At 45.0% G+C, this 288,358-nt stretch overlaps 2 protein-coding genes, 2 long non-coding RNA genes and 1 other non-coding gene across 14 annotated transcripts; 2 read left to right on the top strand and 3 right to left on the bottom strand.

Moving 5' to 3' along the window:
• Window positions 1-42,127: 42,127 nt before the first annotated feature.
• On the bottom strand, window positions 42,128-63,878 carry LOC103692378 (uncharacterized). Of its 8 annotated transcripts, XR_010057123.1 has the most exons (7): window positions 62,645-63,200; window positions 60,815-60,941; window positions 59,432-59,573; window positions 51,316-51,380; window positions 48,469-48,563; window positions 43,270-43,399; window positions 42,128-42,453 (listed from the first exon to the last, which is right to left on the bottom strand). It is a non-coding gene; the product is annotated as an uncharacterized LOC103692378 (long non-coding RNA). The 8 variants fall into 8 exon arrangements; XR_010057124.1 differs by lacking the exon at window positions 48,469-48,563 and having other exon boundaries at window positions 43,270-43,396; XR_005492722.2 differs by lacking the exons at window positions 42,128-42,453; window positions 43,270-43,399 and adding an exon at window positions 47,157-47,894 and having other exon boundaries at window positions 60,815-63,200.
• Window positions 63,879-95,056: 31,178 nt separating this feature from the next.
• Rrp15 (ribosomal RNA processing 15 homolog) lies at window positions 95,057-118,140 on the top strand. Its single transcript, NM_001009702.1, has 5 exons — window positions 95,057-95,205; window positions 110,016-110,275; window positions 112,092-112,189; window positions 113,402-113,600; window positions 117,683-118,140. The coding sequence occupies exons 1-5, from the start codon at window positions 95,061-95,063 to the stop codon at window positions 117,821-117,823; spliced, it is 843 nt and encodes a 280-aa protein (NP_001009702.1). The 5' UTR covers window positions 95,057-95,060; the 3' UTR covers window positions 117,824-118,140.
• Window positions 118,141-132,641: 14,501 nt separating this feature from the next.
• Tgfb2 (transforming growth factor, beta 2) lies at window positions 132,642-234,329 on the top strand. Of its 2 annotated transcripts, NM_031131.2 has the most exons (8): window positions 133,184-133,837; window positions 150,201-150,284; window positions 202,584-202,747; window positions 224,532-224,664; window positions 224,775-224,885; window positions 226,582-226,759; window positions 228,338-228,491; window positions 231,527-232,916. In NM_031131.2, exons 1-8 carry the CDS (start codon window positions 133,492-133,494, stop codon window positions 231,683-231,685), a joined length of 1,329 nt encoding a protein of 442 aa, NP_112393.2. In that variant the 5' UTR covers window positions 133,184-133,491; the 3' UTR covers window positions 231,686-232,916. The 2 variants fall into 2 exon arrangements, with proteins under 2 accessions (XP_006250510.1, NP_112393.2); XM_006250448.5 differs by lacking the exon at window positions 150,201-150,284 and having other exon boundaries at window positions 132,642-133,837; window positions 231,527-234,329.
• On the bottom strand, window positions 163,864-163,998 carry LOC120096377 (small nucleolar RNA SNORA70). The gene has a single exon (XR_005492810.1). It is a non-coding gene; the product is annotated as a small nucleolar RNA SNORA70 (small nucleolar RNA).
• Window positions 234,330-250,874: 16,545 nt separating the features above from the next.
• LOC120096341 (uncharacterized) lies at window positions 250,875-261,722 on the bottom strand. Of its 2 annotated transcripts, XR_005492719.1 has the most exons (3): window positions 261,321-261,722; window positions 258,887-259,033; window positions 250,875-251,163 (listed from the first exon to the last, which is right to left on the bottom strand). It is a non-coding gene; the product is annotated as an uncharacterized LOC120096341 (long non-coding RNA). The 2 variants fall into 2 exon arrangements; XR_005492720.1 differs by lacking the exon at window positions 258,887-259,033.
• Between the last annotated feature and the right edge of the window lie 26,636 nt (window positions 261,723-288,358).

Below are 288,358 nucleotides of genomic sequence, written 5' to 3'. Positions count from 1 at the left end.
GAGTGTAGGGAGGGATTCCTGTCCCCAGCAGAGAACTCAAACTCGATGATGCTGTCTTCTCCTTAGATAGCTGTCCCATTGTCTCCCTGGAGTCTCTTGGAGAAACGGTGGATAGATCTCATGCTGCTTTGAACCTGAGAATGCTGAACATGACAGTCAGTGTCTGCGGTCCTCCAAAAGTGTAACCAAGCGAGAGAGATGGCATCACTCACCTTGCTTGAGATATAATTTAAATCACAGCTTTTTAAATTTCCTTACACTGCTTCTCTTTCCTCCCTCCCACCCCTTTGTATCAGGACACTGTTCTTTCAAAAGTCCCATTGTGTGTGAACATGTATATTTATAAGGGCACACTTTTATTTGGAAGACAGAAGGGGTTCGCTGTTTTTATTGACCAAGCAATATCACCAGTTATTGAAATATCAGCCCTGTCCACTTTCAGTCCTTCAGAAGTGGCCAGAAGCTGCAGAGAGGGGAAAATGCTTGTTCTGCTTCGGCACCTGGGTCTTTAACAAATTCACCTAGTGGCCACACTGGCAGCCTCGGGTCTACTACTTAGCATAATATATTTGGGAAAATATATGCCGAAGAGGTCAGCTTGCTCCTGTACGATATCTTACTTGCCCTCTAAGTCAGTTTTGCACCAATATTTATTTATGATGGTGCTGGGGGTCTGAATTGAGGTTGTTGAACACGCTGGGCAAGCACTTCTCTGCCAAGCTACACTACAACCTACATCAATATTCAGACAAAATTGTAACTACCTAACACGGAGAAGACAGGCGTGGGTTTGCACCTAGGGCCGATCAGATTTTCTTCTGACATCTCAGGACGTTTCTGTTTCATTTAACTGGCGATGGGTTTGGTTTATTTTAGCGATGTGAGTGTGGTTCAGTATAAACCAGAAAACGCTGACTTTCAAGAGACCAGCCAGTCCTGCACTGTGGGCACATAGATTCTTCTGTAACCACAAACACCATGGTTCCGTTGTTCTGAGGACAATTTCCATCCGATGATGAATCAAGCACTGGGGGAATGTTCTGTATCATGAATACTTCATAACTACGATCCTTGCTTGATGGTTAACATAAAACAAAACGGACAGGGTTAACTATGAACCCAGAACAGCCGAACACTAATTGCAATGAAGTGCTGTGTGCTTTAACACTGTCTCTTTGTGACAGTACACTTTCCAAACAGCTAAAATAATTAAGAACCATCAGAATATTTAAAGCCTTGCTTTTAAAAATTATGAAAATAAAGCTCTTCCATCAACATTTAAAACTGTCATGCTGGACAGTGTTTCAGCTCGCACACGCTGTTTCTGCAGCTCCCACTGGCGTAGGCACTTGATGGCTACTTCATGCAGCAATTTCCAAGAACGTCCTAAACATGGAGGGCTTACTGAGAAGCAACTGTGTACTGTTATATCCTCCCTCCTTTTAATCCTGTTTGTTAACGGTGAAACTTTCTATATAATCACCAATCAGTGTCCATTAAGTGCATCTTTATGTTTCTTATGTAAACCTTTACCCCAAATGAGGGATGATTCGAGCCATCAGATTTTTTTTAACTGTTGAGCTTGCTAGATTCTCTCAATCACAGGGAAAATTAAAAAAAAAATCCTTCTAAACGTCGTCCCTTTTCCAGCAAGAGATTTAGAAACTACAGTGCTTGGCCCTGCTTTTATTTGGATATAATTTGTCAGCTTCTTAAAATGCACATTTTGGGGGTTGGGGATTTAGCTCAGTGGTAGAGTGCTTACCTAGGAAGCGCAAGGCCCTGGGTTCGGTCCCCAGCTCTGAAAAAAAAGAACCAAAAAAAAAAAAATGCACATTTTGGGAGCATAATCTCTTAGCAAAAATTTTCAGCAAAAACAATGTTGTTTGCTGCAGTTATAAAATGAGATGTATTGATATAAAAGAACGTTCTGCTGTCAAAAATGGAACACTTAAAAAGTCATTTAATTCCCCAGTTCTATCATTTTAAACAATCGATTAGACTGTGTATATTAAAAAAGAAACCCACAAGAAAAGTATTAAAGCCCTGCAGTGGGTGTCTGAACATCTGCGGGCATCGTTGAAAGCCACTTAATAATCCCATTGAAAGAAGTTTTACATTTTAAAATCTGAGATCTCCTTATGCAAATCATTTTGCCTTTAGCCATTTCAAACAGGAATGAAGGACCTGGAGCACTGTATAACAGGAGTGTGATGGTTGTCAGCCTTGATCTTACATTAATTAAGTTAAGATCTTGGCTGATCACAGCAAAAGAAAACACAGAAAAGCCCTCACCCCAGCAAAAGTGAGGGATAGCCACTCGTAAGATGACGAAGGTTCTGCTTTGTCTTGCATTTTTATGCAATCCTGAAACTGGATGTTAGTCAAGGATTCTGTTTATTACTAAATGGAATATAATACCATAATCCATCTTCTAGTAAATTAATTCATAACAACATTAACTCCTCTGTTTGGTCTTCCGATACAGTTATCGAGTTCAAGTGACCATCATTTATTTATTTTTCTGTTGATCCACTAGGATTTAAGAAACGGCAATTAGTAACACAGTTATAAGACGTGTGGCTGTAGGTACGTTCTGTAACACACCAGGCTATATGTAACAAGGTCTATTGGGTTATGATTACCCCTTTTGTTTCCCCACCCCACCCCCCCAGCATGAAGTTTATGCTAAGATCAACCTTAAAGCTATACTTTGCTTTTTAGGGAATATGACCTTTTTTATTATATATCAGGAATTAAAACTTAAAACTCACTAAACAGCCAATCCCTACCAAGAATTTGCTTTTCCCTACAGGTAGCATGAAATGGAGCCCAAATGACAGGACCCCATCTGAGCCTCCTCGGCTCCCCCAGTCTGCACAAACCCACTCTATCAATCATGGCGGGGTAATGCTTAGTGGCTGCACCTGTGACAGGGAATGATTGAGTGCTGAACACAGGGCCTGCTTCGCCTGTCGCTTTGTGCATTTGTATTTCTCGGGGCTGGTTTGAGAATTTTCAGAACTCGGACACGGGAGGGGGTGAAGAGGGATTTTTAAAAGAGAAATAATAATGTATTTTCATTACCAAGACATAATACAAAAGAGAAATTAGGCAGGAAGATGCCCTGGCCACTCAGGTGTGTGGGAGCATCCACGCAGCAAGACTGGATATTATTAAGCTGTAATTTAGTTTAGATAAGGAGAAGATGCCGGCTTGGCCGATCTTCAGGAAATGTCTCACTCACCCAGCCGCAATACATTCCTTCTTTTATGATCTCATGAAAGAAAGAAAAAAAGAAGAACAAAAGGTCGAGGGCCAGCTTTTGTCCAAAAAGACTATGAAATCTAAATTTAAGAAAGAAAGGAAAAAGCCACATATACATATTTTTTTAATTCCTGTTGGTCCTCTCCAAACCTTTGATTTAATATGACAGATTGGATGATTAAATGGGTTAGCTTATTGCCATGATCTGTTTTTGAAGAAGTTGCAAGTGTAGCATGGACAGTTTAAACAGTTTCCTGCTAATTCAACCACTTACTGAAAATATGTAGGGTGAAAATACAGCGTGAAGTGTCTTTTCCACAGCAGTCAATATTTTCTTTGATTTGGTCGTTTGGCATAGAACTCTGCTTTCTATTTCAAACGGAATAGAATATTTCCTAGCGGATTTTATTGTGTGCCTGGCTTACATACTTTAAGCTTAGGTTTCTAAGATGACTAAATAATTAAAAAAAAAAAAGATACTAACATTAGCTGTGTGAACATTGGAGATCAAACCAAAGTAAAACAGGAAGCATTCCCAGCGGCTCATCACCGAGATTGGGGGGTGAGATAGGGGGTGGGGCACAGGAGCAAAATGTCTGAATGCGTAATCTCACTTTCTTGGGTTAGAATTTGCATTTTAGTTTGAACTGTCCGCAGCTTCACAGAGGACATTCAGACATGCTCAGAGAAGGAAAAAACGAGAGGAAGAGACTGCGGCTGCCTTTTTATTTTTCCTGGGCTGTATAATTTCTTTTCACCACCCTTCAATGTAAACAAATAAAAACAGGCAAGATAATTTGAGTCCTGCCGCTTGTGCACGGTGGCTTCTTCATGGGCAGTCGGGTTCAGGGTAGGGTGTATGCAGACAGGCTTCTCGCTTATTTCATTGTTTGCCTGCGGAAGACACACGCTCCCCACGCTTTTGTTGACCGGTCTCCAAGAAAGTTGGGTGGTTCTGCGGAGATCAAGGCAGCTGAGGAAGAAGGCAAGGGTGGGGGTGGGGAGCGCTGGCTCTAGGAGCTCACGGATCCATCGTGGCTAAGAGGGTGGAGGCTTGGCAGTGGAATAGCCAGCTGCCGGCCAGCCTGTGTTTAGGCAACAGTTCCTTCAACCCAGAACTGCGGTGGGTGGCCGCGTGTGCGTGACTGTCTGCCAAAAGCAGCTCACCAAGGGGCTACCCGCTGACCGCAAGGGGTTTGGGGTGGGTGTCTGGTGGCAGAAATAGGGGAGCCCAGTAGGGTCCGGTTGCTCCGGCTGGGTCCTGGGTACACTTGGTCGCTGCCTGCCCAGCTCTTCCTCAGGATGACCCAGAGCGCGGCTCACAGGACTACCACTTCCATCCAAGGCGCCAAGTTCCTGCCGGCCCAAACTGGGGTCACCTAACAGTCGAAGAACACTTGCAGGCGGGGCCCAGAGGTGCCAGGACGCCCCCGGGTGAGCGGGAGCAGGTATCCCCAAGACGCTGATCTGAGACTAGTTCCGTTTTTCCTTTGGGGTGACTTGTAATCTGTAGCAAGAGTGTACAACCCACCCACATCCGCGCCCTCCTGCGGGGACAGGGGAGGTGCCAGGGCCTGGGGAACAACAGCTTGGGGTGGCCAGGGCCCGGGTCACTCGGGTGCGTCCTGTCCGGGCACAGCACAGGTCTTTCAGCGTCTCCTCTGCGCCCCACGTCCTCCTCACGGACAAGAGGACCTTTTCTTGCAGAATTAAAACACCAGTCCCTCAGCTCAGGGAAATCTCTCCTTGGCGGTGCTAATCAGCTAGGACGGGAGGCCGGAAAAACAAAAGACTTAACCAGAATGAAGCCACTTCTCCCCGGCGGTGAACTTGGCCATTGGGGCGCGAGGCTGCACCAGCAGCAGGCAAGGGGGAGGTGGGCCTGGAAAGAAGAAAGGCAACATCTGGGGATTGGACCATATGTCCAAGCTTTGTCTCGTCCTTCTAAGTTCCACTGCCCTTGAAGTGATTTTGTAGGCGGCCCACGGGTGACAGGGAGGGTGCTCAGCCGGGGAGGGGAGGTGGGGGCGGGGGGCGAGCAGTTGAGGAGGCCGGGAGCAAAGTGACCCTGCAGCCCGGAAGACATCAGCATCCGAGGAGGTGGCTCTGCCAGAGATGGGGAAGCCAGCTCCGCTTTGCGGGAGAGCATGTGAAGCGGCTGCATCAGGGACCACAGAGAGCAAGGCCTCGGTGAAAGACAGAACGCAGAGGGGAAGGCAGGAAACACGAAGAAGAGAAGGCGTGGAGGACTGTAGCCCAGTATAAGGAAGGGTGCGGCTGCCTCCTTTTAGAAAAAAGAGACTCTCCCATCCCCGTTTCTTTCTTTTTTGCCCGCCAACTGCTGAACTGATTAGACTGTAATTAAGGCCATAAAGCCCTCAGATTATACACCTGTTTATTCACTAAAGTCGGGGTCTCATCAAGCAAATTAGGTGTTTCTAGGCTACACATTGGGCCTGAGCTTGCCTGATTAATGAAGTTTATTGGGAGCTGTTAAAGGCATTAACTGAAGAAAATCTCAGCAATTCGTCATATTTAAGGGATGGAAATTAAATCTTGCTATGCAAATGAGAAAAAAATTTAAACCGTCTTTAGGGGTGACTATCCACATATTATTTTTCTTTAAAATTCTGTTCAAGAGATGGGTATTAAAACGAAGCGTGCTGGACTTGAAAGTTATCAAAACGTTCAGTTGTGTGTGAGGAAGGAAGCACGCAGGTCCCAAAGCTTTGAAACAATTTTTGTTTGTTGACAGAGTGCAAAGAAACCATTTTTAACCCACAGTGCATTCACCAGAAAGCACCCGGTTTTAAAGATTAAAGTTAATGTTTGCAGGTACAGAAGGTGATTTTGAAGTTGTCCTTCGAAGGGTTCAAGGGCTGATGCCCCACCCCCCACCCCCGTGTGTGTGTGTGTGTGTGTGTGTGTGTGAGAGAGAGAGAGAGAGACAGACAGACAGACAGACAGACAGAGAGCGAGAGAGAGAAGATGTCTTGAATAAGAAATAACTGTAATGATGTCAGAGTGGACTGTCACAGTTAACACCTCTAAAAAATTAATATTCTTGTAAACTGACTATAAAAATATTTCTGGGTTGGTAACTTAGCCATGTTGGCTCTTTGGTCAGGTGAGAGATGGTTGAGAAAATAAAAGAATGGGACATTTCAGCCACGAAAGGGACTGGAGGGCAGGGAGAAGCCAAACCAGGATTGGGAGAGTGGGTATTCATCCCAAGTGGTGTGCCCTCCACGTGTTCATCAATTATTCACAAATAGGAATAATGGAAGCCTAGATGTCCGGATCCTGGGACTTCCTGGAAGGGGGAATTTTTTTTTTCCTACAAGGCTAGCATGCATCTATGTATAGATGCTGTCTGTTTCAAGCACCGAATGAAAATACACCCATGGAATGAAAGATATATTTTTCATTACTCATTGGTAAGCTTACTGTCAGGCAAAACTTGCAAGAGGAGCTGTGATGTGTTCTTGCATTGCCTCCTAAAGACATCCCATGCTTAGGCAGTTTGCAGTGTCTGTTTGTTGAAGGAGCTTTGTGAGATTTATAATTTCAGAATGTGTGTAACGTAATGAAGTTTATTATGCCTAACCTCTAAGTGTCAAAAGGTACAGACAGAGCTAATAGAACAGGTAAGGTTTCTAAGAAACCGATCTTCTCGTATCATTGCCTGTGGTCGTCCAGGTTTTAAGTGTCTGACAGGTTTTTATGATGATCCTCACCAATGCTGTCATCCAAAATTGATTTTAGAGTTAATTTTTTTCTTTTAAAGTTGTCAACCGTGGAGATTTACTAATTTGTCCCATCTTAACAAAGTCACATTTGACTACGAGAAAGAAAGAGCAATGGTCTGGTTCTTTAATATATATTTGAAATATTTCTAATTTGTTCATCTCTCCACTTTGGTAGGTATAATACAGTTCTGTGAAAACATAAGAAAATGTAGATTCTAAGTCTACAGAATTCAGTGTCAGCATCTACGAGCACAGATAACCTTAAAATTAACTCTTCATCTGTCTCGATGTTTAACAGATGTCTAAACTATTTACTATATCCTAAAAACTCCAGTGTATTCTAAATTTGCAGTGAAGAACACACTTTGTTTTTATGAACACGGTATTTTATACTGACTCATAAAACAATTCTGTTGTAACAAATGGCTATAAACGTTTATATATTGTAAATAAAGTTGTCATTTAAAAGTCAGTTTTGGCTAACGATCACTGTCCTTTAGGCTATCTGCAATATGTTCTACAGCAATATTCTCAATATTAATGAATTCATTCGGTAGAAAAACACATGTAAATTTTATTCATTTTTGTCCAAACAAATACATTTTTTAAAAAGATCTCTCCTGTAGTTTTGAAGTAGCTTGAGGAAACCAATCATCCTATGCTGAGGTGTGCTTGTTTTGCAGGATTTTGGTGAGCTTTTAGTATTTCAGTTAAGCACATAAATGAAAGATAGGTCCTTTTTCTGAGGACATTTTAAAATATATTGTGCAGTGAGCACATTTCAAAATATTCTTTTGTGCTTCATTTTTAGAATATAAACATTGAAATTGTGTCACTATGATCTTAAAATGCTTGTCTTCACAGCGTCCCAAGATTTCATCTAAAATAAGGTTGTTTTTTTTTCCCAAATATAGTTTGCCTGTCCAGCATATTGTGGCATAGGCGGGTTTCCTGGCACTGACTGATGGCTCTGAGCCACCACCGTTTGTATTTCTGATCTCTAAACTCAGATGGGTAAGGAAGGTCGAAATGGTCCCTGATGAAAGAAAACTTTTAAAACCATTTGGAAAAGTTAATGAATTAGATTTCCCAGCACTTGAAGATATTAGGACGGGGAGATCAAGACTCCCATCGGCCAGATCAAGTTGACAGGAAAGCTCAAAGTTTCTTTTTCCCTCCAGAGAAACACCCTCCCGGAGCTGAGCCCTGGGAAGTCGGGAATGACATATTAGCTTAATGAGTTATGTTTCATAAGCAGGGAGGCTTCAGTGGGTGCAGCTAAATTTTCCTGTATTTATTTCATGCCGCTTTCAAAGGCATTCGAAAAATGCCTCTTGACAAAGTATTCTTTTTTTTGTTTGTTTGTTTTTTGGTTTTTGATTTTTTTTTCCTTCAGAAAGCATCTTTTTCTGCCATGGTCAAAATGATCAAGTTCACAACTAAGAATTGTTTTTTAAAAAAATCTTTGCAACAATTGTAAAAAGGACATAGGCAGAAGAGGTGAGCCACAGCTTTCTTTTTAAATAGCTGTTAAGTGATTTGTAAAGTAAAAGTTCTTCTACACCCTGGAGAAAGAAACAGCAGTTTCCATCTTCCCAAGGGTCCAAAATACTAAGACAGAAAAAAAACAAAAAACAAAAAACCAACCAACCAACCAAAAAAAAAAAAAAAAAAAAAAGAAAAAAGAAACTCTCTTTAGGATCCACTTACATTGTATCTAAACTTCCAAAAATTCAGAGTTTCCTCTGAATGTCGATTATCTTCCTCTCAGTGATGTGGTTTTTCCATTTCAGAATGGCTTTTTTTTTTCAATAGAACTGGTGTTGCATGTACCTTTAAAGGCAAGAATGTCACAGCACACAGCAAGTGTGCTCTATGCCACATCGCTTCTATTTGGGTCCACAATGGAGAGCTTCATGGCGGTAGCTTCAGGTGTCAGAGCTTACAGCTCAACATTACTTTTGTTATTTCACTGCCGTGGAATTATACATGGAAAGTGGGTACGAGAGATAACAGAGCGGAAATGATTTTATTCTTAGCTGTGCAAATATTGCTCAAAATGGGATGCATTTCGTAATTTCTTATTTTCAGGGCAGCCCTTTAAGTCTCTTTGGAAAAGTGAAAGGATTCTTATCCTTTATATGACCTAGATCTTTCATGTGTTTCAAAAATCTGAAATGGGGTGGGGCTTCTCTCTGTGTCTCTGTCTCTGTCTCTCTGTCTCTCTGTCTCTGTCTCTGTCTCTGTCTCTCTCTGTCTCTGTCTCTCTGTCTCTCTCTGTCTCTCTCTCTCTCTGTTTCTCTCTCTCTCTCTCTCTCTCTCTCTCTCTCTCTCTCTCTCTCTCTCTCTGCAAGTCTACTTTGTACCAGATAACATGCCTTTCTGTAACTCTAATAACACCCATGTGTTGTACAGTATGGATTGAACACTGTAACCATCAGAGCCCCTGGTAAATCACAGGAAACCAAACCTTAGATTACAAAATGTTCCTTTAACAAGCATGCGAGTTTTTGGATGGTTCCCGTAGTGAAGGTGGAGTCCCCATTAGCAAGTGAAGGCTCAGTTTTATTTGCTTACTAAGACACACGTACAGATTCTTTAAGAGGTCACCTGGAATATAGATTTTTTAAAAAGAAAGATACTTTGTAACTGTAAAAGAAAAGCCAACTACAAAATGACCATCAGAAAGAGGCTCAGATCACACTGGGAAAGTTGTGTGAGATGTACAGATGACTGTGTATGAAATAACAAAGTCCTTGTTTATATTGTTAGTCTATAAAACTCTTCAACATGAACATAACCAAATAGCTTCGCAAAGGAAATCAGAGCCATCAAAGCTAGTCTTAGCGAGTTCAGAATCTGACAGTTTTCAACCTGGAAGAATAATAAGAAATAAAGTTTTAGGACTGAAGACAGAAAGCAATTGCAGTTCTGTTCTTTTCCTTCACAGCCAGAGACACAGGGTGGGGAGACAGGTCTAAATGAGGGTTCCCCGCAGAGCGTAACCCTGTCTTCTTCATGTTCCTTACTTCTTAACTCTGTGACTGGTCGGTAACTTTACAATTTACCATTATGAATAATACTAAAATACACAATCCATGTGGCAAAGGCTTAATCCTTTTTAAAATTACCTTTTAAGTAATTCAAAGAGAAAATAGTCCTTGCTGGGTTTGTCTTGCTCCAATGACATCCTTCATGATGTCATTGGACTTTCACATAGAACCACATTATTAAGTACGAAAGTATGAAAATCTCAATGCACACAAAGGCAGTGCCACAGGACAGTTCCTGGCCTTTGTAAGAAGCCATGTCTTAGGCTCTGTTTTGATCAGTGCATTTCAGGAGTTGAACACAGAAGCAAAAGGCATAATCTTTAAAGACATGTGAGAAAGAAATGAAGGGTAAATTTGTATTTTAATAACATGTATGCATTTGGATCATAGCCTACACAAAGCAACACAATGACCTGATGTTTACTTTTTCCCAAATAAAATTCAAAGAGTGAATTAAATGATGCTTATTTATCAAATGAGAACGCTAGAAAATGTTGCACGAGTGTTGCAGATGTTAGTGAGGAAAGAACATCCATGTGGCGGGTTTTATATTAAAAACGCAATGCTTACCCACCTGGTTTTCATTTTATAAGAATGAAAAAAAAAAAAACCAAAAAACCAAAAAACAAAACTGTGTTCGATGTTCTTAAAATAAGTGACCTATATTTTCTATATTTTGCTTAAGATACAGTCATATTTTGGGACATAAATGCATGCTAATTTTTTAAAGGAAACAGTTACTGGTGTATATCATAAATATAAAGAAATTTTAAATATAAAATTCAAGTCAAGAATAAACTGGAACCAGAATGCTCCAACAGAAGCTGCACCTGCGTGCGTAAAACAGCTCAAATGAATGGCTTTATTTTCATTTTTAAAGTCAAGTTCTCAAATTGTGGGCCGGAACTGAGGAGAAATATTTCCAGAATAACCAACATTTACAAATAAAAAGATAAAGGCATCTGTGGCAGAGGGAAGAAATTCAAATTTACAATGAAAGTCTGACATCTGGTGGCCAAAGGGAGAAGTGGCCTAAAAGAACGCGATTTCAAGGTGCCTTCCTAAAATAAAAGACCAGGTTAAAGCCCGAAGACATTCTGTTTGTCTGTCTTTAATTCACCATGTTACAGAAAGTTTACTGGTCATACGCATCTCTTCCTAGCAAGTTTACTTTGAGGAAGCTTTTGTGGTAATATTTCCTAAAATTTGTTTATATTCAAGGTATTTTTAAAGAGATTTAAAATGAGAGGAAATATTTTAAGTGATAATGAATATGCAGTCAGAAACAGTTTACTGTTGATAAAATTAGCCCACAGAGAATGAGCTTTATATTAGACTTTTGGGAGTAAAATCGATCTGTCTCAAGCCTTCCCAATAAACAAATTTTAAAAATAAAAATCATACCAAGAGATTTAAAATTGTTTTTGAGAGAGAGAGAGAGAGAGAGAGAGAGAGAGAGAGAGAGAAGAAGAAGAAGAAGAAGAAGAAGAAGAAGAAGAAGAAGAAGAGGAAGAGGAAGAGGAAGAGGAAGAGGAAGAGGAAGAGGAAGAGGAAGAGAAATACTTCAAGCCTCAAATCAAAGACAATTCTGGTTCCTTACACATATTAAAATAGTTTATAGAACAAAACTAATAATAAATAATTACCCTCTCAATCTTGAGTATTGTTTTTATTAAAATGATCTGAAGTAATTTCCCATTTACTGCAAACTGACTTGACTGCAGGCTGCAATGGGGTTGGCCCATATTAGCTGAAATTAGGCTGTTTAAGAGGTACAGTGGTTGGTTCTAGTCACGATCCTTTAAAAATTAGCAACACTGTTGTGTTAGATAACACTTTCCTCAGATCATTCATCTTATGTTATCAAGTTCCTCAGATAGTTCTTTAAAATACCACTATGTAAGAATAATAATAATAACACTTTGGTGTTTTCCTTAGCCCCTAAATTTCAAAATATAAAACTAAGGATGTCTGCAAAGTCTCACATCGTCTTCTACATTTTCCCTGTACAGTGAGGTAGCCAGAGGGGAAGGCTGTTGCATAATTTATGTTCCTTATAAGATTTGACCGAACAGTGTGGAAATTGTTGACAATTTTTGAAATGCATCCTGTCAATTGCTTTGAATTCCCAGCTTGTTCACCGACACAGGCAGAATCCTGGCACTCGTTTGTTTCTGTTTGGGGCCGTTTGAGATCTCCATCCACCGTCCAGCACAGAGCCCGGAAGAAAATAGCACTGATCAGAAAAATGGCTCCTGTCTCCCTCATCTCAAAACTCCCTCTGCAGTGCCAGATGTGCAATACATCAACATCTGGTTGTTCCTTGTTTCCTAAGAGCTTCAGACTGAACCAGGGCATGAGCTGTGCTGTAATGTAGGGCCCATGGCCAGGGCTCTCATTGATACCTCTCATACAGCAGCGTATGGTGGGGCAGGTCCCTGATGCTCTGTGAAGGTAAGTGTGTGCTTTCAGAAGGGCATTCCAAATGCCCAGGGCTCCTGGTAGTCCTCGCACAGAGTGACATCTAATAATTTGTTCATGACAAACTGAAATTCCCACAAGCCAAACGGGCCTTTTTGTGCTATGCTCTTGAGTCATATTATTTCGGGAATGACAATAATAATAATAATAATAATAATAATAATAATAATAATAGATTTATCCTTCTTTAGCAACATTTCCTTTTTCTAAATAAACTTTTATGCGATTGCTCTGTGTTTCAAATACCAGTTGCTTTGGAGAGAACCATTTCTTGGCCAAGATTAATGAGTTAGTAACACAAGCCAGGGTCAGTGCAGCTTAGAGGACTATTAGCATTCTGTGTCTCTTAATGTAGATGTTCGTTTTCCTCAAGTAAATCACCCAGGTTTTTTCTCTTAAGATAAGCACATTTTAATTCTGGCATATAAGGACTCCTTAGATGGCGCTCCCACGCTTGGCCCTTATAACATCCTGGCTCACCCCGAGGGAACCCTCCACTATTTGCAATATCCAAGGAAAAGGGGACAACGTTGTTACCTGCCTCTCTGTGTCTGCTGCACAGCTCCCTGTCAATATCTATTGTTTAGAAGAAATAAGTAGATGATGAAAGTAAAATGCTTCCTGTTTTCTCCCCTCCAATATCAGTCACTTCTTCCCAAAAGAATGCTTATGCTAAGAACATATGCAGCTCAGCAGTAGGGCACATCCATGAGGCTGTGGGTTTGATCTCCAGCATGGGGAAGTGGGCAGAACACACTTTGACTGTTTCAATATATATAGAGAGAGAAAGGGGGAAGGGAGGGGGGACGGAAGGAGGGAGGGAGGAGGGAGGGGGGAGGGAGGGAGGAGGAAAAAGGGTTGCAGTGTATATATAGAAATAGTTATTACAATGCGTGCCCTGATGTGCAGTCTGAAGAACTATGTGATGGTTGGACGGAGAGATAGATAGATAGATAGATAGATAGATAGATAGATAGATAGATAGATAGATAGAGAGACTCACATAATACAAACCTTTACAATTAAGCAGCCCTAGGGGTCCATGCTCTGAACATAGCTACACGGAATGGGTAGTGTATAAGCAGCTAATGTCTGCACTGATAATGTCTGTACAGAGAGAGGCCATCTGCTACTGAACCATGTGCTTGTATTAATGGGCCCTCAGCTTGCAATGATACATTGTACATACAGAAGCATGTCAGAAATTTGTAGCAGATCAAATATGGGGACCTATAACGGGCATCCCATTATCGTGTTAACAATAATCTTGAACATTTGGTTTTCTGATGATGTTCCTGTAAAGTGACACATTTTTACAGTTCTCTCAATCCCATCCTCCCTGCTCACCCCTAACCATGCTATTGCCCCCTCCTGTTATGTCCTATAATATTTACCTCTAGCCTCTCATTTTCTACATCACTATTTGCTAATTGCATAGTTGCCTTCCCCAAAATGGCTGTAACTCCTCCGACCGGCATGTGTGCCTTCCCTCTCTGACCTCTGTACAACGCTCAAAACCAGGGTTTGCAGAGACAATGCTAACTTTTCAACCGCCAGTAGGAAATAGTTCCCGGATGTTTAATGATACGAAGATTAAAAATGTTTGTTTCCCCTTTGCCTGTTCATCCAACCTCATTTGGACCCAACACCAGTCCTTCTCTGGAGAGTTAACTTATTTGTTTTATAATACTTTCTGCTACCTGAAATCGCTTTGTTTATTCTCTACTTGCTTGAGAGTTATTTTTTTTCACTAGAATCCTTGTTCCATGAGGGGAAAAAAACCTTTCTCTCCATTTGTAGTTGTTATCCCTGTTCCCTTACCCACCCTATTTAGAATCAGAATCTGTCAGGGATTGGCTTCATAGTGACAGAAGGGGACAAAGAGTCTCTTTAGCCTTAATGTCCACCAAAGACATGGATCTGCAGAGTAACGTCCTTGGGAGAGACCCACAGAGCCTCTGCTTCTATTTTCGTGGCAGAAGACCCATGGAGGGGCATGAGTTAGGGCTGGTCAGATGCAATTTTGAAATCTCTCTCTCTCTCTCTCTCTCTCTCTCTCTCTCTCTCTCTTTATAATGATAAAACATGACTTGTTGATTCAGCTACAGATCTTAGTTTTACTCTAGGAACTCAAAAACAAGACATTGCCTCCCTAATTCCTCCTCTAACATGTTCATACACACAATTATTTTCCCCCTCTAAATACAACACTGCCAGCATTGCTCATTTGTTCTGCTAAGTGCTCTAGACAGAAACAACCCCTGCTTTCATGTCCACACACTCAGAAGGGAGAGACAGATAATTAAACACATTATGTTCGTAACACATGCTAAGTACAGTGCCTGAATAGGAAGTGCAAGATCAAAAGGAATCATAGTGAGATCTGGGCCGGAGTAGAGGCAAGTCCACGCCATGCCGACTCTAATGGTGGTGTACCATGTGACATCCTTCTCTCTCATCCTCTACTCAAAAAAATGGATGTTGCTGTAAACCGCTTCAGAGGGTTCAGTTTGAGCCCCAGAACTGCATAACCCTAGCGTGTTTGTATGTGCCTATGAGTCTAGCACTTGGAAGTTGAAGATAGGAACCAAAGTTCAAGGTCACCTTCAGCTATGTAGGAAGAAAAGAAGAGAAATAATAAATCCTGGAGTTGTGTTTGTGGAATTGGAGAGATGGCTCACTGACCAGGAACTCACACTATTCTTGCGGAATCTAAGAGTTCAGCTCCCAGCGCTCACTTCCGAGACCTGCGACTCCAGCTCCAGCGGAATCTGATGCCCTCTTCTGGCCTGTGAAGGCACCTGCACTCACATGCACAGACCCACACACTGACGCATGTAATTAAAAACAAAAACAAAAACAGAATCTTTAAACAAAAAGGCAAAAAGAAAGAAAAAAAGAAAAATCAAACGTGGTTTTGTGAGTCCCTGGTGGCTGTAACAATGTAGTAAATCTTGCCTCGACAGAGTCGCAAGGCAATGGGAGTCTATCAAAACCAGGACGTTGTGTTTGGCTTATTTCTGTATTAAATCAGACGTTATTAGATTGATAGAAATGTGAAAGTCTTGATATCCAGCAGTGTGTGTCAGTGAAGTTCATTTCAGCCAAAAGTGACAGAAGCACTGAAATCAAAATGGCTTAAGCAAGGAAAACATCTCAGGGAGCTCAGAAGACCAGGGACTATAAGCAAGGACTCTGCTGCCTTGAGTCTCCTAGATCTACTCTTCTGGGGACAGGCTTCACACATACACCAACGGCAAAATGATTGCAACCGTTCCTGACATTGCCTCCATCCAAACTCAACAATGTCCAGCAAGAACTATTCTCATTTAGAACGAGGAAGCCTTTAGCACTTAGTGTTATTTCGTTCAGCATCCATGATTCAACACCTGGTAAGCGCGGTGAAACCATCCTCAGGCTTAAAATGCAGCCGCCAGCAAAACCACACACCCCTCTTTATATTTCATTGGTCAAGAATGTGTCTCATGACACCCTATTAGCCAATCATCATTAAGAACAGAAGCACTATGCTTGAGATCCAATCTGAAGTATTCTAAGGAAAAAGATCACCCACTTCTAGGTGACACGGGGAACTGATAACCGTTTTTCTAACAAATTCAGTAGGAGAACGGATACTCACTCCGCAGACAATGAACTATGTCTCCAACCAGAACTTATGAAAACTTGTTGTTGCATGGGGCTGGAGAGAGGGCTCAGCGGTTGGATGTGTTCTGCTCTTCCGGAGGCTATGCCTTTGATTCCCAGCACCCATGTCAGGAGGTTCATAACCACAAAGACGTCCAGCTCCAGGGACACTTATGCCTTCTCTTGGCCTCAACTGGCTCTCACATTCACAAATATTCATACATGCAGATAGATACACATAAGTAAATAATAAAACTTTCAAATATATATGTTTCTTGTTCGGTGAAAGCCATGCAATAATTTCTAAGAATCTCATACCCAATACAGGATAAATAACCAGGATTCTTTTAAAGAATACAAAAAGATCAACACTGTGTTTAAAAAGAAACCATCAAAATGTCCATAATATATTGTCTGAAATCTGTACAGTAAGAGAATTTGTGCATTCGTCTAAATATTCATTTTTACTGTGTTTTGTGTGTGTGTATATGTGTGTTTGTGTGTGTGTATGTGTGTGTGTTTGTATGTGTATGTGTGTGTGTTTGTGTGTGTGTGGTGTGTATGTGTATGTGTTTATGTGTGTGTGTATATGTGTGTTTGTGTGTGGTGTGTGTGTTTATGTGTGTGTATATGTGTGTTTGTGTGTGGTGTGTGTATGTGTGTGTTTATGTGTGTGTGTATATGTGTGTTTGTATGTGTGTGGTGTGTGTGTGTGTGTGTGTGTGTGTGTGTGTGTGTGTGTGTGGTACCTGTGGAGGTCAGAGGCTTTGATTCTCCCTGGAAGTCTAGTTAGAGGTGGTTGTGAACCTCCTGACTGGTTGCTGAGACTTAAACTTCAGTCTACTGGAAGAGCAGTGAGTGCTCTTAACCACTGGACCACCCCTCCAGTCGTATCAGTGCATTTGTAAGCTCTGTTCACTTTCTACTAAGTGTTAATGAGTTCATTTGAAAAAAAAGCTATTTCTTTAAATAAAAGGTTAGTCCTTGCCAACAATGTCCAGAATCATCCTCTAATGTCAATAAAATAGAATTTTATTTTATGAAGACTGAGGTTCCCAATCTCAAGTCAAACGATGACATCTTTAGCATTTTTTTTTCAGTATGTCTTGCTCCTTCAAGAGATATGGAGTTTTTGTTTTTTTTTTAAAGAACCACCTTGGCAAAAAGAAAAATTAAGTCATGGATTGAGAATATGTTATTGTATAGTTCAAATTTTTATAAAATATTTATAAATCTGCTAGCTCTATGGTCTTATATTATATCTGGCATAAGTAATTGAATTAAGAATTTTTTTAGAAAGTCTGTCGTTTTCTATAAAGGATATTATATGCATCAATAATTCTAATTTCAAACCCTCAAATAAATGATAAAGCCTCTGTTCACTACGCATTGCTTTTAATTTTTGTAAGTTGAATTTCAGGGGTTATCTATGACCTTGCAAGCTACTGTGAGATACGTGTGTGTGTGTGTGTGTGTGTGTGTGTGTGTGTGTGTGAGTGTTGCATGTGTGAGTGTGTGTGTGTGTGTGTGTGTGTGTCTGTCTGTCTGTCTGTGTGTCTATGCACATGTGGGGTGGGGAGTGTCTATGCCACACCGCACACACGGAGGGCAGAGGGCAATGTTGGGCGTAGGTCTTTGTCTTCTAACTTGTCTGACGTGGGGATCTCTTGTCATTTGTCACTGCATAAGCTAGGCTAGCTGGCCTGCAGGTGTCCAGGGAGTGACCTGTCAGCCTCTCATCCCTCCATGTGAAGCCTGGAACTACGGTATGCTACTGCACTCGGCCTCACATGGTTTCTGGGGATGTAGCTCATATCCTTCCACATCTGACACTTACCCTCGTGAACCACCTCTTTAGCCAGTATCATTTATTTTTTCAACCAAGTATTCGTGCTATTTTATGTGGGCCTGTGTAGAGATCAGAGAACAACCTCAGGGGTCATTCCTGAGACACCACGCATTCTCCTTGACCTGGAGCACGGCAAGTACGCAATGCTACCTGGCACCGAGGCCGCTCTCTGCCTCCCCGGGCTCTCTGCTTGGATTATATGTGCCACCATGCATGGGTTTTTTAAAAATGTGGGTTCTGGGGCTTGAACAGGGTCCCCATGTTTATAAGGTAAGAAAATTGTGGCCTGAGCCATCTCCCCAGCCTGAGACACTTGTGAAAGGTGATCACCCAGAAAACTAAAGGGTGCAAAATCCCACACAAGTGTGACACAGCCCCCAGCCCAGAGCTTGGCAAGGACGGGAGGAGGGGCAGCAGTTGCCCATGTTGGTTGTGGACCACTCCAGCTGCTCTCGGGAGTCTGGGGAGGACTGATCAGTATGACACCCGAACAGCTCACAACTGATAGGATTGTTCATCAGTCACCCTGGTCACAATGGTGCATGTACCAGGGAGGCAAGAGCGCCGATCTGCGCTGTCACTCTGGGGTACGTGACAAACATTGCTTTGTTCTCCCCCTTTCTCCTTTTTCTCCAGGCCATCTCATCCATCAACCAAACCACACAACATCTGAGACCCCGAACTCAAAAACACATACAGTGACAGTTGGCTAAACGATCAGGCTCTGCCAAACCCACAAGGGATTGGCTAACCACTTCATTAGATTTCAAGAACCCGGCTCCTCGGATGTTCATGTAAACAGACTGCTGGGGCTCCACGCGGCCTGTAGCTATAGACTGGAATCACAGAAATTAATTGCAAAGGCGCATTGGAAAAACTACAGACTTTGAAACCTTTAACTAATTGCCATTTGGAACCACTCAGCACTACATTCTTAGAGAGGAATTGGAATATAGAATATAAACACTGTGGTATGTTAACGTGGTCCCGGCACAGCAGAAGCCGGTTCACTTGAATGAAACTGAAGCGGAGGCGTGTGACAAAGCTTCATTGGGACTCTCTGAAACCCCCGCCACTTTGGAGGTCACTCCTCCCTCCGACTTATTTTTGTCTCTTACACGTATGAGGAAGATTAAAGTCCTGCTGTTATGCTGAATTTCTAAGATTGTAAAAAGACCAGGGAATTAAAAAGGTCGCCGTAGTATTTCACTCCGCGAGGAGGAGTTGCAAAGTGACTCAGAGAGAGAGCCCGTCCTCAAAGTCTAGGAAGTTGAATTAGGAGAAGCTAAGTGGGCGAGCGGCACCACTCTCAGTCCGTAGGTACATGCAAGAACTCCGAGAGCGGTCCTGGATCACAAGCGGGATGCCATGCGACTGCAGAAAGGACTAGAGCCAGGTGGCCTGCTGGAGAAGCACCCCGCAGGTTAGTCACATGATTTTGTGTGACCATCTGAAGTGGTATTCTGTAGAATGAACGAACGGCAGGCCTCATTACACTTGATCTTAGCCAAAAGGCCGAGAAGCGATGGCAGGCCTCATTATGACAAAGCGGTGGCCACCTCCGCATAAACATTAGGGCGGCCGCGCAACCCTGGAGGAAACTTCTGCACGATTACCTAATTGAAGATGCCTGAGAGCATAAAGATTGATAACCCAGACAATGCCAACCAATCAGGAACTGCCACTTGCAAGACACGCTTGCTTGGGACCGCCCCCAAGGATTAATAAATGAGCTCGCAGCGGGTTCTCAGGAGCGAATCTGAGCCACTGATTTCACATCACCTCATCCCCAAACCCCACGGGCAAGTAAGGTGGTGGCGGGCGGTTCAGGGCGTAAACCAGTAGGTATTCATTTACTTACTACATGGGTATGTTTATGTGTGTTCTTGTGTGGGCAGATACTTGCGTGTGTACAGAAGCCTCATGTTGTTTGCAGAGCATCACCCCACTTTGTTTTGTGAGGTGGGGTCTCTAATTGGCCCAGAACTCACCGAGTAGGTTAGCCAGTGAGCTCCAAGACCTGCTTTCTTAGGGCTGAGAACACAAGTATATGCCACCATGCCATCTCTGTTTCCATTAAACTTTGTTTCTCCAGTGCCGGGACTTGAACTTATGCCCTCGAGGATAGAGCCACGTGCTGTACCACGAAGCCACATTCTCAGTACTGAAGTGGTTTATAAGTTAGAAATGGAGATCATTCCAGCATCTAGGTGTGTGTTCTCCCACACTCCAAAGTCTCTATTTTATAATACTCTAGCTCCTGCATCTCGTGAAGATAACACGTTGACCTTATGTCCTGATCAGGGCTTTCTTTCCTGGTTGGGAGAATGAAGGGCTGGGATCACCTTGGCTAGACTTCTAAGGCAGAGAGATGGAAATGAACACTCAAGACCCTTTAGAGCCTAGCCCAGCTTTCTCCACAAAAACACGGCTGTGTGCACAGGTGCTATATTTAAATCTGAGAGCCTGAGAGTATCAGCCCTTTCTTTGGTATTCCCTCCTCTGTGGTCGCACAGGCGGTCCTGAGCTAAGTAGAACCCTCTCTCAACCTGCCCCCAAATTCCCTTCCCACGTGGCTGGCAAATTCAGCATCTGTGACTAAGGAGGACCAAACCAATAGATGGCATTCTAAGGATCTCTTTCTATAAGCCTTGGATGTACTTTATTGAAAACCGTCAGTGCTCCACGGGGGCACAGGCTCAGGTTTACTCCTCCCTATCATGAATGGGAAACTTTTTTTTTCAACCCAAGAGACACGGCAGGGGAAGCGAGTGGAGACACACCAGCGATGGTTATAAATGTTTGTAGACATAGCCGCAACCTTATCTAAAGTTCATCCTGTTTGAGGAGGTGTTTTATGCTGTACGATTCCTCCAAGAACATCAATCTAATAAGCGCCAAACGAGGATGAAGACAATGCTGCTGTTAAAAAAAAAATGGAGAAAAATGATTAAAATATGATAATTACACTGACAGCTTATATGCTCAATCTAATCAACCAAGCTTCCAATTTGTCACAACGCACACTCGCTCATACATTACTGCTTAATTATAGCAACACTTCTATTTGGAAAGGCTGTCAATCATGCGAATTCGCACCATTTTTCTTCTTTCCACCCCCCATGATAGAGCATATTTCAAGCGAGGATTTGATCCTTTCTGCTATTAATTTAACCCTTAGAATGCTTTATCCGCAAGAGCCACGATTCTCATCTCCTTTGTACAAATATCTGGAGATGTTTACATCACGTAAGAGTCCACCTTTAGATGGGGATCGACATAGAACATCCCAAAATGAAACTAAACATCGGCAGAATTTGACTATAACTCAGGCTTGCTTCATAGGGCGAGCTTCATTTCTTAATTTAAAAATTAATTTTGTACTCGGGTTTTTTTTTGTTCTAAACTAATGTTTCCTAAATAATAACTGATTAAGTTAGAAATCAGAGCCACTGGCCTTACAGTGTAGCCATGGGCATTGTTGTTAGGCCTGAGCGGACACTGCATGGGATGGTGTCTCAATGTAACTTCTCTTCAGTACTCTGCCTGGTGTTCAGTGAGCATTGGAAGCATAGGGACATTATCTCAATGCAGGAGACAGCAGCCAGGAAACCCTAGGTTTCCTTTGGTTCCTCGATGTTCCGAATGGATCTTTTTGTGGCTTGTTCTAGCACGGGAATATACATTTCAAATAAGCCCACTGTGTCAGTATGTAAGAACACCTGTGATTAATAGCAAAATGTATCCCCACCACCACCACAAAAGCATAGTGAAATGTCAGCTGTAGAACTTAGGTTAAATATATTTTTTCCCACTGTACAAGTCTTTAGACTTAGCTGTACATTTAAAATCTCTGGAATAGCCCGTCAAAAGTTTAGCATCAGTAATTTGCTTCATAAGCAACAGAAATGTGGTACTGGAGAAGAATGAAAATCTTCCCTTCTAACTTGACCCGCCACCTTGGCTATAAAAGCTTTGATGTTTCCCTCCTACATCAACCCATGGGCGAGCTCACCTCCTGAGAGCATCACCGGAACCAGCCTCTTGATTGGTTCGTTTTCAATCACACAGAGGGGTTTAATGGTGTCAGTGACTCTACACCTCACCTCAGAGTCTTGGGTGGCAGAGGCTTCCTCCTGTACAGGATGTGTTTGCAGGGGGAAGTGGGTTCTTTTGCCTTTCTTCACATTTAGTGACTAGAGCCTTACCACAGAGTCAACTGCTACGGTGTCTCCCGTTATAAGTCAACTTGGGGTGGGAAGTTTATTACCAGCTGTTTCTCCCCACGTGTGTCTGCAGAGGGAAGATCTTCCAAAGTTCTTGGGATTTCCTTCCATATTTGAGGAGATTTTTGTTTCTTTAGATGATGGTGAGTTCCTTCCTCATTTTCTTATCCAGAGGTGGGCCAAATCCTGTCTCCTGAAACCTAGAATTTGCTTGTGACATACAGATGAGTGGAAACTGTAACTCTGTAACTGTAACTCTGGCTCAGAGAGACGAGCTGGCTTCTCTTGGTGGTCCCACGATTCTGCTCCTGAGAGAATCCAGCAGGCCTCTCTGACTGGATTCTCATGTTAGACAAGGAACCCGAGATGCTCCAGGGGTGACTTGGTGACTCCTCAGCTGTATCCGACCTCCCAGACCAGACACACCAATGAGTCTATTCCCTGCCTTTCCGCCTTGAGGAACCCATTCACCAGATGAAGACTTGTGCCAATATGATAAAGACCAGAAGAACTGAGTGGTGACCTGGGATTTCTCAGCCTGTGGGAATCACACGATTACAAGACATGTCTGTTGCTCGTAAGTTGTAGTTTATGATCCAGCAAAAGTGACCAAAACAGTTCAGCACAGACCTCCTATCAGTGTCCCTGTCATAGACGCCATATCTCAAAAGATAATAACATAGAGGCAATATCCCACAGCTGGAGTCTTCCGTGATGCAGGAAAAATCACCTCCGTTTTCTGTCTGATAGTCGCAAAAGCTGACGGTACACTGAGATACTGCACACTGACAGTCAACTCAGAAGGGTCTAGAGTGTCCTAGGTGAACCTTCCCTTAAGTTCCCTTTGTTGGATATTTAGCACAGCACAGAAAAGAAACTAATATGCACACTGTGGCTCAGGAATAGCCTCGTTCAACCTGAAACGTTTGCTACCTTGTAGGCAAGTATGGTGGATATCCCCAAACGAAAGGACAGTGTGACGGGACTGTACAGCGATGTCCGAGAGCTTCGTTTCATAAAATGAATTCTGCCAACGCTTGGTTTATCTGTTTCCCTGATGTGTTTATCACCAATGCTGTGGCTGGAGTTAAATATTTATTCACAGGGAAGTAACGTGTACCCAACCTTACCTTCAGATACAGCTGTAATTTTAATTCTTATAGGACAAATGTCTGTGATTTGGTCTCTGGACCAATCTTTGGTAGAAATTGCTGCAGCCTTATATCAAAAAATATTATTCTAACGTTTATCTGGTACCAGAGAGACAGCAGGGTGTGTTTTACAATACCAAGAAAGAGCAACCAAAAGGGAAGAGAGTGGGCATCTCATGCCTCCATCTGACAGGCATGCCTCCATCTGACAGGCATGCCTCCATCTGACAAACATGCCTCCATCTGACAGGCATGTCCCCATCTGACAGGCATGGCACCATCTGACATACCTGCCTCCATCTGACAGGCATGCCTCCATCTGACAGGCATGTCCCCATCTGACAGGCATGTCTCCATCTGACAGGCATGGCACCATCTGACAGGCATGCCTACATCTGACAGGCATGCCCCATCTGACAGGAATGTCTCCATCTGACAAACATGCCTCCATCTGACAAACATGCCTCCATCTGACAGGCATGCCTCCATCTGACAGGCATGCCTCCATCTGACAGGCATGCCTCCATCTGACAAACATGCCTCCATCTGACAGGCATGCCTCCATCTGACAGGCATGCCTCCATCTGACACTCATGCCTCCATCTGACAGGCATGCCTCCATCTGACAGGCATGCCTCCATCTGACACTCATGCCTCCATCTGACAGGCATGCCTCCATCTGACAAACATGCCTCCATCTGACAGGCATGTCCCCATCTGACAGGCATGTCTACATCTGACAGGCATGGCACCATCTGACAAACATGCCTCCATCTGACAGGCATGCCTCCATCTGACAGGCATGGCACCATCTGACAGGCATGCCTCCATCTGACAGGCATGCCTCCATCTGACAAACATGCCTCCATCTGACAGGCATGCCTCCATCTGACAGGCATGCCTCCATCTGACAGGCATGCCTCCATCTGACAGGCATGGCACCATCTGACATACCTGCCTCCATCTGACAAACATGCCTCCATCTGACAGGCATGTCCCCATCTGACAGGCATGCCTCCATCTGACAGGCATGCCTCCATCTGACAGGCATGCCTCCATCTCACAGGCATGCCTCCATCTGACAGGCATGCCTCCATCTGACAAACATGCCTCCATCTGACAGGCATGCCTCCATCTGACAGGCATGCCTCCATCTGACAAACATGCCTCAATCTGACAGGCATGTCCCCATCTGACAGGCATGTCTCCATCTGACAGGCATGGCACCATCTGACAGGCATGCCTCCATCTGACAGGCATGCCTCCATCTGACAGGCATGCCTCCATCAGACAAGCATGCCTCCATCGGACACTCATGCCTCCATCTGACAAAAATGCCTCCATCTGACAGGCATGCCTCCATCTTACAAACATGCCTCCATCTGACAGGCATGTCTCCATCTGACAGGCATGCCTCCATCTGACACTCATGCCTCCATCTGACAGGCATGCCTCCATCTGACAAACATGCCTCCATCTGACAGGCATGTCACCATCTGACAGGCATGTCTCCATCTGACAGGCATGGCACCATCTGACATACTTGCCTCCATCTGACATACCTGCCTCCATCTGACATACCTGCCTCCTCTGACAGACATGCCTCCATCTGACATACCTGCCTCCATCTGACAGGCATGCCGCCATCTGACATATCTGCCTCCATCTGACAGGCATGCCTCCATCTGACAGGCATGCCTCCATCTGACAGGCATGCCTCCATCTGACAAACTTGCCTCCATCTGACAGGCATGCCTCCATCTGACAAACATGCCTCCATCTGACAGGCATGCCTCCATCTGACAGGCATGCCTCCATCTGACAGGCATGCCTCCATCTGACAGGCATGCCTCCATCTGACAAACATGCCTCCAACTGACAGGCATGCCTCCATCTGACATACCTGCCTCCATCTGACAGGCATGCCTCCATTTGACAGGCATGCCTCCATCTGACAGGCATGCCTCCATCTGACAGGCATGCCTCCATCTGACATACCTGCCTACATCTGACAAACATGCCTTCATCTGACAGGCATGTCCCCATCTGACAGGCATGCCTCCATCTGACAGGCATGCCTCCATCTGACAAGCATGCCTCCATCTGACAGGCATGGCACCATCTGACAGGCATGTCCCCATCTGACAGGCATGGCACCATCTGACATACCTGCCTCCATCTGACAGGCATGCCTCCATCTGACAGGCATGCCTCCATCTGACAGGCATGCCTCCATCTGACATACCTGCCTACATCTGACAAACATGCCTTCATCTGACAGGCATGTCCCCATCTGACAGGCATGCCTCCATCTGACAAACATGCCTCCATCTGACAGGCATGCCTCCATCTGACAGGCATGCCTCCATCTGACAGGCATGGCACCATCTGACAGGCATGTCCCCATCTGACAGGCATGCCTCCATCTGACAGGCATGCCTCCATCTGACAGGCATGCCTCCATCTGACAAGCATGCCTCCATCGGACACTCATGCCTCCATCTGACAAAAATGCCTCCATCTGACAGGCATGCCTCCATCTTACAAACATGCCTCCATCTGACAGGCATGTCTCCATCTGACAGGCATGCCTCCATCTGACAGGCATGCCTCCATCTGACAGGCATGCCTCCATCTGACAAACATGCCTCCATCTGACAGGCATGTCACCATCTGACAGGCATGTCTCCATCTGACAGGCATGGCACCATCTGACATACTTGCCTCCATCTGACATACCTGCCTCCATCTGACATACCTGCCTCCTCTGACAGACATGCCTCCATCTGACATACCTGCCTCCATCTGACAGGCATGCCGCCATCTGACATACCTGCCTCCATCTGACAGGCATGCCTCCATCTGACAGGCATGCCTCCATCTGACAGGCATGCCTCCATCTGACAAACTGGCCTCCATCTGACAGGCATGCCTCCATCTGACAAACATGCCTCCATCTGACAGGCATGCCTCCATCTGACAGGCATGCCTCCATCTGACAGGCATGCCTCCATCTGACAGGCATGCCTCCATCTGACAAACATGCCTCCATCTGACAGGCATGCCTCCATCTGACATACCTGCCTCCATCTGACAGGCATGCCTCCATCTGACATACCTGCCTCCATCTGACAGGCATGCCTCCATCTGACATACCTGCCTACATCTGACAAACATGCCTTCATCTGACAGGCATGTCCCCATCTGACAGGCATGCCTCCATCTGACAGGCATGCCTCCATCTGACAGGCATGCCTCCATCTGACAGGCATGCCTCCATCTGACAGGCATGGCACCATCTGACAGGCATGTCCCCATCTGACAGGCATGGCACCATCTGACATACCTGCCTCCATCTGACAGGCATGCCTCCATCTGACAGGCATGCCTCCATCTGACAGGCATGCCTCCATCTGACATACCTGCCTACATCTGACAAACATGCCTTCATCTGACAGGCATGTCCCCATCTGACAGGCATGCCTCCATCTGACAAACATGCCTCCATCTGACAGGCATGCCTCCATCTGACAGGCATGCCTCCATCTGACAGGCATGGCACCATCTGACAGGCATGTCCCCATCTGACAGGCATGCCTCCATCTGACATACCTGCCTCCATCTTACAGGCATACCTCCATCTGACAGGCATGCCTCCATCTGACAAACATGCCTCGATCTGACAGGCATGCCTCGATCTGACAGGCATGCCTCCATCTGACAGGCATGCCTCCATCTGACAAACATGCCTCCATCTGACAGGCATGTCCCCATCTGACAGGCATGTCTCCATCTGACAGGCATGGCACCATCTGACAGGCATGCCTCCATCTGACGAGCAGGCCTCCATCTGACAGGCATGCCTCCATCTGACGACAGGCAGGCCTCCATCTGACAGGCATGTCTCCATCTGAAAGGCATGCCTCCATCTGACAAACATGCCTCCATCTGACAGGCATGCCTCTATCTGACAAACATGCCTCCATCTGACAGGCATGCCTCCATCTGACAGGCATGCCTCCATCTGACAGGCACGGCACCATCTGACAGGCATGCCTCCATCTGACAGTCATGCCTCCATCTGACAGGCATGCCTCCATCTGACAGGCATGGCACCATCTGACAGGCATGGCACCATCTGACATACCTGCCTCCATCTGACAAACATGCCTCCATCTGACAGGCATGTCCCCATCTGACAGGCATGCCACCATCTGACAGGCATGCCTCCATCTGACAGGCATGCCTCCATCTGACAAACATGCCTCCATCTGACAGGCATGCCTCCATCTGACAGGCATGCCTCCATCTGACAAACATGCCTCCATCTGACAGTCATGTCCCCATCTGACAGGCATGTCTCCATCTGACAGGCATGCCTCCATCAGACACTCATGCCTCCATCTGACAGGCATGCCTCCATCTGACAAACATGCCTCCATCTGACAGGCATGTCCCCATCTGACAGGCATGTCTCCATCTGACAGTCATGGCACCATCTGACAGGCATGCCTCCATCTGACAGGCATGCCTCCATCTGACAGGCATGCCTCCATCTGACAGGCATGGCACCATCTGACATACCTGCCTCCATCTGACAGGCATGCCTCCATCTGAGAAACATGCCTCCATCTGACAGGCATGTCTCCATCTGACAGGCATGGCACCATCTGACATACCTGCCTCCATCTGACAAACATGCCTCCATCTGACAGGCATGTCCCCATCTGACAGGCATGCCTCCATCTGACAGGCATGCCTCCATCTGACAAACATGCCTCCATCTGACAGGCATGTCCCCATCTGACAGGCATGTCTCCATCTGACATACCTGCCTCCATCTGACAGGCATGCCTCCATCTGACAGGCATGTCCCCATCTGACAGGCATGCCTCCATCTTACAAACATGCCTCCATCTGACAGGCATGCCTCCATCTGACAGGCATGCCTCCATCTGACAGGCATGCCTCCATCTGACAGGCATGCCTCCATCTGAGAGGCATGCCTCCATCTGACAGGCATGCCTCCATCTGACAGGCATGCCTCCATCTGACAAACATGCCTCCATCTGACAGGCATGTCCCCATCTGACAGGCATGTCTCCATCTGACAGGCATGGCACCATCTGACATACCTGCCTCCATCTGACATACCTGCCTCCATCTGACATACCTGCCTCCTCTGACAGACATGCCTCCATCTGACATACCTGCCTCCATCTGACAGGCATGCCTCCATCTGACAGGCATGCCTCCATCTGACAGGCATGCCTCCATCTGACAGGCATGCCTCCATCTGACAGGCATGTCCCCATCTGACAGGCATGTCTCCATCTGACAGGCATGCCTCCATCTGACAGGCATGCCTCCATCTGACAGGCATGCCTCCATCTGACAGGCATGCCTCCATCTGACAAACATGCCTCCATCTGACAGGCATGCCTCCATCTGACAGGCATGCCTCCATCTGACAAACATGCCTCCATCTGACAGGCATGTCCCCATCTGACAGGCATGTCCCCATATGACAGGCATGTCTCCATCTGACAGGCATGTCTCCATCTGACATACCTGCCTCCATCTGACAGACATGCCTCCATCTGACATACCTGCCTCCATCTGACAGGCATGCCTCCATCTGACAGGCATGCCTCCATCTGACAGGCATGCCTCCATCTGACAGGCATGTCCCCATCTGACAGGCATGTCTCCATCTGACAGGCATGCATCCATCTGACACTCATGCCTCCATCTGACAGGCATGCCTCCATCTGACAAACATGTCTCAATCTGACAGGCATGTCTCCATCTGACAGGCATGTCTCCATCTGAGAGGCATGGCACCATCTGACAGGCATGCCTCCATCTGACAGGCATGCCTCCATCTGACAGGCATGTCTCCATCTGACAAACATGCCTCCATCTGACAAACATGCCTCCATCTGACAGGCATGCCTCCATCTGACAGGCATGCCTCCATCTGACAGGCACGGCACCATCTGACAGGCATGCCTCCATCTGACAGGCATGCCTCCATCTGACAGGCATGGCACCATCTGACATACCTGCCTCCATCTGACAAACATGCCTCCATCTGACAGGCATGTCCCCATCTGACAGGCGTGCCTCCATCTGACAGGCATGCCTCCATCTGACAGGCATGCCTCCATCTGACAGGCATGCCTCCATCTGACAGGCATGCCTCCATCTGACAAGCATGCCTCCATCGGACACTCATGCCTCCATCTGACAAAAATGCCTCCATCTGACAGGCATGCCTCCATCTTACAAACATGCCTCTATCTGACAGGCATGTCTCCATCTGACAGGCATGCCTCCATCTGACACTCATGCCTCCATCTGACAGGCATGCCTCCATCTGACAAACATGCCTCCATCTGACAGGCATGTCACCATCTGACAGGCATGTCTCCATCTGACAGGCATGGCACCATCTGACATACTTGCCTCCATCCGACATACCTGCCTCCATCTGACATACCTGCCTCCACTGACAGACATGCCTCCATCTGACATACCTGCCTCCATCTGACAGGCATGCCGCCATCTGACATACCTGCCTCCATCTGACAGGCATGCCTCCATCTGACAGGCATGCCTCCATCTGACAGGCATGCCTCCATCTGACAAACTTGCCTCCATCTGACAGGCATGCCTCCATCTGACAAACATGCCTCCATCTGACAGGCATGCCTCCATCTGACAGGCATGCCTCCATCTGACAGGCATGCCTCTATCTGACAGGCATGCCTCCATCTGACAAACATGCCTCCATCTGACAGGCATGCCTCCATCTGACAGGCATGTCTCCATCTGACAGGCATGGCACCATCTGACATACCTGCCTCCATCTGACAGGCATGCCTCCATCTGACATACCTGCCTACATCTGACAAACATGCCTTCATCTGACAGGCATGTCCCCATCTGACAGGCATGCCTCCATCTGACAAACATGCCTCCATCTGACAGGCATGCCTCCATCTGACAGGCATGCCTCCATCTGACAGGCATGGCACCATCTGACAGGCATGTCCCCATCTGACAGGCATGCCTCCATCTGACATACCTGCCTCCATCTTACAGGCATACCTCCATCTGACAGGCATGCCTCCATCTGACAAACATGCCTCGATCTGACAGGCATGCCTCGATCTGACAGGCATGCCTCCATCTGACAGGCATGCCGCCATCTGACAAACATGCCTCCATCTGACAGGCATGTCCCCATCTGACAGGCATGTCTCCATCTGACAGGCATGGCACCATCTGACAGGCATGCCTCCATCTGACAAGCAGGCCTCCATCTGACAGGCATGCCTCCATCTGACGACAGGCAGGCCTCCATCTGACAGGCATGTCTCCATCTGAAAGGCATGCCTCCATCTGACAAACATGCCTCCATCTGACAGGCATGCCTCTATCTGACAAACATGCCTCCATCTGACAGGCATGCCTCCATCTGACAGGCATGCCTCCATCTGACAGGCACGGCACCATCTGACAGGCATGCCTCCATCTGACAGTCATGCCTCCATCTGACAGGCATGCCTCCATCTGACAGGCATGGCACCATCTGACAGGCATGGCACCATCTGACATACCTGCCTCCATCTGACAAACATGCCTCCATCTGACAGGCATGTCCCCATCTGACAGGCATGCCACCATTTGACAGGCATGCCTCCATCTGACAGGCATGCCTCCATCTGACAAACATGCCTCCATCTGACAGGCATGCCTCCATCTGACAGGCATGCCTTCATCTGACAAACATGCCTCCATCTGACAGTCATGTCCCCATCTGACAGGCATGTCTCCATCTGACAGGCATGCCTCCATCTGACACTCATGCCTCCATCTGACAGGCATGCCTCCATCTGACAAACATGCCTCCATCTGACAGGCATGTCCCCATCTGACAGGCATGTCTCCATCTGACAGGCATGGCACCATCTGACAGGCATGCCTCCATCTGACAGGCATGCCTCCATCTGACAGGCATGCCTCCATCTGACAGGCATGGCACCATCTGACATACCTGCCTCCATCTGACAGGCATGCCTCCATCTGAGAAACATGCCTCCATCTGACAGGCATGTCTCCATCTGACAGGCATGGCACCATCTGACATACCTGCCTCCATCTGACAAACATGCCTCCATCTGACAGGCATGTCCCCATCTGACAGGCATGCCTCCATCTGACAGGCATGCCTCCATCTGACAGGCATGCCTCCATCTGACAAACATGCCTCCATCTGACAGGCATGTCCCCATCTGACAGGCATGCCTCCATCTGACAGGCATGCCTCTATCTGACAGGCATGCCTCCATCTGACAGGCATGCCTCCATCTGACAGGCATGCCTCCATCTGACAAACATGCCTCCATCTGACAGGCATGCCTCCATCTGACAGGCATGCCTCCATCTGACAAACATGCCTCAATCTGACAGGCATGTCCCCATCTGACAGACATGTCTCCATCTGACAGGCATGGCACCATCTGACAGGCATGCCTCCATCTGACAGGCATGCCTCCATCTGACAGGCATGTCTCCATCTGACAAACATGCCTCCATCTGACAAACATGCCCCCATCTGACAGTCATGCCTCCATCTGACAGGCATGCCTCCTCTGACAGGCACGGCACCATCTGACAGGCATGCCTCCATCTGACAGGCATGCCTCCATCTGACAGGCATGGCACCATCTGACATACCTGCCTCCATCTGACAAACATGCCTCCATCTGACAGGCATGTCCCCATCTGACAGTCATGCCTCCATCTGACAGGCATGCCCCCATCTGACAGGCATGCCTCCATCTGACAGGCATGCCTCCATCTGACAGGCATGCCTCCATCTGACAAGCATGCCTCCATCTGACACTCATGCCTCCATCTGACAGGCATGCCTCCATCTGACAGGCATGCCTCCATCTGACAGGCATGCCTCCATCTGACAGGCATGCCTCCATCTGACAAACATGCCTCCATCTGACAGGCATGCCTCCATCTGACAGGCATGTCTCCATCTGACAGGCATGCCTCCATCTGACAGGCATGCCTCCATCTGACAAACATGCCTCCATCTGACAGGCATGCCTCCATCTGACAGGCATGCCTCCATCTGACAGGCATGCCTCCATCTGACAGGCATGCCTCCATCTGACAAACATGCCTCCATCTGACAGGCATGCCTCCATCTGACAGGCATGTCTCCATCTGACAGGCATGCCTCCATCTGACAGGCATGCCTCCATCTGACAAACATGCCTCCATCTGACAGGCATGCCTCCATCTGACAAACATGCCTCCATCTGACAGGCATGTCTCCATCTGACAGGCATGCCTCCATCTGACAGGCATGCCTCCATCTGACAGGCATGCCTCCATCTGACAGGCATGTCTCCATCTGACAGGCATGCCTCCATCTGACAGGCATGCCTCCATCTGACAAACATGCCTCCATCTGACAGGCATGCCTCTATCTGACAGGCATGCCTCCATCTGACATACCTGCCTCCATCTGACAAACATGCCTCCATCTGACAGGCATGTCCCCATCTCACAGGCATGCCTCCATCTGACAGGCATGCCTCCATCTGACAGGCATGCCTCCATCTGACAAACATGCCTCCATCTGACAGGCATGCCTCCATCTGACAGGCATGCCTCCATCTGACAAACATGCCTCCATCTGACAGTCATGTCCCCATCTGACAGGCATGCCTCCATCTGACAGGCATGCCTCCATCTGACAGGCATGTCTCCATCTGACAGGCATGCCTCCATCTGACACTCATGCCTCCATCTGACAGGCATGCCTCCATCTGACAAACATGCCTCCATCTGACAGGCATGTCCCCATCTGACAGGCCTGTCTCCATCTGACCGGCATGGCACCATCTGACAGGCATGCCTCCATCTGACAGGCATGCCTCCATCTGACCAACATGCCTCCATCTGACAAACATGCCTCCTTCTGACAGGCATGCCTCCATCTGACAGGCATGCCTCCATCTGACAGGCATGGCACCATCTGACATACCTGCCTCCATCTGACAGGCATGCCTCCATCTGACAAACATGCCTCCATCTGACAGGCATGTCTCCATCTGACAGGCATGGCACCATCTGACATACCTGCCTCCATCTGACAAACATGCCTCCATCTGCCAGGCATGTCCCCATCTGACAGGCATGCCTCCATCTGACACACATGCCTCCATCTGACAGGCATATCTCCATCTGACAGGCATGCCTCCATCTGACACACATGCCTCCATCTGACAGGCATGTCTCCATCTGACAGGCATGCCTCCATCTGACAGGCATGCCTCCATCTGACACACATGCCTCCATCTGACAGGCATGTCTCCATCTGATAGGCATGCCTCCATCTGACAGGCATGTCTCCATCTGACAGGCATGCCTCCATCTGACAGGCATGCCTCCATCTGACAAACATGCCTCCATCTGACAGGCATGCCTCCATCTGACAAACATGCCTCCATCTGACAGGCATGTCCCCATCTGACAGGCATGCCTCCATCTGACAGGCATGCCTCCATCTGACAGGCATGCCTCCATCTGACAGGCATGCCTCCATCTGAGAGACATGCCTCCATCTGACAGGCATGTCTCCATCTCACAGGCATGCCTCCATCTGACAGGCATGCCTCCACCTGACAGGCATGTCCCCATATGACAGGCATGTGTCCATCTGACAGGCATGGCACCATCCGACAAACATGCCTCCATTTGACAGGCATGCCTCCATCTGACAGGCATGTCTCCATCTGACAGGCATGCCTCCATCTGACAGGCATGCCTCCATCTGACAAACATGCCTCCATCTGACAGGCATGCCTCCATCTGACAAACATGCCTCCATCTGACAGGCATGCCTCCATCTGACAGGCATGCCTCCATCTGACAGGCATGCCTCCATCTGACAGGCATGCCTCCATCTGACAGGCATGCCTCCATCTGACAGGCATGTCTCCATCTGACAGGCATGCCTCCATCTGACAGGCATGCCTCCATCTGACAAACATGCCTCCATCTGACAGGCATGCCTCCATCTGACAGGCATGCCTCCATCTGACATACCTGCCTCCATCTGACAAACATGCCTCCATCTGACAGGCATGTCCCCATCTCACAGGCATGCCTCCATCTGACAGGCATGCCTCCATCTGACAGGCATGCCTCCATCTGACAAACATGCCTCCATCTGACAGGCATGCCTCCATCTGACAGGCATGCCTCCATCTGACAAACATGCCTCCATCTGACAGTCATGTCCCCATCTGACAGGCATGCCTCCATCTGACAGGCATGCCTCCATCTGACAGGCATGTCTCCATCTGACAGGCATGCCTCCATCTGACACTCATGCCTCCATCTGACAGGCATGCCTCCATCTGACAGGCATGCCTCCATCTGACAGGCATGTCTCCATCTGACAGGCATGTCCCCATCTGACAGGCCTGTCTCCATCTGACCGGCATGGCACCATCTGACAGGCATGCCTCCATCTGACAGGCATGCCTCCATCTGACCAACATGCCTCCATCTGACAAACATGCCTCCTTCTGACAGGCATGCCTCCATCTGACAGGCATGGCACCATCTGACATACCTGCCTCCATCTGACAGGCATGCCTCCATCTGACAAACATGCCTCCATCTGACAGGCATGTCTCCATCTGACAGGCATGGCACCATCTGACATACCTGCCTCCATCTGACAAACATGCCTCCATCTGCCAGGCATGTCCCCATCTGACAGGCATGCCTCCATCTGACACACATGCCTCCATCTGACAGGCATGCCTCCATCTGACAGGCATGCCTCCATCTGACAGGCATGTCTCCATCTGACAGGCATGCCTCCATCTGACAGGCATGTCTCCTACTGACAGGCATGCCTCCATCTGACAGGCATGCCTCCATCTGACACACATGCCTCCATCTGACAGGCATGTCTCCATCTGATAGGCATGCCTCCATCTGACAAACATGCCTCCATCTGACAGGCATGCCTCCATCTGACAAACATGCCTCCATCTGACAGGCATGTCCCCATCTGACAGGCATGCCTCCATCTGACAGGCATGCCTCCATCTGACAGGCATGCCTCCATCTGACAGGCATGCCTCCATCTGAGAGACATGCCTCCATCTGACAGGCATGTCTCCATCTCACAGGCATGCCTCCATCTGACAGGCATGCCTCCACCTGACAGGCATGTCCCCATATGACAGGCATGTGTCCATCTGACAGGCATGGCACCATCCGACAAACATGCCTCCATTTGACAGGCATGCCTCCATCTGACAGGCATGCCTCCATCTGACTTGCATACAATATCAAAGTTCTAAACACCCAAGTCCAATTGTGTCCTTAGTGATCTTCTTTGAAAATAATATGGGCAGAAAGGGGAGGATCTGTTTTCAACAGTATGTACTCTTTTCCCAGAGAACCTACGCCTGATTCCCAGCACCCACATCAAGAGGCTCACACCTACCTGTAACTCCAGCTCCAGAAGAATCTGATAGCTTCTGTATTCATATACACATGTACCTGTGCACTCACACACATGCCTGGAGCAAGGAAAGGAACTCAGCAATCCTGAAACTCATGAGATGGGCTTTAAAGTGAACGGAATGCACAAGTTTAAATACATGGTGGTTTATGCCCATATTCTCGGTATTTGAGAACACAAGCAAGAAAATTTCTAGGTCAAAGACAGCATGGGCTGTGTGCGGAGTTTGAAGCCCACATGGGACATGCTACGAAATCCAATCACAAAAGAAAATTCAGATTTTTATTGTTTAGGAAAGTCAAGCTCTTAAAGACTTCTATTCAATCTTGGGACAGGTTAGTCCCGGGGAAATTTACACAGCCTTGTTCATACTCCTGAAAGCTACAAGAAACACCAATACCCACTGAGGTAGCAAGAGTGACTTGGCATCTCTCGAGTGTGCTGCTTCCATTTAGACCAATGACGGTAAGGTAAGAATCACAATGTATGAATAAAGAAACCATCCTCCGCGTGCAAATGAACAAAGTTGTTAAGAGTCCAGAAATATATTCACCCACGAACTAATAGAAGACATGAAAATCCTGAGGTTCTGTTCTTCCATGTCCAGTGATGAACTAATGTTTAAAAACCTTTCTTATCACTCCTCCCTGTAACATGCCTAGCTCCTTCCTTGTACTAAGATATATCTAAAAGACAAACCATGTCTCTACTGAGGAAGAATAATTAGCAAGCCATTCACGTTCTTTTACTTTTTGTTGTTATTTTTTATTTTTTTTTTTTGAGACAGGGTCTTACTGTGTAGCTCTCACTGGTCTGGGACTCAACATGTAGACCAGGCTGGCCTCAAACTCACAGGGATCCAACTGCCTCTGCCTCCCAAGTGCCGGGACGAAAGGCACCATGCCAGCATGCCCAGTTGTTTTCCTTTGTGACTGGTCATTTGTGGGAACTTGGGTTCCTGATCTAGTTTTAAGCAATAGTATTTTGTCAAGAAAGCATGTACTTAGCAAGTATCCTCAGAGTCGGATGTCTGAGTGGTGGACGGCAATAACAGGTCAGCGAAGGAGCATCACACCAAGAATAATGAACGATCTGAGTTCAGTCCCTGGTGCCCGCGCAGTAAGAGAGAACCAGCTGCAGGATGATTTCCTCTGATTTCCACACTCACGCTGTGTCATGTATTCATACTCACACACTTACACATGGATGGGCACATACACATAAATAAATAAAGATTAAAAGTACTTCTTTAAGTAAGTCAATATTTCTTAAAGTAACACCTTGAAATACCTGTAACACGAGCCAGATGGTGGTGCTACACACTTTAATCTAAGTATTCAGAAGGCAGAGGCAGGCAGATCTCTGAGTTGGAGGCCAGCCTGATCTACAGAGCAAGTTCCAAGATAGCCAGGGCTACATAGAGAAAACCTGTCTTGATGATGATGGTGGTGGTGGTGGTGGTGGTGGTGATGATGGTGGTGGTGATGATGATGGTGATGATGGTGGTGATGATGGTGCTGGTGGTGATGATGATGATAAATGATACACACACTATTTGATGTAGACTTGATATTGCGCAATAACTTTCTAAGTTGACTTTCATGAGCGTTATCTCTTGCGCACAGTCACAATATGCATTTATGCATAAATGGATGTGCATTTATCAAGCGTCCTTCTCCACTACAGAAGTCCAGCTCTGTTGAGTCAACAAGGCTCCCACTGTTTTGAGAGGAGACTTTCAGGTACTCCATTTTCTTTCTTCACGTAAGACAATAAGCAAGAATGAAGCTTGGAGGCAGGGTGTGTGCTTAGTGTTCGAAGACCTCAGCCCTGAAAGGAACAAAGGAAAGTACGACTGTTTTAAGACGGTTTGCTCTGCTGCAGTGGGGCGGGGCTGAGGATGGGACAGACGGCACCACACAAGACGGGGTTTTCCTTGAAGGGCCACCTCAGACAGCAGACTCTTCTCTAGTGGGGTTTGAGGATTTTGCCTTTTCTTTTCCGGTGTTCGACGGCTTTTGCCGAAAGCAAAAATAAAGACATAATAGTCCAGAAAGAAGGAAAACTGAAGATGAAATATATATTTTACACGTAGGTCTCATCTCCTGGGATGAAATATACATAAATAGTCAGACACATCATTTTAATTAGTACCCGGTGAGCACAGAAGTGCTTGACTCAATACTAATGATCTTGATACTGGCGCTGAACCATAACTAATGTCAAAAATTTGCAAAAATTCAAAGAACATCGCCCATAATATCAATGTGTCCTAACACCAAGGTCATTCTCTAATGATGGGGATTTTATCTACCTACATAATTTATGGGTAAATGAAGAGTGTGGAAGCTTGACGTGTCGGAAAGAAAAGAAAAATCCACCCGTTTCAAGTTTCTGCTCCTAGACCGTGTTCTTCTGAACATAATTCCAAATCATAGCACATCTCTAAAAACTCTCGCAAGAATGACCCGAGAGCAGCGACTCTCACTGTGAATTACCAATTACTGTCTTTTACACTTCCTCCCGATCTGGATAAAAGCTATCCCTCTCCAACTTATCAGAAAACACGTTATAACTCTACAGCTGAGTCAAGGGAGTTTTTCCTTAAATTGTCAGGCTGGGGCAATGGCTTTTTTCTTCTAATGGCCAGGAAACCCGCCTTCGCTCTTGTTTGAAGATTTTTATCTGAGGAGCAGTCCACCTGCTCGTGACTCTGGATATCAGGGTCAGTTTCCTATTTCCAACCCGTGTCTTCCAAACTAGTGTCAGGACACGAAGCCCAGTCAGGGGAAGGTGTCAGGAGGCACCGTCTAAAATGGCGCTGCGAGCCTTCAGATGTCTTCTAAGTGGAGGTGGCTGTGGATGCTAGAGATGTGTGAATCCAGCGAGCCTCCAAGCCCTGCCCTCATTCCAGCCACTTCTGTAAAAATCCTCCATAAAGCTATCAGAGTGCTAATGGGCATCGCTTGCAAGGCCAAGCAGGGTAGAAATCCCATCTGTTCAATTACCAAGGACAAAAGATACACGGCCTGATCCATGTGCAGGGTTCTCTACTGCATGATGAGTACATAGGGTTTCAACATTCCCATCCCGCCCTAGGAATCAACCCCAGGACCTCAATGCTCCCTACGTAGCTACCGCCAAGCTGCCCTCCAGTTATCACTTGATAACTTATGTTTTGTAAAGGAACGTTTATCCTTATGATAAGACTGAGAAGACCGAAGAAGAGGTCACACGCTTCTAAAATGCAGAGGTAGGACGCCAACTGTGTTTTCTTGTTGTTGTTTATTTGTTTGTTTGTTTGTTTTTTTGTGCTGCTGGGCTCCCCCTTTATACCACCTGCCTACGAAGGGTGATCCCAGTGTGTGACGTTGTGTGTTCTCACCGGGAGGCCAGAGAATAAAGAAATTATTGAACTCTTGAATTAAAAGGCTAAAACAGGGTCATTACAGCGAGGAACAGAGGAGTTTCCATGTCGAAATGAAATAGCCCTGTGAATGGTGGCTTCTTAATGGGAAGGAGGCACAGAGACGGGTGGAACCGAGGTGGGATTTAGGGGCAGGGAAATAAAGATCCGAGCCCCCAGAGACACTGAAACAATGCAGGAAGGGTTGCAGATTCTGGACTGGGAGCAAACAAGGCCAGAGCAACCCAGGACCGCGCTTGCAGCCCGAGTTTCAATGCAGCTGATTGCAGGCTGCGGGAAGCGAGGGCTAAGTTCTCACCTTCTCCTCTCTTCGCCCAGAACATCATTCTCTAAGCTGTAAGAAATAGGAGTGAGGAGCTGTGCAGTGGTGCGTGCCTGCTCAGCTTATTAAAACGTGGGAAGAAGGCAATATTTCACCCCCCAGGAAAAAAAAAAGAGATAGACAAGTGAGAATGGCTAATCCATCGGAAGAAATTAGCAGGCAGAGTCTGTAGCTGTTTGAAATGATGAACGAGGCTGAAATGGCTACACAGGCTAACATGCACTTGGATAATTACTCCAAGCTCTCGGGCTAAAATCTGTCTTGGAGGAGCTGGGAGGCTTTGATGACTCAATTTCAATGGGCATGCTTATGAAATACATAGTAAAACCTATTAAAATTGAAATTGTTCTTGGTAGGTACTCTGTGACGGGGCTGCTGACCCTGTCAGACGGCTTTTTAATAAGGTACACACTATTTTTATTCTCAAAAGTGGCATGCACACAGACTCGGCGTTAACCCTGTAATGACCTGCTTGTGCTTTCCCCACGTGTGTACACTAAGCAGTCTTACCTTCCTGTGTACAAAGTGATGGCTTTTCCAGTCGAGCGTGGATAGTGTCAGCTTTATGTATGTGTGTGTGTGTGTGTGTGTGTGTGTGTGTGTGTGTGTGTGTGTATTATTTCTCTTTGATATTTTTCTCTGCTCCAGATATAAGGGACTTGTTTACATTTATTTACTGGGGGGAGGTTCATTTGTGCCACAACCCGTGGAAACTGCTTCTCTCCTTCCACCACGTGGGTTCCTGGGATTGAACTCAGGTCATCAGGCTTGGTGGCAAGCACCTTACCAGCTAGGCCATCTTGCCAGCCCAAGGAGGATTTGTTGACAAGATTTATTACCCTTCTGCATTTCTATAATATGCATTCTCCAGTAAAAAATCAATGTCATTGTCACGTTGGCCCTTATTGTATTATGCCATGGCCACAATCAGGCTATGTGCGTCAAATATACCCGACTACAATCCAAAACAAAACCCAGATTTGTAAACTAATTAAATTGACAGAGTTGGTCTAAGGGATCCTCCCAGGCATTATAGAATGGCAACTTGCAGTTTTCTTAGAAGAATGGGCTTCTCCAGAACAGAGCAGTGACAGAGAATGAATGGGCACTTATGAGTGAAAACACAAAGCTTCCAAATGAAAAATGTGCTTCAAGAAAACTGGAAAGGAACACACACGCCATCCCAGCATGGAGAGCATTGAGGAAGGATTGAACTGTGCTCTTTATCCACACCCTGAACAAGCTTTCCCTGGATGACTCTTCCAGGCAAGGACTTGGAATATGCCAGTGAATGGGTAACGGGAAGCTCTCTGGGCTGCTAGCCCTGAGGAGGTGAACGAAGCATCAGTGAAAACAAGGGAGTAGGGGGTCAGGGAGGGTAGTGGAGGAATGTCAAAAGAGAGCAGGGAGCATGGGATGCACCAGAAAGAGAAACAACACCACAAGCAGCAACCATTTGTCTCTCACAAGTTTTGATTTCTGGCTTTAGCTGCCCTTCATGATCTGCTAAAGCCCAAGGTGGAGCCAACCACTCAGCTGCCCTTACAGAAGGAACCTGAATCCCTCCAACTCTGAGCTTCTGCCAGTACACGTGCGTGTTCTTCATCCTTGTTTGACCCAAAATCCTCATCTGGCCACGCCCCCAGTGCCCATGACCTTCACCTTGACCCATTTTTGGCTCTAGGGTCACATCGTGGACTATTTGAGTTTTTTCTTTCCAGCTGTTTCGTAGCCTTAGCGTTCTTTGGTTCTGTGCCATGACTCCACTGCTCTCCAAACTTCTCTGCCCTGTCCTCCAGTCTATCCCAGGGAGTCCCCAGTGCTATGCTCTCGGTCTTCATCCACTAACGCCCTCCTGGACCCCATAGTGAATCATGGGAAACTGAGAGCTCCTGCTCTCTCCGCAGACTCTTCCTCTGGTGAGGTGTAAACCTTCGTTGCCCAATCACCTAAACCCAAGCCTTGGGCTCTTAGAGAAAACCAAGAAACACTCTAAATCTTGAAGGTCTCTGACTTGTGGTTTCATCTAACCTTCACTGCCGCCCAGTCAGGCCTCCCTTTTTCTCTCACTCACCATTGTCCTTCAACTCACCCTTCAACCCCAAACCCCTCTATCTCCATACATCAACCCTTGTACACTCTTATCTAGGGTTCTTCTCTTCAAGCCTATCCATGTCCTTAATAATCCATCTCCAGTCAACTTATCATTTTCTTCCCCCTCCCTCCTGCATCTTCAGTGCCTCCCCCTTTCTCTCTTTTTGGCTTATTGATCTCATCCTGTAATGATAAGCATCACTTCTCCCAGACAAGAAGGAAAAAGAGCCAACCTTAACTCATTACCATGATTAAATCCCTTTTGGTAATCAAAATTTACCCAAGGTGCAGTTTCGTTTTATATTTTCAACACTCAGCCCAGCCCATTGTGTGCCTGGCTTCTGTAATTGTGCAGATGGACAGGTCCATCCCCTCTTGTTGCCAGGTCTGACCCAGCATCTTATCAAATCCTCTGCAGTATCACATTTCTTTCTCTCTTTGCAAACCAACAACCCACTGTATAGGCTGTCCTCTCTCAAACCATTGCTTCTTCAGGTATCAATGCTGGCACTCCGATGCTTGCTTCAAGGCTTCACGGGGTTTTGGTGCTTTTTCTTCAGTGCCCATAATTACTCACAAACCAGTGGAAGGTTAATAAGAGATGAAGGGCTTCTGAAAGACAGATGAGGGGTCCTTAATCACCAAGAACGCACTGGAAAGTTTGTGTGATATATTCAGACTATAAGCAGCATCTGCATGCTCATCCTGGTTCCTCTGATCATGCTCATACCCATTCTGAGTTCTCTAATCATGCTCATACTCATCCTGGTTCTCTTAATTATGTCTATACTCACTCTAGCTCCTCTAATAATATCATACTCATCCTGATTCATTTATCCATGACCATACCAACCTCATCCCTTGAATCATACTTATTTGTATCTTCTACTCACATCCATACTCATCCTGGTTCCCCTCATGGTGCTCATGTTTATCCTGGTTCCTGTACTTATGTCTAGATTCACTTAGGCTCCTCTAATCATATTCACTCATCCCAATTCCTCTAATTGTGTCTATACTTATCCTGATTCCTCTGGTAAAGCAACTTATTCATTATATCCATTTATTTTGTGTTTTAAGTGATTAGATGACCTAGTTTATTTACTGAGGTGATATTTTTAATTCTCCATATATATATATATATGTTTAATTATATATTACAAATAAATATCTCATCACCACATAGGCATTTAAACCCTCAAATCTTCCCCGACTTAAGAACTGCCGCCCTTTGAGCACCTATAATCACGAAGGACGTAGAAGGTGACATATGTGTGACAGATGCTGCAGGGTGCAAATATTTTATATTTGTTAGTGAACATGTATACATGGTAATTGCTCTTTTGTGCTATTACGTTTCTGTCCATTCATTTGGGAGGATTTGGTCTTAGTGAAAAGAAAAACATACAAACCCGTTAATCCCTTTACCTTCAAGAAGGTCGAGTTCCCTGTGGACCCTTGGACACATTCCTTTCATTGGCGTCGTCTACTACATGAGGGCTTTATGCTGCTGCAGTATTTGTGGCTTAGTCAACGACCATAAACTAGACAGCAGCTACTAACAGGAAACAGAGATTTATTGCTAAAGAGTTAAGTCTCTAAGACATTTTATGTGTTTATTTTTATGGTCATGTTATCAGAAATTACACAACCTTTTTATTTTTCTTTCAGAAAAAAATGGATTTTTTTAAAGTCACAGGGACACAGCTGTGTTTCTGTTTTTTATTTGTCTATCATTTGTATTTTGCTCTTTTTCAATTTAATTCACTAGTAAAATGCTGTTCACATTGTGTCTGTGATATACATTTGTTTTACCTTTGCTGAGACATGTGTTTACCTTTGCTGAGAGAAATGTTATATTTTTCAGTTCAAATAACTTTTTCCAGCTTAGTGTAAGAGTCTATGGCTATAATCCTTGCACTTGGGACATAAGAGGTAGGTAAATCGGGAGTTCAAAGTCATGTAGAACTTTCTAGAAAGAGTGGGTCTGTTCTAAATCATACAGCATCTCTTCTCAAATAAAAATAATAATTACTTTTACTAATAATTTTTTTCTCCTCAGGCAGCTTTTGGAACAAGTTGACTACTCCAGCCATTGAACTGAGCTGTTTCAAAACAGTTTCCTAGGTCGGTGTCATTCACTGTTTTGTATGAATCAGTACATGCCAGTCAATGAATCTTTGTTTTGAAGATGAACATAGTCAAGCTTGAGTTTGCAGTTGTCCATTCTCAACAACCAGCCCAGCATAGCAGATGTTCACATATACAAGGTGTGTCCAACCTTTTGATGTTTATAACACAATTCTTGTCATGTACAAAGTACACGCTTAAAAACCATGTAAATGTGTTACAAAAATGAGTGTAAAAGCACATCACAATGCATTAACTAGCTTATGACTTTGGGTTGTGAACATTCATAGATACCCAGGACACATGTATGTTCACAAGTTGTGAACATTATTAGATATCCTGTGACACATATATATCATTTAATGACCTTCTTAGCCCCCCATTTAAGGGGAAAACATGATAGATAACATCCTTAAATTAAGAAAAAACATTAAGTATGTCACATTGAATCATGAAAATGAATAGAACTTATTCTTTATATGACCCTTACAAGTCATTTTATTTAAATGATTTAAGTTTTTATAATAAGCTATTCATTTGACTTTATTTTAAAATGTATATACATCAGAGGAATTTAACATTTTATAGCAATAATTCATAATCTGCTATAAGCATAATTTCATATCATTCCTAAGAATTAAAAAATGCAAGATCTAACTTAGATACTTAGATATGCCTCATCCCACTATAACAATATAAAAAATTCCGAATACTAGTTACTAAATGAATATTTTAAAATCAGCAATAGCTTTATACACAAGTACCCATCAGAAAAATAATGCAAAAATTACCATCCTGTTTGCATTTGCAACGAATACATAAAATTCATATTCAATGCAGTAAACAAGACAAGTACAATTAATATTTTAAAAATTTAAAGATGCAGATCTCAGTGAAGAAAGTTACCAAAGCCTCCCTTAGGCAAATAAGTTTAGTTCTGACAAATAAGATCTGAGAGTTTGCATTGGATCAATTTGTGGGTTATTACAACGTCTTTCATTCATGGATTTTATCTTTTGCCTTTGTCCTAGAACTGTGTGTGCCACGAGGAGTAAACCTTAATCGACACCTCTGGGGCACACATATAGCAATGTGTCTATCCATCTGTAGATGGGTCTATCATTTCTCTTATTATCTACATAGCTATCTCCTACCTACCGATTTATAAAACCCAGCAAAAGAGAAGTAGAAAATAATGATGGTAAGACTGAATTTTTTATATTGAAATTATGTCTTATGAAATTAATATAAAAAAACACGGGCTCAGTGATTGGTTCAGAACCACAAAGCAATGACTATATTAGAAAACCCTCGATTCCACCTGCCTTGTGAAGGAAATTATTTCACTGTAGAGGTTTTTAATCTAATTTTTATGTATATGAGTGAGGGTTGCCCTGGTGCTGTTTGTATTTTTTATGCCAATTCCGCTTCCCCAAGAAGGGCTGCCTCAGAGGAGGAGTGAATCACTACTCAGGTGACTTCATGGAACCTTCTCCCCACTTTAACTTGTAAGATAAAGGCAGCAGCCGGTGATTGGGAAGGGAAGGGAAGGTGGAGCTGAAAAATTTAGGGAGAAGGAGACTGGGGACCACGGAGTAGGAGGAGGTGGAAGGGAAATGGAGCAGAAACATGTGGCCTGGGGAAACAGCAAGTTATAAGGGTTCTCCTAGCTGGGGATAGAGTGTGCAGTGGTAGATCTGGCCAATCTAGGCGCGCAGCTTGTGTTCATATTAATTGAGTTGTGTTTTCATTGCCCAGGCATATTTGGGCTGGAGATTTACCGCAACGTATGAGTCTATTCATGCTTGTATCTATATGCCTGGCATGCAGGCCTCGTTCCCACAGAGACTAGAAGAGGGTGTTGTCTCCCCTGGAGCTGGAGTTGATTGGGAGTGTTCTATATTACCTCATCTACTCTTGGTAACTTGGTAATTCAGCAAGTGACATTCGACTCTTTCAAAGTGAAGAAACAAATTCAGGAAGGCAAAGTAGTTTGTCTAAGTCACATGGCTAGAAAACAACACTTTAAAAGTGGGCACAGGAGAACATGCCTGTGAGCCCGGGACTAGGGAAGCTGAGGCAGGCAGATCTCTGGTGCCACTGACTGAGCCAGCCCAGTCAGCTCAGGGGGCTCTTGGCCAATGAGAAACCCTGTCTCAAAATACATAGTAGACTGCCCCAAAGAGGTGTACCTGAGGCTGACATCCATGTGTGCCTGTGTGCATATGTGCCTACGTGCCTATATGTATATATGCATATGTGTATATGTGCTTATGTGCATATGTGCTTATGTGCACTCAGAACTGCACAGGGTGGGAGCTGGAAGTAACAGGTGAGGATTTCATCTCAGAAGGGGCTGGTTACAATGTCTTTTTCTATAAAGCAGCATCTAAAACCTTGCACGCACCTCATTATGCTCAAGAAAGCTTTAACAAATAAATATTAAATATATAAAGATTTAGAGGAAAGAAAACCATAAAGACTTCCCAGATGACCTTGGCTCCGCAGAGCATTGTAGAATAAAACAAGCATGCCCTGGAAGGAAGGGGTATGCAGATGCCCACGACTTCAGAGTTCTCTCTTCTCTTAATCTTTTCAAGCTAGCTAGGAATAATCCACTCAGGGGTCTCGAGACTCCTCACATGTAATCACTACAAACGTAAACCCATACATCCTTTTCCTCTAAGGTGACTTTTCCTCCATTTCCCACTGTGTATTTTCTGTGTTAATATACATACAGGCTACTATGCCATCCCCTCCCTGTGGCCCATGTCAGAAATCCAGAGGCTTTTTTTTCCTAAGTTTTTTTCTCCTTGCTACATTGAATTTCTAACAGTTTCTGGGGGCTGAAGAGATGGCTCAGTGGGTAAAGCGCCCACTGCACAGGCGTGAGGATTTGATGGTACCCCAATACCTGCACAGGATTCTGGGCATGGAAACACCTATAACCACAGTCATGGGGAAGCATTGGTGGATTAGCCAATCAGCAAAGTCCGTATTCAACTGAGAGGACCCTGTCTCAGACCATCAGGAGGAAGACTCCTGATCCCTGATGTTGACCTACATGCAGGGGCATGCACATCGCCCAATACACACACACACACACACACACACACACACACACACACACACACACACACACCACAGAGAGAGAAGGGGGGGATGAATAAATAGATAAATGGTTCTAAAGTACAATTAGTTCCCGTTTTATTAGTCATTCAGCATCTTCCTCACAGAAGAAATTATTTTGTAGAACAAAAATTACTTTGTACTAATCGGTTTTAATTTTGAAAAGTAACATCCTCAGGGCTGTATGCATGTAACACATAGGTAAGCTTTAATAAAACATAACTCAGTTGGGGGAGACACCAATGTCACACTCATAAAAACCAGCTGATTGGTAGGAGCGAATTTGAAAGCTGACTGAGTTCAATCATTTTAGCTGTTTGGAGTTTGTCCTGACGCTAATGTCACAGAGTTATTTTAAACGTCTTCAAGGAGCACATTTATGGTTTTCTCACAGATTAAGGAAATCGGGGTTTACTGGCCTAATCAGTGACCTTCCCGGAACCTGAGTGGAAAATCCCCTTCACAGCGACTGTGAATGTGAACGTGGCTCCGATGCTCGGCCCCTGACGGAGGAGAGATGAAAGGCACCTTCAAACAAAGCAATGGATGTGCGCCTTTTGGTTGAAATGGTGATGCCTTTCACAATGGCTTGTCCTGCTCCTCTGTGGAGCTGATGTGCGGGAGTGCTTGACACATAAACTTGATCAAAACTTCACCAGTAATGAACACCGTAGGCTGAAGGGGAATGCCCCTCCTCCAGGGGACTCTGGAGCCCATCTGCTTACCAGTTTAGAGCCAGAGGCAGCAGAACTGTGCTCTTCGGGCTCAGCCGCTCTTGGTAGCAGAAAATAGTCCTGGGTATGCAAACGGGTATGTAAGCCTGAGACACAAGAAAGTGCAGCTTTGGGAAGAGGGGCTAGGAAAACGGGACTTCTAGAGTGTTAATAAAGCATGTTGGAAGTATGTCCATCTTCCTTGTGGTTCCCAGAAACCCATAAGGAGAGGTTCTAGTTTGTTTTAGTGTTTCTAAACACTAAAGATGTGTCACATGCCGTATTGCGTATAAGTCAAAATGGCTCAAATTTCACTTTATGGGATCCCAAGGTAGAAATGCAGCCCTGTTAAAGAACGCGGGATGTGGGAGTTTGCCATGTTCTCCTCTGTCAGTCATGTGACAGACAGTCATGGAGGGGAACCTTCAGCAGCTACTGCACCCTGGGTTTTGTTTGTTTCCTTGGATTCCACACTGGTAGAGTTATTTTGCATGTTTTTTCTTCCTTGACATTTGAACACCAGAGCCAATATAATCATGATCTTGTTGAAATTAAATCACTAAATCAGAATAAAAATGCTGACTCAACCTGCTCCCACCGAATTCCATTCCTAGTATCACAGGGTTTTTCTTGACAGAGAACGGATGATTCTCACCCGGAAGACCTGGACCTGTCAGTTCACAGAATCGTGTTGTGGCTTCTCTTGGACCTGTCAGCATGTTTGGGGGTTAACCTGGATGGTTCAGTGTCCTAAAGGAGTGAAGAAAACACTAATTTTTCACATGAAACGTCAGGCTAAAAATTAAGGCTCCTCTGCCTTACAGGGTACAGTGCTTCTCTTCTCTCTTAAACATTAGCCAAGTCCCTTCATGGTCCCCAAACTTGTTTTGAGTGTAGCATTCCTACATTTAATCTATTTCAGTGTGTGATAAAAACTAACACTCCCACCCCCAGAGGTTAATTCTGTGACTAATCACATCCTGCCTCCAAAAACAACAAAATAATCAATTCCTAGATTTTTCATAAAAACAACAGTATTCAAGTACGGTATGAATCATAATAAAACTTTCATTACTAGAATGAAAGATGAAATGACAAGATGAAGTCATTTCATGACAGAATCTCTAATACACTTTTAATTTGAATAAACGGGAGTGGGAAAAAATATATATCTATATACCAAGTCCCATGTGTAAGAATTATAACAAATTAGAAAATCTGTAGGAAGCTACTCGCGGAGTGTTACAAAAGAAGGGTGTATCTGCTAAAAGCAAAATCACATTGGAAATAAGAGCAAATCATAAAGTATATTTCTCTTGTTTTTAATGAATATTATATCTGTATGTATATATATGATATATATATCATACATGAGAATAGTATATGCTTCACTTTCTGTCTCATATATTCCAATTATCCAACCATAAGAGAAAACAGTATTAAGAATCCCTTTATCCCCGATCATCTTAACATAAATGATATGGAATGGTCATTTGAGCATTTCTATTTATGTAGACACAAATAAATAATATCAATAAGGATGGAAAATTAATTTGATACTTCCAAATGTTTCTATGTATGTTTATATGGTTGCACATATGTGTGCTCATATAAATGTACATGTGTATTCATATATATGTACATATGTGTGCTCATGTAGATGTATGTATGTGTGTTCATATAGCTGTATATATGTATGCTCATATAGATGTACATGTGTGTTCATATAGATGTACATATGCATGTTCATATAGATGTATGTATGTATTCATATAGATGTACATATGTGTGTTCTATAGATGTACATATGTGTGCTCATGTAGATGTATGTATGTGTCTTCATATAGATGTACACATGTGCTCATAAGATGTATATACATATTTGTTCATATAGATGTTCATATGTGTACATATGTGTTTTCATAAAGATATAGCCCCTCAAGTTTAATCAATAAATACTGATCAGACAGAGAACTCATCATGAAGATTCCCAATAGCAGCAACAATAGTGAGAGGACTTCTCAGCCACGCCTGACTTACTAGATCTGATCCAGAATTCACATTTCCTTACCATGCTTTGCTTACATGGAATATTAATCTAAAGTATTTCCTTCCCTTTGTCCTGTTAGCACATACCTACATTCTTAGCCACTCAGGAAGCTGAGGCAGGAGGATTGTAAATTCAAGGACCTCCTGGACCTACATAACAGATTCAAAACCAGCCTGGAAAGCTTAAGGAGACCCAGACACAGAACTAAAATATTTTTAAAGAGCCTCTGGCCAATGAGTTGCCTAAGTCAAGGTATTTGTGCCACAAGCTTAATGATATGAGTTTGATCCCATATAAAGATGGCAAGAGAGAACCAAATCCACAAAGCTGTCCTCTAGTCTCTATTTACACACACTGTAGCAATATGTAACCCATAAGCAAATAATTTCACACACTCACGCAAAGAATAAAAAAATTAAATCTGGATATAGGTCAGTGACAGAGTATCTGCCTAGTGTATCTTAGTACTGGAAGAAAAACCCTACCCAATTCACACATCATTTTTGTAAGATGCCTGTAATAAATCTTAAATACTAAGTACAAAATAATGCTTTTGATGTCCCTATTTCTTTGGAGAATTATGACAAAACATAATCTGAAAAAAATCACAAATGAGAAGGGGGAATTCTAAAAGATTAATGACTCCTAAGCGTGGGGGCCCCACAATCTAGTCAGACGAGGGAAGGGTTAAAAAGAAGCTGCCCTACAGCTTAGTTGACTTTGGAAACACAGATCGAAAACAAAGAGGCAGAAAGTGTAATTAACTCCATTACTGCTCAGTCAAATGAAAACTGCCATGACACCCTCGCTTATTTATGACACCAGCAAGTAGTTCAATTCAACTCCTGGCTGCGGTTAGAGAAAGCACGGAGTCCCCCAGCCAGGGACACAAAAACAAGCCCTGGAAATTCATGCCACTCGGTCACGTTACAGGTGTAAGGTTTATGTACACGTCCCATGAAAAAATAAGTAGCTCTTATGTCTCCTAACGATTCTCCTTCTCAGCAAACCCAAGTGTCTGCCCAGGAAGCCAGAAGGTTCTGAAGTGCACTTAAAAGGATAAAATACAAATACATTTATTTCGTCTCAGATATTGAGTGGTATCAGTAATGCTAAAAAAAAAGAATCTTTATACAATAGACCATGATTGTCTATAAAGTATATATGTTCCAGAGTTGTCTTCCCTAGTAATTGGAAAATTGATCCATATATATATATATATACATATATATATATATACATATATATACATATATATATTCATTACTGATACATAAAGGAGGAGAGCTGGCATAACGAAGGCTTACTCACAACTAGTCAACCTACCTTCCTTCCTTCCTTCCTTCCTTCCTTCCTTCCTTCATCTCTTTCTTCTCCTTCCTGGTCAAGCCTTGCCTTACCAATCCCTCACCCAAGTAAGGCTGCCTCTGGGAACCCACAGCACTTACTCACCTTGTCTGTCTATTCCGTCTGCCTGGGATAGTATTTGGATAGTTGACATTAACAAATGTAGGTACCTGAAAAAAGAAAGAAAAAGAAAAAGAAAAACCACAAAACTAATTGTGCACCTGCATGCCATTTCCCGGAAATACCTGAGACTTCCTCCTAGCTCTCTCTGTCTCCAAAGCACAGCACAGGTTTCCTATTTAGATACCAGCAGCTGCCCACTTTCCCGAGCTTATTATTTTTTCATGATGCAAAGCCCCTTTCCCATTGCTGACGGGTGTATCCACAGGAGCAAGCCCTGGAATGGCGGTTCGCTTTGACACTTATCCTCACGAAAGGTCCTAACGCACTGTAAGCAGGAATGTAAATGGGTGTGGCCACTGAGGAAATCAATGTGGGTTTCCACAGGAATCCAAAAACTACCATGTGATGGAGGCTATTTTCGATGGGGTAAGACTCGAGCAGTAAATCTGTGTAGCAAACAGAGGTGGTGCCGATGAAGCTCAAACCCTGTCAGACTGTGTCTGTAAGACTGAGGCCGGTGCAACGCCAACGGCGAATACGTGTCTCACGGGTTCTTCTTTCCATTCCCTTTCATCTCCTCCTCTCCCTGCCCTTCCCTTCTGATCGTTTGCAATCATCCCTTCTCCTTTCCGTTTTAAATCAGCTCTACTGTGTGACCGTAGAACGGAGTTATTTTTCCAAGGGGATCTGAGAGCAGTCCTCGTGACCTTGAGAGGATTGGGCGGCATCGAGGGGAGAGACCATAGAGGATATCACATTTTGCCTTCGTTTTGCTTACTTTGATTAGGCTCGCACGTGTGAACATTCGGTCATCTCTTGGTAGAACTGTTTGGGAGGGTAAGGGGATGTGGACTCGTTGGATAGGATGTGTCACCAAGAGTGGGCTTTGAGGCTTCAGAGACTCACGCCCTTCCCGGTGTTTACTTTGCCTCTTGCTTGTGGTTCGAGATGTGAGCTCTCGGCTGTTCTTGCTGCCCTGCCTTTGCTTGGGCATCGTGGGATCTAATCCTCTAGAACCGTAAAGCTAATGAAGTCCCTTCTTTTCTAAGTTGCCTTGGTCACGGTATTTTTTTCATGAAAAGAAACCAATGTTGGGGAGTCTTTGGAAAATGATGATGATAGCTCTTAAAGCCTTGGCTCCCTCCTGTTCTTCCAAAGGAACTGGCTGAACCGGCCACTTCCCTCCACTGTACGCCAATAAACATTTGTCACCAAAAGAACGAATAAGTCTGTCTGTGAGATCTATTGCTCAGCGGTGTGGCTGTGACACCTGAAACCATAAAAACCACATCTGAAAAAGTGTAAAATTTGATAAAAGAATTCAGAATATATGTATAATTTACAAATTGATTTGTTTTCAATATTAGAGCTTGTATGTAAGGTTCCGGCATGGTGAATTTTTACAGCAAAGCTATAAATACCAAAATGGAGATTATGAATGTGGGCAACATAATTTATAACACTTGCATACCTTTCAATTATTCCTGTGCTCAAAGCCCAACAAATCGAATAATGATCAGGGGCGATGAATTGAACCCTAAGAATTACACGGGGAGCCCAGGAAGGAATTTGCATACAAACTAATAAAAGCCTGCATGAAAGATACATCTTCTCTCTTAAGCCAAAACATGCGTGGAGCAGTCATGCAATTGCAGTTCCTTCAAAGAATTTCCCACTAAGGCGTAGAACTGATGCCCAGTGTGTATTTCAGATGGCCAAACCCAGGGGGAGGATCACAAACGGCCGTTCCATTCTCTGAGCGAGTGGGATCTCTTGTTATTTTTAACAACATGGGGGGGGGCGCAGTCATATAAATTACCAAGGGCCATTGATTTAGATGTATCTTAGAGATCCGCTGACATTTCACAGTCTGAAGCAGAGTTCTCAAGAGTGCTTCATACAAGGGTCAGGCTTTTAACCAATGAAACGGTTTCTGATTAATAATAATAATAATATTATTATTATTATCCAAACAATGCCCACAAAATATTTGTAGGATATGCACCCAACTCTTCAGTCACATCTCTGCCCCAGTGGTCCTGCTGACCAATAGGATGCACATCCATTAAAACTCATGGTAAGATTCAAATCAAGTACTATGATGATCTACCTTGTCTTCTTGACGACTGTAGGGTCACCATGGAAACCAGTCCCTCAGAGATTAGATTAACAGGGTGGGAAGATCCACCTTAAATGTGGGCCTTGACATTCCACCAGCATGGGTCCTAGACTGAATGGAGAGTGTGAGCTGAGCACTAGGAGAGCGGAAGCTAGGCACAGACACACATCCATCTCTGCTCCCTGACTGTGTGTGCAGGTAGCCAGCTGCCTCTGGCTCCCGTCTCTTTGCCTTCCCAACTCCCACCATGTCCTCCCCAGCAGGATAGGATTCCCTTGCACTACAAGTCAGCATAAACCCTTGCTTCCTTGAGGTATTTGTCTCAGGATGTTTACGATGTCAAGAAGAAAAGTGACTGTTAGCTAGCATCGATAAAATCTTAGCGGTCCCCTCACCTCCAGCCTCCATCCCCCCACATACATGACTGCACCCTCATGGCCCAGTGCATAAAGTCATTTTATTCAAAGCAACTTGGAAAGAATCTCAGTTTTCTAGAACACCTTCGTGGGGGGAAAAGGCAGGATCGTGCTGAATGTGCGACTGAGGGTAAACACTAGTTTAAGCTTCCAGCTTTCCAAAGAGCAGAGAACACGCATCAGTAGATTGTTCAGCCAGAAACACGACATCTATACTAAACCCTCTCTCCAAAATGCACAGGGCCAGGGAGACACAGAGAACCGGGAGGAAACAGGGGTCGTGGAGAACCAGCAGGAAACAGGGTCCACGGAGAACTGGGAAGAAACGGGGGTCACGGAGAGGAAACGGGCCACGGAGAAGTAGAAGGAAATGGGGGTCACAGAGAGGAACCGGTCACGGAGAACTGGGAAGAAACAGTTCCTTCTAGACATGACAGGATCTCGGTACTCATAACCTCACAGTTCTGCAAAAGTTCTAAGCAAGATCGAGCCAGTCGACATTCTTCCACAGAGAGGGCATGGGTTCATGAGTCCTGACCCGTAATCGAAGAGCTCTGGACAGTTGATGGCTTCTAGGGGAGGGGATTGCATTTTTCTTTAAGGGAGTGGCTGCTGGTAAGCCAATTCCACTCCTGTGGATGGCCCCGTGCCTGGGGGGTAAAAAGCGAAACATTTAGCATTGTGCCTGGTTCACCGGGCTCACACCAAGTATTATTACCGCCTTGTGCTGCACGGGCAAAGATTGTTATTCCAGAGACAGATCAGTAGCTGGTGCCTGTAAATAAAGGTTTACCACACACAAGAGCTGCTTAAAGGGGCCTTAACAGTCTAATAGTAGTCTAATAATAATAATAATAATAATAATAATAATAATAATAATAATAATAATAATAAGTCTAATAGTAGCGGTTGACACTACTGTACAAGCAGAAATCACACTGGGGTGCAGCTGTGGGGGACTTACTAAGATAATGAGTGTGTGGGTGGTTTTTATTATTATTATTATTTCTAACAGGTTTTATTTTATTTTATTTTAGACCAGCAAAAGAACATAGAGGCTTGGCAAGGATTGCTGAACATGGTTACTACCTCTGTTAAACATGTCCGTGCATAACTTGAGATGTAGCAATTGTTCTGAAAATATCTTCGTCTCCAGTAGAACACAAGCAAAGACAGTGCTGGAAGCATGAGTCCTCGGAGGAGGAGGCAGAAATAACATTTGCCTTCTGGTCCCTTTAAGGTTCCAGAGACAAACAAAAGTATGTTTCATCAAAGTTCAAATTGGGGAACAATAAGTTTATTTCTGGGCAAGGGATTATTTTCAAGAACTTGGGTGAACGCCCCACCCCCACCCCAAAGCAGCTACACTGAAAAGTCTTCACACAGCATGGGGCTGTTCCTGTGAATAGATGCAGCCCTTCTGTTAGCCTTCCCCAGTCTACATACTAACACCTCCTCAGGCCCTGTGCATACTAACTGCCTGGGGCTGTTAGAACCTCTTGTATTGGCTGGTTCTGTATCAACTTGACAGGATTTGGAGTTATCACAGAGAAAGGAGCCTCCCTTGAGGAAATGCCTCCATGAGAACCAGCATTTTCTTAATTAGTGATCAATGAGGGAGTGGTGCCATCCCTGGGCTTGGTAGTCCTGGGTTCTATAAAAGAGCAAGCCAGTGAGTAACATCCCTCCATGGCCTCTGCATCAGCTCCTGTTTCTTGTCCTGCTTGAGTTCCAGTCCTGACTTCCTTTGGCGATGAACAGCAATGTGGAAGTGTAAGCTGAATAAACCTTTTCCTCCCCAACTTGCTTCTTGGTCATGATGTTTTGTGCAGGAATAGGAACCCTGACTAAGACATCCTGCTAAGATCCATTGTCTCTCCCTGCGCCCTCCTGCCCACCTTCTCTGAGAGAATCCAGGCAGCCAATAGGCAAGATCTTGAGGGATTCCTACAAACAGGCATTGCCTATCTGATGAAGGCGGTGGCTGTTCTATTCTGGCAGAGGACTGTATTCTAAAACAGAGTCAACTGTGCACAGCCTCATAATCTAATTGTCTGGGGCTAGTGAGTGGCTCAGGGAGTAAGGACTTAAAGACTCAGTTTGATTCCTAGAGCTCATGGTAGAAGAAGAGAACCAAGTCCCCAAAGGTGGCATACATGTACCTACACTGACAGGCACACACACACACACACACACACACACACACACAAGAGCGCATGCGCGCACACAGCTATAATAACTTTAAAAATGGAAAAAACAAAGCAAGTTAGGTTTTTAGTGGGATATGCCATGTAGAATTCTCTGTGCCAAGCTGCCATGTTGTAATCCATGAACTTAGTAATTAAAGCAAGTATAATCAGTTCATTTATAAGTTAAAATGAAACTCAACGACGCTCTATTACTAAAAGAAAAACAAACAGAAAACTCTAGGGGCTTAAGAAAGAGAAGATTTGATCTGTAAAATGCTCACCTCACAAACATAGGGACCTGAGTTCAGATCTCTCTCACCCACATGAATTTTAAAGAGTCATGTACAGTGGCTGCAACTGTCACCTAAACTTGGGGAGACAGAGGAAAGAAAACTACTGGGGCTCACTGGTCAGTCAGCCAAGACAAAGTGGTTAGCTTCAGGTCAATAAGATATTCTATTTCAGAAAATAAGGTGGAAATCAACTGAGGAAAATATCTGACAACTCCTGTCCTCCACATACATGGACCTACATGTACACACACAAGCACACATACACACATATAAGCACAAACACATGCACAAGCACAAAAGCAAACATGCACACACACACACACACACACACACACAAGCACAAACACACAGAGGAGCACATACACATAAGCACATGATTTTCCTTAGATTATTGAAGTGCACCAAGGGCTTGGCGCAGACCTAACCGTCAATCTTCTAGAACATTCACTGTGTTTCATCTTTTGCTTTGATTGTCCATTTGTGGAGAACCATAAAAGGTAAAGTGAGGAAGCACTGAAAGATCATGTGACGTGACCGCTGGGTACCAGGCATGAGCCCACCAGGATCAAGAGAGATGGTTGTGCTGCAAAGAGCCAGGAGTCAAATAAAAGCTCTCGTGAATTTTACAAGCACTCAGAGAGCTGCCGAAAAGCCCAGGAAAACTTGCTGTTAGTCATGCCACTCACGTTAGAGAGGGCAACGTGAAAAGTCTTGTCCGTGTCTTCAGGTTATGTTTGCCGACAAACGAATGGTGCTTCCCGTGCCATTACGAATCCATGGCCATTTGTCTCTTTAAGGAAAGCTGGAGACACTCAGCAAACTGTCTTATACAATATCACATGAGTTCATCTAGCACTTGATTCTCTTCTTGCTGTTTAGATTTCTGAAATTCTCAGCTAAGTCAAAAAATATTTTAATACAGAGCCCCTTTCCTTTCTTTGATATTGCCTGCAATGACTTAGAAGGTCCCCATTTAATCTCCCAAAATCCATAAGTTCTAAAGGGAAGCACTCAAACAATTATAGATACTCTTTTTTAGGTGTGTGTGTGTGTGTGTGTGTGTGTGTGTGTGTGTGTGTGTATGTGCGTGTGTGCATTTCATCTGAGGATCAGTGGTAACTGGTAACTGGGTGGGGCTGGTAGCGAGGTCCATCCAGAGCTTAAATCCGGGTAGCGAAAACTACATGCTTCACTTGGGCAGTGACAGAGCCACAGCAGAACTTCAATAAAAAAACAAAAAAACAAAAAAACAAAAAACTTCAATAAAAAAAAAAAACAGCAAGAATCTTTACTGCCTTTGTTACGTTTTTCTGGACAAACCCTGTACCATTATATAACTTCCCCTATAGAAGCAGCCCTCTCCTGATGTGGCTTTTCAGCACTGGAGAATCTATCATATTTCCTCCATAATAAATTGTATAGTTTATCGTGTCAATTTCACAACTGTGAAATCACAAAGACAGAAAATTGTACTTATGACCTCCCCACTCAAGAAGCCACTCACCAAAAGAGACACTAACAACCAAATTATCAGCAGGATCATCATGGCAGCAAATTGAGCCCTGACCCAAGAGAAGGCATGTGCTAAGGATTCTGCATGGCTTCGTCATTTAATCCTTAGAGGAGCCATGGGACGTGAATGGCTTCCATTCCCCATTTTCCCTATGAGCAGTGGGGACACATTAAGGATTTATCAGTCTGATTCGTGCCTTCATGCTTCTCATCAGGGAGCAACATTCACATTCTTCTTTTATAATGATTGCCTCATCTCCTTAATCATTTTTATTACTTTTCTCCTGAAACCTCAACTTAATTGTTATGAACTAAATATGTGTCTTCTCAAAATGTCTATGTTGAAATTCTAATCTCTAATGAATTTGTTTCAGGAGATGCAGAGTTTGGGAGACAGTGTCTGAGTGTGAGGGTGAAGACAAGAACAAGAGTTCGTTCTCCCTCTCCCTCTCCCCCTCCCTCTCCCCCTCCCCCTCCCCCTCCCCCTCCCCCTCCCCCTCTCTCCCTTCCTTCCCTCTCCTTTTTTTCCACTCCACTCACCATCTTCTCCCTTTCTCCCTCTCCTCTCTGCCAAGTAAGAATACTAAAAGAAGATAGTGATGTATAATCCTGGAAGACAGATGGCTTTTTTATCAATAATCAGACCATGCTGGAACTTAGCTTGAGATCTTCACATTCCCGAACTATAAGAAAAGCACCTGATGGACGGATGTCAGAGAAGGGCTAGAATAGGAGGATCAAGTAGAGGGGAAGGGAAGAGGGGATTGAGGAAAGGGATATTAAAATAAATGGATCATCTGAGAGGTGTATGGAAACCAGATACAGTAGAAGTCTCCTAAAATATACATATGTATGAAAGTGATCTAAATGACACCACCAAATAATGGGGGAGACAGAGCCCCAACTGGCTATCTTTTGTTACCAAACAAAGTTTCCAGTATGAGGATTAGGTGGGTCGTTGGCCAAAGGGATCCCATGGGAACCACGAAACAACCCACGCCATTGCTAAGACCATAGGCTACTCTCCACAAACTGACAGCAAAGCTTGTCTGCCAAAACCAACACTTACACAAGCACTGGATATGGCCGTCAAGCCGGCGCCTACATGCAGCCTTCACATGGTGTCTTGGTACGGGAAGATATTCTGTAGAGGGCCGCAATACATTCGCCACCACTAGATGGCGCTGTCTTCCACTGCGCCCCACGTGGTAGGTCAGGATAGACTCCGCCATTGCAAGATGGCGCCAACCTTCACTGCGCCAGCCGGCCCCCCTTTCAGGAAGTTAACTGTGCGCATGTGTAAGAGTGCCTTCGTGCCAGGTCTTTGCCCACTCCGGGGCGTGCCTTTTGAGATCATGGGTAACAACCAATCAGGTGTGGGTGTGCCGCACTAGGGTTTTATAAGCGCACCATGTTGGCATGGTGTGGCTTTTCCTCTTCTAAGATTAATAAAGTGGTCACAGTAAGGATTTCTAATGTCCGCGTGCTCCTTGCCGGTGAAAAGTCGCGCGCGGGACAGTATTCCACCTGCTACTGAAGGAGAATGTATACACCAAAACAGCCACTTACCCTTTAATCTACGTTGGTGTCCTGCAAAATGGGCTAGTGTACAATGGTGACACAAAGTCTGTGGAAGTAACCAACCAATATCTGATTTGACTTAAGGCTCACTTCACAAGGCAGAACCCATTCCTGACACTTTTTGGGTGACCTGCAATTAGACAACCACGGACTTAGGGTAAAAACAAACCTTCTGTTATAAAAACAAAACAAAACAAAAATAACAATAAAATTCATCCTAATGACATTTTACTGTACTCATAGATCAGGGCCATAAAGCATTGCTCAGCCATCATCAGGGACGCTTCCCCGTGCAGCAGATGAGAACAAACACAGACACCCACGGCCAGACAGCATGCAGGGAGTGAGAACTTGGAACACTCAGCCCTAAATGAGATGTCTCCATTCAATGCCTCCCTTCAGGGACCCCATGGAAAAGGGAGCGTGTAAGAACCAGGGGAGGGAAAACACCAAGAAGACAAGGCCCTCCAAATCAATATGATTGATGCATATCTGAACTCACAAAGACTAAGGCTGCATACACAGGGTCTGTGTGGATCTGTTGGGGCCCTAGAGCTGAAAGGAGAGGTGTAAACATGTCTCCCATCCCTAACCCAGGAGCAATCTCCAATAGACAACACCTGCAAATGGAAACTGGTTTCCTCCAAGGGAGTCTTCCTGGGGAAACAAACTCCTCATGGTGGTCAGCTGCATGTCCGGCAGTAGAAATATGGTCAACAGAAAATGGACTCCATGACATCAGTGGAGGTCCCATTCTCCTGATGTCACCTAAGAGCTCTTTTTAAAGATTATCTTACTATTTTTTTCATTTTTAAAATATATATCTTTCTTCTCTCTTTTTACCCTGAAGGTCCTTTTCATATATAGTATGACTCCCAGGTTAGTGAGTTTACGGGATTCGTAAGTTTACCAACCAACAAGTGGGTCTTAGCTTCTTGCCCCTTCTGTTGGGCTCTTTTTCTTGTTTGTTTTGTCCAAGTCTTATGTGCTAGTTTTTGCTTTGTTTTATTATATTTTATTGTTATCCCATTGAAGCCTGTTTGGTTTCTAATGAGAGAAGGAAAGAAGGTGGATCTGGGTGGGGGTAAGGTGGGGGAAGTGCTGGGGAGAGGAAAGAAAGGGGAAAGCATAGACATCCATGCAGGACAGACAGACAGACAGGAAAGAAGGAAAGATGGGGGAAGGAAGGAAAGAAGGAAGGAAGGAAACCACCCTACCTCTGGTATTTTCATTTCAACAGTCAAAATTGACTGAGATTTCTCACACATTAATGGTCCTGGAGCAATCACATTACCCAGTCCCCCCATACCACATTGGTTCCCTCCAACCCCCACACCACATTGGTCCCCTCGATGTTGGCTGTACACTTACCCATGCCTTGACCTTTCCAATAGAACAACAGCGAACGGGAAAAACAGAGGCGTAACAGAGGCTTGGGCTTTGCGGTGAGCAAGGCCAGCTTCACACCCATCTCACACTGAGATCCTCAATTCCTTAGCTGAAGCAGGAGAAAATGTATCAGGTTTCTGAAGTTCTGAACTTGGAGAGATGGCTTGTATTTGTAGAATAAGACTCATACTTGAAGCCTTATCTGCTATTGACCAGCTATGTGGGCTTCGTGTCAGTCATGGGAATTCTCTGAATTCATATCCCTTATCAGTGAAGTGGACACAGCCATACTCATCATAAGAACTCAAATCGAAAGTTGTAGATACTCGAAAAGCCTCCATCGCTATTGAATAAATCAGTAAATTTTATAAGCCATAAAATTGCCTTTGCATATTATAACCTGGTTCAACATATCTTTCATAGACTATATATTTCAATTGCATAAATTAGAAAAACACAAGCAAATACACAACAAAACTTTTCACAGCCTTAAATTAATGACCATCAATATGTGGATGCTTAGACATTCAAGTATTTATATGACCAGGACATATTATTAATACTGTCATTCAATCGGGGTTTTTTTCCATTTAAAAATGTGTTGGGAGTATTTTTTCATGTCTATAAACAAATTACAAGACGGTGTTATTCGTGGGGGTGGCATGTTCACATTTTAACCACGTTGTGTTTCAGATGCATATCACCTGGATATAGTCACAATTTACCTAAGAAATTCCAATGCTCCCATTAAATAGTTGCTCTAGTTTTGTTATTTAGAATTCTAAGCCAGATGAGAATCAAACTAATCACCAGGCTTTAATAGAAAGTATTTGATATTAAATATAATAGTTACAGATAATTTATAGATGGCACATTGGAAATTAAAACAATGGACCAATCATTAAATGCACATGTGGCTTATTTCTTACTAGAGGCCACATCCCTTTCTGGAGATGGCTGCTGATTGGATGAGTCCGCAACAGCCCTCACGTTGCTCTGGGAAAACCATCTCCCCAGCTTGTTCCCTGAAAAACTGCTGTAAACTCTGTGAGGAAAACAGTCTTTTCCGTTTTCCTACCTCAGGATTTATAGGAAAGCATTCTCTAAATCTGATTTACAGCATGGAGGGAAGTAAGCTGTTGGCCCATCGAAACAACTTAATCTCAGCCAAGAGTAACTACCACGGGGCTTGTTGAACACGCTGCCTAGTAAGTGTCAGGGTCACGTTTAGGAGATGGGGAATCTCCCGTTGTCTCCCAGTGTTTCTACTTTTTGGCTTGCCGTGGTGCCCTTTTATAATAGAAGAAGTCACCCAAATCTCTGGCAAATCAGCTGTCATATTTATGGGCATTTCCTAGGGAAGAAATAACAGAGCTGGTGAGATGGATCAAGGGGTAAAGGCAGTTACTGAAGACGTGAGTTCAACACACGCAAGCTTCCCTGTGACCTCCGCACACTTATCATAAAAACATGCATTTGTACACACACACCACCACCAGCATCATCATAATCATAATAATAAACTGCCTTAATAAACAAAAAGAAATTATGGTTCTTAGAATCCATCTCAGTGGGGGCTAGAAATTCGCCATCACCAAACCTGTCTGCTTCACAGAACAATCGCTCAAGCACCTCAGCTAGCAGGACTCACGTTAACCGAGCAGCTTGCTGAGTAACTGGTATTTTCAGACAGCAATGAATTGTTTGGTGCTGTGAAACACACAGCGTGGCTAAAATATGAAAGTCTCCGCGTCAGTGTTTCTGAATATCTTTGATCTGTGTTTGGTTGGATCCACAGATCAGAATACATACCAAGGGAACATCAACTGTATATCATCTGTAGACCCAGTTCTGGAAGATTCCAGTGAGGTCCAGGCCTCCAGAACTCCTCTGGGCACATGAATGAACATCTTCACAGAAGAACCATCTTCGCTTGTCTCAACAAGAATGTCGATTTCTTTTATCTAATATAACGAACCTCTGACGCAGATGTCTCAAGTTCATACTTAACTTGAACCGCTCAATTGTTTAACTAGAAAGCTCTCGTTTATATGTTTGAAGGACGGTACATCCCCCAACCATCTGCCGCCATTTCAAATGTACACGCCCCCTGTGAACAAAACCCCATTGGACGCAGCTTTTCAAACGTTAAGCTCCTGGCGGCCTCAGGGTGATCAAGACCCTTTCAACTTCATCCTTGCCTTCTCGATGGCGTCGTGTGAAGACGATCACAAAGGGTGGATATTAAGGGCGATCCAGCATCGGAACTAAGAGAACCTGTTCTGGAGAGACATGAACATCCCTCACTCCGTTTAGTCTCACATATTCCTAACCGTGCCTTCCAAACCTCCAGAGGCCGTTACTTACAACCCATAGGACTCACCTCTAATTTCTTCTCCAGTGCTTCCGTCATTTCCCAGAAGGCTGTTGGGGATGGCTCTGTTCATAACTGGGAAATAATGAATGTAGCAATACTTCTGTGACATTGTGCCCACCCCGGAAACACACATCTGTGTGACAGACAGACTCGAAATGGGGTGCACGTTGCTTTAAACTTCCTAAGAGCTGTATTTTTTTAAAAAGGAAAAGCTTTAATTCAGACCAGATTTTTTTCAGCTGTTAGCTTGCCAGTGTGACCAGGTGCCATCATCAGAGCTAATGTCCCCTTAGCTCATGGAGAAGGAACTGTAATCAAGGGGCAACCTAAACCAAGGGGGAGCCTGGAACGAAAAGCAGTATGTGTTGACACAGAGAGGAGGAACCTCTGTTGGAAACCCGAAATGATAAAATGCTTTGTATGGAGGCAGAGGAAAGGCTAACACTCTAAACACTCTCGCATCCCTGACTGAGAAGCAGACGCTTATTTTCAGTCCTCCAAGCTAATGGGAGCCGAGGCAGGCTCCCTGGCAGTTACACCGAAGCAGACCACATTGACCATTTCTCCAGAATTTAAGCCTCCAAGTCTCATAATGGTCCAATAATTCTACTCCTATGCCCTCAACAGGAACGAAAACATACGTTCGAAATAAGACCTATAAGGGAACAGTCACAGCATTTTTCAGTAATAATCAACGAGTGGACGCAGCCTGGATATCATCGAGAGTAGTTAGCATAAGCAACTGTCACGCAAACTATAAAATCTGTAGATATGTAAGCGATAAGTTAAAAATTGAAGGAAAACTAGTTTTTGGTTTCTTTTAATGTAAAAGTGAAAGAGCACTCAGACATTCAGGTAATATCTATTCCTTATTCTTAAGGAGATAATTCTGTCTCTTCAACCCTACTTTCCGGTATTTTACTGACACTCTCTCCTTCCGGAATCTTGCTGAGGCTAAGTAGCCAACAGTCTCTTGGTGACCGCTTCCACCAAAGTGTTAGCGAGACCCGAAGCTGTAAGTGAAGCTGTACACTTCCCTCACACCTCTCCGCCAGTCCTCGAAAATTGTTCCAGAATTTTTTTTTTTTTTTTTTTTTTGGTTCTTTTTTTCGGAGCTGGGGACCGAACCCGGGGCCTTGCGCTTCCTAGGTAAGCGCTCTACCACTGAGCTAAATCCCCAGCCCCCAGAATTTTTTTTTTAATGATGAGAAACAATTTCTTTTCAAAGAGTAAACAATTAGTATACGTAGTAGATCATACAAATATCATCGTCTCTTTATTAAATCTCGAACATGGTCATTTCTGGAAAATTTGAGTCGATGTGTTTCTAGTTACTTTCCAGTGACATTTAACAGTCAGACTTAAAAATACAGAAGGAAGCATTATCAGTTTTATCCAAAATGATTATGGCCACCATTTGAATGAAATACACATTTTGTAAGCTATAAACCATATCATTACAACACACTGGCCTGAAAAAGGTTTGGTTCACAAACTACAGTGATCTAACCAAGTCATTAAATCTGTCTAAAGGGGGCTCATTTGAGAAGCAATAAAAATTTTAATCATTTTATTATTAAAAGAGTGTTTAATATGTAGCTAATTAAATGCCAAAGGCAGGTTATCTGAGTTTAACCTTCAAAAAGAAAATGATGTATCAAAGCCTGCCTCTGGCATCATGGGATAGAAATGTCATCCTCCTAATCACTGCGTGACAACTAGCTGGTGGCCTTTTCTAGAGCTATAGTTAAATTACCTGATTAAATTAATAGCCATTTAGATGTTTTAGGAACTGCACAGACCTATACTAAATGAAAATTAGGTCCATTACATTTTCTGAGTGGGCTAGATAGGTCCTAAAATAAAACACGTATGCCATTGCCCACATTACTTAGATTAAGCAATTAAAAGCTCTTTCCAAAAAACGACTAATTCCCTATAATGTGCGGACAACAGGATCTCCACTAATGACCCCAGGTAGGACTGCCTGTCTTTACTGCTTCTTCTTCTCGCTCCTTAAATCCTGTTTGTTTTTAAACAGAAGATTAAACCGAGAATACATCACACACAGATGTAGCTACATCATGAAACTACTTGCTACATAATTACCAGACAGTGAGAAGCCATGTTACATAGGCAAACTAGGAAGAAGGAAGATCATCCCAACCAGAATCACCTAACTGCCCTGCAGCATTGTGGGACGCAGCCTTCAAATGTATCCATCCTAGTGGTTCCAAACTAACAAAGAGAACGCAGGTATCTCTCACTTCCCAAGTTAACCAGATCTGAAAGTACGATGTATTTAACAATGTATAGAGGAAGTAAACTGCCATTCTGTCCAAATTATTCCTGTTTAAAATGAAATTAATATGAACTTATTTAAGGTTTAAGGATGGATTCTTGCCCACTGCTATACCCCGAGTACCAGAACAGTATCCAACACATCCCAAGTATTTAACAAAGACTTACTGGCTTAAAGGTGAGTCTAGTCCTCTATCTCAGATTTAATGTGTAGCAACTCATTTAATACTTATCTTGAATACACACATTTTGATAGCATGCTGTAAAATTCAATATTTGCCAAAGAATTTTTAGGCCTGTCTGTCTGGTATGAGTATGTGATGGATTAGCTGGGCCACTGCAATGATCCCTTTTATTTATAATTAAGGTTTTGCCTAAATTCATCTCATATCTACCAAAGAAATAATGCTATAGGGTATTCGTGGACCGTAAGGGGCTCTAGACAAACATAAATTTTAATAATATTTATTCCAACATCCACTTTCTGGCTAAGACACTTAGATTTACTCTAAGATATAGTGATAATTATAGATAGATTCCATCTGCAATGTGTTCACAATCAGGCCAAATGCTCTCAGAGGCATTGATAAAAATGTGTGTACAAGCCAGTGTTCTGGAATCGATGATGCAGACCCACAATTTAGTTGAATGTGTGTAAGCCTTTCTTCACGGAATCAACTTTTATCTGGGGGAGGGAGTTATTGTGTACCTGCATTGTGCTATACCTAAAACAACTATGTGTCTGTGTGTGTGTGTATGTGTACACTTTTGCCCATATGCATTTGAATACAAATGCACACATATTGCAGTGCACATGCAGAAGTCGGAGGACAACCTCATGTGTCTGCCCTCACCTTCTGTTTGAGGCATGTGCTAGTTAGGGTCTTATTGCTGTGAACAGACACCATGGCCAAAATGAGTTTTATAAAGGATAGCATTTAATTAGGACTGGCTTACAGGTTCAGGGGTTCAGTCCATTATCAGCAAGGCAGGATCATGGCAGCATCGCAGCACCCAGGCAGGCATGGTACAGAAGCTGAGTTCTACATCTTCACCTGAAGGAAGCCAGGAACAGACTCCTCACCCTCAGGCAGCTAGGAGGAGGGTCTCCAAGCCCACCCTGACAGTGACACACTTCCTGCAAAAAGGCCACACCTTCTAATAGTGCCACTCCCTGGGCCAAGCATTTGCAAACCATCACAAGGCAGGTCTCCTCATTTGATGCTAGATACCCCAGGTTAGCTAGGGGATTCTCCTGATATCTCCATTCCAGACTCGCCATGACCCATCTGGATCTACATGGGTTGTGGATGTCTGAGCTCAGGTTTTCACACTTGCTTGTCCAGCCACTTGTCTCCTGGGCCAGCTCTCCAGCCCCTCGAGTTACATGCTTAGAATAAATCTAAAGATTAATAGAACAACCACTGCTCTAAGTATAGTGTAAACAATTAATCCGATGGGTGGGACAGGGCAACAGGAAGAGTGTGTAGGAGCTGTAAGTCCATGAGCTTGGCTGCGGCTGCACTGAAAGGGGTAGAAGCCAAACAGGACGCTGAAGCAGGCTGGGAAAGGACTTCTAAATAAGACAGGATTTGAACCTGTTCATAATAGAACAAAGGAGGAGGTTACTGCAAGCTACTAAGTCAAAACATGACCTCTGGGGCTGCTGTTTATTTAGAGCAAATTCTTTCCAGAAAATGTCCAAGTCCAGTTTGAGCCAATTTGGTTTCATATGAGAAGAAAATGACATTATCCTAGAGGTTGTCGAAGATAGTCCAATCGTCATGCACTCCTGCCTTGGAGAGACATCCCACGGAAAAGTCTCTTGCCACAACTCATGAGTAGGGAAGACGGAGAGGGATATCCTGTTTACAAGAAAGCATGGACATAATCACCCAGGAAATGTCAGAGTACTAAAGCTTTGAAATGCATCTTTAAAAGACTATGCGAAATCTAGCTGACCACAAAGTCGTGATGTAAAATACACAACCCAAAGTTTACAAAGTCTTGGGTCACAGTAACTCAGGGAGGAAATAGTTGTGGAAAACTGACTAGATTATGATAGCAGATTTACCATAAATGATGTCAGGAAAAGAATCTTCATAAACCATTTTCAACAATGCCTTCTGTCTATGCCTGCCTTACGTTTTGGTTACATTACCTATCAAGAGGATTGTTATTTGGCATCCAATAACACCAACAGGGGGATGCCTTTCTCTAAGCATTGCCGTCCCACCCTACATACTATTGTGAATGTCTCCAGAGCTGCAGAGAATGGAATTCAAGCCACCACACTCATTAGGTGCATCTCTAAGGAAACCTTGGAGTTAGCTTGCTTAAAGCCCAAAGAAATGTTTCATGTACTCTCCCGACGTGTTTCTGGTTTACACAGGAATTATTGAAGTACTGTATGACAGGTTATAACTACAGCCTTTTCCCACCCAGCTAGCCTCTGTGCATTCCACATGTTGGAAGACTGTTCAGCCCTTACTCTAGCAATGTTTCTCTGGCTGACACTTTGTCCCGGGGACCCATGTGTCCGTTATAGGGTGTTCAGCAACATTCCTGGTTCCACCCTCTGGATCCCTTAATATCACCTTCTTGGCTGTGGTGATACAAAGTGTTACTGGAGCCTGAGGTGACTGCATCAGTAAAGAGTGACCTTAGCATGCACTGAGCCCTGGGTTCCACCCAAGCAGGAAACAGGAAGTGAAAGGCAAAGGGAAGAAAGGGGAAGATGAAGACAAGGAAGAAAATGGCTACAATAACCCATAGCTGTGGCACTTTAATTTAAAAAGAGCTGTGCACACAGATTATCCAGATGGTGTAGTTAAGTAGAAAGAATTAGGTACTTGGTAGCTTGGCAGAATAGAGAATAGAATAGAATGAGCCAAATTTCACTTTACAGGTAATTCTGCTCCTCAGTACTTTTGAAGCTTTTTACAAATGTTATGATTATTACTTGTGTCTAGTTTACTGGAAATGTCTTCCTTCTATAAATGGATTAATTATAACTTATTTATGGATGTATTTATAAGTGTAAATATATTTATAATTACATATTATTTTAAAATCCATTTTTAAATGGATTTCTTTTTTAAAAAATCATAGATCACAATATCTTTGTAATAAGCAACTATGTATAATATGGATGAATAGGGTGAGCATGGTGACCTGCACCTATAATCCCGATACTCATAAGAGGGGGTAGAACCATGTGTTTGAGGTCATCCTAGGTTATACAGGAAGTTCCGTGCCAATCCAGGTCACAGGGCTGAGAGCCTGTCTCCAAACAAAGAAGCCAACACCAACAAAATCAATCATTCAAGAAAAAGGAAATGGGTAAAACCAAGTCAAGGGAAACTCTGCTGTTCCTCAGCTGCCAAGATTTACTTGATACATTGTTAACGTGGAGTCTGAATCTGCCGCAGGTCTTTATTTTGACAGCTGGCTCCAGTGAGAGTTCCTAGCATCTTCAGAACTTCGTATTATAACATTAAACCAAGTCACAGTGGCTGAGGTTTCTGCCAGCTGGGAGGAGATGGTCTCCAGGGGCTTTCTTAGCCTTTCTCTGCTGGTTTTTGCCTTGCCTTGAAGAAGTCCTTCAGTTACCATTGGAGGCTCCCTTCCCTCAGCTATCACTGGGGCGCTCCCTTCCCTCGTTTAAGTTTCTTTACCTGCTGACCTGACATTGATTGTCTAGGAGAACATCTCTGGGGATAACTCTCTTTAAAGTTACTTTGAAGTGGAGTAAGGATCCATGATGAACAACAGAAGGAATGAAAGTATTCAACAATTTCAAAGGATTAGTGGATGAGCTCTGTGACAAACATATATTATAATACTACTCAGTTCCCACTGTGTGCTCAGTTCCTACTGTGTGCTTGTGGGGCAGTGAGCTGTGAAAGGTACCCTGATTCCTAGGTGAAATAGGTTGAATCCCCAGGAGACCCTAAAAGGGATGGCAGGGGCTTCTCCCTGGATATCAAGGCCTCATGTAGCTGCGCACCCCTCGGACCCCTGTAGGGAGGTTTGAGATAGACCAGTCATGCAGTTCAATGCCCCAAGCTCCTCCTCCCCAGGTGAGGATGTGACCATAGGTCACATAAGCTCAAGACAGATCAATCATAGAAGCAGGACCACGCCTCCAAATATGTAGATGAGGTCTTCTCAAGCTCTCAAGCCAAACCAGTAGGAAGTACCTGCTGTCAGACACTGACCCATCCAAAGAAACTGTATTTAAGTGTAGCGCTCAGAATCAAAGGTGTGCAGGAATTATTCCATCATCTGAGAGCTTCTGACCTAAAAGCTGTAACACTGCAGCTTGGGGAAGAGATCTGCTCTCCGGAAATCATTAACAGAAGCTCCCCTCCATCCCTCCCCAGCTAGTCAGTCTCCTGCAGGCTCAGCCCAGCCCAAGCGGGCAGAAATGGAGGTAGAGCAGGAGGCAGAGGAAGCAGTCCTCTCTCCCTGTCTGAGTTCTCTCCCCCTTGCCCGAACCCACGAACCCACGCACCCACGCATCTAGCTGAGCCGGAGATCTCTGTGAAAAGCCCCTCCCCCAGCGCCAGAACCCTACATGTGCTTAGTACCCACTGTGTGCTCAGTCCCCCACACACTTCTTCACTTTCTTCGAGCTCTCACCTTCCCCTGGACTTTTGATTATTGGGAGCAGTTTTATTTTCCACACAAAACTTCTCTGTGAGCACAGATTTACTTAGAAAGCTGCACGGGGGAGATTGCTTTCTTTTTGTCCAATAAGGTTAAGCCTCGAACTGTCCTTTCCACTCACAGACTCTCCAATCTAATCCTTTCCCAACACTCTTATCAGGTAAAGAGTTCTTTGATCCTGTCAGACTTCTGGAAAATCCCAAGAGTGGATGAAGGACAATAGGGTTGAGGGAGACGCGTCAGAGATGAGACGCAGTCATGAGATGAGAAAAAGAATGATGGCTGCTATGAATGACCAGACATGATGCTGCCTGTGTGTATGTACTCTCTACACGTCAGCAAGGATGAGTGGACTGCTGTGTGCCTGTGACCTGCACGGAGTAATTATGAAAGTTCGAGAAGGACGGATGGCATTGACGTGCCAATTCCAAAGACAGCTAGGATACGAGATGTGCTTCTTGTGTTTGCTACCAAGTTCATAGGAAAGAAAGAGCACAGGCACTTTTGGTGAAGACGGCAGGGCAGGAATTGTAATTGCAGTTACTTTTGTGCTGTGTGTGACTTAGCTCAGTGGAGTCTGGAGGAAGGCAAGGCTATGAACTCTCTGCGGACTCTCTACACGGACACCCCACTCTGCCATTCCTGGGGACAGTTCGGTGACTCGGATTTTCATTTATGGGGTTTGTGCTCATGGACCTGAAGCCTTACTCCACTGTGCTCAGTGCTGTTGACAGCCTCGAGTTAAACAGAAGCAGTGACAACAGGCAACACCTTTGCACCACAGGCAGTCTTGTGCCAGAGGGTCCCTGGACACCGATTGTAAACCACACGTGCGGCAGGGACTAGAACACAGACCTGCGGGCTAGCTCACTGCATCTTTAGTACTTCCCAAATGCGGGTGCCCAGAACTGGTTAAAGTGGCAGACGTGTTCTGTGTGTCTGTGTGTCCTGCGGAACCTTAAAGTTGAATCTAGAGAGGCGGCTCAGTGGATAAAGGCACCCGCTGCTCTTCCAGAGGGCCTGAGCTCAGTTCCCAGAACCCACATTGTGTAGCTCACAAACACCTGCAGCCCCGGCGACAGGGGATCCCGCAACCTCCTCCATCTTGTGTGGGCGCCGCACTCACGTGGTGCATTCACACGGAGACACGTGCGTGGAGAATAAAGCTTTAAATGGATGTTCAGATCAAGAAGAGACGTGCATGCAGAGTAATGTCGAAGTTGCTCCTAGGCTTCATTCCACTGGGGGGACATGAAGATGAACGGCCGTGTCTAGTTCTGAATCTTTTTCTTCACTGGCAAAAGGAGACATAGGGACAGGCGTGCTTTTCGGGCGGCTTCACCCTGGCTTCTGCCAAATGGGGTCATGAAGCTCCGCTGCCCACTTCTATCCACCTATGGTACAGAGTGGTTTGCAGCCTTTAGAATTTAGTGCGCCTTTAGCGAAGCCTGACGGGTACATGGAGGATCAGCGGGAGGAGGTTGGCAGGACGTAAGAGTGCTAAGAGAGCAGCCGTATAATTTACAGTCCTCACACTCACAAGAGCACAGCGAGCAGGGAAGGGTCAATACACTGGCACAGGGACATCAGCCAGACCTCCAGATGCTTCCGGAGCCAATATATTATCGCATGACCTGACGGCACCACAGGATGGTAACATCCAGGTCCAGGACCACAGTTAGTCTGCCACGACAGTGCAGGAGAACAGACAGCAACAAGACTGGTGGCCAGCAACAGTGAGGTGGGCAAACATCTAGAACCCCCTGATCTGGTTCTGACTGCAACTTCACATCTGTTACCACAGTGGTCAGCAGGGTTATGCTTATGAGTTGTGGGTTCGAGCAAACCTCTTACCATTTGTCAACTGGATCGTCTTGAATTATGTTTCAGCATTTTTAGACACAAATTTCTGATCAAAACAAAGCCAAGTCTTAGACTCCTTAAAAGAAATGAAACAAATTACTCATGTAAAATAATGCCATATAGGGGTTGATATATACTAAGGACATGTGAAATATTGGCTCTTATTACTATAGTGAATCACCAGAAATTCATCTATGCCAGAATAGTTCTTTCGTTTTATTATCACGTTGAGTGTTTATTTTACCAGTAGTAGGATTCTGCCTGCATGTGCACAATGTGATGTAATGCTCACCGTGAGCAGAAGAGGGCGCCAGTTCCCCTGAAACTGAGTTGCCAATGTTTGTAAGCAGCCATGTGGGTATCACAAACTCAACCCAGGTCCTCTGTGAGAGCAGCAAGTTCTCCTTAACACTGAGCCATCTCTCCTGCTCCTGAGAATAATTTTTTAAAATTTATTTTCTTTTTAATCGTGTGAGTGAGTGTGTGTGTGTGTGTGTGTGTGATATGTGTACATTGAGTGTGGCTACCTATAGAACTCAGACAAGAGTTCGAGTTACAGGCTGTTGTGCACCATTTGATACAGGTGCTGAGAATAGAACCCAGGTCCTCTGTCAGAGTAGCCAGGGCTCTTAGCCACGGAGCTGATAAATAATTTTTAAGATTTGGTGTAGGATGATGTCATACAGGTGAAAGCAGGTACCGGATAGAATTAGGTCTGTTATTGGATGAGAAGGACGGATGGGCAGGAGAAAAGTTTTAGAGAGAGGAGGAGATGAGAGAGAAAGAGAGAGAGAGAGAGAGAGAGAGAGAGAGAGAGAGAGAGCGCTCCAGAAGAACATGGAGGCCGATGTTAAGATTCCTCTCTGCACATTTACAGGTTGTTATGAATATTCTTAAGGGACGGATGTGTACAGGGCTTTGTATGTCTAGGTGGGCAATTATATCTTATCAGTTGGATCAGAGGTCATTGTGTTGTGTGTTCTCTCATGTGAGGAATTAAGTTCAAGAGAGTATGTGGTGGCTGGAGACACTAGGCTACCACAGAATTGGGGTGTGTATGTCTGGCATGGTGGCAACCTGCCTTGGGAACTAGATGGATAGAGAGATTGCTGCCAGGCTCAGAGAGAAGCCATCGGCAGTGTGATATGGGATGGAGCAAAGCTGGTGAGAGACTTTGCTGACTGAGATGAAGGGATCTACCAGATATCTTGGGGCACTGCGGTACCAGATCCAGTGCGGGATAAAAGACAGCATTTAAAATTTTTTTTTTTTACAGCAACAATTTAGCTATACGTTTTTTGGCTGATTTTCTTAGGTTAATAAAAATATCGCTCCAGTTTTCCTTAATGGGCTGATTAATGAAATCATTAATCATATATCGTAAATCGGAATCATACTTTGACAGTATCATCCCAATTATTTACTGCTCAGGGAGACAGTTACATGTATGTCCTAGGCATTAGAGGTAGAAGCACCTTTACTCAGCGGTGTGTCTTCAGTTCTTCTAATCAGGTCTTCTCCTTCCCAGACACAGCCTCCAAACACTTCAGAAATCACAGCAAGGACACAACTACCAGAAAGAAGCCTGATGGGCTGGCTTTGCCATTATACGAAGGACAGCTCTACAGATAGCGGTTCACAAACGTCCCACCCTTAAACAGTTTCATCAACACTTGACAAACTGAACTCCGTCATTCAAATCCGCTTTGTGCCAGGGAGGTTTTTTTTTTTTTTCCTCTTTTCCTTTTTCGATTGTAAACGAAGGAAACAGGGAGAGAGCTAGCATTCCACACACCCGCCCTTTACATCTGAGAAGAAAATCTGAGATCCGCGGGATGCGTTTGATCTGCAGTGAAAAGCAATATTCTGTTCAGGGGCTGGCCTTAGTGATCTGATTGAGGGGGGCAGGTGGGAACAGACAGTCCCTGCCTGGTACTCTTTTGCTTCTTCCTTTTTTTTTTTTTTTTTTTTTTGTCAGCTGGAGATGTGACAGTATTAGTAGCAAATCCTCTATCCAGAACATAAAAACCAGGCACTTAGGCATTTTTTTGAGTGATAATTCAATAGGATTAAATTACACTCCCGTGACAGCTGCTTCTCACTAATGAGGTTCGTTTCAGTAAACTGTTGACTGAACTGTCTAACAGGTTCCTCTAATTTACCAAACACGTAACGGCATGGGAAAAGCATGAGTCGACGCGACGAAGATGATAAGCTGGGAGGTCTGTGGGCATTTTACATCAATCGGTGACAACCTGAAGGGGCTTTTGTCGCCTGCTCTATTTAGCCCAAGGCAGAGACACAGAATAACTGGTACCTGTTAGCGTGATTGACTTAACCAAAGCAGTGAAAAGAATCACTGTGGAGGGGGACGGGTGGGAAACATGTCAGAGACATTTCTGTTCCTTTCAGTTAGCAGGAAGGGTGCTCTCCATGCAAAGAGGGCGAGGGTTAGCCACGAACTTCAAAGAATGTTTCATTTTTCAAATTTCTCGAGCTTTTCCTATTAGATAAAACATAAAAACTGTCTGTATGTATTTCCAGCCAAGTGCTAATCGGGACCATAGGAAAATGAACCCTTGCCCATTGAGGTCACGAATTCCAATCAAAGCGAAGAGAATAAGAGAAAGAAGAAACCGTAAACTAAAGACAAGGAAAGCTAAGTTTTGGAGACATGACATGCCTGGTTGAAGAACATCTCTAGCTCTGATCATACCAGGCGCGAAGAAGAAGCTACAAGACCCTTTGCATTCCTTCCAAATGTCAGGTTTCTACAGTTTCTGGAAAGCAGTTGGGCTACATGGGAAACTACAGTCACTCCACACTAATGACTTAGGGCGTGTTGTGGTTCCCAGACAGCTCCTGGGCACCGAGGTCTGTTTTAATCATTACTGTTTATAAAGAATCACTCACTCACTCACTAAACGTCAATGTAAGAGATGTGTTCTGGTGTATGTCATAGCCACCCTGCAATCTCAGAGACACAGTGCCTTAGCATGTGAGCCGCCCAGGGGTATCCCCAGTACCCTCCCCACACACACAAAGAAAAGGGATGTGTGCTATGAAGCAAAGGGACGGACGTCATCTTACGTCGTCTGCATGCCCAGAATTATTCCAGCGCCATTCCTGCAGTGCTATTACAAGACCAAGGACTCAAACGGAGGGGCCCCAGATGAAATGCCCTATAGTGGGAAGAGGGAACTTGTAGAGCCCACCTCCAGCAGAAAGACAGGAAGGGCATCAAGTGAGGGATGGGGTTGTCATCCTACAGTCAAAAACTCTGACCCATAACTGTTCCTGTCAGAAAGAACTGCAGGGATGGAAACGGAGAGGAGCCTGAGGAAAAGGAGGTCCAGTGACAGCCCAAAGTGGGATCCAGCTCAAGGGGAGGCCCCAAGGCCTGACACCATTACTGAGGCTATGGGGCACTCACAAAAAGGGACCTATCGTGACTGCCCTCTGAAAGACCCAACAAGCAGCTGAAAGAGTCAGATGCAGATATTTGCAGCCAACCAATGAACAGAAGCTGCTGACCCCTCTGGTTGAATTAGGGAAAAGCTGGAAGAAGCTGAGGAGGAGGGCGACCCTGTAGGAGGACCAGCAGTCTCAATGAACCTGAACCCCAAGATCTCTCAGACACTGGATCACCAACCAGGCAGCATCCACCAGCTGATATGAAGCCCCCAACACATATTCAGCAGAGGATTCCGGGTCTGGGTTCAGTCAGAGAAGATGCACCTAACCCTCAAGAGACTGGAGGCCCCTGGGAGTTTAGAGGTCTGGCGGGATGAGGGGTGAATGGGGAGGTGGGGACATCCTCATGGAGACAAGGGTGGGGGTTGGGGGTAGGAGGTGTGAAATGTGGAACAGTCAGAGGGTAGACTGGGAGGGGAATTAAAATCTGGAGTGTAAAAGGTTAAATAGAATTTAAAAAACAAAAACAAGCAAAAAGACCCAGTGCAGGTGAAACTGGAACATTGTATACAATGGGATTTAACTTAGACACAAAGAAGAAGAACATTACCTCATCAAAACAAAAAGGATTGGGAATAGAGATCATCGTCTTAAGTGAAATTTAAGACTGTCAGACAGAAGAAAGCACGCGTTTCCTCTTATGTGAAATGCTGCGTTTTACAGGAATGAGGTGGGCAGGTAGAGAGATGGCTCAATGGTCAAGAGCACTTGTTGCTCTTACAGAGGACCAGGGTGCAGTTCCCAGCCTCCACGTCAGCTCACAACCGTCTGTAACTCCAGTTCCAGGTGATGCAGCGCCCCCTTCTGACCTCTTTGGGGACTGCATGCACCTAGTAAAAATGCTTATGTGTAAGCAGAACACTTACTTACACGCATAAACTACAAGTAAATAAAATGCTTTGACCTAATTAATACATAGGACAGGGACCAGCTGTCTAGGGTGGGAGGCGAGTGAGAGTGACGGTGGGTGGATGTAAACAAAGAACATTATATGTGTAAATGAGAAGTTCCAAATGGAACCTTCTGGATTTTGTACAAGAAATGGATACTAGTAAAAAAAAAAAAAAAAAAGATAGGAGAAGGGGATAAATGCTGCCTTATTTAAATTGTTAGGCACTTAATTTTTTCTTGAAGCAGAATCTTACACTGTAGCTGGGAATGGCTTCAGGCCCAAGATTCTTCTGGGTTAGCCTCCTAGGAGCTGGGTGATGGCTGTGCACCCCCTAAATTAGGCTAAAAATGAGCTCTGAAGTATCCACCACAGGACAGAGAATTGTAGGCTTGGCCCACCCAAAGCACCAGTTAATCCCTAAGCACATCAATTAGGGCTCAAAAGCACAGGGTTCACAAGGAAGCAGCTAAAGCCATCCTCTCTGTTGTTGCTTTGTTTGTTTGAGACAGGGTCTCCTGTCCTTAGGCTGGGCTGTGACTCCTTATCCCCCTGCCTCTGTAGTCTAAATGTGAGGTTGGCAATGTGTGCCACCACCATGACCTGCTGCTTTTCTCAATCAGATCTGACTGCTGTCCTGTGAGCTTGTTGCGTATGTGTGACTTTCTGGAGAGCAGAACGGTAGGTTAGGAGTTAGAGTAAGATTGAATGAGAAATGGAAACTGGACAATTTGAGCTGGAACCCTTGCAAGGATATACAGGGAAAAGCTGAGAGACAATCACCCACCCAGTCCTGCTATCCACACATACATATGGAAAACTTCAGACCCTGGAGCAAGAGAAGAAGCCATTGTAGTTAACAGAAACACTGGGAAGATTGCATACTAGAGTGAAAATACAAACCAGATAATTTTGAAGACAAAAGGCTTTTCCTACCCTATTGACAAAGCTCCTTCTTTTGCTGGCCCCTGACTCTATCCTGGACTCTGAACATTGTTTTTTGTTGTTATTGTGGTTGTTTTGTTTTGTTTTTCTTTTTTTTTTTTTTTTCAGAGCTGGGGACCGAACCCAGGGCCTTGCGCTTGCTAGGCAAGCGCTCTACCACTGAGCTAAATCCCCAACCCCAGTTGTTTTGTTTTTTAATGATATTTATTGTTATAACTTGAGTATACAATGCTACCCATAGGCATATTATTTGAAGAGTAGGCCCCTGTATTATGTGAATATGTGGTCCCTAACCCTAACCCTCAGTCCCCAGATGGGAGTGTGTTTTGGGGAACGGGTAATTCTAGATGTTCAGTACCTGGAACCAAGCTGGAGGAAGTGGGTCACTATGGGTGGTCCTTGGGGATGGATTTTCCTTTGTTGATTCTGGTCTCCATCTCTCCTTCTTGGTTTGTTATGAAGGGAGCTGAGACACTGCACTGTCCGTGATGGGTTGACCTCTCTGGAACCCTGAGCCAAAATGAACAACCATTTCCTTTTTGTTAGGCATTTGTTCCTGGTCACAAAAAAACTATTTGGTACAGTTAAAAAAATGACAACAGTCATGGACATTTCCTCCTTGTTCTCTCATTTCAAAAGGTGTTGCCATCATTCCCGTTTTTTCTGAGGGTTAATCAGACCCAGCGTTTTAACAGCAGATTTCAGCATCAGTCATGCAAGGTACGAAATACTCGATCATTCCAACTCTGTATTCAAATGCCCTTTATGGGGTGCTGGATTGTCGGTCAGTGTCACCTGCTGGAATATTTGGAGGCAAAGACTCTGAGGAGACCTGGGCTAATCCAGCAAGAACCAAATGTCCCAGAAGGCAAGTCCTAGACTAGTCCTTAGGGGAAATGTCAGACTAAGGAATCCGACTCCCTACAGTGAAGCTGGGCCTCGTGGAAACAAACAGCTCTGTCCTATGTTTCCTTTACTTTGCCCCAACAATGTTAAAAATGAGAGAAGAGATCTTAAAGTATAACAAGACAGAGACTGATAAAGGAAACAATGAGGAATTAACACCCTTAGAACATCATTTTAACATCCTAGAAGCAGAGAGATGGCTCACTTACGAGTCCTGCTTGCTCTTCAATGGGACCTGAACTTGGTTCCCAGCACCTCTGTGGTGTGGACCGTAACCAGAGTATCTCCAGTTTTGGAGGATAGGGTGCCCCTTTCTGGCCTCCTCAGGGACTGGGCACACATTCGGTGTTCCACACACACCTATATGCAAAATACTTTTATACTTAATAAACTCATAAATGTCTTATGATCTCACCTGGAAATCCTCATCTGAATAGTAAAATGCTTTTCCTCTATAATGTGCATCTCATAATACTAACATTTCATAGTTAGTATTATGATATGCACTTATAAAGTCATCCTAAATTACTATAATCCTTTGACATTCTTCATTTAATAGTTCAGTATCAGTAACTCAATAATCAAAAACAAATAACCAAGTTTTATCTGAGGGTAATTTAACTGTTTAATCAGTTATTTGAGGGAAGTTTTAATACTGCTAGTCAGTCTCTGGGCTTGGTGTTCCGGCAAATGCCCATAGTCTTAGCAACAGAGAGACAAAGGAAGATGGGTCAGAAGTTCAAAGCCATCTTTGGTTTCATTAGGAGTTTGAAACCATCCAGGACTACATGAGAGCATGTCTCAAAGAAGACAGAAAGACAAAACACCCAAACAACAGTTAAGTAAATAAGTAAATAAAATAATACTTGTAGTTGATGGTGACTACAATTATTATTATTATTATTATTATTAATTTAGTATGTAAAATAACATTTTACCTATGTCATTTTAACGTATGTGTATCATACAAGGAGACAGGCAATACATACCTACTTAAAGGAGACAAAGATAGCCCAAAATAAACTGTAATTAGGCTCCCGGTCTGCAGTATGCCAGCCCCTCCACAAGCACTGATGTCAAATCAGCCCATCAGCCTTGCAATGTGACCGTCACCATTTGCAGAAAGAAGGAAGCTTTCTTCCACAGAAGCCTTGCAATGTGACCTTAGTTCACATCAGCACACTGGGTACCACATTCCCGTTGTGGTCCCGGAAGTAGCTGGTTAGCCAGTAGCCGAGACAGTGAGCTCCAGGATCAGGAACCCACATACAGAGACCATGAAATAGTGGAGGCGAATAGGCTTTCAGCATAAGTAGCCATTAAAAGGCTAAAAACAAAAGGAGACAGAGTGTTACAGTGTAACTGAAAGAGAGGAGTGAAAACGGACCCCAGGCGTTAGAAAACACAGAAACGGCTCTAAAAGGAAGCGCTTAGCCTGCAATGTGTACTGGATTATTCTACAAACCCAGTGCCCATAGGGTTCCTCTGGCTTCAAAACGACACACCATTTCACCAAATACGCCCATAAGACCTGAACACCACAGACCCAGCATTTGGCTGAGTTTACAGAACTGAATTTACCGAGACAGGCAGCCCAGAGAGGACCGATGGTCCCCGTCAGCAGAGCGGTCCCGGGTGCCCTGTAAATTGCTGTTCCGGGTGCTTGACCCCTCCAAACCATAACGATAATTGCTGCAGTGTCGCCAGCTGGGCTTCTGAACAACTCAGGGGTCAGAGCCCTCCCCTCACTAAGGCTGCCTGGTAGTGAGGACTCCACACATTCTACGGTGACAAATGGCTAGGTGACCCAATCACCAGTGCACAGTAGTGGGCATTTTGTAATATTACCGAAGCAGAAAAAAAAAAAAGCTTCTTTCTTTCAGGGAAAAACAAAAATACAAAGCTTCAGTGTATTTGGGGGAAGAGAAGGAATCTGTCCCTTTTAAATCACGTGCACAGTAAGTCAGGTATCAAATCTAAAACAATGAACTACAATGGGCCTCCTTGAAGTCGCTTAGCATTGATAAATTAGTAATGTATTATTAAATTATTCATATCTTTTTTTCCTCCAGCCTATAATGATATACTGTACACAGCGCTGATAATTTACTTAGGCTGAGTCCATTCATTTAATTATACTGCTAAACTTGGTAGGCCAATTGGTCATCCTGAGAGTTTCCAGGCAAGCTAATCGCAAATATATAGAACTTGTCCCTTATTGTCCCCAGCGGCTGAGTGCTGAAACGGTATTCAGTGCTTGGAAGGTTAATGCCCTGCTTATGTAAATTGTCCAATTTAACATTCAGTGGCAATATCATAAATTCCGGCTCTAGGATTTCATTAAACGTATGTTCAAACTAGTTGACCTTATAGGTTAACAAGCAGAAGTTAAACAGGACAATTATTTCACTCACTCCTTATCAAGAGACGGAGGCACCCCGGCTATTTAATCACCCCGCATACTTCACAATTAGAATCCTTCTAAGGCCACCTGATAAAGCAGCAGGTCATGAATTTTCATAAGGATGTCAGATAATAACTATTTATCTGCGCTTGTTTTTCTTTCTTATAAACTTACACTTTGATCTTAACATTCAATTAGGCAGGATTCCGCAGAGAAGGGCTCGGTGACCGGAGGAGACAGAGGTCCTCCGGGTCTGCGGGAAGATTTTAGGAGTGGCACCTAGATAGGCACGAGGCAAAAGTGATGTCAGAGGCTCGTTGTTAAGTGGGCCGCTAAGCCCCACTCACTGATTTCAGACCCTGAGCTAAACATTATCTTCCCGAGTGACGCTCTTCCACCACCACCGTCACCACATGCCTGTTAGCATGTACACACATGGGACAGAACACGTTGTCCTTTGTGCTCATATAGCAATGGGGTTGAAATGGTGCCAGCAAAATCTAGACAGCTATGGGAAGGAGAACACCTGTTCTCCTGCCTATGCCCCCTTCTCTCTTCCTTCCCCTCAGACCCGGTGACATGGTGAGCACAGCTCTGGCTGGGACTAACTACAGCTCAGGCAGGGCACTAAGAAAAGTCCCTAGGCGGTCACTTCTACCGGTGTTTTGCTACAAGAGGACCGAGCATTGGCTTCAGAGAGACATTAAGTTAGTAGCCACACACTGGCAATCTTAACACTTGATCCCTGATCCTAAGGCTCTGGAAGGGGCTGCAGGGATGGCCAAGTGGGTTGAGCACTGGCTGTGCAGACATGAAGATCTGAGTTCAAATCCTCAGTGACCATATGAAGAAACAGTTGTATGCACAAGTGTCTCTAACTCTAGGGCTGTGAGAATGGAGTAAGGAAGCTTGCCGGCTGCTGGCCTGACTCTGGGTTCAGTGAGAGACTCTGTCTCAAGGGAAGACGGTGGATGGTGATAGACAGGACAACTGCAAACTTTCCCTAGCCTCCATGCATGGACACACAGAGCTGCTCACATGTAGGTTGATGTCATTATGCAGGGGAAGGCAGACAAGATAAAATGAGGCCTGTCATTGGACGAGAAGGAAGGGAGGCGGGCACAGAGGTTTTAGGAGGGAGGGAGAGGCAGAGACAAGAGGAGGGAGGAGAGAGGAGCTGAGAGAACATGGCAGCAGATATTAAGGTTCTTCTCTACGCATAGATACAGGTTGCTACGACTATTTTTAAGGGGTGGGTGTGTACAGGATTTTGTGTTGTGATGGGCAAATTATATCTTATCAATTGGATCAGAGGTTATTGTGTGGTGTGTTCTTTCATGTGGTGACTTAATAGAGTTCAAGAGAGTAGATGGTGGCACTGGGCCCTCCATGGAATTGGGATGTGTATACCTGTCGTGGTAACAACCTGCCCTGGGAACTAGATGCGTAGAGAGATTGCTGCTGGGCTCAGAGAGTAGCCATGGGCAATGTGCAATGGAATGGGACTGTGAGTGAGGACAGAGTGATGAGCTGGGATGGCTCATGGACCACCTGGGTCAGAGGGGGCTCAGGAGAGAGGGCGTGGACCCGTGCGCTCGGAACCCGTTGTGACAAACACTCACCCTTTTTTATTTTTTACCACAACACACACAACTGTGCACAGACCACACACACAAAATAGATAAAGAAGCAATAAATAAATAAGTAAATAAATAAGCAACCAAGCAATAATCAATCAATCAATCAATCACCAATGAACAAATAATCGATAAATAACTGTGAAATAATCAGCCAATAAAGAAATAAGCACTATGGTGGCTATTCCTGGTTGTCATCTTGACAAAATCTAGAATGAACCACAGTCTAGAACTGGAGGGCACACCTATGATCCAGACCTTGAGGCTGGAAGACACAGGTTTCTGACCTGGCTCTTGGCCTGGAGATCTTGAGGCACAGTGGCCATAAAATACTTGGACCCAGGCAAGGTAGCACATGCCTTTAATCCCAGGAGACTAAGGCAAGGAGATCTCTGAGTTCAAGGTTAGCATGGGACAAAGCAAGTCCCGGGATCCAGGCGTGGTGGTGCACATCTTTAATCTGGGCCACGCCTTCTGCTGGAGACCTACATAAGGACAGTGGAAGGAGGAAGACTCACTCTCTCTTCTTCGCCTGCTTGCACCTTCCTAGGCAGCACATCTGTTGGAATCTGCTTCTACAGAGGAGCAGCTGAACCGACTAGCCTCGTGGGCTGAGGAACTACTCGATTCTTGGACTTCCATCCACAGCTGCCCAGTGTTGGGGTAGTAGGACTGTAGACTGTAAGACATTACAATAAATTCCCTAATATATAGAGACAGACCATAAGTTTTGTGATGCCAGAGAACCCAGGCTAATACAAGCAATAAACAAGCAATCTCTAAACAGGAGCCAGTTAGAGAAACGGCGCAAAGAACACTGAAACCATGTGGCGGTGTCCTACATCCTCTTGTGCCTCTGTCTCTTCATCTAAACTTTGTCTTTCAAGTATTGGCTTCAGGCCCTCCAGAAAGGGACATAAATACAGCAAAATGGCTAACAGAGTAAACACACTCATGATCAGGTTTCGTAACTAACATTATTGATCGTCCCTCCTCCACAGGCACTCACACCGGGCAGTATCTATTTCTAAAGTAAGATTTACAGCTCTATTTGCGAGGAAAAGGCAGGCACACTGGAAGAATGGAGAGTAGAGGGAGGCGGGAGGCTACAGTCCCCTAATGAGAGAAGGAAGGGACTTCTGTAGGGAAGCACCCCAAGAGCCTACACAGCAAGGGGCACAAACTCCACCTTTTCAAATTTCAGACAAGGCTGTTTTTCACTGTGCAGTCTGAAGGACCAGTAAGGGCACCATTTAGAACTGGCTGTTTTTTCTACTTAATAGTAAGCACATGCAAACTTCCTAGTGTGCACGCGTGTGTGTGCGTGCATGTGTGTGTGTGTGCATGTGTGTGTGTGTGTGTGTGTGTGTGTGTGTTACAGATTGACTGACCAGCAGTCTGCAGGAAAGAACTGCAGATGAAGAGGCTGGGGGTGACATGGTGATGCTGGGGTGCCTGGGAGAGTGATTGGAGTTCTTGTTGGCTTTTTGTGAGCTTGACTTGTGCTAGCATCTCAGGAAACTCCCAGGCTATTAGAGCGTCTTGGAGCTGATGGCTTTGGGTTCTTGTCTTAGAAATTAAAAAAATGAAACTGATGGGCCACAGAGGGTAAGTTTTGGATAGATGTTTGTTATAGATTCCTAGATGTGAGTGTAGGGGATGGCTAGAGAAAGGACAGGGCACAGCAGTTGTGGTCCCAGGAGCAAAGGTGACATTGAGTGTCTACTATTGGGGCACTTTAAAGGACTCTGGGTAGACACTGGGGGAGGCATGGGGATGGATGAGCTGGTCTGTTCAGCTGGCCAGATGACAATGTGTCCAGATGCCTCCTTTCTGCTCTCGTCACACTCTCCATTAGGAAGAGGCACTACTTTAAAGGAGATAAAAAGAAATCTCCCTTCTGTCATTTCTGGCCTCTAGAAGGACATTTTGGAATCTGCTGCCCCGGAGTCCATGCCTGACCTGATCAGCTTCTATGTCTTGTCCTCACCATGAAGGCCCAAATGTTTGCAAGGGACCTGGACCACCAGGAATGTGGCTTCCCGCTCCACCCTATCCCTACCTCACCCCCACCCCCGCAGACTTAAGCAAAGGCTCAGAAGAAGAGCATTCCCAATACCTAGAAATCCATCGCAAGTGAAAGTATTTTTGTATACAATTCTCCTTTAAAAAATATTTTGCTGGATATGGTGGTTCACATTTTTCATTCCAATACTCAAAAGGCAGAGGTAACCAATTCTCTGTGAGTTCCAGGCCAGCCTTGCCTATATGAAGACTCCAGGCTGGCCAGGGCTATAGAGTCAGACCCTGTTTCAAAAACTTTATTTATTCCTTGTTTGTTTGTTTATCAAAATAAAAATATTTTAAGCTAGGCGCGGAAGTGCACACTGCAATCCCAGCTCTGGGGAAGGAGACACAAGAGGATCATTGTAACTTCCAGGGTAAGCCAAAATGACACACCTAGATGCTGCGTCAGAAAGACAAGATCACCAAACGTAGTAAAAATGTCATCGTAATGTGATAACAGAGTTATTAGCCAGAGGCTTTTTACCTGCCTTCCCCTATTTATAAACAGTATGAGAGGAATGTTTTTAAAATCTATTTTAGTTGTATGTTTCTCATATCAGTATAGAAAAGTTTTCTTCGAAATCTAGACATTCGAAAAAAATCATTCTATGAGAGCACTCACATACAGCTCACTAGTGTACTTTATAAGTTACAGTATGATTCAAAAGGATACAGAATGTGTAGATTTGATCTTGCAGGTGAGCAGTACCAGAAGCTGGGACTACAAAGACTCATTAACTGACTAGGACTCCAAAGGTGCGGAGAGGTCAGAGTATCTCAAGTCCAGAGCCATATTATGGACCAACTTTACCCTCATGTAATAGCCATTTACTGTCCAGTGCCACAGCTGTTTCCTATCACTGTAATAAAATACATTGATTGACAAAGGCAACTTTGAGGGAGAGGGTTTATTTGGTTCACAGTTCTAGGTGAGACTGTCATTGCAGGGGTATCAAGGCAGGAACGTCAGCCGCAGAGAAAATGAATGAATCTAGACGTGTCTACCGCTAAGCCCACTCTCTCTACTTTCAGAAAGGCCAGGACCAGAGCACAGGGAATGGTGCTGCCCTCAGTGGACTGGGTCTCCCAACATCAATTAACAGATCAAGACAACCTCTCAATGAGGTGTTCTTCCCAGGCGATCCTGCACTGTGTCAAGCTGTCAATCTGAACTAACCTGCCACACCCACCACTGAGTGTGACTTAACATCCTTATGCCTAGGAGATAAATCTTTGGGGATCTATGATCTGACCACTATGTCTTATCAACCCCAAAGCTAAGAATGTTATCAGATAGCATCTGGGGTATGCACAGAGATTTGCTGGAAACTAGAAACCTGGGACCTGAGGTTTATATGGATGTATTTAAAGATTGTGCTTACTTATGACTTTTGTTGTTCACAAATTGTTGCCACCTTTTTTTTTTTTTTTTGGTTCTTTTTTTCGGAGCTGGGGACCAAACCCAGGGCCTTGCGCTTCCTAGGTAAGCGCTCTACCACTGAGCTAAATCCCCAGCCCCAGTTGCCACCTTTGAACATGGACATTGAGGTGACCTGAATTTCTGTTCCTGGACCATGCTTACTCATATTTGGCTCTAGAGTAAACTCTCCCCTTTGAGGAGAGAATTGTGTTTCTTGTGTTAACAAGACCTGTTGTTTGTGTCCTACTGTGGGAGGGTCCCCTCCCTTAACAGTATAGTGATAATAATACAAAAGGCCTACGGTCCCCTACCCTTCCCCTTTTGTCATCAGGCTTTAATATTAGAGACTGTGATCTTTGTGTTCTAAATGAAGCCTTTTCTGTTTTGGTTGCTTAGGGGTTTGGTTTTGTTTTGTTTTGTTTTGTTTTGCTTTTGAGACAGTTTCTCTCTGTAGCCCTGGCTGTCCTGGAACTCACTTTGCAGACAGGGCTGGCCTCAAACTCCAACATCTGCCTGCCTCTGCCTTCCGAGTGCTGGGATTAAAAGCGTGCACTGCCACTGCCTGGCTGGTCTCTGTAGTCTAAAGAGCAGTTATAAACTCGGAATTGTGTAGCTATGAATAGAAACATCATTCTTCCTCCTTTCATAATCTCCAAGTCCTCAAAAGCATTCCCAAGAGAGGAGGGGGTGTTCAGCACACGGAGTTACAATAAGGATTTAAGCATGATAGTTTCTGCTTGTTCACAAGTACTTATCTCTGCCTTCTCTTCTGTCTGAGCAAAAGCAGGATGGAGATTAAGGAAAGCAAGACACGAAGAAAGGGACGATGGCCGTGGATTTTTCGTAAGTGGCATAGCCTTCACTCAGAGGCACGCTGACATCTAGCTACTAGATGACAGAGGCACCATAGTAATTAGCGAACCCTAGGAAAGACCTCTGAGGCTTTAGACTAGTGCGCCTCTCTGATGGCTGCTTAGCAGTTCATCCCAGGTCCTGAGCAACTGGAAGGACCGCCTGCCCCAGTCAATCCCAGCCTGCTATAGACCAGCTCGTTGGGTAGACCCAAGCTGGAGTATGAACATGGGATGGATGACAAACTGGGTGAAGAACTAAGGTAGAAGACACAGTCATGAGAATTTAATCCCTGGATGAAAAGATTGTTGAAGGTTGAGTATGTCCCCCCGGCCCCCAAATGAGCTGAAGTCTTACCTTGTAGCCCTTTGAATGCAACGTTATTTGGAAAAAGGATTTTTGGAGATGCATTCGAACTGAGATGAATTTATGCTGTGTTAGGAGAGATCCAAAACCAGTCGTGAAGGGGCTGGAGAGTTACTCCACTTGCTCCTCCACCAGGCTTCCCTTCCTGCTCTCTTTTCAATGCTTGCCTTACCACACTGCATAGACTCACGGCCTGCTACACAACAGACCCGAGAGACTGGAAGAATCGAAGCGATGTAAGGGTGTGGTTTTACCACCACAAAGGAATCGCAAAATGCTAGGATGAATATGGATTTTAAAGGCTAGGGGTTCTGGCTTATCGTTAATAAGCATTGTCTGTCACCACAGAAGGCTACATCCTCAGTCCAGCAACCGTAACTGTCCTCTCCACGGACACATGGGCTGTGGCAGTGAAATTGCTCAGATCTTCTCTCAACTACTTTCCTCACAGTCAAGTGTGTCACCGTGGGCTCACAGGAACTCGGGGGAACAGTGACGGTATGAGGGGGGTGTTTGTGGATAGCCCAAGAGCACGAACTATTTGCAAAGGATTTTAAGTCCCTCATGGACACATCCCCATTCATCACCTCCGCCTTGCGAAATTACCGCCAGCTTTCAGTCACCTGTCACATCTGCACGTATGTGACTGTGCAAAGTAAGCAAAGAGCAAAGGAGTTCTCAGTCTCCGTAGAATTTGTGTGGAACACGAGACAGTTCTTCCCTGTGGGGTCTGTCCGGTACCTTGTAGCACGTCCGAGGCATGCGTCTTAGATACAGCAGCTCTTCCTTCTGGTCGTGGGACAGGACTTCTGGGCAAAGCCTGCGGGGTCTTGGAAGTCGTGTAAGGATTTGAAGATTGGTGTAAAAGGGAGACACGTACTTCGCACACGTTTTTAAAGCACACTATATCCCTGTGTGCACGCAGGAGACAACTCAGGTTATCAGTCTGCTGGAGACTATGAAGTCTGCTGGAAGGGTTATATAAGTTTGAACCGACGCAGGGGTGAAAGAGTGGAGAGAGGTTGCTAATTTCAGATACGATCGCTGTTTTATTTGTGCCTTGTCGGCTGGTTCTTCCCTGGGCCTTGAACTTGGCTCCTGATTGTCATCAACTACTGAGCTCTTCAGGTACTCGTACCCCAGATTCTGAAACTTCCTTTGCTTACTGTTGATAACGGGCAATTTCTGTCTCTGGATCGTGTTTTATTGAGATTGACCTTGGGCTTCTGTGATCTGAAGGGCACCATATGCAATTCCTCTCATGGTAGACTTTTTCTTTGTGTACCGTTTGTTGGAAAGAAGCCCAAGCAGCCGCCCACCCCTCCCCTTGTCTCTCGTGGAAAAGAAATACCCAGGGATAAATGACGTGTTTATGGGAGGACTCTCTGTGGAGTCTGCCCCACTTGGAGCATGTGCTGAAGTCAACAGAATCATCTTACGGTTGCTGCATGGAAAAACCAACAATTGTCCGAACATATTTATGACATTATTTAACAGCTTTCAGCCCAATCTCATTATGCCCACCCTCACGAGGCACAAGGCCTTTTCCATTAGTAGAAGCAGGAACAAAAGGTCAGAGATTCCCTGCAAGCTGCAACCACTAATTAGAGAGACCCTCTAGTAGAGAATGTAATTGGGCCATTACTGAATCCTTCTACAAAAAGAAAAATGGATCAGTGGACTCTTGTTGTTTTTCCTGTGAGAGATGCACGGGCAGTTCGTCAATAGATGTTCCAAGGGTAACAGGGGTTTTACCGATGGTTTTTCTAAACATGAGTGTTCTTCCCAGGACATTCCCATGATATTCCTCCTATTAAAAAGAACCTTCTTGACCAAGTAGGTGTTTAGGATGGTCTCTGAGTCGGAAGTCAACCTGAGTAGCTACTAAGACCCTTGGGACGGTTGCCATTGTCCGAATGTAGTTCTGTTCCTTCTAAAGTTCAGGCTGAAACTGAATCTCTGTTGTGAGACCTTGGAGAATAGAAGTGTAAGATTTGATGTAGAGGCTATGTCTCTCTGAGGAGACTGAGATCCGAGTGGAGCCTCTGTGATTGATCCTGGTGCCTTTATAAGAAGAGCCTTCCTATAGGAGTGTATTGTTTGGTAGTCGGGTTTATACTTACTTAGCATGTCTGAAATTTTGGTATCAATTGTCCAATAAAATAGAATAAATAAAATTCAGAATGAAAAGGAGAGACCAAAATATATGTACCCTGCTTGCCTTGGGAGAAATCCCTGTACCACTCTGGGACCCTACCAGCAAGTTGGCCCTCAAAGGATAAAGGCCCTTATCTTAATAAGGACAGAGCTCTAAACCAAACAAATACACTTCTTTCCTTATATGCCAGCCTACAGCACTATCGACAGAAAATTAGCTAACAGTGAACCCCACGCCGTGGCAAGCTCAGGGAATAGTGGCGTTGAGGTGAAAAGTTTTCAAGGACACAAAGGGTTCTTTAAAGTAACAATACTCTAGCAATGTAAAGGTATCCCCCCTACCCTAACCCCCCCCACACACACACTCACTCACAGATACGCACACAGAGAAATAAAAGCACGAGAGGTGCAGAGTTGCAAAAGTGAGGTATTTTACAGTTTTTCAAAGCTGAGTGCCAGTTCAGAGTGGCAGGCAAGCTGTTGTGTGCAATGAACAGTTTACACCCTGATGTTAGACCCTCCTCTCTCTTCTCTCATTGGCTGACTAGTCAGGAGTGGATGATGTCGGGTCCCCACATCTCTCTACTCATTGGCTGGCTGGTTGGGCGGGATTACACTGTTACACACCGCCATCTTCTCTGTCCCACTGCCACTAGTGTATTTTTTAACAAGACCCTTTGGTGGGTTTGCATCTACGTTTCACTTCCAGGGTACTTTAAAGCCTAAGTGGTGGTTTGAATAGGAGTGACCTCCACAGGCTCCTATTTGAATGCCTGGTTCCTCGCTGACGGACTATTTAAGGATTAGGTGTGTTCCTGTTGGAGGAGATGTGTCACTAAAGTGAGCTTTGAGTCTTCAAAAGCCTACCCGTGCGTGTCTGTCTCTCTGTCTCATCCGGGCGTGTCTGTCTGTCTGTCTGCCTGCCTGTCTGTCTCCATCTTATGGATCAGATGTGAGCCCTCAGCTACTGCTCCAGCACCATGCCTGTCTGCCTGCCATCATGCTCCCCGCCATGATGATTGTGGACCCCTCTGAAACTGTAAGCCCCTAACTGTAGCCTTCCTTTATAAGTTACCTTGGTCATTACGGTGTCTCTTCACCGTAATGAAAAATAACCAAGGCAACCTATCACCCACGTGACCTTGATGGTCTACAGAACACTAGGCTAGCTTGCCTGTTAATAATTTTCTAGTCTAAACTTTTGAGTGGTTCCGTAGTTAGATTAGCAGATTTGAAGGGGGGCATAACTAAGAACAAATGCCCCCAGAGTTCCAGTGTTTTCTCTTTACCTGTCTCAGCCTGAGTTGATTTGAGGTGTTTTGGGGGAATAAACCATTTTTCTGTCATTTCTCATGCTCAGAAAGATCTGTGAGGATAATATATAGTACCCAAATCAGATATTCCCAGCTCAGTATAACCCTGGAGGTATGAACTTCATATCTACCTCTGGCCTTAAGTTTCTGGGAACCACTTGCTTCATGGACTCACTGTTTTCTCTTTTCATGGTTATGATGGCACCCTCATCCCAGCCCTGCCCTAACCCCTGCCCCATCAATGCTGCAGATAGAACTTAGGCTGTGTATATGCTAAGCAAGCACTTTACTGCTAAGCTAGACCACAACGTGAGCACTTTCTCCTTCAATGTGAAATGGTAACTGGCTGCTTTTGTAGTCGTATGGTTTGAGTGTTAGATCCCCCAGAGGCTCATGAGTGAATAACCCTTGATGTTATTTTGGGAGGTTGTGGAAACTCTAGAGGCACCTAGCTAGAAGTGTGGGTCCTGGGATGAGTCCTTGGAGGGGCTGTATCTTGTTCCTGTCTCTCCATGTGTTTCCTATTCACCAAGAGATGAATGGCTACATCCTTCACACATTCCTACAGCCACAGGATGCTGTGCCACCAACGGGCTCAGAAACCCGGTGCTGGGTGACTATTAATGAATTCTTCTGGTACTGAGAGCCAGGAGACATGGCAGGATGGAGTCCAGCTGCAAGGCTGGTAATGAGAGCAGGGAAGGGTGGGATTGAGGTCCAAATGAGCCAGCAGTTGAGTAAGCTGGGCCAGCACCAGGGACTGTACTAGGCTGATGCTTGAGGGACAGTTGGGAGTTCTCTTCCTATTGTGTGTTTTTTGTACTTACTTGTCATTGCCTCATTTGTGCAGTTGCGAGCATCACAAATACAAACAATCTTCTCTCACTAGGAATCCCCAGTGTCTTAAAACAGTGCCCGTGCCTATTCCGGGCTCAAACAAGTACATCCTGATTGAATGCATAAACGAATGGCAGACTTAGGGAAGTTTCTCTGGGCTCTCATCACTGGACAAATCAGCCCCTGTTTTAGAAGATGTGTCCTCTTCCTTTCTCAAGACTTAAAGAAATGGCTGAACTCTGGGGGTTTCTTTTGGCTGCACCTCTGGTCTGCTGGGGACACACAGGTTGTGTTCACCTGTCACTCAGGAAGGAAGTCACGATTCCTCACACAGGGCTGGAGAATGTCCTTCCCTCTAGCTGAAGTGGAAGTTAGTCTAGCAGGATTCACAAACCCATTTTGCTCTTGTTAGCTTGACTTCAGAAAAGCTGGGGAAATCTTGTCATCGCTGATGAATATTGCCTAGGAGACTATTAACTCCCCTAGCAGGGCAGGTATTTATGGGCAACGTATGCAAGGTTCGATGTGTCTCCTTGATGCATGGTAGTGCCCAGATCACTAATGCAGGCTTTGAGACCAGGAGTCCAAGAACAATTTGTTCACATGAAATAAAGCCTGCTCCCCTCTCCAGTTTTCACTTGCTCTTTTAACATCAGCCAGAGTCCGTCCGTCCCTTTCCTGTCTGTGATTGGAATGTTTTAAACAGGCTGACAGCACCGAGGGCTCAGGCTGGTTAGGAATCAAAAGGAAGCCTTGACTAGGTCTTAATTATATCACGAGCAGGAGTGGCATGCTGGGAGAGAGTGATGAAGGGGCTGAGAGATGCTTCGGAGGTCAAAGGTGACTACAGCCCTTGCAAAGGAGCTGACCTCAGTTCCCAGCATCCTGCTGGGCATCTCAGAGCTGCCCACAGCTCCAGCGACAGGATCCTGTGGTTAACTGATTACACAGTAATTTTTGTTCTTCATTAAAAGAATGTAAAGTGGAATCCAGGTTCTGAATCTGGAAATTTGATTATCAGAAACCCGATACAGCTCCGTGAGAAGTATCTGTATTCCTTTGGTTTTCATAATAAACCAGTGAGCTTGTTGCCATTTTACAGATGAGGAAAACCGAGGCAGAGAAAAAGTAATTGTTCAAACACTATTTTTTCCCCTCTCACAAGCACTACTTTAAATTGTAAGCAAGTCCATAACAGTTCTTACCTATAAACTATTATATTGATGGAAAATCTGGGTCTGATGGCACAGGCCTGAAACCCCACATACTGTGGAGGGTAAGGCAGGAGCATTATAAAATTCGAGGTGTGCCTGGACTACAGAGTTCAATCAAGGCCAGCCTGGGGAACTTTGTAAGATGTTGCCACAAAACTAAAATAAAAAAGAAATGGGTCCCTGGATAGGATGGAGATTAGTGAAGCCCGGCCCTTAGATGAGGAGCTGAGGAATTGATGTGGGAGGGGGATACACTTTTTTTCTTCAAGGGTGTGACTGGTAGTAGGTTGTCTAAAAGCAAGAGACAGCACCAACTGGACTCAGTAGGTTCCAAAAAAAAAAAAAAAAAAAAAAAAAGAAAGAAAAAAAAAGAAACGGGACCTGAAATGGGAGGGGTACATGATGTAGGGTGTGGGGTGTTTGAGATTTGGGAGTAGATTTTATCAAGATTCACCGAGGACACCCATGAATTTGACAAAGAGTAAGTAGAAAAAAACTAAGAGAGAGAGGCTGGGAGCTGGAGGGATGGTCTAGTGACTACAAATATTTACTACTTTTGCAGAGGACCCTGCAAAAGGGTTCCCAGCCCCCATGGCAGAGGACTCAGAAGTGGATTTCAGCTCAGGGGATCCTACCCTCTTCTGGCCCCCGCAGGCATTATGACAGGTGGTGCACATAAACACATCCAGGTTTACAAAAATAGAAAATAAATATTTAAAAAAATAGTTTGTTTGTTTTGAAACTTCTTTTGATGTTTTCCCTGTTTTTTTTTTGGAGGGGGGAGTTTGAGGGAGGGAGAAAGAATATTAAGTGTTGGGTTAGTAGGGAGATGGCTAGGATCTCAGAGGACTTGGGGGAAGGGAGACTATATATATATATATATATATATATATATATATATATGTCTGAAAAAAATGAAAGTAAATATTAAAAATAAACTGTGTTGTTGTTCGAGTATCCACCAGAGAAGAAGAGCACATAGCTTAAGTCAATAAAAAGTCTTTATTAGCTGGCCAGCAACTACACTGGGCGTTTAGGACCCCAGTGTACCACTGAGCCGTGCTGAGGGTGAGCCTTTAAGCATAAACCTCATGCTCTGGGTTGATCTACTTCAGTTAACAAAAACAGTCAGTCAGAAATGGAACTGCAGAAGCTAAAGCGGAAGGTTAGGATATTCTGAGACTTTCTCAGAACTATATGGGCGTTGATGGATTAGGTCTTCGTTTTAGTTTTGACAGGTGCTACTGTCTACAATTTTTACAGCTTGAATGGCGCTTCCGTCATGAAGTCAGTTATGCTAAGGTCTGGGGCCCTGTTACAGTGCTAAATATGAGACAGCAGGACGTAGCATCAGCGCCAGCCGGCACAGCATTCTAATTAGAGCATTGCATTGCTATAGAGGAGAGAAGACCCAGGAGGGGGTAGTACCTGGGAAACTCCTTTATGTGGCACTGGAATTGTTCTTTTCAGAGACTTATGCTGGCATCTGATCTTGTCCTAAACTGTACTTACAATGCTGTATTTTCCATGCTGTTTTAAAATATGTATCCTTGTTTTTAGGATGCATATATGTATCTTCTGTATAGACACCAACTCCAATAAATCAACATAAGGATTCATATTTTCTGCTGCTTTTCTCTTTTTAAAGACAGATTTTGGTATTAAAAACCCATTAGATAAAGAAGAAAAACCCACTGGTTCGCTATAGACACGTGCCGGGACGTATTTCAGGAGCTCAGGTCCTTTAATAACACTAGCGGGCTTAGGGGTGTGGGCTGGAATATGGTGCAGATCCAAGAGCAACTCACAAAACAAAGGGAGTTCCTTACATTTATAGACTTTCGAAGGAAGGCTGGAGTCTGAGTTTAGCAGATTAGTGAAGGAACTGATAGGATTTAAAGGTTTAAATTAGGAGGATACTCATTGTTGCCCCCCAAAGCCATCTTGGGTCTACTGCAAGGCTATTTTGTAGTTTAAGGCTGGTGCTAAGTAGGATTTAGGGCGTGGCTCATTCCCCCCGCCCCCACTCCGCCCCTTACCTGGGCAGCCTCCCTGATCTGTCAAAACCCAGAAACTTCAATTCAGAAAACACCGAGCTTTAGAAAACCTATTAGAACATGCCTGGTCCTCAGGGGAAAAACAAGAACAAAACAAAACAACAAACAGATGTGAAAGTCAACTTTGCTTTCTGATTCCGTGGCTGTTCCGTTGTTATCCATTCGTTCACCGGAGGGTATCAAGTCAGTGGGTGGGGATGCGGTTTCTAACTCGGAACCAACCTCTAGGGGAAGGAAATAAGAGCTGACTGCAGTCGCCGCCCGGAATGCACCGCTGGGGTAGGGGTGAAGCCGAGAACCGACTCCGCTGGAGAATCCGGGTGGGTCGAGTCTCTCTCCATCTACACCGGAGGCTCCCACAGCGGAATTTCAGGCCGGACAACGGTGTTCCGGAACTCTGTAACTCCGGAACTAGAGGAGGAAGTTCCGTTTGTTGCGACCCGACTGAATTATCATTTTGCACTTCCGGCGAACCAAAATGGCTGCGGCCGTTCAGGACTCACGTGTGAACCCCGGAGGAAAGCTGAAGCGTTCCCCGAAGAAAAAGAAAAAAATGAAGAAGGTAGCCAAGGCTGCAGTGTCGAAGCTAGAAGATGAGCTCAAAGACTCTTCCGGCGGAGAAGGTAATGTGGCCGGGCGGAGCTTCGCCGGCTGAGAAGGTCGGGCTGAGCTTCCCACTGCAAGACTGAGTTTCCTTGCGTAGAGTCTGAGGTTGAGAGAGGAGCTCTGTTGTTCAGAGGCGCCTTGCTGTCGTGTTTATAATTTTATGTTTCTACTCAGTCAGCTGTTACTAAGGTGGGCGAAACTACCGATGCCAATTAGAAACTTAACAGTAAAGGCAGCACACAAATGAAGAGCAGAGCAAAAAAGATGGACTGGTGATATCCCCAGGTCCGGTACCTACTTAGAGGTGAAGTAAAACACGGTTAATTTTCTTAGATCGAAGCATAGGCTACATGTTTTGGCAGAGACGAATCAGAGCTGGTATTGAAAACCTCGCAGACTGTTTACATCTTTAAGATGGGGGGATTTGGCTGTTTTACTGACAGTCAACTTGTAAGCATTTAGCAGGAAATAGAAAAGGCTGTACGAGCTTCTATTTGGACCTCCTAGCAAAGAGTGAAAGGAAGGGCTGCAATAGAAATAATGGATGGAATAGGTTCAGAAAGTGAGCAGCAAAAAACCACAAGAGAGAAGAAAGACTGTTTCTGTGCAGTGGGGGATTGTGAGCCTTTGGGAGTTAGAGACAAGGTATTTAAAAAGTGCAAATGGTAAAAAGGATAGGTACTGAAGTAACATTTGGCAACAGAATGAAAGGAAGTCGTATCTCAGGAGGCCTCACCGTTGTGTGTCTGCCCTTGCTGCTGCTTTTAAACATACTTCTTGGCACTAGCTTCTTAGTTTAGAAGGAAGCCTCATGTGTAGCTGTACTTTCCGGGTGTCTCCCATTCTGTCAGTTAACCATGAACTAGTGGCTTCAGTTACTATGTGAAGTCACTATGTCATGAGTAGCATTCAGAAGTTTTAACTTGCATGATAGGTCTCATCACTTGCTGCTCTGCTGTTGGATAATTTCTGTTTTCTATTCATCTTGGTTGCTTGACACATGGAACATTCTCTCATTCTGGAGTTCTCTGCCTTTTGCCTATAGTATTTTTTTCCCCCAAACAATTTTTTTTATTGGGTATTTTTTAATTTACATTTTAAATGTTATCCCCTTTCCTAGTTTCCCCTCCAGAAACCTGCTACCCTCTTTCCCTCCCCCTGCTTCTATGAGGGTGCTCCTTCACCCATGCAACCTCTCCTTCCCACCTCCTTTCCCTGACATTCCCCTACACTGGGGCATCTAGCCTCGACAGGACCAAGGGCCTCTCCTCCCACTGATGTCCAACAAGGCCATCCACTGCTATATTTGTGGATAGAGTTATAGGTCCATTTCTGTGTAATCTTGGAATGGTGGTTTAGTCCCTGGGAGCTTTGGGGGGCGGGGGAGTCTGGTTGGTTGATATTGTTTTCTTATTGGGTTGCAAACCCCTTCAGCTTCTTCAGTCCTTTCTCTAATTCCTCCATTGGGGACCCCATTCTCAGTTCAATGGTTGGCTTTGAGCAAACGTCTCTATTCGTCAGGCTCTGGCTGAGCCTCTCAGGAGACAGCTATATCAGGCTCCTATCAGTATATACTTCTTGGCACCCACAATATTGTCTGGGTTTGGTGTCTATATATGGGATGGATCCCCCAGGTGGGGCAGTCTCTGGATGGCCTTTCCTTCAGTCTCTGCTCCATACCTTGTCTCCATATTTCCTCTTGTGAGTATTTTTGTTCCCCCTTTTAAGAAGGACTGAAGCATCTACACTTTGTTCTTCCTTCTTCTTGAGCTTCATGTGGTTTGTGAATTGTATCTTGGGTATTCCCAGTTTTTGGGCTAATATCCACTTATCAGTGAGTGCATACCATGTGTGTTCTTTGTGATTGTGTTACCTCATGCAGGATGATATTTTCTAGTTCCATCCATTTGCCTATGAACTTCATGAAGTCATTTCTTTTGATAGCTTAGTAGTACTCCATTGTGTAGATGTGCCACATTTTCTGTATCCATTCCTTTGTTTCCAGCTTCTGGCTGTTATAAATAAAGCTGCTATGAACATAGTGGAGCTTGTGTTCTTGTTATATGTTGGAACATTTTGGGGTATATGTCTAGGAGTGGTATAGCTGGGTCCTTAGGTAGTACAATGCCCAATTTTCTGAGGAACCTCCAGACTGATTTCCAGAGTGGTTGTACCAGCTTGCAATCTCACCAACAATGGAGGAGTGTTCCTCTTTCTCCACATCCTTGCCAGCATCTGCTGTCACCTGAGTTTTTGATCTTAGCCATTCTGACTGGTGTGAGGTGGAATCTCAGGGTTGTTTTGATTTGCATTTCCCTGATGACTAAGGATGTTGAACATTTCTTTAGGTGCTTCTCCACTATTCAATATTCCTTAGGTGAGAATTCTTTGTTTAGCTCTGTACCCCATTTTTAAAATAGGGTTATTGGCAGTGTCTTTGCAATTTTATGAGGTCCCATTAGTCCATTTTTTTAAAAAAGATTTATTTATTTATTCTATATAAATACACTGTAGCTGTCTTCAGACACACCAGAAAAGGGGATCAGATCTCATTACAGATGGTTGTGAGCCACCATGTGGTTGCTGGAATTTGAACTCAGGACCTCTGGAAGAGCAGTCAGTGCTCTTAACCACTGAACCATCTCTCAGGGCTCCATTTGTTGATTCTTGATCTTAGAGCAGAACCCATTGGTGTTCTGTTCAGGAAAATTTCCCCTGTACCCATGTTTTTGAGACTCTTCTCCATTTTCTCTTCTATTAGTTTCAGTATATCTGGTTTTATGTGGTGGTCCTTGATCCACTTAGACTTGAGCGTTGTACAAAGTGATAAGAATGGATTGATCTGCATTCTTCTGCATGCTGACTGCCAGTTGAACTAGCACCGTTTGTTGAAAATGCTGTCTTTTTTCCACTAGATGGTTTTAGCTCCTTTGTCAAAGATCAAGTAACCATAGGTATGTGGTTCATTTCTGGGTCTTCAGTTCTATTCCATTGATCTATCTGCCTGTCTCAGTGCCAATACTGTACAAATTTTATCACTATTGCTCTGTAATACAGCTTGAGGTTAGGGATGGTGATTTCCCCCAAAAGTTCTTTTATTGTTGAGAATAGTTCTCAATATCCTGGGTTTTTTATTATTCCAAATGATTTTGCAAATTGCTCTTTCTAACTCTGTGAAGAATTGACTTGGGATTTTGATGAGAATTGCATTGAATCTGTAGATTGCTTTCGGCAAGATTTTTTTTTTACTATGTTAATCCCACCAATCCATAAGCGTGGGAAATCTTTCCATCTTCTGAGACCTCCTTCGATTTCTTTCTTCAGAGAATTGATGGTCTTGTCATACAAATCTTTCACTTGCTTGGTTAGAGTCACACCAAGGTATTTTATATTATTTGTGACTATTGTGAAAGGTGTGGTTTCCCTAATTTCTTTCTCAGTCTGTTTATCCTTTGAGTAGAGGAAAGCTACTGATTTGTTTGAGTTAATTTTACATCCAGCTGCTTTGCTGAAGTTGTTTATCAGCTGTAGGAGTTGTCTGGTGGAACTTTTGGGGTCACTTAATTATACTATCATATCATCTGCAAATAGTGGTATTTTGACTTCTTTCCCAATTTGTATCCCTTTGACTTCTTTTTATTGTCTAATTGCTCTGGCAAGATCTTCAAGTATATTATATGGAATAGGTAGGGAGAGAGTGGGCAGCCTTGTCTAGTTTCTGATTTTAGTGAGATTGCTTCAAGTTTCTCTCCATTTAGTTTGATGTTGGCTACTGGTTTGCTGTATATTGCTTTTACTATGTTTAGGTATGGGCTTTGAATTCCTGTTCTTTCCAGGACTTTTATCATGAAGGAGTGTTGAATTTTGTCAAATGCGTTTTCACCAACTAATGAGATGATCATGTGGTTTTTCTTCTTTGAGTTTGTTTATATAGTGGATTACGTTGATGGGTTTCCGTATATTGAACTATCCCTACATCCCTGGGATGAAGCCTATTTGATCATGATGGGTGATTGTTTTGATACGTTCTGGGATTCGGTTTGTGAGAATCTTATTGAGTATTTTTGCATTGGTATTCATAGGGGAAATTGGTCTGAAGTTCTCTTTCTTTGTTGGGTCTTTGTGTGGCTTAGGTATAAATGTAACTGTGGCTTCATAGAATGAATTGGGAAGTGTTCCTTCTGTTTCAATTTTGTGGAATAGTTTGGAGAGTAGTGGTATGAGGTCTTCTATAAAAGTCTGGTAGAATTGACCACTAACCCCATCTAGTCCTGGGCTTTTTTTGGTTGGGAGACTTTTAATGACTGCTTCTATTTCTTTAGGAGTTATGGTGACTGAAGATGGTTTATCTGATCCTGATTGGACTTTGGTACCTGATATCTGTTTAGAAAATTGTCCATTTCATTCAGATTTTCCTTAGTTTCTGTTTTTATGTCTCCGTTTTCATTTCTAATTTTGTTAATTTGGATGCTGTCTCTGTGCCCTCTGGTTAGTCTGGCTAAGGGTTTATCTATCTTGTTGATTTTCTCAAAGAACCAGCTCCTGGTTTTGTTAATTCTTTATATAGTTCTTTTTGTTTCTACTTGGTTGATTTCAGCCCTGAGTTTGATAATTTCCTGCTCTCTACTCCTCTTGGGTGTATTTGCTTCTTTTTGTTCTAGAGCTTTCAGGTGTGCTGTCAAGCTGCTAATGTATGCTCTCTCCAGTTTCTTTTTGGAGGCACTCAGAGCTGAGTTTTCCTCTTAGCACTGCTTTCATTGTGTCCCATAAGTTTGGGTATGTTGTACCTTCATTTTCATTAAATTCTAAAAAGTCTTTAATTTCTTTAGTTCTTCCTTGATCAAGTTGTCATTGAGTAGAGCATCGTTCAGCTTCCATGTGTGTGTGGGCTTCTGTCTTTTTTATTGTTATTGAAGACCAGCCTTAGTCCATGGTGATCTGAGAGGATGCATGGGATTATTTCTGTCTTCTTGTATCTGTTTGTGACCAGTTGGTCACATATGGTCAGTTTTGGAGAAGGTACTGTGAGGTGCAGAGAAGAAGGTGTATTCTTCTATTTTAGGATGAAATGTTCTATAGATATCTGTTAAATCCATTTGGTTCATAATTTCTGTTTAGTTTCACTGTGTCTCTGTTTAGTTCCTATTTCCATGATCTGTCCATTGATGAGAGTGGGGTGTTGAAGTCTCCCACTATTATTGTATGAGGTGCAATGTGTGCTTTGAGCTTTAGGAAAGTTTCTTTTATGAGTGTGGGTGCATAAATATTGGAGCATAGATGTACAGAATTGAGAATTCATCTTGGTAGATTTTTCCTTTGACAAATACGAAGGACACTGCTTTATCTTTTTTGATAACTTTTGGTTGAAAGTCGATTTTATTTGATATTAGAATGGCTGCTCCAGCTTGTTTCTTGGTACCATTTGCTTGGAAAATTTGTTTCCCAGCTTCTTACTGTGAGGAATATCTGTCTTTGTCACTGAGGTGCGTTTCCTGTGTGCAGCAAAATGCTAGGTCTTCTTTACATATCCAGTCTGTTAGTCTATGTCTTTTTATCGGAGAATTGAGTCCATTGATGTTGAGAGATATTAGGGACCAATGATTGTTGTTTCCTGTTATTTTTGTTGTTAAAGGTGGGATTATGTTTGTGTGACTGTCTTTTGGGTTAGTTGAAAGAAGATTACTTTCTTGCTTTTTTCTAGAGTGTAGCTTCCATCCTTGTGTTGGAGTTTTCCATCTATTATCCTTTGTAGTGCTGATTTTGTGGAAATGTATTGTGTAAATTTGGTTTTGTCATGGACTATCTTGGTTTCTTTATTTATGTTAATTGAGAGTTTTGCTGGGTACAGTAGCCTGTTCTCTTAGGGTCTGTATGACATCTGCCCAGGATCTTCTGGCTTTCATAGTCTCTGTTGAGAAGTCTGGTGTAATTCTGATAGGTCTGTCTCTCTATGTTACTTGACCTTTTTCCCTTACTGCTTTTAATGTTCTTTCATTGTTTTGTGTGTTTGTTGTTTTGACTATTATGTGTCGGGAGGAATTTCTTTTCTGGTTCAATCTATATGTTCTGCAGGCTTCTTGTATGTTTATGGGCATCTCTTTCTTTAGGTTAGGGAAGTTTTCTTCTATGATTTTGTTGAAGATATTTACTAGTCCTTTAAGGTGGGAATCTTTGCTCTCTTCTATATCTATTATCTTTAGGTTTGATGTTCTCATTGTGTCCTGGATTTCCTGGATGTTTTGGGTTTTTTTTGAAATTTTGCATTTTCTTTGATGGTTGTGTCGATGTTTTCTATGGTATCTTTCTGCCCCTGAGATTCTCTCTTCTATCTCTTGTATTCTGTTGGTGATGCATGCGTCTATGATACCTGGTCTCTTCCTAGATTTTCTATCTCCAGGGTTGTCTCTCTTTGTGATTTCTTTATTATTTCTATTTCCAGTTAGATCTGGGTGGTTTTGTTCAATTCTTTCACCTGTTTGGTTGTGTTTTCCTGTAATTCTTTAAGGGAGTTATGTGCTTCCTCTTTAAGGGCTTCTACCTGTTCACCTGTGTTGTCCTGTATTTCTTTAAGGGAGTTATTTATGTCCTTCTTAAAGTCCTCTAACACCATCAAGAGATGTGATTTTAAATCAGAATATTACTTTTCCAGACTGTTCAGGTATCCAGGGCTTGCTGTGGTGGGAGAGCTGGGCTCTGATGATGCCAAGTGGCCTTGGTTTCTGTTGCTTAGGTTCTTGCACCTGCCTCTCGTCATCTCGTTATCTCTGGTGTTCGCACTTGACCCTCCTGGGAGATCAGCTCTCTCCTGGTGAGATCTGGGTAACAAGAGCTGTGGCATAGGGTCAGTTCTAGGTGCAGACGGACACTGGAAGGATCCTGTCCCAGACTGCTCCTTGGCTCCTGTGTCCCAAGGTCTCTGGGCAGGTCCGTCTGAGCAGAAGTGGTGGGCTCACCTGAGCTCCCAGGTGTGTCAGCACTCCTGGGAGATGAGCTCTCTCTCGGTGGGATCTGGGCACAGAGGGCTTCTTGAAGTGCTTGCATGTCACCTACTTGTTCATAGACTTCAGTCTCTGGTCTAGTGTTTGTCAAAGAGATTTTTCCAGTGCATACTTTCCTGTCGCTCTCACTTTGTGGCTTGATGCCTTGCTTTCTTTAGGCTTGTTTTTTCTTATTTTTAGGTCGTGTGTATGTGTGCTGCGTGTGTGAGAGGGAAGTAATGTGAATGAAGGAGCAAGTATGTGGGGGGTCTCTGGTCCCCGGAGCTGAACTTACAGGTGGTGGTTAGCAGCCCCGTGTGGCTGCCAAGAAAGAAACTTCCTGTGGAAGAGCAGAGCCTGAACTTGACCAGCGGACATTTCTCTAGCCCCAGCCTGTGAAGTGCTTTTGCTGTTGGAAAGTTCCATAAGTGTGCAGACACTTAAACCTCAGTTCCTAGAACAACACTTGTCCCTCGGGTCCATAAGTAAGTGAATTCATAAACTTCAAGACCAAGAAGCAGCTGACTAAGCATTTGGATGGTAATTGAAGGCCTCAGCCCTCACCGGAGGTGTTAGGAAAAGCAAGGTCTTGGGCAGGGGTTAGAGCTTCTGGTCCTGATGTTATCTCTGGTCCGGATGATGATTTTTTTTTTTTTTTAACTGCATTTGTATATTTGGTGTGTGCCCACATCAGAGGTCTGAGGACTTGGAGGAGTTTGGCTGTAGGTGCCATTACCCGCTCAGCCATTTTATCTCGTTATGGTACAGTTTTGATTTGAATAATTGTAAGCATTACTGTCTAAGAGAAGAAAACACTATCACATTTAAGGAAGCTATCAATACAGCTTTCAGATTTGGGTGGAAATTGGATTTCTTTACTCAGAACTAGATAATTGCAAGGGGAAATGTTCTTTTCACCATAAATACTGATTAGGTTTCTAAAGTTTTCTTTGGTTATAGATCGTATGTCAAGGTGGCTTCTGAATAACGTGGAAACCTGATTATCCAAGGGGTGCTTGCGCTCTGTTATGTTATGGTGACCTTCTAGGCACTGACCTAGAGTTACAGTTGTGAACAAGAAGTGGTCAGGATGGCGTGTGTCTGCTGAGAGCACGTGCACGAGTGTTCCTAGTGTTCAGAAGGAACGATGCCGTGCGTGTGAACTTGCGAGTAGAGGATGCACAGTTAGGAAGGTCAGCTGTATCCTCTGAACCGGTAACAGCCTGTCTGCAGCTTCTGTGATGATCACAGCCTACATTCTAGGATCAGGTCTTATTAGTCACTAATGACTCCGGCTCAGTTCTTCCAGCTCCATTTACTAAGCCAACTCTTTTGTTGCTTTTTTTAAAACTGTTTTTTCTTAATCTAGAACCACCTTTAGTAGAGTTGTTGCATCTCTAATATTAGTCTCTTTAAAAGTTTTAAATTGCATTGTTTATTTTTTGGGGGGCAGACATGCTACAACAATGCATGCACCCTGAAGGTGAGAGGACAACCTGTAGGGTCTCTACGTATGCACTGAGGAGGATCGAGCTCAGGTCCTCACTAGGTTTAGGGCAAGTGCATCGGCATGCTGAGCCATCTGCCTGGCTCTTTTTAGTATTTTTATTCACATGCATGTGTCCCTGCATGTGGGTCTGTGCCAGAGGTATTATATTCCCTGGGGTTAGACCTACAGACACAAGTGCTGGAAACTGAACTCAGGTCCTCTGAAGAGCACCAAATGTGCTTACCTCTCCCCACCCCCAAACAAAACAAGACAAAGCAAAACAAAGCCAACTTTACTGTGTGTTTTCTGTGTTGTGGTGCTTGGTGTCAAACCACATAGATGCCATTAGACCTCTACCACTGTGTCCAGTGCTCTCCATGACTTCCCAGCATTTACACGCCATCTCTGTGGCAGTGACAAGTAGTGCAGGGCCTTTGGTGAATTTGGTAGTAAAGGGTTAATGCACATTCTTTAGTGTTACTCAGAATTCAGTATTTAACCCAAAAAATGATTGTTTTCCTCTTGTGAATTCAGTCTTTCTGGCAGGGTGACCCACGGATTATAGAACTATTGCTAAGTTTTCAGATGCTAAGAACTGAACAGCTCTGCTTCAGGGCCATGGAGTGCACTGAGTACACGTTACCAGCTTATGGTTAGGTCGCACTGGCCCGTCTCTCAGGCAGCTGCACCAGAGACGTGGTTGATTGTCCACTGGGCATCACAGTGACGAAGGGTGGGCCTCACTGAGACGTCAAGCAATGCCCTTAAAGTAGAATGACAGTTGCCTCACAGAAAGCATGCATTTGGCTTACAGGTCTTGAGCTGTACTTTTCATGTTCTCTGGTTTTGATTTCTTTTGACCTCTTTACAAGAATAAAAATCTTTGTTTTATGAAATATTGCGTGTTGCACAAACTCCCTGATCTCTGAGAATGAGGAATTACTGACTTTGATAGCAGCAGTGTCAGAATTTAGCACAGAGCTTCATGCCTATGCAATGCCCAGTAGACTTTTATTCATTGGGTACATTGGGAAGATCTCTGTTCTCCCACTGATGGGTGCCTAAGCTGATACCAGAGCTTGCTGTGGCAAACACGGCTGTGTAGGTGTCTCTGGAGTACTGAATCATGGTTCAGTTTTTAATTTTTGTTATTAAAATACCTGTTTTTATTTAAGATGTAGTATTTCTAGCAGTAGGAAACTAAGGATTTGTATAGCTTTATCATGTATCATCTTTTTATGCTTCATGGGTTTCAAAATGTCATGGACAAATTTTTTAACTTTTTGAAGAACCCTCAAACTAATTTTTTATAGGTGCTTCCAGTGTGTATTTTTACTGAAAGTGGGTTTTGTTTTTTTTTTAAAGATGAGATCATGAGCCGGACTTGCTGTGTGTCTGACAATGGCCTCCAGTTGAAGGTCTTCCTCTGTCCCTCCAGTGTCAGTATATGTAGTTTGCTTTGCTCTGTTGATATTCTGCCTGGAGGGAAATGGAATATTACAATAGTTTTGATTTGTATTTTCTTCATGGCTAAAGGTAGTAAGCACTTTTAGTGTATTTTGGCTATCTGCACTTTGTCATCTGAGTGTCTGCATGGTCTGTTCTCCCAGTCAGTGGTGGGACTGTTTGCTCCATCAGTGTGTGGTGTGGAGAGTTTGATCAATAGTTTAGCTATTACCCCTTTACCAGCTGTGTAGCTGAAGGCTTTCTCCTGCTGCACACTCTCCCATGTTTTCTCCTTTGCCCAACAGAAGCTTTCTGAGCTTTAATTTCTCAGTTGTCGGTTCTTCCTTTACATCCTGGGCTGGTGGAGTCTCATTTGGAAAGTCCTTGCCTGTGAAACCTCTCCTATTGTAATTGTTTTATTAGAAAACTAGACCCTCAAGTTAAAAATATCTGCAGTGTTAAGCAGTGTGAGCTTGAATGGTGGTAAAGAGACGTGGGCTGAGCTTTGATAAGCAGACATACTTTTCAGTACTTACTGTTTAAATTATGGTTATGACAAAATAAAACATGTTAATGAACCAGAGAGACATGCGTGCTATAAAAATGGTACAGCCTGTGTCTTGTGGGGGAATATGAGGAAGGATCAAATCCTGGGCCTTGGAGTTGCTAGGAGTGCTTTACTCCACAGTACAGATGTACCTCTGTATGTGTGGGACATGCCTGTGCTATGTCATCCTATGGAGATCAGAGGGCAGCCTTGAGTATAGGTCTTTGCTCTCTAGCTTGTCTGAGGTGTATGTGGTGGTGTTGGCTGGTCTCTTGTTATATGCCACTGCAAGTACCATGCTAGCTGGCCTGCAAGTTTTCAGAGTTTACAGTCGGCCTCTCCTCCCTCCGTGAGAACCCTGGAACTGTAGATGTGCACTCCTGGGCTCCACCTCACACTGACTCTGGGGATTCATCTCCTGGTCTCAGATTAGAGCAGCAAGCACATTACCTACTGAGCCACCTCTTTATTCATGTATTTATTTTATTCTCTGTGCATATGTGTGTGCATCTGATTGTATGTGTGTGCACTATAGATGTGTATTGCTCAGGAAGGCCAGAGGGTGGTGTTACATTCCCTGGACCTGGAGTCACAGGCAGTTGTGAGCCTCTTGATGTAGGTCTTAGGGGCCATACCTGGGTTCTGGGTCCTTAATCACTGAGCCATTCCCAGCTTTGTTGAGACATGGTTTCTCTAGGTTATGCAGGCTAGCCTTGAACTCACTGGTTAGCCCAGGCAGGCCCTTGACCTGGTAGTCCTCCTGCCTCAGACTTATACCACTTGATCAGCTATAGTCTGCCTCTTAAGCAAAGTATGAATGCCACTTGGTGTAAGCGGGAACGAGGATATCCTGAAGGAGTTGTCCTTGAACTGGGCAGAGTAAGTAGATAATTTGTAGGTTCAGGTAAAAATGTATCCTGGGTCCTTCAATTTGTAGTTTAGTAACGAAAGCAATAAGCCCCTCCCTCCCCCATCATCCCTACTAAGTTGCACTTTGGTCAAAACATGAAAACAGTGGCCGCTGAAGTAGGTACTGTGAGGAAGGAAGGTGGGACTAATTGGGCTTACTACTCAGATAGTTGGACCAAAGGAGGAGGTGCAGGCATGATGTTAACAAGGCTCGTAAGCTTGTGCTCTTGGGGCAAAGTTTCTGTAGTCCACACCCCTCAGAGAAAGCGTCCTGCAACTGTGGCATAGGAAGGTGGGTGGTGGCGTCATTTCTAGATAGCAGTGTATGAAGACGGCTGTCCACTCTCACACGGGACTTTCTGACGTCCCGTTTAGAAGTCCAGAGATGGCCTTTCCTTTTTGATGAACTACAACGCTGCATGTAAGATGCAGTAACCGGGCAGGTAAGTGTGCTTTCCACCTTCCTGCAGCCTTCCTCATCATTTAACTGCTTAAAATAGCAAGGCAGCATGGTCAGCAGTTTATGTGGAATGCTCCTGAGAGCTTCCCTCTTCACTGCTACAGCTCCTCATTCTTCTTCCTTAGGAGTCACAGCTTTTATTGAGCATCTCTTTTACCTGCTAAACTCAGGTTCTCCAGGGAGAGAAAGCCTCATGTGTTTTCTTTTTCATGGGTGCTCACAAATGCTGAGGAGTGCATGTTTTAAGAGTGTGCGTGAGTCCTGGTGAAAACAGTTTACTGTCCTGTCAGCCACTAATCATTCCTGGGCTGAGGAACAGATAGGTAGGCAAGTGTGCGAGACTGTGGAAGGCCTGGGAGAGGCAACAGGGGAGAGGTGTCCATGTCTTCCTCAGGCCAGTTAGAGTTAAGGTGGTAAAAATTGAAGAATTGGGTCCCTCAGTCATGCTGGACATAGTAGAAGCATGTGATAGCGGCTGATGGCTTGTGGGTAACTGACAAGGAGCACTGCTGTTGTTGGAGTTTGTTGCTATTTGCGGTAAACATCCTCTGAGGTTCTTCCCTGGTCTTGGAAATAAAATGCAGAAATCACGTATAAAGTGATATAGGATGCTATGTGAGCCATTCTCTCTGGTTCTCATGGTGGTGAGCGATCTCCAGTAACTTACAGGAAAATTCTCTTTCTTTGTGCTGGCAGATCTTATTACAGTGGCATCTAAAAAGTTTATTTTTATTTATGCAGAATGTCATTTCTGTTGGCAGCAAATGCTCAACTCAGTCCCCTGAGCCTCTTAAAATGAAATGGAATGAAATAAAATAAAATGTAGGGATTTTATTTATCTATTTATTTTTTTGGCTTCCTGTGTTCCCTGTCTTTTTCTTTGTGTTTCTGCTTCATATGTGAGTTTCCTCACCCCCATAGATACCTTTCATCAACCACAGAAAAGAATCACTTTTCCAAATTCTTCTGGAATTCTTTTCATTGGTATGGTGAGTTGAGGTTATATGCAAGATTGATTGTGTAATGTGTATTGCATTACTCCTGGTAAGAAACCAGAACAGTAAAATAGACAGGTCTCGGTGGTAAGCTGCAGTGGTGAGCTGCAGTGGCATCCTGGACAGCCTCTCGGCCACAGTGCTCTGCAGCCTTTGTACAGGTGCATCAGGACCAACACTAGATGTCAGTGTTGTAGTTTTGATGTTTTCCTAGGAACTGGTAAAGCCTATTCTGCTTCTGATGCTCCAGGTAGTGTTGGTCCATAAACTTTTAATGGTTGTATGTCTTTCATCTGGTTAACATTTAATAAAAGTAGGTTTTGTTTTAGAATTTTTGGTTATTAGCATCCATAGTGCTGCTGACTCTGAGGGCTAAAAGATACATTAGCATGTTTTCAATTAACTTTGTTGTTTAAGTGTTAGTACGCAGGAACCTCAGAGATGCTCTGGGAAGAAGTTGTGTGGCCCTTGACTGGATACAGTTATCACTGCATTGATAATATTACTCTGTGTGGACTTCGCTGGTTGGTTATCCTCCTCCCTAATCTGGAACTCTTAAGGACGTGCTCCAACATTAAATTCACTTACCCACAGCTGATCAATATGGCACTCAAGATGTCCGTATTGTAGTGTCTGGGGTTTCAGTTATGAACTTAGGGTGCCCAGCTTGTATTATTCAAAAGTAATGACTGAAGGGTGTGCTAGAATGAGTCTGCGTAAGATGTCTAAGCAGCAGTTTGTCTGATGGATGGATGGCTTAAAGCCTGAGAGAGTTCCACAGCCAGCCACAGTGAGGAGGAGCCAGCGTTATAGTGAGGTGGGAGCAGTGGGAAATTCACACCCGATTCTCCTCCTCTTCCTTCTCCTCCTCCTCCTCCTCCACTTTTTCCTAAGTTTGAGGCAATAAGTTTTTTGTGTGTTTGTTTGTTTTTTCATTAACTTTTGGGATACACCTACACAGACATCAACCTGAGAAAGGACCTTTGTTTCTTAACGGTAACTACCCAGGCACTTTTCTTCTGAAAACCTCTCAGCTGCCCTTGTTAGCTCTTCTTACCAGAAAACATTCCAAGCCACTCGGCTGTTGGGTGACTTCCCCTTTGAAGTGTTTTCCAGTGAATTCCCTGTGGAATTCACTGGAGCGCCACAAAGTGCCCTGTGTCCTGTAGCTGGTGCTGGCTGCTGGCTTTGCTGCTTCTGCAGGATGGGATTCTGCTGCACACCCAGGAGCTGGTCAGTCAGCTTGGAGGAGCCGGATGCAGCCATTGTGACTGACTCAGCACTGCAGTTCAGCACCTTGACTGTGTCATTTAGTTTTGGTTTTGTTTTTCTTTAAAAATAAATAAATAAATAAATAACTGACCGAAACAATTTTAGTGCTGCATTCACCTTTTAACAAGTTAGGCTGGTTTTTAGTATTTTCTGGACACAGGTTTAGAATTCTAATATTGGGCAAATCTCTTAGAGAATTGGTACACTGACACCAAAATGTTTTTCTTAATGCGTTAATTCTTGAGTACATAAAACGTAATCTTGGTTCGTCTGTTCACTAAGTTTAGAACTCTGGGTATGGAGAGCACTCAGCATTGGCCTCACAGAGGCGAGGTGGAGCAGCTGTTGGATTTGTCTCTGTTGCACTGACTGGATTCATAACCAGTCGTTAGCAGCACAAAGTAATCCCAGGTGTCTAACATGGCTAGAAGTCCCTGGACATGGCATCCCATATCACTTTATACGTGATTTCTGCATTTTATTTCCAAGACCAAGGAAGAACCCCAGAGCATGTTTACTGCAAAAAGCGACAAACTCCAGCAGCTGCAGTGCTCCCTGTCAGTTACCCACAGCCACCAGCGACCATGTCAGTGCTGTGGGCTGCTGTCCCGTGCTGTTAGTGACACAGAGATCCTGGTGCTCATCAGTGCTGCAGACTGGGGCCTGGGGGGCTCTGGCAGTGCTCTGCCCTGGGCGCTAGAGGCTAATTTATTTTGCTCCTGTGGTCTGTAGGAAGCTGTGAGTCAGAGATGGACGACTCAGACGATGGAGCTGCAGAAGCAGACAGCGAGGACAACGTTGAATCCTGTGAGGAGGAAAATGAAGTCGCTGCAGAATCGAGTGCTGGGACTAATTCGGGCTGGGCAGATGCCATGGCAAAAATCCTTAACAAAAAGACTCCTAAAAGCAAACCCACCATCCTGACCAAAAACAAAGAGCTGGAGAAGGAGAAGGAGAAGCTAAAGCAGGAGAGGCTGGAGAAAAGGAAGCAGGTGTGTCATGCTTGTGCTCCGCTGTCTCTGCTTTAAGGGCTGGGGAGGGGTGGGTAGGCAGGGTCAAGTCACATACCCAGCCTACCAGGTAAACCTGAGGTAGAGGAGGAGTGGCTGTTTTCTGTTGATAACTGGATTCTTGTTCTGGTTAGTTGCACCTGATAGAAGTTTGCCACTTTAACCTCGATTAAAGACCTAAATGTGCATATAAGTTGGCCGTTTTACAATATAAAAGAAGCTGTAGGAAGGTTTTCTGGGCCCCTGTACTACTCTTACGTATCTCTATGTGAAAAATATTTCCCTTTAAAAATAAGTATTTTCTAATGAAAGAAAGGTAACCTTCCATATTTGTACTGACAATGTAGAAGCAGTAACTTCCAAGGAGTAGTTTCCAGGTACAGATGAATTAGGTTATATTGCCCTTTATGTCTGGCAATGCCCACGTTACTTCTTTGGCTGCTCTGCGTGAAAGCTGGGATGAGGACCTTGCCCTCTTAACACACAGCTTTGCTCACACTCAGGATTCTTTTTGTTCTTTAAGAGAGATTTTTGTCTCTAAACTAGAGAGAAAGCTTTTCAGTGGAAATGTGAAAATTTGTTTATTAACTGGCAAAGGCTAGAACAACTTGTTAAAATGATAGAATCTGTGTCCAGATTCTACCTAGATACTAGACTATGATAGTCTCCAAATTCTAGGGAGGGAGGGAGAGCAGGAACAGCGCTTGAAAGCCAGGGACAAGTCTGTGGGTCAGCTCTGAGTGCTGGAGCCAAGCTGTGCAGCCTGTGGGTCAGCTCTGAGTGCTGGAGCCGAGCTGTGCAGCCTGTGGGTCAGCTCTGAGTGCTGGAGCCGAGCTGTGCAGAGCACTCAGAACCATCTGCTGACTTTAAAATGCACTGATTTGAGGAAGAAGATTTTTTCTAAAGGAAACAGTGAGGTTATGTCCAGTAAGGAGCGTTAGCCATGCTCCTAACATACAACTGAGGAGGGGGAGAGAAAAGTTGGCATTTTCCACAATCCTCAGTGTAGATGCTTAGTGGTCTTTAGGCAAGTATTTCATCCGGCCAGGCCACTGTATATTAGCTTGGGAAACAGACCTAGTAGCTGTTCTGTGAAATCAGGCACCTGGGAACAGGGTGATACCCAGAGAGCATCCAGAGAGCATTTTACACTCGCCCATGCTTATCTGCGAGCCTTTCTTTCTCCAGCTCCCTTTCAGTGTTTGCACAGCAGTAGGAAATCAGTTCACTTGATTACTTGAATTTGTGACTAAAAAGGCTGTGTGTGACAAGAACATTGGTTAGATGTGCCAGGAGGAGAGAAATAGGTTTAAATGATTTTATACAAAGAGAAATAGATAGTGCTTGAGTATCTGCATATGATATTGTTCTATCCAGAGCTGGTACAGACCTGATCCTGAGGGCTGATGAGTCCGTTGGCAGGGAACGAGTGGCACGACTGGCCCTTGCTGAGGTGGGCGGTGTGTTGTACATCCCCCTGGTGCTGCTGTGCTGCTCAGTGGGTGGCCAGCTCACTTGCTGTGCACTGCCTGCTGCATATACTGGTAGCTCTCCAGAGCTGATGCCAGAGGACGACCTCAGAGACTGCCTCTCACAAGGCACACAGAGTGCTCACCACAGGCTCTCGGGGCTCAGCCCCTGAAACTGGGTTTTAGAAACAGCCTCTGACACCCAGAAGTAGGATGCTTTGTTACCTCTGTCCTTTCATAGAATATAATATCAGAGTTTGCTGTACTATCAAAACCGCCTAGTACCGCATTCATATAACCACTTCATAATTACTGTATTCACCACACAGATTGATAAGAAGCGGGAGTGGGAAATGCTGTGCAGAGTGAAGCCAGATGTCATCAAAGACAAAGAGGCAGAGAGGAACCTTCAGAGGATTGCGACAAGGTAAGACAGTGCTTCAGACGCCTGTAAGAACAAGTATACAGAAGCTTTGCTACTGACTCCTGTGCTCAGATGAGATTCCTAAGCTCTGCCTTCTCAGAACCAAGTGACTCACCTGCAGCCTACTGATGGACACTGAGTTTGACCAAAGACTTTGGAAGTGTCTGGAAGCAGAGCCGGAGTGTGTCAAGTGTGATTTGGCCTGAATCTGCTTGGGGCATCACTTTTATGTCAAACCCCTGACTGCACTTCTTTTCTGGTGCTTTCTAAATGCACGGTGCTGGGTTTGTTCTCTGGCACTGTGTTTACAGGATGTTGCTCCACATATTACTCCAGCTTTGCCTTAGCCTTTTCCCTCTGATCCCCATCCCCCAACACGGCACCAGACAGTTGTCACGGTCCATGTGGAGAGCTGGACAGGATATGGTGTCTGCTTCTCATCTGTGTACATGTCTCTCAGAATGATGTAATCTATGTGCAGTGACAACCATGGAGCTTGGGGGACTGGGGAAGGTGCTACTTAGAACATAGCAGTACCTGTTGGTAGTGGCACACACCCTTGATCCCAGCTCTTGGGAGGCAGAGGCAGGGGGGAGTTCGAGGCCAGCCTAGTCTACAGAATGGGTTCCAGGGCAGCCTGGGCTATATGGGGAAACTTTGTCTGGAAAAAGAAAACAAAACAACAAAATCTTGGATTTAGTGGAGTGGTTTGTAACTTGTGGGTTAACAGATTACCCTAGTCATTCTCCGACCTGTGGGAGCTGCAAGTGAGAATCTGCACACACCATTGAATGTCCCTGTCTTGCCTCATCTGTTAAAAGAGGGTAACTGTTTTCAGCCTGTGAGGATCCCTGGAAATTGAGACACCTTGGTCATTGCGGTTTGAATAAAAGGAAACAACACAATGGTTTTCAGTACTGTCTAACCATTATTTAAAATAGCAACATGAAAATTCGCCTTGTCAATTCAACATGCTTTAAGGTAAAAGTAAAGTGAGCTTATTGCCTGATTTGACTAAAAAAGACAGTGCCTGCTAAGTCCCTCCATTGTTGAGTAAGGGGACCCTATGAGACTGAGTTCAGCTCAGTGCTTGCTTTCGGAATAGGTTAGCGTGCTGGCCTCCCGAGAGCACCTGCCTCTCTTCTGTACAGAGGTGGAGAGACCGTGTTCTGCTGTACTTGTGTGTCTCATGTTGCCCTGATGCTCTGTACTCAGGGGCGTGGTGCAGCTCTTCAATGCTGTTCAGAAACACCAGAGGAATGTTGACGAAAAGGTTAAGGAAGTAGGAGGCTCCATCCGGAAGCGAGCTAAGCTGATGTCAACTGTTTCCAAGAAGGATTTCATCAGTGTTCTGCGAGGAATGGATGGTGCAAGTGAGAACAGTTCTGCTGGGAAGAGCCCCAAAGCCAGACAGGTAGGGCATCCCTGGCATGGTGGGCAGTCGCTATGTCAGACCCGCCTGCTGTTAAAACTCTGAGATGGAGCACGGCAGCCCGTGTAAGCCGTTCTGTGGGTTTCATGGGTTCCTGTCCTACCTCAGCCTAACTTACAGCTTCCTGATGGTGCGAGTTAGCAGGTGCTGATATCGTCACCCCGGTGAGAGAACTCAGGGACCAAAGGGAGTCACAGAGGTGTGGGAAGTGGGCTTTGGGCTGTTCCCACCTGGAATCCTATCATTCCACATTGTGGAAGTGGAACTCCGGGTGAAGATGACCATCTATGTTGAAATTTGGCCTGTAGACAAACATGGCTGTGGTGGGGTGTAACGTGTAATGTTTATCTGGAGGAGCGATGGTGGGCAGTCTCTACTGAAGCAGCTTTGGTGATGCTTGGTTTTGGGGTAAGTAAGATTCCAAGCACCAGCTGAGAAAGGTGAGGTGCACATCTTTAATCCCAGCATTCGGAAGGCTAGCCTAGTGTACCTCAGGAGTTCTAGGCCAGCCAGGGCTGTGTATCGAGCTCCTGTCTCAGGGAAAGGAGATTTTCTCAGTATATCTGTGATCTTTGCAGTGTTCTTAACCACTGAGACATCTCTCCAGCCTGACTTCTGCTTTTAATACAAACTTTCTGCAAGATTTTCATTTATTAGAGATTGGCACTATGTCAGTTTTGCTATAATTAAGCCACAGTGATTTTGCAGGGGGAAGGAGGGAGTTACAGCACAGGACAGAAATTTCTAGAATCACTGCAACAAATTTCAGTCTACATTTATGCAGAGAAAGCCATTTCTTTTGAGGCAGAGCTGTTTATTTTTTTATGGTTTTGTGATGTGAAGTCTTTAAACATTGAACAGAGATGGTGGTGGTGGGGGTACTGCTTACTGTGTCTGTTAAATGGCAGCCTGTAGCATAGCCAGGCATCTAGTGCAGTGTGAAGAAACAGGCGTATTTGGTGTCTTCCACCCAGGCCAGGACTCTTTAGGTACTTTTAAAACTGTACTTGTCTAGTGCTTAGCCCCCTGCCCCGAGAAGAGAGCCTAGAAGCAAGACCACACAGGTCTCCAGGTGGCCTCAGCAGTTTTAGGACATTTCCAGTTGATCTGGAGGCATAGAAGCCGGGGCCTGAGTAGAGAAAGGTACTGTCCTTAGCTAGCCCCTTGCAGGGCTGGGGAGATCGCAAACGGAATGTGTGGAATGCCAACTTTGTAAATAATTCACTTACTGTTTGTTTACTGGAAATACTTAAATAGTAGAGTTTAGACAAAGCAAGACTCTAAGCCTCTAAGCTTGAAACCAAGGAACAGGATCCTCCACGGTGGATGGGAAGAGTTTAAAGTTACTTCCTTACTGTACTCACGTAAGACACCATGTAGTTACGGTGTAGGACGCTGACTGACATGAACAGCAGTTGTATTCAGAGTAAGTTGTGTTTGGGTCGGGAATATGGGCCAAGTGTGGTGTAAGAACTACAGGCGTGGAGTTCTCCAGAAGCTTCTGTCTCTAACTTGAACTTAGTGATGCCCTGTGAGGTTGGGCCTGCTCTTGCTTCGTGAAATGCATTGTACACCGGAGTCTTGTACCTGTGTCTGTAGCACACAGTTTAAAATCTGAAAAGTATTTTCTGATTCTAGCTAAAAACTCATTTTGAGCACCAGACAGTTGAGAGAGAGAGAGAGAGAGAGAGAGAGAGAGAGAGAGAGAGAGAAAGAGCGAGAGAGAGAGCGAGCGAGCACGTGTGCAAGCGCCCTAGAGGTGGATGATGAATGCTTTTCCCTGTAGCAGGCAGACAGCCTGTCACTGAACTGGAGCTTCAGTCGGGTCCTCTTGTCTTGCCCTTGTAGCACTAAGACATAGGTGAATGCTGCCATACCCAATTCTTTTCTGTAGGCACTGGGTGTTAGCATTCTGTCCAAGCTCCACCCCCACAGTTACCTGGCAACAGGCAGGTATGCCTGATGCTATAACAGGGGCTGCTTGCCTTCTCCTCACTCTCTCGCTTTTGCTCTCTTTTGCTCTTCCCCTCTATCCTTTTGTCCCTTCTCTTGCCATTCCCTTCCCCCTTCTCTCCACATGCTCATGACTGGCTCCCCCCTCTCCCCTGCTTCCTCTCTCCCCGTCAACTTCCCCCCTCTCTTTCTCTGTCCTGCTACCCTCTTAACTCCCTTCCCCATGCCCTGAATAAACTCCATTCTATCCTCTACCTTCATCTTGTGGCTGGTCCCTCAGGGGGAAGGGATGTCTCAGCATGGGTCTGCAGAGGCACCCCCTTCTCCTACACCTCCATAGAACATATCACCCCTCTCTTTATTCTATAAACACAGCACTGGAACTCAGGTCCTCTTGCTTGCACGGCGAGCATTGAACCATTTGACCAGCCCTACTCAGTTTTCCTTTTCAGTTAGTGTCAGCATAAAGGGTTCTAGACAAGTTGCTCTAGGCCATCATCTAATCAACCTCACATCAGTTCTGAACACTGCATGACGTGGTCTGCACAGAAGGTGGGGATGCAGTGCTGTAGTTTAGACCTCAAATGTCTCCATGCCTGGTTTTGTTTTGTGTTAACCTTGTGATTGGTTTGTCTTCACTGTGGGTGTGTTAGGCAGTCTGCTCGGTGGTGAGATTGTGTATGGAGCAGTACAGTAGATGGCCCGCACAAGAACAGTGTACTTTGCTCAGTTTAGGACGTCCCTAGAAGTTATCTTACACAGAGCTTAGGGATGTGGCTTAGCCTGCAGAGCGTGTGTCAACCACGTGTGGTGGTGGTCCGTGCCTGTAATCCCACAGTCAGTGGTGGAAGCTGGAAGATCAGAAGTTCAGGGTCATTCTTGTCTCACAGTTAAGTTTGAAGGCAGCATGGAATACCAGAGACGTGTTAACCCCACCCTCCCCCACCCCATGATCTTAGACATTCAGATATTTTCTGTGTGTTTTAGCGTTGGTTCTGCTGTGTTGCTGATGGACGAGAACAGGTAGCAGAGCAGCTGTGTGAGAGATGCTGTCACCGTAGCCCATTACTGTGTATCGTGCAAGGATGTCGGCCTTGCTTCAGCGCTGACTTGTCCATGAACACATCAGCAAACAGCTGAGGTCTTGAGCCTCAGTTTCCTTTCGTCAGTGAGAGTGACGATTCCTGTCTGGCAGGGCCGTAGGAGAGTGGGAATGTGGTGGTGCTGTAGAGCATCCGGCTGTACTTGCTGACTCAGTAACGCAGTGAGTAAAGTTAAACGAGGCAGAGTCATGTGTTAAAAATAAATAAATAGAACCAGAAGGGTTCCTTGACAGAGGTGCTCTTGAGATAAACTTGCCAACATTTTGATGCCTTTTAAAAAATGCTTGTGGCATAGATATAGCCCCCAGATGGGGTAGATGTGCACAGGCCTGCAGTTGTGAGAACGGGACTTGGTGTCCACCTCCACGTTCCTTGCACGGGGTTCTGCTGGACAGTGGTTAGTAACAGAGAAATGTGTTGCAGTACTCAAGAGTGCCACAAGGTGGTGCTGTTGTACCGCAGAGGAAGGAGTGTGTCCGTCCTTAGCTGTGACTGGGTGGGTGAATGCCTCCTGAGTTTGTTCTTGCTTCAGTTGTTTATAACCTTTGCGTTTCACTAGTTCCTGTTTCCACAGTTGTGTCAGGCAGCGAGACCTCGTTCGTGTTCTACAGAATCTGGATGAGGCGCCATCTCAGGCAGCTATAGCGCCAGTCACTCCCTCTCTTGTGTTAGTGCAGTTGGGGTTAAACCTTAGGCTCCAAGAAAGACCCTGCCAAGGACTTCATCACCGAAGGTTAATTAATGCCCAAATATTTTTTAAAACGATACCAAATCTCTTGTTTTCCCCAACTCTAGATTATTTTGCTTTCATGCTTCATTGGTGGAGATTTTACTCTGTATTTGTATGTACTGTACATGAGCACATATACAAAATCAATTTTATATTATTTTGGTCTTATCATTTAAAGTACATACTGAAAAGTTTTTTTTCTTTTTGAAGTGCATAATTTAAAATTTTTCTTTATGGTTAAATTGACTTGTGAACGTTTTGGTTCTGTATTTTCTTAGACCGAAGTGAAATCAGAGGAGGGTCCGGGGTGGAAGATTCTGCGAGATGACTTCATGATGGGCGCCAGCATGAAGGACTGGGACAAGGAGAGCGAGGGTGAGGAGCCTGCTGACGGCCAGGCAGGGTCGGCCAGCCACTGAGCAGACGATGGGAGCATCCGGCTCTCCTGCAAGCAGCCCCGAAGGCGAAGGCGGCGGGAGCCTCGGGGCCATCTGCTAAGTGCCAGGACCTCCTGAGAGCCTGAGCTCAGGGCTCCCACGTGCAGACTGTACTAAAGTTGTATTTTTAATTCTTATGTACATTTAAGCCGTTTTTCCAAAATATTTGTACAATGGAATATGTTTTTTACTTGAACAGTAAGATGTGCATTTTCTAGGACCCTTTCTGTGGACACATGCGGATCGCACACCAGCGTTAAAGTGCAGACCCATTTAGAATTAAAATGAATTTGATGTGAGATGTCTACTCAGATCCATGCACCTGTCTGTCGTGGAGGCTGGATAACTGGTGTCATGGGGTTGTGTGGTTAAGCCTTTAAGAAAAACTTCAAATTGCAATAATTTTTATTTGAATTTTAGAAACACTGATAAAGCTGTCCGATATCCACCCGTGATTCCTGTGAAACTTGAGTTGCCAAGTTCGTGAGGGAACTAGGTACTCATGTGACGTGTTCGCCTTTGAGAAAGATCTGTCTCCCCGTCTCTCCATGAAGTGAGCCGTGCCACCACCCATGTGCACTTGACTCTGTCCACACTGAGCCACCCTGCCCAGTGGCTGGAGCAGAGATGTTAAGTTTTCAGGCCAACCAAGGGCTACAAATGTTCTATGACCTCAGGGGCCCTGGCTGGCGTTTGCTATCAGAATGAAGGGCTCACCCTTAGGACTGTACGCTCATTATAGAGAAGCTCTAACTGGTGATTGTCTTCATTGCACTCAGGAACTTAAGTGTCGCATAAATTATGTGGGTTTCCCAGTAGTGATACAGGCATGTGAAGTAATCCAGACATTACTTGGGGGGGGGGGGGATCATACTGCCTACAAATGCTGCCTCTTCAGAACAAGTACAGTTCCTCATTGTCTTCTGCTGACTGTTTGGGTCAGACTCCCCGTTTGCAGTTTTCTGGAGCTCACGTGTGGATGACACAAGTGTGTGCACATGCCTGTGATATACAGGTGGTCCTGGAGCAGAGAGCTGGCTTTTATAGCCCTTCAGTTAACCTCAGGAAGTTGAGCCCAGCTTTCAAAACGCACAAAAGGAAGAGAATGTTCACAGACTTCTTCTTTCAGAGGAATTTTATTCCATAATAAAATCGAGGTGCCCCTGGACCAGAGTGTCACTTGTGAGAGAGGTCGTGATGTAATTTTGTCATGAGGGCGTGTCTTGTAGGTTTTAGCGTCTCTGTGTCTTGGTTGTGAAATACTGAAGCAGAGCTCGTCATATGTGCGAGGAGGACTCTGAAGTGAGCTTGTCTAATTCTTGAGTCAGACTTCTGAGATACCAGGGTAGTCTTGGAAATCCCCTCACCTGGCTTCAGCTTCCCGCACAGGCGTGCACCACATCAGCCGCTAGGGGCAAGATGTGTAAGGCTGTTTTGCCTAGTCTGTGTGTATAGACTGTGGCCACTCAGTACCTGCGGAGGCCAGAAGTGGGCGGCAGAGCATTACAGATGCCAGTGAGCTGCCATGTGGGTGCTAGAAATCGAACCTGAGTCCTGAAAGAACAGCCGGTGCCCTGACCTGCCAGGCATCTCTCCAGCCCCGTTACTGTTGCTTCGAAAGACCTATTTATTTCCCTCTATATGTATGTGTCTCCATGGAATATGTGGGCGTGAATGTATTGTTCTTGAAGGCCAAAGGAGTCGGGTCTCAGGGCCAGAGTTACAGTTATGAGGCAGCATGTACAGGGGTGGGGTGGGGGGAAAGGAGAGAGGGAGAGAGAAGACCAGAGGTGAATATGGATATCTTCCTCATTCATTCATTCATTCATTCATTCATTCATTCATTCATTCATAGTGTGTGTGTCTGTGAGTGTCTGTCTGTCTGATCTATCTGGACAGGGCTTTACACCAAGCCTAGAGACTGTGGATTTGGTTAGCCTACCTGGCTTGGATGGCAGTTGGACATCAGTATGCCTTACTTTTTCCACGGTTGTGAGCATTGAACCAAGTGTTCTTGCTTGCATGCTAAACACGTTACCAACTACCTTTCATGGAAAAGAGGTTTTATTTATCTAGAAAGAATTACGGAGACTGATGTGTGAGATGGTATGTCTCACTCTCTTTTCTGGAAGACTGAAGTACAGTTTCTTGTTGGTTACTGTTTGGTAGTGTGAAGCCATATCATTTCAGAGCAAGAGACAACCGTGACTTACAGGTCATGTCTTCGTAGCACGGACTGCAGTCCTGGCTCACCTTCAGGACCTAGTATTGATTCTTCCTTGCCAAGAGCTGTTTAACAGATTTCAAATATACTTTTGAACCCCCTTGGGTAGACTAGCTCTAAGTTACCTCTGGTATGTCAAGGGGGCCAAGGCTTAGTCATGGAGAGTTACTGAAAAGCAGAGAGACAGTGGGGCTGGAACGTCGGCTCAGTGGCTAAGAGTGCACTGGCTGCTCTAACAGAGAACTTGGTTCAATTCCCAGCACCCATCTGGCAGCTCACATCTGTCTAAGTCCAGTCCCAGGGGATCTGACATCCTCTCAGACACACATGCAGGAAAATTACTAGTGCACGTAAAATAAAAATGAGTCACTAAAAATTTTACTCCTTTAAAACATAGATTTGTTCAAGAATAAAAAACAAAATGAGTGAAGACAGGGGTGCTGCGTTTTCAGGGTGCTCCAAGGGCTTTTTGATTTATGTGAACAGAAGCACACCTGGTGGCCACTGCTACCTGTAGGGTCTTCAGCCCACAGGGATGTAAAGCAGTGTATAGAAGCCTAACACAGGCAAAGTAAAATGGCCTAGCTGCAGAGCTCGAGGCTGTGGTGTGAGTGGACCCAGCAAACGTAGAAGAGAGCCGAGAGGTGGAGGGGCTGAGACGATGCCTCAAGTGGAATCCTGAAGGCACGCGGACATTTCTATGAAAAAAATAGAAGGGTGGGCAAACAGTCGGCGCTCCGGGGTTGCGGACAGCCTTGTCCCTTTGTGTTTGTTTTTGCATCCTGTAAAGGATGGGGGACTGACTGAGCTAAGAAGGGTCTCTTCATGACGACTGTGCTTGGCATGTTGGTATGAGTTTCACTGTTGATGGAGGATCAGACCAGGGGTGCGGGGAGGGAGGGGGGAGGGGGGAGGGGAGAGAGAGATTTTGATTTGTAATTCCTATTATTTTAAAATACATTGTAAGAGATGGAGCATTGCGGCATTGCCTAGTCTGGCCTTTAAGTCCTGGGTTCCAGAGTCCTCTTGCCTTCTTCAGGAGCTGGGACTCTGGGTGCGCCACTTCCGCCACACCCCGCCAGGCCACATTGCTGTTTCTTAGGAAACGTGCAGTCAAGTAACTGGTAATGGATCCAAAAAAAATAACACTTTATACTTATTTTCTGTCTCCACAGAAAATAATGGGTATTTTGTCTGCACATATATTTGTTCGCCATGTGTATGTGTGTACCTGGTGTTCTCAAAGGCTAAAGGTGTTGGATCCCTGTCAGCCGTGAGCCACCACGTGGTCACTGGCAAACCAGGTCCTCAGAAAGGGCAACCAGCGTCCTTAGTTGCTGGGCCGTTGCTCCAGCCCCCAGGTTTTAACTTCGCCAGGAGCTTTAGCTAATGACATGTATTGTCTTATCTGTGTAGTAGAATTTGAAAGTTATCTCACACACTTTGCCAGCATTGATTGGACACCCTTTTTAGGTGTCGTGTCACCGTTACTTTTGTTGACATCATAACGAGGGGTCGTTTAAAACCGTCACGGTGAAGTTGAACCTCCCCTTCCTTATTGGTGTTAAATGTCCACAGTAATGCTAACATGCTTGCATGGAGGATCCGAGTTTGATTTGCCAGAGCTCACGTGAAAGGCTGGGTGTTGCAGCAAACCTTTGTGTCCGTCTTTGGGAGGTGTAGACAGGAAGAAGGCTGGGCAGATGACATAGCTTAGCCAGTGGCCCTTAAGACCTAGTCAGAGACCCCGTCTGAAAACACTGATCCTGACGAAGAACGCTGGAAAGGGACACGTTCATATGTGCACCACTGCCAACAGCTTTCGAGAGTGAAGCTGCCAAAGTGGGGTTTGTTGCAATGGTTGACCCTCATCTCCGTTCCCTTGGGTGTGGTGGATGCAGAGGCTTTGTGCCCCACACAGGTAACGAGCACAAGGACTCTGAGAGGAGCTGGCAGGAAGAACTAATTCTGAAAACGGGACAGGGCTACGCCACGCCTGCAAATAGCTCTCTCCTTCCCCAAGCTTAGGTCTTTGGAGTTCTGTTAGACGTACCCAGTGTCCAGGGAACCCAGATTATGGAAGGGGAGGGGCCGTCAGTGAACAGTTTGGGGTCTGAATGGACACTGGGATCTGAACACAAAAGCGGGTACTGATGGGGCAGTCAGAATTCCGTACAAGGGTTCTAGGTGATCTTAACCAGTTCTTACCCTGTAAACCAGTAGTGTGTTCTAGCTTACAAGGGCCTCAGAATTTTCCTGTAGTCTACTGGGCATCATCGGGGGAGTCAGCATTGATGGCTCCTTATGTAGGTGCGGAGTGAACCTCTTGGGTGTTGTTAAACGAGGTCCCTTCTCTCACCTAATCTCCACAGCAGGAGCATGCGTTGAAAACACTTAGGTTTCCACTGAGGTCAGCAGACACGCGAACCAAGTGAGCATGGCACCTTCTGCTTCTCCTAAGCCAGTGCCCTCCTATCTGCACACTGCACTCTGGTGACACTGATGCAGAGAGATGGCTGTTGGCCATTTTAGCGTGGATAGAAATAAGAGAAGAAATGCATTTTTAATTTTACTTTTCATTAAAAAATTTTCAAAGCTACCTGGAGCTACTCGGCAGGCCTTGACTCTGAAATAGTAGTTACACAGCACATGTATTTAGTGTGATTAAAACAGTGGTGGATTTTGGAATTCTGTTCGGTGCTAGTGTGAGTGAAAATCTCCCCACATGCAACTGGGTGTCTGAATACTTGGTCTCCAGCTGGTGGTGCTGCTTGGCAAGGCTTAGGAGATGCAGCCTTGCTGGGGGAGTGTGGTGCTTGGGCTTCGTTCTGCTTAGCGCTCACAACTCAAGAAGGGGCTCCCAGCAGCCCGTCGTCATCCTGTGCCCCTCCTCCCCACCTCACCCGTGCCATGCCTGCTGCTTGACACCATGCCTCTGCTCTGCCATCATGGAATCCTTTTCCTCTGGAATAGTAAACCCAGATAAACTTATCCTGAGAGTTTCTTGGTTTATCACAGCAACAGAACACTCAGTAACTTGTCTCCCATACTTTCCTCAGTGCAGTGTATACACAAGCACTATTTTAACAGTGAGTAATCCAGTTTGGGGGACATATTTTGAAATCTGTGTGTGCGTGTGCCTGTGCGTGTGTGTGTGCGTGAGAGAGAGAGAGAGAGAGAGAGAGAGAGAGAGAGAGAGAGAGAGAGAGGAGACATAATTACAGGATACATAATAGCTATCATTCTTGTTAAGTCACTGTTAATAACAAATAGTTTCTGGGCTATAGCATGAGTTAGGTTTTTAGGATGGATACATTGTACTTAAGCCTTGCCACCATGTACTCCGGGGATAGGTTTATGGTGCACCCAGAGGACCTTACGAGCACTGACATTGGGCACCACTTAAGTAATGAGCTCTTCTGTTGCAGTTTCCATCGGAGTCTGGCTCACTCCTTAGGAGCTTCCTTAGGAAGTGCTTTTAGCTATCTCAGGGTTCCATCCTGTCCCAGTACACATTGGACCCTCTGCCAGAGCAAACGGTCCAGACGAGAGAGACGGGAAAACAACACCGTGGGTGTTATTAGCCCAGCCAGTGTCAGTGATGAGGTGTTAACCACATTTTGTATAAATAATAGTTTCTCTAGCCCTGGGATCATGCTGCATTTTTAATCAATCAGTTCATAAACATCAAAGTGGGAATACCAAATTTGTATGGGGTCAGGACTAACTAACTGGGGCTCATAGCAGAGAGACAGCTGAGAGCCGCGTCCCCTGTGTGCGTGGGTGGCCTTGCAGCTGTTGACCAGGCTACTAGACAGTTGCCTCTCTGCCTTTGTGGACCCAGACTAGTCTTAGGCAAAAATGCACACCCAGCCGCAGAAAGGACATAAACAGTGAGCTGACATCAGCTCTGAAAACGGCGGGTCGGCAGCTAGACACAGCAGTTAGCCCCAAATACTGGGTCGTAGAAACATAACATCTGCACAATAATATTTGTCTTTGTACAATAGCACTGGGTTCTCTGAGCGTGTAACTGACATAAAGGCTCAGATCCAAGAGGGTCACTGTGTTGTCATCCCCCACAGCGGCAGCAGCCTTGCCACACAGGACATCGTGACCCTAAAGCGCTTGACAGTTAGCAACAGCAGCTACTCGGCAGTCTACTGGTCTTTGGAAGTCCCTTTCAGTTCAAGAAACCACTTACAGAAGGGTTGTTTTGGGTGATTGTTTTTATTAGATCAAAAATCACAAATTCGTTGGTGGTGTTTTGTTGGTGGTGGTGGTGGTTTTTTTTTTTTTTTTTTTTTTGATGTTGTTAATGTTACCTGAAAATTGCATATTTTTCCCTTTTGGGATGTTCATTGAAGATAAATAACAACATGCCCATGATGCCAGTGTGGTCATGGGTGGTGTAGGTGAGAATTTAAGTGTACTGGAGATTAATAGAGTAAGCTATCTTTTGTAAGACCGACCTTTCAGAATTGGAGAAGACAAGCCCCATGTTGAAAATAATATTTGGAGAAATATGCCCACTGCCTTTTGCTTCTTAGAAAACGAAAGGAAGAGACTTTTGTCCCAGAAGGTTGACCAGTTATCCCAGGGGAACATGACCCACAGAAGCCTAACTTTTTCCTGTCCGTCATCTCATCCCTGTGCTTGCTCCTTAAGGAGTAAAAGCTGACTTTTACGTGGGTACCTGTTCTCTTGGTTTATTGTAGTCCTCTTCCAGGTGAGGACACCTTCTGCAATTTCAGTTACCCGTGGAAACCATGTTTTTAAAACACAAAGTGCAAAAAGGCAGGAATAGTTCACGTGCTTTAAGCTGCATGCTGTTCTGAGCAGTGTGAGAGAGTGCTTGACTGTCCTGCCTAGGAATGGCTCCTCTTCGTGAAGACTGGATCTACATGGCACTCCCAACCCAGGGGTGGCCATGTCGGTCATTATATTGCAGTGCTTCTATTCAAATTACCCTAAGAGTGACCTCAACGTACAGTAGTGGATGCAAGCAGTTTGTGCCAAATAGAGGCTGTACGGAGGCTTCCTTTAAATGAAACGGTGAAATTACTGAGATTGCAAAAAGATGTGTAAGTGTGGTGTGGACCACTTTTAGAATTCATTTATTTTATCACAGTATATTTTAGTAATCTAGTTATATACGAAAGGGAATTATACATAGTAACCGTAGGTATGTATGTATAGGCGTAAAGATAGTATAAATAGGCCTTGCTGCTTTCCAGTTCAAAGACAGCCCTTCAGGCATCTTCAACTGTCCCCCTGTCCATAAGGAATGGCCACCCTGTTAACTGACGACTTCGAGCAAATTGGATTCTAGAAGTTGCATAGTATGCTGCTAGAGAAGCCATTACAAGGTCTTGCCTGAGCATGTCTGATAACTAAAAGGTTGTATTTTGATTATCTGTGCACCCACAGACTTGGTGTGGCCCCCTTTAGTATTGAGCTGCAGTGGGTTGCCTTGACTTAACATGGTGACTGGCGGTTTCGTTATGCTTTTGTAAAGAGTTTTAGCTTGGACATCTAGGACATAACAGGTGACAAACAATTAAGGATGCCCCATTGTTGAGTAAGGACTTGGTGTTTGTTCTGAAGCAGACTATCATTTAGCTCTGGCCTCTATGTGAGAGGATGGCCTTGAACTTTAGAACTCCTGCCTGTCTCCTGCTTTTATACGATTTCATATCAGGCGATGTGTTGGCTGTGAGGAAAATTCTAGCTTGAGAGCATGCTGTTTCTGGAAATTGTGGAATACCACTAATGTCCCCCAGGTGGCAGAGTTTCTGCTGTCATTGAGTCCTCTTAAGGAATTTCTCTCCCCACAAGTTGAGTAGTTGCTTTCTGCAGGAGGGTAGCTGGCATTGATTAAATTGTTACAGCTGCTCAGATAGCCAGACTGACCCTAGAACAGTATGTTCACAAATAATCCCACTCAACGTAAATCCTAAGACAGAGAGAGAACTTCTCCAAGGAGCAAATAAAACCAGTCATCTGTAGGATGGCTTCCGAGTCGCTGAGGCTTGGGTCACCAGGACATGCTGCTGCTGGTTTCTTTCTCGAGTTGATGGATAGCTTGCATTTGTTAGGAACTCTAGTGATGCCTGTGTTTTTAAGAACATACACAGACCCAGTTCAATACCTACAAGTCATGGGAATATCGATCAGACATTTTGAGACACAACCCCCTCAGTTACTTGATGTTCACTTTCCAGGAGGTCCTGGTCCGTGGAGGCAACAGCTTGTGTTAGACAGGAAAGAGCAACATGACAAAGTCAGTATTCTCTGAGCCATGGGTAGTTAAAATATTTTAAAATTGTATTTATTATTGAGCATGTGGGGGGCAGACAGCAACTTAACGGAGTGCCGTGTGCGTCCTGGAGAACTGAACTCCAGCCCCTAGATTTGGTGGCACTCATGTATTATCTGTTAAGCCAGCCTACCAGCTCTACCACAGCACGGTGGGGGCAACGCTTGTTTCTCATGTCTAAGGTTATCTGTTGTTTGTTTTCTAAAATGCACCAAATGCATGGAATACCTGTAAACTCCCATTTTTTTTCTTAAATTATCAGTCGTGGGGGGGATGTGTGTCCATAGTGAGTGTCCACATTTGCATGAGTTCCAGCTATCAAACTCGGGTCACCAGCTTCTAGAGCAAGCAGTTTCATCCACGGAACCCGTTTTTGCTGGCCTCCTCATCTTTCTTATGGTTATTTCTTCCATGTGGGAGATGGACTCGCCCTGGGACCCATAGCTTCTTGCAGATGTCACTGTTGTGATGGTGTAGTTTTATATGTACTGAAATGCAGAGTAAGTGTTTTCAATTGAAATTGAGATGGACAAGGCTGGGGGTGGGGTGGGGGGATGGGGTGGGTGCGCACAGAGCCACATGGCCCCTGTTCCCATGAGGGAACACCAGAGCCATTCCTGCAGATGGAGACTTGAGAGCAGCTCTATCCTAACAGGACAGCCTCGAGGTACCCTGCCTCCTCGCTTGTGGTGCGTTTGCGAGTGACATTCTCGTCCCTTCTCACGGTGACTGGGTTTGCGGGATGAACGATGTGGCTGATTTCATTAATAAGAACTTTGATTAAATCTGTAAGTCCTCTAACATTCTTTCCTGAGAGTCGAAGCAGTCACCAGAGAGTTGCGGTCAGGATTCAAGCTTTACGGATCAAAGCCATCTATCTGGCTGTACTTTCAGAAATAGTTATTAACATATACTTTTGCTTCTTAAAATACTTATTTACCAGTTTTTCCTCAGCCATACAGACCGCAAGGAGGTTTTCTTCTTTTTTATGCAATTACCGTTGCCCCATGTTTTCTGCTTTATTTTCATGTTTTTAAGTTGCCGAGTTGCTTGGAATATAGGTTGGTGGTTTTGCTAGTAGAATTGTATGTGTTTGGAATTTCATGCCGTCTGAAGTCCCCCCAACCCCAGGCGAATGCTGAGTCCTCTACAGCTTATGCATCTTAAAGATGCTCCTATATGGGCTCTGTGGAGATGACACAGTCAGTAAAGCCCTTGTCTCTCAAGCAAGCAAGAGGACCTAAGTTTGATCCCCCAAACCCACATAGAAAACCAGAAAGAGCCTTTCATGATAGATTAGTTTATAATCTCGGGGTTGAGGATGTGGAGACTGGAGGATCCCTGACCAGTCTAGCTTAGCTAACGTAGTAGTTCAGGGCCAGTCACAGAACCTGTCTCACAAAAGAGTAGATGGAACATAAGGGCTGACACCAGATGATGTCCTCTGACCTCCACACACCAGCACCCCACATGCAAGTGAATATGTGCATGCATGCACACACACACACACACACACACACACACACACACACACACTCACGCACAAACACATCTGTTTGTTCTGTCAGACTCACCGAGAACCATAGCCTTATTCTCTCTGTCATGTGACTTTCCTTTCATTTTAATTTCTCTTTGACCCAAATACTTTGCTCTTCTTCCCCAGTGCCCTGGCCCTGGTGGTTCACCCTGTCCAGTGTCTCTGTGGATCACACGGTTAGTACGTAAGGGAACTGTGGTCTTGGAACTGTCTCCAGGTGGTCTGGCCTGGGAGCGTGGTCTTTGCAGTGATTCGTTCTTTAAGGCTGCCTGGGTGCTGGCCTTCCTTGTTCTTAACCATTCTCCCTCCGACCAGCACAGGTCTCTTAAAGGCCTTCTCTTCATGTCCCCTACCCCATCACTTCATCCTGAGCTCAGTGTGCAGATGTCAAGTAAAATAGGAATAGATAATTGTTATTCAGGGTGGGAGCTGCGTGTGTGTCTATGTATATGAGGGGGTGCTGCATGCACACCTATGTGTGTGTGCTTGTGCATGGGTCAGAGGTTAGTGTCAGATGACTCCTTCCATCACTTCTCCTACCCACCATCTTTTTTTTTTTAAAGCTAGAGTCTCTCAGCCATAAGTGCACTGACCCAGCTTGCTTGCAAGTCCCAGGGAGCCGAGCCCCAGGGAGCTGAGCCCCAGGGAGCCTCCTGTCTCTGTCCCCCCACCCCCCAGGACTGGGGTTACACAAGTTTGCTGCTGTGTCCAGCTTTAATATAGGCGCTGGGGATCAAACTAAGGTCCTTGCACTTGCAAGGCAAGGACTTTACTGACGGAGCCTTGTCTGTGGTTCTTTTTACTATTGTATTATTCTACTGAGAACTCGTTAGTCCATGGTTAAAGTTGTTTTTTGAAATACACACAGGTCATTAGGAAAAAAGAGAACTGATGTGGACCCGGAGTTGTTTTCGATTATGGACTCAAAGATGAAATCACAGAGCCAGAACGGTAGAGTGGCTTTGAGGGTAAAGGCACGGTGACCTTAGTTCCAGTCCCAGGAGCCATATGGTAGAAGGAGTGTTGTCCTTTGACCTCCGCAGGTGTGCCTCGGCACGCGTGCTCACATAAATAACAACTGTACAGACATAAGTTACCAGGAGGAGTGGGAAAGAATTATCTTTGCACTCAGCCCCAAGGATTGAAAAAATTTGCGGCTCCGTATCCACCCCCCACTTCCTGTTTTTTGTTTTGTTTTTAATGCTAGAAAGCACTGAGAAAGCTTTCCAGATTGTCACAGATAAGTTATTCTTTGGCGAGAGGAAGGAGATCCCAGGCCAGACCATTACCGTGACACAAGGATAAACTCCAGGTGAGCAGTGAACAGCCTTGTTTTGTGGGCGCTCCCCACGCTGAAGTGAATAACAGACCCGTTAATGAGTAGTCAGAGTTGCTGGTCAAAACAGCTGCTTCTTCAGCCTCAGCCTCTCTGGCCTAGAAAGCAAACGGTTCACTTTAAGGTGCTTAGAGGCCTTAATGTTTAATGCTTAACCGAACTTTGATAGCAGGACTTTGTATTGTCTTTCATCAAAAGTGTGTTTCTTAGCTATTTTTTCTAAAGATTTATTTATTTGTTTATTCATTTATAAGTACAGTGTTGCTGTCTTCAGACACACCAGAAGAGGGCATCAGATCCCATATAGATGGTTGTGAGCCACCATGTGGTTGCTGGGATTTGAGCTCAGGACCTCTGGAAGAGCAGTCAGTGCTCTTAACCACTGAGCCATCTCTCCAGCCCATTTCTTAATTATTTATTGTACAGTTACGGAGGGGCAGATGCAGATGACGTCTTCCCTGTGTACTTCCTGGATGAGGAATGGAGAACAGACATAGGCATGCTTAGCAATGGCCCCTGACTGCAATGGAGAGAGGCTAGGGGAGGGCAGCTAATAGTTAAGGAGCAGACGCCAGGCTCTGACTTTGTTATAAACACTTTCTGTGCCTTGTATGAAGACCCCTCCCTATAGTCCTCCGCATATGTCCCCGTTCTCACAGGTGATGACATGAACTTCCTTAGGTTTATAAAGCCACAATGCAGGACTTTGAACTCACAGAGTGGTCCCCCTGACCACTGGGGTAGTCAGGATGGTGTGTGTAATGTGCTTTCTCACCTTATTGCTGGTGGATCTCTGAGCACATGGTCCTTAAATGTGGTGCTTTTGTCTCCTGAATATGGGGATGCAAAGGCCTTAGGATTGCTGCACTGCTCTCCTATGAGATGAGAGGAGGCTCCTCTCCTGCTGAATTCAGTCGCTGTGCTTGGCGACAGAAAAGATGTGTCTCTCACCTCCTGGGATTTGGGGAGACTAAAGGAGCCTTTTAGGAAGAGGTCTGGCCTCAGGTCCAAAGGGTAGAGAGCTAAAAGTGCTCAGCCACTGTCTGCTCAGCCACTGTCACACAGAGGAGTGGGGTACTGATCCTGAGGGGTACTTGGCTGCATGGATGGAGTACATGTTCTCCCAGATGAAGTTCAAGGGGCTTGCTGCTGCTCTGCCCACCCATGTCCTCAACCGAATCAGCTCATCCAAAGATGTACCTATGGCTGCTCCCCAGACTAGGCTTGGCCCCATTGAAAAGCTCACTGGCTGCAGAGGACACCCTACCTATGTGCACAACAGATTTTCCTGACAGCATCCCCACAAACCACTGTATTCCAATGTGACATTGGTCCTCCGCAGCTCTAGCTCCTGGCTCCCACTCTGTGTCCTCTCTGTACAGCTGGATCAAAATGGGACTCACAGGACGACTCCAGCTGATGGGACCATCAGCCGCACAGTAGCTCTCGATCAGTTCTGTTTCAGATTACAGAATCCTAGGCGGTGGTCTAACCCAGAGACCTGTTTCCATCTGGAGCTGACCTTGAAGGAAGGAAGAAGTCTGCTAGTAAGGGAGGTTTTTATATGCTTTTCAGAATCATTTAGTTGCACGTTAGAACAATTCATTAATTCCAGGGTTTTACAGGGTCAGTGGAGAAGAGGGATTTTGTGCTCAAGGTGGGTGGGGAGGTGATTAAAGAGAGAGTCTTCTGCAGGATTCTTAGAACATAGAACATAAAACTCTGTAAGAGGGCAGTAGGCTATTCTGCATCTCCAACACTTAACTGAACCTCAGATCCTGTTTGTCAGATGTTCTGAGCCTCATATACTTCTTAGAAGTGTATGGTGGGAGAGAACCCAGGAGGTAGGCCTTCTCTGCAAAATCCAGGCCCACCACTTCCTGTTTTTTACAATAACAGACCTCCCTTCCTACAGCCTGTCTCCTTGTCTGTAAAATACAAATGACAATGTTCACTGCTGTGTATGACGCTTGCCAGCGATATCATTACAGCTCCTTCTATTAATAATATAGCCCCTCTACATGTACGGTATGAACCCCTGAAGGTTTGACCCTTTTGAACTAGGAAATGATACAGAGATCTTGACCTTGGGAGGCAGGAGAGGGATACTCAACAGTTTCCAGCTTTAATTACCTGTCTAGTCAGCGTGTGGCTGGCCACAGAGCCATCACTAAGAGTGAATTGTTGACTTTGACTAACTAAACGTGAAAGGGAAAAAGACCAGTTGCAAGAACGATTCCAGTATCCATCCAGTTTGGGCAGGTTGGTGTAGAAAATGTCAAGCCGTGAATATTTTGTGACAGGAGACAGCAAACACTTAAAACCCAGGTGTCTTAGATGTAGCTGTGACAGGTGGAAGATGGTGGATCATCCCTGGCCAGGAAGGCTGAGGAGAAAGCCACATAAACAGGGCTCACATAAAGAAGGCAACAGCTCTTTTATTCAGAACATGCTTTGGGTGAAAGGGGTGACTCCTTGTTATCTGCTAGTTCACAGCTAAACAGAGGGCTGGATTGTAAACAGACTAATAAAAAACAACCTGTTGTGGAATCCCTGAGAACTCAAAATTTAGGTCAGGAATCTCAGATTGGAAAGGCATGTCTTTATGGCTAGGCTGGAATGGCCTTGAGTGTTCTGGGGTTGAGGGGGGGGGAGGCAGAGACAGACACACAGACAGAGACAGAGACACAGAGAGACTGCACATGCGTGCGCACGTGCTCAATACAGGAGGGACTCAGTCTGGGAAGCTGCGAATGAATGATCCCCACTGTGTAGAAATGGGATGCTTTTAGCTGCTTGCCCCTCCACAGACAGTCCCTTGGTGATCACAGCGACTACTGCAAATTCCTCATGCCAGTAGCCCTCCCCTTCGGGCCATCCCTTTTCCACACCCCCTCAATTGTCGAGAGCTCGTGGTCTTAGTAACGGAGAACTTCTGACTGTAACCCTAGCGCGTCACTTTGTTGAAGGCAAACACGTGGTTTGGGGAGCACTTATAAATCTCTGCTCTGGGCAGGACCGTGATGTTATCTGCTGGCAGCCAAAGGTTTGCTTGGAGCGGAGCTGCTGAAGCAGCGGGCGGGAGAGCAAGTGGGAGAGGAAGAGAGAAAAGCCTCAGAGAGCTGAGCTCCAGGGCAGGCGCCAGGGATGGAGAGAAGTATTAGGGTTTAAGGAGACGTTCTGGTGCAGCCCAGCTGCAGAGAGAAGGTATCAGCAGAGGTGTATTTTAGGGTCGCAAGTACCTACTTACCCTAAGCGAGAAAGTGCAAGCTTGGAGGAAAAGCTAGAGAAGGGTGTGAGTCCGGGGACTGCTTGCAGCTAACGCGCCCAGGAGGCGGTGTTGTTCCACTGGGGGTTAAGGAGGTGGCTGATCTCTGTCGCCCTTGGCTGCCTGAAGCAAGAAAAGGAGGATCTGCTGGACCGAGCTGGAGGCTGGCCCTCTTTGCAGGCGGCAGCGGCGGCTGCAACGTGGAGCGACCCAGCCGGGTGTAGGCCACAGCACGGCCCGCAGGAGCGGGGGTCGTGGCTGCCTGCTCAGGCCTTGGCGGATCTCCCGGGCGGACAGTGCCCCACCGAGTCTCCGAGAGTGAGCCGCTCCGGGGCGCATCTGCCTCCCCGCGGCTCGCCAGGCTCGCCCTCGGCGCGCGCACACGCACGCGCGCACACGCGCACACATCCACACGCACACTCATCCACACACGTGTGGAAGGCAGGGCCCAGCCGCTCGGTCTTTGAACATCTCAGTTAGAGCCCGGCGCAGTCCCGGCCGCCGCTCAGCGCTCCCCGCGGCCCTGCGTGCCTCCTGCCAGCCCCCGGACCTTCTCGTCTCTTCCCTTTTGGCCGGAGGATCGGAGTTCAGATCAGCCACTCCGCACCCGAGCCTGACACACTGAACTCCATTTCTTCCTCTTAAGTTTATTTCTACTTCAGAGCCACTCACCCTCTCCCTTCCAGGAGAAAAAACAAACCTTTCTTACTCCTTAAAGTGAGAGATCCCCCTCCTGCCTCCCTAGCATCGCATATTAATATCTCCACGTTGGGAACGCGTTGCATTTTCTTTTTTAAAGGAATCCTAGCCAGGGACGTTTTTCTATTGGGCATTGACTTTCAACTGCTTTGCAAAAGTTTCGTATTAAAAACAACTCTACCTGACCCGCTCTGAGAATTACTAGTTTCTTTTTATATTTTTTTCTTACTTTAAACAACAACAACAACGTTTCCTCCTTTTAAAAACATGCACTACTGTGTGCTGAGAACCTTTTTGCTCCTGCATCTGGTCCCGGTGGCGCTCAGTCTGTCTACCTGCAGCACCCTCGACATGGACCAGTTTATGCGCAAGAGGATCGAGGCCATCCGCGGGCAGATCCTGAGCAAGCTGAAGCTCACCAGCCCCCCGGAAGACTATCCGGAGCCGGATGAGGTCCCCCCGGAGGTGATTTCCATCTACAACAGTACCAGGGACTTACTGCAGGAGAAGGCAAGCCGGAGGGCAGCCGCCTGCGAGCGCGAGCGAAGCGACGAGGAGTACTACGCCAAGGAGGTTTATAAAATCGACATGCCGTCCCACTTCCCCTCCGAAAGTAAGTACAGTTTCCGTGGTTTTCGCCTTTTCCGTACCCGAGTCTAAGGTTGGCCCGGAGTTCCTCAGATCCACAGCAGCCTTTAGGCGTTCGCCCTTTCCTCTCCAAGTCCCCAGGTCCCGATCGCTTCGTTTCCGTTCTGTCCTTCGTCCCTTCCACTGCCTTTCCAGTCGTGGGATGGATATCCACAAGCTCGCAAACTTCCAACTGATATTTTATTTATTTCTCCATGACTCCCTTCCCACAAAACGCCCCAGACCTTTTATAAGACGTTTGGATTTCTCCTCTTCCCTGGTCTACCAACTAGCGAATCAGCTCCCTTCTGTCAAAAGGAAAGCGCTTCCCGGGATGACTTTAGGCTAGGAGACCACGGTGGACTTTGTTTTCTTTGCCCGGTTGGCCTGCAGTGGGGGTGGGGGTGTCCCCCAACTGGTACACAAAGAGTTAAAAATAGTGCTTCCAAACTAGCCTTCCCAAAGGTGCCCCCCTTCCCCGCTGACCTATCTGGGGACTCCCCAAGCCTTTGCTATTGTCTCTCACTCCTCTAAGAATGTCACCATCACCAATACCGAACTGGATTGCAGGCGCGCGGGGTGGGGGTGGGGGTCACTCAAAACTCCTTAAATCCTCCCGGGTCATTTATTGCTCTCTCTAGGTGTTTTTACACCCAGTCCTCTTGCAAAACCGCGTTGCCAAGTCCCCTTTTGACCTCACTCGGACAGTTAGAAAGGATAAATACTGTTCTAACTGGGCTCAATTAGGTTTCACTTCCCGTTCGATTTTTCTAGGTAGCCCTCACTAGGCTGGGAGCAGGTCGTTTTTCTTAGGGGGATTCTTCGTGATCCCTTTCAACCTTGAACTCCATACTCCAGAGCTTTCACAAGCAGCAGGGTCTTCTGTGCATTCTAAAATCGAGGATAGGAAAGACAACTACTTAAAAAAAATATTTCCCCCTGTTTTGATGAGAGTAATAGCTTCGAAAACAGCTGGCATACAGTAGCTGTGGTTTATTGTGGAACATTTTGGGGGGAAGGGAAGAAGTACAGATTTGTTTCCGAGTTCTTTGGGGGGGAAGGGAGGGAGGGAGGGAGGGAGGGAGGGAGGGAGAGAGAGAGAGAGAGAGAGAGAGAGAGAGAGAGAGAGAGAGAGAGAGAGAGAGAGACTGATTTTGCAGCAGCAACAGCATTGCTACCTGAGAGGGTTAAACACCAGGAAGAAACACTAAAAGAAAAAAAAAAACTTCAGCATCCCTGCGTTCCAAGTCCCTGTCGTAAACTTCTCATTGGCTGATCTGATCTCTCCTCCCCTTCCATGCCCTATATCCGCGCTGGCTGCCTTTGTGAAGTCTCAGTGTCTTGCCTAAATAGATAATGCAGCCATGTTAGTAATTTTATCCCAGAAGTTAGAAGTGCAGGGTGGTGCTTTTCTCTTCTAATATTTATTTTTAGTTAGACAAGCCATAGCTATTCGACTTGCCGCGTCTTGTACTCGGTGTCCTCAGAGTGTCGGTCTACCCATGTGTCTAACCACACTCTGGTCACTTTTCCTATCCTGTAGTGTCTCTTGTTGTTTAGTGGCATAACAGATTCAGGGAACCCTGCCCAGGCAGGATGGTTTTCTTATTATAATTGTGGCCCTATCCACCACAGTGGTGATACAGACACTCTGCCCTGTTTATTCCCCCTGGGAAATAAGGATTTCTATCTGGGGCGGAGCCACAGTGATGTTAGGGAAGGGAGTTCATTGTAATTAGTCCAGAGCCACTGAGGCTGAGTGAAGGGTGGAATCAGTTAGCTTTCTCCCACATGTGTGTGTTGATTCTGCAGACATTTGGGCTGACAGACAGGTATGCTATGCGGGACTGAATAGCTCCCTCCTTCTTTGGTGTTTACATGCAACAGCTCAGATTAGCTGTCAGGAAGTTTGCAAAGAAGAGGAAGATCCAATCTCACATTGCATAGGTGTGCAGGGAGCAGGCCCGCCCAGGCAACCACTTCAGTCTGTTGCATGAAGATGAGCAAAGACAGGACAACCCAGCACCAAGGTCATGAGCAAATTAGAAAAGCTCCTAGGTTATAGGGAGGGTTTGAAGAGCATCAATAACAATAACATTAACATGTGGGCTCTTCTGTATCCCACTCCTGAACCTCCAAATAAAGGCAAAACCTGTGCCTGTGCTCACACACATAGTACTATACCCACGCACACACATAGTACTATACCCACGCACACACATAGTACTATACCCACGCACACACAGAGTACTATACCCACGCACACACATAGTACTATACCCACGCACACATATACTATATGCACACATGTGCTATTGTTTTTATGTGAAAATAGATATTTAAGAAGATTGTGCTCGGTGTAGAAGCTTAGGAGTGGAAAAATGTGTTAATAGCAGCAGAGGCAACTCAACTGTGCAGGTGCTGTGGATAATTTTATAGAAAGTATGCTAACTGATAATTTTATATAAAGTATGTCAACTGATTTTCCAGGACTCCCTAGTCCTGGACTATAGTGAGAGCTTCCAAAGAAAAAAGAAAAAAGGAAATAAAAAGAGAGAAAGAAAATAAAACCATTCCATTGTATTTTTAAAGCACGGAGAGTTGGAAGGGCAGGGCTGGCTGGCTTATATACCAGCAGTTTCTGCCTCACTATGGTGTGCGCAGGGAGGGCATGTGCCTGCTACATCTTGCAGTGAGTCTGAAGAGAGGGTCATGAGCCCATAGAGAAGTCATGGGAAAGATCACCGCCTTTTTTTTTTCTTCCACCAACTTATTAGCGTTTAGGGAGTGACTTCAACTCAAGTATTACAAATATGCCCTAATTATGGTTGGTGACTATATATCACTACAGATGGCTGATAGCCCGTGGTGGGACATTTTATAAAGTTCAGACTCAATATTTTTAGCAATGTGGAGATTTAAAACCGAAAATACAAGAGATATTGTATATGCCCTCAGGCATACTTTGTCTTAAATATTATCCTTGGCCAAGTGTGCTGTATAAATACATAGATATTAATAGAACTGGCCAGGTGCCAAGCTCCCAGTACGAATTTTAGCCAAGAATGTATTTATGGGGGTATAAATAATACTGTGTCAACATTTAAAGAAGGGATCTGATTAGTTTTGAATTTCTGCATATTGATCTTTTCGCATACTGTTAGTTTAAGACTCAGAGTGGAGTTGTGCTGAGGTTTACTGATAGCCTGCCCAGCAGGAATTAGTAGATGCCAAGGGCTTTGACTATTCCTTTGAAGTTCAAGGTGCAGCTATTCAAAAGACATCATATAAGACTTTAGAAATTCTGGGGGGGGGGGGAAAGTGACTCTTTTCTATCTAAGAGGAATCTTAGATATCTTTAATATCTAAATTGATATCAAAACAAGTACACACAAATCATAAGGGGAGGGGAAGTCATCATCTTTTTTTGTTTATTTTTATTTATTTATTTATTTATTTATTTATTGTTTGTTTGTTTGTTTGTTTGTTTGTTTTAAGTCTGAGGTTCTCCTGTATATCACTTCCTACCACTGATCTAGATTCCAAACCTTTTTGTTAAGATGGGGCCTCAGACTGTAACTGAAGCTGGTCTCAAACTTGTCATACAGTCGAGGCGGTCCTCCAACTCATGGCCCCTCGGTCCTCATCCTCCCTAGTGCTGGGACTACCTATGCTCACTGCCATGCTAGAGCCTCCCTCTGCTTCTCACGATGAAGCAGCCACATGACATGGGTCTATCTCCGGCAATGTCAGTTCCTGCTCTCTCCTCTCCTTGCTCCCAATGGCTTCCGCTGTGACAGCTGCTATGGTCTGAATATAATGTTTCACTGTCTTGAGGTGAGAGGCTGCTGCAGGCCTTCATTAGGTAGAAGCCAGGGATATTTCTACCATAATGAAGAAGGCAGCCTGCCCCTGCCTCCATATACCAGAGAGTTATTCAGCCTCAAATTTCAGTGTTGTCCATGGTGGGAAGCCACAGTTCCCTGGTATGCAGCCTGGGATGTTGAATTCTAGTAATATTTTAAAAAGTAATAGCAACAACAAAATACCTTTACGATCAAAGGATATGAAAATAGAACCATCAGATAGAGAATAATCAGAATAGACTACGGACTGGGCTATTTTGTATGACCTATACTTTATTATTGTGATAATGGAGCTCCTAGGTTAGAGACCTCCCATTTTCCCATTCACTTGCCTTCAGTAATGAACAGGGTTGGCCCCTCATTCACTAGGAATGCCAGGTCAGCACATAGGAAACAGAAAGAACAGAGGAATTATCTTGGATTTTCCTTTCAAATAAGCAGTTTGTGTTAATGAAGGGTGGAATCTCCAGGCTGGGCAGGCAAAGACAGTAAAAGATGACCACGCCAGCTTATTCTATCTCTGGGAATTTGGTGGACTGAAGTACACAGCCTGGAAAAATCACAAAGAGGTTGCCCTTCTAAACCTTTCACACGAAGGCTAAAAACATTTAATACTAAGCAATTCTCCTTCTCTGGCCCCCCTGTAATCTCCAATTGAAATTGCCGGACGTAGAACAAATGCCAGTGTCATGATGGTTTTAAGGAATGTGGCTTAGTATTCTATTCATGAATCTGTCTATATATACAGATTGCTGGCCCAATGGGCCAAACGCCAAGGAAGGGGAATATTAGGAGAACACAGTAGCAGCCTTACTTTAGAGACAGATTTTTGCCTTCTCTCCTAAAAGATTTCCTGTGCATGCTTGTAGATGAATGTGGGTCAGAGAGAGGAAGGGGGGTTGGAGAGTAAAGACTAGCTGGGACCTCTTGACTTCCATAATGCATAAGTTACTAATGCACAACGAGCAGACGCTCACTCCCTCCTTTTATTGACTCATGGCCAGTACTACTTCTAATGTCTCCTGTGGTTACACCTGAGTACCTCTGCATTCTCCTCCTCCCAGATCTCCTTCATTTTTACTTTGCAAAGTAGGTAAGTGAAGCCTCAAATTAAAACACAGTGTATAGCTGGACCAGGTAGGTAGTTTTGCTGCTGCCGCTCCTGAGTAGACCTCCGGGTTTTAAAGGCTGGGGGTCCTCCAAGATTAAAGGGCTTGTGGTTCGCTTAAACACACCTCCGCGTCTCCACAGCGTCTCCCGTGGTCAAAGCCAGGAAGTGCAGGTCTTGAAAATTGTCTTCTCCGTGGTGGAGAGAGGCTGGCTCAAACCTCCTCAGGCACCTTCTGTGTAAAGATATGAAAGGATGACAAGTTGTTTTGCCTAGAGGAAATGGATATGTGAAAAAGGGCTAATGATTCACTGTTGAATTCGCATCGAATCTGGGTTAGAATCGAGGAGGCCAGTGACTACGGGGCCTTTGCCCAGAGATTACAACACACTTGAAGCTGCAGTGCTAGAAGTTTCGGGAAGGCAGGGTGGAGGAGCCTGGGGAGAAGTGTGCAAGGGTGGGCTCCTGGCCTAGGTCCTTCCCCATTGCCCCTGGCATCTTCTTCATAAATACCCAAGAGAGGTGGGCAGCAAGCAGGTGCCTGCCCAAAGCAGCCGTTTCCTCCGCAGTCTCCTCCTTGCATTTCCCGTCTGTCCTTCAGTCTCGGTGAGGAATCCACTTTGTAGATTCCCAGCAGCCTGACGAAATGTGGCTTTGGCTGAGATAAACAGATGTTTTTGTTGTCATTTTTAAAAAAGCATCTGGTGCGCTTGTGTTCTGCCCTTTAATATATTTTAAGCAGAGATAGTCTTTAACCTGGAATTCATTGTTCTCTGGGTACTTCATTTTAAATTTAATAACGTGTTAGGGATCCTGGGTCAGGCTTGTTTAGACCAAAAGATTAACCTCCATCTTTTGTTTAAAAGAAATTTGTGTCTTGCTCTAACCTCAAGCTGCCTTGGGTGGGTGGTTGTTTCTTTTCTAACCTCTGAGAGTTAGAAGTGGGTGTTAGGCTGCACTCTGACCACCAGCTTCCTGTGTTGGCCGGATGGCTTTGACTCCACATACAAACCCTCTTTAGCCCCTGGCTTTTAATCCAAGTTCCCCCTCACCCTTCCAGATGATGGGTGTCCCTCTGTAGGGTGGTCAAACCATCTTGCCTATCTGTATCTAGTGCCCTGCTGTGTTTGCGGGATAAAGCAGACCTTCAGATTTCTACCGGGCCACCTACTTCTGCAGATTGCAGGGGTCTGATGTGTGAAGAAGCCCTACGCAGCTTCTGACACTTAGTAGGCCTCTGCATGGCAGTCATTATTTATTGTGTCCCCAAATGTCATTGACTTTAAGACGCACCATTGTTTTCACACCACCAGAAGGGAGGATGACCTGAGCAGATTCTAGTGCATGACTGATTTCGAGTGGATTCAGCAGGTACTTACATGAGGTCAGATTGCCTCAGGGACCACGTCTGGGTTCTTGGGATGTCTTGGCAATCCCAAGGCCTTACTATGGGAATTCCACCCAGTGGGTCCAGATCCCTGGTTCAATCTGATTATTCACCAGGTGGCCTTTAGGGCATAGGGACTGGCTAGGCGGTGACCCCTTCCGCGAGGAGACCTGGAACCCTTTGGTGTCTTCTTAGATTTGGCTCTCTTAAGTAGTTAGCACTGTAAAACCTTTAAGGTCAGCTCTGCCCTCACCCTCTTCAGCCCGCCCTCTTACCAAATCTCTGCCTGATAGCACTGCTTTCCGGCAACCTTTTCTTTGGCTTTCATCCATGAACAGGTCATGGATTTTCATGGCTCTGGGCCCTGTGGATGTTGTTTCTTCAACTGGATGAACTGTCTTTTAATATTTTGAGGACGGCTGCAGATGTAAGATGGCCCCTCCCTAAGAGAGCGTCCCTGTTTTGTCTGAATACATGCCATTGGCTCTTGTGAATCCCGAGATCCTGATCTGTGGTTTGCTCTCATTTCTGCCTCTCCACATTCCCCTGTGTTGTTGGTTCTGTAGATGTCCCGGGTCCTCTTTGTTCCTACAGAACCTAGCACACTGTCTTTGTTCAGGAAATGTTCCACAAGTGACATTGCCTCCTGAGAAAGACTGAAGCTCCACCAGGACCCGCACCAGGAGACCTGGAGAATAGAGGCTGTTCCACTTAAAGGAAGAGCAAGGACTTCTAGTGTCTCCAGACTGAGGCAGCTCATTCCCTGTTTCTGCCTTTATAGAGAATTATATCAATATGGACAAGAAGAAAACACACCTTCACGAACACTTCTGTGTGCCAGGCCTGGCTTCGAATATTTATGAGTGTCTCATCATTTCATCTTCATAAGCCAACTCTGAAGTTGGCCCTAGCATTTTCATTTTGACATCTGAGGTTACATCAGTGATACCTTATATCCCTGAAGATAACAGCAGGCCTTAACACAGAGTCCAGGCAATGGACACCATTGCTTTTCTTTTTGCTTGGTAGATATGGGGGTCTTCATAGGCATCCAAGACCTTGGGGTAGGTGGTCCAGGCTATCCTCGAGCTCCTTATTTAACTGCTTCAGCCTTCTGAGTGCTGGAGCTACAGTCCTACGTGCCATTGTGGGTGGCTCAGCATGGTTTTTCTTGACCTGACATCCCTGGTCAATCCTTATGAGAATGACTGTGTTCTCTAGGAGAGCACTGCATTCGCAAGTTTGGAATAGTTTCCTAGGAAAGCAGATGCATCTTTGAAGACCGCACGAAACTGGAGGGATTTCCCCCCCTTCAACATGCTCAGCTTTCATCCGCACACTGATATAAACATGATTTATCAAGCACTTGGCCTTGTGCTGGACTGCAAGCCCACCCTAAAGTCGTATGATGATTTTAGAAAAGTAATCGATCTGGGTGGCAAAACAGACCTGAGCTTTAGAGCAATACTGAGTACCGCACTAAGTAAGCAGGAGAAGCAGGAGAAGCACGTGGAGGGAGATCAGACCAAAGGAAAGCGGGGTGGAGGTTATGAACATGGAGGCCTCCCTTGACTATAACAGGGCTCCTTTCAGTACAAGTGTTCAGAACTGTGTTGTTACCCAGCCTTGTAGCCTGGGTTCATGCTTATCACCTGCCCGGGCCTCAGTTTCTCAGTTTGTAAGAATGAAGAAAGTAACAGCTGTTCCTAGTGTTGTGAACCACAGCGTAGCGAGGGTTAGGATGCCTACCACAGTTGCTTCTGGCCCTCAGGGTCTTGGTCTCACTGCTTCATAGTGGTTCCCTGTCTCAACACCACCCACCCACCCTCAACCCTCCCACCTCAACCCCTGCTTCAGTGAGTCTCTGTTGAGAAAAAGGAAGGAAGACATTTGGAGCGAGCACTGCCAAGCAGGGTCAGACAACCATGGCTGAACAGGATAGACTTTCTTTAACTGGAGACCAGCTCTGGCCCAGCCCTGAATTATGTACAAAGGCTGCAGCAAGTGAAGGACCTTAGACAGTGAGGGTCTCAGGGAGGAAGCCAGCTGAGAGGGTACAAGGGACTTCTGGGGAGTCACCAGTGACAAAGGGACCAGCCACGCTGAGCCCTCAGGTCATGTTTAAAACTATCCTGTGCGACGTTTCCTCTGTGAATTGGTGCCCTGGCTTTGTTAGAGCAGCTTGGGAACACCATTCCACCGGTGCCAGAAAACTCTTCTGTTCAAGAGGAAATTGACTGGATTTAGGTCTTTTGGGAAGAGGGGAGGCTTCGTGGAGCTGAGCAAACCCTGCTCTCATCCCTTCATTCTCTCAAGCTTTGCTTGGACTCGTTAGACCTGAGAAGTCAGAAATGCTTGGCTCAGATTTTTCTCTAGCCACAATGACTTGAGAAACCAAAGGCAGATGGGAAGTGCTCTGTGGATGTTGTGAAGCCCAAACCCTCTGAAAGTAGTTTGAATGCATTTCCAACCCTCTGCAGGCAGCTGTTTTCCTTCACACAGGCGGCTCCATGTATCTTCCCTTCCCAAGGAGAGCCTCTGCTGCCTCAGGCCTTCCTGGCTCTGTCCACACTGGTAATTAGGAGCCAGGTTGTTCCTGAAGAGGAGACTCCACATATCTGAACTCACAGTCATGGAGTAGCTATGTGAGAACTGCTCTCTGGTGGTGTTTGTTTCAGGAAATTCTTCAGGACCTTTTCCGTCTCATGAAAGAAAAAGAAAAATGGAAAAAGAAAAAAAAATGCGTGGCTTAGTTCTTGGCTCTGTTCGCATGGCTGTCCCTGTCTTGACCACAGCACACTGACAAACACCATGTCTGTCCCAACAAGCCAGTTCACGGGTCACCATTCATTCATAACTCGTGCTGCCGATAGAACCCTCACTCACTCCTTCATATGAACAAGAGCACACCATTTGGCTCTGAGAGACAGGCAGAAATGACCGCAGGCCTGGGATGGGGTGGGGGTGGGGGTGATGGGGAGCTCTCAAATCACTCCACCTGAAAACAGCAACAGCAAAACAGTTGGGTAGCTTTTCCTTGGTGGATTTGAACAGCACGGGGATATTTATTGTTGCCAGAATGTAAGCGGGAGTATTCTGGGAAATGGGATTTTATTCTCAAGCTCTGGACTGGTTTCCTCGTTGGTAATTTCAGTGCTTCTCAGACCACGCATATCACCGATTACTCCGTCTATACCAGATATGATAGAGCTTTGTCATTGTCCCATTTGGGGACATTCTTTTTTTTTTTTTTTTTTTTTAGTGGACCATCCACAGATCATCCGCCAGTCTAATCTCATTGTCACTTCTGCCTGGGCAGCTTCATGATCACTCCAGAACTGGTCCCACTTGGCGTATGTCTTAGTTAGGGTCTTTTTTTTTTTTTTTTTTTTTTTATCCAGCACCAGATAGCATCATTTTACTTTCAAGCCTAGAAATTGCACACTTGTATATAAACCAACCGAAGATGAGGATTGAGAGTTCATCTTGGTGGATTTTTCCTTTGATGAATATGAAGTGTCCTTCCTTATCTTTTTTGATGGCTTTTAATTGAAAATTGATTTTATTTGATATTAGAATGGCTACTCCAGCTTGCTTCTTCTGACCATTTGCTTGGAAAATTGTTTTCCAGCCTTTCACTCTGAGGTAGTGTCTGTCTTTGTCTCTGAGGTGTGTTTCCTGTAGGCAGCAGAATGCAGGGTCCTCATTGCGTATCCAGTTTGTTAATCTATGTCTTTTTATTGGGGAGTTGAGGCCATTGATGTTGAGAGATATTAAGGAATAGTGATTATTGCTTCCTGTTATATTCATATTTGGATGTGAGGTTATGTTTGTGTGCTTTTCTTCTCTTTGTTTTGTTGCCAAGATGATTAGTTTCTTGCTTCTTCTAGGGTATAGCTTGCCTCCTTATGTTGGGCTTTACCCTTTATTATCCTTTGTAGTGCTGGATTTGTAGAAAGATATTGTGTAAATTTGGTTTTGTCATGGAATATCTTGGTTTCTCCATCTATGTTAATTGAGAGTTTTGCAGGATACAGTAACCTGGGCTGGCATTTGTGTTCTCTTAGGGTCTGTATGACATCTGTCCAGGATCTTCTGGCTTTCATAGTTTCTGGCGAGAAGTCTGGTGTGATTCTGATAGGTCTGCCTTTATATGTTACTTGACCTTTTTCCCTTACTGCTTTTAATATTCTTTCTTTATTTTGTGCGTTTGGTGTTTTGACAATTATGTGACGGGAGGTGTTTCTTTTCTGGTCCAATCTATTTGGAGTTCTGTAGGCTTCTTGTATGCCTATGGGTATCTCTTTTTTTAGGTTAGGGAAGTTTTCTTCTATGATTTTGTTGAAGATATTTACTGGTCCTTTGAGCTGGGAGTCTTCACTCTCTTCTATACCTATTATCCTTAGGTTTGATCTTCTCATTGAGTCCTGGATTTCCTGTATGTTTTGGACCAGTAGCTTTTTCCGCTTTACATTATCTTTGACAGTTGAGTCAATGATTTCTATGGAATCTTCTGCTCCTGAGATTCTCTCTTCCATCTCTTGTATTCTGTTGGTGAAGCTTGTATCTACAGCTCCTTGTCTTTTCTTTTGATTTTCTCTGTCCAGGGTTGTTTCCATGTGTTCTTTCTTGATTGCTTCTATTTCCATTTTTAATTCCTTCAACTGTTTGAGTGTGTTTTCCTGGAATTCTTTCAGGGATTTTTGCGATTCCTTCCTTTAGGCTTCTACTTGTTCTCTAAGGGAGTTCTTTATGTCTTTCTTGAAGTCCTCCAGCATCATGATCAAATATGATTTTGAAACTAGATCTTGCTTTTCTGGTGTGTTTGGATAGTCCGTGTTTGCTTTGGTGGGAGAATTGGGCTCCGATGATGCCATGTAGTCTTGGTTTCTGTTGCTTGGGTTCCTGCGCTTGCCTCTCGCCATCAGATTATCTCTAGTGTTACTTTGTTCTGCTATTTCTGACAGTGGCTAGACTGTTCTATAAGCCTGTGTGTCAGGGGTGCTGTAGACCTGTTTTCCTGTTTTCTTTCAGCCAGTTATGGGGACAGAGTGTTCTGCTTTCGGGCGTGTAGTTTTTCCTCTCTACAGGTCTTCAGCTGTTCCTGTGGGCCTGTGTCTTGAGTTCACCAGGCAGGTTTCTTGCAGGGGAAAAGTTGGTCCTACCTGTGGTTCCAAGGCTCAAGTTTGCTCGTGGTGTACTGCCTAAGTCCTCTCCGCGGCGGCAGCAACTGGGAAGATCTGCGCCGCTCTTTCCGGGAGCCTCCGTGCACCAGGGTTCCAAATGGTGTTTGGTGTTTTCCTCTGGCGTCTGGATGTGCACAGAGTACAGTCTCTTCTGGTTTCCCAGGCGTGTCTGCCTCTCTGAAGGTTTAGCTCTCCCTCCCACGGGATTTGGGTGCAGAGAACTGTTTATCCGGTCTGTTTCCTTCAGGTTCCGGCGGTTTCTCAGGCGCAGGGGTCCTGCCGCTCCTGGGCCCTCCCCTAAGGGAACCCAGAGGCCTTATACAGTTGCCTCTTGGGCCAGGGATGTGGGCAGGGCTGGGCAGTGTTGGTGGTCTCCTCCTCTGCTCTGCAGCCTCAGGAGTGCCCACCTGATCAGGCGGTGAGGTCTCTCTCCCACGGGGTTTGGGAGCAGAGAGCTGCTGCGGGCCGGGATCCGCGGGTGTGGGACTTCCGGTAAACACAGGAAGTGCCCGGTCCTAGAGGAATTTTGCCTCTGTGTGTCCTGAGTTCACCAGGCAGGTTTCTTGCAGGGGAAAAGTTGGTCCTACCTGCGGTTCCAAGGCTCAAGTTTGCTCGTGGGGTACTGCCTAAGTCCTCTCCGCTGTGGCAGCACTTAGTTAGGGTCTTATTCCTGAGGACAGACACCGTGACCAACATGAGTTTTATAAAGGACAACATTTAATTGGGGCTGGCTTACAGGTTCAGAGGTTCAGTCCATTATCATCAAGGAGAGAGCATGGCAGCACCCAGGCATGGTGCAGGAGGAGCTGAGTTATACATCTACACCTGAAGGAAGCCGGGGATAGACTGAACATCCCCAGGCAGCTAGGAGGAGGGTCTCCAAGCCCACCCCCACAGTGACACACTTCCTCCAACAAGGCCACACCTTCTAATAGTGCCATTCCCTGGGTCAAGCATATGCAAACCATCACAGTGTATAAGGAATTTCTGTAGACAAGAGGCTAGCCCCTAAGAAGCACATACAGTGTACTCTGACCCTGGGCCGGCCGGAAGAAGAAAAGAACAATGCCAGATAGAGACCATTTCTTTGCAGAGGAAGAGGGTTTGTGGAAGGAAATGCACCCTGGGATGGCTCTTGGGATTCTGTTGGTGTAGCCGAGTTCACCCCTTGGCATTTGAAGCTTTTGAAGTTGAGGACAGGGACAGAGGAAGCCAGGCTACCAAACCCTTTCCTGGTCTGGAGGTGGTAGGGCATCACAAAAGCTGACTTCTACCCTTCACTCCTGGTGCTGCCCCAGCAAGTCCTGCCTTTCAAAGTGTCTGTGAAGCCCCCGAGTTCCTCATATCTCTCAGCATCTTGTCTTTATCTGAGACATCTGGAAGCATTAAGAACAACCCAGAAACCTTGCTGGTTTGAACAGCGTCCACTCCTGTTCCTCTCAGTCATGTTGCTAGGTTGCTAAGTGTGTTAGTTAAAGTGACTAGGTGGGCTGAGAGGGACTGTATCCTGACAGCACCTTTCCTTCCTGCAAAGCCTGTGCTTTCTGTTTCTGTGGACTGGCGTGGCATGCCGTACTCTCTGTCTCGGAGGGGGACATATTCCCGAAGAGTCCCCCTGTTGGGAAGTGTCGTGCATGGTCAGTAATGAAATGATGCGTGCTGAGCCAGATCTCATTTTTCCAGTGTTCACACTGTGGGAAGAGGGCCTTGAGTCAAGTTCCAGGATTGTCTTGCCCAGTAATGGTGGTAGAACGTTCTAAGGACAGTTGAAACTCGTCGCAGTTTAGCACCATGAGGTAGTGGTAGAAACCCACTTGTGCAATTATAGTTACTGAGAGGTACAGTGGATGCTTGAATGAGGAGCTTGGGAGGGTTTCTCAGGAGCTGATTTGACATGAAATTTATATGTTTATTTTATGTGTACGGCCATGCCTGCGTGTACATGTGTGCACCGCGTGCATGTAGTGTACTCGGAGGCCAGAAGAGAGTATCTAATCCCCTGCAACTGAAGATACAGACAGTTTTGAGCCATCATGCGGGGACTGGAAACTGAATCCAGGTCCTCTGCAGGAAGTAACCGGCTGTCTTAGCTACCAAGCCTTCTGAGAGTTTTACATGACGTTTAATTACACTCAATGAACTCCACACAGTATTCCCAGATGGTTTCTAAATGAGGTGCTCCAGGAGCTCTTGACCTCCTTGGCCAGATGCAGGTGTCTGGAACCCTTTTTACAGTCAGGGTGGGGGCCAGAGACAAAGAACAAAGACTTGGTAACTTGCATTCATAACAAACACCAGAGGGGACTCTTGGGCATAGTAAAATTTGAAAACTACTAGTCCGACTCTTTGCCTCTTAGCCTCTAGAAAGGCCTTTTGCTTTCCCTCAGGGTCATCCAACCAGCTACATCAAAGGAAAAGTGTCCAGGTTTGTTTCATTGCCGCCTGTCTTACCGGTCCTGGGCTAAAACAACTCCAGAGCTCTGGTGATTTACATCATAGTCTTTAACTATCTTAGGAAGGATCCATGCTAAGCATTCCATCTCTACCTCCTCGTCTGTGGAACTCATATTCCTCTTTCTCAACTTATGAGTACCCAGGTACTTTTGAACAGTATCGTCTCTAAGACTGAACTGAGCATCTCTGGCTTTTCGTCGAGTTCCTTATGTCGAGAAGCATCATGGGTAACCAGCTCTTCACTCGTCTAAAAAAAAAAAAGTGTGTATTCTTATCACCACTTATACAATCACATATGAGTTAAATAATGGTTATTTTAATAGTGAGGATTTCTTTCTGTGGCCCAAGAAGTCACTATTGACTTCTTTATAGAGTGATCTTACTGTCTGCAGTATTGCCTTCCATCAGAGATCCCTTTTCTGGGTCCCTGATTAGAGGGCGGGCAACAGAATAGGACAAAAGGAGAGGAGAAAGGGGGGGTAATATTAATATTGCAGCTTCATAGTGGGAAGGGAGCAAACCAAAGGTGCATACTTAAAAGGATTTGAAAATAGTGCATTCCCTACCCCCGTCGTCTCACAAGTGTCCCTGTGCTGTACATGACTTTGGGCAATGTCAGCCTTCTAACTTCAGTGGGCAGAATGGCGTCTCTTCTGTATCAGGGCATGTACTGGCCTGAAGAAGGTGCTGTTTCCCAGGGAAAGGACTTAGGTCCCCCCAAGTAATACATAGGGCCATCACACAGAGGAGAAAGCATCTCTGAGAAAGCGACTTGCTTCGCATCTCTGCCGGTCTCTGATTCTATGCCTTAAGATTTTTATTTAGGATAACTTTCAGCACAGCTTTGTAAAGGGCAGATATGAAAGAGAAAAGCCCCTTTTGCTAATCTTGGAACAAACAGTTTATACGCAGGGTGAGGGATACTCTCCCTATCAGACTGTGGAGAAGCTCTGAAAGTAAACAGTACAGTTGTTTACTGGGGGGTTGGGGGCGGTGGTGGCCACAGATGTGAGCTGGAAGCAGCATATGGTGGCAAGGTGACAGTGCCATACGCTGCGAAAGGGTCATCCGTAGCCTTCATCATCCCTGCCACACCAGCTGAGCGGAGCCCCATTTCCAAACTGAAGAGTGTTCTTTTGTCTTGAAAGCCAAATTCGTACATGTGTGAACATCTGTCACTGGGATCTTGTCAGTGGGCCGCATGCCGAAGATGGTCAGTGTCAGAGTGCAGGAAGAGCTATCATTGTCTAAAGTACAGTGGGAGGAAGCACATGTGGGCCTGTGTCTTGTCAAGAGAAGGTTCAAGTCAGTCGGGTTTGAAAGGTGCCAGTTAACTCCTAGAAGACACACCCATACAACATACACACAGAAGGCGAGTGGGAGCGCTGGAAAGGAACTGCATCTGCGCAGGAACTGATGTAGGCTTCAACCACTTTGCACACCAGATAACTGATAGGCTTGCACCACAAGATTGCCTTTTATCTGCCAGTCTTTAAAAATGCGGCATCTTGGGGGCCGGGGAGGACATGTCTGTCTTCTCGAATCAGAAGCATGGCTAAACTCATGGGAAACCAACAGATTCTTAATCTGCACCTTCTCACACAGAAAATTCCCTTGGCAGGACAGAAGCTGTTGTTTTGAACACCCAGCCATGTTTTCTCTTCCCTTTGATTGATACTCATCCATACAGCTGTGAGGGCTTTGTTTTTATTTTTTCCGGTGTATTTTGTCTCTAAGAATAAGGTAACAACATTTAAGTCTGATTGCTGCTCTAAGAGCCTCAGGTATCAGGACAGCTGAACTCCAAGGAAGACGTGGCTAATCTCTTTGAATGTGTGCCAGCATTTGAAACCATAGGCCCACAGCTCCAAACCAACAGGCCCTTAGAGTTCTCATCCATAGGTGAATGAGTTTGCATACGTGGGGGGAAAATAAGGACAGGTTTTTTTTTAAGAACTGTGAAATCTAAGCTCAAACTTTGTTCGTAACAATAGGCAGGTAAAGGCCTTTCTCATTCCTCTTTAGTCTAATTCAAGGTATTACATTTCCCCAGTTAACTACACAAAATGCAAACTGCTGATTTACGATTGAGCACCTTAAGGGGACAATTGCGTGGAGCAATGTGGGCTGCTGGGTAGGGCATGACGTAAGATCAGGGACTGGAAATCAAGGGTGGCAGCTGAGAGTTGCCCTGCCCTGGGTTATCAGCTGCCTGCAGTTTGGAGGGATGGCGTGGGGGGATGGTAAGACTAGCCAGCAAGTCCCTTTTCTACTTGGAATCTTAGCATAGTTCTGGGCTGGGCGTGTCTTCAGTAAAATAGCTAATGACTGCTTTTTAAAACTCCTAGCTGTCTGCCCAGTTGTTACAACATCCTCTGGCTCAGTGGGCAGCTTTTGCTCCAGACAGTCCCAGGTGCTCTGTGGGTACCTTGGTGAGTATACTTGTCCGCTTTATTCCTCCTTTGACATGGTGATACCGAGTCTTTTATGTGTGTCTCCAGTGGGGAATTGGTCAGAGGGGAGACAGGATTTTGAGAAACAGCTTTGTAGGTGTGCAGTCACCAACGTGCCTAGGAATTTCTAGTCTGTTTCATGGGAAGAATTGATGCCTAGCTTGGAAGTGAGATGCTGTCCCATGTGCAAGAATAGATACAAGGTGTGAGCTATGCGGGCCAGAGATCACAGAGGGATTTAAAATATTGATCCTTTGATCCCCACAGAGGCCATTTTCTGGAGGACCCTAGAGTGAGGCCTGAATGTTAATGGGGAGGGGGCTTTTACAGAGTTTGTATTTGCTCTCCTATTTCTGACACACTGTAGCTATTCCATTAATGCTTCTTGCACTAACCAAAGGAAAAGAAGCCTCCCCCCGAAACCCCCACAACCCCCTGCCCTTCAGGGTGACAGAGGGAGGCTCCAGGGAGAGTTGTGTTAATGCCATCCTCTCTGACCTTCCTTGTTGACTTGTCTGAGTTCCATGAGAAAAATCGATTGCTCTAAGTTAGGCCCTCCGCTAGCTGAGCCTGGAGACCAGGTACAAGCCCTTCAGCACCACGTTAGAACTCGGGTCACCAGAACCACAGATCTCTGCTCCCTTCTGTGTAGACCATCGACTGGTTCCATTAGCATTGATCGGATGTGTACTGTGTTCTGGACAATGAGTCCACAGAAAGTCAGATTCGAGTAAGCTGACACTCATGGAATTCAGTAGCTGAGTTGTTTCTGAGCCATACACAGGAAGAAGAGAAATAGACCAAGTTAGTTAGGACTCGAGTGTATGTGGAGGCTCTACACGTGCACAGAGGGGGCGATTCTTCTGCCCTGACCGAAGCCTAGTCCTTTGGAGAGCCTATTTTGCAACTTTCCGTGCCTGGCCTTGCTTCTTACGAACTACTGTTACATACAGTGGCCGCAGCTGAGGTTTTCTAGTACAGAAACCCCCAATAGCCCTAGTCTGTTAAGAGTTTGTGTTGGTTTTATTTTGATAAAGAAGGGCTCACAGTGGCTGGAGGGAACAGTGGGAATTAAATCAGTAAAATGTCCAATTGGTGCTGAGATAGCTCTTGTGTGAAACAGATTGCATCTGGTTTCTGAGTTCTGAATTTTCATTTTATTCCACTCTCTAAACCAAAGAGTTAAATGTGCTATTTCTCGCCGCCGTTCACTAACTGGTATTTGGGGGGAGGGGGATGGAAGCAAATGAGTAAAGACAAACCTTGGTCGATTCCTCTTTACAGCCCAGGTCACACACCCATTTGGACCTAGGTTAAAAGGTCTCCCTTTCTCCTCCTCTTCCTCCCTCTCCTCTTCCTCCTCTTCCTCCCTCTCCTCTTCCTCCTCTTCCTCCCTCTCCTCTTCCTCCTCTTCCTCCCTCTCCTCTTCCCCCTCTGCCTCCTATTCCTTCTCCCCCTTCTCTTCCTCCTCTTCCTTCTCCTCCTCCTTTCCATTCCTCCTTCCTCTTCCTCCCCCTCCCTCCTCTTCTTCCTCCTTCTGCTCCTCTTCTTTTACTTCTTCTTCTGGAAATTGTAGTTTGGAGAAGTGAGTCCCTTGTCCTTCTCCCAGAACCGACAGGTAGTGAGGCTGACATTAGAATTCAGAGTGACCTGGCTTTTCTCCGCCCTACCTTTGGTTCCAAACTTACTTTGCACTTCTGCTTTCCTTCGGGAACCTAAGCTCATTCATTTTGTCTTTTGCCCACCACCTCCTTAGAAATCCCCTGCCCCCGCCCTCCTGCCCATCAAACAGCTGAGTCCTAGCTAGCAAACAGTTTGAGCCCTTTCCCGGTTCCTGGAGAAGATGTTCTCTTTACATCCTCCCACGTGGTTGGACTTATTTCCAGTTAGTGATTGCTCAGAGCTTTTTCCCCTTCCTTCAGTGAGTGAGACTTGTGAAAGCTTCAGTGCTCCTCCAGGCTGTTGGCGTCATTCCGAATATCTCTGAAGGTGAAGGAAAATACAGGGCACTTTCACAGGTTCCTGGACACAGGAGGCTTCTCCACCCCACATGGCAGACCTCTTTCAGGTCTTCCAGGCAAGACCCCTAACAGGGGACCAGGAGATGGCTTCGTCAGTAAAATATTTGCCTGGTACATAGAAGGATGGTGACACACACGTGTAATCCAGGGAGTTGACGACAGGTGTATCCCTGGGCCTCGCTAGGCAGCCCACCTAACCCAATTGAGTTCCAGGTTAATAAGAGACCCTGCCTCAAAAGGTCATGAGGACAGCACATGACTCACTCTCTCTCTCCCTCTCTCCCTCTCTCCCTCTCTCTCTCTCTCTCTCTCTCTCTCCCTCTCTCCCTCTCTCCCTCTCTCCCTCTCTCCCTCTCTCCCTCCCTCCCTCTCCCACTCCCTTTCTCTTCTTAGAAATAGTAACTGAGTAAAAATGCAGTGAGCATCTGCTGGTGGTCTAGGTGAATTTCTCTCCGTGCCTTTGATTCGAACAATCATTAAGTGAGGTCGGCCTGTGTTAAGCAGGTCAAGAGCCATCCCTGTCACAAGAGCCAAGTGCTGGGGACATCTAGGTGTGTGACACTGGTGAAGGGGCTGATCTCTCAGCTTCAAATATAATGCCCCAGAAAACGAAGCATCCAATCTTCCCACGCTTATCACAGACTGTGATCTTGCAGAACACTTCTCTATTGTCCACAATTATATTATTATATGTAGTATAATAATATTGTCCCTATATATGTGTGTGTATATATATATATATTATATGTGAGGTAACCTGTGTAAGCGTTTTCTAATATAATACAAAAGCTGTGCCTGGTTCAGGATGTCTGCAGATGCAGCTCAGCACACACTTAAAGCTTCTTGAGTTTTGTTTCGTTTTGTTTTTTTGCAAGTTTTAAAAATTCAATTACATGGTTCCCAAGGGCGAGCTTTGTAGGGGACAACGTGCTTTTGCTATGTCAGAAGGTTGGATGTGCCTAACCCTAGAGGTGTGGAGGTGCGTGTCTATCATTCCAGGACACTAGGGAAGCAGAGGCTTTCTATGGACACCTAGATCAACAGTCACAAAGACAAACACGTCATGTAAGGATTTCAGTGGCCCCATTAGGATTTAATGACGAGAGCTAGTGAGATGGCTGAGGTAAGAGCCCTGGCTGCTCTTGCAGAGGCCCTGGTTTTGGTTCACAGGAACCCCATTGTGTCTCACAGCCATCAGTAACACAAGTTCCGGGCGATCTGATAGCCTCTTCTGGCTTTAGTGATACCAAACACAGGCATAGCGCACAGACGTACATGTAGGCAAAACACTCGTGCACATAAAATAAAATAAAATAAAATAAAATAAAAAGATGCCCTCCAGTCCTTGTGTTTGTTTACCCCATGGCAGCTTTCTTGGGCTTGTCCTAGACTAGTGGAGTCAGGAGCACTAGGTGGGGACAGCTGGGAGGTTGCAAATTCTAAACAGTCTGCAGGTGCTCCTGACATCACTGAGGTTGGCAGCTGTGGGAGCCGGTGGACCCTCTGATCATGCTGGCCTGCTAACTCACAGAGGCCCATGTGGAAGGCTTCAGATGCAGCGGGACCTCTGTTTGATCAGCTGGCACTGCAAGGGAGGGCCCCTGAGTCCACAACCCAGTCAGAGGTTTCCCTATATGTCCCCCATTTTCCAGCGTACCTACAGACACTGAGTTAGAGCTGTTACTTAAGTATCCTGAAAAGCCCCTGTTCCAGATTCACCACAGGGAAAGGCTTTGGGTGTACAGGGAAACAATACAGGCACATGGCGGGCAGCAGATGCCATCTTGGAATCAGACAGGGGATGATCCCTTCATTCAAGTGCTTTCAACCAGGCAACTGTGGGGTCTGAAGGAGGTTAATTTTTTTGTTTTATATGTGTAAAGTTTTCTCGTTTCTTTTTCTTTCTTTTTTTTTTTTTTTTTTTTTTTTTTGCCTGTGTGCACGTATGTATACCATACGCATGCAGTGCCCAAGGAGAGCAGAAGAGGGTCTTGAGTCTTGCAACTAGAGTTCTGAGCTGCTCTGTCAGTCCTGGGAGCCAAACCTGGCTTCTCTGCCAGAGCAGCAAGCACCCTTGACCACTGAGCCATCCCTTCAGCCCCCAGATGTGTTTAATGCGTATAAGACAGGTACAGATGTAAGCCAATGTGTAATCCCCAGGGTGAATTTGGCCAAAACATTGAGGTCCTCATTATGGCCTGAATCCCATTCTGACACATCCCATGGAGGTTAGGATCTAGCCAACAACAGAATGTAAACCCTGCCGTCTGAACCGAGCTAAGCTTCTTCCAGTAACTGCCGTTTTCGCTTTCCAAATGATATTTTTCTAAAAGGTGTTAGAGCCGGTGGGAATTAATCATTTGGCTTGTGCAACACCATGCCTCCCAGAATTCTGATGCGCTCCTTGAACCGCCCAGGATTCTGAGTCTTACCCTACAGTAGGAATGTTTCAGCCTAGCTCTTACTCCTTTTGCAATTACCATGCTATTTAGAGAACTGCCTGGCTCTTCTCTCATGACGAACCTCACTGCTGCGGCAAGAGAAGAGCTGAGAGGGTTAATTTTACTCCACGACATTAACTACTCTCTCTACATTAACTACGGTCATTGAGAGGATCTCAAAACAAACATCTAATGCTTGCAGCACTCTTGGAAAGACACAAAGTAAAGAGGGGACTTCGGTGTGAGACCCTGGCTTATTTCACAGCCTTTAATGAGGGTCTGTTTCACTGGGCACCAGTGTAGCCATGATATTGCCACTAAGTGGATACCACGGAAGCAAGCGGCTGCCTTTAGAGATCTTAACTCTGCCGATAGAAGTCAATTGTTAGCAAAGATTAAAGGAGAAGGCACGATCTGATAAATGTTCAAGTGCTCTGTGAGCAGGAAGAGAGCAAGTGGATGAGGGAATGAGTAACAGTTTCACACAGGCAGGGCGTGGGAGTACTGTTTAAGACGGTAATGTTTAAGCAGCGACTGGAAGGAGACCAGAGCGTCTGTAAGAGAAGATCATAGCTGCGAAGGAAGCAGCCAGACTGACCTGGCATAGCCTGGGGTTATCAGATGTATCCCAGGAGAAGAGAGTAGACGGCAAATGAAGGAATGTTCATGCAGGGTCCTGTTGGCCGTTACGTTAGAGATTGGTGGCTTTTCCTGTGCCTGGTGAGTTGGGAATGGAGCACAGCATAGACCAGTTAGAAGCAGGAAGTCCAGCAAGTGAGGCACGGGAGGGAGACCTTCCAAGGACACTTTCGTGTAAATCTCTACCATAGTGACATTTGTGTGCATAGGCTCATGGGCCGTGAACATCTGTGCATGTGCGTGGGGAAGCCGTTTTTATTTTGGTGGAGAGGTGGACAGGTGCCACAGTCTACCTTTCCCTCGGCAAAGCAGAAAGCCAGTCTCTCAAACCTTTGGGTCTGCCCATCTTAGCCCAGTAGAAGAAATTGAAATTTCAATGTCTTTGTTTAAATATTAAAGTCAGTTCTTAAAGCAGGGAGTGTGTAGATAACCCAAAAAGACTTCCGTTGGGCCAGATTTTGACATCTGATTCTTGAGCTCTGAGCACAAAGACTTCACACTCAGAGGTTGATTTCATTCCTTTATCTGAACAAGAAATACCAATGGCGTCACAGATGACCAACATAGGTGTATAGCATAGACTCTGTTCTAGTTTCCTTTCTGTTGTAACAACACCATGGCCAAAAGCAACTTGGGGGAAGAAAGGGTTTATTTGGCTTTCGGGTAACAGTCCCTCATCAAGGGCAGACAGGGCAAGAACCCAAGACAGGAACTTGAAGCAGAAATGATGCAGGAACGCTGCTTCATGGGCTTGTGTTTAGCTACTCTTGTTATACAGTCCAGGATGACCTACAGATAGCGCTGCCCACAGTGGGCTGGGCCCACCTATAGCGATCCACAGTCAAGGCAATATCTTACAGACTTTCCTGTCTAGTCTAGGCAGTTCTTCAACCAAGCTTCATCTCTCAAATGATTCTAGATTGTATCAAGTGGACAGGGCTAGCTAGTACAGACCCCACTTTCAGAGAAATCTACAACTTAGTAGGGAATGCAGGCAGTCCAAACCAAACGGCCAAAACAAAAGCCAACACTATGTGATTGATTTCAAGTGAAGCATCTCAGAGGCCCAAAGTGTTGCTAACAATGGTTTAGGGAGGTAAAGGGTTGCTTCTAGAGCGGGGTGATATTTGCAACCTGGGAGGTGACCTTTGGGATTGTAGTTTGGCCATCTGGCAGCAACAGGAAGTGTTTTATGGTTTCCAGAAGCAGATTTGTCCTTTTCCCTGTGAACTTGTGTGACAAGTCCGGAAGCATCTAGCAGGAAGACTTCCCATGGTCTTTGAAAAAAATTGAGGCATGTCTGCAAAAGAGCCCCTTTGAAAGACTGAGGCCGGAGGACAGGGTTATATGAAGGGCTTGTTTTTCACAGTTGGTTCATTGAGAAGATGCATTTAGCCTATTGATTGTAGACGCTCGTATAATGCTATACTGTGGTAGTTTGGACCCTGTGAAATATAGTATCACCCTATAAGCTCAAGGTCAAACTCAGAAGCCCTGCTGTCAATTCCAGTGGGCAACAGCAAAGATTTATCTAGTATTCATATTGTTATAGTACACCTTCTGAGTCGACTATATGATGCTCTGGGGGGGATCTTCATTCAGGGAGCCTATCTTAGGCATGGTGACAGCCCCTACCCATATTCCACGAGTCACATGACCAAACCTGATTTTAGTGGTGTCAGAAAAGAACACAGGGAGATAAGAAGCATGAGGATTGGTCTACAGAAGAGGATAGCCAACATTTTAAACAAACAACACTGTCTATTACAGGGAATGTTGGGGAGTTGGGAAAGAGGTGGTTTCACCAGTGTTGAAAATTTTCCATATTGTAGATATGCATACAGCCCACACTGTGTCTGTACAGCTTTGGAAAGTGAGTGGCTTTGACGTTACAAGGATAGACACACATGCCCCTGCCTTCCTTTTCATAATGACTTGTTCCTTCAACTGAGACAAGTATTTTTTGTTATCAGAGGCATGGTTGGAAGTTCCAGGTTTCTGAAGCATGTCTTGATATGGTGTATGTAATTTAGGTCTGTCAGGACAATGCTGAAAGAGACTTACTTCCAAAGCGGTGACCTCCCTCGCCTTAGGGTCCTAGACTGCTGTCCTAGTCCTGACATGCCCAGAGGTGTCTGTAGTAGAGGTTGTCCACAGCAAGGATTCTGGCTAATTATCTCTGAGGCTCTGAGTCTTTAGCAGTTTGTGAGAGGGAACCAGGTCTCCTGCTCCTTGTCTATCTTATGTGAACTTCCTGCTGCCTCGAGCCTCATGTATCACGTTATTGCCTAGAACTTTGGTCTCCTAATAGTGACACGTCAGGTACAGACTTTAGAGCCAGGTCTCACCTGCTCTACCTAAGCGAGCAAACTGCGAAGAAGCTCTGGTTTGAAAGGGCTGCTGCTGCGTGACCCCCACGGCCGTGACAGCTCTCTTCTGTGAGGACCCCTGAGTGAACAAGGTAGTGCTCTCGTCTTACGAGCTCATAAACAATCATCGGCACAGACTATTCTTAGTAGCAACAGATGCTGAGCTTTTCCATCCTGCTCTCGGGGTCAGTGGTGGGAAGGAGAAGAAAAAAATGAAAGCATTGTTTTGCACATGGCTGGACATCTGTATTTCTGAATTGCCCTGTTGTGTGCATGATGCAACGGCTGGAGCCGTTTCGCTGAATGTGAACTTTGTCCACCAACCGGAGTCTAAATTGGTTTTGGATCCTTCTGAAATCTAAATGGTCAGAGCATATTTTTCTAATATTCAGTTGGATTGTGTCTTTGCTCCAGAGTGGAGCTGACTCCATATGTGCTCACAGCAGCAGGGAGGGCTTTTTCTGTTGCTTGTTTTCCCAAGACTGACTGCTACTGACTCCATCCATTGTCCTTACCCGGGAAGCCGGGGAGGTGGACCCCCCCCCCCCGCCCCCGGCGGATCCGAGACCAAGGTGACTCCGAAGGTCATCAACTCTAGTAGCATTGCTAGGAAGCAGAGGAGTTTGTTGTTCAGATGCTAAGCGAAGTGAATTACCAGCATGGCTGGCCTGCAGGTATGCTGACTCTGCCTGAGTTGCTCCTGGCATGGTAGCACTAGTTCAGAGTTTGAGCCCCCACTGTGCCTCCAAATCAGTTGGGAAGCCCACATCACCTGTGCTACAGACAGACCAGCTGGAAAAGCTCTGACCCAGTCATCTGCGGAGGGACCTAGAACCTTTAGCATTCAAAAGGCTGCCCAGGTGTGGTCTGGGAACCTGACTGTGGGGAATGCCTATTGCTTATAATAAATCCTTGTGGTTCTGCCTAGCTATTTACGTTATATTTTGAGGGATCAAGGATGGCAGTGTTGATTGATGGAGAGGGTGGGTTCTGACTTTACTCATATAAGGGCAGGAGAGATAATGCAGGCTACAAGGGGCTTGCATGAGGGTTCCAGTTTGATCTCACATAAAAAAGCCAGGTCTGTGCTTGTAATCCTAGTTCTGAAGACAGGGCTGGGGGTAGGAGCATCTTAGTGCTTGTGCTGGCTGAGGTTAGGGAAAGAGAAGCAGATCCCTACACTGCTGTAGCCAACTCAGCCTACTAGGTAAGTTCCTGGCTGGTGAGAGAACTCATTTGTGTCAAATCAAAACATGAGCGGCAAGCAAGGAATGACACCCAGGCTGCCTTCTGCTTTCTACTTGCACAGACATACATGTGCACCCAGATACATGAGAATACACACCCGTGTACACACCTATACACACAACAAACAAAACTAGGGATGATGTTACACATGTGCTAATGGCTAAATAGCTGGGCCCTGGACTACAGATGTCTGTTTTGGGTTAGGGTTAGGGCTATACGTGATCATGATTTCAGTTTCACAGGTGGGAAGTAGACTAGGCTTACAGACACCGTGTGTCATTTTCCCAGGGCCACACAGATGATGGACAACAGAGTCTGAGCATGGACCTGGGCTGTCTGACTCAGGAAGCAGCTCTCCCTTAAGGGATAAACTTCAAGTTTAAGTGAGATTTTATTTGTAGGAATGAGATGACACAGAGAGAGACTCCAAGGGCTGGGAATCATGTGTGTCTTGTGCACAAGGAACTTGTTCTTTTTCCAGCAAAGAGAAGAAAGATGTGGTCTTTTTTCTCTTGGTTTTATCTTCTTAAATACAGTATATCCCTCCTAGAAGCCCGTGACACCCATGGGTTCAAACATAGACATTAGGGTGAAGCAGAGACTCATGTGCTTTCTTTGAAGAGCAAAACCTATTTTTATTTCTGTACATGAGACGCATGACAAGTGTCTTGTCCTTCTCCTCCCTATGCTGGCCAGTAATGATGGTGTGCAACGTACAGCCCCTGTGTTTGTGCAGACAACTGTGATGGTTTTCTGTCTTGGTTTGTTTTCTCCATGCTTCGTTGTCAGCCTGGCAGATTTCAGCACTCCCTGCTTGCTCAAAGAGTGCATTGATTCTCTAACACCTGCTAAAAGATTAGGATCCCACCAGCACAGATCAACCAGTAGGACCGAAATTTTCCATAGCAGTTTCTGCCAAGCCTGTCAATCCCCACACATGGAAAGGAATGTGGCAGATTCGAGAGCCCAATAAATATTTGTTCAATGAGACAGGGACTGAATTTTGCAAATATGCTCCGTAATAGAAAAAAAAAAGCACTGTGCATCTTGCTGAGGACTTCTGAGAAAGAGAGAGGGCGGAGTTTAGTCACATGATGCTTCCATTTCTCCATGAGTGGCGGACTGGCCAGCTTCTAAATTACCTACCTGGAGGAATGCTGTGTCCGTTAGGTGTAGCATATTAAATAGACTTTAAAGTAAAAAAAAATCTGACCACCCAGCCTTTGTTTCTCTCTGTCCCTGTTGACAAAGGCATACTGACTTTTCCCGCTCAGTGTTGTATTTTTTCTTCCTTAGATTAATTTCGATATTCGCAGTCTCATACATGTACATAATGCAGCCTAATTATTCTGTACCCTGTACTCTTCCTCCCATCTCTAGCCACGATTATCCTTCATCCCTACCATCCCTCTCCCAGGTTCAGGATTTTTTCATCCGTGATTTTATAACCCACTTAGTTTAACCAAGGCCTGGCAGTGTCAGCAGTGGGTCCACAGCTGAAGGCAGTCACTCTCTGACTCTCTCAGCAAACACCTCAGCAGTGGTGGGTAGGGCCCCTTCCTTCCCTCCTCCCCTTTCCATGCCTAGCTGTTAATGACAGGCCCATTTTTGTGGAGACCCACGTCTTGGGGTCTGGGGTGAGTGTGTGATTGTCATGGCGGTGTCTTGCCCAAATGTAGACTTTTTCAGCTCGTCTCCCTATCTCTCCGTCCTTACATTCTCTTTGCCCCATCTCCTGAGGTGTCCCTGAGCCGCAGAGGAGACGGTCCATATATCTTATGTGGGGCTGAGCTCTCGGCTATCACTTTATCCTCATCCCCTGTACAGCCAAGGCTCTCTGTACTCACTCCCCTTCAATGGACAGAAAGGCTTCTCTGTTCAAGGTTGAGAGGAATATTTGTCTATAGGCATACATAAATGTTTCAGAAGGCCGTTAGACATCTTGTCAAAGTTTAGACATTTTGTTATTACTTTTAGCAAAGAGGTGGGATACAGACTTACCATATAAGACATCAGTACTCTTTCTACAAAGTAACGATACACACGGGATCCGGGAAACACCCCTATTTGTGATGGCTCCGAAACAATTACATTGGGGGAAACCTAACCAAGGAGGCCAAGGGTCTCTCCAGTGAGAACTTTAAAACTCTGAAAGAGAAATGAAGGAGTATGTTAAGTGACGACAGAAAGACCTCCCACACTTGGGCGTTGTTGAATTCTGTGGAATGAGCATCCCACCAAAAGCCGTTTATAGATTGGTGTGTAATCTCGGTCTAAAAACCCCAGGCTATTTTTCAAGGAAATTAAAAAAAAATGTACATAGTCTTGTTCTCTTTATAAGTTATGGGAGGTGCAGCATCGCTGGGGCATAAAGGAGCAGAGAGAAGAGACTTCCCAGCCCCGTAGGAAAAGTGGGAAACCGTTCTTGGGAGACTTCTCATCCCCAGTGCAGAAGTACCTGGGGGAGACCCTGCTCCCTCAAAGAGTTCGAGTGGCTGTCACGAGGGCCACAAAGGGCCTGTGTGCTTGTATCTGTAGCCAGACTTCACGAGTATTTTTAGGGCCCCCTTTGTCTCAATCTGATTTCTGCTTGAGACTTTTACCACATGTAGCCTGTGTTGAAATGACTTCTAAACTACTCTCCCAGCAGTGGAGAAGGGGTTAGATCAGAACTGCAGTCTTTAAATAGAGTTTTTTCCTTCCTTCTCTTTTTTTAAAAAAAAAATTTATTGCTAAATATCCAACAGACTGAATGGAGGAAATTCAAGTCTAACCCTGGAGGGACCCCTGTTTAGTCATCGGTCTAGACAGACGAGTGTCTGTAGTGGAACAGAAGGTGGTCCTTCCAGTTCAGCTCTGAAGATGCTAATGTCTTGTTTGGTTTTGTTTGTCGACCTCCACGCTGCAGTCCATAAGCTAAGAAAGGGACTCAACCTCTGGTCAACAACTGTCTTGCATGTGACAATTGAGTTATGAACTAGTAGCAAGAAAATGCAGGCTCTGTATGGAGAGACCAGGTTAAAATTCAGCAAGCCTATTCCCCTTTCAGAAGCTCACTTTCTTTTCTTTAAAAAGAAGATTGAAAAAAAAAACTTCACTTTTTAATGAGTTTTAAAGAAGAGAATGATCCGACTGGCAGCAAAGCTTTCCCCTCGTGGGGGCTGGGAATTACCCTTCCTCCATTCGTTCCTGGACACTTGCTGCTGAAGTCCTCCACTTTCTTGCTTTTCTGTTGTGAGAATTCGATTGAAAAAGTAGGTGTGACAGCTCATGGTTTTAGGACCAAATTGACATACATGGAGGGGTGTGAGCAATGCCACCTCAAAGTACAAAAAAGCCGAGAGAGGGCCAAGTTTCCAGGAGACTGGAAGAATGTTACAGATACTGTTTAGAAATACAATGTATCTAAAGACAGTCAAACTGAGAAAGCCCCAAAGACATGGCAGCTGCCAGCCATGGTGGATGAAGAGCATCTGAGCTCTGAGGGGGTTTTCAGACTTCCAGTTAGGCAGGAAGAGTGAGCTCTTGAACTCTACCATGTAACAGTGTGGAAGCTACTCAACACTAGGACCGTGTTCAGTTAAAGGTGTGCCAGGAGAGAGGATATGAGGTGAGGCGTATGAGGTGAGGTGTTCTTCCCATCCCCCAACTTCCTCAGAAAAACTGGTCAAAGCCCCGAATAAGGTGGAGTTAAGGTATTCCTTGGAAGGGCAGGAACTAAGCCAGCCTGAAAGGACCGTGTCTTAGCAAGGCTTTCTCAAAGTAGATAACCCGTGTTTTAAAATTATGCCTGCGTGTGTGTATGTATGCGTTTGTGTGTGTGTGTGTGTGTGTGTGTGTGTGTGTGTGTGTGTTGCATAATTTGTGTGCATATGCTCTTTACATGTTGTATAGAAGCCAGAGGAAGACATTGGGTGTTTTGTTCTCTCACCTATTTCCTTCTTCCCTTGAGATAGGATCTTTCACTAAGGCCGAAGCCACTGGCTACCCGCCTGACTCCACTTCCCTGTAGGAGTTACAGGAGTTAGAGGTCTGTGCAGCCACACCACACCCAGCTTTTTTACACAGGCGCTAGGGACTGAACTAAGGTCCTGATGCTTGTCAGTGGTTCTCGCTTCCCAGAGCCACCTCCTGCCCCCACACCTGCTCCTGCACTGGAATGGATAATAAATTAATTATCTCACCCCTTCAACCTCTCATTTAAGTTCTTTGTCCCTGAAAGTTACCACCTGGGACATTTTATCCATTTATTCAGTTCATTTTCACCATACGCGCACTGCATTGTGGGAGGACCACTTGCTTGGAAGAGGGAAACGGGCCTCAAGCAGAAAGGTGTAAAGGCCCAGGCGTCTCCAAGACTATTGACAAGAGAGCGGGCAAGGACCCTTTCTGATGGTTTATTTTAGATCCTGCTACGGCAACTGCTATCGCTCTTAATAGGATGCGGGGTTTATTACTGAATGGTGGGATGTATGAGTGCATGGAGAAGCCCTAAGGGGTGCAAGACCCACCTCTCATCCAAGAGAACCATGGTTTGACTGCTAATGTGTTTGACCCCACAGCCATGGCAGATGAGCTTCTTCTTAGCTACTGTGTGTCTTCAAATCCCTCTGCATCACACTGGGTGAAGCCGCACTTCTCTGAGATGGGGATCTTCTGGCCAGGGAACTTGAACTTGGCTTTACACGGGGTCTTAGGCTGCCTGTTTCTTATTATTGCAGATGGACAGGTTGACCTGGCCAGTGTGAATCCTGGCCACAGTGTCCTGGGGCTTCCCTAAGGCACCCTACATACCTTACATACCTGCCACTGAGATCAGAGACACGAACATCCGCCAGACAACTGTCTCCAAGGTCCCTCAGAGCACTCCACACAGGCAACAGGCTGCACACACTCTCCAGGAGGCGGCTGTTTATGGCCCTTGCACACTGGGCTCCTATGAGGAAAGGAACCTGACTGGTTTAATTGGCTGCAGAACTTTTATTCTTTCTGACATCACAATTTTATTAGCCCCGGCCTTCAAGCCGTTCACATTCTAATTGTGAAGTTAGTAAGAACTATGGCACACAAGGAAGATATGTTTTTAAAAAGATACTAAGTGGATTTATAGGCTCAGCAAAGGAGAGGTGGGCTGGCAGATCAAACCAGCCTGTGAGAGAGAGCATCCCTCAGTCCAGAGAGCCCAGATCAGCTTCAGCCACAAAGGAAGGAAGGGAAAGCAGCCGCTTCAGCGGCAGAGGAGAGGAAAAAAGCAGCAGACACCTCTGACGTCAGCAAACCTTTCCCCACTCCACACTGCGGTTCTTGACATCCATAGCTGCTGATTCCCACCAGAACCCAGCAAGACTGTGGACACGGCACCTTTGAGTCATGTCTCTTTCAATACAACAGCAATCGATAAAAATCCCCAGTAAAATGTGGTTAACCACAAGGACATCCCTCCCCACCCCCAGCCCCATGTCAGCATGTGATTCATTCATCCCTGCGCTCCTCCGTCTAATATTATGTCACACTGGGAGGCAGGACCCTGCTTCAGTAAAGAACAGAAGTCCTACTCTTTTCTGACCACTCCCCCTCCCCCTTTCTCTGCTTAGGAGCCCCAGGAAACTGAGACCTATCCAACACCTGTGTGGGTGGCTGTGTCCACAGAAAGCTCTGCTTAGATCTCAGGATAACAGGATGGGAAAGATGCAGTCGGATGTCAGTCCCCTGAAGGTGCCACTGAATTAAAAACTGGCTCCTTCCCACAACTCCATTAAAATAAGTTCTGAGCTTAGACCTCCCCAGGTCACCACCTCTGTGTAGCTCATTAGAAATGCATTCAGTTTTGCTATCTTTTTCTTACCTGTTAGGGAATAAATTCTGACTACCTAGGGAGGGATAGGTGAGGCAAAATGGAAGGCACAGAAAGACCTTCACCTGTTTCTATTTGAGTGGTGGTGGTGGTGCTGGTGGTGGTGGTGGTGCTGGTGGTGCTGGTGCTGGTGGTGGTGGTGGTGGTGCTGGTGATGGTGGTGGTGGTGGTGGTGGTGGTGGTGCTGGTGGTGCTGGTGCTGGTGGTGGTGCTGGTGGTGCTGGTGCTGGTGGTGGTGGTGGTGGTGCTGGTGATGGTGGTGGTGGTGGTGGTGGTGGTGGTGCTGGTGGTGCTGGTGCTGGTGGTGGTGCTGGTGGTGCTGGTGCTGGTGGTGGTGCTGGTGCTGGTGGTGGTGGTGGTGGTGCTGGTGCTGGTGGTGCTGGTGCTGGTGGTGGTGCTGGTGGTGCTGGTGCTGGTGGTGGTGCTGGTGATGGTGGTGGTGGTGGTGGTGGTGGTGGTGCTGGTGGTGCTGGTGCTGGTGGTGGTGCTGGTGGTGCTGGTGCTGGTGGTGGTGGTGGTGGTGGTGGTGTGTGTATGTGTGTGTGAAGAGTCCAGCTATTCTGCCATCTGCACTGGAGAAGACCAGGATGATCAAACACTTACAGGCTGGGCTACAATAGTGTTTATACCTTCCTTTACGTACCCTTAATTCATTTGATAAACAATGAGGAAATGTCCCGTTGCATCTCAGGTTTTCCCTTAAGGCTCCAGCTACCCTGTGCTATGTCCCCTTTATCCACCCTTGGTGTTTGCTCCACAGTAACAGAGATACTTTGGAGGGATTCTGGAGGCCGGCGTTTTCTGGAGGCTTTGATTCATTCGATTCTGGAGGTCACGAGATTTGTATTTTCTTCATTTTTCCTCTGAAGAAACCAAGGCAGTGAGAGGCTAAACTGCTTTTTAAGATGATTACATGGCAGAACCGTGACACCCACCCACCCACCGAGGATACCACCATCACTCACCCCCCATGCAGGGGAAGCTCAAGTCTAATTACATCACCCAAGGAGCTGGTGTCATTAATGTATCTGATCATAAACCCTTGGAAGAACATGGCCTAGGTCTGAATATTTGAAGAAAGAGATTCCCGACTTTTGACCTAAATTTTTGAGTCAAAGTGCATCGAACATGCTAGGGTCTCAAACCGAAAGGAGTCGGCCATGTCGAAATTCTTGTTAGAAGAGTATATATACACTAAGTCCTCTGATTAGCGAGCAGTCCAATGTTTATAAGCTGGACGATTTTCAGTATCTTTATTTGAATTGCACGAAGTGGCCAAGTGTAGTTTGGCCCTAGGCTGCAGAGTGTGTGAGTGTTTGTGCCAAGACTCTACTGAGCTCTGCCTGAGACGCCGAACATTCCAGGCCTGTTACCTTGTAAGTGTAATATTTAACAGATTTCCCCCTAAGACGAAGAGCAGAGACTGAATGGCATAGGCTGGTTGGACTGGCAGAATGTGGGCCCCATAATCAGAGGCGCATTTGGGTGGGGGGTTTACCTGGGAAAGTAAACGAAGGTTTGCTACAAAAAATCCCTTCGTCGACTACTCAGGATCTAGAAGGAGATAACAGAGGTGAACCACTTGGGATGCTTACCATGTGCTGGGCACAGTGTCGAATATTTTGCTTTGATGCTCCTATTTTATCCTCACCATCCATAAGGTAGACTCTGCTAAATCTTCCTCTATGTGTGGAGAAAGTGCACCTGAGTCACATGCCCAACCCACTGTTAACCCTGTGCTGTTCTAAGGTCCCTGATTAATACGTCAGGACAGCCAGTACAGGGCTAGCAATGCCAATAACTAATGCATCCGGCAGAGCCAAACGGGCCCAGGCACCCACCACGTCTTCATTCTTTTTCCTTCTCTAATCTTCCCATGTGCCCTAGGAGTCAGATGTGATGGTCTTACATTCCTGGAAACTGAGTAAAAGGCTAAGTCACTTGCTGAAGGCCACACTGGGGTGTGGTAGAGCCAGGGTTAGAATCCACATGTGCTGAATCCCAAACCTTAACTCTCTTTACATCTTTACCAGTGACAAGAGTACAGCTGGAAGTCTGGGCCAGCTGGGCTCTTTATGACCTCCCTGAGGAGAGCAGATCCAAGGGCAAGCAAGATGGCTCAGTGGGTAAACGCACAAGCTGCTGACCTTGCCCGCCTGAGTTCCGCCTCCAGATCCACATGGGTGAAGGAAAGAGACAACAGCTCCTGCATGTTGTTCTCCAGCCTACATGCATGCTCTGTGGCACACATGGACATGTGCGTGTACGCATTCTTACTCACAGATGAGCACACTTACACACAATGTACCCACATAGTTTTCTTATTTAAAGGGATCGTGGGATTTGAGGCAGCGTTCTAGAAGTTTGTATTGAGCACTGGGTTTGTAAAAGCTTCCAAATGAAATCTTTTTGGTAGGTGTGTCTCTCTGTCATCTGTGTGTGTGTGTGTGTGTGTGTGTGTGTGTGTCTGTGTGTCTGTGTGTCTGTGTGTGTATGCACATGCGAGTGTACATGTGTGTATGTGCGCATGTGCATGTGTGCTTGTGTGTGTGTGTGTGAGTTTGCACATGTGAGTGTGTGCCCATGTGATTATGCATGTGTGTGCATGTGTGTATGTGTGTGTTTGCGTGTGCACGAAAGCATGGGTGCATGTACCTGGGAACACACACATACAGAAGGGCACTTGAGACTAGGTCGGGGAAGACTTAGTTTCAGGTGGAAGAAATCCCTAGGTGCTGGAGGAGTGCACGCGCCTTGTCCCAAGGAACTCTCATCCCTTTACCTGATGACCTAAGGTTAAGGAGACACCCAGCAGCTTGGCTTGCCATTATTAATCTTAATTCACCCACAAAATAACCCCAAATTCACTTTGAAGTGCTTTTGTAAAAATGCAGCCTTCCTTCCTGCCAGGCAAGGTCCTCATGAGCCCCTCCACCCCCTGCAGTGCCAGGGCTGCCATCCAAGGAGGCTGGAAATACAAACAGAGGGACCTCATCCCCACAGGCCCCTTGCAGGAGTCCTTTAGTCGGCTACCAGTCCTTTCACCTCAGAAGGTTCTGCTTTGGTTGAATCTCGCCCCAAAAGCAATATTTTTTAGCTAGAGGTGGAAAATTCTAGAAGCGAAGGTGTGAAGTGAAGCTTTTTGGTGAGTGGTGTCCATGGGAGAGCAGTCATCCCTAGCATGAACGAGATGTGCTCCAAGACACACATTTAGGCCCAGCAGGACTGTATTCACAAAGGTCCTTGATGTCACCACTGACTTGATGGCTGTTTCTAAGCAACTGCTGGAACTTCTTTAGTAAAGCAGGGAGTCAGGTTTTTCTTTGTGAACAATGAGGTTTTATTCTGCTGGCCTCTCAGTGCCCCTGTGTCCTTTGAACACTGGGACATGGGGACCAAACCCAAAGGATGATTTTCCATAATCAGAAATGTTCAGGTAAAAGAGAGGTAAAACAACTAGCTGGGAATGAAGCACTGCCCTTTGGGTAGAGAAGTCTGGTTTTGGACGATGAGCTCTTAAAGCCATCAGTCCTTCTTCCTAGCCCAAGGCTCAGGTCATCCTCAGGCACCACAGTGTTCTCTCCTCTTCTGAGAGCATCCCGTTGCAAACACTGTGGTGTAAGGCACAGGCTGTGCTGTTTCTCTTTTACCTACTCATCTCAACTTTAGAAAACAGGCATCTGTGACACGCTGAGGAGTTCATTATCCAGTCCAACCCTACCGCATGAATGGGCCCAATTCTGTTGGAGTCTGAAATATCTGCTTGTCAGCATGCACTAGAACAGCTGTTTTTCAGTGACTCTGCTAATGGCCTAAAAGGCAAGACCGCAAAGCAAAGTATGCATCTCTCAAAATGCCTCTCCTATTGCAATAGCAGTCTACACTAAAACTGTCCAAGAGCGACTGCTGACTTGTCTTCCAAAAGTTCCGTGTGTGTGTGTGTGTGTGTGTGTTGTGTGAGAATGTGTGTGTGAATGTGTGTGTGTGAGTGTGTGTGCATGAGTGTGTGTGAGTGTGTGTGCAAATGTATGTGCGAGTGTGTGTGAGAATGTATGTGTGTAAGAATGTGTGTGAGTGTGTGTGTATGTTTATGTGTGTGTGAGAATGTGTGTGAGTGTATGTGTGAGTGTGTGTGCGAGTGTGTGTGGGTGTGTGTAAGAATGTGTGTGAGTGTGTGTGTATGTTTATGTGTGAGAATGTGTGTGTAAGAATGTGTGTGTGTGAGTGTATGTGTGAGTGTGTGTGAGAGTGTGTGTGAGTGCATGTGTGTGAGTGTGTGTATGTGAGTGTGTGTGTGCGAGTGTGTGTGTGAGTGTGTATGCGAGTGTGTGTGTGTGTGTGTGTGTATGTGTGTGTGTGTACTTCAGCGCAGTGTCATGGAGGCTGGAAGAGGGAGTCAGATCCCTTGAGCTACAGTTGCAGGTGGTTATGAGCTGCCAGATGTGGGTACTGAGAACTCAGACCTTGTAGAACAGCAAGCATCCTTCACAATTTCAGGTAAAAAGTCCTACCAGAATCTTAAAATGAGGGCCTGACAGTCTACTATGAACCAATTCTTTTCTGGCTCCACTACTTACTAGCCATGTGGCCTCTGATATATTTAGCTCAGGCATCGTGGTACTGTACTGTAAGCAAGGACTTTGGAGTCAGGAAAGCCCATGAAGGAAAGGAAGGAGGGTTAAGGTAAAGGAATCCCTCCAAAGGCTGTTGTTTCAGAGGCTGAGAGGATGTGGTAGCAGGACAGAGAAAAGGGTGAGCTCCAGGCCAAGTGTTAAAATGGGGTTGTATGGTTCGCAGTGTGTCTTTCTCAGTGCCAGCTCACTGAACTGTCTCGCTCTTCCAAGCCTTAGTCCTGAGCCTTTGTTCTCTCACCTGCAAAATGGCATTGAAGAAAGGATTGCCCTGGGAGAGTCCTTCAGACTCAGCTACAGTGATTGGCTCTTGAACTACTGAGACTGGCCTCCCAGGTTCCAACCTAACGCTTATTTAATTCACCTAACTTTACCGTTCGTTCTGACCATAAAAGGGTGGATGGTGAACTCACATCTCTTAAGAACTATGGTACTCTTGAACTTGAGGATGACCTAGAGTTCACAAACTAGGATTTGAAAATGGACTGTGAGAGGTTTCCAGAAAATGCTCTGCACTCCAACTGTCTTCCACAGAAACAACGACAGAGTGATCTTATCTCTCTCCCAAGAGGGACTGGGGTTTACACAACTGAAGCCTACATGATCCCTTCCCAGTTCGAGGCACATGTGGTGAGTGGAAAGGAAAAAGAGTTCAGACCTGGGTGTCACTTCTTCTGTCCCCTCACTGGTACTTTGTGGTGGCTGTCTTTGGACCCCAGTTGCCTTATCTGCAGACTGGAAGATGAAACTCAAAAGTTATTTAGGGACCAGAGGATTAGACAAGGACATGTAATCAGATGCTCATCTGAGGATGGCTTATTCAATATGAATTAGCAAGACCACATCCTTTCATGAAAATGGCCTTATGTGGTTGTGGCTAGAGCCCTATGAAGTGACCCACAGTTGACAAGCACAAGGTTGAGTCCTCTTCAGTGTTGCATGACCTCAGAGGCCAGTGGGAATTCCTCCTAAAAGGCAGCAGGCCTTGGTCAGAACCCTTGATCCCTTGGCCATGAGACTTGGAAGATTTTCCATGAAGGGTTTAACATCCACATGTCAGAACAGTGTCTTCGCTGTGCTTCAGCGGATAGTTATGAATGGGGAATGACAGTAGTCTTGGCTGGAGAGGGCCTGCTGAGGGAGCAGTGATGTGGATCCCATGTCTTCTCCTTCCAAAGCTCAATTGGCTTCTCAGAAGCTCTGCCTTACACTGTGACGCTATCTGGCTCCGTTTAGTCTTTGACTGATGGAGCAATTAGCTGAGACCACTGTGTCACAGGAGAGCGTGACCTGCTGTCCAGTTCTCTCCTTGAATCTCACTACAGGAGACACTTTCTGGTCTCAGGGTGGCTTTTGTCCTTTCTGTGTGTTCTGTTAGAAGGCTCTCCCCTGTGCTAAGCTTGAATTGTTCTTAGATTTTCTTTTTCTTTTACCACTCTCATCCCTTGAGGGACTACAGAGCAAGTCTTGATGAGGTGGAGACAGGGAAGAGTAGGAACTGTGGGCTTGGAGACAAGCAGACTTGAGTCACTGTTTCCAGTCACTTATCTGTTTTGGCTTTATGAGGTTGAACAGTGGCTTGCCTGGTGGTAAACTTTAGATCTTCAATCAACAGAAGGGTGGAGATGAGAAACTGTTTGATCCACAGTCTTTACTACTCACACACTGGCATTTATATGCGATACCCAGATGACATGAGGGTTACAAGCGAGGTGATTCTTCCCAAGAAAGCACTTTGTCCAAGTGTTCAACTGTGAGAAGTGCTGATGGTAATTGCATTTGTTCTAAGTTTCCTTATATACCTGGCTTCGGGTGGGGGATCTAATCGGTCATTAGTCTTTTATAAAAACAAAACAAAGACTATTACATTTGCTTTCTCTCTCTCTCTCTCTCTCTCTCTCTCTCTCTCTCTCTCTCTTTCTCTCTCTCTCTCTGTATGTGTGAACACACATGTGCGTGTGCGTGTGTGTGCTCACATGCTACAGTGTACACATGGAAGGACAACCTGAAAGAGTTGATTCTTTTATGTCTTGTGGGCCCTGAGACTCAGGTCATCAGGTTAGCACAGGTTGAGCCATGTCACCCACATGCATCAATGACTTGTGCAACTGTAAGAACAGGCAGTATCCTAAGAGTTGTCCTACTGTGTCATGCTCAGCTCTGCCACAGTTTCCTGATACCAAGAGTTACAAGTTGTGAAGGAGGGGTGTCTGTCCCCAAGAGTTTTGATGGGGCCTTGGGGCAGAGAAACCAATGGCTCCTGTCCACAAGATTTCCCATACTGCCACTCCCTTGAGACTTGTGACTTCTCCTATAGTCCTTATAGTAACGAATCATTGATTTCAGCCAAGGGTATACATAACTCTCCTCTTTTGCTCCCAGAGTAGTGTTGATAATATGATCTTACATTTATTGAGCATTTGTGGTGCTCACATTTATTGACTCTTGTCATTCTTAGTGTTGTTCTCAGCAGCAAATGTAGTTAGGTTTTGGTTTAAAGATACATTATCATCTTCTTCCCCTGACTCAAGGCTGTTTGCTGAAGCCCAGGGAAGAGCCTCCAGTTTTAGTTCTGATATGTGGTCATGTTAATAAGATTCATGTCCAAGAGGACATGGGGCTTCTACACAGAACTGCTCTTCCTTAGTGGAAATTCCCACATGTTCCTTCAAAAAAGGCACATGTCCTCATGTGTCTATGAACTGAGGGACTATTTTGCAAAGCTTTAGTTAGATCCAAATAGCTAATGGCTGTGCTCTTGAAAGTAGGTAGACTTGCTAAATTTGGAATGATAAAATAAGAAGGAGATTTTGCCTCCCTTTTATTAAACCCTTTCACACCACTGTAAATTACTAAAAAGGACTCTTTACCACATGACAAATGCTGTCAAAACACAAGGTAGTAGTTGAGTGTGCTTGCAAAGAGCTAGAAATACTCCCTCTAAGAGACAAGCATGGGCTGGCCACTCAAGGGTGGACAGCATTTCTCTTATGTAAAGGATTTCTAGGTGAAGAATGACCGGCTTGTTGGCATGCCAGCAGTACTTGGCATGTCTGGAGATTGGAAGTGATATGGTCTGCTTGGATTAGGGGAGAGAGCCCAGTGCAGGGCTGCCAAGGGAGTGGAGAGGAGGTGACAGAATGCTCATGAATCTGGAAAGGTAGTTTGGGGCCACAGGGTACAGAGATAAACGTGGTAGAATTGTCTGTCTGAGTATTTTAGGTATGTTGAGACTTTACTGTTTGTTGGAGGTTAACAGAGGGGGGCAATTAAAAATGAAGTGGGCTTGCTTTGTTTTACCATATTCTTGTTGGAATGACTTCTGAAGATGTGTGCACTGCTTAGCCTGGTTCAATGAAAGTTTAAGTGCAGCAATAACACCTCACCTCTATTTATCATTTCGCATTTAGAAAAACTCAACACTCTCAGCCTGCATGGTCATGTTCAACTATGGCTAGAGCCCTCAAGATGATCTCAAGGTCATAGGTATAATGAGGCTATGGGTTTTTCCTCAAGTAACACGATTCCGGGGGCACATAGGAATTCCTCGAGATGCAGCAGCCCTGTGTAGAGACCTTTCAACCCATTGGCCGTGAGACTTGGAAGATTTCCAGTGAAGGGCTTAACACTGTCACATGAGCTACAGCAGAATGACCTTGAGTCAGGGGTACAGAGTGACAATGCCCTTAGCCAGTGGGAGTCACTGAAGGAGCCTCCTTCCAAATAAGCCTGGCTACTGCAGAGGAGTGCCAACCTTGAACATCAGACAGCCAGGTGTCTGCCAGCCACACTTGGTAGAGTCTTGCCCAAAATCTTATTAGATGTGAGGGAACTGTTTTATGTGTGTTGGCATCATGGTGCCCACAGCAGATCTGTAGTGGAGCCCAACCATCGTCCGCTTAAAACTCATTTCTGAGAGTCCCTCCCACACGGCACAATTCAGATTCCTACACAGCCCAGGGGTCACTGTACAAGATCTGTTCATGCATGACTTTTTTTTTTTTTTACCTTCCTTTTACCTTCACAAGATACTCTGATTGAAGCCTGGAGACATATAGTCACCTCTGTGTTGACCCTCTTTATTATATATTAGATTCATAAAATGCTTTTAGGATTCCATCTGGACAAGACAGATATTTAGAATGCTAAGCATGCCACTGAAGTTCATGGGTCTGTCTCCCCTCTCCCTCTCTGTGACCAATCACTATTATTACCCTTAGACTGCATGGACATAATACAGCATAGATACTGCGACAATATTTCAATGTCCTTTGAAGGAATGGCTGCCAGAAGCAGAGGCCCCACACACCCCCAGAGAGGTGGATTTGAAAACAGACTCTGTAGAATTACAGCAGGACTGTAGAAAAGGCGCATTTAGTTGTAAGAGTTCCCAACTGCCTTCCTAAAATAAAATATCATATACAATTGTTTGTTTCTTCAAAGAAAGAGTCAGGGATAAAGTGCAGGTATTTTTTCTTTTTTTTAATTTATTTAATACGTAATAATAATTCTTTGGTTTCCGGGCAAACATCCCCCTCCCCCCTCCCCTTCCTTATGGGTGTTCCCCTCCCAACCATCCCCCCATTGCCGCCCTCCCCCCAACAGTCTAGTTCACTGGGGGTTCAGTCTTAGCAGGACCCAGGGTTTCCCCTTCCACTGGTGCTCTTACTAGGATATTCATTGCTACCTATGAGGTCAGAGTCCAGGGTCAGTCCATGTATAGTCTTTAGGTAGTGGCTTAGTCCCTGGAAGCTCTGGTTGCTTAGCATTGTTGTACATATGGGGTCTCGAGCCCCTTCAAGCTCTACCAGTTCTTTCTCTGATTCCTTCAACGGGGGTCCTATTCTCAGTTTAGTGGTTTGCTGTTGGCATTCGCCTCTGTATTTGCTGTATTCTGGCTGTGTCTCTCAGGAGAGATCTACATCCGGCTCCTGTCGGTCTGCACTTCTTTGCTTCATCCATCTTGTCTAATTGGGTGGCTGTATATGTATGGGCCACATGTGGGGCAGGCTCTGAATGGGAGTTCCTTCAGTCTCTGTTTTAATCTTTGCCTCTCTCTTCCCTGCCAAGGGTATTCTTGTTCCCCTTTTAGAGAAGGAGTGAAGCATTCACATTTTGATCATCCGTCTTAAGTTTCATTTGTTCTAGGCATCTAGGGTAATTCAAGCATTTGGGCTAATAGCCACTTATCGGTGAGTGCATACCCTGTATGTCTTTCTGTGTTTGGGTTAGCTCACTCAGGATGATATTTTCCAGTTCCAACCATTTGCCTACAAATTTCATAAAGCCGTTGTTTTTGATAGCTGAGTAATATTCCATTGTGTAGATGTACCATATTTTCTGTATCCATTCCTCTGTTGAAGGGCATCTGGGTTCTTTCCAGCTTCTGGCTATTATAAATAAGGCTGCGATGAACATAGTGGAGCACGTGTCTTTTTTATATGTTGGGGTATCTTTTGGGTATATGCCCAAGAGAGGTATAGCTGGATCCTCAGGCAGTTCAATGTCCAATTTTCTGAGGAACCTCCAGACTGATTTCCAGAATGGTTTTACCAGTCTGCAATCCCACCAACAATGGAGGAGTGTTCCTCTTTCTCCGCATCCTCGCCAGCATCTGCTGTCACCTGAGTTTTTGATCTTAGCCATTCTCACTGGTGTGAGGTGAAATCTCAGGGTTGTTTTGATTTGCATTTCCCTTATGACTAAAGATGTTGAACATTTCTTTAGGTGTTTCTCAGCCATTCGGCATTCCTCAGGTGTGAATTCTTTGTTTAGCTCTGAACCCCATTTTTTAATAGGGTTATTTGTCTCCCTGCGGTCTAACTTCTTGATTTCTTTGTATATTTTGGATATGAGGCCTCTATCTGTTGTAGGATTGGTAAAGATCTTTTCCCAATCTGTTGGTTGCCGATTTGTCCTAACCATGGTGTCCTTTGCCTTACAGAAGCTTTGCAGTTTTATGAGATCCCATTTGTCGATTCTTGATCTTAGAGCATAAGCCATTGGTGTTTTGTTCAGGAAATTTTTTCCAGTGCCCATGTGTTCCAGATGCTTCCCTGGTTTTTCTTCTATTAGTTTGAGTGTATCAGGTTTGATGTGGAGGTCCTTGATCCACTTGGACTTAAGCTTTGTACAGGGTGATAAGCATGGATCGATCTGCATTCTTCTACATGTTGACCTCTAGTTGAACCAGCACCATTTGCTGAAAATGCTATCTTTTTTCCATTGGATGGTTTTGGCTCCTTTGTCAAAAATCAAGTGACCATAGGTGTGTGGGTTCATTTCTGGGTCTTCAATTCTATTCCATTGGTCTATCTGTCTGTCTCTGTACCAATACCATGCAGTTTTTATCACTATTGCTCTGTAATACTGCTTGAGTTCAGGGATAGTGATTCCCCCTGAAGTCCTTTTATTGTTGAGGATAGTTTTAGCTATCCTGGGTTTTTTGTTATTCCAGATGAATTTGCAAATTGTTCTGTCTAACTCTTTGAAGAATTGGATTGGTATTTTGATGGGGATTGCATTGAATCTGTAGATCGCTTTTGGTAAAATGGCCATTTTTACTATATTAATCCTGCCAATCCATGAGCATGGGAGATCTTTCCATCTTCTGAGGTCTTCTTCAGTTTCTTTCTTCAGTGTCTTGAAGTTCTTATTGTACAGATCTTTTACTTGCTTGGTTAAAGTCACACCGAGGTACTTTATATTATTTGGGTCTATTATGAAGGGTGTTGTTTCCCTAATTTCTTTCTCGGCTTGTTTCTCTTTTGTGTAGAGGAAGGCAACTGATTTATTTGAGTTAATGTTATACCCAGCCACTTTGCTGAAGTTGTTTATCAGCTTTAGTAGTTCTCTGGTGGAACTTTTGGGATCACTTAAATATACTATCATATCATCTGCAAATAGTGATATTTTGACTTCTTCTTTTCCGATCTGTATCCCCTTGACATACTTTTGTTGTCTGATTGCTCTGGCTAGAACTTCAAGAACTATATTGAATAAGTAGGGAGAGAGTGGGCAGCCTTGTCTAGTCCCTGATTTTAGTGGGATTGCTTCAAGTTTCTCTCCATTTAGTTTAATGTTAGCAACTGGTTTGCTGTATATGGCTTTTACTATGTTTAGGTATGGGCCTTGAATTCCTATTCTTTCCAGGACTTTTATCATGAAGGGGTGTTGAATTTTGTTAAATGCTTTCTCAGCATCTAATGAAATGATCATGTGGTTTTGTTCTTTCAGTTTGTTTATATAATGGATCACGTTGATGGTTTTCCGTATATTAAACCATCCCTGCATGCCTGGGATGAAGCCTACTTGATCATGGTGGATGATTGTTTTGATGTGCTCTTGGATTCGGTTTGCCAGAATTTTATTGAGTATTTTTGCGTCGATATTCATAAGGGAAATTGGTCTGAAGTTCTCTTTCTTTATTGGGTCTTTGTGTGGTTTAGGTATAAGAGTAATTGTGGCTTCATAGAAGGAATTCGGGAGTGATCCATCTGTTTCAATTTTGTGGAATAGTTTGGATAATATTGGTATGAGGTCTTCTATGAAGGTTTGATAGAATTCTGCACTAAACCCATCTGGACCTGGGCTCTTTTTGGTTGGGAGACCTTTAATGACTGCTTCTATTTCCTTAGGAGTTATGGGGTTGTTTAACTGGTTTATCTGTTCCTGATTTAACTTCGGTACTTGATATTTATCTAGGAAATTGTCCATTTCCTGTAGATTTTCAAGTTTTGTTGAATATAGGCTTTTATAGTAAGATCTGATGATTTTTTGAATTTCCTCTGAATCTGTAGTTATGTCTCCCTTTTCATTTCTGATTTTGTTAATTTGGACACACTCTCTGGGTCCTCTCATCAGTCTGGCTAAGGGTTTATCTATCTTGTTGATTTTCTCAAAGAACCAACTTTTGGTTCTGTTGATTCTTTCTATGGTCCTTTTTGTTTCTACTTGGTTGATTTCAGCTCTGAGTTTGATTATTTCCTGCCTTCTACTCCTCCTGGGTGTATTTGCTTCTTTTTGTTCTAGAGCTTTTAGGTGTGCTGTCAAGCTGCTGACATATGCTCTTTCCTGTTTCTTTCTGCAGGCACTCAGCGCTATGAGTTTTCCTCTTAGCACAGCTTTCATTGTGTCCCATAAGTTTGGGTATTTTGTACCTTCATTTTCATTAAATTCTAAAAAGTTTTTAATTTCTTTCTTTATTTCTTCCTTGAACAGGTTATCATTGAGTAGAGCATTGTTCAATTTCCACGTATATGTGGGCATTCTTCCCTTATTGTTATTGAAGACCAGTTTTAGGCCGTGGTGGTCTGATAGCACGCATGGGATTATTTCTATCTTTCTGTACCTGTTGAGGCCCGTTTTTTGACCAACTATATGGTCAATTTTGGAGAAAGTACCATGAGGAGCTGAGAAGAAGGTATATCCTTTTGCTTTAGGATAGAATGTTTTATAAATATCTGTTAAGTCCATTTGGCTCATGACTTCTCTTAGTCTGTCTACGTTTCTGTGTAATTTCTGTTTCCATGATCTGTCCATTGATGAGAGTGGGGTGTTGAAATCTCCCACTATTATTGTGTGAGGTGCAATGTGTGTTTTGAGCTTCAGTAAGGTTTCTTTTACGTATGTAGGTGCCCTTGTATTTGGGGCATAGATATTTAGGATTGAGAGTTCATCTTGGTTGATTTTTCCTTTGATGAATATGAAGTGTCCTTCCTTATCTTTTTTGATGACTTTTAGTTGAAAATTGATTTTATTTGATGTTAGAATGGCTACTCCAGCTTGCTTCTTCTGACCATTTGCTTGGAAAGTTGTTTTCCAGCCTTTCACCCTGAGGTAGTGTCTGTCTTTGTCTCTGAGTTGTGTTTCCTGTAGGGAGCAGAATGCAGGGTCCTCGTTGCGTATCCAGTTTGTTAATCTATGTCTTTTTATTGGGGAGTTGAGGCCATTGATGTTGAGAGATATTAAGGAATAGTGATTATTGCTTCCTGTTATATTCATATTTGGATGTGAGGTTATGTTTGTGTGCTTTTCTTCTCTTTGTTTTGTTGCCAAGACGATTAGTTTCTTGCTTCTTCTAGGGTATAGCTTGCCTCCTTATGTTGGGCTTTACCCTTTATTATCCTTTGTAGTGCTGGATTTGTAGAAAGATATTGTGTAAATTTGGTTTTGTCATGGAATATCTTGGTTTCTCCATCTATGTTAATTGAGAGTTTTGCAGGATACAGTAACCTGGGCTGGCACTTGTGTTCTCTTAGGGTCTGTATGACATCTGTCCAGGATCTTCTGGCCTTCATAGTTTCTGGCGAAAAGTCTGGTGTGATTCTGATAGGTCTGCCTTTATATGTTACTTGACCTTTTTCCCTTACTGCTTTTAATATTCTTTCTTTATTTTGTGCGTTAGGTGTTTTGACTATTATGTGACGGGAGGTGTTTCTTTTCTGGTCCAATCTATTTGGAGTTCTGTAGGCTTCTTGTATGCCTATGGGTATCTCTTTTTTTAGGTTAGGGAAGTTTTCTTCTATGATTTTGTTGAAGATATTTACTGGTCCTTTGAGCTGGGAGTCTTCACTCTCTTCTATACCTATTATCCTTAGGTTTGATCTTCTCATTGAGTCCTGGATTTCCTGTATGTTTTGGACCAGTAGCTTTTTCTGCTTTACATTATCTTTGACAGTTGAGTCAATGATTTCTAGGGAATTTCTAGGGATTCTCTCTTCCATCTCTTGTATTCTGTTGGTGAGGCTTCTATCTACAGCTCCTTGTCTCTTCTTTTGATTTTCTATATCCAGGGTTGTTTCCATGTGTTCTTTCTAGATTGCTTCTATTTCCATTTTTAATTCCGTCAACTGTTTGATTGTGTTTTCCTGGAATTCTTTCAGGCATTTTTGCGATTCTTCTCTGTAGGCTTCTACTTGTTCTCTAAGGGAGTTCTTCACGTCTTTCTTGAAGTCCTCCAGCATCATGATCAAATATGATTTTGAAACTAGATCTTGCTTTTCTGGTGTGTTTGGATATTCCATGTTTATTTTGGTGGGAGAATTGGGCTCCGATGATGCCATGTAGTCTTGGTTTCTGTTGCTTGGGTTCCTGCGCTTGCCTCCTGCCATCAGATTATCTCTACTGTTACTTTGTTCTGCTATTTCTGACAGTAGCTAGACTGTCCTATAAGCCTGTGTGTCAGGAGTGCTGTAGACCTGTTTTCCTGTTTTCTTTCAGCCAGTTATGGGGACAGAGTGTTCTGCTTTCGGGCTTGTAGTTTTTCCTCTCTACAGGTCTTTAGCTGTTCCTGTGGGCCTGTGTCTTGAGTTCACCAGGCAGGTCACTTGCAGGGGAAAAGTTGGTCCTACCTGAGGTTCCGAGGCTCAAGTGTGCTCGTGGGGTACTGCCTAAGTCCTCTCCGCGGCGGCAGCAACCGAGGAGATCTGCGCCGCTCTTTCCGGGAGCCTCCGTGCACCAGGGTTCCAGATGGCGTTTGCTGTTTTCCTCTGGCGTCTGGATGTGCGCAGAGTGCAGTCTCTTCTGGTTTCCCAGGCGTGTCTGCCTCTCTGTAGGTTTAGCTCTCTCTCCCACGGGATTTGGGTGCAGAGAACTGTTTATCCGGTCTGTTTCCTTCAGGTTCCGGCGGTGTCTCAGGCGCAGGGGTCCTGCCGCTCCTGGGCCCTCCCCTAAGGGAACCCAGAGGCCTTATACAGTTTCCTCTTGGGCCAGGGATGTGGGCCGGGGTGGTCAGTGTTGGTGGTCTCCTCCACTCTGCAGCCTCAGGAGTGCCCACTTGACCAGGCGGTGAGGTCTCTCTCCCACGGGGTTTGGGAGCAGAGAGCTGCTGCGGGCTGGGATCCGCAGGTGTGAAGTGCAGGTATTTTATGTGTGGTGTCCATGCATACATGTGCGAGTACACGTGTGTATGTGTATGTGTGCAGGTACACATACGTGTGTGTGTCTGTAAGTCAGAACTACACGTTTGGTGTCTTCTTAATTGCTCTCTATGCTACTGATTGAGGCATAGTCTCTTTCAGAACCTGGAGTGTGTTGGTTGGGCTATCCCGTTTGCCCCAGGCTTCCCTTGCCTCTGTGTTGAAGTTCCCCAGTGGCTTTTGTGTGAGTTCTGAGCAGCCAAACTCCAGTCCTCATGTTTGCATGGTGAATACAGTATCTACTGAACATCTCTTGAGTCTGTGTTGGCCTGCGTCACTTGCCTGTCTGTCACATGTCAACTGAGGTCTCGATGGTCAGGAAGTTACAGTTGTCCTGTATTCAGAGGGGCAGTCAGGGAGTACAGTAAATGTCAGAACAATTACAAATTGTTTTGAGCAGCAAAAAGTGGTTTCTGTCCCTGAGTCTGATGATCGTTTTGGCACCTGCACTATTTTGCCCATTGCTGTAGCTGCCTGTGGGCCATCATGAACTAAAGAGCAAACCCATCCTAAAACATCTTCATACCCCAGGAGGGGAGCAGGGGCACCCTCTCAGAGGAGGAGAGGGGGGATAGAGAGAGCCCCTGTAAGGGGGTACTGGGAGATGGCATCTTTGATGTAAATAAATTATTTAATTAAAAAAAGACATCTTGGGGCTGGGGATTTAGCTCAGTGGTAGAGCGCTTACGTAGGAAGCGCAAGGCCCTGGGTTCGGTCCCCAGCTCCGAAAAAAAGAACAACAACAACAAAAAAAAGACATCTTAATCACTGATGAATCCCAGGGACCCCAGCATCTATCCATCTATCCTCTCTCTCTCTCTCTCTCTCTCTCTCTCTCTCTCTCTCTCTCTCTCTCTGTTTCTCTCTCCTCCCTTCTCTTCCTTCTTCCTCCTTCTTTCCATTTCATTCCTACCTCCAGGCCATTCCCAAAGAACTGTACAGGGAAGGTCATTGTTTACTGGCAGCTAGCTCCTGGCAGCTGATCACTGAACATAAGTCATCCTCCATCATGGTCCCTTCAGGTACTGTCACCCTCACGCTGCTGTGCACTTCGAAGACGACGCTTCTGCACTTGGCACTGAAGAGAGCTGTTCACAGAAGTCTTTTCGAGGCTGGTTGAAAGGCAGCTTACCTGTTTCAATGTTAAGCTACATCTTCAAGCTGGAATATGATGGTTTCACAATTGGCTTCCTTAGCCTGCTATGTTTAGAGTGCTTGCCACAGGGGATAGTATGGCGCCACTGGCTGCTTTGTATTTCACAAGGGAAGCTGGGCTTAAACTCTGGGATTGCCTTAGTCATTGTTCTGCTACTGAGAAGAGACATTATGACTAATGCAACTTGTATGAAAAAAAAAGCATTTAGTCAGGGGCTGGCCTACAGTTCCAGAGGCTGAGTTCATTATCATGGTGGTGGGGAGCATGGTGGCAGGTGTGGTAATGGAGCAACAGCTGAGAGTGATATCCTACTCTGTAAGCTAGTGGTGAGGGATTGGGATGGGGATGGGGCAGAGACAGACAGAGAGACTGAGCCTGGCATAGGCTTTTGAAACCTCAAAGCCCCGCCCCCCAGTGACATACTTCCTCCAACAAGGCCACACCTCCCAATCCTTCTAATCCTATCTAAGAGTTCCACTCCCTGGTGACCAAGCATTCAAGTATATGAGCCTATGAGGGCTGTCCTTATTTAGAGCACCACGGGGATCAAAAGGGAATCTTTCTGATGTGTTGGTCTAAAAAGACCATTGTAATATGAGAGGAAGTGGGTGTCTTCTATGAAATAACCCCTATCCCTTGACACAATGGAGATCCCACTGACTTTGGGGTACAGGTGAAGAAGCAGAACTCCCCTTGTTATATACTCCCCACCCCTGTATCCTTGTTTACTGTTAACTTTACTCAAGTTCTGCTCGTATGTATGGACACTCCGCTGCGGTGCTTGGGTACTCTGCTTTACCTAAACGCTGGTAAAATAATGGTCTATCTTCTGCAAAATGTCTTAAAAGATAGTTTCGTAAACAGTGTTAGAATAAGGTTCTGGCTTGTGTCAACTTGACCCGAGAATCATCAGAGAGGAAGGAGCCTCTGTTGAGGAATTGTATCCATGAGATCCAGCTGTAGGGCATCTTCTCAGTGATCGATGGAGCCACCCCTAGGCTGGTGGTCTTGAGTTTTATAAGAAAACCAGCTGAGTAAGCCATGTTAAGTAGACCAGTAACAGCATCCCTCAGTGGCCTCAGCATCAGCTCCTGCCCCCAGGGGCCTGGCCTGTTTAAGTCTCTTCCTGACTTCCTTCCATGATGAACAACAATATGGACGTGTAAGCCAAATAAACCCTTTTCTCCCCAACTTGCTTATTGGTCAGTGTTTCATGGCAGCGTTGGAAACCCTAGCTAAGACAGATACATTGGGAAGCAGTTGGGGACAAGATGAAATGGGCATTTATGCTATTCCATTTACCCAGCAGCCTGTGTGGGACCAGGACTGCGAGGGGTGTCTGAAGCCCACTGAGTTTTGATCCATGTCACAAAGTTTTCTCCAAGCTTCCTAAAACAAGCAGTGATACTCTCAAGCCTACCCAAAAAGGAAAACTCATTATCTCTTAAGAATTCTCTTTCTGTTCTTAAAAATCACAGTGCCATCTTAGTTTGCCGGCTTCTCAAATAAACTGGAATTAGTTGGATTAACTCTTTGGATGTCTGGGTATTGCTTTTATTCGGTCTCCTTTCCCACCATCCCTCAGAGTGAATTAAAATGTGGACATTCTATGGCCTCTCTACACAAAGATGGTGGGATTGCATCTCAGACGTCAATAGGGTTGCCCTCGCTTAGTTCAATTGTAAAAGTAGTGTGTTAAACCTTTGAAAGGGCTTGGCTGTAAGCTGTCTGCAGTGAAGACTCTAGGGTTAAAGACTCATTTTTTCTTTCTCCTCCTGTTATACAAATGGTGGCCCAACCTTGACACACAGAGAGCTGCTCAGCCCTGGAATGAACACGATTCTTAAAATAAGTATCACACCCTGGCCGTGCTCCAGAGTTCTTGCGTGGTTCTGTTCATCTGGATTCCTATAATTCCCATATGCTCCCGTATCTTAATTGCCCATGGCCGTGTTGCCAGTACAAACAGGATAAGGGACAAGGGCACACCCTGTGCAAGCACCCACCACCCCCGAGAAAGCTCCATCCTGGAAACCTCTAGTGTTTTCTGTAAGGTTCCCCGTGGTGATCTACCAAAATGCCAAGTGAGATGGCAGGGAACTTAGAGATCCTTCGGAGCAGGTCAAACACCACACCATCTTTACGGTCCAGACGGAGAGCTACCATCTAGCATAAAGAAAACTCTAAACTAGCATCCAGCCCTTGAAGGATGTGCGTTTGGAAGCCAGTCTCAGAGAGCTGGCTAGTACAGGTCAGGAATGCTGGGATAAAGCAGGTTCCAGAACTTTCTTACTGTCTGTTTTCAGTAGGGGCACGGCTGGCCTGATGACCTACTTTGAAGCGTGCCACTGGGTAAATCAGAAGCCCCATCATGATGACGGGTGACAGCCTAGTTTGAGACTTGGCTGCTCCGTGTGGAGTTGAGCAGTTCCGTGCACAGAGTCTGGAGAAGGAGTGCGTTTAGCGTGCACTGGGCTCTGTATCCACTTTGACACACGCTCAACACTGTTTCTTATCTGTGAGTTAGGCTATCAGTTTAGGTTACCTGTCTCCTGAAACATCATTTAACAAACTGATACACAGGTCCCCTGTGCCAGCTTCAAATTCCTCTCACTGAGTTCCTCTCCAAAATCAGCCTCAGCGAATTAAACACACAGGGGAGAGTGATAAAGGTTGAATGCTTTACACGTAGACGCCTCAGGGCATCAGTGCCGGCTGACGGTGCCTTGGCCAGGTGTGGTGCCCCACCTTTAATTCCAGACCTTGTGATGCTGGCAAAGCTCTCTCTGTGCTTTCCCAGCCAGCCCGATCTACATAGCAAGTTCCAGACTAGCCAGGGCTACTTAGTGAGATCCTGCCTCCGAAAAAGAGAGTTGGGGGAGGGGCTATAAATTTGTATAATATGGGGGGAAATGCATAGAATTGTATTGTAGGTTCAAAAGTGAAAATAAAATAAAATATCCACAATATGTGGGTGTAAAAAGAAAAGTACAAGTTCTGAGCAGGTAACAGCTCCATATTGTGCCTCTATGATTACGTTTAGGCTTAAGGGACAAGTTTTAATATTGTCGCAAAGAGAAAGAGGAAAAGCGAATTTGAAAAACAGCAAATGGAAATAGAAATTGTTTGCATAGAAATGACATGAGGAGAAGAGATGAGGATTGGCCTCACATTTTTTTTTTTTTTTTATCCTGACTGAGGGGATTTGGAAGTCCTTCTCTTAGGGAGCAGACCTAGGCCTCTCCTGAAGCCCCATACTCGGCCCTTAGTAGAGAACGTTTGTATAGCAGGAGCTTTCAGAGGCTGCTATGCTGAGTCTGAGTTCTGACAGTCGGAGGGGTCAGATGCCACTGACCCTGCCCCTGCCTGAGGGTCGCAGGCAGCCCCTCCACACGTGCTCACAGCACCCGGAAGGGCTGCAGAGAGTGATCGTCTCAGCTTTTGCTTCCCCTCCTTCAAACTGGTTCATCAGGATCATCTATTCCTTTCAAGCTCCTTCTCTGTCAAGCCATGGCTTTAAGATGCTCCTACCAACAGCCCATGCCACCGGGCTCAGTTAGCAAACAGCCAGCAATTCTAGCAGGGTGTGCCCCACCACTTACTAACATCAGCTTTAAGGCAGAGCAGTGTATCAGCACAGTGCCTCAAAGTAATTAAGTGACTGCCTTTCAAGAAGGAAAAAAAAATTCCTAAGCAAGAATCTCACACAAAACACGAAAAACCCATAGTGCTGTACTGGTTGGGTTTTCGTCGACTTGATACAAACTAGGATCATCAGGAAAGAGGGAATGCCATCTGATTGGGCTGTAGACAAGTCTGAGGGCATGTTTTTCTTCATTAATGATTTATATGGAAGGCAATATCTCATGGGGCAATGCCACCTCTGAGCAGGTGATCCTGGGAGGTATAAGAAAGGTAGCTGAACATGGCCCAAGGATCAAGCCAGCAAGCAGCACCCTTCCCTGTGTCTGCTTCAGTTCCTGCCTTGAGTTCCCACGCCAACTTCCATTCACAATGGGCTGTGACCTGGGAGGGACCTGTAAACTGAAGTCAACCTCTTTAAGTTACTCTTGGTTGTGGTGTTTTATCACAGCGATAGAGAGTGAACTGGCACCCTCGCCGTTGGATGACTTTGTTTGTTTGTTTGTTTGTTTGTTTGCTTGTTTTTAAGACTCAGGCAATGTTTTCAGGCTGGTGCAGAGCTTTTCTGCCTGTGGTGTGCACAGAGATCACTACAGAGCTGCAGGAGGGGGTCACCGCACTGGCAGAGAGAATGCCAGGGCTTGCCCATGCTGTTAGCAGCACAGGGAAGTGAGATGTCCCATGTATCGAGAGGATGCCAGGGGTTGCGTTTTTCAACCTGTGCTTTGCCAACGTTTGGTGGAGCCATAGAAAGATCTTAACCCCTCAGGTTCTTCATCTGTAAAGAGAAAGAGAAAAGTACGCTTCTTATTAAGGGGTTCAGGATGACCTTTAAATTGCTCCAGTGGAATTTACTAAAGCAATCAACACACATTGGTGTCTTTCTATCGGGCTTGTTTGGAGCAATTGCTGTTCTCTGCAGTAGTTCTAGGAATAAAGGATGTTGTGGGGTCATAACCTCTTTAGCTGCATTGGTGATTCAAAAAGGTGACTGGATGTCAGAGATCAAAAGGCACAGCTGGTATGTATGTATGTATGTATGTATGTATGTATGTATGTATGTATAAATGTATGTATTTGAATGTTTTCCCTATATGCATGTGTGTGCACTGTATGTGTGCAAAGCCAGAGGGACCAGAAGAGGGTATCGGATCCCCAATAACTGGAGTTGCATTAAGTCCTGAGCCTCCACGTGGGTGCTGGGGATTGAACTCAGGTCTTATGCAAAAACAGCTGGCTCCTGTCATTCTTGAGTGCTCCCAAAAGCATAGTTCAAAGGGAAGAAAGAGAAAGAGAATGGAGTAGAAGAGACAGGAGAAAGGGAGAGGGACGGAGAGTGAAAGGGAGGGAGGAAGGGAGATGTGGACAAAGGGAGAAAGGAGAGAAGAAGAAAAAGTGAGATGCACATGTTATAAACAAAGATATTGTACTCTATAAAGTTAATTCCAAACATGTGATCCCAGTGCCGAATTGAGCAGTGGTAGTTTGTGCCTGCCGTCTTAGCACCGGGAGACTGAGGCAGAAGGATCGTGTGTACAGAGCCAGCCTGTGCTACACAGCTTACAAACAAGCAAACAGAGAGTAGCTCATCCCCGGAGCTACGGTGGCCTGTCCCTGGAAGGCCGTGAGGTCACTGACTAGCTCTTCGAATGTGGGTCCAGCCACACACTCTTTCCCTGGTTACCTTCTCATTATTGCCTTCATGCTAGCCAGTAGCCTTTTGCAGACACAGCTGGCCTGCTTTTCGGTATCCAGAGCTTTTACTGTGAAGGCCCAAAACTCCCCAGCCAGCCTAGGGGTGGCTGAGAAACCTGGAACACTAAGTGCGATGGGTGTCTCCAAAGAGGAGGGGTTTTATGGGGGTGATGGAAACTTCGGGATAGAAAGTAGAAACTCCGTGTCTGTCACAGTTCAAGAAAACCAAACATCACGGGCCAGCACCACTGTTATTTCACTCTTTTTTTTTTTAATTTTTCCGCCATGTAAGAAGGGGCCCAAACAGTCCTGCTGACAGTACTCGGGGTCTCAAATAGCAGCATGGTGAAGGCCAAGTCACACAAGCTGACGCTGGCACAATTAGGCTCCCCACTGCCAGCAGCATGTCAAGTCTGACACCGTCCCCCTCTCGGAGACCCCACTGTAAATTGCAGATGCTGGGGTGCCCTGTTACATTTAATAGGTGGGATGACCGGAGAGAAAATCAGAAACCACGGCCGATGTGCTGTTTATTTCTCAGTCGTTTTGTGTTAAATTGCTGTGACTTGAATGTCAGCAGTGTCGGGATGTGGTAGTGAAACTGAATCTACATCCAGTGTGCCAAGACAAATTTCAGAAAACCCCAAAACACAATTGTCTTGGTTTCTTGCTGGCTGCGTCCATGCACACACAAATAGGAGTTGATTTATTGCCCTGTGACTGTGGGGTGCGCTGGTCGTCTTGTTGCATTCGGGGGGGGGGGCTGTCTAATAAACCCCCAAACTACTTCCCTGCACACTGAGGATGTCAGGAGTGAGGGACCTGCCATTACATTCACGAAGCATGTCACATGACCGTACCAATCCCTGCTAAGCTTCAGGGTGGTGGAGTTTGCCGTGGAAAAGGAAACAAGGTGTCCCTTCTCCTCATTGGAAGGCTGCTGCAGAGCCGCATGTAGACGCTAATAGGGTTAGGGGAATAGAGAGTTCAGCAATACTAGAGTTACATCCTCTTACTGGGGATGGCTGTAGTGTGCAGCCCCAGCTCCTCCAACCAGAGGGGGCGTTTATTAGGGAATGAAGATGTAGATCCTGGCATCGAACTTTCTCAAGTTGACCATTAATGAAGGGAATCAAGATTCCTTCTGTGTGCCTTTTTTTTTTTTTTTTTTTTTTTTTTTTTTTGCAATAGCCCATCAAATGCCAGCATTGACATTTCTGCCTGGGTGGCGTTCATGCAGCCCACGTTGGGGTTCTCTTTTCACAGGAGGCAGAGAGTGTGGAATCAAGGTACTTTTGACCGAAAGTACCACCTCTCCTTGTTATTTCAGTCTCCCCCCACCCCCTGGCATTGCAATTCTCTATCTCGGAAGTGGCACGGTTTCCCTGCAGCACACTCACCAGGAGCAGTTCTTTCTTTCTGTGGGAGGGGAGGGTGGGATGGGCACATTTCATTCACCCCTAGCTACTTCATGAACTGAGGAGGAGCTGGAAGTGGAAGGCCGACCAAACCCATGTGATCTGACCAGCAGACTTTATGTCAAAGCTCTTGAAGATGGCTGTGCAAAGAATTATGTGCCATCCAACCAGTAGGTCTAGGATACTGATAAAACCCTCAGGTTGAGCGGCCATTCTTTAACAGTGGGGCTCAGAGGACAAAAGCAATGGAAGCCATTAAAATGAGGATAGTGTCAAGAGCTCCCAGATTTGCTCCATCACATGTCTGAAAGAGTGTGAATTCTTCTGCCTGTGCTCGAGTTTGTTATCTTGGAAGAGAGGTGGATACTTGTACTTGATATGTGCAGTGTCTGATCAGAAGTCTAGATGTTCCTTTGTGCTTTTGGGTTTATTTGTGACTTTTTCTCCCCTGTCCTTTATTTCAGTGGTTCTCAAAATCTAAGGTACTAGAGAATTGCCCAAGAAATGTAGCAAATGTCGACTACTCTCCTCATTCTCAGAGCGCTCATGGTAGTGGGAAGTCAGAGAGCACAGTGCCGTGCTCCTAGGGCTGTGCTCCCCACTCAGGGATCTCCGTGCAGATAGAGCAGATCTTTGCCTACACTGCAGAAAAAGAGTCTGAAGATCAGTCAACATTTATCGCAGTAAGCAAGTTTATTAAGACAAGGTAATGGGTGGTACATGCCTCAGGTTTAGGGGAGAATATTTCCAGAGAGGGAGGCTTCAGGAAAGGGTTGCATACAACCAAGACATTGCATGCTGGCTCCCCAGGAGCCTCACTTTTAGCTGTTTCCACATTGACTGAATATAGAATTCCATGTTTCAAGTCATGTCATAATTTTCAACGAAATTTAAAGATTACATCGTTGAGAAATTAACTAAAAATATATGAGCTGGTTTAGGTATTTATCTTATCTCAAAGAATTTCCTTTGGCAGATGCAACTGTAAACTAGCTTTATGGGGTGTATGGTTAGGTTTAATGGGAGGGGAATGTTTGACAGTTAAGCTAGAGGCTACAAACATTCTAGCCAAGGAAGAGGTTGTTTTTAGCATCTTTTTTTTTTTAAAGAGATGTCTTTGCAGGCAAGTTTAGTTTTCTCAGTTGTGTAGAAGTTTGTCAATTCCAAACCAAGAGGAAACACAAATTAGATCCCAAGTGAGGAGTGTTTTTCCCTTCCCATTTATTCCTAGTTTTCCCATCTCAGGAGTCTGAGCTCCACTCTTCTCAGAAGGACCCTGCATTGGCTTGGAAGCTTCTTATGACTTTTATGAGGGAGTCTAGCTGGATTTACAGTACAGGGAGGTAGGCTATGATACCCTCAGGGAACAGAATACACAAAACCTCCCCAGACTACCAACCACTTGCAAACCCATACCATCTGCGTTTCACTTTGACCTACTGACCTTTCTTGCTCATCTTGGAAATTCCCCAAGGACAAAAAACATTGATGACTTCTGCTTAGATGACTACTACTGTTGGACACCAAGAGTTTCGCCTGCTCCCCAATGGTCTGGTGTAGCAGCATTGGCTTGACCAGTCAGGAATCAGTCATTGTGACAGTAGGTTGAATCATGGAGGAAGGGAAGGTATCACAGAGCTGATGCATAACATGTCCCTCTCAAATGGCGGGTATTTATCTCAGGTTACCAAGTTTGCAAGGCTGTGGGCCCAGAACCACACTTTGAGAACCAGCATTTTAGCAAATAGAGCGAATGCCTATAGGTCCTTGACCCAAGAATTCAACAGGTTACCTGTCTTTTTCTTGTCAATTTTGTGCTGTAAGCAGCTGAGTGAGAGTAAACCCAAGAGTGCTAACCCTGACTTGGCTTAGGACAGAGCTCTGGACATCCTAGCGTATTTCTTACAGATCCCATTCCTTTGCTCTTTGTCAGAACACGTATGTGAAAGCTTTCTTCAACTTTGTTTTGTTTGTTTGTTTGTTTGTTTGTTTTTCCCAGACCACAGGCCTGGCTGTCCTGGAACTCACTCTGTAGATCAGGATGACTTCAAACTAAGACACCCACTTCACTCCGCCTTCTGAATACTAGGATTAAAAGCGTGTGCCACCACCACTGGGATTTCTTTCTTTGTTGTTGTTGTTGTTGTTGTTGTTGTTGTTGTTGTTGTTGTTGTTAGTTTTGTTTTGTCTTCCTACATATCCCTAGTTAGCTTAGAACAGTTGACGTCTTGTCTAGGCTGACTCCCCACCCATTACAGTCTTTCCACCTCAGTCTCCAAAGTGCTGAGATTATGAGTGGACACTGCTATACCTGACAATTCTTTTTTGAGACCTCATTTGAGTATTATGGGGACAGAGGTGGCGGCATTGCTCCACATAGAGACCTTTGATGGGAAAGTAGAATTGTCTTGTAACCCTTTAGAGTGAACAGGACTTTCAGCAAAACAAGTAGAAGATGGTGGAAACTGTGAAGACTCTGGTTACTACCCCTCCCTGCCCTCTGCCATACAGGGGACAGGAATTAGAGCACACAGAGCCCTTTATATGGTACCCCGGGACATGCAGCTGTTTTTGTTCCTTCTTTTTGCCTCTAATGAATTCTGTCAGGCAGCAAGAGAGCTTCCCTCCCGGGCACATTCACAAAGACCCAATGGCCACTTGGCAGCTGTGCAAGGGACCTGAGTAGAGATTTGTGCAGGATCCAGGGCTCCAACTTCCCTTCTGCTTTCTCATGTGGTCCTGACAGCACCATTCAATATTGCCTTGCCTGGATGAAGAGGCAGGCTCCAAAAAGCTGGGTCATGTTACTGCTGCCTTCAGCCAAGGTCTTCTTGGTTTGGTATTGGAACTTAGATCCCCACTGAGATCTTTCCTGTCCTGAGATCTTGTTCTGTGTGAATGTAGCAGGGCCTTTCTTCAAAGGAAAAGCATGGGGTCTCTTTCACAAACAGTCAGATAAAGAGGGGCTGTAGAAAGTTCTAGAACAGCTGGGAATATAGCTCAGTTGCAAAGCACATGACACACATGAGGCCCTGGATTACATTCTAGTACCACCAGGAACGAAGCACCAGCAAAGAAGGAATGAAGAACAGGCAGGAAGGAAGGAAAAAGAGGGAGGGAGGAAGGAAGGAAGGAAAAAGGAAAGAAGCGAAGAAGGAAAGGAGGAAGGCCAGTCATCGTGTGTACAGCCTTCTGCTTTGCTTCATAGTTTCTCTCTGTCTTCGCCTCTCTCTGTCTCTTTTTCTGCCTCTCCCCCCTCTGTCTCTGTTCTCCCTTGGTCTCTGTCTTTCTGTCTGTCTTTATCTCTTTCTGTCTGTCTCTCTCTCTGCCTCTTGCCTCTGCTGGATATGTTCCCTTGTAACGGGCTACGTGTTATTTCACTGAGCGATCCTCACAGGCACCCAAGGTCTTGCCCATTAACTCAGAATGTTCAGCCTACCTGTTGCTAGGGTCCCTCTGACCCTAGCTGCCTGTGGTATTACCAAGAGGGCATATTCTTCTCCATAAGTCTGTTGCTCTATCCCAAGGTATTACAAGTTCCATAATGGCCTATATTTGGTAAATAAAGTGGACATATCCCCCACTGAATGTCTTTTTGAATGCACCGTGACACTACCATCAAGGGAAGGAGCAGTTGCCACCACAAAATCACTTGAGTTGTGTAGAGGACAACAGTGGTCATTGTGTGGTCCAGAACCTTGTGTGAGATTCGGACTAGCAGTGAGCAAAGGGCAGAAGCAGTGAATCCTGGAAGGATAGACCAGCACAAATGCTGAGGTTGCAAATCTCACACTCATTGTCTTACTGGACTTCACATTAAAAAATATGAATTAGAGAGAGAGAGACCTCACCGCCTGGTCAGGTGGGCACTCCTGAGGCTGCAGAGCTGAAGAGACCACCAACACTGCCCACCCCTGCCCACATCCCTGACCCAAGAGGAAACTGTATAAGGCCTCTGGGCTCCCGTGGGGGAGGGCCCAGGAGCGGCAGGACCCCTGCCTGAGACACCGCCGGAACCTGAAGGAAACAGACCAGATAAACAGTTCTCTGCACCCAAATCCCGTGGGAGGGAGAGCTAAACCTTCAGAGAGGCAGACAAGCCTGGGAAACCAGAAGAGACTGCTCTCTGCACATACATCTCGGACGCCAGAGGAAAACACCAAAGGCCATCTGGAACCCTGATGCACTGAGCATCCCGGAGGGGGCGGCGCAGATCTTCCTGGTTGCTGCCGCCACAGGGAGCCCGAGGGCAGCACCCCGCGAGCGAACTTGAGCCTCAGGACCACAGGTAAGATCAACTTTTCTGCTGCAAGTGACCTGCCTGGTGAACTCAAGAAACAGGCCCACAGGAACAGCTGAAGACCTGTAGAGAGGAAAAACTACACGCCCGAAAGCAGAACACTCTGTCCCCATAACTGACTGAAAGAGAGGAAAACAGGTCTACAGCACTCCTGACACACAGGCTTATAGGACAGTCTAGCTACTGTCAGAAATAGCAGAACAAAGTAACACTAGAGATAATCTGATGGCGAGAGGCAAGCGCAGGAACCCAAGCAACAGAAACCAAGACTACATGGAATCATCGGAGCCCAATTCTCCCACCAAAAGAAACATGGAATATCCAAACACACCAGAAAAGCAAGATCTAGTTTCAAAATCATATTTGATCATGATGCTGGAGGACTTCAAGAAAGACGTGAAGAACTCCCTTAGAGAAACACAGGAAAACATTAATAAACAAGTAGAAGCCTACAGAGAGGAATCGCAAAAATCCCTGAAAGAATTCCAGGAAAACATTAATAAACAAGTAGAAGCCTACAGAAAGGAATCGCAAAAATCCCTGAAAGAATTCCAGGAAAACATAAATAAACAAGTAGAAGCCCATAGAGAGGAGACACAAAAATCCCTGAAAGAATTCCAGGAAAACACAATCAAACAGTTGAAGGAATTAAAAATGGAAATAGAAGCAATCAAGAAAGAACACATGGAAACAAACCTGGATATAGAAAACCAAAAAAAGAGACAAGGAGCTGTAGATACAAGCTTCACCAACAGAATACAAGAGATGGAAGAGAGAATCTCAGGAGCAGAAGATTCCATAGAAATCATTGACTCAACTGTCAAAGATAATGTAAAGCGGAAAAAGCTACTGGTCTAAAACATACAGGAAATCCAGGACTCAATGAGAAGATCAAACCTAAGGATAATAGGTATAGAAGAGAGTGAAGACTCCCAGCTCAAAGGACCAGTAAATATCTTCAACAAAATCATAGAAGAAAACTTCCCTAACCTAAAAAAAGAGATACCCATAGGCATACAAGAAGCCTACAGAACTCCAAATAGATTGGACCAGAAAAGAAACACCTCCCGTCACATAATTGTCAAAACACCAAACGCACAAAATAAAGAAAGAATATTAAAAGCAGTAAGGGAAAAAGGTCAAGTAACATATAAAGGCAGACCTATCAGAATCACACCAGACTTTTCGCCAGAAACTATGAAGGCCAGAAGATCCTGGACTGATGTCATACAGACCCTAAGAGAACACAAATGCCAGCCCAGGTTACTGTATCCTGCAAAACTCTCAATTAACATAGATGGAGAAACCAAGATATTCCATGACAAAACCAAATTTACACAATATCTTTCTACAAATCCAGCACTACAAAGGATAATAAATGGTAAAGCCCAACATAAGGAGGCAAGCTATACCCTAGAAGAAGCAAGAAACTAATCGTCTTGGCAACAAAACAAAGAGAATGAAAGCACACAAAAATAATCTCACATCCAAATATGAATATAACAGGAAGCAATAATCACTATTCCTTAATATCTCTCAACATCAATGGCCTCAACTCCCCAATAAAAAGAAATAGATTAACAAACTGGATACGCAACGAGGACCCTGCATTCTGCTGCCTACAGGAAACACACCTCAGAGACAAAGACAGACACTACCTCAGAGTGAAAGGCTGGAAAACAACTTTCCAAGCAAATGGTCAGGAGAAGCAAGCTGGAGTAGCCATTCTAATATCAAATAAAATCAATTTCCAACTAAATGTCATCAAAAAAGATAAGGAAGGACACTTCATATTCATCAAAGGAAAAATCCACCAAGATGAACTCTCAATCCTAAATATCTATGCCCCAAATACAAGGGCACCTACATACGTAAAAGAAACCTTACTAAAGCTCAAAACACACATTGCACCTCACACAATAATAGTGGGAGATTTCAACACCCCACTCTCATCAATGGACAGATCATGGAAACAGAAATTACACAGAAACGTAGACAGACTAAGAGAAGTCATGAGCCAAATGGACTTAACGGATATTTGTAGAACATTCTATCCTAAAGCAAAAGGATATACCTTCTTCTCAGCTCCTCATGGTACTTTCTCCAAAATTGACCATATAATTGGTCAAAAAAACGGGCCTCAACAGGTACAGAAAGATAGAAATAATCCCATGCGTGCTATCGGACCACCACGGCCTAAAACTGGTCTTCAATAACAATAAGGGAAGAATGCCCACATATACGTGGAAATTGAACAATGCTCTACTCAATGATAACCTGGTCAAGGAAGAAATAAAGAAAGAAATTAAAGACTTTTTAGAATTTAATGAAAATGAAGGTACAACATACCCAAACTTATGGGACACAATGAAAGCTGTGCTAAGAGGAAAACTCATAGCGCTGAGTGCCTGCAGAAAGAAACAGGAAAGAGCATATGTCAGCAGCTTGACAGCACACCTAAAAGCTCTAGAACAAAAAGAAGCAAATACACCCAGGAGGAGTAGAAGGCAGGAAATAATCAAACTCAGAGCTGAAATCAACCAAGTAGAAACAAAAAGGACCATAGAAAGAATCAACAGAACCAAAAGTTGGTTCTTTGAGAAAATCAACAAGATAGATAAACCCTTAGCCAGACTGATGAGAGGACACAGAGAGTGTGTCCAAATTAACAAAATCAGAAATGAAAAGGGAGATATAACTACAGATTCAGAGGAAATTCATAAAATCATCAGATCTTACTATAAAAACCTATATTCAACAAAACTTGAAAATCTTCAGGAAATGGACAATTTCCTAGACAGATACCAGGTACCGAAGTTAAATCAGGAACAGATAAACCAGTTAAACAACCCCATAACTCCTAAGGAAATAGAAGCAGTCATTAAAGGTCTCCCAACCAAAAAGAGCCCAGGTCCAGATGGGTTTAGTGCAGAATTCTATCAAACCTTCATAGAAGACTTCATACCAATATTATCCAAACTATTCCACAAAATTGAAACAGATGCATCACTACCGAATTCCTTCTATGAAGCCACAATTACTCTTATACCTAAACCACACAAAGACACAACAAAGAAAGAGAACTTCAGACCAATTTCCCTTATGAATATCGACGCAAAAATACTCAATAAAATTCTGGCAAACCGAATCCAAGAGCACATCAAAACAATCATCCACCATGATCAAGTAGGCTTCATCCCAGGCATGCAGGGATGGTTTAATATACGGAAAACCATCAACGTGATCCATTACATAAACAAACTGAAAGAACAAAACCACATGATCATTTCATTAGATGCTGAGAAAGCATTTGACAAAATTCAACACCCCTTCATGATAAAAGTCCTGGAAAGAATAGGAATTCAAGGCCCATACCTAAACATAGTAAAAGCCATATACAGCAAACCAGTTGCTAACATTAAACTAAATGGAGAGAAACTTGAAGCAATCCCACTAAAATCAGGGACTAGACAAGGCTGCCCACTCTCTCCCTACTTATTCAATATAGTTCTTGAAGTTCTAGCCAGAGCAATCAGACAACAAAAGGATGTCAAGGGGATACAGATCGGAAAAGAAGAAGTCAAAATATCACTATTTGCAGATGATATGATAGTATATTTAAGTGATCCCAAAAGTTCCACCAGAGAACTACTAAAGCTGATAAACAACTTCAGCAAAGTGGCTGGGTATAAAATTAACTCAAATAAATCAGTTGCCTTCCTCTATACAAAAGAGAAACAAGCCGAGAAAGAAATTAGGGAAACGACACCCTTCATAATAGACCCAAATAATATAAAGTACCTCGGTGTGACTTTAACCAAGCAAGTAAAAGATCTGTACAATAAGAACTTCAAGACACTGAGGAAAGAAATTGAAGAAGACCTCAGAAGATGGAAAGATCTCCCATGCTCATGGATTGGCAGGATTAATACAGTAAAAATGGCCATTTTACCAAAAGCAATCTACAGATTCAATGCAATCCCCATCAAAATACCAATCCAATTCTTCAAAGAGTTAGACAGAACAGTTTGCAAATTCATCTGGAATAACAAAAAACCCAGGATAGCTAAAGCTATCCTCAACAATAAAAGGACTTCAGGGGGAATCACTATCCCTGAACTCAAGCAGTATTACAGAGCAATAGTGATAAAAACTGCATGGTATTGGTACAGAGACAGACAGATAGACCAATGGAACAGAATTGAAGACCCAGAAATGAACCCACACACCTATGGTCACTTGATTTTTGACAAAGCCATCCAATGGAAAAAAGATAGCATTTTCAGCAAATGGTGCTGGTTCAACTGGAGGTCAACATGTAGAAGAATGCAGATCGATCCATGCTTATCACCCTGTACAAAGCTTAAGTCCAAGTGGATCAAGGACCTCCACATCAAACCAGACACACTCAAACTAATAGAAGAAAAACTAGGGAAGCATCTGGAACACATGGGCACTGGAAAAAATTTCCTGAACAAAACACCAATGGCTTACGCTCTAAGATCAAGAATCGACAAATGGGATCTCATAAAACTGCAAAGCTTCTGTAAGGCAAAGGACACTGTGGTTAGGACAAAACGGCAACCAACAGATTGGGAAAAGATCTTTACCAATCCTACAACAGATAGAGGCCTTATATCCAAAATATACAAAGAACTCAAGAAGTTAGACCGCAGGGAAACAAATAACCCTATTAAAAAATGGGGTTCAGAGCTAAACAAAGAATTCACAGCTGAGGAATGCCGAATGGCTGAGAAACACCTAAAGAAATATTCAACATCTTTAGTCATAAGGGAAATGTAAATCAAAACAACCCTGAGATTTCACCTCACACCAGTGAGAATGGCTAAGATCAAAAACTCAGGTGACAGCAGATGCTGGCGAGGATGTGGAGAAACAGGAACACTCCTCCATTGTTGGTGGGATTGCAGACTGGTAAAAACCATTCTGGAAATCAGTCTGGAGGTTCCTCAGAAAATTGGACATTGAACTGCCTCAGGATCCAGCTATACCTCTCTTGGGCATATACCCAAAAGATGCCTCAACATATAAAAGAGACACGTGCTCCACTATGTTCATCGCAGCCTTATTTATAATAGCCAGAAACTGGAAAGAACCCAGATGCCCTTCAACAGAGGAATGGATTCAGAAAATGTGGTACATCTACACAATGGAATATTACTCAGCTATCAAAAACAACGAGTTTATGAAATTCGTAGGCAAATGGTTGGAACTGGAAAATATCATCCTGAGTGAGCTAACCCAATCACAGAAAGACATACATGGTATGCACTCATTGATAAGTGGCTATTAGCCCAAATGCTTGAATTACCCTAGATCCCTAGAACAAAGGAAACTCAAGACGGATGATCAAAATGTGAATGCTTCACTCCTTCTTTAAATGAGGAAAAAGAATACCCTTGGCAGGGAAGGGAGAGGCAAAGATTAAAACAGTGACTGAAGGAACACCCATTCAGAGCCTGCCCCACATGTGGCCCATACATATACAGCCACCCAATTAGACAAGATGGATGAAGCAAAGAAGTGCAGACTGACAGGAGCCGGATGTAGATCGCTCCTGAGAGACACAGCCAGAATACAGCAAATACAGAGGCGAATGCCAGCAGCAAACCACTGAACTGAGAATAGGACCCCCGTTGAAGGAATCAGAGAAAGAACTGGAAGAGCTTGAAGGGGCTCGAGACCCCATATGTACAACAATGCCAAGCAACCAGAGCTTCCAGGGACTAAGCCACTACCTAAAGACTATACATGAACTGACCCTGGACTCTGACCTCATAGGTAGCAATGAATATCCTAGTAAGAGCACCAGTGGAAGAGGAAGCCCTGGGTCCTGCTAAGACTGAACCCCCAGTGAACTAGACTGTGGGGGGGAGGGCGGCAATGGGGGAGGTTTGGGAGGGGTACACCCATATGGAAGGGGAGGGGGGAGGGGGATGTTTGCCCGGAAACCGGGAAAGGGAATAACACTCGAAATGTATATAAGAAATACTCAAGTTGGGTTGGGGATTTAGCTCAGTGGTAGAGCGCTTGCCTAGGAAGCGCAAGGCCATGGGTTCAGTCCCCAGCTCCAAAAAAAAAAAAAAAAAAAATGAACCAAAAAAAAAAAAAAAAAGAAATACTCAAGTTAATAAAAAAATATGAATTAAAACATTATTAAGGATTTCAAAATGATACCATAGAGCATTCAACTCAGGGAAAGGGCCTGAGTATGGGGACCCTGGCATCTGCTCTGGTGACAAAGCCAAGAAGTCAGCTCTGCACTATGAAGAAGTGAAGAACTGTAAGTAAAAGACACCTGAGCTCAAGGTTATTATTTTTATAGAGAGAATATAGTATATATAATAAATTACTTATTTGGAACAGACTCAAGTCAGGGTGTTATGCTTATGAAGTCATACGTGATTAAATGCTACATCTAGCTTTCTCTATACTGATACTTTGCAAATTATTGAGGAGTTAAATCCCTGTGTCCCCAGCTCTCCAATCTCCAAATCCGATTTTAAGGAAAACGTGTAGCCAGAGCAAGGGGAAGGGCCGATGACCGCTCAGTCCGTGACACACGGATCTCTGGCACAGATGCTTTTCTCCGAGTACAAGGCACATGGGAATGCTTTGGGGAAGTAACTGAGTCAGCGGCTGGTGGGAAAGCCAAAGGAGGCTGAAGGAAAATCAGTTTGCTTGAGTTGAAAAAGTGGGTCAGAGCAGAGAGGGAGGAGAGGGCCCGGCTGTGCATGTGGGTAACCTGGCGCCAGTCAAGTGGGAGCACCTGGCCACCTGGCTAGAAGGAGAACGGAAACTGGGATTGGAATTACAGAGGATTATAACAAGAACCCATCCCAGTGGGGGAAGCGAGTTCTTGGAGGAAGCAGAGGAAACAGCTCCTTCCTTCAAGCTCATTCCTAAGTGGGTGGATCTGGGCCTTACAAGCCATTAACCCCCTACCCTGCTACTCTGGCAGCCTGAGCTGAGGGAGAGCTTGCCATGTCTGATTCTGGCTGGTGGCTAACTGACCCATTTCGTTTAGAGCAGTTTTCAGCAATATTTTCCCCAAATGAGATGACATTTGGCAAGTTGCTCTAGCCCCTCATCCAGGCCAGGGGTCTTGTGATCAGTAAGCAGGTGACAATAGGGGACAGCTCTTGGGTCAGCAGCTTTTATTGGCTTGTCACATCCTCCTCCAGGCCTGGTTGCCTCACCTGGCTCTGAAACCTGAGGGGAGACATTGGTCGGGCCTGCTGAGTCATTCTGCCACCTCGTGCATTAACTGCTTTTATTTAAAACAACGGGAACCTAAATGCAGATTGATATTATCAGTTGGTTGAAGTATAAGCTGTCTAAACGGCTCTGCGAGCCAGCAGAGAGAACTGTGTGCTTGGGTTAGAGAGAGCAGAAGAGGGACCACACTCAGCCATTAAGCTGCTCTCGTAAATATTTGCCAATGCCCCTTCAGAGCTCAAAAGCCTGGGACAGGATCATTTGGGGATTTGCTTAGAAGAAGTAGAAACAAAATTGACCTCGTGATCCGAGGCAGCCATAAAAAAGGAAACGCGTGTGTACGGGCAGAAGACCAGAAAGGGGGAAAAAATGTGTTCAACGTTTAATAAACACGAAAGAGAATAAAAATAAATCGGGAAAGCATTTATTTACAAACTTGATAAAGGGGAAGATTATGGTGGAGGGGTGTGAAAGATGGCTGTTTGTGGAAGTCGAAATGGGTCCGGAGGGGCTCCGTGGAAGGGAAAGGAGGAAAAGGAGGAGATGTTTACTCTGGCTAATGACAGGAAACATACAAAACTGGCCGTGCTCTTCCAGGACATGCTTTCAGAGGATGTTTGAAGCTTCTGCTGTCTAACGTAGAGGATAAGCAAAGATAAATGTGGCCACGACTCCTGTGGATGGTTCTGGCCAAGAGGGTGTGGAAAGCCAGAGAGCCTGAGCTCTGCCCAGCATGCTGTGCCAGGGCAACCGACCTGTTTTCAGTCATGCTGCTTAGCACAGGACCAGGAACCGTGACTCCTGGGATGGGTATATTCCAAGCAGAGGACAGTGGTGCTGTCTTAGCAGCTGCCCCGTGGAATTGCGATGCTCAGGGGCTCCAAGGACTCTTAGGTTGGTATGAAGGCTTCACCTCATCTGTCCCACAGAGAGCCTGCACAGCATTTCACTGAATCCTTTCTTTTCTCCAAAATCTTCGTACTCTAGAGGCTGTTTGTTTGTTTGTTTGTTTGTTTCTGAGAGTTCTGGTTTGTGTGCCAACAAAGCCTGAATTCATAGGGCAATTGACTTGGAAGTCTAAGAGCCCGTGTTTTCAGAGTCTCAAATATAGTGAGAGATAAGAGAGGGTACCCATGCTGCAAAACATACAGAGCTCCTAAAGAGGAGGAAATCTCCTTTGTTTCTCACACTCCAGTAAAATTGTCAAGGCACAGATTCCCCATGAAATCATTTGGGGTATTTATATCTGTTTTAAGGTCAGCAAGTTGGCTTCTAATAAGTTAGTGTTGCCAATAACCAGATACCAGATTCTTTCAAGACACTCATTGATGACCAACTATGCAAACAAGGGATCTTTGGTGGAACCCCTATATTCAGAACCCTGCCCTGTGGGTAGGGGGAAGAAATTCCTTGCAAGTAGTCTATTTTCCAGATTTTTTTTTACTTTTTTTTTTCGGAGCTGGGGACAGAACTCAGGGCCTTGCACTTGCTAGGCAAGCACTCTACCACTGAGCTAAATCCCCAACCCCTCAGATTAAAAAAAAAAACATTTATAGGGGAAAACAAAATAAAAAATAGAATGCAGAAAGAATCAAAATATCTAAACAGAAGCATAACTGTGGGTGGTCATGTTATAATGAGGTTATGTGAATGAATGACCATGTTGTAATGAGGTCATGTGAATGAATGATCCTGTTGTAATGAGGTCATGTGAATGTAAGTGCAAGAAGTAGAGTGTCTTGAGATCAGCTAGAACATTCTAGAATAGGGAAGGTATATTTATAGGAAAAATTGGATGACTGTAGAAACATACTTAAAAGCCAGTGGTCTGTTGGCCCAACATTCATGCTCAATGAATGTTGGAAGTGAAATCAAAGAGGCAGGACAGCCTGCTTGGGTCTTAGGGTAATGTCACACCCACATTCAAATGTAAGGACAGTTGCTAAAAAATAACAGAAGATTCAAGCCAATGCATGGTCTTGAACTTGTGCAGCGTCACAAATGCTGTCTTCCACTGGGCTCCATAGTAAAGGAATTGGTGCTTTACTCTTCCTCTTTCATAGCTATGATCACCTTTTACTTACAGATGAAGTTACCCTACCCCAAGAATTTGAAGGCTGGACCAGGTGTGGGTAGTCTGTGGGTCTGTTCTTGTTTTATTCAGATTTTATCATGATTTGGTCATGTGTATGAAAACCCAGACTTTAAAAGTAAAAAAACCGACCCAGTCCATGAGCCTGAATAGAAGTAGAGTAGCTGGGTGCCAGACTTTCAAGGAAAGAACCACATTCAGAGAAAGAAGCCTTACCATTTAGGAGCTATTTTCTTGGCATATCTGATTAAAGTGTATGCAAGCCCGGCAGCTCTCTCGAGCCATCAGCTGTCATGAACTTGTTCCAATTCGTAACCATCTGGGGTTTTCCACTGATCTGTCAGCCTTCAAAAGACTGGGTTAACTGCTTGCATTCAGACGTGGTGGTTGGCAATGGTTTGTTAATCGTTCTTAATCTGCTTCTCCTGGAACCAAACACACATGTTGATTTTAGTTTGTTCCTGGTTAAATTGTTAATGGTATTAAATTGGCCCTTGGAAACCAAACTCTGTAGACATTTCCCTTATGGCTCTTTGGGACTATCTCACACTGTGGTCTTTCTTGAGAGCATGATGGATTGAATCTTTCTCAATGCTTGCCCTAACTTTTTACAGATGCCATCCCGCCCACTTTCTACAGACCCTACTTCAGAATCGTCCGCTTCGATGTCTCAACAATGGAGAAGAATGCTTCAAATCTGGTGAAGGCAGAGTTCAGGGTCTTTCGCTTGCAGAACCCCAAGGCCAGAGTGGCTGAACAACGGATTGAACTGTATCAGGTAAACTGTGCTCAGGTTGTGTGAGACGTTCTACTCTTAGAATTTTCTTCAATATACCTTCATGAGGTGATGCTTTGCTGTTACTCTTGCCCAAACAGCTGAACCCTCTTCACTCAGCAAAGCAGAGAATAGAACAAAGTACTAACACTGCACATCCCAAGTACTCACCTTAGGAGACTCTAGTGCACAGGTCAGGCCTGTGGCCTGGAAAGCCAGATCATACAGAGCACCCTAAGCATAGAAGCTGAATGGGGTCTCCTTCTTTCTCCTTTACTCCCCTCTCCTTTTCCTCATCTTTTTTTCTCTCTACCTCTGCCTTTCCTCATCTTTTATTCCCTCTAACCTGTCTTGTCTCTGCTTCCTGTTTCTTTCCCTCTCCCATAGCCAGTCCGCCAATGTACTGGCCTCTAGCCCACACATGTAGATTCTGTTCTACATTGTGCCAGCTTTGATGACATCTCCAGACATCCCATCTTGTCAGTAGAGCTGCTGGGTGGCTGTTTAAGACACAGATGAAGAATGGGGTCCCTGAGATTTCAGACACAGAGTCTGAATCAAATAACTCAGGGGAAGCCTGTGGAGCTGAGGTTTGAGTCACCTAGGGTCTATGCAAAATGTAGACACTCATTTTCTACCCATTCCATTTTAAAGAGGTCCTCTGTTGGCGTATTTCTATGCTACTTTAATGTGTTCTAATACCTCTACTTCCCTTCCAACTCTTACTCCAGCCTAATCCCACTCAAACCCCCAATCTTAGGTAAGAGAGAAAGAAGGTTAGAAAGGAAGGAGGGCGTAGACCTCTTTAGGCTTCTTCCAGCTGATGAAGGACATAGAGTTTCTTGGGGCAAGGGCACTTTGTCGTCAGAATATCCAGCAAACCAGCAATAGCAAATACAACAGCAAATACAGCAACAGGGACCAAAAGGGACTAGTAGGGGCCAGCAACATGATGAGGGGGCAGGGATAGAGGAGCAGGGATGGGGATGGGAGCATCAGTGGGAAACAGCAGCTGCCACACCCTCTTGTGGCTCTCTTGTTTATACTCTCTCCAGAATCCCAGAATTAAACTTTCTGCAGCTGGCAAAAAATTGCATCCCTGCTTGTGCATGAGGCAAATCACAATCACCTGCTGGTGAAGCAGCCTAGTTTCCCACACTTGGGATTAAAACAAAAGCATATTCACACACCATAATGTGGGTTTTCTAAGAAACCAACATTCTCACCACACCACAGTCTTCAGGTAATTTGTATATACCATGAAGTCATTCCTTAAAACCTTGCATCTGGTGAGGAAGGCAGATGTACAAACACAGAGCTTAAATGTCACCATGCCATGTGAACAGCATGTGTATGTGTAGAAGGCAGAGACTGGGATTTCTCAGCAAGGCATTGGTGCTCAAATGTGGTTTCCAAAAACATCTTAAAGTATATTAAAACAAGGTGAGGGGTCATTCTGAGCAGAAACAGCAGTGTGGTATCAGGCATTCCAATATGTTATATGTATTTATTTTTGCAGCATTGGAAATCAGGCTCAGTGCCTTGTGTATGTTGGGCAAGCACTCTACCACTGAGCTAAACCATCAGCTCCCAACATCAGAGTCTTGGGGGACTTATTGTATGTACCCAGGATAAGGTGTTCCATATCTGAATGTAAAAAAAGACTAGAAGAAGGTAGCCTCCAGGCAGAGTATAACAGGGAGAGACTCAAGGAGATTAAAAAACAGACCCCTGGTTCAGGCAGTGTGGTTCACAGGTAGGTTTATTTGAAGAAGGAAAAACAGAAATTGATATTTACATGTAGAAACCTCTTTGTTCCTGTTTTAATTATTTGAAAAACTGGATAATTAAGATTAGGATTTTCCCCATTTGTTATGAAAATGAGAAATTACAATACTTGTACCTAGTATGTGTGAGTTCCTGAGACTGTACAAATAACTCTTAAATAGGGATCAGGAAGTACTTGTGGAGTGTGCGAAAGTGTGTTGTTATTTGCTAGAATGGACCCTTTGTTATTGAGTCTTCACAAGTGTTTTGAGAGCACACTGTGGACAGCTCATGCCCCATAGACACTGCTGAGCCAGCCAAGCCTCAGAGCAGAGTGTGCCTGCTTCCTATTGTGTTGTAGCCACTTCAGAGAAGGTAGGTCACATGACTCCTCTCCACTGTGAAACTTGTCCTCTCTGGTATTATTTCTGCCTTCTTCCTTCTATGTCTTATAGAGGAAGATGCTAAGTTGAATCTCAAAGTGACTGAGTAATTGGTCAGAGTCACAAGGGTAGGAAGTGGCAGGCACGAGACAGGAATCTGTTTCTGACTTACAAGGCTTCTGGTGTAGTATTAATTATTAATTAATCCCAGTGTGGGTTGCTACTTACCTCTATGGTGTATGTTCCTGAATGAAAAAGACACACATAGCCTTTATATTTTAATATGTCTTAAACAACACAGCAGCCTAGGTTCCATACAGCTAGAATCTACCTCCTGCTGATAATAAATACTTACTAAGGTCTATGCTCCATCTTGCCTGCTCCTGGTCATTTGTACAGCCCCCTGGGCCATGCTGTCTTGGCCCAGGGCACTCCCTTAGAGTAAATTTAGAAATCCATCCCTACATCTTTAATTTTTGTATTTTAACTCTATTATCCCTTTTTTCTTTTCAACCTCTTTCTTTTTACCCAAGAAAGAAAGGATAGAGAAGAGGAAAGACAAAAATCCCCAAGTCTAAGCTCTCTACTTAGTTTCCTCCCTGTCCAAAATTATGACCATTTTCAAATTATCCCTTAAAATGACAATGACCTTTCTATCCCGTCATAGTGAATCCTGAAGAATCTTAAAGATTGAATCCTGGGTGGACTTTTGTTTGTTTGTTTGTCTGTTTGTTCATTTTGACTTTGTCAAGTTGATACAAGTTAGATTTATCTGAGAAGAGGTGACCACAATTAAGAAAACGCCTCAATAAGATTGGCCTACAGGAATCCTGTGGCATTTTCTTCATTAGTGATGGGTATAGGAGGTCCCAGCTCACTCTACCCTGACCAGGTAGTCCTGGATACTATAAGAAAGCTGGCTGAGCAAGTCATGGAAAGCAAGCAAATGAGCAGTGTTCCTCAATGGCCTCTGCCTCAGTTCCTATCGCCAGGGTCCTCTCTTGAGCTCCTGCCTAGGTTTCCCTCAAGTGGACTGTGACCTGGAAGTGTAAGAGGAAATAATTCCTTTCCTCCTCCAAGTTTCTTTTGATCGTTGTCCTTGTCATAGTAAAAGAAATCAAGTTAATACTTGAAAGGGTCAGAAGAGAGGAGAAGAAAAACAAAGGAAATTTGTCCAGAGAGTAGAGTGAGAATTGGAAAGTCAACAAATACTGGCATCTATGGAGAGACGCAAGGTAGAAGTCAAAGGCATCAGATAAATTTCAATGTGACTCACAGAAACAAATATGCTTGCACTCCTTACATCTCCTTTCCTCTTCAATTTGTCTCCCCCTCCCAATTAAATTATTCTAACATTCTGCTGTGCTGAGGATAGAACCCTGGACCATTCCCTTTGATGCTCTTTTGAAATATAGTTTTGGCCGCTCTGGTCTCGTTGCCTATACAGTGCAAGCCACTTGGCTGACTTTTGCTTGCTGAAGACTTCCTTCTCTCCCAGAGGCCATCTCACCTCTAGGAAGGGGCATGTCCAGGAGGCTGGTTATGTAGAAAACTTTCCAAGTTCTTGTTGGGTATGTCCCTTCTCAGAGATTACACGGCATTGGCTGCCCATGACACTGAACAGCAGGTATGGCTAGATGAGAGTCTCTTGAATAGAAAGAAAGAGCTCAAAAAGGGAGCCCAAGCTTTCATTTGGGAGGATCATGAGTAAGGCCTGCGGTCTGTATACTGTCACTGCACATGGGAACGCCAAAGACATCCTTAGCAAAAAAGTAAGGAACAATAGCAGTTCCTAACACATTGGAACTCAATACTCTTGACTCCCAAAACTGCCAAGGTCCAGAAAGCAAATCAAAGAGACCCAGAACCTCGATAGGAAGACAAATCCCCCTACAGCTAGATCATCGAAAGGTGTCTTGTCCTTGTCCAGTGTTATTCATTTGGATGATGAATTGTTAGTTAAGAATATAAGTAAGAAGCATGGAATTAGACAAGAAGGAACATGGGAGATACCCCAGCAGCAATGAGGACCCTTTGGACTTGAAATTTTTACCAGTGTAATGAGTAATGCTGGCCAGAAAACCCAGCCATGGAAGGAAGGTCTGCAGAGGACCATTTATGTACTACCACCTTCTATAAGGTTCATGCACATTTTATCCCTTCTAGTCCCGAGTGTCCTCCGATGTCTGCTTCTGACCCCTTTATTGGAAGTTCTGTTTTTCCTTGTCCCTTGTCAGCTTTCCACTTTAGTTTTCACCGGGGTGGAAAGGGTGGTACTGTTTTTGCAGCATTTGGTCATATAATTTTTAGCCTAACACAGAGAGCATTGCTTATGATAATCGTCTTGAATTGCAATAATGAGGTTAAGTTACAAGAACAGAATTGAATACCTGTAATAGATTTATGAGTTTTATATCCAAATTCATTGAAAATATTATGTTGGAACACCCCCCTCCCCCATGGTTCTGTTCTTAAATGGGGAGATCTTAAAATATTTGAAAATTTAAGTTGTTCAGAAGAGCAAGGTCCTGAAGTTTCTGGATGCTCTTTGATTACACATCTTCTCATCTTAGCATGAGAATGCCCCTCTCCAGTGTAATTCATCAGTGCCGTAATAGGAGGAAAGCAAGCTGTATTCTTACCTCTCTCTCTTTCTCTAACCTCCTTCCTTCCCCATTAAACCTGGTTTCCAAAGATCACAACTGAAGGAAAGGAGACATAGTGCCATGATACTGCAGCTCACAAAACAGCAGTGTGACCATGAATCCTTTCTGTCCATTTAATATTTTAGTTTGAGCTGCATAAGTATTAAACATTTGGACTTGAAGATGAAGTGGAGAATTGATGTTTGTGGAGCAAAATAATTAAGCTATTTTAGTAGGGAGAACAAATCATCACCCACAGAAGCAGATGGTCTACATGTTCATCTGGGCAGGAATCTGAAATGTGCATCTGAGGCTTTATGGTAAAAGTGAGGATGATGGTGGATGCTGGAGAGATCTGGGTCCCTAAGATATGAAAGGAGGGATGCCTAGCTACCGTGGGCAAAACAGTGCTAATGGAGTTAATGAAAACTGCCACTTTCCCCACCCACACCTCATGTGTGTGCATGTGTGGGTGTGCATGTATATGTGTGTGCATGTGTGGGTGTGCATGTATATGTGTGTGCATGTGTGTGTGTGTGTGTGAGAGAGAGAGACACACACACACACACACACACAGAGAGAGAGAGAGAGAGAGAGAGAGAGAGAGAGAGAGAGCAAATTCAGTTTTCATTTCTCATATTGCCCAAGAGAATATAAAATAAAAAGAGGCCAGCCAGAAAACCGGACTGTCTGTTAAATTAGACTTGCAAAGTGTGCTACTGAAAAAAAAAAGAAATTATACTGTGTTCCTGTTGTATGGAATTTTACAACATACAATCCCCTGAAGACTGATCTCACCTCTGGCGCCACATCGTAGACGTACACAGCATAGTAACCATTTCAACCACCGTCCAAAACAAATAAACAAACAAAACAGCCATGGTGTATTAAAAGACACTCTTTACACAAGACCATTAATATCTTGGGGTTTTTAGAGTGATCGAATGACCTGCCTGCCTCGTAAGGAAGTAGAATTGTTATCATTTCCATTAAGTCATGATGCTACCCTGAGTTGGCTAGCCTTGTGAGGAGATGGGACCCAGAAAGCCACACAGACAGCAGTCCTTCTTGTCCACATTATAAACAAAGAAAAAACCCCAAGCATTTACTAGTAACTAATTATTCCTTTTTTCATAATATAATCGAGGAACAACAGAACATTGTTGATAGTTATTGCTAACTCATACTGTGTCTACTGTGTACTAGGTGATGCTATAAGTGTTCTCTCTCTCTCTCTCTCTCTCTCTCTCTCTCTCTGTGTGTGTGTGTGTGTGTGTGTGTGTGTATGTGTGTGTGTGTGTGTGCACATGCATGTGTGAAAAGAGTCATTCACTCTTTATAAAAACCCTATAAGGTATTACTGCCATCCCCCATATGTTATAAACAAGGATGCCAGAGCCTGGAGAACGTCAGTGACTTTGTTGACCACTGGACTAGAGTCAGGCCATACCTGGATTCCAACCCTGGCTCCCAGGAGGTGGGTGTAGTCTCAACTTCTTCACCATATCTGCAGAAAGTACAAGGCTGTGGGGCTGGGACCATGTGTGTTGAAGCCATAGCTTTGGCCCTTTGGGATCCCAAGGAAGTCTTGCTGCTAGAACTATTTGCAGGTTGGTGTGATCCAAATACAAGCACCTTGCTTGTCAGAGATGTGTCAGGTACAAAGTTCATGCATGGAAGCTTCCTGGGCAGGCTCTGTCTCCCAACAATCACCACTGTAATTTCCCAAGTATTCTTTTGAACATTTGTAGAACAATATCTCTAATTTACAGTCTGGCTCCCAAATGTTACAAAGCAAGCTTGAGCTCTGAAGTCCCCATTGCACAGGGTCTGATTCCTGTGTGCTCCCCCATATTGTACAGGGTCTGACTGATACCTGCGTGCTCCCCCATGAGTTGTCTCAGGGCTTACTTAAAGGACATTTCCCACACCCTCTGTGCATGAGCCATTAGGAGTAGAGAAGAAAAGGAGCTTGGTAACTAGTCAGCCCTGGGTTTGCTTCTACAACTGGCTTGTGGTTAGGGAATGACATATGGTGGCTGTCTGGTCTCTGTGGTCTGATCTGTTTCCTGCTAGGAGTAGAGCAGGGCAGAGTGTAGGGGCCATCACTAAATTTCATTTCGTGGCTTGCGTGTTTACTTGATTAAATCTCTAAGGACAGGGAGTGGGCAGAGGGCTGGAATATGTCTTGTTTGCCTTTTGAAGAATTACTATAAAGCAGTTAAATTAATGGGGACAACCTTTTACTTCTATCCCTGTCCCTACTACTACTTCCTTGTCCATCATCAAAGTAATTTGCTATTTCTAGTTGGTTTTTAACTTTTTAATTTGTGTGTATGTGGTATCAACATGTGTCTAGTACCCACAGAGGCCAGACAAGCATCAGACTTCCAAGAACTGGAATTGCAAATGGTTATGAACCTCTCAGTGTAGACATTGGGAATGGATTCTCTGGAAGAGACCCAAACCATGGAGATATCTCTCCAGCCCCCTCTGAAATGAGTTTCAAGAAAGTTCTTTTTATCCTGCTGCAAATGTTTAGTTACTGACCTCTTCTATCACCTCCTTGAGGCCAAAGTCTCTTCCAAGGGAGAAAACATGCTTATTTTGTGACTCTGGTGTTTTGATAAAGTTCAAAATAGCTTTTGTTCTAGAGGTAGGCAAGGCTGTGGGGTTGGGACCATGTGTGTTGAAGCTATAACTCTTGCAGACACCCCCTCAAGGACAGATCTGGATATTTGAAAGGTGGTGTCTCAGTTAGGGTTTTATTGCTGTGAAGACATACCATGGCAACTCTTATAAAGAAAAGCATTTAATTGGGGCTGGCTTACGGTTTCAGAGATTCAGTCCATTATCATCATGGAGGGAAGCAGGGCAGCAGACGGGCAGACATGGTGCAGGAGGAGAAGCTGAGAGTTCTATATCTTGACTGGAAGTCATCTAAGAGAAGGCTGTCCTTCACAGGTTCTTCCACAGGAGGAGGCTCTCCTCTATCCTGGGTGGAGCTTGAGCACTAGGAGTCCTCAAAACCCACCCCCACAGTGACACATTTCCTCCAAGACTGCACCTATTCTAACAAGGATACACCTTCTAATGGTCTCACTCTCTGTGGGCCAAGCATTCAAACACACGAGGCTCTGGGGCCAAACCTATTCAAACCACCTCAGGTGAAATTGATATATATATATAAACTGCTGTGTTAGTGGAGAGTTTAGATGATGAGGCAGATGGTGCTGGTTTTCATTTAGATATGAAGTCAGATCCCATCAGCCTTCTGTGGGCATGCTAGTGTGAAAAGTGCTGCTTTCTGCCTTAGACTACTGTGAGGTTTCCAAATGCTGGTCCCTGATCTATCTCATCCACTCTCTACACATTCCCTGCTAAAGCTTGTCTTTACTCCTCTGTCTACCCACAGTGCACTTCTATAGCTACCCACATGCCTGGCTTCCGTCTGTAACTGGCTGGTAACTTTGTGCCCTACCCTGTCTGTCACCTCAGGGTCCACTTTCCAACAGAGCCACCTCTGCTTTCAGCTCTCCTTCTCCCCTTGATGTGCTTTGTCATCAGACGCCCTTGATCTTTGCTCACTCATTCTTCACGCTGTCCCCCTCGCCCTCTACCCTTGCCTGTACAACAGCTATGTAGTAAATGATTTTGAGTGAAGTCAAGAAAACAATTTCACAAGAACATTGTTAAAAATAAATGGGTGACATCATGAGTCTTCTTTAAGAGCTGTCACTCACTTCTTTAGCTCTGGAAAATGTCCTACATTGATTCTTTAAAGATCTCTCTCCAAATATTGGTGGGGAAAGGAATGCACTTAACTACCCGTTTTCTGTTGCCTATTCGGGAGCTGGAGACCTAGCTAATAACCATGTAGGTTTTTAGAAAAATAAGATTCTATCACAAGTTGATGAAACGGGTACTCTTGGGTTTGGGCATGACTTGTCTCTTAGTGACACATGTGTTTAAGGCATGACCTCTAGTGGAGGGGTGTAATCAAGTGGTGGAGCATTGAAGAAGTGAGGCATGGTGGGAAATTGGTGCCTTTAAGGAAGCACCTTGACAGTGGCTGATTTCCATGTTGTGGCGGGAACTAGGTCTAGTGAGATTGAGTTGCTGTTTCTCCCAAAGTGACCTGTTATTTGTTGGGTCCAAAGGGTACCTCAATTTCCCTTAAAATGCAGGCCCACGGGGTTGGGGATTTGGCTCAGTGGTAGAGCGCTTGCCTAGCAAGCACAAGGCCCTGGGTTCGGTCCCCAGCTCCGAAAAAAAAAAAAAGAAAAGAAAAGAAAAGAAAAAAATGCAAGCCCACTGGCTTGGTATAATACAAGCTGGACTATATAGAGAAGGATTTCTGGTTAGATAAAAGACAGCATTCCTCAGGAATATGAGAAAGGGTTTTCCATCTAATAAAGGGCATCATTTCCCTTGCCTCTGTAGAAGGGACATATGGCTCTCCACTGACATATACCTGTGACATCTATTAGCACATCCAAGCCCATGCTGGCCTCCAGGCCCCTCAGTCCCTATACATATTTATTTACATACTTACCAAAGCACCCACTAGCCTCCTAGCTCTTCTCACCTCCCCATTCCCACGCTGCTTTGATAGTCTCCAAGCTATTCCAGACTCCACCACTTCTTTATAAGGTCAAGATATTCCCACCACCATCCCCACCCTACTATTCCAGCTTTCTCTGTTCCTCTCTTTCTTGATATTCTCTCTCGACATTCTCTGCCATTATTCCCGCTTCTCAAGTCCTGGCCCTAGTCTGTTCCTCATTTTGTAGTTCTGAACTCTTCCAGATGCCTTTGGATTCTCTCTCTCTCTCTCTCTCTCTCTCTCTCTCTCTCTCTCTCTCTTCCACAATAGAAACCTTCCCCCCAGTCATAGAACAGCCATTTCAATGGTTTCTTTACTACGCCCCTTATACCACGAAGCAAGGCTACCCTATGTTGGCCTTTCTCTGTTTACTCATGCCACTTTGGTGCACACTCTCACCATGCTATGATATACCTCACATGCCCTCACTTTCAGCCCCCTAAACTGTGAACAAGATAAATCTCATTTCTCTACAAAGTACCTCAGGTATTTTGTCATTGTGGCAGGCAGGAAGCAAACTAAGAAGATGACCCCTAAGCTCTTTATCTTCTTAAAAAAACAAACAAAAAATGACCTATTATTGACTTTTTAAAGCTTATTACTGTATAACCCCTCCCATCAATAAAAACACTCATCTGCATGTAAAGATGCACATAAAGTATAAGTCACATGAACTGTAGGTACCAGGAAGTGGAAGGTACCAGGAAGTGGGAAGAAGGTATTAGAAACACATTCTTCAAGCCCGTGAGTGTTAATGTCAGCTCAGAGAATTGGAAGAGGAAATCAGAGAAGAAAAATCAGAAGAAAGCCCGAGGCAGTCAGTCCATGGGCCTATTTAAGACTCATCCCCATCTGTGGCAAGAGACAACTGCATAATTCACACAGTGGATAATCCTAGGCTGTGCGGTATAGCCACCAAGGAGTGAGGGAGTTCAGTCAATGAGAGGATACCTTGTCCTTGAACCAGTAAATGCTGTACTGCGTGGTCTCTCTCCTGCACCTACGTGACTCAGTCTGGTAGAACCCCTTCTTAAGTTGTGAGAGAGGTCTGTGAGGGCCTTACATGTTCCTCTGAGCTGCAGCATCTAGATTTCAAGTGACAAAGGTCTCTTTCATCCTTTAGACCTGAGAAGTGAATTTACTTGTTTGTGCCATATGCAGTCACAGTTGGCACAAAGGCCCATCTGTAGAGAAGGAAGGAAAGAAAGGGGAACAATAGAGAATTGTAAGGTGTTTCCATCACAGAGTGATGTGGAGTGGTGTGTGTGTGTGTGTGTGTGTGTGTGTGTGTGTGTGTATCTGTATTATGTATCTGTGTGTCTATGTTTATGTTAGGTATCTATGTGTGTCAGTGTCTCTCTTTGTGGTGTGTAAACACATTTCTAGTATCATTAACATAAAGGTCATTTAAGATTCTGTGTGTTCTTCTTGATCATGGGTGCACATGGTTATAATGTCTATCAAGTATTGAGCTACATACTGTGAAGAGAAAACACCCATGTGTGTTGCAGGCTCTCAAGAAGTCCTTGCCAGGTCTACATTACTTAGGACTTCTTGGAAGGGTACAATTACAAAGGAGCCATGACAATTACAGGACATGGCCTTAGCAGAAGCAGTAAGTACTAGGCTGGCTAAGCCACCTTCAAAGGTAATAGTGCCAGCTTTGATTGTGAGGCACCGCTAAAGTGGCCAAGTATGACAAGAAACAGAGTTACAGTTCTGCCTCTAGAAGAAAAAAATCATTTCACCTAGCTCTGGTTCTCTAGAAAGTTCTACTCTCCATTACTTGGCAATTCTCTTTTCTGCTCCCTGCCCCCCTGCTCCCTGCCCCCCTGCTTCTGTTGGTATTCTCCTAGTAACATGTAAATAAAGCCGAAAGGGTCACGTCCAGTATCCTACCACAGACCCTAATAATTCCATTTCCGGTGTACGTGTAACCTCTGGTATTCGTGTAACCTCCGTGGTTGCTGTGTGGGTATGAATAAAGCCCCAGGGAGTTTTCATGTCTCACAATCAAAGGCTGATAGTGCAGGGACTTGCTTATCACTTAGGAGTGCTTCTAGGTTTATTAGTGATAAGAATTTATCAGGACAGGGCTATAGAAGGTGCCAGGAGAAGACTGTGTGGAGCAATAAGGAAACATTCGAAAGAACATTCCTTGCCCCGAAGGATATTACTGCTACATTACACATCTCAAAGTTCCCACACAGCATGGCATGCCACAGCTGGGTTTCTCTCCCCTCCCTGCAGATATATTGAAGTACTAATTCCTAAGATAGGATCTCCTTTGAGTAAGGTCACTGCAGAGAGTAGGTAGGGTCGGACCATGCTGGAGGAGGAGAGCTCCATCCATAACAGCCCACTTGCTAACCAGCGTCCTTAACAAGAGGTCCCCATGGAATCGGAGGTGCACCAGAAGAGTGGCATCTCATGACATTTTACTAACAGGTAACTTGGTTTTGAAAGCTCACAGGTTTAGAGAGGGAGAGCTTGGGTGTGCCTGACTCCTAAGGTCTTCGCACCTTTCCCAGCACTTTGCATAGATCAGAGGAGTCTCCAGTGAACCCCAAAGACCACAGAGTGGGTGGAATAGGCGGACCTTTCACCCAGGCGAGCGAGACTTCTTAACTAACAGGCCTTGCAGCTCTTTCAGTCATTGAAATTCCACTTTCTCTGCTGTAGATAGTGCATCATAAAGCACGACTTCGGTGACAGCCAGCCAGGGTGGAAGTAACTGCATCAGCTACAGGTCCTGGTTTGCTTGCTGTGATGTTAGCCTCGACATTAACATGATGAAGACATTGAGAAGCAGTAATTGATGTGATAGCAAGATGAAGATACGTAGATAGATAGATAGATAGATAGATAGATAGATAGATAGATAGATAGATAGATGTGTGTGCGTGTGTGTGTGTGTGTGTGTGTGTGTGTGTGTGTGTGTGTTGTGTGTATGTATGTGTCTTGAAAGGGAGACATCGGTATTGTTAATAAAAGTATAAATCACGTAAGTATAGACCACAACAGTGAGGTCCAAAGTGCTGGCCCGAATTCTGAATCACATGAGAATATTGCACAAATAGAGGCTTCTAGGTTCTTATCCCACGAAACTAACTGGGCCAGTGATGTGTAGTCATGAGTCCTGAGGTCTCCTATGTGGGTTGAATATGGACACCAATCCTTTCCTCCTCTTCTTGTATTCGTTCACCTTATTTCACAAAGGTTTTGGGGAAGAAAATCTGACTTAACAGCAAGCTGTGTGTGTGTGTGTGTGTGTGTGTGTGTGTGTGTGTGTGTGACAACTAAGATCTATTGATAGATTGGATAGATGGATAGATAGATAGATAGATAGATAGATAGATAGATAGATAGATATTTGTTGGACATCATGATGTATGGCTGTAATCCCAGTTAAGTGGATTGTTGAGGCAGGAGGATCATAATTTCTATGCTTGATTAACTTACATAGCACATTCAAGGCCAACCTGGGTAATACAGACTCATCTTAAAGTAAAAAATCAAAGAAAATGGCTAAGGCTGTAGACTTTTTGCCTACCTTTCATTAAGAGTCTAGCAACACACACACACACACACACATACACACACACACACACACACACACACACGAAAGAGAGAGAGAGACAGAGGGAAGAGACAGAGCGAGAGATAAAGACAGAGACAAAGAGAGACAGAGACAGAAACAGTTGAGTCTATGGATGGTGGATGTGGCTACTGCCTGAGTAATTCATTTACATTAACCCAAACAAGGAATGTAAATGTCCCCCAGTCCATATTCACCACACTCTGTATCCTTCCCATAGTCTAGACCACATATGGACTTTGTTGAACCATCAATCTATAGAGAGACATGGAGAAGACAGCTTTACCCTTGGTAGCACAGATCTAAATCTACCCAGACCATGCTACCCAGGGGTGGGGGGTGCAGAGGCAGGAGAGCTGTAAGTTCAGAGTCAGCCTGGTTCAGAATGAATTCATTGGCAGCACGAGCAGCTTAGTGAGACCCTGTGTTAAAATTGAACATAAGAGGGCTGATGATGTAGCGCAGTGATGTAGCACTTGCATACAAGGCACAGGCCCTGGATCAGTGCCCAGTGCTGGGGGTGGTGGTATGGGCATTACCAGAACAATAAAGCACCTTGTATTGGACCTGAAGGAAGCCAGCTCTTATGACTCAGGCTGTCATTCAGAAGAGAGAGAATTTCACATTTTGCTAGAATGAGCAAAAGACAATTATTAGAGAAGCCTCTTCCCTTAAGAGCCTTTTTACCCTGGCCTTTCCTTCTAGGCTTTGCCAGTGCATGTGGGCAGCACTTCAGGCACTTCTTTAGCTATGGAATATTCAGAAGATGCTGTCTACCCCACAGGGTTTTGTTGGATTGAAAACAAACACTGAAATGTTTGAAGAGCCCAGGTGGCCTCTCAGACACGAGGCAGGAGGCAGCGCAGCTACGGCAAACTGAGTCTGCTTGGGGGAAATGTTCAGATAAAGTAGAATATAAAGACTCTGAAATGTCTAGAGGTGACAGGTGGAGGCCTTTCATGTAAAGTCAAGAGGAGAGGAGGGTCCTTTGCACAAGAAGAGAGATGAGAGTAAGCTGGGTCAGGCTGGAGCAGCCGGTCTTTACAGTGCCTTTCCAGTCTCCAGCTTTATAATTCAGAAATTCATGACCTGGGGTCAAGCACATGCAAGAGGTGCATGGTCACAGCCAAGAGATCATACACTGAAATCATCATTCACTAATATGCTGGGACCCTACTCCTATTTAAGTGCACCTAGACATTAGTGACAGTTGGAATACTGGAACTGTTAAGACCATGTCATAGCAAGATGAGCTAACACCGGTTAGCTCAGCTCAGTGTGTTCTCGATAGCCCTGTTATAAAATCGCCTGGTTGACTTGGCTCCCTGGTTCTCCTGCAGGGTCATTAATGCCAGCATGTGGATAGGATAGTGATGTCCAATTCCCAGTGCTTTCTTGCAATGCTGTGGTATCTCGTGGAGGGATGTCACCCTTGGCCCTGAGCCAAATCCCAAGTTGATTTACAGTATTATTCTTTTATGGCGAAGATTTTTCTCTGGCTGTAATTTCCAACTAGGCTTTTACTTCTTTTTTTAACCCCCAAACTACTTGGTAACACGGTGACTTTCACCTCTAGCCACTCCCCAGCTGGCTGCTTTCCAGGGGTGGAGGGATGAATGAATCCTTTTGTGTAGTGGTTTTTGTAACTCAGCGAAGGACTTACAGCCTTGCTAAGGGTGAGAGGTGAGCAGCTTGCACACGGTGCATACGACTCGTCCATATCAGGAATATATTGAAGGCAACGTTGTGGGTGGCAGCTAAGCTAAGTCATTAGAACCCCTACCTGCCACCCCCAAGCACCCTGTGTCCTGGCTTCTAATTCAACAAGGAACTATTGTTGGTCAGCTCTCTAGAGAGAGAGAGACTGTGGGATGGCCCAGTGGGTAAAGGTGCTTGCGGCCAAACATGAAGACCCAAGCTTGATCCCTAAGACTCCTAATGGTGGAACTCAAGAGTCCGACTCTGGCAAGTTGTCTTCTGACCATGCTCACTGTGACACACACACAAACCACACACGCACACACACACACACATACACACACACAAACCACACACATACATACACACATACACACACAAACCACACATGTACACACACACACACATGCATGCACATATATGCAATGTTATAAAAATGAGACGAACTTGTTGTTGTAAAAATATAAGAATAAAAATGTATCGGTGTCTTTTATTCCACTAGGTCCGCACAGCGGTGCCTAAGATGTCTGCTAGATATCTTGGTGGAAACACATCCCCACTCCTCGGTGACCCAGTGTCTCTTGCTGCCACACACTTTCCTATACTCAAACCCTCACATAAAAGAACACACAACACAATAATCTTTGACCCAATTGGTAAGATGTAATTGCCCACTTAAACATACAAAGCCTGGTACCATCCATCCCTTAGGAACATTGATAACAACCTGTAAATACACAGAGCAGAATCTTAACATCACCTGCCATGGCTTCTCCCCCTCTCTCTCTCCTGTCTCTTCTTCTCTGTCCTATTCTCCTCATCTTCCTTCAAACTTCTCTCCTGCCCATCCTTCCTTCTCCAATGACAGGCCTCCTTCTATCCTGTACCTGCCCCTCACCTGTACTTTACAAATTCAATGGGGAAAAGGTTCTGGTGAAGTCACCTGGTTCCTGAGTACATGACTAGGCAGCTGTCCTTGGGGCAGTGGAATTAGCATCAAAATACAGATAAGTTCAGGGCAAAGCCCAACACAAACTTTATATTGCCTTAACTGGAAAGTAATGTATATGAGTGCATGTATATATGTTTTCTAAGAATTTCTAAGAATTGGAGGATTTTTCTTTCTTTCTTTCTTTCTTTTTTTTTTTTTTTTTCTGGAGCTGGGGACCGAACCCAGGGCCTTGCGCTTGCTAGGCAAGTGCTCTACCACTGAGATAAATCCCCAACCCCTTGGAGGATTTTTCTTACATAGCTATACTATATATGTATATAATATAATATATAACATAAACTATATAATATAATATATAACATATATAACTATATAACATATAGTATATAACATATAATATATAATATATAATACATATGTGTGTATGTTATATTTTCCCAATGATCCTGTCAGACTTTGTCATCTTTAATCCTGAATTTTTACTTTGTTCGAAATAGACAAGATTCAAGAAAGTCACCGAAAACCAAAGAGCAGGATCTTTCTAGGTTTTTAGTATTGTTTTGTTTCAGGATTTATTTTATAGCTTTATTTTTTTTAGCTTTATTTTCTCTCTTACCTAAAATTAGGGGAAAAAAATACTGTGCTAAAATTTATACAAAGAGTAAGACCTGCCTTTCAGCTGTGTCTCTTTGCTGCCAGGGCCATTATTTCTCAGTGCTCCATGGTTGCCACCACTGCCCCTCTGCAGTATTTTAAGCCGCTCCCTCTTTAAAAGTCCTGAAGTAGCTGTGAGTGTGTGGACCTGAGTGTGCAGTGATGCCTCAGATGGGATCAGAGGACAACTGGGAAGGGTCACTGCTCCTGCCGTGTAGGTGCTGAGGGTCATGGCAGATGGTGCCTCTTCCCACTGAGCTGTCTCACCAGCTCAGGAGTGTTGTTGTTCGTGCTAATCATCCAAACAGAAACTTTGCTCCCGTTTATCTGTGGTGACTTACCACCCTGTCCCCCAACCCACACAACAGCGATTGGACTTTCTTCCTGTATAAACTCTCCTGGTCTGTCTTCTCATGGTAGTGAGGTTCTTTGGGTTTTGTGTTGGCCTCCTTTGCTGAGTTTGACGTCCTCAAGTTTCATGCATTTTGTAGCAGCTTTCAGAATTCTCTTTCTCTCCCTGGCTGATCGAGAGTCTATGGTATGCTTGTGTTACATTTTGCTTGTCCATACAGTTATTAATGAGCATTTGGCCCTTCTCCACCCTTTGGTTCTATGTAGGATGTTGCTGTGGACATCAGTGTGGTGGTTTGAATGAGAATGGCCCCCAGAGGCTCATACATGCGTCTCCCAGTTGGTGGAATGTTTAGGAACAATTAGGAGGTGTGGACTGGCTAGAGGAAGTGTGTCACTGGGGATGGGGTTTGAGGTTTCAAAAGCCCATGCCAGGCCCAGTCGCTCCCCTACACCCCTTCCTACAGTTACTGTTCCAGCATCATGCCCACCTGCTGGGTGACACGCTACCCATAAGGATCATGGACTGACCCTCTGAAACTATAATCAAGCTCCCAATTAAGTGCTTTCTTTTATAAGCTGCCATGGTCAATAGAATGGTGACTAAGATAATTGGGATAATTGGGATATATATATCCCAATTTTATATATCCCAATTATATATATATATACACACACACACACACACATATATATATGTGTGTGTGTGTGTGTGTGTGTGTGTGTGTGTGTGTGTGTCTAGGCTCTCATTTTTTGGGGGGGGGTGGTTACAGGTAGGAATTGTCTTTCTGGATCACATGGTAAATTCTCCTTCTTTTTGGAGGAATTGCCACACTGTTTTCAAAAGTACTTTTTTTTTTTTCTTACAGCAAGTCATGATCATTAAGACCTCAAATGTTTTGTTTTGTTTTTCACAGAAGCAATAGCCAGCTCCCTTTCCCTTTGGCCTTGGATAGCAACAGCTTCTAGCCATTTAATTCGCCTGGAGAATCTTAATACCATGCCCAGGTGTCACCAGCCAGTTAGCAAGCTTGCTCAGTGGTCATTTGCTAAGCACACAGTTCAACTGGCAATACCAGAAGTGGTTAGGACGTAATGTACGCAAAGAGGATAGAGTAATGTACTGCAGAGGATAGAGTCTGGAATGGATGGGCAACATTGGTTAACTGGGCCAAGGAAGACAGCTGCTCATAGACCAGATTACCTTTATCATGCTAATGTGTAGAAAGAAACACAGAAACAAGTGGCTTTCTATCCAGGAGGAACCAGCATGCTCACATCCATTGGCCTGGTTTAGAGACAAGAGAAAGGCTCGGGCAGCAAAGGCTAAAATATAATGGGAATCTGACAGGTCTAGTCTGCTTTTTTGTGGTGTGTGTGTGTGTGTGTGTGTGTGTGTGTGTGTGTGTGTGTGTGTATGTATGTGTGTATGTGCATGTGATGTGTGTATGTGATGTGTGTGATGTGTGTATATGATGTGTGTGTATGTGTGTGATGTGTGTATATGATGTGTGTATGTGTGTGATGTGTGTGTATGTGATGTGTGTGTATGTGTGTGTATGTGTGTATATATGTGTATGTGTGTGGTGAATGTGATGTGTATGTGTGTGATGGGTGTGTGTGTGCACGCACAAGAGTGCATGCACATGTCCATGTGTACACCTTCACATGGAGGCCAGTGATCAGCCTTTAACATGTTCATTGATCATGTCCCCTTTCTAAGTGGTCTCTCAGTGAACCTGCTATCTATTCAGCTAGGCTGACTGGCTAGTGAACTCCTGAAATCCTCCTGTCTCTACCCTCGGACCATAGTTACAGATGCATGCCACCAGACCCAATGTCTCACAAGAGTCCTAGAGATCTGAACTCAGATCCTCAAGTTTGCAGGACGGGACCTTTACTGCTGGGACTCCCTCATTAAAGCCTTTTGTGGCGTCTTGAGCATAAGAAGAGACTAGCAGACTAGTGAGGAAAAGCATCAGGTTAATTTCCCATGCGTCTTCTCTTAGACTTCATTGACATAGTGACAAGGGAGGAAGAAGTGGCACCAAGAGGGTTTGGAGGTAGCTTCGAAGCGGAGAGTCCATGGTGAGGTGTGATAAGAAGCTTTTCTAGACAGTTCTGGAGGGAAATCATGAATCCAACAGATGAATACATTTAAAAAAGTGTCATGGGTCCTCGTTAACCACTCGAACGATTAAAGGTTTGGGAGTCTGCCCCTCTAAACATGCTCTAAAGGCTCAGCTTATTTAGCTCAGAGAGAGGAAACATGCATAGTGAGGGGGGCTCCATGTCACCCCTCAGGAGCAGGAGCAGAAGGAATAGACTCTGAGTGGTGAGGAGCAACTGTTTCCTGTTTCTGCTAAGGACAGGAGAAGAGCGGAGTTAGCAGAGTTAAGGTTGCCAAGTGGCTTTGAGAAGGTGAGAACTGACTCCTCTAAGCTGTGCTGAGCACCAGGCCTACTGTGACACAAGTGCTTCCATTCACGCACATAGAAATGTAGTGAGGGTAAACGGTTGGCCAGTATGTATTTGAGTCATCCATTTGATTAATGTCATGAGGTTCTTGTCTTAGGTGAGACTGGCTATTATGTATATATGTGTGTGTGTATAGATAGAATCATGTACATGTATCATAAATATATATATATATAAATCACATTTATTAAATGTTTAATTTTACACAGGAGATTTTAATCATATAAGTTGTTCTATCATAGTGTTAAATAATTATATAAAATGCAATTTATATATGATTAATTCAACGATGAAAACGAGACTTTGTTCTGGGCAGTATCCCTAAGTACTAATTGTATGAAAATGAGTAAGCAAAACAGTTAGTCAATAGCACAGAAAATATGCAAATTACCACACGACAATACACTGCTACAGCAAACCCACTAAGAGAAAAATTCAAACCGGAAGGATGAGTTCTGAGCATGCTCTGAGCTGTTGGCCAACAAGGGGAGTGGGTGAAATTTTCTTCCCTCTGTGTTTTTATCCTTCTTATTCCACTTTGCACACATTGTGTTCTTTATTCTCAGTTGGATACATTGTATCTTAATCGCCCAGGACAGGCTCTTATCCCTAGAGACTCAACAGATGCTGTGCTGTGTCTTTAGTATTTATGCCGGCCTCCACTATGTAGTATGCATTCTGTCTGCATCAAGATTTATTATAATCTTGTTCAAAGATTTCTGCTTGATTATTGAATTCTTTCTACTCTATGAGAAAGGGTCGTGACCCCACAGTCCCACTCTGACTGTCATGACAAAGTGGGAAAATGGCTCTAGGCTGGGGAGGGCTTTGAATCCTTTCTGATTTTCCATTTGCTTAATCTACTTTACAAGAATCTTTGGAGGATTAAATTAAACTAAATAGTGTGTGTTAAGCCCAGAGCTCGTTGTACTCAGCCCTCAAGTCGCAGGCATTGGTTTTCTTTAACTGGTCAAAAGAACTTCTTGCCTGTTGCAGGATTGTGATTACCCTACATTCTTCCCCTTAGTGGGGTCTGTCCACTGCGGGGGTCTGTGGAGTAAGTTTATCTAAAGTTCATGAGGGCACCAGAGCATGGTCATGTATTGTGCGGTTTCTTTCTTCCCTTCCCTTTCTTTCCTTTCCTCTCCCTTTCTCCTTCCCTTCCTTTCTTTTTCTTTTCTTCTCTTCTCCATCCTTTCTCCTCCCCTTCCTCTTTGTCCTTCCTTCCCCATCTTCTTTATTGCTTTATTTCCTTTTATAGCATCCTTCCTGCTTCCTTCCTTCCCTTTCTCCCTTCCTCTTTCCTTCTTTCTTTGTCCCTCCTTCCCCCTCTTAGTCCTCCCTCCTTCTCCACCCCTCCCCCTTTCTTCTTTCTTTATGTTGAGACTCTAACTCAGGGTCTTGTGGATGCTAGGCAAACCCTCTCCCTGTAAAGTACTGACCACCTCTGCTATTTTCTTCTCCATACTTTGTCCATCCTGGGGTTGAATCTACACCAACCCCAAATATTCCTGGAAGCATTTGTTGCCATATCATCTGAAACAAACTGTGGATGTTGGGGGGAAATGCAGAAGCACCTAGTGGGAAGGTAACATGATTTGGTCTTACAGTTTACTAGGGAACGGATATATCTACCGGGTGTCTAGAGAGTCATTACTAGTTCTTGACACATTGGAGTACTACACTTTGAAATGATGTCAAGTTGGTGTCATGGCCCTGTGACCCAGAGAAGCTTATGAATTTACTGGAGAGATCAAGTGTGAAACACCCTCAAAATTAGATTGAGTACCAGGGAGACCTGTATAAAACCACTCTGGCCTAAGCCCCTAAGTACTAGTACTGCTGAAAGCCAATCCACTGGGGTGGACTTTGGATTCGCTAGAGCTCTTAGAGACTCAGGGTCATAGTTTAGTTCACAAAATGTGATTGTTTTAAAATAGGTAGAAAACATCTCTGATATACCCTTCCCATTGAAACCTGAGAGCATCCTTTCATAGTGCCCCCCTTATCTTCCTGAAGTCCTGGTATTCAGGCCAACATGTTTTTTTAGACTCTCATTGGCACACTGTGCCAGACTGCTCCTGCCTGAATCCTTCTGAGATGACACGATGGGGATTTCATCATAAATCACAAGTCACACTGAGAGTCAAAATCCCAGCCAGAGGTTTACTTCCAAAAACAGGACTTGTTTTAATACCAGCAGACTTGGGAAACAGGGATAAGACCTTTCTCTCTCTATTAGAAGATTTATAATCCAGACACTTAGGAAGGAGGGAGTGGGTCTTCTGAACTGTACCCTCATCTCCCTGATCCCCAAACTAAAGAAGTAAGGAGACAGAGCAACAAAGTCACAGAATTCATGGTGGGTTCTCAAAGAGCTTCTGTTAGCTAAGTAAAACAATGGCTGTCACTTTTCTTTCAATGTCAGAGTATGGTGGCTGTCATCTTTATCAGGACGCACAATGGATCGAGTAGTTGTACTTTTCAAAGCAAAGGCCTGGTGTTATGTTCTCATGCACCTGACCATAGTTGTTGGATGGCGGTGCACGAGTCCAGACTGGAAGCCCAGTGTCAATAATGACTTGGAATAACGAGTGGATTAGGTTTGGCCATCAGCAGCCATCTGAGCGTTTCTCCTGCTCTTTCTCTCTCCAGATCCTTAAATCCAAAGACCTAACATCTCCAACCCAGCGCTACATTGATAGCAAGGTTGTGAAAACCAGAGCCGAGGGGGAATGGCTCTCCTTCGACGTGACAGACGCCGTGCACGAGTGGCTTCACCACAAAGGTTACAAAGAACCTTCTTTCTCTCTCCCTAGTTGTAGCCACAACAGCTTGTGAGTTGTCTGCAGACATGGACACTTGTACAAATGACTCCCTTAACTTAATGTTTTCCAGACAGGAACCTGGGATTTAAAATAAGTTTACACTGCCCCTGCTGTACCTTCATACCGTCTAATAATTACATCATCCCAAATAAGAGCCAAGAGCTGGAGGCGAGATTCGCAGGTAACCGAAGCTCGGTTCTTACAGTGAGAATCTCTTCCGGGGTGGGAGGGGAAGTGTGGTAAACTCAGTTTGCATGTGAAAGTGGCATTGTTTGGTGAGGTGCGGGACCTCTTATTTATTTGGGCAGTAGTTTACTTAGCAGTGGATAGAAGAAAGTAGGAAGTGGGCCTGGAAGGATGGCTCAATGGTTAAGCTCTGAGCTCAGTTTCCAGAACCCACACCAGAGAGCTCGGAGCTGCTTATAGTTCCTGCTCCAGGGGAATCAGATGACTCCTTTTTGGCCTCTTAGGGCACCTGTACTCCAATGCGCACACCGATGCATATAACTAAAAAATTAAAATAACAATATTTTCTTTTAAGTGGAAAGGATTGGGAGAAAAGAGTAGACTCCAGGTTTCCCCTGCTTCATTCCTAGTGATGAAGCTGGCTAGTTAACTCTGTGGACTATCCGTCAGTTAAGCCCTTTTCTCTTCTCTTAAGCGAATCGACTTCCTATCTGCCGAGATTAGTAGACAGCAAGGATGCAAGGGAATCCACTTCTAGTCCCTCAAGCAGCATTTCAAGCCTCAGCAAATAAATGCTTTTCACCCAAGAAAAGAGCTGCCTCACATCTCAGCTTCTGGAACTCTCCCTCCAGGTGTTGAGACACAGCGTCCGCCTTTTGCTAGCTCACACCTATTATTGCAAGCGGCTTCCCTACTAGATTTCTGTAGCAGCTAGTAAACGCAGAACGGGACCTCTATTTCCCCTGCCTGTCTTTAAGTTGATCTCATCAAAATCCAGAGTAAATAAGGATGCCAAGGGCCCAAGTCACTTGGCTTGTTAGGCGGTGAATTATTGGCTGAGGAGGTAAAGGAGAAGCTCGTGCCCACACTGTGCCGTGGCATCTGCCTTCATTCCCTTGTAACCCCACCTGAGACCTCCATCCACTTTTAGAAATCCTCAGTGGCCCTTGGTCATGGGAAAACACCCCCAGAGGTGTAGAGATTTATTCCGGTCTCTAGCCCAGCCATGATTCTCCTGAGTGGAGATTAAACGCTTAGACTGGCGGTCTCTCGCGCATGCTTTGGGGAGCTCAGGCTTCTAAATCTCAGATGGAATGAGAAAAGTGTTGAGGATGCCATAAAATAAATGAAAAAGCTCTTTTTGCACGGCTTCCCAAAATAGCATTAGGTAAGGGTGACTCCTGTTTCACCTAAACCTAGTCCACGGCCATTCAGCTAAGCCTCGGTTTACGCTCATTAGGGAAGTCTTCTGAGTGGAGCATTCTCAGGAAGAGAGGGCACCAGCAGGCGACAAGGCATGCTCTATGGCCGAGTGTTCTGTTGCTGAGAGCTTGCACACAGCCCACACTGAGGATGGACTAAAATAAACTGCCTAGGTTGCCCTTGGACCATAGGTCAAAGACTTCTTGTGTAGTGACTTTTCCCAGTAAAAGCCCTGTCTTCAACACAGGGCCACCTTTGGACAAGAGGCCCATTCAGATATGTTCCTTGTCACTTGTGGGAGGCCCGCTGTGCCGTATCTGTTTCTGTGGGGAATGATGGTAGCCAGGCAATGCAGCTGTGGTTGGTAATCATCGGTGCTATTTGTGGCCATATACAGGGGTGGTGGTGTCTATATTATATAAATATTACTGCTTATATTTGACAAAGGTAAAGCTAAATGTTTATTACCCAAATGCATTTTTTTCAAGGTATCGATGGCACCTCCACATATGCCAGTGGTGATCAGAAAACTATAAAGTCCACTAGGAAAAAAAGCAGTGGGAAGACCCCGCATCTCCTGCTAATGTTGTTGCCCTCCTACAGACTGGAGTCCCAGCAGTCCAGCCGGCGACGGAAGCGGGCTTTGGATGCCGCCTATTGCTTTAGGTAAAGACAGGAAAAGAGAAGCAAGTGTTTGAGTCTGCTGGCTCTTGCCTTGCCTCTGCTTTCTCTCCCATACATTGACTTGAACCGAAGTCATTGCTCAAAGCCAGGCATATAGGACAGTCGAGCTTTGAATCTTGTAACAACATTCTCCCCAAGGACTTTCTGAAAATACTTTTTTTTTATTAAAATGTAATTATAGTACACGATTTACCCCCTTCATCCCCTCCTTTTTGTCCTATGTTCCCTCCCAAATTCATGGCCTCTTTTTTAAATTATTATTTTCTGTATGTGTGTACATATACATACATATACACATACACACATATGCATATATATGTATGTATGTATAACATAGATAAATATATGTGCAACATATATGTAAATAAATCTATAAACGCAACCCTCTGACTGTTTACTGCTGCTTATTTATATATGTTTTAAGGCTGACCACTTTGTGTTGCCACTTAGGGGTTGCATTCCTGGGGAAGGCTAATTCTCCATCTGTAGGTCTTCATCGGGGATTGGGACCCTGTGACATTTACTCCATCCTGGTTGGCATGTCAACTGGTGTTGATTGTCTTTGCTCAGGCCTTGTTTAAGCAGCCACACTGTTGAGGTTTCCTGAGGACTTTCAACAGTTCTCTTCTGTGCTGTGGCCCTTAGCTTTCTAGTGTGAACTAGGTACAAAGGGAGAAATTTAGGTGTGTTGGGGTCCTTTCTCCATGGCTTGGGTTCTGGTAAGTTCTCATAGTTCTCTGCCCACAAAGCAACATAAGTTCCCTTGAGATTTTGGCTAGGTCAATAAGACATGCCATGCCTTGAAGTTCACCCTGGGGATCTCTTTCTGAGTTACAGAAATAGCACAAGAAGGTAGATGGCCATACCTTGAGCTGCAGGTTCTGTCATGAAGGAGAGAGCTATGCAAGAAATTGTTTGCCAATTTACCTGAATCTGTGAAGCGGGGGATGTATGGTGTTCTGTTCCTTGTAGGGGGAGGACTCTCTTTTTGGGAATTTGTGGATCAGAGTCAGGGTCCTCTTTGAGAGGGGTTCACCACATCATAGGTCACAAATGGAGAGGGACATTTCAGTTGCCAGAGACAGCGACTATGGCTGCAAGACTCCATATTTCTTGAACTCTGATTCATTCCTTGATCTAGTAACAGATGGTAAAACATAGGATATATTCTCAAAGGAAAATGCCTCCGGGGGTCTCTGAAAATATGTTTCATTTTATCCATTGCATTGACAATCCAGTCATAGAGTCTAGATGTGCTGCAGATGTTCTGTAGGAAAGACTCTGCCCCTTTCAACTGCCTTCCTGCTTATGTGCATTGGGAGGCATATATTGATTTCCCACGTCACGGACAAGATGGTCAGAGTACAGAATACACAAGGGAAAGCAGTCCAGGGACCCACAGTATCTCACTGTTGACGTGATGTGAGATTATAAGTCATCATGACCAGTCTCATGGTGCTCGAGGTTAATGGAATAAGTGAATGGGTCATTTTTCTGGTATTGGGTGAGTTGTATGAAAAAAATCAACCCCCAAATCCCCTCTGCTCTTTCTTTCAACAGGAATGTGCAGGATAATTGCTGCCTTCGCCCTCTTTACATTGATTTTAAGAGGGATCTTGGATGGAAATGGATCCATGAACCCAAAGGATACAATGCTAACTTCTGTGCTGGGGCATGCCCTTATCTGTGGAGTTCAGACACACAACACACCAAAGTAAGTATCTAGATTGTTGGTTTCTCCTGTTCTTGCCTCTGTCAATGATGGCAGCGGCGGCGGCGGCGGCGGCGGCGGCGGCGGCGGCGGCGGCGGCGGCGGCGGCGGTGGTGGTGATGATGATGATGACGATGACGATGACGATGATGATAATGATGCCAAACTCAACAGTTGTTGCAAAATACAACAAACTATATATTTAAGATGAATATCTTCTTTTGTCGTTGCTTGCCACTTCTTTTTCCTTTGATACAGGATCTCATTGTGTACCCCTGGCTGTCCTGGAACTCACTATGTAGACCAGCTGGCCTTGACTCTATGGCAGTCCTCCTGCTCGTGTTTGTCAAGTGTTGGGATTACAGGCGTGTGCTACCACATCTCTCTCTCAGTCTTTCCGACTAGGACCCAGAGTGAATGTATAGCTAAGTCTTTTATCAAGTTACTTTAATGAGGACAGAGGGCTAACTCAGCAAGAAAGTCAACATCAGATGCCATGTTTCCCCGACCCAGATGAGCACAAATTTTTTTTCCACATACTAATATATTCTCTATGAGGTTCGTTTTTGTGGCTCACGACAGGAATTTAAAGATGGGAAGGTCTTCTGAAAGGGTCTTGTTCAATCAGAATTTCTCTACAAACAATGAAATCAGGATGTAGATACTGTGGCTGCCTAACCAGAGATAAAAACAAATCTGTGGTGATGCAGACTTTGGACTGCAGCCCTGCTTGCTTTCTAACCCAGTTCCCGTCACTCCATCTCTCCGAGCTTAATTCCTAAAATGTGGCTGTAAGTAGAGGTTTCTGTTCTGCTCTTTATGCCTCTGTAAATCTCCTTATTAAAGAGGCATTAGAAACATTGCCTTCCCTGCAGGGTAGGAAAATGGATCTGCTGCCAGAGAGATCACATGGGGCTGCATTCAAGAGTTGAGGGTTATCAATTATTTTAGACAATCTGTGTTATAAAAATGGGTCCTTTCTGCTTATGAAAAATTATGTATTAGTAAACACGAGGTTTATTTATTCATAAGTGCCTGCCTGGACTGGAATTGAAACGGACAAACATGGCTTCCCCTCCTCCACTCATCTTCCCAGTGCCCCTGTAGGCTTGGCACTCAGGGGTGACCACGTGCTTGGCCATGTGAGGGAAGCTGGCTCATGCCTGTCCCTTTGTCTAAGCTCTCTCTGGCCAGCCTGATTCATCTAGACTGTAGCAGCAGCAGTAGCTGTAATGCAGGCAGGGCCTGGTTGCCAAGTCGGAACGTAATTCTCCTCCCTGATACACAGAGGGAGTGTGTGAAGGCTGAGACCTGGCTTGTTTTTCAAGGAGAAGGAAGAATAACTGTCATGGTCACAAATATGTGGTTTGGACAGTTCCCCAAGAAGCCAGGGGTAGCCTAATAAAGTAGGCAGTGTGGCTGTGCTCAACACGTCTCTTGTCCTTGGTTGAAAACATCCCAGGGAATCTCGAGGAAAAGGTCACTTGTTTGACTAACACATTAATGGCATCCTTGGAAATGTCTCTGTCATCCCTGGGTGACCTAACACTTCCATCAGTAAGAGCCAGGCACCCCTGTGGCGGAGAATGGGATAAAGCTGCAGAGCTATATGCTATGCTTTCTCTTCTGTTTGTAGGGCTGCTATTTAGTTCTTGAAATTAGTCTTCCCCATGTAGCGTGAGGAATGTTAATGGAGGGGTCAGATACTACGATTGCTCTAAGCAATGCATAAGAAAGCAAGCAACTGTGACCAGAAGTTAATGGTTTGGGGTGAGGAGGAAGCTAATACACATCTGAAATTCTAGAACTCAAGAGGCCGAGACAGGAAGATTGTGAGTTTAAGGCCAACCTGGGCTGTACAGTGAGTTCAAGGTCAGCCTGATCTATTATATAGTGTAGGCAACAAAGGAAGGCTCCTCCTCTAAGTGAAACGAAAGGAAGAATGGGTGTGGCTTTCAGGTTGCTTTTTCCGCCATTCTTATCACCTCTGTGACTATGACGTCATGGTAACTAAATGGATTGTTTTAAGTGAGAAGGTAAGTGGCATCTCATTGGCCCATGAAGTCACGTGGCTGAAGGTACGTGCCTGATTGGCCCGTGAAGACACGTGGCTGAAGACACGTGACTGACAGATCTCCTGCTTCAGACAGATATGCTTTCTATACTTCAGGGCAGATTACAGTTCTTATGAAGATTTCAGTGGACTTTTTTATTCCTAGTTATCATTTTATCTTCTAGCATAGAGTCATAGACTGTCCAAACAAGATTTCCGGACTTTTAAGACATAGACAAAGTGAACAGAGTCCCTGAGTCCAAAGAGCTCTTAACTAAAGTGGCAATGTAAAATGGGTACCCAACCTTCGTTCCGAATTTACATAGGAAAAAAAAATAGCAGGAGGCCTGAGGCCTTTGTATAGCAAAGGCCAGTAGACTTATTGAAAAAAATTAGGAAGATCTGCTACCTGAACAATTTGGTCAGGTCTGTCTTTTTATGGAGTTGTTTGTTTAATGTGTACACAAAGAACAAAACTCAACTTGTGGGGAAATTTTAAATTTGCCATTGCCAAGGACACAAGCCAATCTGACCATAATTTGGAGGTAACAAAAAGTAGTAATGGACAAATTATAATTGTGTCCTCAGCGGCCCTGAGCTAGGGAAATGGCTTAGTCATTAAAATCGGACGGGCATGAGAGCCTACGTTCAGTTTCCACCAACTACATAAAAGCCAGATATGACATTGTACTCCTATAATGACAAGTGTAGAAATAATGTCAAAGCTGTAAGGGTGGAGACAGGAGCATCCCTGGAGTTGGCTGACACAGCCAATCTAGTCAAATCAAGAAGCTACAGGTTCAGTGAGAGACTGACCGGAACTAAAATGACTAAACAAATAATGAGGTGGAGAGAGACTGAGGAAGACACACACCGTCAACCTCTGGCTCCTGCTTGCAGGTACACAAACATGCACATGCACACAAAAATTAAAAACAAAACTAACCACTTTCTTGCGTGTGCTTCTCTGTGCTGTGTCACGCAGGTCCTCAGCCTGTACAACACCATAAACCCCGAAGCTTCTGCTTCCCCTTGCTGTGTGTCCCAGGATCTGGAACCACTGACCATCCTCTACTACATTGGCAATACGCCCAAGATCGAACAACTTTCCAACATGATCGTCAAGTCTTGTAAATGCAGCTAAAGTCCTCGGGAAAGCCAGGATGAAAATCACGGTGACAATGACGTATGACGACAATGACGATGATAATGTTCGTGACGTGAGGGAGTTTTGATTCATCAGTGTTGAAAAAAAAATTGGAGGAAAAAAAAATCGGTACTAGTTCAAACACTTTGCAAGCTTGTGTTCTGTTTGTTAAAACTGGCATCTGGGATTACAGCAACAACAGCCACAAAAATGGAAGGCGTTAGTCTGCATCTCACCTACTTCCTGAGAGACACAAAAAGAAAACATCTTTTTTTTTTTAAAGGAAAAAATAAACACTGGAAGAATTTGTTAGTGTTAATTATGTGAAAGAAAAAACAAAACAAAACAGGAAAATCCGTTCAGTGGAGTTGTATGTATTGTTTCCACCCCATTCTTCACCCCACGCCTCTCTTGTTTCCTCTGTATTGCTCTGCAATGGGCGCCCTCCCCATCCCTTCCTCTGAGTTAACAGTGGGTTATTTATTGTGTTACTATATAATGAACCTTTCATTGCCCTTGGAAAATAAAACAGGTGTATAAGTGGAGACCAAATACTTTGCCACAAACTCATGGATGGCTTAAGGAATTTGGACTCAAATAAGCCAGGGGGAAGGAGGTCATACTGGATGACCCCCTGTGAGCCGTTATAGAACTGAGCAAGTCTGAGAAAAAAAATCAAAGCCCCAGAAAACATGTGCTGTGCACTGCCTGCCGAAGCTTCATGAGCAGCCATCTGTCCAGAAGGCCTGTTAACAAGAAAACTTGGAATCAGTGGGAATCTGGAAGATTGGTTTTTTTTCCTTCTAATTGTAAATGGTTCTTTGCCAGTTTAAGCAAGCCGGTGAAATGGTGACCTGCTTGGATGTGTATTGTCAGACTTTTGACCGTGAAGTGGCTGTTGATCTACAATACAGGTTTTTTTTTCCCTTTGTCTTGGTATACGTAATTACATGGATATTATTAAAATAGACGGGTCTAGAAGCCAGCATGATGAAAACACACTGCAAATCTGTTTTACAAACTATTAAATCGAAACAGTAACTACTTTACATGTAATGTGTAGATCTTACCACATTTTTAAATATTCTGTAATAATGATTATGATTTAGATTGAACTTAAATTTGAACTCTCTCTCTTTTTTTAATGATCATTCAGACTGTATGTTTGCCTCCTTTAGCTGGCCAGTACCTTTGAATAAAACCCCTAGATTTTGACTTGCACTACAAATTCAAGTTTTTAATACTGTCTTCTCTGCCTGTATTTTATGTATTGTCCATTTTCCCCATACCCCCAGTTCCTTCTAGTTTCCAAAAGACAAAAAAAAAAGAAAAAAAAAGAAAAAAAGAAAGAAAACAAAAATAAAAAACAAAGCCCAAAAAGATAGGTTTGAGTTCCAGTGTACCCCATCTTTTTTTGCGTCAGTATGAGTCAGGTTGGCTGGTAAGCGGTGCTTCTCCTGGGAAAATGGAGCCTGGTCAACACAGAGGACTGAGCACAAATGTAGTTTTGGAAAGGGTTTCAGAATCTGAACTCAGAGTCTCCGTGACTGGGCTAGGAAAAGTTTCTCTAGGTCATATATTTATAGACCCTTTTTGCTGTTCAAAAGCAAACAGTTCAAAGGAAGCATCTTTTTCTTTAATTGGGCTTTTGGTATTCATAGGGAGTATGAAAAGGTTGAGTTTTTCAAAGGGGGAGAAAAGTCCAGCCAGCATTCATCATTTTGTTTGTAATTTCATTCATTATTTTCGTGATATTACTGAGGTTCAGGTGTTGAAAGACATTCTTTGCAGGGTGACAAAAAAAAAAAAAAGGCACAAACCAAAATCACCCTTGTCAAACCATTCTTCCAAGCAAGCATGCTCTACCCGAGGTCAGCCTCCATTTGAAGTTGTTGGATCTCTCTGTTGTGGGGCCTGACAGTAGGTTTTACAGGGTGGGTGTCCTTGTCACATAGCTTCAAAATATAAACCGGTCCATGACACGATGGACTATTTGTGGTCTTCCCCCAAAGGGCAGCACAGTGAGGTGTGAATGCAAAGAGAATTTCTTTGATCGTGGACACACTTCTCTGAAGAGCTTTCCTCGGAATTCACTAAGACGGAGAATGGAATTTTCCAGCCAGAAGACAGACAGAGCAAGCACTGGTGAACGGCCTCCGTGTTGGGTGCAGCACAACCCCAGATCTGCACCTCAGCTCCTATTTCCCCCTTCCATGTTTCTGTTGTTTCTGTATAACTCCTCACCAGCCCTTATTTCTGCAGATACTTTCCTCTCGGATAAAATGACATTTATGTTCTGTATGATTTGTCTCTCCTTCTGAATGCACTGACTGCTAGTTTAAGGGTTCTTGAATCTATTTTACGTTTAAGTCTGTGGGTTCTACAGGTCTTTCTTTCCAGTTAGTAAGTATTGCCACGGGAGGGGTGGTGGTAGGGAGGGGGAGGGAGGTGTTAGCATATGGGTGGGGCAGCGGATTGTATGTGTTAAGCAACAGTACAATTTTATGGTTGGCATGGATTTTAAAGAATGGGTTATAAGAGCAGATGTTACATGTTTTGATGACCAATTGCGCTGTATTTTTAACACGATGCATGTCTGGTTTTGTGGTGCTCTAGTGGTAAATAAATTATTTCAGTTACACGTTGCTGTGTTCTTCCTGTCAAAGAGTGGTTCTTGAGACTGGAAGTCCTGTGTGATGTAGTAAGGTGACAGTGACTCTGGGACCAGCCTGCTTCAAACCGTCCACTAGGCGTTTATCACACAGCTGTTCACTTTCCCAATACCACACTACGACTCCTGAGCCAGGACGTAGCAACCAAGAATGTAGCAAAGACTGTGCTGGCTTTTTATTTTCTCATTTATTGCTATTTGGTAATTGTTTGGAGTTCAGTTTCCACCCAGCTTGACTGTCTACCAGAAAAAAAGAAAGAAAGAAAGAAGCAGAGATATTTGGGCCATGATTTGGCTCTCTGGTTCTATGTTCTGCCAATCCCAGGGCCAAGAGTACCGGTCTAGACAGGATCCCCTGTCGCCCTATAATTCGGATAGTTAGTGAGCCAGCCAGATATAACAAAAGCCACATGCACTTTGGGGTCGCTGCTTGAGAGTAGCTACTCCTGTCTGCTTTACCCATAGCACTGCACAGACGTGCACACATAGTCTTGAATCTCCTTGGTTCATACTTAGAGGATCCCGATTCTCAAGGGAGTTGCCAGCCTCTTAAGAAGGAGAATTTACGAGAGAGTAGATGTGACCTGGGCTAGTCATTTCGCTTTGTCTAATGCAAGAACTTCGCTTGTGCCCACTGTGTTGTCCCCGTGTCACAGAAAGAAGCCCTCAGTGGGAGGAGACGAGAGAATGGGCGCCTTTCACGTCACCGCCTTACTTGCCGCTGCCATCACATCCTGTCAGGTCTTAAGGGAAGGACATGTTCCACTCTAACCTGAGTCCAGGGCTCTGTGTAGAGTGAGCCAGCCAAAGGCTGTCACCGATCCCAGATCATATCGCGGTTATTGTTGGGGAAAATCAAAGCGTGTGTACAGGTCTAGCAATGGGAAAAGCTCCCAGCAGCCCCCAAACATGAGGAAGCTTCCCATACAACCCTTTAGTGCTCTTCCTCCTCCTCCTCCTCCTCCTCCTCCTCCTCCTCCTTACCGCTACCATCACCATCATCATCATCTCTCTAGCTCTCTCTTCTTCTTTCTGGTGGTGGTACTGGGGACTGTACACTAATCAAATGCAGTAAGGCTGAGTCACACTCCCAGCTGTTTCTTTACCTTCCCAGAATGTCTGATCTGCACGCCTGCCAACTGTTGAATAGCCATGAGGGGAGCTCGGTTGTAACTCAATGTTGAGCAGCCATTGTGATAGCCTTATGCCTCTTCTGTGTCGGGTCATGGCGGGCAGTCTTTGTGGTAATGAACTCATGTCCAGACTGTAGCTTATGGCCATCTTGGTACTAAATCTGAAACTCTCCAGACCTATATTTCTCATCAGCCACCAGCTGCTCCCGAGAAGATCTTAGTTCTATAGGCTACCTTTTGATGACATATTGAAAACTGACTAGTTGAATGACCTCCATCACGTGGCAAGACTGACTGTGGTCCCTTCTCTCAAGAGACTTGCTCTTCTTGCCTTTGATGTAGACATAGTTTTTAAGGGTTTACTTTACTTTTAATTATTTGTATGTGTGTGTCACCTACACTTGAGAATGATGTGTCTGCACAGGCCAGAAGAGGGTGTTGGACCTCCTGAGACTGATAATCTAAGGGAATTTGGGTCCTCTATAAGAGCAGTTTGCTTTCTTACCACTCGGCAGTCTCTCTAGTCCTGAAATACATTTTATATAACGCCATGCTATGGGACAGTGAATGGGGACACAATGGATTGATTACTTCCCTCTAAACTCTCCAGGTTGCAATGGAGGGTCTAGGACACTACCGTCCAATGTATGAGTTGCATATGGTACCTGGGAAATTATTAAACTATAGCCAAACTGACCTGAGACAGGCTACAGGTTTAAAATGCCCAGACAAATTCTAAATTTAAAATTTTAAGCTTTCTCAATATAATAGTTTTTATAGTTATTACATGTCTAAATATGCTTGGATATTCGTGAGTTTAAATAAAGCATGTGGTTAAAATGCTTTAACCACACCTGTTTTTCTTTAAAATTATTTTACATGGTTACTAAACTTTTTTTTTATTTTGAGTTGAGTTCTGTTCCATAAATGAGTTCTGGTGTGGAATCATCTTTTCTGGGAGGTGGGATCTCCCTATGTATCCCGGGCTGCCTCGGCCTTGCAGTGTTGGGATTTCAGGTGTGTAGCACCTCCCTAGCACGGCTGTGGAATTTGAAAGCAGCAGTTTGGAAACAAAAGCTAAGCTATTCCCACAAACTGCAGTATCAGCCTCTGTTGTTGTAATTCATGTGGTATTGAACTATGTGAGGACCTACTGGGTGAAAGTGCAGTCTTGGTCAGTCACCCTTTGTGAAATGTGACACATCTATATGGAAGAACCTACCAGCAAGTCCTCAGTGACAAAGGTCTGAAGGGAAATATGGCCATTTTATAAGTTTCACTGTCCAAGTCCCTGTGGTTGCCTACTAACACCCGAGTGGGACAGTTCAACCTCTCCTGGACACATTAAGCTATTGAACCAAATGCTTTCAACCCATAAAGGCTACATTAATATTCCAGTGGCAATCTCTTCTACTTTGCTTAAGGGAAAAACAAAAACCCAAATAGTTACTGTGTTTACTTGTGTCACTGGTCATGGAAGGACATTGATTTTCCAGGAAAGAAGTTATGCGGCCTGGCTCTAACCATTGGATCTTGTAGGGGCAGAGTTGGATTTTCTATTCCTGAGGTAGTTCTCCCCAAGTTACATATTTCCTTCATAAAAATTAAAGCTAGGGACAGAGAAGGTGTACAAAGACAGGAGAAGGCAGGAGACATGGGCTGCAAAATCATCCTGGCAAATACGCATCTTTAGTAACTGATTCCGTCATTCCTATCAAAGAAGGTGACTGCACTTCCAGCAAAACCCGGCTTCATCCTTCCATCGCTCATCCCAAAAGCTGCATGCTCTGTTCTCTATTGCCTCCTGAGGCTCCTCAGCCACCGTACCCACAAGAGGCTATGAAACTGGAGTGGTGATTATTACAAGCATTGGACCATAGTATTCATGAATCATCTGCCATTTATTTATCTATCCTGTTATCTGTGTAAACTTATCACCAATCATTTATGTAAATATCTATTTTCTATCTCTATCAAATAGCTTCCTTCTAGCTCTGGGTATCATCTGTCATTTATGAATCATCTCTACGATACCCAGTACCACCTCTATCATCTAGCTATCAGGCATATATTCTATCTATCTATCTATTATCTATCTATCTATCTATCTATCTATCTATCTATCTATCTATCTATCTATTACCTATCTGTCTATTATCTATCTATCTATTATCTATTTTCTATCTATCTATCTATCTATCTATCTATCTATCTATCTATCTATCTATCTATCTTTGTGGGAGAATGCAAACAAAAGATTTTCCAGTGACCTTATCTTTAAAAGATTGCTTTAGGCCTCTCCCTACATGAGTCTTTATTTCCCTGAAATTCTTTGTAGTTGATTTTTTTTTTTGTTTTATTTCAGCAAGTAATGGCTGTTTGTAGGAGAGTTGACTGTGTTCCTGTAATTGGGTAGGAACCTCATAAAAGGAACAGAATGTACCAAGGGACAGTTTGTGTTGTATGATCAGAACTAGGGAAATGATCCACCCAAAGAGAATAGGCATAATTAAACAGAGAAAAAAAGCCCAGTGTAAAGAGAAAGGCCCAATATAATGTCTCAGGATGTCTCCCCCAGAGAAGGACTCCTCTCTGCAGCAGATGCCAGTGCAACTGTAAGAACACAGATGTGTCACTCAGTTCACAGTACCAAGCTCCTGTTAGCTCTGGTGACAGAAAGCCTTTCCATAGGCCCAGGGGTCCACTCCGAATCACATAGCAGATTGCCCAGTCTCAGGATGTTGGGAGCAAACAAGCTACGAAGTTATGCAATCCAATACTGCTCTGAAGGCAATGTGAAGTCATGCAGCTTGGCTGCATCTCAAGTATGGGTGGAACACAAGTTTCTTCACTTGAAACAAAATTAAACAGAAAACTGAGCGGAGGTTTCAACCAAACGGCAGTGCTGGATCAAGTTTCCCATTGTCATGTGTGCGTGTCTTCCCCTTGCTCGTGGCCTGGCGTTTGCCTGAACCTTAGCTTGCATTCAGATTCTGACAAAGGGGACACAGAAAGAAGCTGGTGGAGAAGCCTTGAGGAGCTTTAAGGAGGCCCAGCAACCTCTGGGATTTATTTTCTTGTTATAGATCTGACAGTCTATTATGAAGATATTATGTAATAAAGACATCTTCATTACTATAAGAAGTGTGGAAAAATACACACACACATGTATCCACATGCATAGTTATAATATATACATATGTGTATGTTCATATATTATAAATACATATGTGGATGTGTTGATGTCCTTAAGGGTACAGAATAAGAAATAATTACCACCCCAGGATTCTAAAATTGATAGCAATGTATTCAACTTCCTTTCTAGAACCTGGACTACTGAGACAAAGGCAGGTCTCCCAGCAGGTCAGAAGCGGAAAAGTGGAATAGACAAAGGGAGGGGGACAACAAAGGGAGAAGAGATTCCGAGATCCTATTATGTGACCAGCATCTTTAATGAAGACTATGATGTCTACTCGGAGTGTGGTGATACATGCCTGTAACCCAAGCATTCAGTAAGGTGGTGCAGATTATATTACCATAGGTTCAAGACCAGCCTGGTGCACATACTGAGTTTCAAGCCAGTCGCAACTGCTGAGTGAGACGCTGTCTCAAACAGCAAGCAAGCAAAACCAGGATCAAAGCAGGAAGACAAGTGTAGAAAGGCAAACAGAACAAATGGGCCAATGAGGTTTACTGTCAAACAGGAGAGCCAGGGCGGAGCCCAGCTGTACACTGTTTCCAGGAGGACTCTGGAAGAGAAATGCTTGCAGGAAATGGTTCTAGTCCTGCCTCTGCCCTGATGTCCTGGGTCAAGGGATTGCCACATCCTTCTTCCTCAGAGAACAGAGCATACCTGCTGTGTGCTTCTGGTTTCGGACACTTGCTTATCTAATATAGGTTCCTGGTCCTGTTTTTGGGGGGGTGTGCAAGAGAGATGGTTCAGTGGTTAAGAGGACTGGCTACTCTTCCACAGGACCCAGGGTAGATTCCCGGTAGCATCGTGGTGGCTCACAACTACCTGTAACTCCAGTTCCAGTTCTGACAGCTTCTTCTGGTCCCCACGGGTACTGCAAACATGTGATGCTCAAAAATACAAGCAGACAGAATACTTATACACATAGAAATAAACAGATAGATATGTAGATAATAGATTGATAGGTCAACAAATAGATTTATTTATCCATTATAAATTATAGGTATAAATAAATTAATTATATAAACGATATTAAAGATACATTAGTTAAATCGATGAGAAGCATAGCTCAGGCTGCAATGCTGCTTTGCAACTGATGCCTCCGTGACACCATCAGTAAAGAGAAACAGTGAACAAGATGGTGAGCTGTTCTCTCTGCTCGCCCTTCCTGCACTGACAGAGATCTCTAACCCCATGAGCTGGGATCATCTCCTCCTTTAAATTATTTTTCTCAGGTGTCTGGCCACAGCAGTGCAGAAGCTAACTGGCTTGTTCCTCCTCGTTATCTGAGAGCATCCAGGTCCTACTGACCCCAGTTCCCTACGCACTTGTGATGCTTCACTTCTTTTTCAGAAAGAAAATGCATCTTTCTGTCCCATCAGTTACACTCCCCTGGTCTCCATGTCAGAAACACTGTTCAGGGGAGATGGACGTGTAGGGGCTTCACCTGTACCTCATATGTACCCGCATTAACGTGGGTGGTACCAGCTTGTCCTGAGGTCCATAGTGTAAAAAAGGGGGGTCATAAAGAAGGGGTTAAGTGTTTGTAACATCTAGGAGGAGGACAAATTACTGCAGCTTCAGGGAAGCTCCTGGACTCACGATTTTCAAAGTTGGCCGCCAAAGCTCCCCCTGCCTACTCACCTTACATAAGGTTGACACTCCTCTCATTACGGAGGAACCCTCTTGAGACAATGATGGAAGCCCTCTGTACTAGGGTTAGGTCATGAAAGATAATCATATAGTTGTCACCAGCTTCTCTTGTGCTGCTCATTTGAGGAAACGGGCCATTGCACCGTAGGAAGCTCAAGCCATGTGAAGAAACCATATTTTATGACTCAAGGCAGCAGGCCTAGCTAAGGTCCAAGCTGACGGTCAGGTCAACACTGAATCAGTAAATGAAGAAGGCTTCCCATGCTCCCATCGCACCCACTGACTTCCTCAAACTGCTCAAAGGGCGTCTGGCAGAATCACCTACTAAGACCTGCGGAAGGCATAAAGACCAAGAGTTATCGTTGTAGAAGGGTTTGCTCTGTTTTTGTGTTTTGTTTTTTTTTTCTGTATGTGTAGGTAAAGGACAACTCGTGACAGGCGGGTCACTTCTTCCACAACATGGGTCCCTGGGATCGAACTCTAGTTGTCAAGTTTGGTGGCAAGCACCCTTTCCTCTGAGCCATCCCTCCAGCCCCGTGAGCAAAGAGTCCATTTCCCAACAAGTCAATATTCTATAGCTCTCTGGGTTAGAAGGACAGGGTATACAATCACCTCTGTCCATGGAACTCAGAGCTGCTGAGGAGCAGAACGGTTATTTCCAAAGGAGCTCCTGGAATAATATTTCTGCATTTAAAAAAAATGGGCTTTTCCAACCTCCTAATGACCAGATAGTTCTGCTGGCAATGAGTAAATACCAGGGCTAATTATACTGCATCGTTACCCAGTCTCCTGAAAACATTACAGCTGTGGAAGGGGCATGATCCTCACTGCCTGGCTCAGGTTTATGTTTCTACCCGTGGTCACTGATCTCAGTCCAGGGTTCATAGTAGTTGGTAGTCCTCAGGATGGCTTTGGGCTTCTCCAGTCTACCCCAGTCCTTCTGAGATAATGTGGAACAATGGGAAGCAGAACTTACAATAAAGGTAAATATGTGGGGTGTCTGTGTGTGTGTGTGTGTGTGTGTGTACATATACATATACATCATTCGCATATGCATTCCAAGCAAATCTTACTCAGTCCAGTGTCACAAAACATACTTACATAAATGGGATCATTTCACTGAGAAAGGATTTCCCAAGACTACAAGTATTTGAAAGACTCTCAAGACTTTGAAGCAGAAGATGGATACTCATAATTCCTCATACTTTAGGAGTCTCATGATCATTTGTCCAAGAACATCAGACATCTTGGATTCATTTTTAAAGTAGGGGATGCTTGTATGCCTGCCTAGCTCTCCAAATGCAAGGTTGCAGGTCTCTAAAGGATGCCCTTTTGCCTCCATCTCATTCCCTAATGGGAGCCTGGCCGGATCTCTTGGGGAAAATGTCAACTATCAATCACGAGATGTTTAGAAGCTCATACTCTGCTCTTTTCCCAAAAAGATGCACCCTAGGACAAAACAATTTCTTCACATGATGGCGCCAGAAAAAGACTGGAATGGAGGTTTGACGAGCAGGGCCGTCTGGGAGTCATCATCACAACGAGACATTTCCTGTGGCCCTTTGTTTGGTGTGGGAATTCTCATGCTAGCTTCTCATGAAGAGAGACCTTCCTTCCCCTGGGGGCAGTTATTAACTGCCCCTCCGCAGCTGAGGGAAAGTTCTGGTTTTGTGATTAGTCAGCTCAATCTCAAAACCTGGCTAATTTTACTTCCCAAATGAAACAGATTCATTGACAAGCTTAGGATCCCCAAATATGGTGTTAAATGAGGATTATTTCTGTAAAAAGAAGAAAGGTATCTGAATCTGTGACATATGAAATGATCTCTGAGCTCCTTTGCTGTAGTGTTTGGTCCAAATGTGTGTCCTTCTACCCATGTCTAGCTGTCTGTTGAAGATGGCAGTAAAGGAAGGAAGGGGTTGGTCCATCTGAAGAGCTCGGTTTTCATTGCTTAGCTTGCCCACCAGAACCAGAGGACCACCATCAATCTCCAAAGAAAACAGACCTTAGGTGAACATATGAGAATTCAAGGTTAAGTTCACAATATGTGGTACAGAGTAGGTGCTCAACGCATGCCAGTGTCTTTTCTTTTCCTTAGATGCCAACCTCATGTCATCATTCTTAGAAGTGGGTCATCCCCTAAAGATAAATTTCATATATTCTGCACCCTGTTACAAGGAGGCCTTCTTGACAGCTATTACCTGGTCCTCAAAGTTGTTCTTCAATAACATACGAGTCTCACATAAAGGGACCCCAGGCCCTCAGACCCCTCATCTATCCTTGCAACTCTCAAACCCCTTCTCTTAGATAGATGCTTGGTGGGAGACTACTCCAGCGGGCAATTGTCATTGCGTGATGGAGTCAGGGAGGGCACCTGTTCTTCTAGGGATAGGGTAAGGCAGCAGCATCCTGAAAGCCACTGAAGTGTGGGTATCTTGGGAATATGGTCATTAGGTTCTTTTCAGGTCCCCAGCCTTTCACCACCAGATAGAGCACAATTGCTTCCAAAGAATTCATGGGTAAAACATTTTCCACATTTATCCCTCTGAAAGGCTATGTTATATGTGACAACATTCCAATTTTGAGGCATGATTTGTGCCAATCCACACAGGCAATTAGAGCTGACACATTCCATGGGCTATGGGTCAAGTGCTGAAAGAAACCCACAAAGGAAAACGTTACCAAAGGAATCCACTGGAGGCATGACTAGGGGTACAGAGTGACTGGTCCTGCCGGGCTCCTCTGCTGTCTTAGCTGTTCCTTTCGCCTCACCCCCATCCGATGAGTAGCACTTGTTGGATGCATCTTAATGTGCTTGATAGTAGTGGGGCGATATGGCTGTGGTCCATCGAAGGTGCATGAGCATGAGGACCCTGAAGAAGGAATCCGTGAAAAACGTACATCATGGCCAGGAAAGATACCACACATCCGCCATCCTAGTACACGAGAGATTGGGGTAAGACAGTCTTACATTTATTAATTTTTAAAGATATTCACATTTAAAAGCAAATAATATTTTGCTTGGACAGCACGAAGAAGCCATGAGGAATGTTTGTGAGTAGAGCATCCGTGTTCCAGATACAACGTAAAAGGCAAGCTCTGCACATTCTCTCTGGTCTCATTTACAAAAGACTGTACAGTAATTCCTCATATAGTCAACTGATAAATAATTTTTCCCTGATGCAATAGAAGGGTTTCCTTAATGAGATTAGGGGAATGTGGCCCATAGATTATCTTGGCCTCCTCAGGGCTGAATTTTACAGTTGCCCTGAGTAGGTCTTGAGTCTCCACAAGCAAATAGAATTTTTTTCTCCTTTCTCCTCTGCTGTCCCTGAGGCCCTGTTCTGCTACTCTCTTTCACTGAAAAGCTGTTGTTTGGAGTGTAGGCAAAGCATAGACCAAGGTTCCAAATTACATGATTGTTTATAAAGAGTCTGGCTTCAACTTATTCATAATTCCTTTTATACATTCACAATACTTCCTTTCTCTACTCCCCTCAACAATGACTACTCTCTTCATCTCCAATTCTTTCCCTGGCTTATCTTTTAGGGAATAATGTAATTATAAAAGTGAATGATTCTGGGCTGAAGAGATGGCTCACTCAGTGCTCACTGTGCACACATAAGGACCTGAGTTCAAATCCCCAACACCCCTGCAAAACATAAAACACGCCCCCCCAAAACCTAAATAAACCATCCTGTACCTGCCATTCTAGGTAGGAAGATCTCTAAGGGTTGCCATGTATCAGATCTACCTGAATCAATACTCTTTTCAGGCTCAGGGAAAGAACTTGACTCAAAAGCAAAAAAGAAAAAAAATTCAAAAATCCCAATTATAACAATAGAACACAAATATAAATAATAATAATGATAATAATAATAAATATTGATAATATAATGTAGAGAGTGATTGAGAAAGACAGCCAACATTGACATCTGGCCTCCACATGTATGTATACATACATGAGTGTTCACTTGTACACTCACTTTTTGGGCATGCACATAAACACCCATAAAAAGTTAGCCATTCTTTGCAATGAGACATAAGATAATGGCTATATGTAGAAGGGCAATATTGAGTTTGATTTATCTAGCTGTAAAACAAGGAAAACAACCACATCCTGAACTATGTTCAGATGTGTACAAAAGAGCTATCACAATCCCTGGAAGGCCATGGGGGAGGGGAAGCATCAATAAACAACAGCCTGTGCCTAATGACAAGCTCTGACCTTGGTCCCTTTTTCCAAGGGATGTAGCCGGAAAGATTCTGGCCTCAAAAGCAGAGGATGCTATCTCTATCTTGGCTTTGGCTGAGATGCTTAAACAGATGTGTGAGTTCCACAGATTCAGCTCTCAAATTCTACCCGATGCTTGCCACATGTCTGTTTCAAACATTCCAGCTTCTGTATTTAAAAATACAATGAATAAAATGAATTTTAGATATGGTATATCAAAAGAACAATCACTTAAAAATATATATATATCTATATAGATAAATCTTGGTTACTGAGAAATCTTAAACTTGTTTAAGAGTCTTGTCTTTCTTTTTTCTTTTTTCTATTAATCATTTTATTCGTTTACATTTCAAATGATATCCCCCTTCCCAGTTACCCCTCCACAAACTCTCCTCTCCCATCCCCCCACTCTCCCCTACCTTTGCCTCTATGAGGGTTTTCCTCCACCCACTCACTGACTCCTGCCTCACTGCTCTAGCATCCCCGTACGCTGGGGCACCAAGCCTCCCTCCCCTCCTATTGATGTCATTTAAGGCCATCCTCTGCTACATATGTATGTGGGGCCATGACTTCCTCCATGTACTCTTTGGATGGTGGTTTAGTCCCTGGGAGCTCTGAGTGATCCAGTTAGCTGGTATTATTCTTCTTATGGGGTTGCAATTCTCTTTAGCTCCTTCAGTCCTTCCCCTAGCTCTTCCACTGGGGTCTCCAGGCCTAGTCTAATGGTTGGCTGTGAATATCTGCATCTGTGTTGGTCAGGTGCTGGGAGAATCTCCCAGGGAACAGACATATCAGGCTCCTGTCAGCAAGTACTTCTTGGTGTTGGTAACAGTGTGGGGGTTTGGTATCTGTAGATGGAATGGATCCCTAGGTGGGGTAGTCTCTGGTTGGCCTTTCCTTCAGTCTCTGTTCCATTTTTAAACCCTGTCTTTCCTTTGGACAAGAACATTTCTAGGTAAAAAAAATTTGAGATGTGTGGGTGGCCCCATCCTCAATTGGGGGCCGTGCCTATCTACTGGAGGTGGTCTCTACTGGTTGTATCTCCTCTTTGTTGGGTCTTTCTGCTAAAGTTATCACCACTGGGTCCTGGGAGCCTCTCACTTCCCTGGAGTCTGGGACTTTTTAGTGGCTACCCCTGTTCCCCATCCCCCACTGCTATATGTTTCTATTCAATTCCCTGACCCTCTGTACTTCTCTCCTGCCCCTTCAAGACCTGCTGTATACTCTACATATTGCAACTCAACTCACGTGTCCACACTGCTTGTGCCCTGCCACCACATGTGGCTGGTGGCTAATGGATCAACTAGCACTCCATTGCTACTACTACCAAAGGGAAACGGTTGCATAGAAATATTAGTGAGGAATATAAATTTTCTGAGCTGCCTATGCTTGTTATAGGTTTTGACAAACTAGAACCATCTGGGTAGAGGGAACCATAATTGATTGCTTCCATTCGTTGGTCAAGTCTATAGGGCATTATCTTTATGAATGATTGATGTGAGAAGGCCAATCCACTGTGGGCAGTGCCACCCCTATTTGGTGATCCTGGCTGTATAAGAAAGCAGGTTAAACAAGCTGTGGGGAACAAACCAGTGAGCAGTGTTTCTCGATGGCTTCTGTTTCAGTTCCTGCCTCTTTGGTTCCTGCCTTGAGTTCGCTGGCCTGCCTTCTCAGAAGTGAAAGATGAATGAAACGGTTCCTCTCCAAGTTGTTTTGGGTCATGGCTTTTATCACAACAACAGGTAAGCAAACTAAGACACAGGAGCAGGAAGCATCTGTGACGTCAAGTCAGTCTGAGTCCCAGTGAGTTCCAGGCCAGTTGTGTCTACATAGATATTCCGTCTTAAACCAAACCAAACAAAACCATGAGCCAATTGGTTTAAGTCACACAGGTCTTAGGAGAAGTTAAGAGCACACAAAGAAGCAGGCAATGGTCCTTGAGCCTGTGTCTTCCTGTGCTATACAAGCCAGCACAAAGATGGCAGGTCATATCTCCATGTCTGTGGAAAAGTAGCAACCACACTTCTGCATTACTGTTTCTTCATGTGTCTGTGCAGTAGACATGTGTTACTATTCATACTAGTTCACTGTATTCAAACTATAACAACTTAAGGCCCATAACCAATGCGTAGGGCTTGGCAGGGTTAAATATAGACCAAAGGCCCTTTCTCTGTCAGGTCATTAGGGTGCTAGCATATGTCTGCAGTTTAGAACCTTGTTGGTAACTATGGGCTAGAGGACTTTCTTAAGGGAGGACTCCCAGGGGGAAAGTGTGTGGCACTTACTTAGGTGGGTGGCCAGCATGGCAGCTTGGCTGCAGGCATGGGGTGATACCAGATGAAACATGACAGGCAGACACCTCCACGTCTGTGAAAAAGTAGCAGCCCTGTTTCTGTATTACTGTTTCTGCATATGCCCATGTAATAGATACGTGTAATTAGGATATTAGTTAGTAGTATACTAGTACACATCCAGCATTTTTGGGAATAAGACACAGTTCCTCCTTTCCTTGAATGAGGCTTGGGCCCAATTCACTTTCAAGGTCTTGCTCCGGAAACAGTTCGGACGCTGCTTTTAGTTTCATCTTTGTCTTTCTAAAAGTGGATCCCATTCATGCCATCCAGGCTTGCCGCTCTTCTCTTCCTCTCCTAGAAGTCTACCGCGCAAGGCGGAAGAGCAACTTGCCATGCCAGGGCAGCAGAGACAACCTGTGTGTAAAGGATAAAAGTTCTTTTTTGTCACAGGAGGAGGATTCTAAAACAGACATCCTGAGAGACAAGGGGAGAGCTCTGCCTAGTCACAGCAGGGTGCACACATAGCTCTCTGATGACTCACTACCAAATGCTTCCTAAAAGAGACTCCTTAAGTTACCGTAACATTTCAGAACGGTATTTATAGCGCCAATAGAAAAGAGGCGGAGCTAGTGACTTGGAGCCTCTCCTCCGCACTCTGCTGTCCTGCCAGCTAGACATCTCTGTCAGTTTCCGAGCTTTCTTTGTTCCCTGCCCAGAGGCAGAAACTCCAAGGGTCTCCTGATGTCCAAGGGGGGCGCGGCAGGGCTCCCCCTCGCCGTTCTCTCCCACCTCCCAGCCCTCCCACTGGACTCTCCAGTCAGAGGCACTCTGCCTCTCACTGAAATTTTTCTCTCTGTTTATTAGCAGTTCACATGCACTGTCTTGAAATAAGTGGGCATGCCAGAGGCTGTTTGCTCTGGTGTTCTTCCGCTGGGAATGATATGTTTTGGTGGTTTCCCATGTGTTACCTAGGATATGGCCAAAGGAGGCCGGGGTCTACTTGAGAGCCCTGGAAGGCTTCTTTTTTTTTTTTTCTTTTCTTTTTTTTCAGAGCTGGGGACTGAACCCAGGGCCTTGTGCTTGCTAGGCAAGCACTCTACCACTGAGCTAAATCCCCAACCCCTTCCTGGAAGGCTTCTGAAGGAGGGCTTCCTTGTCAGTAGGATGGCCTAATTGAGTTCTTGATTAACCACTCACTGGCCCCTTTCCAGCAGAGCTCAGTGTCCTCCCAGAACACCACAGACTTATATATCTGTCTACTACCACACTACAGAATTTTAGAGCAATGAGATCTATCAATCTGCATCCCACCCAGCACCATCCAACTTGTACAAATGGCCCTCAAGGCACGAAGGATGAACACACGTCCAAGCGAATGTCTATTCTGCTTTTTGTTCACTTGGTCTTGGTAGGGAAGGGGATATAAAGTGTGCTTTATATAATTCAACTTCTTGTATCCTGTGGGTGGTTTTGTGAAAAAAAAAAACAAGCGTCAGTTTTACTGCTAAGCACCTATGGCATCAGATCATTTCCCCCATGTTAGCCTCTTTACCTTCCGAAGCTGAGCGACACAGCGGCCATTGCTTTCAGAGGTTACAGATGAGATGGCCGACTCCAGGGACATTACACAGTGTTCTCTACCATCTCTCTGATTGTAATTGATGAAGCGAACATTTGCATCTCTGGGGGTGTGTGTCTTATTGTTTATGCTATCCTTCGGTGTCCCCCAAATTTCACTGTTACTGTGGCAAGAATGTTTTCCCAGTGTGAATTAAACTTGGAAGACATGTGTGTTGTTGTTGTTGTTGTTGTTGTTGTTGTTGCTGTCGTCGTCGTCGTCGTCATCGTCAGATCTCTCGGTGTAGCACTGACTAGTTTCAACTCCAACATCCTGCACCCATCCGCTCAGTGAGTGAACTGCAGAATTTCAGGTGGATAGCACTGCACCCAGCTTAGAGAACCTAGCTTAGAGAACACACTTTTAAGGGAGTCGTGGAATACGTGGGACACGAAAGCAGAGACCTCACTGGGGGGCTGGAGGGGAGCAGTCTGGGAGGGGATGGGTGAGGGCGAGTCCAGTGCATTTATGCATAAAAATGCCACGATGAAATGCGTTACTTTGTCTACTAACTTAAATAAATACACAGGAGGGGAGGATCTTAAGGAGATGGCGCTCCTCTTTGAAAGAGGACACTCGAAGGCTTCGCTCTCAAAATAAGTGAATGACTCTAGAAAGAGCTTTGAAATGTATTATCATTATGGAAAATTTCAAACATATACCAAAGTAATCGGACTGGCCCAGAAGCCTTTCCCTGTCCCTCCCAGCTACGACTGCCCTATATCTCTCGCTGCATTCCTCCTCTTCCCACTGGATTATATTGAACGAAATACCAGATTCTTTTAATTAATTGACTAAGACATTTTTTTAATGACTAGGATGCAGTTTCTGGGCTCTAATTACGCTCAGATGATCTGGATAAAAGGAGAAACTGGTTTCTTCCAAGGGCCAGAACTATACACCCACTGTTCTTTGTAGAGGGGGCTGAGAGTTCATTCTATCTTTAGAGTCCATTAGCTCTTTAGGGGCAGCAGATGTCCTCCTAGCTTAGTATAATGTGGGAGACCTGTTAGTGCTCCTGTGTCTGAGTGTCTGAGACTCAGATGAACTCAAAGGCGTGGGAATACACGGGCTCCTCTGCTGAGAGCTCTGGGTCAGCACAAGTGAGAGAGACTTTCTTTTCTGATAGAGATTTCATATGCAGTCCTATGCAAGGAGATCTCACACTTTTCAATGGACTGTCTGACAAACTTTCAGAGACTGGACAATGATAATGGCACTAGGGAAGAGAGTGTCTGCCCTTGAGAGCCCAAACCTTGTTGGGAGGAGTAGACACATTTGAATGCTTGTAGGAGAACTTGCACGTAGTTAAGGTTTGTGGAAAAGCCTCACAAACGCTGGGCTTTCATCAGAAGAAAACTCGTGTACTTTAACCCTTCATTGTGAGCCGGGATGTTAACATAAGTAGATAATAGCCAGGTCTGTTAGTGCTGGTAATCCTGGCTCTTGGGAGGTGAGGCAAGAGGATCTGGGCTGGAAAAGTCACTAGTAAGCAAGATGTGGACCATTCAGGCCCGAGGACCTGGATTCTTCCCCAGTTCCAGGCACAGCGGTGTGAGAAACACTTCTGGTTTGCTGTATAGCTATCAAAGGCAGCGAGCCAGGTAAGGACTCATGTTTTTTGAACATCCCCTTAGCGCGCGCGTGCAAACACACACACACACACACACACACACACACACACACACACACACACACAGAGCAATTTATATTGGACTGTGGAGTCAACCTCTCACCAATGCAGTGAAACACAGTTGCCACCTAAATCGGAGATAAAAGATGGGAGCCATCTTGCCCCCAGGGTGTTGTTAGCCTGGTTTGGATTCTGGCTAGTGAACTCTAGATTTAGTGAGAGGCCCTGTCTTAAAACAAAACAAAACAAAACAAGAACCCCCCCCCCAAAAAAAAACCAAGCCTCCATAAGAACATATTTGTATGTTTCTCTATGCTTCGTCCCCAACACACACACACAAGTGTTTGAGGCTGTCTATCCTGGGCTATATAGACTGTGTCCCCTCCACTCCCCAAAATCTAACGTGTGTATGTGTGTGTGTGTGTGTGTGTGTGTGTGTGTATCCCCAAGAGTGTGAGCACATGCTAAAAAGGATGAGCAGTATATAGAGGGGACACGAAGGCTCGTTACTAGGGTGAGAACCGTTCTGATATCTGTGGCTTTATATACTTTGGAATCTCAGGTCTAAAAATAACTTTCACTTGGAACTGGTTGTTGTTTATCCGTATCCTGGATTTTCCCATTCTTAAAAATACTCTGACATGCACATAAAGACTGTGTTCTGAAGGTCAGTGCTCCTTAATCCTGAAGGGCGTGGCAAGTCCTTTATATATCGGTCTAAGAATAGGTCTTGGTGCAAGTCAGGTATAGGACTGGATGAAAGTGCTGCACTAGTTTATTTTTAAGCCAAGCCCTTCAGAAGAAGAGTAAAATCCATGCTTAATATTGATCAGTAACACAAAAGAATCCATGCATCGAGATCCTCAGTGTTCACCAATAACTTCACAGTTTCTGTGCAACAGAGTAGTTTTGTCTCACAGCGGAGGAGGGAGAAATTTCTCCAGAATCTTTTCCTTTGTGGCATTTCAAATTGGAGAGTAATGTAACATCCCAAAATCACAAAAAAATGAACTCTTTTTGAGAAGCTGCCGCTTGGTCCTCTGGTGCTGGAGGCCAGGCAAGAGGAAGGAAGGAAAAAGGAAGGAAGGAAGGAAGGAAGGAAGGAAGGAAGGAAGGAAGGAAGGAGAGAGAGAAATATATTAATTCAACAGGACTGGCCAGGGTTCAGAGATAGCCCACTGTCCCACTCTTAGCCCCTGGAATTCCCTCATAAAGGATGACCTTGACAGACACTTCTTTGTACCTGCCTGCCTGGAGACTTGAAAACAAGCAAAACCAGGAAGCATCTGAACAACTTAGGGGGGGGGGTCAAATAGGGCTCTTTTGCCTTTCTTTGTTTTTAAAGGGTATATTTCTGACTGACTCACTGGGCTGCTCAGGCCTCTCAGAACCATTACAAGATGAATCCGGGAAGGAGACAAGGAGCCTGCTAAAGCTGTCCCTTCCTGCACACAGATGGGGTACTATACTGTTAGTCTTTTCTAGTTGGTCTTTTCTCTGTCCCTGCCTCCAGAGTCATAAGTAGAGTGAGTGACTGTTGGAAGCAACATTTTCTCCCTGTCAGGCTTGGAGCTTAGTGTCTAAGCTGACCTGCTCCATCAGGCACTTGGGGAAAACCAGAGGCCATGAATGGTCCTGACTGGGATTTCACTCACATGGATCCAGGCTGGGAAAAAAGCTCTGTGGAAAGAGATTTTATGATGAATTGTGAAAACATTGCTGTTTTGAAATGTGCCTTCTAGCAGTGTAGTCCTAGCACTCCAGTTAGCTTTCTACTTCATAGGCAAACACCTAACCCAGTAAAGAAAGAGCTCCTGCCTCCTTTAGCCGTCCCACCTCCTCCTACAGGACCTTTGCATGACATCAAGGTATATCCCCATGATAACTAGTTCTATGCAACTGCCTGTTCTCTGGAAGAATTCCACAAGGTCTGCTCTTGAAAAACTCTGAACTTTAAAGATTCTCATCACTTTCAAGACATCAGTCCAAGAGCGAAACTAGCTACAATTGCAAGTTGGGCTACATCAGCCAGAGGCCCGCTCCCTTCTTAGTTTCTCCCAGACAATTCCTCACTCTTGTCGCTCATTGCTTCCACAGTGTTTTCAGCCATCCTTGTCCTTAGCTGTCTGGCTTCTCTCCTCAGCACAGACGATTCCTCTCTAAGGCTGAGCTGAAAAATTCACTCAGGTGACATCGTCTTTACCCAGTTGTTCTCCATAGGGTGGTTTTTTGATCTCCTGACTTGGTGAGGGGCTACTAGACATCTCACAGTGCACAGTGAAAACCTCTTCTCACCAACTGACAGCTCCATCCACAATGCCTAGAAGAGAGATCCCGCCTTTACCCAAGGTGGAACTTACGTGGGTTTCCTTCTAATGCCACTGCTTCTATTAAACTCTCCATGACTTTGTTTCCTCTTATTGTATCTGTCATTAAACTACACACTATAGGATATTGCTCTTTTGAATTTGCACGTGTGGCTTATTCCGTGAATTGGATCTGAGCCTTCAACATTCGCCCTTCATTTTTACATAATTAATTGTATCTGATCTAATACTCTGTACTTAGTGCATAATCACTCAATATATTCCATGTCAATGAGCAGTCATTCACCGAAGTCTGATGACGACACACTCAGGTAACGAAGACGCTTTCCTGATAGATTTAGAGACAAGTTAAGGTAAAAAGTCTTCTCTAAGAGACAGAAATCAAGCAGGCATATAGGGGAGTAAACAGCATATGGTTCATCTGATGCTGGTTGACAATAATCCAGATCCTGCTGAAGCAAACCGTGTGGCCCAGAGAAGAAGGCATGGCAGGCTATGGCTGAGGTTCAGCCTTAGCGAGAGCAATGACTGGATCTGGAAAACACAGGTGGCTTTGGAGCGTGTCCCCTGGGAGAAGATGGGAATCGCGTCGTATCCTGTCGTGACTCAGATGACAGGATTGTCAAGACATTTCCCATCTACTTGTTTGTGTCCCATGCTGATGGAGAATGTTCACATAAATAACTCAGCCTCTCAGCCTGGCAGACGGGAACGGCTCCAACAGTTCATGCAGAACAATGGCTTAAACAAGAACTTCCAGAGCATCGGGCAAGGTTTGGGATTAGACCCTTAAATTCCCATGAACTTACGGTGTGTCACCTCAAGATTACATGTGGGGTTACTGATAAGATCCATTTGCCCAACTTCATATTCTGAGAGTCAAACCTTGTTTTGTGGTTGTTGTACAGGACTATTCTTTGAGTCAATCAATCACCATCTTTCAGAGTTCAGTCGGGTCCACTTGGCAAAAAAAGGGTGTGGGGTGGGGATTGGTGACTCTTTGCACGGACCAGCATGTCAACCTCACGAGAGGCATGGAGTGCCACAGCCCTCAGCTGAGTATTCAGCTCTTGGCTAATTGCACCTCTTTGCTAATTGCACATGGCCTCTGGGAGAGACTACAGTATGTAGGCCAGGGAGGGGAGGCTCCATTTATGTTGTTATGGGAAAACCATCATTCATTCTAGGTAAGACTTTTCAGTGTGGTCTTTTTAGGGAAAGTACCCATAATTCCAGCCCATCACCTCTTACATGTGCTCTGTAAGGAAGCCTGATAATTGGCGATTTCTCTGAGTGAACTTGGGTTGAATCGACTTATTGTTGGGACCTCCGAAGGAAGGGTCTATGCTCTTTCCATCTCCTGATGGGACAGGATTTCAGCAACACTTGGTGTAGTCAGTAAGATATGATGACGGTGAAGATGAGTGTGGGAAGAACAGAGGTGTCGTCCCTAATGTGGAGAAGGAGAAGAGACAAGCAACAGAGGTAAAGCTGTGTGATGTGTGCTTGCAGAGGAAGTTTTGATGTGGTAGCTGTCTCTGTAGGAGGTAGCAGACCAGGGATGGATATCAGCAGGCAGCTGCAGGGCAGCCTGGCTGTTACTATAGGAGACAGAAGATCCTGGGGAGACTGCAGGTGGGAAGGGGGATTGCAGTAAGGGAGGGATGTATGGCTGCCATCTTCAGTATTGACCTTCAACTTAGCAGGGCAATGAATCAAAGAGACAGATATGCAGGTGTTGACCTCCTGGAGTGTGTGTGTGTGTGTGTGTGTGTGTGTGTGTGTGTGTGTGTGTGTGTGTATTGTTTTGTTTTTCACTAGGGGCCCAATAGGGGAAGAAGACTCAGACTAAACCGGTAATATAGAGCTTCTTCTGAGACTACAAACCCTGGATCCTATAGGAGAAGTCAGATGCTCCTCAGGTCCCACCTTTCATGTGGAGTAAGGGAAGGTGGATGATCCTGTTGGGGGTCTGGTATAGGAGGCTGGGTGATCAGAGAATATTCAACCCCATAGCTCTTAGAGCTACAGGAGACCTTCAGGTAAGCAGAGAGAGCCTCTTAACATCTGGCTTGTGAGACTATGGAATGTGGGGGGAGATGAGATCCTCTGAGTGAGGGTGGTAGAAGCCAAGAAGCTGAACAAAACCAACACCTATGCCTCCTTGAGACAAAGGCTTTACGATTAAAGGCCATAAGAGTCCCTGAAGGAATGGCTCCTATGAGCCAGTAGGGACATGTGGTTGTCTCCAGCTGAGGTCTCCTGGATATTAGGGACCAGAACACAGAAGAAGGTAGGCCCTGCTGAGAGCACTGGGATGCAGGAAACGGTGTTTGATGCTCAGTGCACAGCCCCCAGGGATTGTGTTTACTGGGGACCCAAGAAAGAAACAGACTGGAGCAAGGACTGGGAGTCTGGTTTGGAGCCTTGGTGGCAGTGTGGAGCCGGACCCTGACTGGTCTGGACCGCTGTGAAGATTGTAGAGCTTTAGGTCAAAGTTTGGACCAGAATCCAAACATTTTGTTGTGGTAGGGACAGCCGGCGGTTGCTTAACATTTCCCTGAGAATGAAGTTTAGCAACAGCGATGGCTTCACATCACGTGAAAACGGAAATTTCCTGGAAAAAGTCGCGTGTGTGCTGACTCCATCACATTCATTTCTCTCAAGCCGTCCTCTGCAGCACTGTGTGTGCATACATGCTCACACACGGATGTGTGTGCATACATGCTCATACACGGATGTGTGTGCGTACATGCTCATACACAGAAGCCAGAAGAGGGTGCCGGATATCCTGGAGTTACAGATGGGCACGTGAGTGGGAGGGGCTCCTGGGAACTGAACCTGGGAGCGCAGCACCCACTCTTACCGCTAAGTCCTCTTTCCAGCCTTCACGTTGCCAGGTATCCTAAAATTTAGGCCCCACACAAGGTTCTGGATTTATCAGTTTGTTTGTTTGTTTGTTTCTTCCAAAGTCCTTTGACTGATCCATTCACATTACAGAACGTTATTTCTAAGAAAGCAACGATGACAGCGAAACATACAAGGAACTTCTTTTGAATGAGAATATAAATTGCTTTTAGAGTTTTGTTTTGTTTTAACAGGTCTGGCAGCACTGTAGCCATTTCATCACTGAAGGAAAGTGTCACAAGTAACTGAGAGCATTTATTAATGTCTGTTCAGTGCAAAGTTAGCCAAAAAGGCCTCTTTTAAGAGACTCCGTATTTTACTGTTTTCTCTGAGAACAGCCAGGACTAATTAGAAGATGCTCGCAGCTTGTAGTCGTTAGATCTGAGCGTTTGTTAACAAGCACTCCTACGTAAAACGAAGCCCGGTCATATCTTAAATTCCCAGTCTGCTTCTCTCTTCAGGCCCCGCTGCCACCTCTCTGTTTAAATGCAATAATTTGTTTTGTTTAATGCCATTGCTGAACAGAGGGAGTCGGGATAGAAATATCTCAAGGGCTCCACCTAATTCGAATCCCAGTCCTGAACGCTGGAGAAAAACGTGGCTTCTTACTAAAAGGAAAGCAGTCTAGAACAATAGTGTGCGGTTCACGAATTCCACCCAGCCATGGGACAATTGAGCTACCGAATCACACGAGTCATGTCACAATGAGGCCACACAGACCAGCTGCTCCGTAAAGGAGCCTGGCTGCCCGAGAGGGGAACTTTGAAGATAAATATTGCCACATGTGAAAAGAAAAGAAAAATCCCAACAAACCTTAATTGTACATCATGCCCCTCTTTCGAATGCTGTTTGCCGTGGGAATGGAAGGTTTTGCGTCTTGACCCATGAATGCTGTGAACATCCTTTCCAGGATGGATGATAGAATTAAGAGTGTGCTGTGGGATATGGGGCCTTGTTAACTGTGAGAAGAGCCTTGCTTTTGTTTTAGCACTCTTTGCTCCCCTCCGTCCTGCTGGCGTCTCTAGAGACGGGACATACACAGTTGACTCTTCAGTGATTGGTGGGGCTGTCCTCTTGGTACACCAGCTGAAGGGAAATGTGACATGCAGGCTGGCTTCCCAGAGCCATGATGGTAGATGTCTCCAGGGAGTAATGCTGACTATGTCAGATGGATTCCTGGATTTTTGAAATAGATCCCAAAGCCAAGCTTACCTTTACCTTAACTGTGACGCTGAGATTTTCTTGCAGGTGGCATTAATGGCAATGCTACAGTGACCCTTGTCACTGTCCTCTCCTTTTACTTTTTTCTTGAAAGTGGCTGAATTTTTATTTTTATTTTTTTGTTAAGTCCCAGCTGTACATTCGAGACAAGAAAGACTAGAGAAGTCCCCGGGGCTTTAGAGATTAAGGCAATAAGGACAGGGGTCGTAGACGATGGCCACCACTGGGAATTCAGAGACTGAAAATCTCCTGGAAGACTAGAAAGAAGGTTCTAGGAGCTGCTGCACAAGAAGAGGACCCAAACCAGGTCTCTAGCACCCATGTGAAAAGCCAAATGTGATGTCTGTGCTAGGGATGGAGAGACAGAAGGATCTGTGGGGTTCCCAGGCCAGCCGGGCAGTCTAGCTCTGTGTTCAGTGGGAGACTCTGAGTAAGAGTAAGGCGGCAAACGAGTGAGGAAGATACTTGATGCAGAGAGAGGGAGGGAGAGATAGATGATAGATGATAGATAGATAGATAGATAGATAGATAGATAGATAGATAGATAGATAGGAGATAGATAGATGATAGATAGATAGATGATAGATAGATGATAGATAGATAGATAAGAGATAGATAGATTATAGATAGATAAGAGATAGATGATAGATAGACAGATGATAGATAGATGATAGATGATAGATAGATAGATAGATAGATAGATAGATAGATAGATAGATAGATAGATGATAGAATCAGAGTCTGACTCTAAAAAATTTGATCTCTGTCAATCCAGTCTTGGAGGATTCTGAGGAAGAGTCTTTCTTTAGTTTGCTGTAGGTCACATGGTGATGCTCCCATCTAAACAATGTCTTTCTGAGGCTATGTAGGTAGCATCGTTCTCTGCAGCTAAGGTCATTTTCTTATGACTTGTGGAAGAAATGCTTCTTTCGGTTTCTCTTCACAAGTTCAGGAATCAACTCTGCCCGAATCAAGGATACTTAAGCTGATGTGTACACTGTTCAAAACAGGACCCGGCATCTCTCCAGGTGGAAGGTGCAATAAACGTTAGTTTTGAGTATTATCATCATTCGCTTCATATTTTGTTCTCTAAATCATGAGAAAACAAAGAACTAACAAGAGGCTGAGATTTTTTTTTTAACAATATGAGTGTGCCATGAACAGAGAAAAAAAAGGAGAGGTACCTATTTACTTAAATTACACACAATGTAAATTATATGCAATTTGGGAGAGCTTTTTACCAGCCACAGGTAATTACGTCCTGAAGTGTATATCAGTTACCCCCTCGTTATTTTCTCAGGAGGGCCACAGGTCACAGCTCTCTCATCAAACCTGCCTTCTCCTTGAGCTTGAGATGGCTGGGTAACAGGAATACACCAGTGGCCATCAGCTGCTGTCTCCCTCTGTGGCAGATCCAATGGCTTCGGCTCGCGATGAGCTCTCTTAGCACTGTCGCGCCATACATAGTTCTGGCTATGGGAGAAAGACACATACATCTGGCTCATGAAGCCAGGCACAGACAGAGGTACACTGTGCTGAAAGAGAAGCCATATAAAGGAATCTAGCTTGTGGCACTGCAAAATTCCAAATCTGCAATAATCTGAAGAAAATCAAACATCAGGAAAGAATCTGAACTAAGAGTAGAAATGCTGGCACATCCTGTGTTGTGAAAACACCAGACACTGTTGGAGGACTTGTGGATGGGTGGACCTGGAATCTCCACAGAGAGAAATGGAGGGTTAGGTGGTGTACCAGGGTTGTGGGGGAGTAGGCTCCTCATCTGCCTGAGATAGGATTCAGGGCAGGCTCTACTTAAGACAGGAGAGAAAATCTGAAACTACCGGTTTCACATTAGAATTATCTCAGATGTCACATCCTTAGTACAAAACAGAGAGGTGCTTAGGGTATATGGCTTCCCTTGAGTAGATTTGATGACACACACTCAGTTCTTCATAGAAGACACAAAAAAGGAAAAAAAAATATGAAGAGAAAGAGGGAAAGTAGGAAGCGGGGTATGAGAAACTCTTTAAAACTCTTTCAAATGCATCCATTCATTTTCAAGTCCCAGTTCTGCTGCCTGAAGAGCACAGTTAAAGAGCAAGTAGGCGAATTTGACAGACTCAATGTTAGGAGTGATAATGTCCAAGAGAGCCTTTCTCTTCTCCTGTGAGGAGGGAATCTGGGGGGATGAGAGAGTAGCCTGTGCCTCATACTTTCCCTTCCCCTCCTCCCTGTGTAAGCCCCTTTAGTCTCAAAGTAAAGGGACTTAGAGAAACTTGATAAAAGTTCTCCCTCATGCTTGAAATGCACTTACCCTGGTAACAGGAAACGTGGAGTCTTGTGATGTAGATTGTTCTACCAGATGGCAATCTTAGCACATGCTATTTATGTAGATTGGCCTTATGCGTGAGTCATCTCTTTAAGATTGACCTCAGCAGCCACTGTAGACCTTGGTTCCACACTGCCATTATTAATAGATAATAGTAACAGAGTCAATTTATGCTTGTATAATAAGCCAAATGCCTTTACATGACATTAAATATGGAATTATTTTCTCTTGGTTAATAGCACTTAATTCATTCATGCCTTTGTGGTTTTTTGTTTGTTTGTTTGTTTGTTTTTTGAGTGTACTCTTTGGCAAGAGCACGCACAACATTTAACTCAATAGACATTGGTAGTTGCACAGGACTGCACTCTCACTAAGCCATGCTGCCTTGGAGGTTAATTTCCTATTCGTATGAAAATGGTTCTCTTCCAGGCTCAGTCATTAATTATCAGATCGATGGTGACAGATCTGAAAAGAGTGACAATTCATCCTTGTACTAGGACATTCAAGGAATGCATACAATAACAAGAGGAAGTTAATAGCCTGGAATACTCAGTGGCCACACAACAGTCCTCTGTAGACTGAAGAGCTGGGCCATTGGCTAGGGAACTCAGAACAAGATGCTTTTGAGAACACAGATTGAGAAGCCACGGGTGTATCCCAGGTCTGAGGGTGAAGGCCTCCAAGGTCCATGTACCTCACTGCTGTAAGTCTGTGTTCCAAGGCTGAAGAAGCTGGAGTCTGATATTCCTAAAACCACATCCACTGAGGAAGAAACTCTTAATCCAGGGCTTGCTTCCCCTTTCTTTCTCCCATCTCCAGCCTGTGAGATGGAGCTCCTCTCAGGGTAGCTTTCATCCACTCAGTTCTCCAAGCTAGTCTCCTCTGAAAACAGCTCATAGGCATGTCTAGAGGTGTCCTCCAGAGTATCCTCTAGAGGTGTCCTCCAGAGAGGTGTACTCCAGAGAGGTGTACTCCAGAGAGGTGTGCTCCAGAGGTGTGCTCCAGAGGTGCCTTCCTAGTTCTCCTGATGAATGTTTTTAAGGTTTGGTAGAAAATCCAAATTGATGACCACAACATGCTCTCATCTTTCCTTCCCCTTAACCACTGGGACAATTCAGCCATGCAGAACAGTTTCACGCTTATTGCAACGCTTGTTATTTGGCAGTTGCCAATAGACTAGAGAGTAAAGGTTATACCAGCATAAACTCTTCACAATTAGGGACATTGCTTTCCTTACATTCAGCCATCAGCCTGTTCCGCCTTCCTGCCTCTCCTCCTTGACTTCTGCCCCTTCTGCCCTACATTTTCCCCATAACAGTGCCTATAATGATTTTATATATATATATATCACAGGTCAGTGCCCTTTGGCTTTTTAGCCGTCTATAGCCATTTTCTGAGGTAACATTGTATCCTCTCATGGACATAGAATGGCACCGTTTTAGACAGCCAATTCTTGCTCACATGCTGTAGCAACCCAACACTCTGCTCTCTTTAGTCTCCTTCCTTCCCATCCCAGCTGAGGTGGATGTCTGTGTGGCCCTAGCTTGGGCACTAGGATGGCCTGGAGCTGACAGCTAATGCTCTGAGTTCCCTTAGCTTAGCTCTTGCTTTTCTTTGGTATCTCCAGTCAAACCACATTCTTTTCCAACCTCCTTCTGAGATGACTTGGCCTTTACCTCCTCCTCCTCCTCCTCCTCCTCCTCCTCCTCCTCCTCCTCCTCCTCCTCCTCCTCTTCCTCCTCTTCCTCCTCTACCTCCTCTTCTTCCTCTTCTTCCTCCTCCTCCTCCTTTCCTCCTCTCCTCCTCCTCCCTTCAAAGGCAAATTGAGGTCAGTCCACCTTTCTAGCATATTCCCTGATTATCTCTGAGGAAGAAATGCTGTCATTGTCTCTGCTGTCTTGCTTTCTGTTATTTCCCGCCCAGCCATCAGTGGGACGAGACTCCGGGGTACAATAACTGTGCACGTGTATTCATTTTTTTCCATGCCCTCTAAATGAGCCCGGATTTTGTGACTGAACTGAGACTTGAAAACAAAGATGGCCAGTTCATAAGGGAGGTTCAAGTTCCACGGGAGTGACGTCATCATTAAGGGTACAGGTCATAGTGAGAAGCAACAGGCTTTGCTTTACCTATTTCTGGCAGGAATTAGAGAGTGGTTCATTACTGAATCCGCACCGCTAATAATAATACTCAGGTCTAATTTTAGGTGACTTTTTCCTTAGTTATATACTGAGTGGGCCCACAGCTGTGACACCCGCAGAATTCTTTAAATTGAGGTCCTTTATCACCAGGGCTACTTTATACTCTAGCAGCACATGGAACCTTGTCCTGGCCCCTTCGCTCTACGGTGGGAAGCACCCACTTTCCCCCCAGAGGCAACAACTATTTGACAGTTTCATGAGGTCTCAACAAAGCTCACCTGAGACAGCTGCAGCTCATCCTGAGAGCAGCAGTTTCCCTGCGGTCCGCTCCACACACCAGTAAAGAGATCAGGCTCTGGAACCAGATCAAAGTGGGACCCAGTTCTAACCTCGGCAATGCTAACCTTTGACAAGTGACGAAACCGCATGTGGCCTTGGATTCCTCATGCAAGGAAGGCAGAGTAATGTAGCACCGTCTCATGAAGTTTGGCTGTGAGCTCTCAGTGACAGATCATGAAAAGTACCTGGCACCAGCGGACAGCAGCTATTTTTATCTGTGATCCACGAGGCAGAGCCTTGCTGTGTTCTCCGCGGTCTGAAATGGAGATGCCCTTACATCATCCTTCCTGGCTAGTCTTAATCATTTGTGTCCTTTGACTCTTACATGCCCATCACAAGCTGCTAGAGCAGTAGCCACGGTAAGGACATAGATGGTCGTTGCAGAATGTGGGGACTGTGGAATTTCACCAGCATTCCTAAATCAGTAGTCACTGACATCAAGCACACAGGCACCGTAGATCCTCTCCAGCCAAACATTATTTTCACCACCTCTGCCCCCTAAGTGCTCCCTTTTTTCCCAGAGATGACTAAACTCTTCTGGTATGCTACTCAAGGTTTCTAGGTAGTAGGGGACAGGTGAAAGATCAGGAAAGGTTTCAGGGTGGCTTAGGCAGCTCTCTTAAGATTGAAAACATTGAACATTGCTAACAGTGGATGTTTGCCCGCTTTGAAGGGCTTAAACCTTTTACTTTAAGGGAGGAAGAGAGGGAGTTATCTGCACGGATAACTTCTTCATAGTCTGCAGGGCTCCCCTGCAAAGCAGTTCCTCTCTGAAAACAATGTGCTGCACCATGGCAGGCAGCCTTGAGCATGCGCCCCATCTACCTGCCACCTAAGAGTTTTCTCCTTCTACAAAGGTCGTGCTTTACTGGTGAGGACTGGTGTACTGATTTCAGGGTGATGATGGTCATGTAGTTAAAGAGATGATTTGATCTGTCATTGTCAAGGTTTCACCAACGCAGATCATGTTAGATCGTGTTAGATCGTCTTTACCCATTTTGGTCTTCCTTAAGATACGCTGTTGAGTTAGCTTGCTCTTATTTGAAACATCAAACAACCAGACCCCCCCGGGAGCTCCCAGGGACTAAACCACCACCCCAAGAGTACACATGGAGGGACCCATGACTTCAGCTGCATATGTAGCAGAGGATGGCATTTGTCTGGCAGCAATGGGAGGAGAAGCCCTTGGTCCTGTGTAGGCTCATTGCCCCAATGTAGGGGAATGCCAGGGTGGGGAGGTAGGAAGGAGTGGGTGGGTGACTGGGGGAGCACCTTCATGGAGGCAGGGGCTGGGGGGATAGGATAGGGAGTTCCGGGTGGGGGGTAGACTGGCAAAAGGGATAACACTTGAAATGTAAATAAAAAATATCCAATAAAAAATCTAAAAAAATAAAGGTTCTTTTTTTCCTATTGAAATTTTAAACACGCCCTCTCTGTGTATCTGTTCATATTTATCTGCTTATATCTAGATCTACACTGCTGTAAGAAATAGCAATTAGGACATTCTTTTCTGGGATAACACTGCTGAAGATCCAGTCTCCCTCCCACCCCCACACACACATTTAAAATATTCTTGAGCACAGTTGTACCTATTTTAAAGGAAGTTGATGGTCTAATTTAAGATCCTATATTAGGCTGGGTATGGTAGCATCAACCTATAATCCCAGAACTCTAGAGCAGGAGGAGGCAAAAGATCGAGAGTTCAAGGTCATCTTCAGCTACATTTTGAGTTTGAGGATAACCTGGGCTGCATGGTACTGACTCAAAACAAAACAAAAACAAAAACAAAACCCAGAACAAAACAAAACAAGAGTCCGTGTTCGCCAATGTTGATCAACATGACGGTACTTTCTCAGAAAATTCCACAGATACTTGTGGAGTGAATCACTGCCCTTTAGCTCCTTCCATAAATGGTCTTGACCTAGGCAGGCTTTGTAAAACAACTGCTGGGGGTAGTCCCTGAACAGGCATCTGCATCTAACAATTAACACGTTGTTTCGAAGTTCCCACTGGCAATTCTTTTAGCTGCAGTGGGAAAGCTGGAGTCCGAGGAGGGGACACTCAGCTGCCAGCCCTCAGCTCTGCAGCTGCGGACGCCCCTGATGGTCAGTCTCTGTTGCTCCATCACTACTGACCACCAGAGAGAGAATGTGAGCCGGAAATTCAGCCCACAGCATCGCCCTAAAACCCCTCGTGGCTGCATCAAGCAAGTAAAACAAGGGCTGGGGAGGGGGCTCAGTAGCTAAAGCTTTTGCTGCATAACTGCAAGGACAGGAGCTCCCACTCACACAACTCACATAAATGCCGGGTGAGTGTGACATCCTTCACTGTACCTCTAGTCTTAGAAGGGAGAGACAAAGAATCCTAGAGCAAGGTGGCTTAGGGAGACCAGTCGCATTGTCAAGCTCTGGGTTTGATTGAGATGCCTTGCCCTATGAATAAGGTAGAACATGGATAGATTCCTAATGTCAGTTTTGTGCCACCCCTCCACAGGTACTCCATGTATGTTCCCCCACACAAATGCATGTGCTATACATGCATATATGCATACACACATGCACGCCACATATACAAACACATAAAAAATGAAAAGAAAAAAAGAGAAAGAGAGTTGACATTTTCCTTGATACAGACCATCCACACTTCATGGGCCTGTGTGCCACACATTATTACTGGCTCTTGGACTGACCAGCATAGATTAATATAGGCTTAAAAATATGACTTGTTCCAAAGAACCCCCTGACCTGCCAGAGAGCCAGTATACATTTAGACAGTTATAGGAACCACGAATGCTTCCTTATAGTGCACTATGGTTGCAATTTATGCCTCTTTGCTTTTTCCCAACCCCTTTGTGGTGGTTACTCTTGGTTGTCAACGCCATTGCATCTGGGATCAACTGAAAGACACGTCTGGGGTAGGACTATGAGGCTATTCCAGAAAGGATGAGTGGAGAGAGGAGACTCTCCCCTGCCTCCTGGAGTAGATGTCACCTTCCTTCAGTAGCCCAGGAACACAAGAGGTCCCAGGAAAAGCTGCTGTAATTGCCTACCTTGGCAGGAGGGAACGTCTCATTCAGAATAACCGATTCCACAGTCCTTTTCTCCCTGGACGTCCTGGGGCTCTGTTTTAGTAGCCATTGGGTGTTCTTTTACTTTTCAAAAATTTAGAAATTATTACCCAGGCATATTGACTGTACAGGTTGCCATGTCTTGCTATGACACTCCCACACAGAGATATCATGATTAGAACATATCTGTCTCCCACAATGTCATCACCAGCCTTCACCTCCAATGTCCTTCCTCAGTCCTAGTCTCCCTTTCAATAATTCTTTTCTTGAATATACTTTTGACTATATTTAAAACATCAGCTCCAGAATAGTCTATTCTATTCTGGGTATTTCACCCATCTAGGTGGGCCACATCTTATGGGACAAAATCCTTTTGGAATAAATTTCTCCCCACTAACTTGTACTTGTGATGTTTGCAAGTCACCATTATTCCATTTCATTCTGGGATTAAATATGTTGATCCAATGTGGCACAGTAGAGGACCCCCAGATTGCTGCGACAGTTCTCAGTCAAGGTTCTGGGCCCCTCAGAGGCATCCCATGTAGGTCAGTCATTCCGCCAGTTCAAAGTCACCAGCCCAGGGGTCACTGCAGCTCACATTCACCTGCCTACTCCATGGGGCATCATGACTCACCTTGACAATCGTCCGAGCCAACTGAGTTCTCAGCTGTCAGAACAGGAAGCAAGTTTAACATGTCTTGCTTAATTCAGAGAGCCCGGAGTGAACTTGGTTCAGAGCCACAGTTGGACTTCTCGAGTTTCTGTCACCTTGCATACTCTTATAGTTCCTCAGAATAATTGACAGTGGTTCCTGGTTCTCATCCCTTGACTTCCTCATCCCAAAGGGGCCTTGGGTAAGAAGAGTAGCCCACCTCCTTCCTCCTCATTCAGTGCTAATCTTGTCTGTCCATGTGGACTCTGCAATGCATCTGAAGTCACTTCACAAATCTTCGGCCATTGACTAAGCAAATAGCTTAACACTTTAGTTTAGAAAATTAGCTTATGGAAATGAAATCAAGTGAGCACTTGTGTATGTGTGTATGTCTGTGTGTGTGTGTGTGTCTCTGTATGTGTGTGTGTGTGTCTGTGAGAGTGTGTGTGTCTCTCTCTGTATGTGTGTGTATGTGTGTGTGAGAGAGTGTGTCTCTGTGTGTGTGTGTGTCTGAGTGTATGTCTGTGTCTGTGTGTGTCTGTGAGAATCTGTGTGTGTGTGTGTGTCTGAGTGTATGTCTGTGTCTGTGTGTGTGTCTGTGAGAATCTCTGTGTGAGAGAGAGAGAGAGACAGAGAGAGACAGAGACAGAGAGGTGGGGGGACAGAGTCAGACAGACAGATTTTCCTGCTGCTAGTACAATTGTTAGCCAGAGCCTCTTGTGATTAGTCCTATGCAGAAGACGCTTACTCCTGGGGAGGCAGAGAGACAGCCCTTCTTCTCCCATAGGGAGTGTGACTGCTGAGGGTCTGTTTCTCCTTTGTCTTCTCCTCCCTTACTGATTGACTTTCTTCAGCAGTATCTGTTCTTTACCTGTTCTGCTGTTCTCTGCCTGCTATTCCAGTTGTTTCTTTTAAGTCAAAGGGGCAGGCCTCATTATTTTCATTTCCAGGGATATGGTTAACCGGAGCCAGAAGCACAGAAAGGAAACTGGGTGCCCATGGGGAGACTCCATTCTCCCAGCTCCCCACGGTAGGCCTGTGTGTGTCCACAGCTGGGTGACGTGGCCAGCCCCTCATCCACTGCACTCTGCCTTGAATGTCTACCTCCAAGTATTCCTTATCCATTGTTTTGCAGACTCCTGAATACGAGGGGCTAGCCTTTACTCATCCTTGTGTTTCTGGTACACCATGCTTGATAGACACTCCTCAATGCAGTCTCATCAGTGCCTGAAGCTGTCACTCAGTGTGACCTCTATTTGGCTGCTCCTTGCTGCACAGTGTGGCTTTGTCCGAAGTCCACTGCTCTGCTGGATGCTCAACTGGCACACAGCTTTTCTTCCACACGACTGCAGGCCCAGAACTTCCTCTTCCCATGAAACACATCTTCCTTTCCCTGTGTGTTTATGCTAAGTGTCCAAGTGAAGTGAAGACTTCGACTCTGCGACGACAGGTTTTTTGATAAGGAAGGCCTCTGCTCGTCCTCTGCTTACTCAGCTGCCTTCGCTCCGGCGGCAAAACCTCGGGCATGCCAGCTACTCGGGTCATTCCGGGAGAAATCTAGATTCCATTTAGACACATTCTGAATGGCTTTAAATATTTTACTTTCTCAGGGTTTCACAGAGCCAGTGTTTATCACTAGATGAGTACAGTTACAGAGAAATCAAGGGCTTGGTTTATTCTGGGTCACATCCATTTTAATGGCCCAGGTTAAGCCAAGCCTTCCTCCTGTCCACCACTTTCCTAGGCCTTTGACTTAATTTCCCCAGCTATGTTACTTCTTTCCTGGGATGAAGCCCTGGGCCCTAGCTGTGCCTGCCCTTTGTGTCTCCTGGCCCCGCAATGCCACATTCACAGCCCTTCTTACTCTCCTGCACTCATCACTGGCCAGTGTCGAGTGCTGGACCCAGCAGCTGATGCTTGGGTTTGGCTCAGAGCTGGTTTGTGGATCACATGTCGGAGCAGAATTTGAAGTCTCATGTCCAACACAAAGAGAGATGACGCCAGTGCTTGGGAATGTCTTTAAACAGAAAATATGTCAACTCAGTGAGCCCTCGACCCTGCCCAGCTTTCTCCTTATTGTATTTATGTCCAGATGTTTGCAAAGGGTGTGTGTGTGTGTGTGTGTGTGTGTGTGAGTGAAATGTGATTTTAGAATAAAGATATGACAGTTCTGTGAGTGTACACTAAACAAGGACCAGTAGGAGCATAACCCCTGAGCACCTTAGCTTTTCTCACCCCGATCCCACCAAACTCCATAAAGGAGAAGCCTGGATAATCACAGAGAGCCTGTGAATCACCTACTAATGATAGACATGGCCCAAGTATCAGTGATGAATGAGCAGAAGTGACGAGGAAAGGCAAGCTTATGGGAAACCATTTCTAATGGTGATGTCAGCAAGGAACAATTTGCAGACATAATTACTAAAAAAAAAATTATCAGAGTCTTCCTTGTCAAGTATTTTGTATGTTTATAGAGCTGTTGGTGACTCATTTTAGAAGTCTGGGAGACTTATTTGATTTGGAATCAGGATTTTATTATAGCCTAGCTGTTATGTAAGAGTTTATTCAGACTGATGGGGAGGTATTTCTTCCATGTCAACAGACCCTGTATGTGTGTCGTGAAATCTCCCTGTAATTATTTCAACAATTCATATCTGGATGTTTCTCCTCTATTTTCATGCCTAGAATATGCTCTGTTTGTATAAAGCAGTGCAAGGAAAGCAAAGAGGCAGGCTACCCCGAACCCTCATGATTTAGTGTCCTGGTCCAGAGTTTCTCTGTGCTGTGAAGTTGGAAATGGCACACGGACAGTCTCTCAGGCAAGCTACACACTTAACACAGGCATTTCCATAGGTGTTTCTCAGCATACTAAGCCTGGATCCTCCATGGCTCTACTGTGGTCCTCACTGTAATTAGTCAGGCTTTACCCACATATTCCAAATTCCAGTGCTTAAGTGCAAAGTCATCCGGGTACACCCAGTTTGGATGTTGGCTGGGAAACTATTGTTTGATCAACACCTCTAGTTGCTAGCCTGAAGCATTTCATTTGGAGTTTCGAAAACACTAATAGCAACCAGATAGACATGTGTCTCAGATGTTGCCTCTAGAATAACTCCAAAATAAATGTGCCCAGAGAAATCCATGGCTCCCAAGGAAATCTGGACCCTTTCTTTGTTCCAAGGGGGATGGTCTGAGAACCGATTAGGAGGTTAAGCAGGGAGGCCTCTTGTATTCCCTTCCTGGCTGGTGCTCTGCCTTGTGCTACTGTAAGAATAATAGGATTAATAGTAAGGTTCAGGAGTTATTATTATTTCTTTGCCTCTATAAAAGTTTATCTGCTGACTCAAGGGAGCAGAATTTAAATGTAGAGCAGTATAATTCCTCTAAATATTTGTCTGTGTGGTTTTATATGTAGAAGTGGGGATCTCACTTAAACACATCCATGGATTTATTTTATCTCATGATAACTCTTTATATCTAGGCGATATTTGTTATTACGGAGAGAAATCAGAAGGGAGGATAAGACCTTGGAATGAGGAATTGAAACAGAGAGGAGAGGAAATGTGATGGGGTTTCCCCTTTACCTTAATGGAGGTCATAAAGCATTTCCAAGGAAACCTATGAAAGTCATTAACACGAACAACAGAAATGTCTCTGTTTGGTAATAATGAATAATGAAGAACACTTTATGACCCAGAAAACTCAGCACAAAAAACAATACTTCCTTTTGGCAGATTTAGTTTACAATAAATGATGATGAGGAGGAGGAGGATGATGATGATGAAGAAGAAGAAGAAGAAGAAGAAGAAGAAGAAGAAGAAGAAGAAGAAGAAGAAGAAGAAGAAGAAGAAGAAGAAGAAGAAGAAGAAGAAGATGATGATGATGGCGGCTTCTGCTTTAACTCTTGAAGTGCACATTGTCCCATGAGTGGTCTCCAGGGGAAGGATTCTGCTTCTTGGCATCAGAAATTTCTGCATCAGCAGTTCTCTGACGCTGTGGCACAGTTCTGTGACTTCTCTGTGACTGTTCCCACCTCTGAGTCCAGTCTCCTGGAATAGGCTGAAGAATGAACATGTGGGACTTCTAGGCAGTGGTAGATGCACACACTGACTCACAACAATGGGTTGGTGAGGTGAGTGGCCACCCAGCACTGAGGTTTAGAAGGATGACAGAGCTGAAGAGCAGCCCAAAGCAGCCGAGAGCAGCTAAGAGCTGGGTGTGGTGGCTTAGATCTGCAATCCCATCTCTCCCGAGGCTAATGCAGGAGGTTCATGGGTTCAAGGTCAGTCTGAGCTATAGAATGAAACTAATTCCAAACCCTCAAATGCCATGAAAGCAGCCAGGATTGTGTGTATGATAGGGGAGTTCTACAGGTCCATTGGCTTGGATGTTGATACTCTCTCTCCTCTCTAGTCCTTCTTTCTGTCTCTCTCCTCCTTTATCTTTCCTCCATCTCCTTCCCTTACTCCATCCCCCGTCTCTCTGATAAGCCAAAAAGAACCGATTAGCCCCATCTCCATGGAATCTTTGTTTGGAGAGCATCAGTGGCAAAAAATACTCATAAAATGCTAATTAGCCTTTCCCAAATCCCCACTCCTTTATCAAATGTGAAAGCATTTTATCAAATGTGAGGGTGTGTCAGCTACTAAGTCCTTTAAAGAGTGTCATGAAGTTGTTACAGACGAGACTCAGCTTCTGATGGGTTTCCATCCCAATAAACATATCATAAGATAAAACGATTCTGAGTTATAAAAGGCATTTAGTCCCAGGACTCAGTAGGCTGAGAGGCTGGGGAGTGCTGTAGAGAAAGACCCTGTTTCAATGATGACACAAGGAAGCATTTACTGGATCTTGGCTTCTCGTCCACTGAGCACCACAGAGTCTCTGGCATGTATTAAATGTCCATGGGGACACTCTTGTGGGGCTGCAGTTATGAAACCTAGTGCAAAGTCTGTTCTGTGAGAAGGCGGGGAGCAGCTCATGTAAATTTAGTGACTGCAGTCCACTGTATCATCTCTGACAAAAGCTGAAGAGATAGGAGCAGTGAGGGGTAGGGTGGTGGTCCCCAAATGTTCCTGCTAGAGCAGGGGTGGGGTTGACAGTGTGTCCTCATCCACTTTGATGTACTGGCTCTATTGTCCCAGACACTCCCTTATTTGATCTTTCCTCTTTAGAAAGAAAAGTATACATTAAAAAAACAGAACAGAACAGAACTGTCCTGATCAGATTTCCATTTTTGCTTGCACCTGGCAAGAGGAGAGCTGAGGCAGCGCCCAACCTGTTCTGTTTGCTTTCCATTTAGTTGTGACCTTTCCAGGAGCCCTCACGTTTGCTGCGTATTAGAGTCAAGGTTTGCATCTGAAGGTCCTGGTTCTCTGGGGCACTTCACACCTCAGGTTCTACCACTGACAGTCTCCTAGTTCCACCCATGAGGGGCCAGACAGCCCTTCTAGTTGGGAAAGAACCTTCCTTGTCACCAAATGAACCATCTTACTACTATCAACCCCAGTGATCTCAGACTCCATTCGAAGCTTAAAGAGGGGCCGTGGCTCTCTGACTCTGCTTTGCTTTCTCTGCCCTTCCCCCTTCACCCATTCTCCCCCTACCCCTCTTTTTCTCTGTCGCATCTCACCATGCTGCTCAATCTGGCTTCGAACTCGGGACCCTCTTCCTTCTCCCTGCGGAGTGCTTGGGTTACAGATGTCCACCACCATGGACAGCAGGACCATGCGTTTCTTAAGTCCCCAGTGCCATCAGTATCAAGAAGGGAAACACTTCCAAGATAACATATGGTTATTATTATTAGCTCGGGGTAAAAGCTGGAGGAAGTAAAGGGGTGCTGTGTCCTGTGCTGATGAGGGTTATGTGATAGTGCTTCATGAAGGGTAAGCGTGAAAGGCTAAAGAATTAGGGGAGCAATTCATATCCCACCTTGAGCTGGACGCTTCAAAGAAGAGTATGAGACACATCCTAGAGGGTATCATGGGTAAGGGGAGCTTTTCCACACCGTCCCCTGCTTTATCTTGGCCACAGCCTCATGCAGTGAGCTCACAGGTGTCTCATTTCTTCTTTGATTTGCCATCTCCAGAATTATAGCTTATCTACTCCCTAGTTCTGTGTGCGTGTCGTATAAATCATAATGCAATGGGGAAATAGAGGCTAATGAGACTGGGTTGTAACACACAAATAACACAAAACAAAAGGCAGATATTAAAAAAATGCTTCTGATACTGCGTTATAAACACTTAACGTGTCTTAGGTACAGTGAACTAAGCTGGGTTGGAACAGTTGGACTTCAGATACTTAAAAATAAATAAAGCCAACAAGGGGAAGATGAATACAGTCTACTGTAGGAGAGACAAGAACATAGGGGAGCACATGTGAGAGCAGACATGATCTCCTTGGGCTCTTTGCCCTGTGTCTACTCATTCCTTCAATTTTTCTTTCTCTTATTTGTTATAGGATACTTGCAGTGATACCATTGCTAGGCTACAAAAAAATGGCTGGTTTAAGGAAGTTAGCCTCTAATAAATTCAGCTACTTTCCCTTCCTTACTCTAAATTTGTATATTCTATTGCAGAAAATAAGATGAGAATATGAGGGATGAGAAGGTGTTTTATTTAAGTTAGCATTGCCATTTTCATGTTCTTAGTGAGACTCAGGATTCTGCCAACTTCATTTGTGTTTGCTGTTGGTTTGGTTTTCTTTCTCTAGATCTGGGCATTTGAGACTGACTCCGGACTGTCCTCCAGAGGCATGTGGGTCAGGAATGTGCTGAGTGGTGACTGTCTTTCCAGCAGGTCTCATGTCATAAACCCGACAAGAATCCTCACGGGGGGCTGGGCATATCCAGAGCTCCCAGTTCGTCCTTACATGGGCAGAAGCTGATTTGTTTGGAGCCTGCATCACTCTCAGATCAGCTAAGCAAACCCTTGAACATGATGGTTTGGGGATGAGATGCCATTCTGTGTAGAGTCATCTGGGGGCTAAATATGTGCACAGGAAGCAATGTGAAATAATATCCAAACTGTAGATAGACTTCGAAAGGTTTCTCTTCTAGCTAAAGCCATCTGGTGGTTAGAAAACTGGTAGCCCATGCCCTGAATGAATTTATTTTGTCTGTCTGTCTGTCTGTCTGTCTGTCTACATGCATGTGGAAGCCAGGTGTGGACCTTGGTTGCTTTCCTCAGTTTCTCTCTACTTCGTTTCCTGAGACAGAGTCTCTCACTGGTCTATGGCTCCCTAATTCAGTGTGACTAGCTTACAAGTTCTAGGGACCTACCTGTCTCCTCCTTCCCACAGCTAAGTGTCTAAGCCCATTTTTCTGTGGGTTCTGGACTTAGAGCTTATGATGGTTTGCACATGCTTGGCCCAATGGAGTGGCACTGTTTGAAGGCATGGTCTAGTTAGAGGAAGTGTGTCACTGGGGGTGGGGTGGGCTTGGAGACCCTCCTCCTAGCTGCCTGAGGATACCCAGTCTGTTCCTGGCTTCCTTTGGATGAAGATGTAGAACTCAGCTCCTCCTGCACCATGCCTGCCTGGATGCTGCCATGCTCCTGCCTTGATGATAATGGACTGAACCTCTGAACCTGTAAGCCAGCCCCAATTAAATGTTGTCCTTATAAGAGTTGCATTGGTCATGGTGTCTGCTCACAGCAGTTAAACCCCTACTAAGACAGAGCTCAAGTCTCTACTCTGCTATATGTTGAGCACCTTACCAACGGAGCCAACTTCTAAACCTTTTTAATCTCTCTCTCTCTCTCTCTCTCTCTCTCTCTCTCTCTCTCTCTCTCTCTCTCTCTTTCTCTGTTTTGAGATGACTTCAGTAGAAAAATCAAAGATTCTTGAGAAATTTAAACTTGAGTATGTTTAGTAAAGAATTCTGATTGGGGATGAGAATCGAAATACTTCTCTGGAGTTTCACTAAGTATTCAGAACAAACAACGAGCACATACGACTGCTCTCTTGGCCTTGGCGTATACTGGTAGCCAGTAACTGTGTTGCTTGCATGCTGAGCTCACTGGTCTGTTAAGTTACTTGCTGTACTGACATGCCTTGTGTAGGCCGAGGTCAACATTGCATCTCCTACCTTAAATGGTATTGACTGGTCCTGTGCAGGTGAACACCAGCTTTAAACACATGACTGTTCCTTGTTTCACTTTATCAATTTCTCCTCTTTCACTAGACTGTTCCTCTAAATATACACAAATGTGGCTTTATGCCTTTCTAGTTAGAAAATGAAAACAAAACCCGGAGACGAAGGCAGAACTGACAGCGTCCACCATACAGTATCCTTTGTACCCACACATTCTATTTCCTTATAGCAAAATCCCTATGGGTTTTATTGGTTTGTATTTGCCCACCCTCATTGCTTTTTTTCTCTTGCTGTTGACTCTCCAGGCCTACTTTCTCCGTCTGAAGATACTCGTGTGCCGGCCAAGGAGAACACACTCACTGTCAGATATAATGGACGTTCTGTGTAAACGTGGGTAGCGTCAGATGCCCCTGGTTTCACTGACGCATCGTCCTCCCCTTCTCCATCTTTGCTGGATCCATTTCAGCGCTGTCCTGAGGGAGGCTCTCCAGGAGTCTGTCTTCATATAGCACCCATGCACTCAGTGACCTTGTCCATCCTTCAGTGCCTACACAAGCCTTCTCTGACCACTGCCCATCTTTGTCGTTTGTTCTTGCTTTGCTCTTCTTCACAGTATTTGGTCTCAAAGAAACCCAGGACAAGTCTCACGCAGAACCTGTGGCTCCTCCCAGCACTTCCTACCTCGCCTGCCCCGAACCCCAAACCTCCTCCTCCTGGGGCCGGGCCTCCCCTTTCCTTCCCCCAGCTCCTCCTTCCTATGGAAACTCAGCCATTCTGGTTAAACAGTCTCTTGGCCCCTTGATCTGTGCTGCTCTCTTGGTCCACTTGCCCCACTCTCTCTCCTCTTCTGCTCTCCGCCTTTCTCTTCCTCTCTCATTCTGCATCACTCCTATCCCCACCATGGTTCCATTCAGTCTGGAGCCTTCCAAATCTCTCTGGCTGTTTCTCCCTCATATCTATAACAAAACCTTCTCCTCCAACGTACCTAGTAGTATCATGTCCTCACTTTTCTTTTTCTTTTTCTCTCTCTCTCTCCCTCTCTCTCTCTCTCTCTCCCTCTCTCTCTCTCTCCCTCTCTCTCTCTCCCTCTCTCTCTCTCTCCCTCCCTCTCTCTCTCTCTCCTCTTTTAAAAATCCATCCATCCATCCATCCATCCATCCATCCATCCATCCATCCGGCCCCGAAACCACAAGACTGGCAATAGATGTGTTCCCTTTCAAGGGACTCAGTGCCTTTGAACCAAGCTGCTGATCTGACTCTCTTACGATATGTGATATGTAGGGACCATTGGTTTCAACTGACTTCTGTCGCACACCAAATGTGATTCTAAACTCTTGAGTCTGCCTCTTTCGCTACTTTCTAAGTGGTCTCCCTCCATCTACTCCTTAAGTGTCTCTCCGGCTCCTGAAGCCTGCTGCACCCCCAGAGGCCCCGACCAAGCGAACACCTCTCTACTTACTAAGCCACAGCTGCGCTCAGCCCCTCCTGGAGGTCCCACAGCTTCCATAAGACTTTCTGGGCCTGACACCCTTCCTTTGCCTTCCCTCAGAGCTGCCTGCTCTAGCTCTCCTTGTGCTTTCCTGGGCCTAGGCTTTGTGAATTTCCTCTTGTTTCCCAAGGAGCTGCCCTCTAAGTCCCAAAGATTCCTTAAACCCATCTGGGCTTCTACAACATTGAAATCAGAGTTCTTTTACCACTGTGTTGTTCCCTTTCAGCATTCTCCTGGAAATCCCATGGCTTCTCTATGCCCTCCTGGGCTTCTCTGATTCTCAACTCTCTCTTGGAGCATACAGGAACTCTCCCTCCCGAGGGGGTTCATTGATCAGCTCTTCCTCTTTTCTTCCCCAGATTCAGAGGTTTGTTTTACTGAGAATGGCTTGGTCTCAATACAGCTCAACCAATGGCCAAACACTTCGGGCTACGTTTTCGAATACTCCGTATGCTAACAACCACAGCCAAAGCTTCCCAAGTCTTTTTGTATTGAAACTTTCTCTGCTATACACTTTCAAAGGTTTCTTATCTCTAAGGTTTTTACCACATGGTCATGTTAACCAAGATGGTGGTGAAGTTGTATTATATGTACTCTTTTTTAACTTAATAAATAAAGATGGCTTCTAGCCTTTTTTTTTCCAGTCTTTAAAAAAAAACCAAAAACCAAAAAGCCTCTTATTTCTATGATTTCTCTCTGCTCTCAAAAACAAACAACAAAACAAACAAAACAAACAAAAACAAACAAAAAACAAAAAACAAAACAAACTAAGATCAATGTTTTTCAACACGGGGTTGTGACCCCTTTGGGGGCTGAAATGACCCTTTCACTGGGGTCACCAGAGACCATGGGAAAAGACAGACATTTATATCACAATTCATATTAGTAGGAGAATTACAGTTATGGAGTAGCAATGAAATAATTTAATGGTTGGGGGTTACCACATTAAAGTGTCACAGCGTTAGGAAGGTTGACAGCAACTGTTCAAAACTATGCTGTAAACTACCTTAGGATTTTTAAGTTCATTGTATATGGTTAGGACAATCTGTAAAAAATTTAGGTTAAAACTTATGACAGAAGGCTTATAGTTAAAAAAAAACTATAGATGGATAATCTTAATTCACAGCAATATAACTATACATTTGATTCAACTTTTGTGTAGAATATACTGTATATGTAACTTGGATTCAAGTCTTGTTTAAAAAAATAGGTTTATGGAGAAGAATAGATATTTTTAAGTAACAGCCACATGGCTGTTGGTGTGTGGCAGCCATTTTTATTTACTAAGGTTGAAAAGGAGTACATGTAACATAACTTCACCACCATCTTGGTCAACATGACCATGTGGTAAAAAATCAAGGTGTATTTAATAAATAAGGTTTATAAGTCCCCAAGGTTAACAATAACTGGCTTAAAAATATATTCTAGCCTCCTTGTCTTTGCTAGCTTTGTTAAGCTTCAGCTTTTTGTATAAACGGAGTCAGACACAAACCTGATATTCTGGCTGTTTTCTCAGTCATGAGTTCATGAGTAAATGCATATGAATAGGAACTAGAGTAGGCCAGTCAGCCAGCTGCTTTTCACAGTAATTCGTGACAAGGGAACTTCCTTTTTATTTTGCAGTGGCAGCCAAGGTCAGGGTGGGTCAGGTCAAATCCATCTGTTCCTCGTCTCTTTCCAGATCTTCTGTGTCAACTGTTGTATCACAGTGACCCAGAGGGGGAAGCTCAGGCAGAGACAGTGCCCATGTCCTACACAGATGCAGACTGTGGCACCCCAGAAGGCAAAGTGCGCTGACTCTTGGCTTATTGCACACCTTAGAGGGCAGAACAACATGAAAGTTTCGAGAGTATTCTGTAGCCAGGAGTTCAAACCCACCTGAAAGCCTGGGTTTAGCCATCTGTTCTCTCTCTGCCTCCTTTTCCTCGTCATGGAAACAGAGGATATCAGCACCCACAGCAGTGGTGTGAGTTAATAGGGAGCTAAATAATCCGAACTGTCCAGAAAGCCAGCCATTTACAGAATTGATCAGTGGGAGGGCAACTGTACTGGGAAAACTTGGCTGTAGGCAATGTCAGTGTGAGGAAGTGTGATTGGTTTAGCTGCGATGTACCTTAGAGGTGATGAGGCTCACCTCCCTCCCTTCCTGGTTCTCCCTGCTGAATCTTGAGCTAGTTGGTGTGAACAGACACAGCTGCCCTCTGTGCCAGACAGAACAAGCAGGCCGTGCCTTTGCTTAGATGGCCTTTGAGGATATATACAGAAGGCAAATGATTGGCATGGTGTCTGCTCTCTGGCTTGAATGAGTTCTCAGAAAACCACAGGTGCAGCCAGTCATCCAGGCCTTCAGCGTAGGTGTCTGTATGAGAATTTTGTCCAAAGTTCCTCTTTCCATGTGACTTTGCAGGCCAGATTTTCCCCTTCTGTTCTAAGGTGTCTGGGTCAAGCCCTCCCTCTCCTGGGATGGCCTCCAATGAGCTTTCGCTGCTCTGTGTCCAAGACCCCTTCACCTGGCCCAAACAGAACAGACTTTCTTAACACGTTTTAAAATAATGCAAAAACCTCCACTGCTCGCTCGCAGTGTGTTTGGTTGGGGTGCGAGTTTGGGCTTGCTGCACTGCTGGTAGCAAAGCATCTAGCACACTGCATCTGCCGAGCAGTGAGCAGTTCAGTGGTAATTCTCACCGTGAGATCTCAGGGTTAGTAGGATCCCTCTTCTCTTCCCATTTGTCCTGTCTCTGGCACACTTTTTTTATGTCCTATGCTCTAGTTGGCCACAACCACTCTGAACCACCTTGTCTTCCTTATTTTTGGATGGCTTTCCCTTACCTTTACCGTGTTGGTTCTGATTCCTCGTTTAGATATCAGTTCGACAGTCTCGTCTTCATAGAAACATTTGGAACAGGCCATATACCATCAACCATATGTCACCGTCCATATCACAGTTTATCCTTATGCACTGAGGTATCTGTTTAACGCCTATGGCTTCTACTACAGCCGAGTGGATACTCCCTCCGTATTTAGTGTTGGAAGGAATGCATCCTAGAAATGATTATACGCGGCTGCGTGATGCGCAAGTCCATTCAGTGACATTTTCCTCTGTTCCCTCTATGTTCTAGGTGCTCCAATAGGACCAAGAACAAGGCAGGTGGGATAAGAGGTGAGATTCAAAGGGAGTTTTCTACCCTGAGTCTGTTTCAGTTCAGCGAGCAGCTAGATCCTGGCTGATGGAAATATGGTGACTACTTCTGTCAAGAATCCATCAGTTATCTATCATGACGTCCCAGCACGGTGACTAGTGACTATATTGATGGAATATGTAGAGTTGAAGTTTCATGTTGATTACTCCCATAGTTGCAGCTGATCTCTCTCTATGTGTGGTGGTGTGATTCAAAATGTCTCCATGGGCTCACAAATTTGAACACTTGGTCACCTGTTGGTGGCGCTGTTTGGGGACGTTATGGAACTTTTCGGAGGTGGAGCAGTGCTGAAGGAGGTAGGCCAATGGGCGCCTACTTCCTGTTCTCTCTGCTTCCATGTGCCGATGAAAATGTGATCAGTCAGCTTCCTGCTTCTGCCTTTGACTTCAGACAGGGCAGAGAGTAAGGCCTGGATTTCCACATGTGTGTCATGGCCGATGTACTCACACTCTCAGACATTAACATGTACATGTACATACAGTACTAAAGACACATCTAAAATAAACAAGCCAGACAGAGTGGCACACTCCTGCAATCCCAGTACTAGGGCAGTGGAAGAAGCAGGAAGGACATGAGTTTAAGGCCAGATTGGGTTACAGGAAAAACCCTGCCTCAAAACTCAGAAAGGGGAGGGAGATTATACTTAAAAATACTACCTATCTCATATTGAATAATAGTCATCTTGAAAAGAAAATGTGAGTTGAATATTGAAAGTTAAACATTAAAATTAGGAGAATGGCTGGCTAGGCAAAGAACTCAAGGGAGAGACTACATGCTCTCATGTTGTTAGTATTTTGGGTAGACATTAAACAAGAATTGGCCAATAAAGCCTGAGGTGTGATAAAGAAAAAGGAAGCTCAAGATAGACAGCATTGTTCTCATCCAAACGGCCAAGTCATAATGAGGGCTAAACAAATACTCTACAAATTCTCTATAATTTCCACTTTTGCTTTTTCATATCTCCTTTTTGGGGTGGGGTGGGGGACTTGACTTAGAAGACGATTTGGTACACTTTGGTTAGAATAGAATGAAAAGGAGCAGAGTGTTTAGAAACACTGCATGATCCTGGAGCTTGGAAAGTGTCCTCCTCCCTCCCTCTTTCAAAAGAAAAGGAAGAGGAGACTCGATGATCTCATGCAGTCTTTGAAGGACTGATACTCAGTAAGGAAGAAGGGCTGAGCTGGGTGAGTCAGCTTCAGCCAACATCAGGGATGACTTAGATCCAGAACATTCAGGAGGCTGAATTCCATGCATCTCTGTGCTAACTTGGGGAGGCCAAGGCTCCTTGAGGGCAGCTGGAGGCTGAGGCAGCAGAGGAACTATTGACAAAATATATGTGACCGCATCCTATTTTCCCAAGGGAGCCTTTAGCACTGCATTCTACAGATCTGTTGGTAAATTATGGGTATAAATATATTTAGACCCCCGAGTCTATATGGCTACAGTTCATCACTGTGCAAGGCATTTTTCCTTTGCAAAATGATTCTCAGTAATCCCATAAATGAATGAACAAGTTAAGCTCCCACTGATTCCTCACACTGGGATCTGTGTGCAGTATTCATTGTAACAGCTATCTGCAGTTTCCCATGGTGCTAGGTGCAGGGCTAAGAGCCATGTGCGAAGCGGCTCGTTTGAATAGAAGAATTTGCTTATGCTTGTTTATGTATGTATTGCCAAAAGGACTTCCTGCCATTTAGAACATTTTTCTCACATAGGGTATGGGAAATGGAAAGTCGTTGCCATGCGGATATATGACAGATGCTGAGCCTGGTCCTCCATGCTCCTGTTCGAGCCTAGGTTCCCTCCTTCTTTCTCCCCTCCCAGTCAGGAGCTCCTTCCTTTCCTCTGAAGGGCTTGGCTCTGTGTTCTCATTCCCTACACATGTTTGATCCTATGTCTCTCTAAAGCCTTGAGCAGATAAATGAGAGATTATGTCCTTTCTGTCTTTCTAAGCCTCACTCAGTCCTCATCTGAGTTCGCCGATTTCTATAGGAACAAGTCACTCTGCTGCCTTGCTGCTCACACACTGAGATTGAAAATCTCCCTAAGCCATGCCTTCATTGGGACCTGTAGGTGAAGTGCGCTTGTACACAGGCTAACCCTGCACCCACCTTCTCCCAACAGTGTTTTCGTATTTGAGGGGTGTATTGGCTCTATTACAAAACAGCATCTGCACGAGTAGCTTGGGACAGCTGACGTGTGACTACAGTGAATGTATGAACATTGGTTAGAACCAATTGCCCTAGCGTTTGGTACATTTTCCTTCCCATCATTTAAGCATTCTGCGCTTTTTTTTTTTTTTTTTTGCTGTTGTTGTTTTTATTTGTCTTTAAAGCTGGGGGAAATCTGGTTTTGAATAAGTTCACTGCATTCTTGCTCTATGACCCCGGGGCAGATGGTACTCCTGAGCAGAGAAAGAGGCCAGTGTGTGAGGATAGAATGTAGAGAAACTGCCGATCCAGATTCTTATCAGCATATAAAAATTATAGTCCCCCTGATACAAAAACGAACTCTCCAGGCACCAGAGGATTTGCGTATTGGACGTGAAATTGTTAGCTTTGATGTGGTGATTCACCCCTTGTGCACAGATCTCATGGGAAAAGGCCAAGTCAAGTGTGACACTGTTGCCTAAGGATGCTTAGTTGAGCCTTTGATAGCTTAGGAAATGTACTGGATCCTCTTACTCTGGTGTGATCTGACAGCATACACTTTATAGAGAAACAGCCAAGACTGAGTGACTCGGTTGTGGGGGTTGTGGGCATGCTCAGTCCTTCATCTGCAGAATTGTCTCCTTAGGAACCAGGCAAGGTAAAGGAAGATGCTAGAACGACACCGGTCCTACCAGAGAAACGAGTGTGAGAAAACAAGGGAGACTTTCTGCCTAGGCCAAACATGGAGAAAGCCGATGTGCCACACTGGACAGGCACCATGCTGTCGCGGGAGAGGAGGAGTGGGCCCTGGATCTATGCTTATCTCTTAACCGAAGTTTTGATCTCGAGGCTGGGAAAGACGTGGCCAGAAATAAATGTTTAGGGCATGACATTCTTTCCATGTGAGGACACTACATTCTTTCTCTTTAGTGACAAATGACTGAATAGCGAGCTGGGTCCCATTTATGATCTAATTCCATAAAAATGCAACCTTGGGCATCTGGTCCAGCTCACGGCAGGAAAGAGTTAAGGCTGAGACTTGCTGCTTCACCCCTTCCTTTCTTTTCAGCGAGTGAGAGTTTGGGACAGGAACATGAACTTGCTGCGTTGGGGGGCAGGGGGTGCCTCTTCATCGTATGGCTTTTGCTTTCTGCCTTCTACGGGAGACGATAGCTCTCTCACCTTTGCCCTCCGTGGGATTCGAAAATATTCATCAAGGACATAAACTTACAGATACCAGTACAGAAAAAGAAAAGAAAAGAAAAAAGAAGTGGAAAGTCGTTCTCATTTTTAGAAACCTGAGGGGGTGTGGGCGTGTCTGGGCGTTTGTGTTCTGTGTAGGAAGTGTGCTTACTGCTGTGGTAATCCCCCAGCCTGCCGAGCACAGCGTCTAATAACAAACGGGGACATTTACACAAATCTCTGTGGTTGTCCTTCCATTTCTTCGTATAGGAAATGAGTTGGATTTTTAAATGCTTTCGTGATGTGGTCAGTACACAGTAATGGGAAAGAATTTCCCTGAAACTTGACTTTCAGTCAAAATCAGGAAGAACGATGGGAAAGAACTTCGAGATCTCAGCTATTCAGGATGCGTCGCTTTCCGACATCTGGACGTCCAAACAAGCGTTTCGCATTCAGTGTTAATGATTTTTTTTTCCTTTGGAGTGACTGGGATGGCTACATAGTTGGCAATCATCTTGTGGTCTGTTGCTTACATTAACTGACCCACAGTCCGTTTTCCTCATGTTGGCCGTGGGAAAGAAAAAAACACGTGAAAAGTCTCTCAGGATGTGGAGAAGGGCACAAGGCATGGCACTGGGTATTAACTGACCCACTCCAAGCAGGGCATCTACCACATTGTTTGCCAGCTGTCTGAGATGTGCAACTAAAAAGGGAGGGAAGGCCACTGGGTGGACCAGCTTACACAATAGATGTTTGTTTTACCTTGTTTTTCAATCTTTTAACAATTTTAAAAATTAAAAAGATTTTTTTTCATACACTACTTTCTGATTTGGGTTTTCCCAACCCCCAACCCCTCCCAGATCCTCCCCAATTCTCCACCCACCCAAACATCTCTCTCTGTCTCTCTGTCTCTCTGTCTCTCTGTCTGTCTGTCTCTCTGTCTGTCTGTCTCTCTGTCTGTCTGTCTCTCTCATTAGAATACAAAAAGGCATCTAAAAATAATAATAAAATAGAAGCAAAGTAAAAACCAACAAATCAGGGTAGCACAAAGTGAACTTCTTTACAGAAGAAGAAGAACAAAGGGACTAGCAGGAGAACCACCTACAGACACAGAGACACGCAGGTTTGCACACCTGGGAATATCATAAAATAACAACACTGGAAACATCATACATAAGCAGGAGACATGTAAGAAAAAACAAATAAAACAACAACAACCAAACCCCAAAAGAGTGCCCGACAAAGCCTTATGAGCTGAGGAACCTCCAGACCTGCCACTGAGCTCCGTTGGTGTTGTACATGTGCTGCAGCTGGGCATGGTCTGTCCTTAAGAGTGGTTTATCTTTATCAAAATTCCTGAAATAACAGGTCACTCTTTTGCCTTCATCCTTTCAATTCTTATCAAAGACAATTGGACAAACAACTTCCCTGGATCAAAGAGTGTTTTCAGGAGGCCCATAGACCTCATTCCGGTCTGTCTTAAAGATCTCTGCACAGAAACATCACCTGGTGCTCTGAGGAGCCTTCCCCAGGCTATTTACAGAAGCTTAAACGCATGGTAAAGGAAAGGTCCTGGCTCACTCCAAGGACCAGTTTGAGGAGTGGAAGGGAAGGGAAGAGCATGGGCCCTGGAAAGAAGATGATGTTGGAGGCACTCTCTCAGGTCACCAAGGACCCGGGTTATTCTCTGTGTGACTAATGCAAGTGGAATCCCGTGTGTGCATAGGTGAATATGTGTGGAGTATGTGTGTAGCTATGTGCATGTGGGTATATGATTGTGTGCATGGCAATATGTTTAAGTGTGCATGATTTCATGTGTATGTGTGAGTGTGGATATACACAAGAATACAATGCATCTATGTGTTTGTAATGGCACATCTTGATTGTCAACTAGACATACCTAGGAAGGAGGACCTTCAGTTGAAGAGGATTTGCTTCTGTGTGATTAGCCTGTGGTGAGTGTGTAGGTAAAACTGTTAATAAATCATTAATATTAATAATGATGATGATGGTGGTGGTGGTGATGATATAAAATGGGCAACCAAAGAAACAGGCATATATCTTATTTTCTAAACATATAGATTTCATTGTCATGAAAACCAACCATGACTCTTTTTTTCCATCTCAGAAGCTCTGTGACCTGAGATATGTCACATGACCTCTTCTGTTTCTCCATACCCTCCCCCACAATTATCACGGCACGTTCTAATTGCTAACCGACTTGTATTTCTTCTCAGTTGTACTGTGAACATTTTGAAATTTGGGATCGTGTCTTAAGTGAGCGTCTAGCCTACTGCCTCCCAACTAGAGGGGATCACGGATATTTTTTGAGTGAATAAATGTGTAATTCTGAAATGGCAACTTACCAGCTATGTAAAGGGGACATTTCTTTATAGAGGAAGTTTATAGATGAGAATCGGGAGACACGAAGGGAGGCTGTACAGTGACTGACTGACCGCTTCATGAGCCTGGTGTGGTAGGTAACACAGCTCAGGTGAGAGCAATGTGCCTGCTAGACTCTCTGGTTCACTCTCCTGCTACCCAGGGGAATTCAAGAGGCTACTCAAAGGCATTCAAATTCAGTCTCAAAGTGATCCCAGGAGCTAGAGGCCACTTAGTTTCTTAGACTTGACTTCTGTCCTCCCCATCCCAACTGCTGGGGACTCTGGCCACTAGGTACTGCACAGGGAGGCAGAATCCCAGGGTTTCCGCTGACCCCTCCTGCGGTGGTGCTCTAAAGCTGTGGGCCACATGCATCTGGATCCTTAATTTGGGAAGTGTTGCTTGCAGAACAGGAGGAGAGAGAGAAGGGAGAGGATGCTTCTCAGTGGCTGCAGGGCCATTCTAAATTGTAAGTCGCACCTGGAGACAGGCTGTCAGCTTCAGAGAGGGAGGGATAGGGAGAGTGAAGGAGACAGGATGGCAAGGAAATTGCTCTAGGCAGGGATGGAGACATTCGAATTTCCAGTATCTCTGTTGCTGATGTTGAAAGTTTATTAGACAAAACGTTGTACAGATCAACTCCTACACACTGGCTCATAATAGCCTAATGAGAGGGTGATAGTGGTGTCCCCATTTAAGGATGAAGAGCAGGAGACACGCCCTTGTGGTAATCCATCATAGACGTTAAATAGGTAATGTGTGTATCACGTTTACGTTGTAAGATGATGAAAGCAATGCTGGGGTCGTTTTCACGTGACTGATGCCAGGGAAGATATGGAAAAATGTAAAGCTAATAAAAGTAAATCATGCTAATAGATTAGAAGGGTAAAGTCTAGAAAGAGATTTTTACCTATCATCTGTCAATGGCGTTTATATGAGATTGCACATAAAAGGGCCATTGGGAGCGTATAACATTGGTTAGGCATGTGTTAGCCCGTACGTACTCAGGAGAGCGGAGAGTGTCTGAGGTGGTGGTTCAGAGCTCAGGAGCCGCAGGAGGGTGCTGTGGATGGCATGGTCCTTTGCCATCTTCTAAGTCCATCGTTCCTTCCATGTGGAATTATGTAGTGCGTATATTCCAGATGGAGAAAGGAGGGGCTGAGGGCAATACAGAAGCCAACTGAGTTTGACCTTTGCATTAAGAAAATGGCCCTTTGGCTATCACTGTCACTTTATTGCCTTGAGCTGCTTCCAAAGCCACACTGAGGAGGATCTGCAAAGGTGACCCTGCCTTTTGCCTTAAGCAAAGTCTGGGTGCAGCAGTGAGGAATGAAAGCATGTGGATGGAGTAGACAGGCAGCCACATTCCCTTAAAGGCTTCACTGCTCAAACCCTTGCTCAAAGCATCCAGTCCCACATTCAGAAAACACGCACAGGACAAACCCACTCCCTCCAGCTTCCTTAGAGTGGAAGGGGGTGGTGGGCTGTGGTCTGACTGGCTGGCTGCAACCTTTTTGCGTTGTTGTGGGCACAGATGTCCTTTTCAGTAGAGTAAGCCAATTTCCTAATCACTCTGAACTTTGAAGTCTTACTACACATCTTTTATTATCTGGTTTTTAAATTCCTGATTTGTGACATTAAATATTTTCATCAGGTTGCAATCAAATGTTTTTTATATATAAAATGTGCTTTAGACTTAAAATAAGATTTCAGAAAGAGCCAAGTAGAGTGGTGAAAGGAGAAACCAATATTGAATGAATCAGCACATATTGGCTGGCTCTCAACTGTCACTGCAATTACAACCAACACAGGTCAATAAATGTTCTGATTGGTAGGTGTGTCCACTACAGGGATAATGTAATCTCAACTCTCATCGCTGTTGCTGTTCTCCTTACCATCATCATCCCCATCATCATCCCCACCACGTCTGCATCATGATAGCCATACCTAGCATCATCACTACCTCCACCACCACCACCACCACCATTGTCATCATCATCAATCATCATCCATTAGTGGGAGATTACGGAATGCCAGTTTTGAAGTTTATCAGCTGGCATTGTTTAGGGAGACAAACAAAAAGTTCTGGACTAGTCAAGAGTCTTGGAAAAGAAGCATGCCACCCACAGAGTCTAGGGTAAGAATCTTCCAGATGCCACATCTATTTCGTGATTATTTTTATCCTTTTGGCTTTTAGGACACTGATTTGCACCAGAGATAAGAGTTCACAGAACAATATATAGCTTGCTTGAAGACATTTGTTTGTCTCGTTAGAACCAGAATCCAACGTTGAAACCTAACCACCAATGTGATGCTTTGAGGAGGCGGGGCTCTGGCATGTGACGAGGTGATTGACAGATGAGCTTTCATAATGGGATTAGAGCTTTTATCAAAGAGGCCTCAGATGCCTTGCCCTTTCCATCATAAGCAGACACAAGGAGAGGGTGCTGGCTCTGAGCCATGAAGCAGGCCTGCACCATGCTCCAATTCATTGCTGCCTTAATTGTGGATTTCTTGCTCTCCCAAGCTATGAGAATTAGATTTCCATTGCATTTAGTTTGTGCTATTTTGTTACAGCTTCTCAAACTGATAAAAACCAGGCATGCACAGAAGGCCAATTGTGTTTGCCATAGCCCATTCAGAAACTCACCCATTGTAAAGAGATGCCTCTAATCACAGACGACTGTGGGAATCACCCTAATTGCAGAAGCATCATTGTGACCATTTCAGGAGAATAGGCATGTCAACAATTTTTGTAAGATGTTAGATACAAATTTCAACTCATCATCTCTTCACTCAGCAGATATTTACTGAGGATGTGACTTTTCTGACGCTAAGTTACATGCTACGAACATGATAAGAAACAGAAACCAATTCCTTGCATTCTTGCAGTTTCTCCCGTGGGATGGGACCGACAACACGTAAGCATATAGATCCTGTATATCTACTCGTGTGTACTCACATGCGGTGCCACGTGATGCTAGGGAGCATGAAGCAGGGAAAAAGAAGGGGCATGTGTTGGGGTGAGGGCTGGACTGAAGGAGCCGCTCACAACACGATCGTTCTTGTTGGGATGCAGACGTGGAAGACGCCAGGGAATGGGACATTTCTGCAAGAAGAAAAACTCCTGTGCTGCAAGGACAGAGGCCCTGCTGCTAGGCCCTCCGAGAAGCAGTGATCCGGGGAGACCTTTGGGAGATCGGTAAAGGATGGCCTCCCAGAGGCTGCGGTGGTCTGGTGCAGGATGATGGTAGCCGAGTGGGAGAGATAGAGGTGCTGGGGTGACATCTTCGTCTGCCTCTATATGTTAAAATTACATACTCTCTTCTTCTTTTCTCTACATTTCTAGGCTTTGCACTTTCTGCTTTCCTGTGTAGAGTACATTACTCAAACAATCAGAGGACATGAATGGGGCTGCTCTCTCTCTGTCTCCCAAACATGGATGAATTAAAGAAGATAATAGCTTAGAGTAGGAGTTCTCAACCTGTGCGGCATGACTGTCAGGAAACACAGTATTTCTGATGGTCTGAGGAATCCCCAATTATAAATTCATTTTTGCTGCTACTTTATAACTGCAATTTTGCTACTGAGTGATGTCTTAGTTCCACAGACCACTGGAAATATGTGTTTTCTGATGGTCACGACCCAGGGGTTGAGAAATGCTGACTTAGACAAAGGAGGTAAACCATAATTAAACTACAGAACTTAAACTTGATAAGACCTATTTCTGTCCATCATCGATTTGGTCAAACATGTTTACCTTTTGTAATGTTTGAGTGATCCTGTAGATTATGTAAGTGGGAAGATGTTGGAAGGCTGGAGAATAAAATTTACCAGAGTAGAAGAAATTTTAGAATAATGTTGGCAGAGATAGAGATTGGATTTAAAGTAGCAGTGCTATTTGGCTGTCTAAGCCTCACTCGTTGTGTGAGAAATGATTGTATTATTATTGAAAAATCTCACTTGGTGAATTTTACAGCTTTAAAAACTGTATATAAAAAATAAGCCAGGTGAGGTGGTTTGCATCAGTGGTCTGTGTCTGTGCTCTCAGTACTCGGGAGCTTATGATGGGAGGCATAGGGTTTTAAAACCAGCCCAGGATAAATGAGAAGGCTCTTTTTCAAAGGAATGAAGGGATGAGTAAACAGATTTAACTATTTCCCTCTTCTGGCCTCCAGGGAACCTGCATATATGGGCACACGCGCGCGCGCGCACGCACACACACACACACACACACACACACACACACAAATAATGATAAAGTAAAATAAAAAAATTTGTGCCAGTGTGTCACCATGCACAAAGTATGCAGGTGCCTCTTGAGGGTAGAAAGGGGCAGCCAATCTTCTGGGGTTACCAGCAGCTGCCCAATGTGGGTGCTGGGAACTGAACTTTAGTCCTCTGAAAGAGCAGTAACCACTCTCAATCATCAAGCCATCTTTTAGCCTGAAATAATAATAAAGTCAATATTTTTAAAAAATAAAATATGCACTAAAGCAAGGTAATTTATTCCTGAGTCACCTACATATTCTGGAATAGAGAAAGGAAGATGACTGAGGTCAGGAAGCAGGTGCTGGCCATATGCTGGTGGGGTTGTATGGCCTTGTCTTTTCCTTCTTCAATGGGAAGCCACTGAAGACTGTAGGCCAGGCAACTGTTTGATCAGTACTTTTCCTCACAAAACACATGTGTTTTGTATTCTGTTTCAAATAGACATCACCCCAGAAAGGTATACTTGAAGAAGTCAAGTAGGCAATTTG

This window comes from Rattus norvegicus, chromosome 13 (assembly GCF_036323735.1).
Source record: "Rattus norvegicus strain BN/NHsdMcwi chromosome 13, GRCr8, whole genome shotgun sequence".
NCBI classification, from domain to species: Eukaryota; Metazoa; Chordata; class Mammalia; order Rodentia; family Muridae; genus Rattus; species Rattus norvegicus.
Note: the sequence above shows the minus strand (reverse complement) of the source record. Positions and strands in the feature narration are given on the sequence as shown.

Bases quoted from the DNA above. Each gene is read 5' to 3' on its own strand.
- Tgfb2 (NM_031131.2), top strand. From the start codon at position 133,492: ATGCACTACTGTGTGCTGAGAACCTTTTTGCTCCTGCATCTGGTCCCG. The intron at 150,285-202,583 runs GTGAGTATACTT...AACTTTTTACAG, and splicing joins GGTGCTCTGTGGGTACCTTG to ATGCCATCCCGCCCACTTTC. The intron at 226,760-228,337 runs GTAAAGACAGGA...TTCTTTCAACAG, and splicing joins GATGCCGCCTATTGCTTTAG to GAATGTGCAGGATAATTGCT.
- Rrp15 (NM_001009702.1), top strand. From the start codon at position 95,061: ATGGCTGCGGCCGTTCAGGACTCACGTGTGAACCCCGGAGGAAAGCTG. The intron at 95,206-110,015 runs GTAATGTGGCCG...TGTGGTCTGTAG, and splicing joins AGACTCTTCCGGCGGAGAAG to GAAGCTGTGAGTCAGAGATG. The intron at 110,276-112,091 runs GTGTGTCATGCT...TTCACCACACAG, and splicing joins GGCTGGAGAAAAGGAAGCAG to ATTGATAAGAAGCGGGAGTG.